We start from the raw sequence: 254,392 nt of genomic DNA, 5'->3' as shown, positions 1-254,392 counted from the left end.
AACCCCCAATCCTGAAGAGATTATTAGACAATATAGGCACAGGTGTATTTTAACAAGGTTACTCTCCCCCAAAGACATCTTATTTAGGAGCTGATTCTTCTCTCAAAAGTGAAAGGAGCACTTAGGGGCCTGCAGGGCTACATAGGGGAAGCAGGAACTCGACAGCTGACCCTCTAGATGAATTCGGTCTAGGTGGCCACTCAGGGTCTGTGGTGAGGGGCCACTCCACCAGGGGCTACAGTGCCTCGGGCAGGCTGTCACAAGACTGAGTCCCTTCATGGAGTCCAAAATTGTTACTGAGCAACGGCTCGCTACCCAACGTGCACAAAAGCGAATACTATGGGACTGGATTTTGAGAGAAGGAAGAGCGTTATTGTGAGGTTGACTGCCAAGGAGACAGATATGAGGGCCTTGCCTTGGTTGACCCCACGGATGAGGAGGAACCTTGGATACAGAGGGACGACAATAAGCAATAGGTGGATGAACCCCCACAGTGCTCAGGGGTCAGCTCTGCACCAGTTCAACGCGACTGTCATACCGGATAAGAAAGCAAAACCGAATATTTGCTTCTACAAGAAACCCACTTTAGAATGTAAATTGGTGCAGCCACTATGGAGAACAGTATGGAGGTTCCCTAAAAAACTGAAAATAGAGCTACCACATGATCCAGCAATCCCACTCCAGGGCATATAATTGGAAAAGACGAAAACTCTAATTCAAAAAGATACATGTGCCCCACGTTCACAGCAGCACTATTCACAACAGCCAAGTCATGCAAGCTGTCTAAGTGTCCATCGACAGAGGAATGGATAAAGAAGATGTGGCATATATATATATACATACATACATACATATACACACACACACACACACACACACACATATATATAATGGAATATCACTCAGCCATTAAAAAGAATGATCTAATGTCATTTGCAGCAACATGACCTACAGATTATCTTACTAAGTGAATTAAGTCACACAGAGAAAGACAATATCATATATCACTTATATGTGAAATCTAAAATAAAGTTATACAAATGAACTTATTTACAAAAGAGGAACAGATTCACAGACATAACACACAAACTTATGGTTACCAAAGAGGAAGGGGGGGATAAATTAGGAGTTTGGGATTAACAGCTACACACTACTATATATGAAATATATAAACAACAAGGACCTACTTTATAGCACTGGGAACTACATTCAATATCCTATAATAACTTATACTGGAAAGGAATCTAAATTATATATATAAATATATATATATATATATATACATATATATATATATATCTGAATCACTTTGCTTTATACCTGAAACTAACACAACATGGTAAATCAACTATACTTCAATAATAATGAAAAAAAAAGAAACCCACTTTAAATATAAAGACGTAGGTAAGATAAAAGTAAAAGGATGGAAAAAGATATTCCATGTAAACAGTAATCCAAAAAAAACAAAAAAACAGCTAGAGTGCTGTATTAATATCAGACATAACAGACATCCGAACAAGGAATATTTCTAGGGCTAGTGAAGAATATTGCATAACGACAAAGAAGTCAATTATCCAAGAATACAACTATCCTAAATGTATATGCACCTTAGAAGAGAGCTTCTAAATAAATGAAACAAAACTGAGAACTGAAAGAAGAGATAGACAAATCTCTGGTGACACATCTCTCTCAGTAACAGATGGTACAAGTACAGAGAAAGTAAGAATATAAAAGACCTGAACAAAAGTACAAACCAACTTGACCTAATTGATATTTAGAGAATACTCTACTTAACAATAAGAGAATACACATTCTTCCCAAGAACACATGGAACATTCACCAAGATGAACCATATTCTTATCTATATGAAAAACCATTAAAAATTTAAAAAGCATAAAAAGTTTAAACATCTAAATCATACAGAGTATTTCCTGTACCATAACAGAATTAAACTTGAAATCATTAACAGGACAATAACTGGGAAATCCAAACGTGTGGAAATTGAACAGCACCCTTATAAATAACCCACGAGCCAAAGAAGAAATCCCAAGGGAAATTAGAAAATGTTTTTAACTGAAAGGAAAAATAATCAATGATCTGAGTTCTACCTTAGGAAACCAGAAAAAGAACACATTAAACCCATAGCAACTGTAAGGAAGGAAAGAGGATAACAGCAGAAATGAATGAAATCCAGAAAATGTCAGAAAATAATCAGTAAAGCCAAAAGCCACTTCATTGAAAAAAAAAATCAATAAAATATTCAAGAAAAACAAAACAAAACAAGACACAAGTTACAAATGTCAGCAGTCAAAGAGGGGACATCATCACGAACATCACCCTTTTAGTGTACAGACACTAAAAGGATAACAAGGGAATACTATAAAATGCTCTAGGTACATCACTTCAACAAGTTAGATAAAATGGAGAAATCTCTGGAGAGACACAAGAAGATGCTTCTAGCATCACTGAGCTGGCCTGTTGGTCCTAAGGCGAGGATGAGAAGCATGTGAGGCAGAGCTGCACCAGCTAAGGTACCTCTGCTAAGCCCAGCCTGGGGCAGGATCCCCAGGCGCCCTGTAGATGCATGAGTGAACCCCACTGAGTCCAACAAGGTCAGCTGCACAAGGTATAGATGAGAGAGAAATAAATGTTTTTTACTATTATTGTAGATTTGTAGGGTTTTATTGGTTTGAATGCTATAGAAGGAAAGCTAACTGGTAATGTATTGATCTGGTATAAATGCCAAGCCTGGGGAGGGTTGGGTTTTGCCAGGCAGAGGCAGGGAAGGAAAAAAGGAAGGGCATTTAGAAAGAAATGAACAGCCAAGGCCATTAGCAGAGCAGCTAGTCGGCCACTAGCAGGTACAGAACCCAGGCAGAGAGCAGTAGTGGCAGGAATCCCTTCCCAGCAGCACGCTATAGTCCTGTTTGCCCCCAGTGCTTACTGCAAGGTAGTCATACATAAAGAGGGATCTATTCTCCCCCTGGATGGAAGTGCCCCCACAAACCCTGCTCCCAACCACAGCCCCTTTCCCAGCAACAGCCCCTGGTACGAATCCTGTATATGCTCTACCCTTCCTGAACTTGTCCACACAGCTATATGCTCATCCATGGGTCCATTCATCCATCCACTCAGCCATATTGTGTGGTTTTAAAAAACAGTAGCAAATGCTATTTATTGCACTGTGGGGCTTCGGGTTTATCACTTAATCACACATCTTAGAAGTCTTTCCATGTCAATACATAGAGATCTACCTCAGTTTTTAAATTGCTACATTGTATTCATGAGATAAGTGTACCATAATTTTTTTCACCATTCCTCTACTGAATGGACACTTTAGTTACTTGATTTTTCTCCACTGTAAACAACGCTGCGGTGCACATCCGAGCACCTAAATGACTGTGCATGTGTGCCACCATCTGAGGGGATCCATTCCGCATTGCTGGGTCCAAGGGTGGGTCCAGTAAAATGTGGAGGCACTGTTAAACTGCCCTCCAAAAAAGGCTGCGTGGGGCTTCCCTGGGGGTGCAGTGGTTAAGAATCAACCTTAAAATCCACCAGGCAAAACAGGTTTTACTGAGGGTCCTCCCTTGAACCATAATTTTACATCTCTTCCACAAATTCTGATTTTGCAAAATAGCTTAGAAAAACCAGTGGAGGTCAAACGTACCTGCCTACTCTTGATCTGAGGAGAGTTGATAACCACAGTGCAAGGCAGAGAGCTGACGGTAGCACAGCCAGGACTCCTTCCCTCGACGAAAAACAAGCACTTAGTGAAGCTGAGCTCTGCAGTTGGCTTACTGGGTTTCCTCCGCTGTAGGGCTCAAGATAGTTGACTTCTTGGCCAGCAAAACCCCAGAAGAGGCTGGAAACACTACCTTCACCAAACGCCTGCCGCTTCTTCCCAGCCTTTATGGTTGGGACCCAACCCCAACCAGCAGTCTTAGCAGAGACTCGAGGTCTGCGTGATGCTGCAATGCTGGCTGCACCTGGGAAACCTGGGCGTTCACGGGAGATGAAGGAAAGCACCAGGACTTGCCAATCTGTGGCTCCCATTTGCTCCTTTGTAGGCAGCACCTGGGCACATGGGCCGCTTGCCCCGTCAACTACTCTCCACCTTAGTGCCTCTTCTGAGGGGTTAGCTGGCCCCCCGAGAATGGATGCTTGGGGAGAGAGAGCACGAAAACAAGCAACCCCTATGTCAAAGTCTTAGTCAATATCCCAGGTTTCAAACCCAAGAGCTGAGAACAGTCTATGGACTGCAAACCTCTAGAAAATGGGCTTCCCTCACTTGCCCATAAAAGCCCGCGCACCACAAGGAAGAGTAACCCCCGCTCGCCGCAACTAGAGAAAAGCCCGCGCGCAGCAAACAAGACCCAACGTAGCCAAAAAAAAAAAAAACACCAAAAAAAGCCATTCACTTAAAAAGAAAAAAGAAGAATTCCCTGGAGAAGCCACAAGGAGAATGGAGAGTCTCAAAGATGGCCAGCTTGGATTTGAAGGTTCCCTTAGGGAACACTGAAAAGGCTTCCATTAAAGATGGTTGCCAAGCACTGTAGCCTAAACCTCACACGTGCTGCCTGTCTGCCAAGAAATCTGTCCTGGCAGTTCCGAGACTGTAGCCACGGTGGTCAGAGGCTCCTAAGAGTTTCCCCCCGTGTGCTGAGGGCAGGCGTGCCTATTGCAGAGGGGCCTAGGAGAGCCCAGGCTCTGTCTCACGCACCACCTGGATAAACTTACCTCACGGGGCGGCAGGTGCAGGAATTGATAGGATCACCTTGAAGAAACCAAAGTGAGGACGCTGTCTGAGACTGAGAGCTGAATGTGAGAGAGGAATTCTGGAGTATATAGGTTGAAATAGCCAGGCCCTGGCTTCCTGTGTGGGCATGCTGGGGTTTAATCTTCCAGGTAGATGATCGAACCACTTTACCTCCCCAGCAGAGATCAAAGACAAGCTCAGCTCAGGCCTGGGAAATTTCCAGGTAGAATACATTCAGCCCAAGACCTCCATATAGCATGTGGTCTTTAGCATCACCACCAATGCTTGTTCCTCCGGCAAACTTTCATACACACATACACACACACAGACACACACACAGACACACACAGACACACACACACACACACACACACACTGAAAAGCATTTCAGTGCTAACTCCCTGCTAGTTTGGCTCATGCAAAAGAGGGTTAAAACTCTCAGTGAGGAAAACCCAAAATGTCCACTTGTATGAAATTCCTTTAACCCAGACACGGGTTACGTTCTTCTGGGGTCGAGATTTTCCTGCTTCCTGCTCCCTCATTTCCCCTTTACCCTCTCGCCCCAACAAAGTAATCTGGGCTGGTTTCATTAAGAATACACTCCTTTATCAATACCGCCAGGTAATTATATTAGGCACAGGTGAAAACTCCCAACAGCTCTGTAGGGCAAGCTCTCTAGTCAGGGAGCGATGGCTTTTCCCTCCTGGGTCAGAGGACCGCCCCCCCCCCAATTAATCCAGGTTCTAGAAAGTTTTGCTATAGTCATCCAAGAAACAACCCCTATTAGCCAATCCTAACAAAGGAAACAGTCACCATAGGCAAACAAACAGGCATGGGGCTCTAACCCAGGGATTGGGGTTCTAACCTGATTGATCCTTTGGTACCTCAGTGGCTGCAACCTTTGATATTGTCTCTCTTAGGTGCGACTCTAACCCCCAATCCTGAAGAGATTATTAGACAATATAGGCACAGGTGTATTTTAACAAGGTTACTCTCCCCCAAAGACATCTTATTTAGGAGCTGATTCTTCTCTCAAAAGTGAAAGGAGCACTTAGGGGCCTGCAGGGCTACATAGGGGAAGCAGGAACTCGACAGCTGACCCTCTAGATGAATTCGGTCTAGGTGGCCACTCAGGGTCTGTGGTGAGGGGCCACTCCACCAGGGGCTACAGTGCCTCGGGCAGGCTGTCACAAGACTGAGTCCCTTCATGGAGTCCAAAATTGTTACTGAGCAACGGCTCGCTACCCAACGTGCACAAAAGCCAATACTATGGGACTGGATTTTGAGAGAAGGAAGAGCGTTATTGTGAGGTTGACTGCCAAGGAGACAGATATGAGGGCCTTGCCTTGGTTGACCCCACGGATGAGGAGGAACCTTGGATACAGAGGGACGACAATAAGCAATAGGTGGATGAACCCCCACAGTGCTCAGGGGTCAGCTCTGAACCAGTTCAACGCGACTGTCATACCGGATAAGAAAGCAAAACCGAATATTTGCTTCTACAAGAAACCCACTTTAGAATGTAAATTGGTGCAGCCACTATGGAGAACAGTATGGAGGTTCCCTAAAAAACTGAAAATAGAGCTACCACATGATCCAGCAATCCCACTCCAGGGCATATAACTGGAAAAGACGAAAACTCTAATTCAAAAAGATACATGTGCCCCACGTTCACAGCAGCACTATTCACAACAGCCAAGTCATGCAAGCTGTCTAAGTGTCCATCGACAGAGGAATGGATAAAGAAGATGTGGCATATATATATATACATACATACATACATACATATACACACACACACACACACACACATATATATAATGGAATATCACTCAGCCATTAAAAAGAATGATCTAATGTCATTTGCAGCAACATGACCTACAGATTATCTTACTAAGTGAATTAAGTCACACAGAGAAAGACAATATCATATATCACTTATATGTGAAATCTAAAATAAAGTTATACAAATGAACTTATTTACAAAAGAGGAACAGATTCACAGACATAACACACAAACTTATGGTTACCAAAGAGGAAGGGGGGGATAAATTAGGAGTTTGGGATTAACAGCTACACACTACTATATATGAAATATATAAACAACAAGGACCTACTTTATAGCACTGGGAACTACATTCAATATCCTATAATAACTTATACTGGAAAGGAATCTAAATTATATATATAAATATATATATATATATATATATATATATATATACATATATATATATATCTGAATCACTTTGCTTTATACCTGAAACTAACACAACATGGTAAATCAACTATACTTCAATAATAATGAAAAAAAAAGAAACCCACTTTAAATATAGGCACAGGTAAGATAAAAGTAAAAGGATGGAAAAAGATATTCCATGTAAACAGTAATCAAAAAAAACAAAAAATCAGCTAGAGTGCTGTATTAATATCAGACATAGTAGACATCCGAACAAGGAATATTTTTAGGGCTAGTGAAGAATATTGCATAACGACAAAGAAGTCAATTATCCAAGAATACAACTATCCTAAATGTATATGCACCTTAGAAGAGAGCTTCTAAATAAATGAAACAAAACTGAGAACTGAAAGAAGAGATAGACAAATCTCTGGTGACACATCTCTCTCAGTAACAGATGGTACAAGTACAGAGAAAGTAAGAATATAAAAGACCTGAACAAAAGTACAAACCAACTTGACCTAATTGATATTTAGAGAATACTCTACTTAACAATAAGAGAATACACATTCTTCCCAAGAACACATGGAACATTCACCAAGATGAACCATATTCTTATCTATATGAAAAACCATTAAAAATTTAAAAAGCATAAAAAGTTTAAACATCTAAATCATACAGAGTATTTCCTGTACCATAACAGAATTAAACTTGAAATCATTAACAGGACAATAACTGGGAAATCCAAACGTGTGGAAATTGAACAGCACCCTTATAAATAACCCACGAGCCAAAGAAGAAATCCCAAGGGAAATTAGAAAATGTTTTTAACTGAAAGGAAAAATAATCAATGATCTGAGTTCTACCTTAGGAAACCAGAAAAAGAACACATTAAACCCATAGCAACTGTAAGGAAGGAAAGAGGATAACAGCAGAAATGAATGAAATCCAGAAAATGTCAGAGAATAATCAGTAAAGCCAAAAGCCACTTCATTGAAAAAAAAATCAATAAAATATTCAAGAAAAACAAAACAAAACAAGACACAAGTTACAAATGTCAGCAGTCAAAGAGGGGACATCATCACGAACATCACCCTTTTAGTGTACAGACACTAAAAGGATAACAAGGGAATACTATAAAATGCTCTAGGTACATCACTTCAACAAGTTAGATAAAATGGAGAAATCTCTGGAGAGACACAAGAAGATGCTTCTAGCATCACTGAGCTGGCCTGTTGGTCCTAAGGCGAGGATGAGAAGCATGTGAGGCAGAGCTGCACCAGCTAAGGTACCTCTGCTAAGCCCAGCCTGGGGCAGGATCCCCAGGCGCCCTGTAGATGCATGAGTGAACCCCACTGAGTCCAACAAGGTCAGCTGCACAAGGTATAGATGAGAGAGAAATAAATGTTTTTTACTATTATTGTAGATTTGTAGGGTTTTATTGGTTTGAATGCTATAGAAGGAAAGCTAACTGGTAATGTATTGATCTGGTATAAATGCCAAGCCTGGGGAGGGTTGGGTTTTGCCAGGCAGAGGCAGGGAAGGAAAAAAGGAAGGGCATTTAGAAAGAAATGAACAGCCAAGGCCATTAGCAGAGCAGCTAGTCGGCCACTAGCAGGTACAGAACCCAGGCAGAGAGCAGTAGTGGCAGGAATCCCTTCCCAGCAGCACGCTATAGTCCTGTTTGCCCCCAGTGCTTACTGCAAGGTAGTCATACATAAAGAGGGATCTATTCTCCCCCTGGATGGAAGTGCCCCCACAAACCCTGCTCCCAACCACAGCCCCTTTCCCAGCAACAGCCCCTGGTACGAATCCTGTATATGCTCTACCCTTCCTGAACTTGTCCACACAGCTATATGCTCATCCATGGGTCCATTCATCCATCCACTCAGCCATATTGTGTGGTTTTAAAAAACAGTAGCAAATGCTATTTATTGCACTGTGGGGCTTCGGGTTTATCACTTAATCACACATCTTAGAAGTCTTTCCATGTCAATACATAGAGATCTACCTCAGTTTTTAAATTGCTACATTGTATTCATGAGATAAGTGTACCATAATTTTTTTCACCATTCCTCTACTGAATGGACACTTTAGTTACTTGATTTTTCTCCACTGTAAACAACGCTGCGGTGCACATCCGAGCACCTAAATGACTGTGCATGTGTGCCACCATCTGAGGGGATCCATTCCGCATTGCTGGGTCCAAGGGTGGGTCCAGTAAAATGTGGAGGCACTGTTAAACTGCCCTCCAAAAAAGGCTGCGTGGGGCTTCCCTGGGGGTGCAGTGGTTAAGAATCAACCTTAAAATCCACCAGGCAAAACAGGTTTTACTGAGGGTCCTCCCTTGAACCATAATTTTACACCTCTTCCACAAATTCTGATTTTGCAAAATAACTTAGAAAAACCAGTGGAGGTCAAACGTACCTGCCTACTCTTGATCTGAGGAGAGTTGATAACCACAGTGCAAGGCAGAGAGCTGACGGTAGCACAGCCAGGACTCCTTCCCTCGACGAAAAACAAGCACTTAGTGAAGCTGAGCTCTGCAGTTGGCTTACTGGGTTTCCTCCGCTGTAGGGCTCAAGATAGTTGACTTCTTGGCCAGCAAAACCCCAGAAGAGGCTGGAAACACTACCTTCACCAAACGCCTGCCGCTTCTTCCCAGCCTTTATGGTTGGGACCCAACCCCAACCAGCAGTCTTAGCAGAGACTCGAGGTCTGCGTGATGCTGCAATGCTGGCTGCACCTGGGAAACCTGGGCGTTCACGGGAGATGAAGGAAAGCACCAGGACTTGCCAATCTGTGGCTCCCATTTGCTCCTTTGTAGGCAGCACCTGGGCACATGGGCCGCTTGCCCCGTCAACTACTCTCCACCTTAGTGCCTCTTCTGAGGGGTTAGCTGGCCCCCCGAGAATGGATGCTTGGGGAGAGAGAGCACGAAAACAAGCAACCCCTATGTCAAAGTCTTAGTCAATATCCCAGGTTTCAAACCCAAGAGCTGAGAACAGTCTATGGACTGCAAACCTCTAGAAAATGGGCTTCCCTCACTTGCCCATAAAAGCCCGCGCACCACAAGGAAGAGTAACCCCCGCTCGCCGCAACTAGAGAAAAGCCCGCGCGCAGCAAACAAGACCCAACGTAGCCAAAAAAAAAAAAACACCAAAAAAAGCCATTCACTTAAAAAGAAAAAAGAAGAATTCCCTGGAGAAGCCACAAGGAGAATGGAGAGTCTCAAAGATGGCCAGCTTGGATTTGAAGGTTCCCTTAGGGAACACTGAAAAGGCTTCCATTAAAGATGGTTGCCAAGCACTGTAGCCTAAACCTCACACGTGCTGCCTGTCTGCCAAGAAATCTGTCCTGGCAGTTCCGAGACTGTAGCCACGGTGGTCAGAGGCTCCTAAGAGTTTCCCCCCGTGTGCTGAAGGCAGGCGTGCCTATTGCAGAGGGGCCTAGGAGAGCCCAGGCTCTGTCTCACGCACCACCTGGATAAACTTACCTCACGGGGCGGCAGGTGCAGGAATTGATAGGATCACCTTGAAGAAACCAAAGTGAGGACGCTGTCTGAGACTGAGAGCTGAATGTGAGAGAGGAATTCTGGAGTATATAGGTTGAAATAGCCAGGCCCTGGCTTCCTGTGTGGGCATGCTGGGGTTTAATCTTCCAGGTAGATGATCGAACCACTTTACCTCCCCAGCAGAGATCAAAGACAAGCTCAGCTCAGGCCTGGGAAATTTCCAGGTAGAATACATTCAGCCCAAGACCTCCATATAGCATGTGGTCTTTAGCATCACCACCAATGCTTGTTCCTCCGGCAAACTTTCATACACACATACACACACACAGACACACACACAGACACACACAGACACACACACACACACACACACTGAAAAGCATTTCAGTGCTAACTCCCTGCTAGTTTGGCTCATGCAAAAGAGGGTTAAAACTCTCAGTGAGGAAAACCCAAAATGTCCACTTGTATGAAATTCCTTTAACCCAGACACGGGTTACGTTCTTCTGGGGTCGAGATTTTCCTGCTTCCTGCTCCCTCATTTCCCCTTTACCCTCTCGCCCCAACAAAGTAATCTGGGCTGGTTTCATTAAGAATACACTCCTTTATCAATACCGCCAGGTAATTATATTAGGCACAGGTGAAAACTCCCAACAGCTCTGTAGGGCAAGCTCTCTAGTCAGGGAGCGATGGCTTTTCCCTCCTGGGTCAGAGGACCGCCCCCTCCCCCCCAATTAATCCAGGTTCTAGAAAGTTTTGCTATAGTCATCCAAGAAACAACCCCTATTAGCCAATCCTAACAAAGGAAACAGTCACCATAGGCAAACAAACAGGCATGGGGCTCTAACCCAGGGATTGGGGTTCTAACCTGATTGATCCTTTGGTACCTCAGTGGCTGCAACCTTTGATATTGTCTCTCTTAGGTGCGACTCTAACCCCCAATCCTGAAGAGATTATTAGACAATATAGGCACAGGTGTATTTTAACAAGGTTACTCTCCCCCAAAGACATCTTATTTAGGAGCTGATTCTTCTCTCAGAAGTGAAAGGAGCACTTAGGGGCCTGCAGGGCTACATAGGGGAAGCAGGAACTCGACAGCTGACCCTCTAGATGAATTCGGTCTAGGTGGCCACTCAGGGTCTGTGGTGAGGGGCCACTCCACCAGGGGCTACAGTGCCTCGGGCAGGCTGTCACAAGACTGAGTCCCTTCATGGAGTCCAAAATTGTTACTGAGCAACGGCTCGCTACCCAACGTGCATAAAAGCCAATACTATGGGACTGGATTTTGAGAGAAGGAAGAGCGTTATTGTGAGGTTGACTGCCAAGGAGACAGATATGAGGGCCTTGCCTTGGTTGACCCCACGGATGAGGAGGAACCTTGGATACAGAGGGATGACAATAAGCAATAGGTGGATGAACCCCCACAGTGCTCAGGGGTCAGCTCTGAACCAGTTCAACGCGACTGTCATACCGGATAAGAAAGCAAAACCGAATATTTGCTTTTACAAGAAACCCACTTTAGAATGTAAATTGGTGCAGCCACTATGGAGAACAGTATGGAGGTTCCCTAAAAAACTGAAAATAGAGCTACCACATGATCCAGCAATCCCACTCCAGGGCATATAACTGGAAAAGACGAAAACTCTAATTCAAAAAGATACATGTGCCCCACGTTCACAGCAGCACTATTCACAACAGCCAAGTCATGCAAGCTGTCTAAGTGTCCATCGACAGAGGAATGGATAAAGAAGATGTGGCATATATATATATACATACATACATACATACATATACACACACACACACACACACACACACATATATATAATGGAATATCACTCAGCCATTAAAAAGAATGATCTAATGTCATTTGCAGCAACATGACCTACAGATTATCTTACTAAGTGAATTAAGTCACACAGAGAAAGACAATATCATATATCACTTATATGTGAAATCTAAAATAAAGTTATACAAATGAACTTATTTACAAAAGAGGAACAGATTCACAGACATAACACACAAACTTATGGTTACCAAAGAGGAAGGGGGGGATAAATTAGGAGTTTGGGATTAACAGCTACACACTACTATATATGAAATATATAAACAACAAGGACCTACTTTATAGCACTGGGAACTACATTCAATATCCTATAATAACTTATACTGGAAAGGAATCTAAATTATATATATAAATATATATATATATATATATATATATATATATACATATATATATATATCTGAATCACTTTGCTTTATACCTGAAACTAACACAACATGGTAAATCAACTATACTTCAATAATAATGAAAAAAAAAGAAACCCACTTTAAATATAGGCACAGGTAAGATAAAAGTAAAAGGATGGAAAAAGATATTCCATGTAAACAGTAATCAAAAAAAACAAAAAATCAGCTAGAGTGCTGTATTAATATCAGACATAGTAGACATCCGAACAAGGAATATTTTTAGGGCTAGTGAAGAATATTGCATAACGACAAAGAAGTCAATTATCCAAGAATACAACTATCCTAAATGTATATGCACCTTAGAAGAGAGCTTCTAAATAAATGAAACAAAACTGAGAACTGAAAGAAGAGATAGACAAATCTCTGGTGACACATCTCTCTCAGTAACAGATGGTACAAGTACAGAGAAAGTAAGAATATAAAAGACCTGAACAAAAGTACAAACCAACTTGACCTAATTGATATTTAGAGAATACTCTACTTAACAATAAGAGAATACACATTCTTCCCAAGAACACATGGAACATTCACCAAGATGAACCATATTCTTATCTATATGAAAAACCATTAAAAATTTAAAAAGCATAAAAAGTTTAAACATCTAAATCATACAGAGTATTTCCTGTACCATAACAGAATTAAACTTGAAATCATTAACAGGACAATAACTGGGAAATCCAAACGTGTGGAAATTGAACAGCACCCTTATAAATAACCCACGAGCCAAAGAAGAAATCCCAAGGGAAATTAGAAAATGTTTTTAACTGAAAGGAAAAATAATCAATGATCTGAGTTCTACCTTAGGAAACCAGAAAAAGAACACATTAAACCCATAGCAACTGTAAGGAAGGAAAGAGGATAACAGCAGAAATGAATGAAATCCAGAAAATGTCAGAAAATAATCAGTAAAGCCAAAAGCCACTTCATTGAAAAAAAAAATCAATAAAATATTCAAGAAAAACAAAACAAAACAAGACACAAGTTACAAATGTCAGCAGTCAAAGAGGGGACATCATCACGAACATCACCCTTTTAGTGTACAGACACTAAAAGGATAACAAGGGAATACTATAAAATGCTCTAGGTACATCACTTCAACAAGTTAGATAAAATGGAGAAATCTCTGGAGAGACACAAGAAGATGCTTCTAGCATCACTGAGCTGGCCTGTTGGTCCTAAGGCGAGGATGAGAAGCATGTGAGGCAGAGCTGCACCAGCTAAGGTACCTCTGCTAAGCCCAGCCTGGGGCAGGATCCCCAGGCGCCCTGTAGATGCATGAGTGAACCCCACTGAGTCCAACAAGGTCAGCTGCACAAGGTATAGATGAGAGAGAAATAAATGTTTTTTACTATTATTGTAGATTTGTAGGGTTTTATTGGTTTGAATGCTATAGAAGGAAAGCTAACTGGTAATGTATTGATCTGGTATAAATGCCAAGCCTGGGGAGGGTTGGGTTTTGCCAGGCAGAGGCAGGGAAGGAAAAAAGGAAGGGCATTTAGAAAGAAATGAACAGCCAAGGCCATTAGCAGAGCAGCTAGTCGGCCACTAGCAGGTACAGAACCCAGGCAGAGAGCAGTAGTGGCAGGAATCCCTTCCCAGCAGCACGCTATAGTCCTGTTTGCCCCCAGTGCTTACTGCAAGGTAGTCATACATAAAGAGGGATCTATTCTCCCCCTGGATGGAAGTGCCCCCACAAACCCTGCTCCCAACCACAGCCCCTTTCCCAGCAACAGCCCCTGGTACGAATCCTGTATATGCTCTACCCTTCCTGAACTTGTCCACACAGCTATATGCTCATCCATGGGTCCATTCATCCATCCACTCAGCCATATTGTGTGGTTTTAAAAAACAGTAGCAAATGCTATTTATTGCACTGTGGGGCTTCGGGTTTATCACTTAATCACACATCTTAGAAGTCTTTCCATGTCAATACATAGAGATCTACCTCAGTTTTTAAATTGCTACATTGTATTCATGAGATAAGTGTACCATAATTTTTTTCACCATTCCTCTACTGAATGGACACTTTAGTTACTTGATTTTTCTCCACTGTAAACAACGCTGCGGTGCACATCCGAGCACCTAAATGACTGTGCATGTGTGCCACCATCTGAGGGGATCCATTCCGCATTGCTGGGTCCAAGGGTGGGTCCAGTAAAATGTGGAGGCACTGTTAAACTGCCCTCCAAAAAAGGCTGCGTGGGGCTTCCCTGGGGGTGCAGTGGTTAAGAATCAACCTTAAAATCCACCAGGCAAAACAGGTTTTACTGAGGGTCCTCCCTTGAACCATAATTTTACACCTCTTCCACAAATTCTGATTTTGCAAAATAACTTAGAAAAACCAGTGGAGGTCAAACGTACCTGCCTACTCTTGATCTGAGGAGAGTTGATAACCACAGTGCAAGGCAGAGAGCTGACGGTAGCACAGCCAGGACTCCTTCCCTCGACGAAAAACAAGCACTTAGTGAAGCTGAGCTCTGCAGTTGGCTTACTGGGTTTCCTCCGCTGTAGGGCTCAAGATAGTTGACTTCTTGGCCAACAAAACCCCAGAAGAGGCTGGAAACACTACCTTCACCAAACGCCTGCCGCTTCTTCCCAGCCTTTATGGTTGGGACCCAACCCCAACCAGCAGTCTTAGCAGAGACTCGAGGTCTGCGTGATGCTGCAATGCTGGCTGCACCTGGGAAACCTGGGCGTTCACGGGAGATGAAGGAAAGCACCAGGACTTGCCAATCTGTGGCTCCCATTTGCTCCTATGTAGGCAGCACCTGGGCACACGGGCCGCTTGCCCCGTCAACTACTCTCCACCTTAGTGCCACTTCTGAGGGGTTAGCTGGCCCCCCGAGAATGGATGCTTGGGGAGAGAGAGCACGAAAACAAGCAACCCCTATGTCAAAGTCTTAGTCAATATCCCAGGTTTCAAACCCAAGAGCTGAGAACAGTCTATGGACTGCAAACCTCTAGAAAATGGGCTTCCCTCACTTGCCCATAAAAGCCCGCGCACCACAAGGAAGAGTAACCCCCGCTCGCCGCAACTAGAGAAAAGCCCGCGCGCAGCAAACAAGACCCAACGTAGCCAAAAAAAAAAAAAAACCAAAAAAAGCCATTCACTTAAAAAGAAAAAAGAAGAATTCCCTGGAGAAGCCACAAGGAGAATGGAGAGTCTCAAAGATGGCCAGCTTGGATTTGAAGGTTCCCTTAGGGAACACTGAAAAGGCTTCCATTAAAGATGGTTGCCAAGCACTGTAGCCTAAACCTCACACGTGCTGCCTGTCTGCCAAGAAATCTGTCCTGGCAGTTCCGAGACTGTAGCCACGGTGGTCAGAGGCTCCTAAGAGTTTCCCCCCGTGTGCTGAGGGCAGGCGTGCCTATTGCAGAGGGGCCTAGGAGAGCCCAGGCTCTGTCTCACGCACCACCTGGATAAACTTACCTCACGGGGCGGCAGGTGCAGGAATTGATAGGATCACCTTGAAGAAACCAAAGTGAGGACGCTGTCTGAGACTGAGAGCTGAATGTGAGAGAGGAATTCTGGAGTATATAGGTTGAAATAGCCAGGCCCTGGCTTCCTGTGTGGGCATGCTGGGGTTTAATCTTCCAGGTAGATGATCGAACCACTTTACCTCCCCAGCAGAGATCAAAGACAAGCTCAGCTCAGGCCTGGGAAATTTCCAGGTAGAATACATTCAGCCCAAGACCTCCATATACCATGTGGTCTTTAGCATCACCACCAATGCTTGTTCATCCGGCAAACTTTCATACACACATACACACACACAGACACACACACAGACACACACAGACACACACACACACACACACACACACACACACTGAAAAGCATTTCAGTGCTAACTCCCTGCTAGTTTGGCTCATGCAAAAGAGGGTTAAAACTCTCAGTGAGGAAAACCCAAAATGTCCACTTGTATGAAATTCCTTTAACCCAGACACGGGTTACGTTCTTCTGGGGTCGAGATTTTCCTGCTTCCTGCTCCCTCATTTCCCCTTTACCCTCTCGCCCCAACAAAGTAATCTGGGCTGGTTTCATTAAGAATACACTCCTTTATCAATACCGCCAGGTAATTATATTAGGCACAGGTGAAAACTCCCAACAGCTCTGTAGGGCAAGCTCTCTAGTCAGGGAGCGATGGCTTTTCCCTCCTGGGTCAGAGGACCGCCCCCTCCCCCCCAATTAATCCAGGTTCTAGAAAGTTTTGCTATAGTCATCCAAGAAACAACCCCTATTAGCCAATCCTAACAAAGGAAACAGTCACCATAGGCAAACAAACAGGCATGGGGCTCTAACCCAGGGATTGGAGTTCTAACCTGATTGATCCTTTGGTACCTCAGTGGCTGCAACCTTTGATATTGTCTCTCTTAGGTGCGACTCTAACCCCCAATCCTGAAGAGATTATTAGACAATATGGGCACAGGTGTATTTTAACAAGGTTACTCTCCCCCAAAGACATCTTATTTCGGAGCTGATTCTTCTCTCAAAAGTGAAAGGAGCACTTAGGGGCCTGCAGGGCTACATAGGGGAAGCAGGAACTCGACAGCTGACCCTCTAGATGAATTCGGTCTAGGTGGCCACTCAGGGTCTGTGGTGAGGGGCCACTCCACCAGGGGCTACAGTGCCTCGGGCAGGCTGTCACAAGACTGAGTCCCTTCATGGAGTCCAAAATTGTTACTGAGCAACGGCTCGCTACCCAACGTGCATAAAAGCCAATACTATGGGACTGGATTTTGAGAGAAGGAAGAGCGTTATTGTGAGGTTGACTGCCAAGGAGACAGATATGAGGGCCTTGCCTTGGTTGACCCCACGGATGAGGAGGAACCTTGGATACAGAGGGACGACAATAAGCAATAGGTGGATGAACCCCCACAGTGCTCAGGGGTCAGCTCTGAACCAGTTCAACGCGACTGTCATACCGGATAAGAAAGCAAAACCGAATATTTGCTTCTACAAGAAACCCACTTTAGAATGTAAATTGGTGCAGCCACTATGGAGAACAGTATGGAGGTTCCCTAAAAAACTGAAAATAGAGCTACCACATGATCCAGCAATCCCACTCCAGGGCATATAACTGGAAAAGACGAAAACTCTAATTCAAAAAGATACATGTGCCCCACGTTCACAGCAGCACTATTCACAACAGCCAAGTCATGCAAGCTGTCTAAGTGTCCATCGACAGAGGAATGGATAAAGAAGATGTGGCATATATATATATACATACATACATACATACATATACACACACACACACACACACACACACATATATATAATGGAATATCACTCAGCCATTAAAAAGAATGATCTAATGTCATTTGCAGCAACATGACCTACAGATTATCTTACTAAGTGAATTAAGTCACACAGAGAAAGACAATATCATATATCACTTATATGTGAAATCTAAAATAAAGTTATACAAATGAACTTATTTACAAAAGAGGAACAGATTCACAGACATAACACACAAACTTATGGTTACCAAAGAGGAAGGGGGGGATAAATTAGGAGTTTGGGATTAACAGCTACACACTACTATATATGAAATATATAAACAACAAAGACCTACTTTATAGCACTGGGAACTACATTCAATATCCTATAATAACTTATACTGGAAAGGAATCTAAATTATATATATAAATATATATATATATATATATATATACATATATATATATATCTGAATCACTTTGCTTTATACCTGAAACTAACACAACATGGTAAATCAACTATACTTCAATAATAATGAAAAAAAAAGAAACCCACTTTAAATATAGGCACAGGTAAGATAAAAGTAAAAGGATGGAAAAAGATATTCCATGTAAACAGTAATCAAAAAAAACAAAAAATCAGCTAGAGTGCTGTATTAATATCAGACATAGTAGACATCCGAACAAGGAATATTTTTAGGGCTAGTGAAGAATATTGCATAACGACAAAGAAGTCAATTATCCAAGAATACAACTATCCTAAATGTATATGCACCTTAGAAGAGAGCTTCTAAATAAATGAAACAAAACTGAGAACTGAAAGAAGAGATAGACAAATCTCTGGTGACACATCTCTCTCAGTAACAGATGGTACAAGTACAGAGAAAGTAAGAATATAAAAGACCTGAACAAAAGTACAAACCAACTTGACCTAATTGATATTTAGAGAATACTCTACTTAACAATAAGAGAATACACATTCTTCCCAAGAACACATGGAACATTCACCAAGATGAACCATATTCTTATCTATATGAAAAACCATTAAAAATTTAAAAAGCATAAAAAGTTTAAACATCTAAATCATACAGAGTATTTCCTGTACCATAACAGAATTAAACTTGAAATCATTAACAGGACAATAACTGGGAAATCCAAACGTGTGGAAATTGAACAGCACCCTTATAAATAACCCACGAGCCAAAGAAGAAATCCCAAGGGAAATTAGAAAATGTTTTTAACTGAAAGGAAAAATAATCAATGATCTGAGTTCTACCTTAGGAAACCAGAAAAAGAACACATTAAACCCATAGCAACTGTAAGGAAGGAAAGAGGATAACAGCAGAAATGAATGAAATCCAGAAAATGTCAGAAAATAATCAGTAAAGCCAAAAGCCACTTCATTGAAAAAAAAAATCAATAAAATATTCAAGAAAAACAAAACAAAACAAGACACAAGTTACAAATGTCAGCAGTCAAAGAGGGGACATCATCACGAACATCACCCTTTTAGTGTACAGACACTAAAAGGATAACAAGGGAATACTATAAAATGCTCTAGGTACATCACTTCAACAAGTTAGATAAAATGGAGAAATCTCTGGAGAGACACAAGAAGATGCTTCTAGCATCACTGAGCTGGCCTGTTGGTCCTAAGGCGAGGATGAGAAGCATGTGAGGCAGAGCTGCACCAGCTAAGGTACCTCTGCTAAGCCCAGCCTGGGGCAGGATCCCCAGGCGCCCTGTAGATGCATGAGTGAACCCCACTGAGTCCAACAAGGTCAGCTGCACAAGGTATAGATGAGAGAGAAATAAATGTTTTTTACTATTATTGTAGATTTGTAGGGTTTTATTGGTTTGAATGCTATAGAAGGAAAGCTAACTGGTAATGTATTGATCTGGTATAAATGCCAAGCCTGGGGAGGGTTGGGTTTTGCCAGGCAGAGGCAGGGAAGGAAAAAAGGAAGGGCATTTAGAAAGAAATGAACAGCCAAGGCCATTAGCAGAGCAGCTAGTCGGCCACTAGCAGGTACAGAACCCAGGCAGAGAGCAGTAGTGGCAGGAATCCCTTCCCAGCAGCACGCTATAGTCCTGTTTGCCCCCAGTGCTTACTGCAAGGTAGTCATACATAAAGAGGGATCTATTCTCCCCCTGGATGGAAGTGCCCCCACAAACCCTGCTCCCAACCACAGCCCCTTTCCCAGCAACAGCCCCTGGTACGAATCCTGTATATGCTCTACCCTTCCTGAACTTGTCCACACAGCTATATGCTCATCCATGGGTCCATTCATCCATCCACTCAGCCATATTGTGTGGTTTTAAAAAACAGTAGCAAATGCTATTTATTGCACTGTGGGGCTTCGGGTTTATCACTTAATCACACATCTTAGAAGTCTTTCCATGTCAATACATAGAGATCTACCTCAGTTTTTAAATTGCTACATTGTATTCATGAGATAAGTGTACCATAATTTTTTTCACCATTCCTCTACTGAATGGACACTTTAGTTACTTGATTTTTCTCCACTGTAAACAACGCTGCGGTGCACATCCGAGCACCTAAATGACTGTGCATGTGTGCCACCATCTGAGGGGATCCATTCCGCATTGCTGGGTCCAAGGGTGGGTCCAGTAAAATGTGGAGGCACTGTTAAACTGCCCTCCAAAAAAGGCTGCGTGGGGCTTCCCTGGGGGTGCAGTGGTTAAGAATCAACCTTAAAATCCACCAGGCAAAACAGGTTTTACTGAGGGTCCTCCCTTGAACCATAATTTTACACCTCTTCCACAAATTCTGATTTTGCAAAATAACTTAGAAAAACCAGTGGAGGTCAAACGTACCTGCCTACTCTTGATCTGAGGAGAGTTGATAACCACAGTGCAAGGCAGAGAGCTGACGGTAGCACAGCCAGGACTCCTTCCCTCGACGAAAAACAAGCACTTAGTGAAGCTGAGCTCTGCAGTTGGCTTACTGGGTTTCCTCCGCTGTAGGGCTCAAGATAGTTGACTTCTTGGCCAACAAAACCCCAGAAGAGGCTGGAAACACTACCTTCACCAAACGCCTGCCGCTTCTTCCCAGCCTTTATGGTTGGGACCCAACCCCAACCAGCAGTCTTAGCAGAGACTCGAGGTCTGCGTGATGCTGCAATGCTGGCTGCACCTGGGAAACCTGGGCGTTCACGGGAGATGAAGGAAAGCACCAGGACTTGCCAATCTGTGGCTCCCATTTGCTCCTTTGTAGGCAGCACCTGGGCACATGGGCCGCTTGCCCCGTCAACTACTCTCCACCTTAGTGCCTCTTCTGAGGGGTTAGCTGGCCCCCCGAGAATGGATGCTTGGGGAGAGAGAGCACGAAAACAAGCAACCCCTATGTCAAAGTCTTAGTCAATATCCCAGGTTTCAAACCCAAGAGCTGAGAACAGTCTATGGACTGCAAACCTCTAGAAAATGGGCTTCCCTCACTTGCCCATAAAAGCCCGCGCACCACAAGGAAGAGTAACCCCCGCTCGCCGCAACTAGAGAAAAGCCCGCGCGCAGCAAACAAGACCCAACGTAGCCAAAAAAAAAAAAAAAACCAAAAAAAGCCATTCACTTAAAAAGAAAAAAGAAGAATTCCCTGGAGAAGCCACAAGGAGAATGGAGAGTCTCAAAGATGGCCAGCTTGGATTTGAAGGTTCCCTTAGGGAACACTGAAAAGGCTTCCATTAAAGATGGTTGCCAAGCACTGTAGCCTAAACCTCACACGTGCTGCCTGTCTGCCAAGAAATCTGTCCTGGCAGTTCCGAGACTGTAGCCACGGTGGTCAGAGGCTCCTAAGAGTTTCCCCCCGTGTGCTGAGGGCAGGCGTGCCTATTGCAGAGGGGCCTAGGAGAGCCCAGGCTCTGTCTCACGCACCACCTGGATAAACTTACCTCACGGGGCGGCAGGTGCAGGAATTGATAGGATCACCTTGAAGAAACCAAAGTGAGGACGCTGTCTGAGACTGAGAGCTGAATGTGAGAGAGGAATTCTGGAGTATATAGGTTGAAATAGCCAGGCCCTGGCTTCCTGTGTGGGCATGCTGGGGTTTAATCTTCCAGGTAGATGATCGAACCACTTTACCTCCCCAGCAGAGATCAAAGACAAGCTCAGCTCAGGCCTGGGAAATTTCCAGGTAGAATACATTCAGCCCAAGACCTCCATATAGCATGTGGTCTTTAGCATCACCACCAATGCTTGTTCCTCCGGCAAACTTTCATACACACATACACACACACAGACACACACACAGACACACACAGACACACACACACACACACACACACTGAAAAGCATTTCAGTGCTAACTCCCTGCTAGTTTGGCTCATGCAAAAGAGGGTTAAAACTCTCAGTGAGGAAAACCCAAAATGTCCACTTGTATGAAATTCCTTTAACCCAGACACGGGTTACGTTCTTCTGGGGTCGAGATTTTCCTGCTTCCTGCTCCCTCATTTCCCCTTTACCCTCTCGCCCCAACAAAGTAATCTGGGCTGGTTTCATTAAGAATACACTCCTTTATCAATACCGCCAGGTAATTATATTAGGCACAGGTGAAAACTCCCAACAGCTCTGTAAGGCAAGCTCTCTAGTCAGGGAGCGATGGCTTTTCCCTCCTGGGTCAGAGGACCGCCCCCCCCCCCAATTAATCCAGGTTCTAGAAAGTTTTGCTATAGTCATCCAAGAAACAACCCCTATTAGCCAATCCTAACAAAGGAAACAGTCACCATAGGCAAACAAACAGGCATGGGGCTCTAACCCAGGGATTGGGGTTCTAACCTGATTGATCCTTTGGTACCTCAGTGGCTGCAACCTTTGATATTGTCTCTCTTAGGTGCGACTCTAACCCCCAATCCTGAAGAGATTATTAGACAATATAGGCACAGGTGTATTTTAACAAGGTTACTCTCCCCCAAAGACATCTTATTTAGGAGCTGATTCTTCTCTCAAAAGTGAAAGGAGCACTTAGGGGCCTGCAGGGCTACATAGGGGAAGCAGGAACTCGACAGCTGACCCTCTAGATGAATTCGGTCTAGGTGGCCACTCAGGGTCTGTGGTGAGGGGCCACTCCACCAGGGGCTACAGTGCCTCGGGCAGGCTGTCACAAGACTGAGTCCCTTCATGGAGTCCAAAATTGTTACTGAGCAACGGCTCGCTACCCAACGTGCATAAAAGCCAATACTATGGGACTGGATTTTGAGAGAAGGAAGAGCGTTATTGTGAGGTTGACTGCCAAGGAGACAGATATGAGGGCCTTGCCTTGGTTGACCCCACGGATGAGGAGGAACCTTGGATACAGAGGGACGACAATAAGCAATAGGTGGATGAACCCCCACAGTGCTCAGGGGTCAGCTCTGCACCAGTTCAACGCGACTGTCATACCGGATAAGAAAGCAAAACCGAATATTTGCTTCTACAAGAAACCCACTTTAGAATGTAAATTGGTGCAGCCACTATGGAGAACAGTATGGAGGTTCCCTAAAAAACTGAAAATAGAGCTACCACATGATCCAGCAATCCCACTCCAGGGCATATAACTGGAAAAGACGAAAACTCTAATTCAAAAAGATACATGTGCCCCACGTTCACAGCAGCACTATTCACAACAGCCAAGTCATGCAAGCTGTCTAAGTGTCCATCGACAGAGGAATGGATAAAGAAGATGTGGCATATATATATATACATACATACATACATACATATACACACACACACACACACACACACACATATATATAATGGAATATCACTCAGCCATTAAAAAGAATGATCTAATGTCATTTGCAGCAACATGACCTACAGATTATCTTACTAAGTGAATTAAGTCACACAGAGAAAGACAATATCATATATCACTTATATGTGAAATCTAAAATAAAGTTATACAAATGAACTTATTTACAAAAGAGGAACAGATTCACAGACATAACACACAAACTTATGGTTACCAAAGAGGAAGGGGGGGATAAATTAGGAGTTTGGGATTAACAGCTACACACTACTATATATGAAATATATAAACAACAAGGACCTACTTTATAGCACTGGGAACTACATTCAATATCCTATAATAACTTATACTGGAAAGGAATCTAAATTATATATATAAATATATATATATATATATATATACACATATATATATATATCTGAATCACTTTGCTTTATACCTGAAACTAACACAACATGGTAAATCAACTATACTTCAATAATAATGAAAAAAAAAGAAACCCACTTTAAATATAGGCACAGGTAAGATAAAAGTAAAAGGATGGAAAAAGATATTCCATGTAAACAGTAATCAAAAAAAACAAAAAATCAGCTAGAGTGCTGTATTAATATCAGACATAGTAGACATCCGAACAAGGAATATTTTTAGGGCTAGTGAAGAATATTGCATAACGACAAAGAAGTCAATTATCCAAGAATACAACTATCCTAAATGTATATGCACCTTAGAAGAGAGCTTCTAAATAAATGAAACAAAACTGAGAACTGAAAGAAGAGATAGACAAATCTCTGGTGACACATCTCTCTCAGTAACAGATGGTACAAGTACAGAGAAAGTAAGAATATAAAAGACCTGAACAAAAGTACAAACCAACTTGACCTAATTGATATTTAGAGAATACTCTACTTAACAATAAGAGAATACACATTCTTCCCAAGGACACAGGGAACATTCACCAAGATGTACCATATCCTTATCTATATGAAAAACCATTAAAAATTTTAAAAGTATGTAAAGTTTAAACATCTAAATCATACAAAGTATTTCTTGAACCGCAACAGAATTAAACTTGAAATCATTAACAGGACAATAACTGGGAAATCCAAACATGTGGATATTGAACAACATCCTTATAAACAACCCAGGAGCCAAAGAAGAAATCCCAAGGGAAATTAGAAAATGTTTTTAACTGAATGAAAAAATAGTCAGTGATCTGAGTTCCACCTTAAGAAACCAGAAAAAGAACACATTAAACCCATAGCAACTGTAAGGAAGGAAAGAGGATAACAGCAGAAATGAATGAAATCCAGAAAATGTCAGAGAATAATCAGTAAAGCCAAAAGCCGTTTCATTGAAAAAAAAATCAATAAAATATTCAAGAAAAACAAAACAAAACAAGAAAGACACAAGTTACAAATATCAGGAATCAAAGAGGGGACATCATCATGAACATCACCCTTTTAGTGTACAGACACTAAAAGGATAATAAGGGAGTACTATAAAATGCTCTAGGTACATCACTTCAACAAGTTAGAATAAATGGAGAAATCTCTGGAGAGACACAAGAAGATGCTTCTAGCATCACTGAGCTGGCCTGTTGGTCCTAAGGCGAGGATGAGAAACATGTGAGGCAGAGCTGCACCAGCTAAGGTACCTCTGCTAAGCCCAGCCCGGAGCAGGATCCCCAGGCGCCCTGTAGATGCATGAGTGAACCCTACTGAGTCCAACAAGATCAGACGCCCAAGGTGTAGATGAGAGAGAAATAAATGTTTTTTATTATTACTGTAGATATGTGGGGTTTTATTGGTGTGAATGCTATAGAAGGGAAGCGAACTGGTAATGTATTGATCTGGGATAAATGGCAAGCCTGGGGAGGGTTGGGTTTTGCCAGGCAGAGGCAGGGAAGAAAAAAAGAAGGGCATTTAGAAAAAAATGAACAGCAAAGGCCATTAGCAGAGCAGCTAGTCGGCCACTAGCAGGTACAGAACCCAGGCAGAGAGCAGTAGTGCCAGGAATCCCTTCCCAGCAGCATGCTATAGTCCTGTTTGCCCCCAGTGCTGACTGCAAGATAGTCATACATAAAGAAGGATGTATTCTCCCCCAGGATGGAAGTGCCCCCCACAAACCCTGCTCCCAACCACAGCCCCTTTCCCAGCAACAGCCACTGGTACGAATCATATATATTCTCTACCCTTCCTGAACTTGTCCACACAGCTATATGCTCATCCATGGATCCATTCATCCAGCCACTCAGCCATACTGTGTGGTTTTAAAAAGCAGTAGTAAATGCTATTTATTGCACTGTGGGGCTTCGGGTTTATCAATTAATCACACATCTTAGAAGTCTTTCCATGTCAATACATAGAGATCTACCTCAATTTTTAAATTGCTACATTGTATTCATGAGATAAATGTACCATAATTTTTTTCACCATTACTCTACTGTATGAACACTTTAGTTACTTGATTTTTCTCCACTGTAAACAACGCTGCGGTGCACATCCGAGCACCTAAATGATTGTGCATGTGTGCCATCATCTGAGGGGATCCATTCCAGATTGCTGGGTCCAAGGGTGGGTCCAGTAAAATGTGGAGGCACTGTTAAACTGCCCTCCAAAACAGGCTGTGTAGGGCTTCCCTGGTGGCGCCGTGGTTAAGATTCCGCCTGCCAATGCAGGGCACATGGGTTCGAGCCCTGGTCCGGGAAGATCCCACATGCCGTGGAGCAACTAAGCCCGCAAGCCACAACTACTCAGCCCGCACACCTAGAGCCTGTGCTCTGCAACAAGACAAGCCACCGCAATGAGTAGCCCATGCACCGCAATGAAGAGTAGACCCCACTCACCACAACTAGAGACAGCCCGTGCTCAGTAATGAAGACCCTACGCAGCCAAAAATAAATAAATTAAAAAAAAAAAAAAAAAGGCTGTGTAAATGTGCATTCCCATCAACAGTGTGTGGGAAACCAGCTTCACTACACTCTTGCTGACATTGGCTTTTACTGACCTTTAAAAATGTTCCCAATCTGATAGAAAAGAAATGTTATTTCATTGAGATTTTAATATGCATTTCTGAAGTTGATGGTGAAGTGATCGTTTTTTTTAACATGTATATTGGCGATTTGGATTTCTTTTAGAGATATCCTTGCCTCATTTTCCCGTTTGTTTCTTGTCTTTTATTGATTTGTTGGCACTATTTATATTCTGTATTATGTCTATTAACTCTATTAACAGATACGTTGAAAATATTCTCCACCAGTCCACCACTTCTCTTTCAACTTTCTTTTCTGGTATCTCTATTTACACAGAAGTTTTACTTTGTTGTTGTCAAATTTGCTGGTCTTTTCATTTCTGGTTTCTGGGTTTTGTGTCTTGCTTAGGAAGGCTGAGCCATTAATTGTTTACAAGGCACTTTCATTTCCATTTTCTCATAGAGGCCTGGGCCACGGGGGACTCAGTGAAGTGCATAGTATCTCCACTAGAGATAAGAAAAAGAAAGGTCAGAGAGGGTAAGTGACTTAACTCAGGTCACACAGTCACTTTGGGGTAGACTTAGAGGCAGTACTGGGATTCTCAGGGTCTCAGGTCCAGGATACCCTTCCTGGCTGCCAGGTCAATGGGCCAATACCATTCCCCACACACTCACAGCATTCCTGGCAGGTCACCTGCATACCTCTTGTAGTTAGAAAGCTGTAGCCCATGCTTCCCTACCAGGGAACAGATCTGTCTCCCTGGGGTACTCACCTGTCACTCCTGGTGCTGCTTTCAGGATCCCCCGGCAACTCTGTTCCCTGTCCCCCGACAGGCCTCCAGCTGTGTGGGGGCAGCCGCTGTGGCCCCCGGAGGCACCACGTCTCTAGGTCAAGCACTCCATCCCTTAGTGGTCCTCCTGGGACCTGGTCTCCCAACACATCTGGTCATCCTCACCCTCATCAGATCTTCAACAATATGCAGGGTCAGCAGTGTGACATTAACCTTTTCAAGTCCAACATGTTTGGAAAGAGCCCCTTCGTGTGGTGACAGGGGCACCATCAGATGGCCTGGGGGGATAGGATGGAGAGGCTTCGAGGGTTTCCAGAGCAGTGGCTTTGGAGCTGGTCCTTGGAGAAGTCCTCCAGGCGGAAAGGAAACCCAGGAGTGTGACTGGCATGAGGGCAGAGAGGGCGAAAAGTCAGAGCTCCCTGTGGCCGGCCAGAGGAAGGGAGCAGACGCAGAAGTAGGAAGGGGCGAGGTCCAAGTGCAAGGTGTCCCTGACCATGTGGCTGGAGTTTTAGGCTTTATCCTACAGGCCAGGGTTCTTCATGGGAACTGGAAGAGGGGGGTACCTCCAAGTACAGTCCGGGTCCAAGTAGAGTCCAGGGACCCCAGCTTCAGAATCACAGGGGTACCTGTTAAAATGCAGATTCCAGGGCCATCCCAAGCCTTTGGAATTAGAGGTGGGATGTGGGAACCTGCACGGGAAACAAGCTCTCTAGGGGATTCTGATGCTTACTTGTGTCTGAGGCCATTGTCCTCCAAAGCCCACGGATGGCCTTGAGGAAAGCTGAGAATCTCTAAGATGTAGGTGAAGTTTGTGTCTGGCCTCAGGACTGGGCGTTCCATGCAATTCACACAAAGTCCCTGACCTGGGCTGGCGGGGACCCCTCCCTGGTGGAGGGCGTTGAGGTGGAGAAGGGATGTGGCTGGTCAGGGGGCTGGAGGTCACAGTGACCCCGAGGGGTGACCTAGGCCACCTCAGCAGAACCTGTCTCCGTCCCAGAGATCAGAGGAAGTTGTCACTTCTGTTCACCCAGCTATAACTCCAACAGTTTGGACTCCCTACCTGTCCCTGCCAGGCTGGCAGGGGTTCTGCCTATGCATCCCAAGCCTTCTGGGTTCACACCCATCTCAGTTCTCTTTTCACTTGCAGCCCTCCGAGGTTTATCAGGTGCTCACCACATGTCAGGCAGCATGCCAAGCTCTCTTTGGAATTTTCGCACTGAATCCTCAACCCTAGAGGTAGGTGTGGTTATTATCCCAAGGCTCAGAGGAGTTAAGTCACTTTCTCGCGGTCACACAGCTGGTGAGGGTTTTCCTGCCTCCTGAGCCTGTGGTATACTTGACCATTCTGATCCACTGATTTTAGATGTTTGAAGGATGAATGAATCAACAAACGAATGCTGTGTTCCAAAGCTCTGTGAGCAGGAAGGCACTCTACCCTCCTGGAAATATGGCCTTTGGAGGCCTAACATCTTCCACATGTTGTTTATGTGCCAGGCACCATGCCAGGTTCTTTGCATATTTATCTAGTTTAATCCTCTCAACCGGGAGACCTGTTCTATTAATTATCCCCATTTTGCAGATGAGGAAACCAAGGCTCATAGAGGTTAGGCACTTGCCCCAGGTCCCGGAGCCAGCAGGTGACAGAGCTGGCTGCAAAGACTTTGCTAATGACCATCACAATGCACAGGGTGACCCTGGGTCTTTCTCAGATCTGAGGGTGCTGACCACCCATGAATGTGGGTGGGAGTGCCCTGGGCTCATGGGGTGACCCTGACTGGGGAAGATGCAGTGATGCTGCCGCGAGGGTGATGAACAGGGACCCCAGACTGCCATGACTCCTTCCTGTGGCAGAGGAGCTTTGCAAAGGGTTTGCATGTCAGCCTAAACGTTAGGATATCCTGAAGCCACTGTGTGGGCCCGTCACGCTCCTGCACACACTGAGGGCCTGTACTCATCTCCCTGCCTGGCTCTGGGCTCCTGGCACCTCCGGACCCCATGGCAGGGAGAGCTCAGCCCCCACTCTCCTGACCACTCAACCCCAGCCCCAGCCCATGCCCTGGGATGCAGGCAGTTTCCCCACCAGGGAGAGGAGGGGCCCAAGCCAGGAGCCAGGGACCCACCATCGGGACACTTGGCTACCAGTTCTGTTTCGACCCCAGGCCAGAGAGTTTCTACTGCACCTCCCTCTAGGACTGAGGATGAAATGAGTTCTAGTATCTGGTTTAGGCTACCATGGGGTATTTGTTCCCATCTGCTACTCCAGCCCAGCAGGGCAGATCAAGTCCACACTCTAGCTGAGCTTACAGGAGCCTTTGCGACCTGCCCGCATCTGACCTCAGATCCTCCGCCCTCTCTACTCGTTCTCCCCACTGTACTGAGCCCCGAGCTTTCAGCTCCAGAACTCGCCACGCTCCTTCTTACTGCTCGATGTGCTCCTGCTTCTGTCTGGACTGTGCTCGCCCCTCCTCCCTTTGTCTGTCTTATACTCTCCCACTGGCCCCCTGAGGTCACAGCACTTCTCAGTGTCAGGATGTTCTCAGTGAGGGAGGCTATTGATATAACGTGGTCCTGACACCCTCCACCCCCATCACAGCTCCCTGGAAGGCCCTGCATCTCTCCTGGTCTCCTTTACACCCTCTGCCCTTGGCCCACGCCTGGCAGATGGTGGGAGCTCAGTCAGTGCCGGATACATGAATAAATGAGTAAATGTATAAACAAACGAACAGAGAGCAAAAGGAGTCCTCCACTCTCAGAAACCAATCCATTTGGTGACTGCTTCACGTGCCAGGCCCTGTTCTGGGCCCAGGAAGGAGAAGGCTCAGGGCAGTTTCCTGCCTCCAGGGCCCTCCCTGTCCTAAGTGCTGGTACTATAATGCAGGTGATAATACTGACTTCAGTCTATATTGCTATGATTTATCATCCAAATGGGGACCTTTGAGACCAAAAGGGGTGTCATTAGTAATTGCAGTGAAGTGGTTACATAAGGAGGGGCTGTCTTGAGTCGCCCCCTGTCCATTGGGCACTTTCTTTGTGCCAATCTCCAGACTAAACTCTTTGTACAGGTCATCTCATATGATCCTCACAATCGCCTAAGGGGATAGCTATAATTATTCCATGTTATAGATGAGGAAAGACAGGCTCAGAGATGTGTTCTGCCCAGGGTCACACAGCTGATAAGTGGCAGAGCTGGATTTGAACTCAGCAACTCAGCCCCAGAGACCATGTTTTTAACCACCTGCCTTCAGCAATGGCTGGGGCTCTCAGGAAGGTCAAGGGTAGAGGGGACTGGCTTGGTTTGTGGAGCCAGACAGACTGGGAATCACATTCCCCACTCATAGCTGTGTGACCACAGCCAGGTCCCTGGCCTCTCTGTTTTTTTCATCTGTAAAACAGGGGAAGGGTTACTAACTCAGATCCAGTGAGACAGTAATGCAGGTGAAGTGCATTCAACAAATATTTATCAAGTGTTGACTCTCTGCTTGGCCTTAGGGACAGTGCTGAACATGGCAGGCATGGTCCCTCCCCTTTGGAGCTCACAGCCTGGTGGTGAAGATGAACTAGGACATCAGCGGAGTTGCAGGACATCCTGGGAGCACTGAAGACAAGGAAGAGTCTGCCTAAACTGAGAAGGAGTTGGGGAGAGGTGCAGGGAGGAGTAGGGAATATTCTAGGAAGGAGAGACAGCATGGTAAAGGCTTGGAGGTGAGAGAGCACATAGGACATCAGGGGACTGAGGGTGTCAAAAAAACATGAGTGCCCATCAGAGGCACAAGCAAAGGACTGGGAAAAGAATCCACTTCCAGCTGAGTATTAGGAAGGCTTCTTGGAGGAGGTGGCTTTGGGCTGGGCTGGAAGTTAGAGCAAGACTTTGCCTTTCAGTCATAGAGGGCTGGGAGTCCTAGGTGGTAAGCACAGCGCCAACAGAGATGCAGAGGTGGGGCTTCTACACAGCAAAAGCTAACAAAATGAAAAGGTAACCTATGAAGTGGGAGAAAATATTGGCAAATTATATATCTGATAAGGGGTTAATATCTAAAATATAAGTAACACATACAACTCAATAGCAAAAAAAAAAAATCCAATTACAACATGGACAGAGGAACTGAATAGACATTTTTGCAAAGAAGATCTACACATGGCCAACAGGCACATGAAAAGATGCACATCACTAATCATCAAGAAATCAAATCAAAACCACAATGAGATATCACCTCACACCTGTTCGAATGGCTATTATCAAAAAGACAAGCGATAGGTGTTGGTAAGGATGTGGAGAAAAGGGAAGCCTTGTGTACTGTTGGAAGGTTGGACAGCTTGTGGCCACACAGGGGTAGACGGGCCTTGAGGGCAGATGTGGGAGAAGGAGCAGGAGAGGTTGGAGCCAGGTCAGGAAGGGCCTTGAAGACCACATGAGGATGTCTGGACTTTGTTTGTTGGGCTGTGGGGAGCCATCAAAGGTGTTTGAGCAAAGGAGAGCCAAGGTCATAATATGCTTCAAGAAGATCAGTAACAAAGAAGAAAAACTTTCAGGCGTGGAAGCTGCCGTCTTGTCCCTTCAGAAGGGGAACAACCACTCTGAGAATTCTGTGATTTTCCAGAAGCTTTGTTACTTCCCTGTATTTGTGACTTTCTAGTTCCTTGCAGTGATTACCCACAAAACCCCAAACCAGAAAGAGACTGGAACTGCCCCAACCTTGTTAGGAGGAAAGGAGCCCTAAGCGGGGGGTGGAGGCATAGGGAGCTGTTGGAGAGGGCAGACAAGCATGCCAAAGGGGGACCAGAGAGAAGGGCAGGGGCTGAGCCAGTGGGAGGGGGACCACAGAGAGATAGTCTGGCTTCTGTGATGTCCCTGAGTCCCTGCTGGATCCTGAGAAGGGCCACCCCCTGCCCCAGGCTGGGCCCCCTTCATCAGGCCCCAAAAGTCATGGCAGGTCATGGCAGATGGTATTCTGAGCTGTGGGAACCCATCACAGCCCAGAGAAGCCCCAGAAGCCCCCTCCAAGGAGGAGCCTACCCAGGGAATTCCAGGAGCCTCACCCCGAGTGGACGGTCAGCACGCTGACCCCAAGGCTCAGCCGGCTGCCCCCTCTGCATCCAGGAACTGGACTCAGAGACTCCCTGAGAAAGGCAGTGGCAAGGACACCAGACCGGCAGGCATGAGCCTCCCTGTGTGTGACCTCGGGCCAGCACTTCATGGCTCTGAGCCTCAGCTTCCTCATCCGGATCTTCCCTTGGCATGTCTCCTGGCTGTACTGTCAACATCACATGGGTCCACCGACGGGAACCCACTCTAAATGGTGAGGGACCGGGACAGAGCCAGGGTCTCAAGGGTCTCTTTCTATATTGCATATTTGGTAATAGATACTTTTTAGTGTAGGCATATATTATATAAATGCTTTTATAAAAGTAATTCTAAATGACTATGAAGCTGAATGAGAAACTGAAATAGAAGAGGCCTTGTGGAGACAGTGCTCTAATTCAAAGAAGGGGCATTAATGGCGGTCGTGGGGCCCCTCACCAGCTGAGGGTCAGGGCCCCTCAGCAAAAGCTTTCAGTCTTTCCCTCTTTTTCCAGGAACAAGGACGCTGGCTGTGAATAGGGTGGCGGAAGAATTGTGTAGTCAAGTGGCTCATCGTCTGGGAGGAAAATTCCAGCTCACCCGTTCCCGTGGGCCCGCCTGAGTGGCGGGAGCCCGCAGAGGTTGACCTACGGTTCCCCCGTCCTCCAGCTCCCGCACCCCTCTGCACAGGGGCCTGTGGGTTCCAAGCCCCCCACCAGACTCATTTATTATGTTCACTTAGCCCTCAGACTCACTTAGCTCTCTCCTCTCCCCCAGTGTTTTCTCCTGGGGACCCACAGACCCAGAGGTCTGGAGTCAGGAGACCGGGGCTGGGACCCAGGCTTCCCCACTCACCTGCCCTGCAACCCAGCCTGGGCTTCGCCTCCCCTAGGGCTGACCTGGGGGTCGGCCAGGCCCAGGCTCCTATCCCCTCCGTGCCACACCGACCAGATGACCTTGGGCAAGCCACTTCAACCCCCCCTGAACTGGTGTCCCCTTTGTAATATGGGGACAATAGTAGCCCCTGGTTCACAGGGTGGATGTAAGGGCAAATGAGAAAATGTGTGCAGCGACAGGACAGGCCTGGCACAGAGTAACTGTTCAGCAAGTGGGCACCAGCGCTCTATCCTCCTTCATCCCTTTGTGGCATCATTAGCTCCATTTACCTCTGGGGAAATGGAGGCCTGAGGCCTAATAATCCACCCAAGGCCCCATAAGGAGCAGGCCTGAGATGGAGGGAGCCGAGGTCCCCTGACCTCCAGATGGAGGCTTTTCCCACGGGCGAGGATAATCCGCATCTGGAATGTGGCCGTTTACTCTCTTTACAGGGCAGATCTGGGTATGGCTTATTCATGTCCTACCACAGCCAGGAGAGACGGGGTCACGGGCTCTAAGGCCAGGACCCCCAGGAGGGTGGGCCCTGCAGCAGGCGGGGTTTCCCTGGGGGTGGCTCAACCGCCCCTGAGTTGGCGGCTGGGCCCGTGAGTCAGAGCTGCCCCACATCTCTGTTCCTCTCCCCACTGGCAGCCACGGCCCCAGACTTCTGGAGGCGGTCCAGGGAGCCCTGTGGTTCCAAAACCAGGTGCCTGTCCCCAGAAACAGACTGAGAGGCCCCTTCCCCAGTTCAGAGTGAGCAGGGAACGGCCAAGGTCACGTAGTGAGGTGTGACAGATCTCAAGCCGAAACCTGGTTCCATCTCAGGTGACCCCTCCCAAAGGGCTCAGGCGGGAGGGCCAGGAAGCCCCAGGCTGGGTCCAGGACCTGTGCACTCTGCCCTCTGCCCCTGGCAGCTCTATTGCCCTGGTCCCCTACTGCTGCCAGGTCTCCCAGGCCTGGGCTGGGCAGTGGAGCCGACGTCCAGTACCGAGCCGGCCAGCAGACACCAAAATGCCTGGTTCGTGCCAGCCCCACGCCACCGAGCTGCTGCAGCCATGGGGGGCCGGTCCGCACCCCTCTCCCAGCCTGGCTAGACTTTGCTCTCAGAGACCCAGCCGGGGCGCCTTTCCCTCCCCTGGCCTTGTCCTGGTGGCTCTCACCCCGCGTCTTCCTCCCTTCCTCTTCCTCCCTCTCCTTCACCCTCTCTCCCCATTCTTCCGGCTCTCTGGACCCCTTGGGCGCTCTGTCCATCTGCCCTGCTCCTACCTGAGACACGACCACTACTCACCGGGGCCTGGGATCTGGGCTTTAGCGGATGCCTCTCATGGGCCACACCAGCCTCAATCTGGGCCCATGGGCAGAGCGGAGGGAGGGAGGGGGGTGGCCTGGCTTAACGGCCAAAGCCAAAGCACATGGTGGGGCGGAGTGGGGCTGGCAGGGGAGCGCAGGCTCCCAACCCAGAACCAGGCACTGCAGAGCCGGAAGAGCATTCTCCTTTCACAACTTGGAAAACCAAAGCCTGAGGTCCAGGTCACCCGGCTACCAGCGAGGAGCTGGGGGGAGTGTGAAGACCCCCGTCTCACAGATGGAAGCAAGACTTGAGCTGAAGGGCCCTGCGCAGGGATCCTACATCTGGGCGAGCCCGGCTGCCCTACCCCACTCTTGCCACCTCCCGGGCCCGGGGATCCAAACCTGCGAGACACCACAAGGTCTGTGGGTGAGAAGCACCAGGTTTAATATTAAAATCTTTCTCTTAAAAAAAAACAAAGTACACAGAGAAGAAAAGTTGATGGCATACAAAATAGCACTTCTGTTGTATAAATGTGAGTTAATGTGAGTCCTAAAAATACTTGTAAACCTAGGTGATTACATCTTTGGTACCGTAGTGAGAACCCACGCCCTCTCCTTGACCAGGCTTCGTGGGTCCTGGGGCGGGGAGGTGCCAACCAACACAGGGGGCTGGTGCCCAGAGGCGCTGACCTTCCCTCACCCTCCGTCCAGCCCTTCCCCTGCCAGCAGTCTTGGCCACAGCCCTCACGCCCCAGGCCCCTCCAGTGCCCACTGGGCTGGCAGACACAGTGAGGTGAGCGTCCCTGGGCAGACAAAGCCGTGTTCCACGGTTCCTGCCTCAGGGTGGGGCAGCTGGCAGGTGGGAAGACACCCCCCAAAGTACCCACCTCTTGCGCCCCTTCCTCAGGTCCCCCATCCAAGGTTTCTTGTCCTTTCGCTGTCCTCTAGGCCTGCGCCACAGACCTGGACAGCAGGCTCTGGAGTGGTGGGCCGTGTCAGGTGGTCTGACTTGCCGTCTCGGCCTCCTTTGCCCAGAATAGCTCCAGAGGTCATGTGGGTGCTGAAAGGGGTCCCACGGTCTCCCCATGTCCCTGGGGCAGCTTCTGGGGGCTTTCCAGGACACTGGCTGTCACTCAGAGTCAAGGCCTGGGCAGCTGGCCTTTGGGGACTTGCCAGGGGCCTGGGGAAGGGGCACAGTTCCTGAATGCCCGGAGTGTGATGTGTAGTCTGGAACCTCCCCAGACCCCAACTAACCCGGGATAGAGGTTTGGAGGGTTTATCTTTGCTTCATCTGGGCAAGTGTGCAACCCCTGGAATATTGTAGAAGGTTAGTGCTGGCAGGGCACCAGAAGTCAATGAGTCCAACCTGCTCATTTTTCAACAGGGAAAACAGAGGGCGAGGGATTCCTCCAAGGTCTCTTAGCGGGTCCAATGCCACATTGGTCCACACGTGTGGACACCTCTTGCAGGCACGTCAACACACTCGTCACAGACGTGGGGCCCATCTGGCCCTGGAGACTCTGGTGAGTGGAGTAAGACTGGCAGTGATGAGGAAAAAGACCCCTGGATCCATGGGGCCAGGAAGACACGGACACAGGCATGTTATGGGGAGGTGTACCCCGAGTGCCTGGGGCAGGGGCTACAGGCCAGGGTGTCCTGTCCTTGGCTCAGCCCCCAGCATTAATTAAGCTTGGAAGGCCCCAGACCAGCTTGGGCCTGGGAAAGCAAAGACTGGCATTGAGGGGAGGTGGCTCCTGGATGAGGCAACACTGTCCAAGGCCAGGCCCTAGCTCAGCCAGGAGCCAGAGATGCTAGGGTCCCTTCTTCAGCTCTTGGGCAGGAAAAAGTGCAAGGAGAGAGCTGCAGCTCCTTGGGGGGCAGCTGGCTGAACAGAAAAAAAGTTAACCTACCACCTCATGAACCTTGAGCATCTCCTCAGGGATTCCAGCCTCCACATCTGTCAGCCAGGGTGAGAATCCCAGATTGTGGGTTGCCAAGCCCACCTTCCCCATCTTACAGATGGGGAAACTGAGTCCCCTGGGAGAAGCCTGGCTCAGAGTCACATGCGCTCTCCAGAGGCAGAGGACCGGTCATGGTCCCTACAGTTCTCTTACCTCCTAAGCCAGCCCCAGGGGTTGGGGTGTGATGTGCCAGGGGCAAAAGCTTTCCAGAGGGGACAGCTGATGGGAACAGCCTGGCTGTTGGGAGGCTGGGCCAGGCCAGGAGGCGCAGGGTGCTGGGAGGTAGAGGGGGAGCTGCGGGTAGGGCAGGGTGGGGGCCAGCCCCTACAGGAAGCTGTCCTCCGCCTCGGCCCGAGGCCCAGGGCAGCTGGAATCCGGCGGCCGCTTGGGCTCTGGCTCCACCTGGGACTCAGGCTGGGGCTCTGGCTCTGGTTCCTCTTGGGGTTCCAGGGGGCTGTCACAGGAGATGGTAGAGGAGGTGTTGACTTCATTCAGGGCGGAGCTAGAGGCGGAAGGCAAGTGAGTGAGAGGCTGGGAGGGAACCACAGTGAAATATTAACAGCATTAACGTAGAGCTTTCTATCTATCCACCCTTGCAGCATGCACCTTACACATTTTAACTCACTGAATCCTTGTAAAGACTATGCAAGGCAGGCGCTGTGAGGAAAGTGCAGCTCAGAGAGGTTACATCATGGCCCTGCATCACACAGCGGGTAAGTATAGGAGTTGGGGCTTCAGAGCAGATCGAGTTGATTGCTCACCTGTCAGTGTCTCTCTCCTGCATGCCTGAATGTATAATGATCTCATTTAATCCCCACAACAACCTCCAAATAGAAGTACTCTTACTGTTTTCATTTTACAGTTAAGGGAACTGAGGTTCAGAGAGGGGAAGCAGCTTGTCTGAGGGCACAGAGCAGCACCAACATTCACACCCCAAGCTGTTTGAACTCTGAGCTCAACTCCTCTGTACATTGGCTACTTGGAGCCTTGGAATATTAGCTTCTCAAACAGGGTGGGGAGGGCCTGCCAAGTCCTATGTGTGCACTAGGAAGTGCACGTGGAAAGACAGGCTCGCAGAGAAGATGTGCGGCCGGGTCTCACGGCAGCTAGCGGCAGAGATGGAGCTGGCACCCAGTTTGGGGTCCCTGCCATTTCACCATAGCGTGGATCTTGTTTTGGGTGTGGGTCTGGCCACACGGGGAACATCTAGTCCAGGCGACAGGTGGTCTTCCTCCAAAGCCCTCCCCATACTGTAACGTCACATCCCGAGGCAAAAGAAAAGCACGAATCTCCTCCCCAGTCTGAATTCTGGCCTGAACTTCTGTAGGTACCTCTGCCTCCCTGTGCCAGGCTCCCTGGGGTCCTCAGGGCATGGTGCTAAAGGACAGACCACAGGGCTGGCGATGACCACAGAGTAATACATGGGGTGCTGGGGATGCGAATTAGATTTTCCTCTTTTCCTCCTTAGGGCTAGGACAGGGCCTAAGAGAGGGGACAGAGTAGATGGCCTGTGGAGGCTCCTTTAAAGAAAAGAGCTACCTTACAAATATGTCTCAGGCCACTTTCTCTTACCAGCCTGCCATTTCCACTCGAGGTCATCACAGGTCAAATGAGTTCAATTCTCTCTTCTATTCACTGGCAGGAATAAGTACTCATCCCAGGTAACTTACTTCTAAGGCAAGCCTGATGGCATGAAGGCACAGACAGACACACACACAAAGACACACACACACTATGCACACTACTGCTTTGGGCTGCAGGTCAGAATGGCTACCTGGCAAGGCTGGGGGAACCCTCCAGTGGTCCCTCATCAGCAACCTCGGGTTTGGGGTCAGGCAGGGGGATGATATAGTCGTTGTCACCCTCGTTGGGCTGCACAGCAGTGTAGAGGACGGAGCTGGTGTCCAGGGGGGATCGGAGGCCATTGAAGCCGGGCAAGCGGGCTTGGGACCGAAGGACGGCTGGGTGGTCGCTCCTCAGAAACTCCTCATCCACCTGCTGGTACTTCTGCTCAGCAGGGCAGGAAGAACCCGAGACACAGGCAGGGTCAGACCAGAAATGCCTTTAGGGATCATCCAACGGGTAGATTCTGACCCAGCCCCTCCCGCCTCATGTAAATAAGGCACCTGGTGCTCAGAGAGGAAGAACTGCCCAAAGCCACACAGCTGAGCTGCTCTCCTACCTGGCCTCTCACCAGACAAGATGAGCTCAGGGTCACCCAGGGAGGGGACAGGGATCGGACTAGCACCCGCAACCCTAACTCTTCCCCCACTTCAGGGCAGACAGGCACGGGCTCTCTGCCTGCCATGGCCTCCCTCGCTGGGGCCACGGTTTCCCTCGCTACTGAAGGGAGACCACTCCATTCCAGCTCACTGGTCCTGGAGCTGTAAACAGATGTGGTTGGGAGTGGGCTTAGGAATGGACTGAGTCTGGGCCAAAGGACACGTGCATCCCCCTCACTGTAGCTTGGTAGTTGGGCAGGGAGGGTTTTAAGGCCCTGCTGGCTCCATAAGCCTTGCATGAGCCCGCCACAGGGTCCAAGTGGTCAGGCCCTCAGCAGTCATCTCGCCTGGGGTTGTTCAAACTTGTGACGGAGGCCCAGGACTTGGTCTGGGTGCAAAGGCATGAGGAAGGATGCAGGATGAAGGGGGCTGGAGGCTTCCTGTCCCCACTTTAAATCAATCAGCTTCCACATAGGATTTCACTTTTAAAAACTCTATGCTGCTAAAATAAACTACACTCACAGCTCCAGCCCATCCCCTATTAGTACCCAGAGAAACTGAGGCCCAGAGAGGGGAAAGGATGGTCCCCCAAATACCAGCATGTCACACAAAGCCTTGTACCTTGTGTCTACTTCTGGACCAGAACTCTCCGTTCCCCACCCCAACCCTGCCTCAACATACCTTTTTGTAACCCTCGCCCAGCAGTCTCTCGAGAAGCAGCACCAGCTGGGAGAAGGGGGGCCGAATCTCAAACTTCTCTTCCCAGCACTTCTGCATGATCTCATAGCTGGGGAGAGGGGCAGAGGGGTCAGGGTCTCTGGCTCAGGGTCTGCCACCTCCCAGAACAAGGGGAGTAATGAAGAGTTAGGAGGGGAGGGGTTTTTCCATTACTGCACCTGCATGTTCCCTTGGGAAGCCCTCCCACCACCCTCAGTTCAGTGGTTCCATGGGATTGATCACACCTTGGTGAGCACATGACACAGGCATGACCACTAGGCATTTTTATCCCCTTAGCTCAGTGGCTGGTTTTCTGGATGGGCAGGTGACCCCAGCCGAGCCCTTGACAGTCACCTCTGGACCTTTCACTGGAACTATGGTGAAAGCAGCTAGGACGTAGCCATCTGGACGGTGCCAACCTGAAAGTGAGGCTGACGCGGAGGAGAGCAGAGCCCCGGGGTAGAACGAGAGAGTGTGGATGATGTCTTATGAACAACAGGATCCAGCTATACCTACATTTTTCTACATCTCTGAACTAATAAATCTGTTTTTGCCTTAAGCTGGTAAAGTTGGATATCTACTGTTTGCACCCAAAGTATCTTCCCAAGTGCTCCACTCACATCTCGTCAGAGGCGTGGGCAGGCTGAGCCATGCGGTAGCCCCTCTTGATGGCATTGTAGAACTGCTCGTTCATGGGCAGCTCTGGGTACGGGGTGCCACCTGTTAGGGAGCAGAGACAAGAAACACAGGCTCAGGGGTGTCAGAACAGTGGCAAGAATCTTCTTCCATGGGACAGGGAGAGGCACACCAACCCCAGCGTCGGTGAGGGTGCAGTGGCCTTGGCACTGGGACATGTGGGCTCCCTCATAGGCTCTGGACAGAGACTGCATCCCTCCCCAGAACCAGAGAACCAGAGAACACTGGAGCCAAGCAGGCTTTTTGATGTCACTGTCCAAATTCGTCTCTACTGAGATGGGGAGGTAAAGGGATCCAGAGAGGGCAAGAGACTTGCCAAGGTCACACAGTAACAAGAAAGAAGCAGAGCTTCTGAGCCCTGTCCCAGAGCCCGTCCCACAGCCCCACCGGGATGGAGGTGTGAGCGGTCAGGGCGGATGCTGTGCCGTGAGGCTGCGGACTGGAGGAAGAAGGAAGTGTACCCAGGGTGAAGATCTCCCAGAGCAGGATCCCAAAGGACCACACGTCGCTCAGGGTGGTGTAGAGGCTGTTGAAGATGCTCTCGGGGGCCATCCACTTCAGAGGCAGGAAGGTCTGCGGGAGGGCGGAGGCTGCTGAGCGCGAGGGGCCGGGCCCCACTCTGCACCTGGGAGCCGGGAGGAAGCCTGGCACTTCCCACCCCCAGCTCGTTCTCACTTCCCGGTCCCTGAGGGCCCATCTCTGCTGGTGCACGGCTCCCACGCCCATCCCAGTGCTGGTCAGAGGATCAGGAGGCTGAGTTTCTTTCCTCACAAGCTGGGGACATGGTAACCCCTGTCCAGGAGGGAGAGCCCCAGGGTCTGAGGCTTCTCATGGAACGGGCTCCCCTTCTTGACCCCAGGAGAGGCCCCTGCTGGGGGGAGGAAGAGACGTGCCAAGGTGTCACCCAGCTCTCGTCCTAGCTGCCTTAGATCTCTGGGGCCCAGTGTCCCTATGCGGGAAGTGGGGACATGAGTGGGAGGCAGGATGGTCACCTTTGAACCAAATACTGCCTGCCATCTACTCATCTGTCTTAGCCTGTCACCTGGGCTTCTTCCTCTGTTCACCATCGCTGCTGGGACAGCACATTTGGCCTGTTGCTCCTTCAACCTCCCCAGGACCCTTTACAGCTGGTCCCTTGGCCCCTGCCATGACCAGCAAATCTGAGCCCCCGGCCTACCCCACGGGCCTCGGCATCTCACCCCCATCCCATGCACTGCTAGTGGCTGCCCTTCCCGTCCCTGCACACAGGGCTAGGCAGGCAGAGCCCATCGCCGCTGGGCAGGGCAGGCCACGAGAACCCTGTCCTGATCTCCCATGAGCCACAGCCACGCGAACCATGAGGACGGTGGAAGGCACTCACACTGCCTTTGGAGATGTAGTTCGAATCTCGCATGATGTCACGAGCCAGGCCAAAGTCGCAGATCTTGACCAGTTTGCCCTCACAGATGAGCACATTCCTGGCTGCCAGATCTCGGTGGACGCACTGGGGAGGGAGGAGACGGGAGCTGAGACCGTGGGGGGCAATTGTGGGGAAAGACTCTCCGCGTCAGGGGCTTTGGGAAATATGCATCGCTGCTCAGGTGTGACGGGCCACCAGGTGTGAGGGCATTTGCCGTCCTCACCCACCAGAGGGACGCCGTACGGGGCCATGTACTGGGAGCACCCTGGCTGGCTGGGTGACCCACCTCCCCAGGACCCCACTGTGCTCACTGTGACCACACATACATTCTTGGAGGCCAGGAACTCCATGCCATTGGCCACCTGGTAGCTGAAGCCCACAAGATCCGTGTAGCTAAGCACTGGGGACTCGTTGATTAAAGTCACCCGGCAGGTCCTCTCAGGAGCTAGGGAAGAGCAGAAGGACACCCACTGTCTTGTGTCTCCCTGGGGCTAGAGAACCCCTGGCCTTTGGCTCGTGGAGGCTGAATGTCCCAGAGAGAAGATTCCTGATCCTCTAAGTCTCCCGCAAAAGGAAAACAATTTCCAAATATCTAACTTAAATTCTCCTTCTTTATCAGAGCCCTCATTGGCCAGAAAAACTTTTGGCTTTAGCTCTGGGCCACCTTTGCTCAGCCTGGCCTGCCTGCTCTTTAGGGACTCTAGATCAGCCTGGCACCTGCAGACCACTCTTCCCCGAGGCCCCAGCAGGTCAGGCACCCCTGCGCCCACCCTAGCTCCTCCCCTCCCTGTGGGCTGTGTACACATCTCTGGACCCAGAAACAGGGGGTTCATATTGGGGTTCCACCACACAGCAGCTTTGGGCAGGTGGCTAGCCTCAGTTTCTGCATCTATGAAATGGGCACAAGGTCACCTTCCTAGCAGGGTTGTTGCCAGGCTGGGCAGAGGAAAGGTTTCGAAAAGAATGTATGACTACATGGGACTTCCCTGGTGGCGCACTGGTTAAGAATCTGCCTGCCAATGCAGGGGACACGGGTTCGATCCCTGGTCCGGGAAGATCCCACATGCCGCAGAGCAACTAAGCCGGTGCGCCACAACTCGTGAGCCTGCACTCTAGAGCCCGAGAGCCACAGCTACTGAAGCCCGCGCGCCTAGAGCCCGTGCTCCGCAACAAGACAAGCCACTGCAATGAGAAGCAGCCCGCGCACCGCAACGAAGAGTAGCCCCTGCTCGACGCAACTAGAGAAAGCCTGCACGCAGCAACGAAGACCCAATGCAGCCAAAAATTTTAAAAAATTTAAAAATAAAAAAAAAAAGAATGCATGACTACATAGGTGTGAGGACCCTGTGCGCACCCACCGGAGGGGACGTAGTTATCGTAAGGAGCCATGTAGTTGGAGGACTCGATGTCTGCGTATTTGACGTCCCCTTTCATGTCCAGCATGGGCACGTAGTCCACCGACTCGTCTTTGCTCATGTCCATGTAGCCACCATCGCTCTCCCCAGGCAGGGACACATGGCTGGGGGCAGAGGAGCGTTACAAAAGGAGAAGCACAGCCTCTTCCCTCTCTTCCCCTTCCTGCAAGGCCCCGTCACTCATGCATTTCTTCTCTCCCTCACTCTCGCATGCCCACACAGTCTGTCACAATATGAATGACCATGTAGTGAGCCCTTCCAGCCAACCTCAGACCCACCCTGAGCTGGACGCTGGGTCTGCCAAGATGACCTAGGACCCAAGGTGTGTCCTCAGAGAACTTACGTCCAGGGGTGATTCCAGCACCCCAGGACCAGGGTCACAGGAAGGGCCTGTACCCAAGTGCCTTCCTGTGGCCGCTACAGCACCGTCCAGCCACGATGCCCTGCAAGTGGGCAGTGAATCGCCTTAATGCCTCTGCCTGCAGCAGCAGCTCCCCCGAGAGCTGCAGGACTATGTACACATGTGTCTCTAGGGTTAGAGAAAAGACTGGAAGGAAATCAATCAAAATGTTGGGGAGGACATGGATGAGTTTTAATGTCTTTTAATGCTATTCTGAACTTACTCTTGCCTCTGCAATAAACATTATAGCTTTTGTAATTAGCAAAAGAACAAAGAAATGTTATTTTTGGAAAAGAAGAAGAAGAAAGGGGATGAGCTGCCCTGGAGGCACTGGAGAGACTGGTGTGGGGAGGAGGGGGGAGGTGTGGCGAGGGAGGAGTAGAGTGTGGAGCACTACAGAGGGGTCAGCCTGGGACGGGAGGGCCCCAGGTGCCCCCTGTCGATGACGGGAGAAGATGAGATGGGGTAGGGTGAGGGGTCAAGGGGGTCACCCCCTCTGAGCCTCCAGAGTGCTCAGCGCAGGGCCTGGCACACCACGGACAGTCAGTAGGTGGTAGCCGATGCCACCATCATCACCACCGTTATTGTTTTGCCCACCTCTGGGGTGGCCAGGGGCCAGGTCTTGGGCTGGCTGGTGAAACAAGTGAAACCTGGTTCCAGGAGTGGCTCTGCCCGCCCTCACCTCAGCTTTCTGTCCTGGACAAGGAAGGAGTGAGCAGGTGCTCCTCAGGGCTCCCCACAGATTCAGGTCCCGCCCTCCCTCCAGTACCTAGGCAGCGGGAGCCCGACGGGCAGGGCGTTGCTGTAGAGCTCAGCGCTGGGCGGGCGGCGCTTGTTGGAGCAGCGCTGCAGAAAGGTGTGCTTGTTGCGGTGCAGGTAGTCCACCAGGTCGCCGTAGCGGCAGTACTCGGTGATGATGAAGATGGGCCCTGCGGAGGGACAGGCTCAGGGACAGTCCCCGGGGGGGGGGACTTCCCATCAGGGCCATGAGGCTAAGGAGGGGTTGCACGTGGGTCAGCAAAGAGGCTTAGGTGCCAGGCACACCTGGACTTTCCTGACCGTGAGCAAGGCACTTAGTTTCCCTGAGCTTTACTTTCCCCATCTATTAAATGGGGCTAGTAATACCCACCCCAAAGGGCTGCATTGAGTATTCATGAGACAATGCCTTTGTCAGCTCAGCTCAGTGCCTGGCAAGTAGCAAGCACAGGGTTAGCTGTTATTGATAAAGCTGATTCTGGAGCCCAGGATACAAAATAAACAAAGGTAACTGTTTACCAGGTTACTGTTTAAATTCAAACACGATACATTGACTTAAAGTCAATCAGTGGCAGCTAAAACATACTGGTGGAATCAAAAATTTTGAAATGTGTGATCATTGCAGACATAAATTGGCCTACGTACACAGCGTACTTCTGTATTCTGTTTTTGTTGCACAATACCGAGGAAAATCCCAGATCTCACAATAAGCAGCTGCAAATAGTGAAAACATTTTTTTTTGTGGCCTAACTTGTAATCAGAGCTTCAAATAAACACATTTGGCTGGAGGGACCTTATTCTATGATCCGAGTGAAAGCAGCTCACAGTGAGCAAGCTGGTTGGTGGGCTCCAGAGGTGAGGCTATAACTCAATTCAGTGTCACATGAGCTGTCACATTTTATAGTTTTTAAAAGGTATTGTAAACAAATAAATAAGTAAAAATAAAATAAAATGTATCGTGAAAATTTTTTAAATGTCAGAGAACCCCTTGATTTGGAAGCCGCTAGGACTGGTGAACTAAAGAGTCTTTTGGTCTTGAAGGTGATGTGATTTGGTGACTTGCTAAATCCCACACCCATCTGGCTCTGTGAAGTGAGGGCACTAGACAGGGTGGGCACGGACCCTCCAGCTGGAGTGTCCTGTCCGTAAACTGAGGAGGGGGCGGGGAGGGGCCAGGCCTTGGCCGCTGGCACTTCCCCAGAATCCTCTAGGGGTGGGTTGTACCTCCTTTAGTGCAGGCCCCCAGCAGGTTGACCACGTTCAGGTGGGGCCCGAGGTGACTCATGATCTTCAGCTCCGACATGAGGGCTTGCTTCTCGCTGCTGCGGGCTGTGGCTGAGGGAGAGAGGGGGCCCTCAGGCTTGGTCCAGTCACTGAGGCCCTGCAGACACCCCACTGGAGCCTATTCTGGCTCTTCTGTCCCAGGCTGTGCTGTAAGACCCAGGTGGGTGATGAGGACCCGTGCACAGGAGAAGAGGATGGGAGGAAGATCCCGGAGGAGGGGAGGAGGCTGCCGGAGGAGGGGGCAGGGTGAGGGAGCCTCTTTCCCAAAGCAGAGTCAGGAGTGCTGCTGGCTCTGGTGTGACTGCACTTCCTGTGCCCGGAGAATCAGCGTGAGGCCTACTCTGGGAGTGCCTGAATGTGCGGGGAGGGGGCAGGGGAGAGGTAAGGGAGGGGCGGGCTCCCAGGACTCACATTTCAGCATCTTGACGGCCACTTTCATGGTAGCCTGAGAATGGCTCAGGCCGTGAGCCGTGGCCTCCACCACCTGCCCAAAGGCCCCAGAGCCCAGGGTGCGTCCTGGGGAAGAGATGATCTCTCAGCTCCTGGCGCACTAGGAAGCTGCACCCCCCTACACTCTCTGAGGTCAAGCTAGACATCCCTCAAGCCACCCTGGACTTAAGGTGTTTCTCCGACGGACACTCCTAAAATCACAGTGCTTCGCAGACCTTCCTGGTCTCGCCTAAGTCCTGCCTGCTTTCTGGACCCTCTTTAGTCCCTGGAAGCCTTCTTCTCCCCACAGAGGGGAGCACAGCTCCTCCACGCCCTCTCAGCCTCTCCCGCTAGACTAAGCACAGGCCTGGCACTCAGCCTGCCCTCGATCAATACTTCCTCTCTCGCCACGAAGGGGTCCCATCTCACACCATCATTGGATCACAGGACCTCAACGCTGGATGGTCCCTGGGGGATCATCTTGCCGCCACTGTACAGAGGGCAGGGCCCTAGGGCCAGAGAAGGCAAGACGTCAGCCCTAGGTCTCAAAGCTAATCATGGCAAGGCCGTGCTCAGACATCAGTGTTCCCACCCGCCTCAAGTCCCCAGACTGCCACTTGAGGCCTCCCTGGGCTGACCAAGCACAAGCTGGTCCCGCGGCAGCTCCCAGGTGGAGTCGTAAGGCAGCTGCATAGGGTCCACGTAGATGTATTCATGGCCATCAGAGCTCACAGATTCAATCACTTTCCATCGGATCTCATAGCGTGGCTTCTGCAGGACCAAGACGAGGGATGGATCATCAGAGGGGGACCACTAGGTCCAGCTCCTTATGAAACAGATGGGGCAGGAAAACCTGAAGCCCAGAAAGGATTAGGGGCATATCTGAAGCCATACAGCAAGTTGTCAATAGAGCCAAGGCCTTCATGGGCTCCACGGGAACAGATGTCAGGGGAAGGTGGCTGAGGAGCAGCTGACGGCTGAGGAGAAGCTGACGGCTGAGGGGCAGCTGACGGCTGAGGAGCAGCTCACAGCTGAGGAGCAGCTGACGGCTGAGGGGCAGCTGACGGCTGAGGGGCAGCTGACGGCTGAGGAGCAGCTGACGGCTAAGGAGCAGCTCACAGCTGAGGAGCAGCTCACAGCTGAGGGGCAGGCTCATCAGAACCTCCTCACCAGCTTCTCCCAGAACCTCGGCTGCTCCTCGGATGGGAAGAGAGGAACAGGCAGCCCTGGAAAGTAACACAAGGCAGGGACATTCTACTGGATGTGGATGGCCCCTCCCCATGCTGGATCAGTCACAGCGGGAATCTCAGAAAGATATAACCTTAAGAGTGTTGAAATCATAGGATGTTGGAGTCACAGGATTGGAATCTTAGAATGATAGAATCATGGGGTGCTGCAATCCTACGGTGGAATCACGGAATGGTGAAATCTCAGAACAGTCCATTGAAATGACAGATTAATAAGATTAGAATGTCTTTCAGTAGAATCCTGGGAGTCTCTGTGGGTCAGAGTTGGAAGAATGCTGGAGCCCGTGCAGTCCGCCCTGAAGGTCCCATGCCCCGTGGCTGCGATGGGCAGGGATGATGCCTGAGCAGGACTCTGGATGGAAAGCGGGGTGCACAGCAGAGACAGGGCACCCTGGATGGCCTGGACCAGGCCCATGTTGCCCAGGCTGCTGGGGTTGAAAGCAGCTCAAACACCCAGCATCACTTCACACCTGAGCTCCATGCTGGGCTCCGACCATGGTCCGATCCTCCAGCAACAGGGGATGGCAGGGGGGTCCATGCAAAAAATGGTGTGCCAGTCTGCACCCATCAGGCAAGGGTGGGGCTTACCTTCTGCCAGAGCATGATGAGGATGATGAGGGAGATGATCGTGAGGACCACCAAGGCCAGGATTGCCGAGATCACCACCACCTTGAAGGGTAGGGCTGGAAGCAGAGACGAGAGCTGCTTATGAGCAAACAGGGCATGTGGCAGCTCCCCTCCCTTCAATCAACCTCTGGCACCACAAATCTCTCTCTGCCCATCCTGACCAGAATGGAACCAGCCCCATCCCCCTTTGGCCTATGATGTCAGACCCTTAGCCTCTCCCCTCTGGGCCACACCTCCAGCCCCTTGCATAAATACCCCATGGCCTTCAGTTAACTACCCCTGGATCACTACTGGCCTCCAAATCCCTTCAGCCCTTGCCAGGGTCAGTCTGGCCTGTCTGCCATAGCTCCAGATTGGATGCAAGCTCCTGACAGCTGGGCTGTGGTTTACCTCTCCTCTGAATCCACACCCTCACTGGGGCTGTCACTGCTAGGACAGAGCCTGACTGAGAGGCCAATGGACCCAATAACTGAGCTCCCACAGCCTGAGGCATCCAGACTGCAGAAAGGAGCTGGTTTCCTCTCCCATAGTGATGGTAGTTGTAAAGTACATCGAGGTGTGGGCCAGGGAACTGGGGTAACCAAGTAGGGCCAACTCTGGGCGCCCCCCCCCCCAAGCCCTGAGTCTCCTCTACCCCCAAAGCCTCAGCCTCTTTGCTGCACATACCCACTCCTTCCCACTCCCTCCACATCCACCCTAGCCAGACCCTCACCTCCCCTGTTCTGCCCCTCTGGCCACCCATGAAGTCCCCTGGGAACTCACTCCCTCCTCCCGTGTCACCCTCCTGCCCTTCTCTGCTCGCTAGAGAGCTCTGTCCCTCCTCCTCAGGAACTCAGACCAACATCACTCCTCTCCTCCTTTTCCCCATCCTGGGAAGGAAGCCTGCCTCTTCCAGGGAGCCATCTCCAAGTAAAAAGAGGGGCCTCCATCCAGCCATGGAAATTCCCCGTGGGCTGGTACATGGCTTCCCCCTCAGTGGCACACAAAAGTTTTACTTCTGCTTTGCTCAGAGCTGGTCTGCAGGTGCCCACTTGCTCATCAGGGATATGTGTGCATGTGTGGGAGTGTGGGTGAGATAATGCATTCAAACCCATCACCCATCCCGCCACAGGGCAGGGGGAGGCAGGTCTGCGTAGAGCAGTATCTGCCTGTACAAGCCCATGGACCTACCTAAGTGTAGGCATAAGTGTGTCCAAAACACCTTGTACAGCCTTCATAGCTCTGCTTGCACTGGCTTCTGCCTTCTCCTGTAGTTCCCTCCCTTACTAGTCCCCTCCCCCTTATCTCCTCCCCCAGCCCCTAAATATATACACTCTGTTCTCCAGCCAGGTTGAATTCCTTTAATTTCTCTGAACCCACTTTGCCTCTGGGCTTTTACAGAGGCTGTTCCGTCTGACCAGAGCACCATTCCTCACCAGGCTAACTCTAGTTATCTTTCAGGTATTGACCTAAAGCTTCCTTTTACCAGGACACTTTCCTAAATCCCACAGCTGGGTATGGAGCCCCTTCTCCCTTTAGGCTTTCCCCCCAAATGCTGACCCCCACAGTGAGGTTGCCTAGTTCCTTGTCTGCCTCCTCTCTGGACCGTGGGCACTAGGAGGACAGGCAGGGCTGGGCCTTCTCCAGTGAGAAGCTGTGACCCTGTGACTATTTACTGCATGAGGAAATAGGTGCATAAATGAAGCACATGCACACAGGTCCATGCAGGCACAGGGACTGGCAGGTAGCAAAAGCATCTGGGCACTGTAGGGACTGTTCATACGGATAAGAGTTATGCATGGATGTGTACCTGCTAACAGACATGCATGGCACAGCAAGCATACATGTACGGGGACTGGGTTGCACAGTTTTACAAAAAGGTGTGCTGCCTCTCCACGCTCACAGACGTGCACTATGCCAGTGTGCACACGTGCACGGGACTTGTACATTGTCTGCACACTTGCATGGGGATTGTGCACCTGCATGTACACGCCTACAGACGTACACACGTGGGTTTATATACCTGCCCGGGGATTGCGGTGCTCATGTACATGGTTTACAAACATACCCTCAAGTGGGTTTACACCCATAAACATGCTTGTGTACATGCTTACAGACACACGCTCTAGCTTTATGCGTGTATGTGGGGATTGGGCATTCTTCATTACATGCTTTACAAATCTACACTTGCAGGGCTTGCACCCGTGTCCAAGGATCAGGCATGCTCGCGTACACAGCTCAGGACATACATACAGTGTACATACAAAAGAAGATAGCACTGTTCATTGTCATGGTTTATACGCACACACTCGTGGATGTACACATGTGTGCCAATATTGTGCTGCTGTGCAAATGCCTGGGAAGATACACCCACAATGCTCCCGAATGCCGTGGCCCTGAATGCTGACTTTAGCCTGCTGTGGGCACACAGGCACAGTTCCAAGTACAGCAGGGTTGAGGTGGGGGTGAGGGGTCGTCAGGGGCTACGGAGGACGGAGGACTCACAATGTGGCACCACGGTGACCTCCTGAACGTCTTGGCCCAGGAGGTTGTGCAGCGTGCAGCGCACTGACAGCGGCTGAGCCACACGGCGCAGGCGCAGTGTGCTCACCACCTCGAACTCCTGCTCCTCTGCCCAGTATGTCACGTTCGTCTCCAGCAGGCTCTCCTCCTCGGAACTGTTCCCCAGCGGCGTGGGAGGCAGCTCCAGCGGACACCTGCCGGAGAACCAGCCAGGTCGGCTTCCAGTCCCTTGCTTCCCTATGCGGGTGGGAAAACTGAGGCCAAAAGCAGGTAGAGCCACGGGGTGGTGGTGGAAGGAAGCTGGGCGCGTCCAGTTCCTTTTTCCCACTGCCTGGTCCTGAGCTGGCTCCTCCCGTGATCCCTCAACTGACCAGCAGGGGCGCTCCTACCCCAGAATTGAGAACCTGGATTGCAAAATCCACTCCCTTCCTTTGACCCTCAGGGTCAAGGTAAGGAAAGGCGACAATTTAGGTCATGCCGAGCATCTCCAAGAAGCCACATCTTCTAGGATATGGCTCTAGCCTGGAACAGTGCTCCCAGAGGAAGGTGTTGGACTAGATGACCTTCATTGGGTTCTTCCAGTCAGCTATGGGTACCCTGGGAGACCCTGGCCCAGGGTCTGCTCACCTTTTGAGGTCGCTGCAGGTAGACCAGCTGAGGTGTGGCTGGGGCATGCCCCGGCCACGACAGCGGACTGTCTGCTCCCCGCTGGCAGGGTGGCTCTCGCTCAGCTCCAGCACACGGACAGGCACTGCAGGGAGAGGGGCACGGGCCAAGAGGTGGAGAGGTCAGGATAGACAGTCAGTAAGAAAGGCCCTCAGGGAGGACCTGGTCCGAGTCTCCCTTGGGGGGAGGGGAGCTTCAGACTGCAGGTGAACATTAAATACCAGGAATCACCATGTGAAAACTGACAGATTCCCCTTCTGGGTATTTCAAAGGGAAAATCTCAGTAGGGTGCTAGTCTGTCTTTAACACCTCTCTGAGATTTGCTAATCTTCCCTTTTAACAAAGAGAGGGCAGGCCTCAGGATCAGAGCCCTGAACCTGCAAGAACATGGAGTTAGAATTTAATAGCACTGTTTTGTTTTCTCAGAGTTTATTTTAGTGGCTGCTTTATATTTATGACATGTGATGCTGATTTTCCATCTACAGTGGAGAAGTTCACTTTTCATTCAAAATAAATTTATTTTTAGAAAGTCAATTCACAAAACATTAAGTCATAATCGTGTCATTTCTCTGCTCAAAATCCTGCAGTGGCTCTTCATTTCAGTCACAGTAAAAGCCAAAGTCCATACAAGCACCCAGGAAGGCCTACACGATCTACCCTCTCCTGTGCCCTCAACTGCCCCGTCTCAGCTCTGACCTCATCTCCCACCGCTCACCCCTTCACTCTGTTCTGGCTACACAAGGCTTTCTGCGTTGCTCCTGCCTTTGCACTGCCTGGTGTGCCCTTTCCCCAAATAGCCACTTGGCTAATGCCCTCACCTTCTTCAAGTCTTCACACAAATGGCATCTCCATGCAGCCAATCTTGATCATGCTATTTGAAATTGTAACTCTCCCCACTCCCCTGCCCCCAGGACTCTCTACCCTCCTTACCCAGCTTTTCTGTTTGTTTGTTTTCTTTCACAGCACTTGTTACCTTCTAACCTTGTACATAGTTTGCTGTTTTTTCCCCCTACTTTTGAATGTTTATCTTCCCCGCGCTGGGATGCAAGCTCCACAATGGCAGGGCCTCAAGAACCTTGAATGGACTGGCATATTGTAGTTGCTCAATAAATATCTAATTAGTAGTATAGTGTAAATGGTGTGTGAGAAGGAAAAATCATGCCACTGGGATGTGAATGCCTGAGGTTTTGGAAACACCAATCTAGCCCAATGACCTTCTCATAAAGCTGGGGAAACTGAGGCCCAGAGAGGGGATGTGCACATAGCAGTGCTCAGTGTCAGAGCCTGGCCTAGAACCCAGCCTCCTGAGTCCTGGACTCTCTCTTCTCCTCCTCCTGTGGGTGGATGGACAGTGGAGGAATGGCGAGAGAATGGGGGTGGGAGGGTCAGGGGAAGGAAAGCAGGGTGGAAGGCTCCTCACCGTTGACCTGCAGCTGGAAGGAGAGCTGGGCTTCAGCATCCTCATGGAAGGCCCGCATGGTGTAGCGGCCAGCCTCAGCCACCTTCACCCGCACCAGTGTCAGTTCTGACACATACCTGATGAGGAGGACAGGCCAGGAGACCCAGCTGTCAGAGCTGGAAGAACTCCTACAGCCCCCACCTTCCTTGTAAAGACAGAAAAACAAGGTCCAGGGAGTGGAAGGGGAGTGCCAAGGTCACATGGGTATCAGCAGCAGTGCCAGGACTTTTGAATCCCCACCCATAGGCAGCTCCAGTGAGCCGAGAGGGAGGGTTAGGACGGATGGGGTGGGGGGCGTGGTGGAGGGGAAGCACCATCTCCATCCGTCCACATCTCATCCCTTTCAGAAAGGCCTGACACTGCTTTATCCTAACATGCAGCACCTCAGTTCAGCCTGCTAATCTCCAGCCTCAGGGCCACCATTCTTGCATAGGTGGCAGTGGCCTGCCTGGCACCCTCTTCTCCAGTCATCCTGCCTTTTTCTCCGTGGCTGCTTCCTGCTGACTCCACCCATCACAAGGACAACTAAACATCTGGGTGATCGTATGACCAGCGTCCGTTTTCCCCTCTAGACAGGAAACTCTAGGAAGGCTGGAACTGTCTGTTCTGGTCTATGCAGCATCCCCAGTGCCTGGCACAGGCCCCTGGTAGGGCGCCTGGCATGTAGTAGGCTCTCAGGAAAGATGGGCCTCGATAGGTTTGCCAAGTAGCTTAAGGCTGTGGGCTGCCTGCCGGCTGCAGAGAATAATAACTTCAAGAATGAAGAGGACAGGCAGCTGCTCACCGGGTCTCAGACACATTGCGCGTAGACAGCGCAACCTCGCCGGCGCCGGAGTCACCCAGGGTCCGGTTGTCCTTGAACCACATGACAGTGGGCGGCGGGTAGGCCTCGAACACCACCTGCAGTGTCCGGCTGCGGTGAAGCTCCGCGAATTGTACAGGGTCCAGCTCTGCCAGCAGCCGCACGTAACCGCTCTCTGCAAGGGGCGGCCGTCAGGGGCGGGGCTATGCCCGGCCTCCAATGGGGCCGCACCTCCTGGGGGCGGGGCCTCAGGCTTTAGGAACTGAACCAGCGATGGAGTTACCAGAGTTGGGGTTCAGGTTGGGACTGTGATGGACTGGAGCAGGAGCCGAATTGGGGGCTGATATTGGTTTGGGGGCTGGATTCAAGATTGGGACTGGGGTTGTAGTGCCCTTTGGTGTGTTCTGTCTCAGGATTGTGGTGGAGATGAGTTACAGCCTGGCTGAATTTGGGGATGGGGCTGCCTGGGCCAGGGATGGCAGCTGGGATTTAGAAATCGGGTTGGGGCTCGGGTTCTGGCTAGGCGGGAAGTCTAGGTTGGGATTAGGATTGGATTGGGGGCTGGTACTGTGCTTTGGTTTTGGTTTATCCTGAAAATGGGGCTTTGGTTGGCACTAAGGCTGAGATGGATTAGAACACGGCTGACAGTACCCCAGGGCTGTGACAAGGTCTGGGTCCAGTTCAGACTGAGGGCTGGGGGTAAGCCTAAGGCACACACCGACCACGGTGACATTGATGGCCTTTTCATCTCGATGGTCGCTCACACTTTCTGATACATTGCAGATGTAGGTCCCTGAATCTCCCAGCTCGGCGCTGGGGATGTGCAGGATAGAACGTATGTGGGGCATTTCAAAGAGGAAGTCGGTCACTGGCTCCACCAGCCGCCCACTCTGTAGGGAAAGTTGGGGCAAGCCACCCACATCAGGAAAGGTCCAAGAAGTCAGGCTACAAGCTGAAATATCCATCCCTGCCTGTCCCTTCCTCCAACCCATGGCCCGGCATTACCTCCATGCGTGGGTATGTCCACTCAAAGTTGACCACCTCATTCCCAGTCACAATGCACATGATGGTGATGTTCTCCCCCTGGCGGACCACAGTCTGCACCGCATTCACTGAGACGTTGATGGATGACACTGGTGGAAAGAGACTGGCTTAGGGCTGAGGAAGTCACCCCCCAGCCACCAGCACATCCGTTTAGGGAGGGGGTGGGGGTCCAGAGAGGGAAGGGATAACTGGTGTGGAAGATCCACTCTTTCAACAAATATTTATTAAATACCTACTATTCTAGGCACTGGGGCTTTAGCAGGAAACACAACAGACAAAATTCCTGTCCTCACGAAGCTGACATTCTAGAAGGGGTAACAATTTTGAAATCAAAGTACTCTCTGGGCATCTGAGTACAGAAGAAATTTATTGAGCACAACCACGTACTCTCCATCTTCTGTTTTATTTAATCTTCACAATAATCCCACTAGGTAAGCAGTCAGTATTATCCCCATTTTACAGAGGAAGAAGCAGACTCAGAGAGATTATGTGTCTTGTGCAAAGTCACTCAGATGGGGAGTGGCAGAGCTGGGATTCAAACCCCACTGGTTCAAAGCCTGTGCCTTTGCCCACCGCAGTATACAGCTCAGCTCCACCACTAATGCTTCCTGTGACCTTGGACATACTCCATCCTCCTTCTGAGCCTCAGTTTTCTCATCTGTAAAATGGGGCAACACACCTGCCTTCCAAGGCTGTAGTGAGAATTCAGTGAAAAATGGAATTGCACACTGTATTATCCAAAAAGGTCTGTACCTCTGTGGAGGGTCATACTTGCCTCTGCTGAGCACCAGGCCAGAAAGGGGGCTCACCCTGGAGGCTGTAGACATAGTAGGCGTCCGAATCCACCTCCCTGTCCCCGATGGTGGTTTTGCAGACGTAGGTCTTGTCCTCAAAGGTACCAGAGAAGCCACGTTGGTGGTCATAGGCGATGGGCAGCGGGACATCCACCTTCTTCTCATGCAACGTCACCACCAGTCTCGGATCCGTCACTCGGCATGGAATTGTGGTCTCAGTTATTTCCGTGAGAAAGATGAATAGTTCCTCGGGGTCAACCGGGAGGAAGCCCACAGTGGGATCTGCCATAGGTGAAGCCAAGAATATGAGTCAGAGGAGCTGGGTTTCTGGCTATGCCCTGATTTGCTCTGTTACCTTGAACAGGTCTCTTTCTCTCTCTGGGCCTCAGTCTACCCACTACAGAATAAACATGCTCACAGAGGTCCCTTCTAGCTTTAGCATTTGATATGGACAGCACTGGCCTGAGAAAGAAGATAACTTGCAAGTTGAAGGGCAGCTGGTACCTGGAGCTTGGAGAATGGGGAAAATGAGATGTGGAGGCCAAGAGGGTGCGTACTGGAACCAGCTGAGAATGCAGAGTTCTTAGGAACCAGGAATGGGGTGGGCTGGCAGGGAGCAGACAAATATTCAGAGCAAGGGGTGGGAGTGAACATACTCCTGGACTGAACCAGGCTGGATTCCCTGATTCATCTGCATTTCTGAGACAGCTGTGTTTCACCATATCAGTAAGGCACTTTCTGAGCTTCCCCCAGATGCCTGTAGTTGAGAAGAGGAATAAGGGAGTGAGTACACAGGCCGGGGGCCCTCACCTGGCACAAAGATGTAGAGCCGTTTTTGCTCACTGGCCTCCAGCCCTTGGGAGCCTTTGTAGGTACAAAAGTATTCTCCTGTGTCTAGCCCAGTGACATTGGTCAGTGTTAGCACGCTGGAGAAGGTGCCGTCCTGGGTCGTGGTCATTTCCTGCGGGGGCTTCTGGGACATCCGTTCCCACACCACTGGAGCTGGACCCGAGCAGGTCAGAACAAAGGTGCTGGAGAGATTGAGGACAAGCTCTGGCCCCGGGGGTGTGATGACCAGGCCGCAGGAGGCCTGTGGTCCCAGCAACAACAGCAAGGGCAGCAACAGCACCTGGCCTTTGGGAGAGGAGGCATCAGACATCAGGGCACAAGAGCATCAGCACCTCTCCCCACAGCTGACCCTGAAGAACACACCTCCCTAATCCATAGAGAATACAGACTGGAACCCATGGCTCTGAGACCTGCTTGCCCAGGGCCTGGTCTCCAGGGACTCCTTCTGGCCTCCTGGCCTCTTGATCTCAGTGCCTAGAGACCCCCAGCCTTGGAGTCCTTCTGCAGTGCAGCTTTCAGGCTGCAGGCATGTTCTCTCAGAGGCATCAGGAAATCCTCGGGAAGCAATTCCCAGGCCTCCAGTTCCTGCATTACTTCCCAGGTCACTTTCTGAGCCTCTTCCCTGCAGCTGCCCCAGATGTCCAGGTTCTGCCCCAAAGCCCAGAGACGGCCCTGCTTGGGGAAGTGGTGGCCAAGGTAGTCCGGAGTGAGGCAGACTGGGGCACAAAAGATACTGAGGCCCCTGGAGGCTGAAGGGGACTGGGGATCAGGGGATGTCAAGTGATTGGTTTCCCCTCCCCTTGCTGACACCCCCCGGGGAAGGATTCTGTAAGCCTTGCCCTCCCTACCCTGGCCCACTTCAGCAGGGAACATGAGGTGAAAATAAGCACCCACTTAGACGGGTGGGTGCTCAGCCAGTGGGTCAGTCATCTTTGAGTGGGCCTTTGGCTGGTCACTGATTGCCTGGTCAGCACTGATTGCCTGGAGAAGCACACCCAGACTTGGGAGCTTACAGCCAATGAGGGGTCCAGGCAGGGAAGGGGAGTCCCCCACTGGAACCAGACTGGCCGGACTAGCACCAATGAGTGCCGACAAGAGATGGGAGACCACGGTGACTGTTGGGGAATGGGGTGGGGACTGCTGGTGAGGGGACATGCGGTGTGGAGGGCCAAGCCGAGGATTTGAGCTGATGTCTCTGGACAGGCAGAGGTCGACTGACGCCTCTGAGCTGAGGGGTGGGCAGTGGAAAGAGGCCTCCACTGAGAGCAAGTGGAAAGGCAGGGAACTGAAGGTCAAGAGCAGAGCAGTGCCCGGGCCCTGGTGCTGGCATGCACCACCCCGCCAGCTCCAGGTCCTACTTGGTGGCTCCCCAGGGCCTTCTACCCCTGCCCCGAGTCTACCTACCTTTGAGGACAGGAGCTTGCATGGCACTCGGAGGCCGCATGGTATCCTGCAGAGTTAAACAGGGGTCAGGGCCCAGAGTAGCCAGAGGCAGCGCCAGGGCCCATCTTTGCCTGGGTCCTGCAGAGCAAGCCCCAGCCTGAGCCACCCAGCCTCTGGATCCCTCGGGCTAAAGTCAAAGGCTACTCATAGCCCCCACCAAGAGGGCACTCATGCCCAAAGAGCTCCCTCCCTTGTGCCGGGCCCCTTCACCGGGTGCCTGGACCCTGCTGTGGCTCTGCCTCTACCTCCCTGATGGCCTTGGCTGAGCCCCCTGCTTCTCCCTGGGCCTTGGTTTCTCTGTATGCATGTGGGGGGTGGGTCTCCGGCTGGATGGTGTCCAGGGGCCCGCCAGCTCTAACAGCCTGTCCTCCGGGTGACAGTTCCAATACCAGGCTCTTATCTGCCAGGACAAATATTTGGGAAAGTGTGATGAAAGGCCTAGGGGAGAAGGAGGGGGTAAGCCAGAACCCAGAGAACTCCCACAGCTCCACAAGCACAACAGGAAGTGGAGGCGGCGTTGGGGAGGGAAGCGGGGGCTGTGGAATGTGGGGGGCACCCCCCCGCACTGGCCCCCTTTACTCAGCCCCAAGCTGCCCAGGGAGGCCCAGGAGGGAGGGGCGGGGGGCTGGGCCCAGGGGAGGCCACCCCGCACAGCACGGCTTCGGCGGTCCTTGGAAACTGTTGAATCCAAAGCCCCCACCCACACCTCCAGGGTCCAGATGGGGAGAGTGAGGCTCTGAGAGGGGAAGAAGTTTGCCAGAGGCTACACAGCGGCGCTTGTCCTGGAGGGAGACAAAGGGACTGGAATGATAGAGGTAGAAAGACAAAGACACCGAGAGACAGAGAGAAAGGAAGCACCCGGTGATGGAGGCAGAGGGAGACAGAAGCAGGGACATGGAGAGAGATAGATCGCACTGCGTGTGTCTTTGCCCTACCCCTGCCCTTGGCAGCCCCATCCGAGGGTCCAAAATAACCATCAATAGCCAGGCTTGCAAAGGTCTGACTGCAGGATCAACAGGAAGGCCAGAAGTGGGTGGGGGTCATAGAGCAAGAAATGTGGGAGAGACCAGGTGACAAGGCGACCGGGAGAGTGGGGCTCCCGCCTTCCCTGAGTGGCTGCCCTGCCTGGCCCGGCTCCTAAGGCCACACACCGATTGCTCCCACTCCACTCTCATCTCATCCCTTTCAGTCCCCATTCCAGGGCTGGGATCTGGGTTTGAGCCCCAGAAGGGCTACCTCCTGCACCGTCACTGTCTCAGTGGCCTCAGTCTCCAGCTCTCAAAATGGGACGATGGCAAGTATCCCACTTACAGGGCTGCATTTACACGTTAGTCATGGGACACAGGCAAGGGCCCTGGCTTGGGGATCGCCGGTCTCAGCTCTGCCCAGCGCCCTAAGAAGCTCCCTGAATGAATCTGCTCTCCTCCTCCTCGTTCTCCCCATCCCTTCAGACCAGCCTGCCTGAGGGTCCCCTCTCCCGGTTGCTTTAGACTCAAAACCCAGCCAATCTGAGGCCCCCTCCACAGTGCCCTCCTCTCCCATCCCTCCTGCCCCAGCCCTCCAGCTGGATGCCAGGCCTCTTCCAGCAGGAGGGAGCAGCGCCGTGGCGGAGCCAGCATCCACCACGGAGGCCTATCTGTCCCTTGGTGGGTGCCCCTCTGGATCCCCCCTTCCTACCAGAGATCTCAGCCAAAGAAAATCGTTAGCAGCGGAGGCTGGGGGAGGGGGTCATTTCAGCCTCCCTGCCCCTCCCCTCCTGGCCTCCCTGGCTGGCCACACTGTTTATTATTCTAAAGGAGGAATTTGGTCGGCTGGCCTGGAGATGGGAGGTCACGGCAACTAGGACTGGCCTGGCTCTGGAAGGCTGCGGGCTGGGCCCCTGGGCGGGCAAGCGGCCTCCCCCACCACCCCCGACCCTGGCTCCTCTCCTGCTAGGCCTGGCGCTAAGGGGGCTTAGAGTCCCTGAGACTCTGAGCTGGGAGGGGCCTTCTTGAACAGGCAGCAGAGGCCCAGAGACAGACAGAGTCATGGCCCAGTCACACAGCAAAAAGACAGAATCAGGCTGCAGGGAGAGGATGGGCTGGGCAAAAGAGCTCAGGGAGAGTGCAGCCACCTTCGGGAGAGTATGGACACCCAGGGATCTTGGACTGGCTTCTCTCTTTATGAAATGAGCATTTCACATGGGGCTTCAGACCTACTCTGAGACTGAGTGTGTCTCCAGCCCTCTCTGGGACTCAGTTTCCCCATCCACACAGGGAGAGGTTTGGATGGGTCATCTCAAAGAGCCATCCTGCTCTAAAACTGCCAGAGAGAAGATTCTAGTCACTATTATTCCTGCCAGGGTGGTTTGGGGACATGGGGACTGATGAGAGGAAGGGCAACATTCCTGAGGCTGACGTAGACTGAGAATCCATGACCCACCTCATTCCATGGATTCAATCCCCTGACCATTTGGTCCCAGATTTGCTGCGTGTACTTTGACAAGTTGCTTCCGTCTCTGGACTTCAGTCTTCCAGATGACTTCCAGACAAATAAACGGGTGATGTGGACACTCAGGAGGTGGCAGGGGGAAGCGTGGTGTGGGCCACAGGCCGGTGGACTGGGAAGAACCAGAGCGGGGCTTGGGACATGACCTCCTGGGCTATCTTGGATGTTTCCCTGACACCCCCAGTTGTCCATCCAATGCCTTATAGACTTCTGTGCTTCCCAGGGGCTGCTGTATTTCCAGCCGACCCCAGAGGGGCCCAGGTGGCTGATATGGGGGTGGAGGACTTGCCTGTGACCACTGCCCTTCTTCAGGGGCAGGGCTGCGCTCCAAGGAGGAACCACCTGGGACAAGGCGGGTGTCATAGTCAGGGAGGAGGCATCCCCCTTCCTGCCACACTCTCCTGCCTGGGGAGGCCCTTGGAGCAGAGAGAGGGAGGGGACCCTCAGAGATCCCCCCCTTTGCACATGAGGCGAGTTCTCGTGATTCCTCCTATTTTGGCCAGGTTGGGGGTACAGAGGTCCAAAGATGAGGTAATTGCCCAGCTCCTCACAGTGAGTCAGAGGGACCCCCCACTTGGTCCAGGGGAGAACCCCAAGTGAGCAGAGGACCCCAAGCCCAGGAGAGCAAGCGTGCTTGAGGAGTCATTGTCAGAGCCCCAGACTTCTCTCCTTCCTGCTCATACAAGCTTCCACTCCTTTCCCACCGCCTTAATCTAAATAAATCCAGTCCATCTTGGCCACATCCGTTAGCAGCAGCTTCCCTCCCTCGGGGTCCCGAGGCTCCCACGACACAGGCAGGCTGGGGGCGGGGGTGTGCTGCATGGCTGCCAGTGGGGGAGGCTTGCACACGGAGAGCACGTGCACACACAGCACAGGCTACTGCCTACGCGCTCGTTCACACACTGCTCTGAAACACACCCGTGTGCAGCGGGCCCTGTGTGTGCCCAGCCCTCACGTCGGCACCAGAGACGTGCACGCCCACACATGCACACACGCAGCTCCACGGCGCCCAGACTGCAGCCTCTGTGCTCTCCCACGTGCCCATGTGAGGTGTGCACATGCGCAGCAAGTCACACGTATACCCGGCACAAGCAAAGCTGGGCACATACAACACGCACAGAGCATGTGCACACGGTACCCCAAACTCACCTGAACACACATGCACATGCGGGCACAGACAAGCCACAGATCCAACACGTGTTGTGTACTTACTGTGCCAGGTGCCGTTCTGAGCACTTGACACAGATCTACTCACTTGTTCCTCAGACAACACTATGAGGTAGATACAAGGATCGTCCCATTTTAGATGGGGAAACTGAGGCAGAGAGAGCTTATGGAAGTTGCCTAGGAACACAGAGCAGAGATTGAGCCAAGGCGGACTGCTCTGCCACCATTACTCTGTTTACTGGGTTTGGCTGGGCTGAGGCCAGCGGGGACTGATGGAAACAGACCGGACTGAGGTTTATCCAGCCCAGAATGACAGGACTTGGTGATCTGATGTAGCGGGGCTGGAGACAGAGGTATCCTAAATGAGCCCCACCCCTATTTCTGGCTTAGAGTACTAGGGGGCAGGAGTGTGTGTGTGCTGGAGGCACAATACCATTTTCTGAGATGAGAATGTGGTGGAGTAGAAGGGTTGGGTGCTGGCACTGAGCTGGTTTAGAATTTGGAGGGGCTGTGCATATCTGAGTGGACAGAGGGACACTCAGTCTGGAGGTGCGGAACAGGCTGGGCAGAAATAGCAGTGAAATGGGGATGGGAGGAAGCCCTGATTCAGGGAGAAGCGGGTGCTTGAGGCCAGCAGTCTTGGGCCAGGGATGCTCTGAATAAACAAGATGCCAGAGGGAGGAGGAGGCCCTGCCGTGGGGTCAGAGTCTTGGAATGTCAGAGCTCCGAGGCCCTCAGGGACCAGCTATCTGATCCAACCCCCTTACCGTGCCCCACTGTACAGATGGGGGAACTGAGGCTTGGAAAAGGACAGGGATAGGTCTCAGTGTTTTGACCTAGGCAATCCTGGACTCAGTTGGCCAATGGGGCGCTGAAGCACACCTGACTGGGCAGCCCCTGCCTCCAGCCCCGGCTCAGACATGAGGCTGGCGGCTCAGGGCCTAGGGTTCAAACCACAGCTGCTGCTCCCTCCCTCCCCACAGCATACCAACCCCCCCTTGCCACACACAGACCTTTATATCACCTTCCCTGCATCGTCCCAGCCTGGCGGGGATTGGAAACAGACTCAGAGGAGGTGACTTGCTAAGTTGCTGGCAGAAGGGGGACACAGACTCCGGTCTCCTGCCCGCTGGTCTAGTCCTCTCTCCTCCACGCCACAGACACTTCACAGCCCCCGACACAAACTTTGGGGACAGATCCCTGGCTGAGAGTAAGGGATGTGGGTTCTAGCTCAGCTCTGTCACCTGCTTATATGGTCCTGCCCCTCTCTGAGCCTCAGTTTCCCCATCTGTACACAGGGTGGGCAGGGCTGTCCTAGGAACACTTCTGGGGCTGACATGGTGTGACTCTCAGGACCCTGCTCTGGAAGAAGCTGTGCTGAGTTAGAACGCTGGGGTGGGGGTGGGGTGCGGGGGAGGGGCCCTAGCCAGGATGTCATGACTCAGCTCGAAGAAGGCAGCCAGCTCCAGTCCTGGGCGCGTGTAGGGGCAAGAGGCATCTGGAGCCGGAGACTGAGTCTTCCCGTCAGCGGTTGGGAAAGTACAAGAGTGATGGCAGAGAGTGTGGCCCATGTGGGCTTACCCCAAGTGGGCTGAGTTATAGGTACAATCTTGCAACACAGGTAGGGGAACCCCATCCTGGGAGCCAGGAAGGAGAGCAGTTTCCGTTGGATTGGGAGATAGTTACGGGCAGCGGATAGAAAGCTGGGAAGGGGCTGAGGCTATGCGGCTCTCACCTGCCCCTCTCCATCCTATGCCCCTTCTGCCGCTAAAGGTTCAGCACTCCACCCTACACACTGAATCTCCCCACAGACCTCAGGATCACATGGAGGTCAGAGAGGGTGAGCAAACTGCCCCAAATCACACAGCGATGCAGCTTGATCACCCAGGCCCAACTCTCTGCCATGCTGCTTCTAGACCCAGAGGACCTTCCTGCTTTCCAGGTACCTATGAGGTCTCCCAAACAAAGCAGCAGAAATCAGCTAAGTTGGGGCTTGGCATGGGATCCAGCTGTTCTGGAAGTCCAAGTGAGTGGAAGAACAGTGCTAGTTCCACGGACTGTCAATCTGATGCCCCTACCCCTGCCCCCTCCAGCAGAAACTTGGTGGCCTCTGCCTGCCCCATTGTACCAACCCCTCCCCTATCACCTCCACACGCTAACCAGAGGAACATTTCTGAAATCCCCATCTGACCATGTCCTTCCCTGGCACCTCCATGGCTCTCCATCCGCCCTAAGTAAAGGCCAGCTTCTTAGCCCAGCCTTTAAGACCCTTCAAGCCCTGGCCCTGCTGACAGATGACTCATCATGACAGAGGGGGAGGATGCTGTCCTCCCAGCTCCCCAGGGGCCCAAGTGAGGCCCCCATGCTCTCGTCACTCACTCTGTGCTCCTCTCCCCAGGAGGCCTCCCCGGGGACACAATGGAAAGAAATGACCTATTTTCTGGAAGTTCAAAATAAGATGAAACATCTGTCTGGATCGGAGTCAGGCTGATAAAGAACGGGCTGATCCCCCTGTCCGAGCCCCCGCTCCTGCGGCACACCCCCTCACCCGCACTTGGGGGTAGGGGGAGCAGGCCGAGCTACTTGGAACAGTTCATGGGAAAGCGCTCAGTGTGTGCCCCGTGGCCGCTGGGGGCCCAGGGGAGGGGGCCTGGGTCCCCACATGGGCTGGGAAGCGGCCCTGAGAAGGAGGTCAGGGAGGGAGGGAGGGAGGGAGGCCCACTGCACACGCCTGTCCACCCGCCTGCAGAGCAAACACGGCTTGCCTCCCCCGGCGCCTCGCTGGCCTCCCTGTTCATCCCCATGGCCACTCCCTGGCCCATATGGCCTGGCTCTGCCCAGGCCCAGTGATCCCTGGACTAGAGTCCTCTGGATCCCAGCTAGGCCCCAGTGGCCCCTTCAAAAAGGAACAAGGACTTAGAAGGCCTTGAAAATCACAACAAGAAGAAGAATAACTACCCATGATTTAGTTCTTATCACCCAAAGCCTGGGCTAAGGCCTGAATGTGAATGATCTCAGAACGATCCATGACATCAGTGTTGTTTCTGCATTTTACACACGAGGAAAGCAAGGCACAGAGAGGTCAAACCGTTTGCCCAACGATTTCACCAGTACTGGAGCTGGTGCTCGATCCTGGGCAGACTGACAGCACACAGGCTCAACACTCATGTGACGGCCTCTCTCAGGCAGGAGGCAAAGATGTCAAGCTTGTGCCTGGCACACAGTACGAGCTCAATATACAATTCACCAGGTTTATTCTTTCACCCTCTGTCTTCCAACCTCTCCTTCAGTCTCCTTTAGCTAGGTGAACCTGGCAGGATAAGTGGGGAGAAAGTCACACCATCTTTCACAGAGCCCTATAATCTTAGGGCTGGGAGGGGCTGTAAGTACTCCCAATTCACATCTCCCCCACCCTCTCTGCAAACAAAGGGGTTGTCCAGCCTCCAATTGCACACCTCCCATGATAGGGATCTCACTACCTCACCCGCAGCCCATTCCATTCTTGGACAGCCCAGGATCCTCAGAGGTCAGACTATTTGAAAATTTTTATTCCATTGAGCACAATCTGTCTCATCATATCCTCTACCCATTGGTCCTGCTTCCATTCACCAATGCCAATGCCCCCCACCCTGCAACAAGGACATTTTTTCTTCCCATTCATTTTTCTGATGCTCCACAATCTGAAAGCAAACAAAAGCCCTCACTAATTCAGAGATAGGCACTCTGCTAAATGAGATGACCTGGGGATTTTGTTTTATCCTCACAACAACCCTGTGAGGAGGATACAATCATTATTCCCATTTCACAGAGGGGGAAACTAAGTCTCAGAGAGGTATGGCAACTTGCCCAAGGTCACACAGCCAATAAGTAATAAGCCAATGATAAGCTGGGATGCAAACTCAGGCCCGTCTGACTCCAAACCTGTATTCTTAACTGCTCTGCTAGACTGCCTAGCTTCTGCCCAGAAACAGGTCTGATCACAGAGAAACACCCCCACATGGGTTCACCCTAATGGGGTCCACACTGAACCCAGGCTCTCAGGGATGCGGGATCCTCAGAGGTTACAGTCCTGTCCCTCCCTCACTGAGGGGCAGAGTGAGCAAGAGATCTACCCCAGCTCACCCAGGAATTTGGAAGTCAAGTAAGGGTAGAACTCAGAACCTTTCTGCGACGTCACTGCAGAGTCTGAGGGTCAGCGTCTAGGCTGGGGAGAGGAGTCCCTGCTGAGGACAGCCTGGGTCTGGCAGAGGCAGTGCCCAAGCAGGTCTCTGGTCTACCATGAGGCCTGTCCCAGACGCCTCTGAGAAAGGGCATCCCGGTAGTCAGGCTAGGTGCATGGTCAGCTCTGCCACAGGCCTGCTGCGCTCAGGGTCCAGGCCTGCCCCTGCTGAAGCTCCAGCACCCCTTCCACTGTTTGCAGAGGGCCTGGGGGCCTCTGTAGCTGCAGAGTTCCAGGCCTCCACCATCCCTCGGCTGCCCTCCCTGAAACCCACCCCCCGCAGCCAACCCCCAGAGTCTCATCTCCAGCCGGTGCCATGGCAACAGGGAGCGTCAGGCCCTGGCAGCCAGAGGAGCCCCTGAGAGGGATCCCAGGCTGAGGCTGGGGAGGGGGGCGCAGCAGGCGCAGACAAGCAAACCTTCTGTTCCCCTGGCTGCTGCCAGCCCGAGATCAGCCCTGGGCCGGGGTGGGGGCCACACATAGAATGGTTCTCAGAGCCAAGTGGGCAGGGGGCAGGCCTCGGCCGTTCAGACTGACCCACCAGCACGCGGCCTTCCCCCAGCAGCCCAGAGCCCGCACATCGGGCAGGGCGGCTAGCTAAGGAGAACCTGCCGCTAATTGCTGCCAATTACGGAGCATTGAGATTCCCCTCAGAGCCCTCCTGGGCAGCAGAGCCAGAGGGGAGAAAACGCCCACATTTCACTCCCCTCTGGCTTTCCCAGCATCTGTTCTTTCACCCCTTCCTCCAGTCGCTCACCCCGAGTCTCCCACTTAACTGTTACTCAGCCTCCCTGTGCCTCGGGTTTCCCATCTGTAAGTCAGGGCTCGTCATCGAGTTGTCAAGGCCTTTGAATGAGTTAATACAAGGAAAATACTCAGAGCTGGGCCTGGCGCACAGCCCTCGGCCAAGTCAGTGGCCACGTGACTGTTCTTCATTCACTCACGGGAGAATAAGTCACTCACTCATTCACTCACTCGCTGGCCTTGAGACCCCGCTAGGCTAAGCTTGTCAGCAAAGGATGCGTGTGGGAAATGGGGTGATGGGAAAGCCAGGAAGCGTAGCTGCACTTGTTATTGGTATTGTCAGCAGGCTCAGCTTGGGTGGGGTGGGGTCTCCTCCTGGTGCACTCAAGGATTTAAAGGCCAACCCAGGGCCAGAACCCAAGTCTAAAGACTCCCAGTCCACTGTCTGCCAACCAGCTCTTTCTTCTACCTTTGTCTTGGCCTCTTAGTTTGATTTTTCACAAATGAGGAAACCCATCTAACAATTTGGGGGATGCCTTCAAGTTCCTCACATGGGATTAGGCTTCCAGTAGGTGCTCAATAGATGCTTACCCAGCATGAGAGATCAAATGGCTGTGTAGAGTCAGCTCTTCTGGTCCTCAGCTGCCCCCTAAAAACTCAGCATTCCCTGGGCTGGGAAACTGGGATAGGCAGGCGATGGTGACCCTTCCCCTCCAGGGAGGTGATGGGAAGGGCTGGTGAGGGGGCAGCACAGACATATGGGACCCTGATGCCAGCAGGCTGTGCCTGACGCCTCCCGGGGCAGTGAAAGCACATGGAGGGGCTCAGCCAGGCCAGGGGCTGCAGTCCCAGCTAGAAGCCACTTAATCCAGGTCAAAGTCCCAGTTCTACTACCTCATAAACATGTGACCTCTCTGAGTTTAACTTCCCTGAGTCCCAATTTTCTGGAAAAGAGCAAAAGAGATATCCTTTTCCATTGCTGTGAGGGTTAGAGATGATGATGAAAGGCTCCTGACGTATAACAGGCGCTCAGTAAATGGTAATTATTATGATTATAGGACGATTTCAAGGCGGGAGAGGGTGGCCTTGAGTTGGGTTCTCTGGTGGACGATGCCAGGGAAGGGTATTCCACAGAAGCTCTGCATGAGCAGTTAGGGAAGGGGGAGACCGCGAGGCATCCGGGTGGTGGTGGCAGAGAGAGATCTGTTAGGCTAGAAACTGGGGCTCTTCAGCAAAGAGGCAGGGGATGGGCAGAGAAGAAGGGCAGAGGCCACTCTGGGAAAAGTTTGGGGTACTGAGTAAGGACTTGGGCTCTGCCCTGGAGGCACTGGGATGCCAACTTGTCAGGGTATTGACAGTGAGAGTAGGGGGCTAGCTGCTGGCTGGGCAGTGACAATGGTGCAACTCCAAGCCCTTATGGGGATGGGGGGCCTCCACAAAGGAGAGTGACAGGAGTAGGTTGGCATTTTGTGGGAGGGCGTGGATTAGAATGGGACAGTGGAGGCAGCGAGACCAGTCTCAGGGATGAAGCCATCTCAAACCCAGCCTGAACTCCCTGGCAGGACCAGCTATATAATTTGCGGGGCCGAGTGCGAAATATAAAGGCAGGGACCCTTGTTAAAAAACTATTCAGCATTTCAAGGTAATGCTAGGCCCTTCTAAGCGTGGAGCCCGCTGTGACTGCACATGCTGAATGCTCATGAAGTCACCCCTGCTCCCTGGACTAAAGGGGAGGCCATCTGTCTGTCCATCCATCCATCCATGCAGGCATCCACCAACCTGTTTATCTATCTCTCCATACACTTATTTATCACTCTTTCATTATCCATTCAGCAGAAAGACCCCAGCCTGGGGCTGATAAGGACACAAATACAGTTAAGACAGGAGTAGCCCACGGTCCACTGAGTCACACCTGAGCCTTTACCTTTAGGGCTTCAGTGACAGGTTTGTAAATCTGAGCCCTGCCCTCTGGGGCTGACTCTGGAACTTCCCCCCCACCATCCATGACCACTTAGGCTCAGCCTCAGGAGTGGAGAAGCGAGAAGAGGGCGTGTCACAGCCCTTATGATTCCACTTCCCAGGACAGAAGGTAACCAGGGCAGCAACAACATGTGAAATAGCCACACAAAGGCTGGCAGGAGCTCTCAGGGGCTAAGAACAGAGCTGGATGGAACCTCTGGGGTCACGGAGCTGTCCCCTTGCCCCCCACCCCATCACTTTATGTAAAAGGAAATTATGGCCAGAATGGAGAAGTGATGTAACCAAAGGCTCCATGGTCCACAAGAGGGGTTCCCATCCCTCGTCGGGATGGTGTTGCTCCTTTTCAGCCAAAACTCTGCCCTGTGGCCTCACCCCGGGGAGAGCTGGAGCCCAAGCCCTGGACCACAGAGGTGGATGGTGAAGATTCAGCACATGCGCTGGCACAGAGGAAAGTCCAGACCTGCAGGCCGGGTCCTGGGCTCAGTGCTATCACTGACAACCTGTAGGACCTGAGGCACATCCGTCCTCTTCTCTGGACCTCAGTTTCCCGTGCATACAGTAAGGAAGTTGAACACAGTGATCCCCATGGTCCTTTTCACTTCTGACCTTCAGGAACTATCTGACCCCCCTGGCCCTGCTGCCCCTACCTCCCAAGCGACAACCCTTTCCATCACAGGGCAGAGAAGCTGGTACCTCTGGCAGATGAAAGGTTTTGGACACCTGAGACATTAAATAGCTCTGATCTGAAGCGAGGAGAAGAGAGGGTACTAATGCAGTTAAAGCAATACACTTTGATTTTCAACCTCCTGCACTAGGCTGGGCTGGGGCGTCCCAGAAAGCATCTGGGAAAGGCGGATCCTGGGGCCACGGCCTGGGGGGTTCAGGAAGCTCTTTTGCTTGAGGGTTCTGGGCCTGAAGTCTTGGGAGGGGCTTCTACGCTGGAAACATTAGTGTGTGAATTCCACACTCCTCCCATTAGAGGTGGGTCTCTGCATCCATTCATTCCCTTGCCTCTGGAGCCCATCATTCATTCATCTACCATGGGCCAAAGCCTTGCTTCCTTTTGAAATCAGAGCCTATGAAGTTCGAAAATCAGCAAAGGGTCACAGCATCCACACACACCCCCTCACAGGCACTCCTCCTGACCCTCCTTCCTCAGTATCTCAGGAAAATAGGGCTGTGGGCGCTGGGAAAACACGACCTCAGAGCTCCCCAAGAAACTGAGTGCATTAACAGGCCGCTCTGATTGTCAGAATGTTCCTCCTCCTTGTTATAGGGCACCGTTTTCCATTAGCGGTCATCGATCCTGACCACTTTCTGTAATGTGTAGAAAAAGGGTAAGAAAAAACCCTTTCACTGTGAAGTTAAATATGCATGATCCCCGAGTACACAACAGAGCTTGTGCAGCTGCCAATCTGGGCTGGCGTGGCTTGGAATCCTGGAATTGTTTTAGGTCTGGAAGGAGCTCAGAGATCATCTTGTTCAACCTCCTTGTTTTACTGATGGGAAAACTGAGACCCAGAGAGGGACTGACTCACCCACAGTCACACAGGATGGGTTCCTGGGTCTGATGACCACCTCTGGAGCTCTGAGGGGCACCACAGCCGAGACCCAGACCCCACTCAGCCTCTCGATCGTGGACTCTGGAGTCAAAAACACCCGGTTTAAATCCTGGCTCCATCACATCCTGGCTGTGGGACTTTGGGCAACTGACTTAACCTCTTAACCTCTCTGGGCATTTCTTCATCTGTAAAATGGAGAGCTTATATCCACTCCTCGAGGTGGTTTGCGATGATTAAATTAGATCAGCAAATATTTATTAAGCACTCACTGAATGCCAGGCCTGTTCCAAGCGCTAAGGAATACAGCAGTGGACCTGATGGTAATGGATGTAAAGCACAATGAAAGTGCTCAGAGAGGGCTGGTCCCAGTTCTGTCATCCTGCACACATGGCTTCCCAGCTGAGGCGTTACAAGCTCTGAAGCTGGGGAGACATGGTGGAGGGTTGCGGGAGCTGTGGAAAACAGGGCAGGAAGATCTCCCCCTTCCAAGGGTCCACTGCCTGCAGGGTTCTGAACCACGTGCAAGAAATGGGGTGAGGGGGTACATTTCAGGAATGTCTGGGGCCCCTCTCACTCCTTCCTCCCTCCTCACCACTCAGTAGCCTGTCCTGAGCAAAGCACCCAGAGTCCCCTCCAGAGTCCCCTCCTTCAACCTAGAAGGCAGCTGGTCTCAGAGCCAGACTGTGCCTGGAGGATAGAGTTGAGCCTTTAGCACGCCCATGGTGCCCAGGTCCCTTCCCTTTTGTGGGCATAGCACTTCACGAGGTGCAGACTAATTTCACAGCCAGGTCGTCCCATGCAGGAGGCGGGGACAGCAGCTGCTCTCTCTTAGCCTTTGGCATTAAGTCCAGCCCCAGGAGATGCAGGAACTGTGCTAAGCACCTTATCTGTATTATTACTATGTGGACCCCACATCCCACCCTACTGCTCACAGAGGAGGGGCCTGATGCCCAGAGAGGCAGAGCGCTAGCCCAGGGTCACACAGTCAGCCAGAGCCAAGGGGGGCTCATCAGATGCCCAAACCTGGTGTTGTTTACCCACCGTGCCCACTGCCTTCCAGATGCGGAGGCAGCAAGAAAGAGGACGTGGGGGCCTGAGGTTGGCTACACAGTGGATTTGAGTCGAGCCAGGACCAGAGCTGGGTCTCCTGACTCTGAATCCATGGTGCTTTCCGCTGCCCCACATCTGTGGGCAATTAGAAGTCTCAGCTCTTCTTCCCACAGAGGAGGCAGGGCTGCCCGTTCACCACTGAAGGGAGGGGACTCACCAGATGGTCTCCTTCCTCACTCAGGACCAAGCCAGGGCCCGGGTGGACCCGGGAGCAGGTCAGGCCTGAAGCTAATCTTTCTGCTGGAGAAAGTGCTGGAGCCAGGAGCAGGCTCTGTGGGAGGATGGAGACTCTCTGCTCTGACCAGGGGCTCCCTGGGAGCAAGGGGGTTAAGTCTTTGGTTTCAGGCAGACCTCGGCCTAAATACCAACTCTACCAACTAACTGTGTGACCCTGGGAAAGTCACTTAGCTTCTCTGAGCCTTGTTTTCCTTGTCTTCAAAACAGGGGTAAGACAATAGCTAGGACATAGAAGCAACCTAAATGTCCATCGACAGATGAATGGATAAAGAAGATATGGCACATACGTACAACGGAATATTACTCAGCCATAAAAAGAAATGAAATTGAGTTATTTGTAGTGAGGCGGATGGACCTAGAGTCTGTCATACAGAGTGAAGTAAGTCAGAAAGAAAAAAACAAATACTGTATGCTAACACATGTATATGGAATCCAAAAAAAAAAAAAAAGTTCTGAAGAACCTAAGGGCAGAACAGGAGTAAAGACGCAGAGGTAGAGAATGGACTTGAGGACACGGGGAAGGGGAAGGGTAAGCTGGGACGAAGTGAGAGAGTGGCATGGCCATATATACACTACCAAATGTAAAATAGATGGTTAGTGGGAAGCAACTGCATGGCACAGGGAGATCAGCTCCGTGCTTTGTGTCCACCTAGAGGGGTGGGATAGGGAGGGTGGGAGGGAGACGCAAGATGGAGGGGATATGGGGATATATGTATATGTATAGCTGATTCACTTTGTTATACAGCAGAAACTAACGCACCATTGTAAAGCAATTATACTCCAATAAAGATGTTAAATAAACCAAAACAAAACAGGGGTAAGAATAATACCGATTCCAAAAACCTGTTGTGGGGATTATAAGGCATACGAGGTTCCAGGCTCTGTGCCCAGCACATGGTAAGCACTCCATGATGGTGACCAACATGGTCTGCATGTCCCCAAGTGCTGTGGATTCAGGGCCCTGATGCTTGGAGACAGGGGAGGACTGCCTGATTTCAGAAGATCTCGTTAGAGGCCTCTGTGCACTTTGGGATCACAGAGGCAGGGGCACTCCCCCCCTTGACATATAGGAAAATGTCTGGGGAACACACATAAGGTTCTGGAAAGGCACCTGAAGGAAGACAAGAGGCCTGGGTTCTGGGCTCACCCTTGGGAACACAAGGTCTTCAGTCAGTCCTTCCTCCCCTTCACAACCACATTTTCTCAGCCCCACTGGCCTCCTCGGAACACTGGGGCCAGAACACAAGATGGGGAAGGCTGGGGCCCAAACAACCTCTGATGTGTAAACAGAACACGAACAGAAAGAGAGGGTCAAGCAACAAGGCTCCAGGATGACGGGCATGGTAAGCTCTTGGAAGACTAGAAGAACCCTGGAAGGCTGCCTGGAGGAGGTAGAATAGGGAGGGTCCTTGAAGGAAAAGGGAAAGTGGTAAGGAAGGGCATGCACACTGGCAGGATCATGAACATTCCTTCCGGGAATCCTGGGATCTGACCGGCAGGAACACAAAGCCCAAGTCTGGCGTGATGGGGCAGGGAGGTTACTATCTCCCTGAGCTCTGCCACCTACTAGCTGTGTGGTACAGTTTTGTGGCTGCTGTGAGCCTCAGTTCCCTCACTCGTAAATTGGGTATAAAATCAGTCCCTGCCTCTGGATTTGCTGGTGAGCGTTACCTGAGATCATGCTTATAAAACACTCCACATGGTCCTGGCATGCAGTAAGTGTCAATCAGTGGCAGCCGCTATTAGGAGTTTGGGCTTTCTATAGGCACCTTCTACTAGGGAGACTCACAGAAGGAATCAGATTCATATTTTAAGATGGAGCGGAGAAGCGGGGAGACAGTGAGGAGGCCTGAGCAGCTGCCTGGGACCAGAGGAAAGGGCCCAGCAGCCAACACCCCTTCTTCACAGAGGGGCCCCCAGATCCCAAACCCCCAGCCCAGGCTGCATGACTGTGACTGTTAGGACTGGCCTGCCATGGCCCCCTCGCCTTCGCACTTTCCCAGCCGCTGGGGGTTTGGAAGGACATCTTAGGAATCTGGAAAATTTGCAAATCCATTTAAATCCTGAGAGGTTGCCTGGCGGCCGACTGGCCTAGAGCCAGACAGATTCTTAGGGACAAGGCTTGGGCCCAGGGACAAGAGGCAGTGGATCTGAGGTCCCCGTTCCCTGCTAGGTCCTCTTGCCATGTACCCTGCTGGCCATCTCTCAATTCCCCTCTCACACTCCTCCCAGCTCTCCCCGCCACCCCCCAACAGGCGGTGCTTTGCTTTGGAGGCCCCCCCCACCCTGCTCGGCACCCAGAAACCTGTGGGATTTGTTTGATGAGGGCAGGGGGCACCCACCCCAGAACAGCCTGAGCAGGAGAGAGCTGGCTCCTCCAGCCCTGATGTCGCCGACAGCCTCCCGGCCTCCTCCCATCTGGTTTGGTTAAAAATATTTTCCATTTTTTGACCTACCCAAGAAGGCGCAGTCTGGGACAAGGGGACAGGACAAGGGGCTGGGGTTCCCTCCTCTTCCCAGCACTTACCTTGCTGCTGATGCCTTCTGAAATGTGGGCAAGGTCCTGGGCTCTGGGCTGTCACCCCCTCCAGGAAGACCTCCTCACTGCCTACCCTCTCCTGTTATCAGAAAGACTTTGCTGGACCCGAAATTGGGCAGCGGCAGGGTAGGAGGGCAGTGAGGACCCTTGCAGGCTCCCAGAGCCTCAGGAGAATGGAGGGAGTGAGGGGCTATGGGGGTGAGGAGTGGCCTCACTCCCAAAGCATCCCTCTGGAGGAGCAGGGCTGCCAGGAGGTGCAGCCCTGGATCTGTCTGTCTGTGTGGCTCGGCACAGGCTGCTGCCTGGTGCCGCTGGTCAGAGGGGCCCGGGCGCTCTCCTCCTAGTCCCTCCTTCTCTCCAGCTCCAGACTGGGCGGGCAGGGACTGTGGGCTGCTGGCAGCCCCAGGAGCTCACACCACCGTGGGCTTCCCTGGCCCCCCCCCCACTTTGGGGGAAAGGCTGCAGGGCGGCCTCTGATTGGCTCAGCTGGGGGAAGGGGGGCTGGGGGCGGGGAGGGTGGACGCGTGCGTCTGTTTTCAATTTTAGTTCCCCCTCCCTCTTTCTTTTCCCCCAAGTTTCTTGTTTTTCTTCCTCTTTTCCCTCTGCTTGCTCCCTCCCGTAGCCTGCTCACTCAGGATGTGAGGAGATGTTTAGAAATTCCGCAGCCCACGCCAGCCAGCCGCTGAGTCACTTTTATTAAAGAGTGGCCTGGCCCCACTCACCTGATGCCTGTCTCGGGTGGCAGACTCCCCTTGCCGTGGCACCTGGGGCTGGGTCCCTTCTCTGTGCCTTAGCTTTCCCATCTGTAAAAGGAGCTCTGATAACCTATCCAGTTGATTCCATCGACATTCATTCCTTAAACAAGCTTGTTGAGCACCTACTATGTGCCAGACACTGTGCTGGGTGTTGGGATGCAGTAGTAAGTTACAGTCCCTGACCTCAGGGTACCTAGGCTAGTGGGAGAGACAGTGCCCAGGGAGGGCAGGGGGGCTGAGAGTGCATTTAGAGGGGCACTCGCAGAGGCTTAAGGGAATCAGAAAGGGCTTCTGAGAAAAGGTGACTTGGAAGAGAGAGAAAGCCCTTCTGAGGTTATCAGTCGCTTCTCATAAGAAGAAATCAAGGTCCAGGGGTGAATTAGCACAGAGAGAGAAAGAGACATGCCCAAGGTCATCCAGCAGACTTCAGATTTCCAGACATCTTCCTCCATCATCTCAAAACCCCTGGAGTACCAAGAAAGAATTATTTCCTCACTGTATAGACAAGGAACTGAAGCCCAGAGGAGTGAGATGAGCTTCGCAAGCTCACACAGCTATGGCAGAGCTAGAGCAGAATCAGGCCTCATGAGTCACATGGTGGAACAGATACAGGTGATCTGACCCCAGCATAAGACCCACACTGCAGTGTCAACTGGCCCTCCTGTCCCACCTTCTTCTTGGGTTATCCCTTCCCCATCTCTCATTCATTTTCAAGGGCCTGTTGCGTTCCGTTTCCATCCTCTGCACTAAGGTCTGCCAAGGCTCCTCTAGGAGTCCCTCGGCTTCTCACCCCCTCACTTCTTCAACCGTCATTTCCTCGGATCAGAACATGTCTCTAATCACAGACTTCTGACCAAGGGCATCATTTTAAAAGGGCATAGATTTGGGTTGTGTCACCCTGCCACCATTACTGTACACATGGGGAAACAGAGTCTCAGAGAGGGGAAGAAAGGTGTCCCAGGTCACACAGGTAGAGCCTGACTCTGCCCAGAGCTCCTTCCATCCTGCCCTCTGTCTACACCCTTTTCCTCCTGGGCCTCACCCCAGGTTCCTGTTCATGGGGAGAAGGAGGTTGGGATTTCATGCCAACCACGGTAACCTATCTTGCACTCATTTCTTGGTCTTGTCCCAGTGGGGACTGCCCAGCAGAGCATCTGGCTGGACCACACAGAGGGAGAAGTGTTCTCAGACGAGCTCCAGGCAATGTGGTGGGGGCCATGAGAGCCTCCCAAAAGAGGGGGCCTGGTCCAGCTTGGTGGCAATGGAGTCACAGGGGAATACGGGAGACTCCAGAGACCACAGGGTCAGGCCTTCCTGCCCAAAGATTCCATCAGTCTTTACAACTTTCCTCCAGGCATTTGCCTTGGCCATTCACCTCTAAAGCCTTGGCCCAACTTCTCGGACCAGGTCAGTGGGGGAGAACAAGGAGGCATTTCAACTCCCAGTACCCAAAATAGATAGTCTGGGAGTCAGGAGACCCAGCTGTGCACTTCTTGTGTGGCCTTGGATAGGTACCATGTCCTCTCTGAGCCTCAGTTTCCCCATCTGTTCATAACAGGGGTGGACTCACTGTGCTGGAGGGCCCTTGGGATGCTTTGTCTACAAGTGTCTTAGAGTTGGACTCTAGCTAGGGAGAGGAGGCTGGTGGACCCCAGGGCAAGGGGACAGCTGGGGGCCAGAGATGCAGCACAGAGGGGAGGGGGCGGCCGCTGGTGGCTCCCCTGGGAAGCTGGCGGCTGCCGGTTTCCGGCCAGCCCAGGCATCCGGCTGGCCCATCTGGAATCACTTAGCCCCTACCACCATTAACCCTTGGCAGGCACCAGGACTGTTATGCCTCCTCATGGCTGAGATGGGGTTGGGGGATGCAGAGCCGCATGGAACACCACAGGGCACTCACTGAGGGCTGGACAGTTGAGGAAGAAGGGTCATGATTGACAGGGCAGGCTCTGGAGCCGGAGACAGAGCTGGGTTCAAATCCCAGCTTCTGCAGTTCCAAGCTACAAGATCTTGGGCAAGTCACTTAAACTTCTCAGCCTCAGTTTCCTCCTCTGAAAAATGAAGATAATTCCAGGAATGACTTGAAAGACTGTTGTGATTTGTAATGCACACCTCAAGGCCTAAGTACAGTGTCTGAAGTGTTCTTGAAATAGTGCGTTTCCCTCATTCCAGCTGCAGCCCACCACTGTGTACCCCTAGGCTGAGCTCTCCACTTTCTGGGCCTCAGTTTCCCCTGTGTACTCTGAAGGAGTGTGCAGTGGGCAGTGCAGTGCCGTCACGCTGGGGTGGTCAGCGTGGCCCCCAGCCCCACTGGGGACAGGATAAGCCACGAGCAGTCTCCCACCTGCCCAGATGCTGGGAGCCTGGTCCAGCCTCCGACAATCCTGTCTTGGGAGAGGCTAGGCTGAGAGTGGGTGGGCGGAGCGTGGAGCGTGGGGAGCCCTGCCTGAGGTGAAGTGCGATGGGGTACAGAGGGAGAGAGGAGCCGCAGGCCTTGGGGTTCAGCACGTCCCCTTCCCACTGCACAGTGTCATGCTTGGGGATTAAGAACCTGGGCTCTGATATGGGTAGTTCCCAACTCTGCCACTTCCTAGCTGTGTGACCCTAGACGAATTACATGATCTGAGCTCAAAGAGCCTCAGTGTTTTGAGCTGTAAAATGGGGTTGTTGAGAGGCCTGAATAACACCTGCACCGAAGGTGTTTTGTTCAAGGACTAGGGCAGAGTGAGAAAGCTCCACAGAAGGTGCCTGATTCTCAGGTGTCGCCTTGAGCTGCTGTCACAGAAGTCCACCATCAAGGCTGGAGGGAAGCTGGTCCAACCGCTGCTTGTATAGCCAGGATACCTGAGGCCCAGTGATGGAAAGTGACTGTGATATGAGACCAGGACAGACACCCAGGTTCTGGTCTAGACTCTCAGGCCCATGTTCTTCTCTGAAGGAGGGAACTGGGCTGAACTGAATCCCCTCCTCAGCCCCCCAACCCACGCTGCTTAGAGCCGGAAGCCAGAGCTCTCCGTGGGGCGGGGGAGGGGGCCCGGAAAGGGCGCCTGAGTGGGAGAATTCCCAGTAGGCCAGCTCAGTGCTCACTCAGGCAGCACCAGCGGCCACCACATCTGGCTCTCCCACGCTCCCGGCGCTGCCCCCCCTCCCAAGCTCCCCCGGCCTGGGCCGAGGATGCAGCACACATGTCCCAGGCATTGGCACAGTCATCTTGGATGTCAGGGTCTGAAGAGTCCTAAGAGCGACAGGCATGGAAACTGAGGCCCAGAGAGCAGAGGGGACTTGCCTGAGGTTAGCAGAGACAGAAGGGGCCTGGAATGCAGGACTCCTGACCCCCAGCACCGTGTCTTTCCTCCCTGCACACCCTGAGCAGGTAGGTCCCTGTACCTACAGGTGGGGGAGTGAAAAGAGGCACACAGTGGAAACTGCCCCTTCCCCTCCTGGACACTCAGCATAGTGGCTTGCTGGTGGGGCAGAGGGACCAATGGCGGCTTCAGGCCACATTCCCAACCTAGATTCCTAGAACTGCTTATGCTGGCCCAGTCTGTCACCACCAAGGCCTAACAAGGGCTTCAAGACCCTGCCCGCCTCAGCCTCTCCCCAGCCTCCAGCTGGCCTTGGTCTCAGTGCCCCAGGGAACAAGAGTGTGTCCTTCTGGTACACAGATGGCTCAAGGACCATCAGAACAGCAGGGCCCTCAGAGTCCACATATCTCCCCCTCACTGGATAAACTGGGTCCCAGAGAAGGCCAGAACCCTCTTGAGGGCACACAGCGGGTCTGGAATGGGGCCTCGGACTCCCAGGCCCTTCTGTTTCTCCCACCATTTATCCATGCAATTCAAGTTAACTGAACACCTGCTATGTGCCCTGCCCTCATAGAGCTCATAAGCAAACACCAAGGAAACCACAAATTAATAATATAAAAATTGTGACAAATGTGATGAAAGAGTCAGAATAACAGGCTGGGTAGGTGGGGTTCTTGTTTAGGTAGATTAAGGCTTCTCTGGGGAAGACATAGTTCAACTGAGATCTGAGGTTAAGAGGCCACCTACAATGCAGGGGTAGGAACAGTGTTCTGGACAGAAGGAACAGCATGTGCAAAAGCTTGGAGGCCAGAAAGAGCCTGGTGTGTCTGAACAGGAAGAAAAGAATGGTTGAGGCACAGAGAGGAGACATGGTGGGGAATAGGCTGGAGAGGTAGTAAGGGGCCTTGTGGGCCTGACAGGAGTCTGGCTTTTGTCCTGAGGGTCAGGAGGGGCCAGTGTAGGATTTTAAACAGGGCACCGATGAGATCATGGTGGTACACTGTGGAGGATTGGCTAACAGGGGCAAGAGGCGAGGCAAGGCAGGGGGCTAGTAGGGAGGCTATGGTAGTCGACTGTGGGCTGACTGCCCCCACCCTGACTCTATCCATCACAGAGGCTGCGGGAATGCATTCAACTGGGAGTTGGGACTTCTGGGCCCCAGTCCATGCTTGACCACTGACTCACAGTGTGACCTTCCTTTCCTGGCCTCTGTATCTCCTCTGGACAATGGGTCAGACACAGTGCTCCTTCAGATGTGCACATTCTGCCCCTGGGTCTCTGGCTCTAGTGTCCTTTCCGCTCCCTAAGTGGCTGTGTACTGAAGGACTGCCCCCCCCAGGCCACGCCTCTGTTTCTCCACTGGGAGGGGGAGGGGAATCAGCACATCTTGTGTCAAGATTGAGACTAGGCAGCCAGTGAGCCTTCCAGTAGTACCTCAAAGGGCCAGCAGGTGGCGCCCCAGCCTCTGAAGGGGGCAGGAGGAGGCGAGGACCATGATGGGAGGGGAGAGAGGAGGGGGGAGGGGGCTCCGGAGGGGGCTCCCAGCAGCTCCAGCACTCACCCATGAGCCTCACACCTGCCCCCTGAAGGTGGGCAGAGATCATCATCCTCACTTCCACCTCAGAAACAGCTCAGAGAGGGAGAGTTCCTTGCCCAAGGTCGCAGAGTGAGATCAAAGCTTGGCTGGGAATGGCGGGGCAGTCTAGGTAAGCCTAACGCTGGCCGGGGTGCCCACCAGCTTCTCTTAAGCAAATCACTTCCAACAGGAAGCTGAGCCCAGAACCTCTTTCTTTCAGGGCCATAAACCTGATTTAAAAACCAAGTTATCACCAAGATCTTTATGAGGCCATCAGTCTCTGAGCCCCACCCCAGAAGGCCCTGGTCGGGTGTGTGAGAGCAGCCCAGAGGGAGGACTTCCAGAGGGAAGAGGGGCCCACCCGGGGAGCCAGAGGGAAGGAAGGCTCCAATAAACAGCCGCTCCCAGAGATAAGGGGCTGTCAGAGAGGAAGAGGCTGCCACATGGTCGAGGAAGCGCCTTCTCCACCCACACATGGTCACAGCGCCACAGCTGGACGGCGGTCCAAAGCAACAAGTCCCCAGTGGGCACCTGGGGACACTGAGGCCCAGGGAGGCAAGGACCCAAGGTCACCTGGCGAGTCAGAGGCCAAGGTGGGGGAAGACCTGCGACTTCAGACGCCTAGCTTGGAATTTCTAAACAAGGTTACAGTGTCCTCAGAGGTGTCACATGAGGGGTAGTTCAGGCCTCTGACTGAGGGGTCCATCTAAGGGTGAGGGCGAGGGCGGAGCTGAGGCTCTTTTGCATGAGGAAGCTAGAGGAGGAAGAGGAATCAGGTATTTGTTTAAGCAAAACCCTGGGGTGAAGGGAGAGGCACATACAGGCTCACTATCCTTCAACCTGGCTCAGCTGGAGAGGAAAGAAAAACTTCCAGACAGGCCACTCACCTGCTGTGTGGCCTCAGGCAGGTAACTTCACTTCTCTGAGCTCTAGCAGCTTCATCTGCAAAACAGGGATAACAAGGACCCAACCTCACCGGGCTGGCTGCCGTGAGGATGAAATGAGATTAACACATGCAAACAACTTGGCATGATGCCTGGCACTTAGTAAATGCTCAATAAATAATGGTGCTCTTGTTATTATTTCAGCACAGGTAAAAGGGCAAACCCTGCAATCTCAGAGAGATGCAGTGAAAGGGCTGGGCATCAGAAGACCTGGGTCTGATTCCAGTATAGAACTGACCTGCTGTGGGAACTTGGAAAAAAATCCTTTCTTTCTTTAGGCTTCTGGCCCTCAGTTTCCCTACCTGTAAAATGAGTGGGTTGACTCTCTAAGGGTCTTACATGATCAGGATGCTACGAAATGTATGATAGCCTTGCTCTCCTACACTACACGGACCAGGGGTGCCGTCTGGAGGACCAGCAGGGCTGGCTGAGGACCCCTTGGGCGCTCTGGCTGGGCAGCAAGAAAGGCCAGTGGGGTCAGGAGACCTAGCTTCTGTGCCCAGCTCTGTGCCTCTGTGACCTTGGCCAGGCACCTAGACCTCTCTGTGCTTCCTGCTTCCTTTCCTCATCCAGCAAATGGGGCCAGTTTGTCCCACCTTTCCCAGTACCCAGGGCTCAGGAAAGAGCAGGCCCAATGTGGGGTGGGGGTGGGTGGAGGCCGGCCCCGGGAGGTGTGTGTGGAGCGGCAGTCACCTCCTGCCTCCACCCTGGGAGAGGACAGCACGGAGGGGACCACGGAGCAGCTGGGATGGCCCCCCAGGCCTTAGGCCTCCCTAACTCTGCTCTCTCCCTGGCTAGGGAAATAGTCCCTGCTTTGCCTGGAAAGTCCCCCATCCCTCAGCCACCACCCTAGTCCTGGACACTGTCTTCATCACTCCTGGACCCCTGCCCAGCTTCCTTGCAGCTTTCAGGCTCCCCACCTCTCCTCTGGCTCATTCTCCACACACCAGCCACAGCCCCCTTCCCACGACACAAAACCCTTGATAACAACCTCCCATACCCCTCATCAGGTCTGTCCTGCCGGGCCTTGCTCTGTCTCTCTCCACAATCCTCTCCTGCCCCCGTCTTGTGACCCCCCCACCCCGCATCACTGAACTCCGAATTGGTCTTTCCGTTCTGGAGGACCACCTGTCCCCTCCAGCCTCAACCCCTCTGTTCACACTGTCCGTCTGCCCACAGTGTCCCTCCCTGCTCCCCAGGGCCTTGACTCATATGTCACTTCCTCTTGCAAGACTTCCATGTCTCCTCCCTTTGGGAAAACTCTCCAGATTCCTGGCCCTCACCGAGATGTAATTTTGCCCCTATTTGTGATCATTTGATTCATACCTGCTTCTCCCCCTTCCCCTTCTGTAAGCACTCCAAGGGCAGAGCCTCGCTCAGTACCTGACACAGGGTCAGCACAAAGGAGGAATGTTAATATACATTTGTCAAACATATGAACACATGAACAAATGAATTCCTATACCTAGTCCCAAACTTTAAGCCTTCCATCTAGGTCTGATGTAGCATATTCTTGGAATTAGAGGGCACCTAGAGGACACCAACTTTCTCACTCCCTGGGATAGGCATCCTTTCAGCAGCATCCCTGACTGGGGACCTCCAGCAGTCACCTGCATACTTTCTGTGATGGTGAGCTCACTCTCTCTTTCACAACCGCCCTCTAGAGGGCACTTTACTATGGGTGGGTTGGAATCCATTTCTGTGCCTGCAGCTTTCTCTCTGAGGTCTTAGGTCTGCCCTGTCCCCAACCCCAAACTCAGACTTTCAAGTCACTCTCCAGGTCTTTTCTTCCTCCATTCTGAGCAGTCCTGGTTACATCAACTCAGAGAGTAGAGCCCATTCCTCTTGGGTTTCTTCTCCCTTCTCTGTATACTTCCCAGTTTCTCACTGACCCCTTGAAAAACTGGGTCCTGGGCAGAGCCCAGCACTCCAGAGGACTTGCTGAGCAAACTTCCACCAACACATCCACTTCCTGACCTTCCCTGCTAAGGCAATGATGAGCTCATCCATGTCAGCCACAACCCAGGCAGCCCTCTTCCCCCCTCCCACGAACAACATTCATTTTGCTGCATAAACTTGGGCATAACCCCTTTCCTTTCGGGGTCTCACTACTTCCATCTGTGCAATGAAAAGTGTTCCTCCAAGCAGGAAGGGGCACCCTGGGCATAATGTCCCTCACTCTGCTATAGTATCCATCAGAGCTGCAGAAGAACAAGATTCTGACCAAGACCAGCTTCATGGGTGAGTCAGCTGTGCAGTCACACAGGGCCCAGTGTTTAGAAGGGCCCCATGCTTGGTTGAATGCTCTACCGTTGCCATCTTGAAATTTATAATAATTTTTGAACAAGGGATCTCACGTTATAATTTTGCATTGGGCCCTGTAAATTGTGTCCTGATCCTGACACATCTGTCGAACCCTGAGATGCTGCTGCCCTGCCCTAGCTAATGTGGTGACCCAAGGGACGGACAGCTTAAATAGATAAGATTCTGCCCACCCTGATTCTGCCCACCTTCTGGGGGCCACATGTCCCTGAACATTTAGGGGGCTCCCAGGAAACGCTGGAGGATCAAATCCCATAGGGGGCTTCTGTGCAGCTCCTTGGCCCGGAACCTCTTGTGGGGAGGGAACGCATCTCCCACAGGCCTTCTGATCCAAAGCCCTGTCCTTCATGAATCCTTCCCCAAATCCCTCTACTTTGCTCCCCACTCCCGGTTCACGGATGGCCTCTCAACTATTTAACACCCCTCCACTCCCGTAGCTGTGAAATGTTTGGCAGTCTTTAATTGGGCAAGGTGCGGGGAGATGCGTGATACATTTAAAATCCAAGAGAGCCCCAGCTATAATAAATGGATCAGGGCTTTAGGATAAGCCAACTATTAAAAAGACATCTTTGAATCAAATGAAGCACTTTGAATATGAACTGGGTATTAGATAATACCCAGGATTTTGTGTTAATTTTTTTTTGAATTTTATTTTATTTATTTTTTTATAGAGCAGTTTCTTATTAGTTATCTGTTTTATACATATTAGTGTATACATGTCAATCCCAATCTCCCAATTCATCACACCAACACCACCACCACTTTCCCCCCTTGGTGTCCATACATCTGTTCTCTACATCTGTGTCTCTATTTCTGCCCTGCAAACCGGTTCATCTGTACCATTTTTCTAGGTTCCACATATATGCGTTAATATACGGTATTTGCTTTTCTCTTTCTGACTTAACTTCACTCCGTATGACAGTCTCTAGATCCAGGAATTTGTGTTGATTTTGTTGGGTGTGATAATGGCATATTATGTAAGAAAATGTCCATGTGTTTTAGAGATGCATGCTGAAGTATGTAGGGGTAAAATGACATGATGTTTGAAATTTCTTTTAAAATACTTTAGCCAAAAAAGGGAAGCAAGTCAGTTAAATAAGCGTGGCAAAATCTTGATAACGGTTGAAACTGGTGATGGGTATATAGTGATTCACTCTACAGTTCTACTTTTGTGTATGTTTGAAACGTCTCATTAAAATAAAGGTGGGAGTGAGGGCGGGGGTAGGGGGGTTGCCAAGAGAATTGTGAGAAGTTCTCTAGAATGTCTCTAAAAGAATGTCGCTACACCACCTCTCTAAGAACTTTCCCTAGAGAGCCAACTCAGGTGAACTCCCCAATTGTTTGCAGACTCGTGTATGTGCATATGTGCATTTTCCCTCCGGGGGGAAAAACATCCACAGCTTTCATGAGACACTCAGAGGGGTCGTGACCCCTCCTCTCCCCGCCCCCCCCGCAAAAGATTAAGGACCCGCTACCTTAAAGACGGGAACCCCGTTTGAAGTCAGCGTTTCCTCCCCTTCACCTCCAACTGGTCCCTGCGGACTGCCCCACAGGCCCGGTGTGGCTGCGTGACGCTGGCCTGGGGTCCCCGCACCCCTCGGATCCCTTCTCTCCACCTGTAAAAGGGGGTTGCGGGGCGGTCGAGGTGTTCGGGCGGTTAGGCTGGGGCCTCGCAGGAGTCTCCCACACCTAGCGATGCCTCGACGCTCGCTCAGGATGCGCCCTCCGCCCCCCCCCCCACCCCCCTTGGCCCCGGCGTCCACCTCCCGCTTGGGGCGGCAATTTGTCTCCTTTTGAACCCCCCGCCCCCGACGGGTTTCCCCCTTTGATTCGCGGCCTGGAGGCTCCCCCCCGCTTTGAAATGCAAACCCGCCTCGGCTGGGGCCGCGGCGGCCCGGAGCTATAAAAGGCCTGGGTGGGGCGGGCAGCGGCAGGGCTGGGAGTTCAGGTGAGCAGTTGCTCGTCGGGGCGGCCGGCTGCGGCGGCTCCAGGGCCCAGCATGCGCGGGGGGCCCCGCGGCCACCATGTACGTGGGCTATGTGCTGGACAAGGAATCCCCCGTGTACCCCGGCCCCGCCAGGCCCGCCAGTCTCGGCCTGGGCCCGCAAGCCTACGGCCCCCCGCCGCCTCCGCAGTACCCCGACTTCACCGGCTACTCTCACGTGGAGCCGGGCCCCGTGCCCCCTGCGGCCTGGAGCGCGCCCTTCTCTGCGCCCAAGGACGAATGGGCCGCCGCCTACGGCCCGGGCCCCGCGGCCCCCACCGCCAGCCCGGCCCCGCTGGCATTCGGGCCCCCTCCGGACTTTAGCGCGGTGCCCGCGCCCCCGGGGCCTGGGCCGGGTCTCCTGGCGCAGCCCCTCGGCGGCCCAGGCGCACCGTCCTCGCCCGGAGCGCAAAGGCGGACGCCCTACGAGTGGATGCGGCGCAGCGTGGCGGCCGGAGGCGGCGGTGGCAGCGGTAAGGACCCCTCCCTCGCCCTGCGCCTCTGGACGGTTCCCCTGGGCGCCGGCAGGTGCTAGAGCGAGGCCCCGGCCGCCCCCTGTCTGACCTCTGCCCCGGCCCTGCTTGGGTTCCAGAGTGTGCCCCACCCCCCCGACTCTGTCCCTGGGGGCTGTTCTCTCAGCTTCCCCCTTCTGAATCCTGGAGCCTTGGGAAGCACAATCTGTCTTTCCCTGTAGACAGGGAGACTGAGACCCCAGCCATGAAGAACGACTCCTTGTGGTTGCGTGGCAAGGCCGGAACTAGACACAGGCCCCCAGACCTTCATCCCAGGGTAAACTTTTAGCAACACTGGCCCTGGTGGTCATCCGTTTCATGCACCCCTATCCCAGCCTCAAAGAGGGGCTGCAAACCCCCAAAGGACATGCACTGATTATGTGAACACCCATCAGTCACTTCCCTTTCCAGGTCTCAGTCCCCCGTCCATACAAGGAAGAGACTTGTGGGTCATATCCTTTGGACTAAAAAAGAGCCCTCTTTGGTTAGATTGGTGGTGGTGAAGGGTCCCTACCTTACCATCCCAGGGCTCGCCCTGAACTCTTGACCCTGGGGGAGGGGAAAGTAGGAGCAGTTGGGAAGGTGGCTACTGTTTGGCTCCTGAGCCTGTGAACCTCCTGCCCCCAGGCAGGCCTCTTGGATCCACCCTCTTCAAAGGCAGGGGAGGGGGCAGGACAAAGGCTCAGCTTTAATGAGGGGCGGCCTGACCTCCTCCATAGGTCCCCCCTTTGTCATGTAACAGGCTGGGCCTTGGCTCGGTAGTGACTCCTGTCGGCCAGAAATTGAACATGATACCCATTGTCCCGACTGTGTCCGGCCTGTCCTGACAAAGGCCACCTGGCCTTAGGGGCGGGAAGTTGGCCTGCCCACCCTTTGATGTCCAGCCCCTCCTCCCTCTCCCCCAGCTGGGAGCGAGCCTAGGACATCCCCCACCTCCTCTCTCTCTTCACCTCCATGTCCCCCCACACACTCCCAGCAGACGCTGCGGAGGGCTGATCGGCAGCTACAGGTTTGGCTGTAATTGTACCACCTCCTTGGGAGTCCCAGGGACACAGAACCTCCTGTCTGCCTCCGGAGGCCTCAGAGGACTGGGGTTTATGTCCCAGCTATGCCACTTGTCTCTGTGGCCTTGGCTAAATAATAACAGCTAATGTTTATGGAACACTTACTAACGGAGCGGGCACTGACCTAATATCTTTTAATTCTTATAACCTTATCATAGGTGCTATTATCACCCCCGTTTTCAAGATGAAGAAACTATGGCATAGAGAGGTTACAGAGTTGTGCAAGTATAGTTATACCTACATAACGAGTAAATGGTGGGGCTGGGATTTGACCAAACCTGTGCTCTAATCCTCTGAACAGCGTCTCTTAAATCAGCCATCTTTTCTGGGTCTCAGTTTGACCATCCCATGAGAGGGAAGGGTCTTGTACCTTTGTTTGAGTTACAAAAGGACCCCTTTGTGAAATCTGATGGGAAGTATAAATGTTCTCCCTAGAAAAAAAGTGTTTCCTAATCGGGCAGACAATTTCAGGGGTTCTAAAGGCCCCCAGAAGCTTTATCCATAAACCTCGGTTGAGAATTTTGCATTAGATTATATGAGAGGAAGTGTCTGGAGCCACTGACCCTCAGGGTCCTGCAGTTCTGTGTCTGTTCCCTGAAGAAGGAAGCCCACTTTTCCTACTCCTTTATTCTGGTTGGTACTTCCTGCTGATCAGGCGACTTTGGAGATGGATGGGGAGGTTCCCCAGGGGCGGGGACTTGGAGAGAGGCCATCACTGTGTGAGGGGGAGAGAGTGGGTCAGTGGGGGTCAGAGCCCTGGCAGGAGCCCCGGGGAGCTTCCAGGCTGTGTGATGTCAGGCAAGTCACGTCCCTCTGGGCACTGGAGCTGCCGAACTCAGTTCAGGTCTGGTCTCGGAAGTCATTTGGAAACCGTTGACCCTGGGCACATAGGGGGCCTAGGAGTAACTCTGCCCGAAGACAAAAGTCCTTTCCACCCTCACTCCCAGAAAGTAAAAGGAAGGGCCAAGGGCGGTTTGGGGGCTCCTGAGGAAAGTGGCCGCCCCAGGAGCCAGGTGAGAGCCATTCTCCCTTTTCGAAGGTAGAAGCTGCTGCCTGCACACTCAGGCAGCATCTGACTCTGACTCTTGAGGTGGGGACAGAATTGGGGTGGGGTTACAGACCCTCCCTGAGAGAGAGGCCAAGCCCCTCTCCTCTTTGGCCTCAGTTTCTCCTTCTGGGCAATGAAGATACAGGGTCTCTGGGGGTGTTTCCTGGGTAAGGCTGTTGTCTGGGACAGCAGAGGGAAGGTCAGTGCATGCCATCTCCCCAAATGTTGCTGGTCACCTGGTCTTATTGTACCCTTCTTGCCCCTTCTTCCCCCTTCTGTGCCTCTAGCATTCTAGAATATCTGAACTGGACAGTTAGAGAACAGACATACAGATGGGAAACTGAAGCCTGGAGATTTTAAGGCATGTTCCAGTTTCACACAAGTGGGGGCTGGGCTGGGATATACGTTGGATGAGTCAGTTTAAAATTTTCCAGTGGCTTCCCAGTATATTTAGGGCAAAATCTACACTCCTTCCTGAGGGCTACAAAGCTATATGTGCTACTGCAGGCAGGTCTTGTACACATACTGTTCCCTCTCCCTGGAAAACTCTTTCCCCAGACTCTTTGCAGGCTCTTTCTCACCATTCAGGTCTTAGCTTAATGGCCACCTCCTCAGAGAGGTCCTCCATGATGTTCCAAAGTAGGCACCTCCCCCTCCCCCACTACCCATTGATCATCTTTGCCATGTTTCCTTCAGAGCACTAACTTATTTGTGTGTTTGTGTGTTGTCTATTCCCACACCCACTGACCAAGGTAAACTCCTATGAAGTCCAGAATCATATCTATTTGACCCATGACTACATTCCAGGCACCCAGCTCAGTGTGTGGCATTTAGTAGGTGCTCAATACATTTTGTTGAATGAATGAACAGGACAAGTGTGAGGGACAGTAAGACAGTTCTGGGAGAAGAGGGGAGAGATGAGATCTCAGCCTGGAGATGGGACCCACGACTGTCCAGCCGAGCAGCTCATGCCAGTGGTGGAAGCCTGGTTGTCCCCTTCTCCCTACTCCATGGATGGGACAGTACTCCATCCTCACCTGGGGAACTGGCATTGCTGAGGCTGGGACTAAGATGCCAGCTTTCCCTAAGCGGGGTGGGGGGGGCAGGGAAGATGAGGAAGATGTGGGAGAGGCTGTTACGTTGTCCATTAACCAGTTCTGAGTGATGACTTTCACTTGACTGAGGCCAGGATAGGAAATGACTACAAGGGGCTCTATTTTTTTTTGTCTTCCCCGTTTGCATCTATAAATATCAGCATTTTCCTTAGGAAGGTTCTAAATTATCCTTCTGCTGAAGGCTCAGCCTCCAATTCCTTGTGAATAGTTTTTCACAGGTTAATGGCTCATTGAGGTGGCTGAGGTCCCATACAAGTCCGGAGATGTCCGCTCAGATGATGAGACTCTTGCAGCAGGGTTTAGATCTTGGTCCATCCCTGTCAGCTTTCAGATAGAGAAACTGAGGCCCGTGGAGGGGATGAACCCTCCTCTCCCCACCACATCCTAGACCCTCTCCCTTGGCCCATTGCCACAGTCACCAACCTGGCCTCTCACCTTCAGCCTCTCTCTGATGCCCTAGCCGCCCTCTAAACCGTGGCTCCCCACTGCCATGGAATTGCCATTTCATTTTATGCCATTTCATTGCTGTAAAATCCAGCTCCATTTCAGAGCCCTCTTGAGAACTGGCCCCAACCCTCTCTTGAAGCCACTCTCCCGTTAGTTTGCCGAGATACAGAAATGCTTACCTGGGACAGTTAAGAGTCCGGCTTGGGAGCCTCAGGCCTGGGATTGCATTTCTGTCAGAAGCTGCATTAGCCTCAGGCAAGTTAATTTGGATCATTTCTCTGAGCCTCAGCTTCTTCCACTGTAACATTAAGATAATAAGATTACACCTTGAAGCAATGGTGCCAGTAGAGCATAGCCCTGAGCCTGGCATACAGTAGGCGCTCAGTGCACTGGTGCCTGCGACCATCTCTGCCAGTCCTTAGCAGGTGCACGCGAGCACACACCTCACACTCCCTGCCTCTCCATTATGGGTCCCTTGACCTGAACTGCCCTCCCTTCCCTCTGCTACATCTTTACCAGGTCAAATGCTGCGTCTTCTCCAAGGCCACCTCCTCTAGGAAGCCCTCCTTGGTTCCCTCCCCTACAAACACTGTACCAGGCCCTTGTTTGAACAACATTTATCACTGACTGTCTTGTTGATCCCTGCCATCTACCATCTGTTATCCCCTCAAGGAGCAGTGCTAATCAGTCCTGTCCTTCTCACCATACCTTGCACATTGTAGGAGCTCACGATAAAGCTAATAACTGTGGCATCAGCTGCGTCTTTACCATGTGCCAGGCACTGTGCCAAGAACTTTGCATGGGTGATCTCACTTAAGTCTCATAACAACTCTAAGAGGTGTGAGGATCTATTATTAGCTTCATTTTACAGATAAAGTTAATGAGGCTCAGAGAGGGTAAGGTGACTTGCCCAAGCTCACACAGCTGGGATGGTGCTGCACAGGGTTCAAACCTAGACTCTACAGCCTAATGAGCATCTATCAAATAAAGCAACACACTCAGAATGGGAGCCCAAGACCCCCTCCCCATGTGCATTCCAATCCAGGTGGGGAAAAGGAGGCCAGTCAGAGATGAGCTATGAGGCTGGAGGGGGAGAATGGGCACAGCAGGTGCCAGGCTGTTTAAAACTGGTTCTCAAGGCAGAAACTCCATTTGACACCTCATCTCTCAGATGTACCTGGGAAGGAGGGAGTGACCCAGTTAGAATAGAAGGTGGCAGAAGGCTTTTTTCTGTTGGGTGTTCCCCCACACGCACACTTTGGCAGATATTGCTGCTGAGAGCTTGGGGAGCTGTTCTGAAGGTCCAAAACAGCTTTGTTAGCAGCAAGCCTGGCCTGTCGATGAGGAATTATCTTAATGAGATGACCCCTCAAGTTTCTGTCCTGGAGCTCTTGGGATTTGGAAACAACATTTACATCTGGAGTGAGGTCCATCACCATGTTAACATGCTAAGCCCTCCCCATGCCATACTTGCCCATCAACCTTATAGGGATGCCCCACATAGATCCCTCAGCATCACCAGAGAGAGGGAGCAGGCGTTAGTGAAAGCCGAGACTGACACTCCAGGCTCAACCCCCTCTGATGTCTTCCCATTTCTCTTGAAGTCAAATCCAAACCCCTCACCCCAGGGCTCAAAGCCCTGCTAGCCTCTCCAGGCTCAGCACATGCCTGTCTCATTCATTCACGTAGGCAGGCAGGCGGTAATCGTCTCTGAGTCTGTCTTCTGTGCCAAACATTCTGCTAGGTGCTAGAGATTCCTGCCAGAACAAGCAGACAGGGTCCCTCACAGAACTGGTCCTCCGTTGCTGCTCTCTGCCTTAGGGCATTTGCACATGCTGTTCTGTCTTCCTGGGATATTCTTCCCCATTGGTGACATGGAAACCTTCTCAACCATCATATCTTGGCTTAAATGTCACCTCCTCCAGGAGACCTGCCCCAAGCTAAATAAAGTAGGTTCCCTCCCCCACCGCCCCCTGCCACTTAATCTAGCTCTCAGCTCCATTGCTTTCCTTCACACTAATCACAGTTTGTAATTATTTCATTTGTTTGTTTTTAATCTACCCCCCACCCATGAAAAACAGGAATGAACTGTTTAACAAATAAGTACTGAGCACCTTCCATAGTAATAATAATATGAACTAGCATCTACTGAGTACTGGCTATTTTTTCAAGTGCAGGTATTTTCGACCCCAGAACAGCACATTTCTCCATTAGATTAGTGGCTTTGACTAAGGCTGTGGGAACAGTGGAGCTGGACAGAAGGATGTCCTTTGGAGGTTGAGCCACCAGCTGAGGGATTGGATGTGGGAAGCAGGGGAAGTGCCACTTAGGCTTTTGGCCTGAGTGGCTGGAGGATGGGGGCCATTTACTGCGAGGAGAAGACCAGGAAGCAGTAGGTCTGTGTTAAGTTTAACAAGGACTCATCAAGTACTCACTGTGTGTGTCTGGCACTGTTGTGGAACCAAATGAGCAAGGTGGCATGGTCTCTACCCTCGCAGAGCATTCAGGGAGCCAGGAACCAAGGGGAGGGGATCTGTCAAGGTTCCTCAGTGAGCTAGAAAAGGGCTGGAGTCCAGAGCCCCACCCTGCACCTCCGCCCCAAATGTGACTCTTCAGGACCCACGCCTGTGGATGATTAGGCAGGGACTTCACCTCCGGACCAGAGGAGGATGGCCGGGGTAGGGCAGAGGCCTGGAAACTCCACCAGGAAACAGCTGATGGCCTCAAGTTGTTCAGCCCGGAAGAAGACATGAAGGGATGCAGTTGCTGCTTGCAACTCTTAGAAGGGCTGTTCTAGGCCAAGGGTGCCCCTTATTTCTGGTGCCCCTTGTGGAAAATCCTGGGAAGAATATAAATGGGTGATGGATGCAAGAACAGGCTGCTTTGTAGATAGTCCAAGCAGTCTGGTTAGGTATGCTATGAGGGTGTGGGCATCTGGCCCTGGCTGGGAGTTTGGTCTAGCCGTGTTGTCCAATAGAACTTTCTATAGCTCTATATCTATGCTGTTCAGTGTGCTAGCCACTAGCTACAGGTGTCTATTGAGCACTTGCTATATGGTTAGTGTGACTAAAGAGCTGAATTTTTAATTCCATGTAATTAATTTTAATTTAAATAGCCACACGTGTCTAGTAGCTGTCATATAGGACAGTGAAGGAAAATCCCTCTCAAGAGGTTCTAGAATGTAATCCATTCCAGGTGGGCTCCTTATTCTCCACTGAGGAATCTCTCTTGCCTCTTTTTGTCTCTGCAGTCATTATCTTCTCCTCCTTCTTCCTCCTCCTCCTCCTTCTTCTTCATCATTGTCACAGATAGCTTTTATTACTAACTACCTTGTTAAAGAAATGATCACATCTCATCTCCACAGCTATCATGTCTAAAGGAGGCATTCATGTCCTCATTTCACAGATGAGTAAACTGGGATTCAGAGAGGTTCAGTGACTTGCCTGGGTTCCCACTGCTGGCACCTGGCCTGACTGGATTAGAACCACTGCGTCTGTCTGACTCTGAAGTTTCTGTCCTCTTCCCTGCTTCTCGTAGCCAGGTCAGATTGTGGACCTCCTTGAGAAGATAGGAGAGGGGAAGGGGCCTGGGAGGAGGAGAGGGCAGTGCTGACTGAGTGCTGTGACTAGGAAGGAGGGTGACAGTGGGGTGGAGAAGCTTGCCTAAGGCTACAGGGCCCCTGAGTGTGGCTGGCCTGCCTATCCTCCTCTCATCTCACCCCCGCCCCCATGCCAGCCTCACCCCTGCTCCAGGAATGAGCAGGGGTGAATGAGGAACTGTGCTAGAGCAGCCTGGGACTGGCAAACCAGCTGGAACCAGTCATGGGCCCAGTAGAGAGCCTCATTGCCCAGGGAGGATATCCGTCCACCATTGAACTGGGTGGGTCAGGGCTGCTGCAGCAGAAGTCCCACCCACTGGTGGTACAGATGACAAAATGGGTCCAAGCTGAACATCACATGTCTGGCTGGTGGCCTGGCCAGACCTCCCCACCCCCAGGCCAATGTTCTTTGCCCTGCGGCTCCCCATCAGCAGCATTCCTCCCTCTCCCAAGGGATCCCTCCAACATCCACTTCTGCAAATAGCTCAGTTTTCCTTGTCGTGTCCATAGCTCTTTGCCCTTTGCAAACTGCTTTCACACCCATCTGTTCCTCGGGGGAAGGAAAGCCCAGAGAAATTCAATCACTTGTCAAGTCCTTTAGCTAAGGAGGCAGACCTGGACCCAGGTCCTTAAGGGAGGACTCAGAGCTACACAGAAGTTCAGAATCTTCAGGGCCCTTGGAGCTGACACCAAACCTTCTTCTGATGCACAGGAGAAACTGAGGCCCAGAGAGGAGAAGGGACTTACTTAAGGCCACACAGATGGCACAGAACTGGGACCAGGACCTACTGACTCCAGCTGGTGGTTCAGAATCCCCTCTGGTAGGCTTGTTAAAGATGGCAGGGAGACCAGGATGCAATAGATCTGAGAGCTTGGGAATATGTATTTTTAACAAGTATCCATGCATGCATATGTGCATTCCTTTGTGTGTGTGTGTGTGTATGTGTGTCGGTCGGGGTTGGGGGCATTTTGATGTACAGCCAGTAGGGCTGGACCACACAGAGAGGGGTCATGGATTTGTGTTCCAAGCCCTAGGGCCAGAGCTGGCAGTGTCATCCCTCAGGGCCACAAACCCAGCAGGAAGAGGTCAAAGAAAGTGCTGACCCAGAGGCCACTCAATTTTCCTGAAGCCACCTACCCCGCCCTGGGGGCAGAGGCTGAACTCTGGCCCAGGCTAGATGGGGAGGCCCCACTGCAGACCGCCAGGCTCCTGCCCTCTATCCTCCAGCTGGGCAGGCCCAGTTTCTAGACTCTCAGACAGGGAAATCAGTCTTAGAATTCTTTCAGCAATAATAACAAATATAATCAGAGCATCAACAAACATTGGGAGCTTCATGTTTCCAAGTTGGAAGGGACCTTATAAATAAACAGTCTCATCCAACACACAGCCCATTGCTCAGATCCATTTCCCAGGATCCCTGCCATGTGGTTATCCCACCATGGAAATGAATAAGATCTACCTTTCCCTGTGTACCTACTGTGTGCCAGGTACTGTGCTAGGCATCATTCGTCCATCCATCTCAAGTGATCCCCTGTACACCCCAGGGTTGGAGATCATTATGGGAGACCTTACACTGGGCCATAGGCTCTAATGCTGTTTCTGAGGCTAGACAGACCTGGGCTAAATCCCACCTTCCAGATGTGCAGACCTTGCTGAAACTCAGTTTTCTCATCTGTAAACTAGGGATAACAGTTGCACAGCTTCACAGGTTGTTGAGAGATGTATGCAAAGTGCCTGACACATGGACATATTGGCCATTATTAGAATAATAATTATCCCCATTTTATAGAGACAGAATTTGAGGCTCAGAGAGGTGAGGTGTCCTAGATCACCCAGCCATTGAGAAGCTGCATGGCACAGCCCCGGAGGTCTACTTGCCCAAACAACCACATGTCAGGGTCACCTGGAGAGCTATTCAAGTATCAAATCCCAGAGCCCCACTTCAGTCCCATTGAGTCTGAACCTCTGGGCCAGAATCTGTGCTTTTAAAAAGCTCCCCAGGCAGTTCTGAGGCTGCTGGTCAGGTATTTAGAACCATTAGCCTGGAGCTTCCCAGGACCTCTGCTGTGCATGCTTTAGGGATGGGAAGTTTGCTACCTCCATGGCAGCCTGATGCATATGGATGGGCCATTCCTCACATCCCACAGCCAGAGCAGAGAGAAAGCCTCTCATTTGGAGAGTTATCCAAAGCTCTTCTCTCCCCATGCTTCACCCCTAAGAGCTGGTAGGGGGGCTCCCACCCTCCCTCCCACCTACTTGCACTGGCATCTGGCCCAGAGGGTTATTCATTAGGTGGCTGGGAGTGGCCTGGCCCCCATCAGACACCTGTTACAGGAGCCCGGACTTCCCTCTTAGGCCCAGTGTCCCAAGGACCTGTAAATCATTCATCCTGGGCCCTCTCCCTGCCCCACCACTGTCACGCACCTCCCTGCCCCCTCTCTCCTGGGCCCCCAGGGTGGCACAGGTGTTCACAGGAGGAGAAAGGAGGTTTGCTCATGGCAGTGGGGAGTTCTGGCCCTGAGCTGGGACTGGAGCCCAGGGCTCCTGATTGTCACTAAAAATACAAATTCACATCTGCACATGGTAAAAATTTAAACATCCCAAAGACTCCCTCCTACCTATGGCTCCCCAGCCTCTAGTCCCCTCTCCAAGGCACGCCAGCCCCCATTACTGGTTTCTTGTGTATTCTTTCAGAAAGAACTCGGTGCACAAACATGTTTGAGTGTGTGGGTGTGTATTCCACTTAACAACATATTTTTAGAAATTGCTCCATATTGGCACCTATGGAGCTTTATAATTTCTTTTTAGTGACTGCATAGTGCTCCTCTCCATGGATGTACCATTTCTTATCTTATTAACCAGTCCTGACTCGTAGACATGTACATTGTCCTTAGTTCTGTGCTATTTGAAACAGCTACCTCTTTGGGCATTTTTCTGTGGGATTGATCCCTAGAAGTGGGATTAATGAGTCAAAGGGCATGTGCATGTTAAATGAGGCTGAGATCACCAAGTTGGGCTCCAGGGAGGGTGTTACCATGGTCACCCTCTGGACAGCAGGTGGGACTCCCTGGTTCCTGGACCACACAGTGCGATATCAAACATTTTGGTTTTTGGCAGAGCCATTTTCTTAGCAATAAAATTGTGTACTTTGAGCAACTCCACCAGATAGAAGTGGCCGATGTGTTCCTGAGCCCACCAGCCCTTCTCTTGGGTCCAGGGAGGGGGTGACAGGGCCTGTAGGCTGGGTCTTCACTGGCAGCCTTGCTAGAGTCTGTAACTATGCAGAGAGGAGTAACTATGCAGAGAGGAGTAACTATGCAGCTAGAGTTCCATCTCTCATCTAATTCCCTCCGTCCCCCGACCTGAAAGAGCCTGGGCTGGAGGTCAGGAAACCTGAGCCCAGGTTTATACCACTACCAGAAAGGATGGCCCTCAGCAAGTGCCCTTTTCTGAGCCTCAATTTACCCCAACTATGAAATGGGTGCAGTGGATCCCCACTTGCTCATTAGGAAGGATGGGACCGAGGGTTGGGTGCCTGAGGGAAGGGGGTGTCTTTATAATCTCTCAGGCTGAGGTTTGAGTGGGCAGGGAGCCTCCTCCCACTACCTCAGGCTGTGAATCTTCTAGGCATTTTCAACCTGTGGGCCATCCAGCCCCAGCCCAGGGCTTTCAGGCATCTGCCCTCACCATGGTCTGGACCCTCTCTTCCCAGAAATACAAGTAGATGAGTGGTCTGTTGTTTGAGCTTCTGCTGCTCAAAGGGCCCTATAGCAGTCTCTGTGGACCCTAAATCTGGTGGGGTGAGGAGTTGTGCACTAGAGCAGGAGCGAGACCTGCAGGCCTGGTGACATGGCCTTGGGCAAGTCCACGCCACCCTGGGGCTTCAGTGACCCTGACTGTACAGGGAGGTTGGACTCACAAGGCCTCTCTTATTTGGACCTCTGGACGCTGTATAACCATCCTGAACGTCAGTCTCTTCATCTATAAAGTGGGAGGAGACTAAACTCCCATGACCCCTTCTGGCTTTAGCCCAGTGAACCCAGTGGGGCTGTGGGTTCAGAGATCTGCTGGGTTTCAGTGGTGGTGCATTAGGCAGAACAGTTTTTGAGCCGGCCTTAAATTTTCTAGGTCAAGGAGGGGTCCCATCTGGAGCCAAGGCCTCGGTGGCCACTCCCTTGTCCCTTTCCTGGGCTAGGCCTGGCCAAGGGCCGAGGCTGTCCCGTGCTGCATCGGGCAGTGGGCTGAGGTCAGTGGTTGTGGAAGAGTCCAGTGTGGTTCTGCTGCTCTGGCAGGAAGCCCAAGGAAAAGAGCCGAGGAACATCTGCTGTCTCCTGTTCTCCACAAACCATTTGGCTCTGAGGAGCCCAGCGCTGTCCTGCCAAGCTGTGTGGGCTGGAATGGCGCTGGTGGGGGTGTAGTTAGCGCAGGGGTGCCGAGCAACGGGCAGGCCCAGAGCTGGGACCAGGGAGGTGAAGGCCAGGTTACTGCGGGGGCCCTTGGCTGAAGTGGGATGGGGTCGATGGTTATGCAGACCTGCCATGCCCTGGTGGGACACATGGGTGGGTCTAAAAAGTGTTTACGAGTGCCTCCTGTTTATAGCCACGGGCTCAGCTTCTTACAAGGAAACTGGTGTTGAGTCCGGCCCCCACAGCAGCCCAGGCCAAGCATGACTCTTAATATTCTCTCCAGACGGACCTCTGATCCCAGCCTGAAAGAGATCCCTGACATTAACCCAGTCGGTCCTCAAATCCACTTCCGGGCCCCAGGCTGAGCCTCGCGTGGAAGTCAAGCCAACCCTGCCTGAGTTATGGCAGGTCTCCCCACACTTCCCCCTTCTCACCAATCTGTTCTCCATGCAGCAGCCAGAGTAATCTTAAATCCTACATCAGACCTCTTGTCTCCTCTGCTCAGAGCCCTGCAATGGCTCCTGTCCCAGACGGAGTAAAACCCAGAGTCCCTTCCAGGGCCCGTAGGCTCAGCTCGACCTGTCCACTCCCCTGGCTCACTGCACCCCGGGCGCACCAGCCTCCTCACTGTTCCTTACTCTTCAGACGGCAGGCATGCCCCCCATCAGGGCCTTTGCACCTACTGTTCCCTCCGCCTAGGAACCTCTTCCCCAGACAGCTGCATTGCTCTTTCCCTCACCTCCTTTAGATCTTTGCTTAAGTTCCCCTTCAAGGTAAGGCCTTCATGGACCACTCTATTTAAAATCACAGCTTCACTCCTCCCTAAATTCCCAGTCCTTCTTTTTCTCTGAAATACTTGTCATCAATCAACATATCAAATAATTTCCATATTTATTTATTTTTGTCCATCTCCCTCCACTAGAACCTAAGCTTCATGAGGGCAGGGACTTTTTGTTTTGCTCACTGCTGTACCCAGCACCTGGCCACAGCAGGAACTCAGTAAATATTTGCGGGCTGATCTGAGTACTCCTGCTCTGTGCCTGGGCACAGGCTGGAGTGTGGATGGCTCCGGGCAGCACGGTCCCCAGGCCCCTGGTGCAGCCCCAGCTCAGGGCTTGGCGCCTAGAACTAGGGCCTTCTGAGGAACCTGACAGGTCCTGGGGAGCCACCGGCAGCCCCAGTCCTTTCTGTTTGATTGTGCAGCCACCAACCACCAGGCATTTGACAGGAATTGAGGAGCCTATACCCCAGGGCAGCTCCTGCGAGCTTCCTGCTTCGGCCTCCGGCTGTGGCGGCCCTTCCTGCTCTCCTTGTGCACAGGAGAGAGGAGCAACTGACGTCTCGTTATCTCAAGCTACCCTTGCTGCCAGGTGTTCCTCCAAGTCTCTAGTGCTCAGACCTGCAGTCTGAAGATCCCCAAATTGGAACCACCTGGGAGCTGGTGAAAAATGCAGATTCCACTCCACGGCTTTCTACTTCACGTGCTCAGTGACACGCTGGAAGCTGTGTTTTTCACAAGCTCCCCGCATGTCTGTTGTGCAGCCACACCTGGGAACTGTTGCACGAAAGCCGGTGGGCCTGGCGATCAGAGTGGGGCTCTGGGTCAGGAGACTTGGCCTGAAACCCCCAACTCCACCCGCAGCTTGCTGGGTAACCCTGGGCAAGTTGCTTCCCCTCTCTGAGCCTCAGGGCCCCCCAGATGGGCATGAGAACAGTGCTTGCCTCCTAGGTTGGGAGTCTCGAAGCCTGAGCCTGGGAGAATGATTGTTACTCCCTCAAGGTCCTTCTTCAGGGGGCCTGGATTGCTCTTCCTCCTGGGAGCTCCGCCTTGGCCTTTTGCAAGCTCCCCTCCCCACTCACCTCTCCTCCTGGTGCCTCTGCTTCTTAGGTAAGACCCGGACCAAGGACAAATACCGCGTGGTCTACACCGACCACCAGCGCCTGGAGCTGGAGAAGGAATTCCACTACAGCCGTTACATCACCATACGGCGGAAATCAGAGCTGGCTGCCAATCTGGGACTCACTGAACGTCAGGTGTGTAGGGCTCCCACCTCAGCCACAGGAGCGGTACCGGGAGTCTGGCCTCCAGGCTGCCAGGCAGATTATGGAGCTCAGTCGAGGGAGAAGAACAAAGAGGTTGTCTCCCAGCCATGGTCATACAACACAATAGAAACTGAGCTGCTGCCAATCCCCCGGCCAATAAAACCCAATACCCCTGACCACCAAAAGGGGGATGGGGGCCTGATTAGCTATAGGCTACAGAGGGCTTTGATCAGTGCTGTTTAAATCCAGAGGAGGGAGCAGTCACAGGGAGAACAGGGAAGGCTTCCTGGAGGAGGGGTGTTAGAGCATGGCTTTGGAAGATGGAGAGGAGAGGAAGAGGGTTACAGAGAAAGTTGTCTTAAGAGTAGGGGAGCAAGCTCCAGAGGGGGAGAACGTGTTCAGGGTCCATGAACAGTTGGGGTAGCCGGAGCAAGAGGGAAGCCCTAAGCGCCACATCGAAAAACAAGAGCTCCACTGCCCTTCCTGTTTTCCTCTTGATCTGTCATTCCGCCTCCCCACCGCCTTCCCCATCTCTATTCTCCGACCCCACAGGTAAAGATCTGGTTCCAAAACCGGCGGGCGAAGGAGCGCAAAGTGAACAAGAAGAAGCAACAGCAGCAGCAGCAGCCTTCACAGCCGCCCCCGGCAGCCCACGACGTCACCGCCACTCCAGCAGGGCCACCCCTGGGGGGCCTGTGCCCCAGCTCTGCCAGCCTCCTGGGCACCTCCTCCCCAATGCCTGTCAAGGAGGAGTACCTGCCGTAGCCGCCCGACCAGCCTTGTGGGCTGGGGGCCTTGAGGACTCAGGGGCTAGGAATGTGGCTCCTGTGGGGGCCCAGGAGGCCTAGTCTGAGTCCCAGGCCCTGCCACTGACCTGCTGAGTAACCTTGGACCAATCACCCACCCAGCCCCTGCATCCCCTGGGCCCATCTGTGCAGCGAGCCTGCTGGATAAGGACCTTTTCCAGCTCTGGTGATCTAGGCCTCAGGTGGACAAGGGAGCCTGGGGTGGGAGGTCTTAATCCCCAGGGGGCTAGGTGAGGGGGCCACCCAGCTCCTCCTCCATAGGCTCAAAGGCGGGAGGCTGCTGTAGGGACTAGACTCCTGGAGAAAGGAGATGGAACCGAGAGAAGATGGAAGGCTTGCAGACCGTGACCTGAGGCAGGGAGGGGGGAGGGTGTCAGCTCACACCTGCCTTTTCCTGCAGCCTCACCTCTACCTGCCCCCGCCCCCCGCCCCCGTGTAACATGCACCAAACCCTCTCCAGGCTGGATGCGAAGCACAAAGCCCGCAGGATTGGGCCTGAGCAAGAGGCTCTGGGCCACAGAGCCATATTCCCTCACTCAGATTCTCAGTGGAGATTCCAGATTGTGGGGGAGGCCTCTGAAGGGGGACAGAGGGGCAGAGTCCATCCTGCCAAGTCTCTACCACCCCACCAGGCTGTCCTTCAGGGCCCAGGCCCCAGGGAGCCCCCAGAGAACTTTCTCTGGACCAAGCAGACTCACAGCTGGGCAAGGGTTGCACAGAGAGTGGAATCTCTTGGATGCAGCTTCAAGAATAAAATTTTTTTTCTCTTTTTAAAAATGTATGAAAATCATTATACATAGCATGAAGGGAAAATGTTAAAGAAGTGTAAATCATCCTCACCCTTCTCAGCAGCTGCATAGTCTCTCCTAGTCTCTGTAGGCCTACAGCAAGGTCACCTTTAAAATACTTCTGAAAGATCAAAACAGGACATTAGGGTAAGGCTATGAGACTGTTAAATTTTAAGTCCATTTTGTAAGCAGAATCATCAGATTCAATATCTCAGTCTTTTGAATTTTTCAAATACTTTCAACTCAGGGTTTTCTGTCAACAGATGACATTCGTTGGGCACCCCATATGCCAGGCATGGCTGGGCCCAGGGAATGTACAGTCCTTGCCACCCAGAAGTTCCCAGTCTGAGCTATGCTCTAGGTATCAGGGTAGCAGAGTATCCAGGGAGTCCAGAGCGAGCTCCCAGCTTATCCTGGAGGGTCTGGAAGGCTTCCTGGAGGAGGTGATTTTAAACTGAGGCCTAAAGGACTAGTAGGTGCTGTCAGGCCAAGAAGGAGGTAGAAAAAAAAGATTAAGAGGAATATGAACTTGAATTATACTTTTTAAAAACTCCTGAGAAAAGCTGCTATTTTGAACTCCCTTCCAGAGGTGGGCAGGAGTCTGCTCCCTGGGGCCTTCACTCCCTAGAGGGCTCTGGTGCCAGCTGCCTGCCCCTCTGTTTACTGTTCTGGGAGGTGGCCTAGCCATAAAAAGTGTATGCAGCCTGCCTGCCTGCCCTTTGCTCCTGGGGCACATGACAACAATGCACGAGGTGGATCCAGTCCTCACATGAGCCCCTGAAGAGCAGAGGCACTTCTCTCTCCTCCTCCTGCTGTTGGCCTGGGAGACATCATGGCTTCACTGAGGATGGTGGACATCTAAGGCATGGGAACCAGGTGGTACCAGGGGAGAGGACCAGGGTTCCAGGAGCAGAGGAACAGGGTTGGTGGCAGGGTGGCTAGCGGTGAGTGAATATAGGTTTCTGATCGTCAAAAGCATTTGCTGTGTGACCCTGGGGTAATTGCTTCCCCCCTCTGAGCCTCATTTCCCCATCTGTAAGACTGGGGAGCTTGTTTACCAAGAAGAAATGACTCTGGTCAAGTCAGTTTGGGAAGTCCGGCAGACTCAACCCTTCTGGGAGAGTCACAGTGGTGCCTTAACACATCAAAGGCTCTGACAAGTCCCACAGCAAGAAAACCCTTGAATTTTCTTTAATCCAGCATTCCCCATGCTTCACTACCCAGGAGCCCCCTACCAGCACCACCAGCACCCCACTGAACACCACTCTGGAGTGTGGGAATGCTGTGGGCTGGAGGGCCACGCTTCAGCTGCGACTCAGTGTTGAGTAGCAGATTTTGTTGTCACGTGGCCTGGACTCCAGGTTGACTACTTCCAAGCTGTGAGACTTCAGGCAAGTTACTTAGCTTCTCTGAGCCGCAGCCTCCCCATTTGTCAAATGGAAATAAAATACTCTAAGCTATCTAAGCTATCTCAGAGTTATGTTTAGCACAGGGCCTGGCACACAGTAAGTGCTGTGTTTTAGCCACCTGTTCCCTGGGCTGCTGCATCCTAGTGTGATGCTGGCGGGCCTGACTGATGTTCTAACTACCCCCATCCCCAGTGCTGAGGACAGATGGTGGCTGGGAAGATCTGAGGCAGGACAAGCCTGCCCCCAGCCACAGGAAGACCTCTGCCTGGTTGGAGGTCAGTCGCCAGGCCGAGCAGGCTGGGTGAGCTGCAGTTGCTGTCTACATGGGCGGTCAGGGCCTTGGGTGGGGCCCACAGGTTGGATTGGCCATCACCTGTCAACTGGTGTTTGAGCTCCGTGGAAAAGGAAACTTTTATCGAAGACAACTTCCAAGCAGTGTCTTGAGCTGCGGTGTGAAGTAATGCATTCCCTGCCACCCAGAGAGTTCCACCAGAGGCAGGGGTGTTGTAATGTCTCAGGGAAAAGGACTCATTATGTCCTGTCAGACCCGGCAGCCACCCCGGTGCTAAGAGGTGCTCCAGCTTTCCTATCGGGAATAGCCGATGCTGCTTCTGCTTTGCATATAGTGATTTTATGCTTCTCCCCTGCTGGGTGGCAGGCCCTGAGCTGATGCTAGAGATGGGGGAATGGAAGGTGGGGGGGGGGGGCGTCCAGGCACAAATGATACCTGGCCTGGCCTGGCTGTGGAAGGCCCAGGGCCTGATCATGGCCTCTAGCAAATCAGAACCGTGCGCGTCAGCACTATGTTTCTATAGACCCCTGACACCATATTGAGAATCTGAGTTTTGTGGATGAGACTCCCACCACTGACTGCCAAGAGACTGGTGTGGGCTGAGTGGAGAGGGCCACAGCTCAAGACTAGGGAAGGTGTCAGGGTTGGGAGTGGAGTGCCCTCACAGAGGAGGTCTCTAGCAAGGAAACCAGCCTGGCCCAGAGTGGATGAGATGCCCAGCCAGTGGGACACAGAAGCTGGGAGCAGAGCAGGTGTAGGACAGGGCGGCTTTGGAGGGCAACCCTGTCCCGGCACGGCTGCTCCAGAACCACTTTCTCACCAGATGGATTAGCAGTCTGAATCCTCGTCTTTCAGTCGCCACTCTGGTGTAACAAAACACATGCTCTTCAGCGATAAAGTCTGAACGTTTAAGCAAATTAAAAATGTTTATTTATATGCATTTAAAAATATCTCCCTATATAATAAAAGGAAGTACATGTTCATCTCACATTTTCTTTAAATCAGCACACATCCCCATTCTTCTTGTTTGATGTGAGACCAGGAGATGTAGAGAGGGAGGGGAGAGGGAAAGGGAAATAGATTATTTACTAGGTTTAAATTCCTAACTAGTTATTTTGCCAAGTGGTACCCAAACTTCCTCTGGGATGGGGGAGAGGGGGTGGTGTGGAGAGCAATTGTCAAATGAGCTCAGCAGCTGAACTCATGGCCAGTTGTATGATCATAAAACTTGGGTTTCAGAGGGTAGACTGACTCATGTGGACAATGTCTTGTAAAAAATGTTGGGGGGTTGTTTACTGTGTGAAGTATAGAGTTTTCCAACAAGTGCTGTGGTGATGGGGGAGGGGATGGCAGAAGGTGTGATATGGAGGGCAGAGCCTAGGTGGGGTCAGACACCTAGATTCCAGGCCTCACCCTGCCTCTACTTCACAGGGTGATTTTCCAAGTCCTGCCTCCTCTGGGCCTCAGTTTCCCCTCTGAAAGGCATGGGCCTTGACCCATTTGTATTCAGAGCCCCAGTGACTGCTGCTGATGTTCAGTGGTCACCCCATGATGTGTCTGAGAAAGGCTAAAGTCCCAGCCCTGTTCCCTTCCCTTCGCCTAGGGCTGGCTCCCTCCAGGGCTGGATCTGGGGGAGCAGGTGCTACTGGGAAGAGGCCACAACGAGGCTAGTCTTCCAGGGCTCCTGAGCCAATGCCTCACCTCTCCTCCCTGTTCCCATGGTTCTCTCTTCCTTCCTTAGTGTCTAATGAAACCCACAAGCCAACGAGAGGGAGTGGTTCAGCAAAGCTGCCCGTCCTGTAAGAGGTGTGGTGACACGCCCTGGGGGAGAGGAGAGGTGGGTCCTGCCTGGGCCTCTTAGCTTTTGCCTCTCCCCAGGCACGGCCCCAAGGCCCTCCTCACCTTATCTCCAAAGCTCAGAGATTCAGTGATTTGTGACCTTGGGCATACAACTTCACTCCTTCAAGACAGTTTCCTTAGGTACAAAAGGGGGACGCACAAACTTGTCTTTCTAGGCTGTTGGAAAGAGCTAAAACTTAGATATTGGATATGAGCTCATCTAATGCACACAGTAGGGCTCAGTGAATGCCCCTTCCCTTTACATTCATGGCCAAGGGGCTCCTTCCTCCTGGGTCTGGAGAGTCCCTGCCTGCCCTGTGAGGCCAGGCTTAAAGGAAGGAGCAGCTAGGTGGGACCTGGGGAGGAGAGGTGGGCCTGGGACCCAGCCAGGCCCTTTATCCAAGCCTGTGCTCTGATTTAAACCCTTCCTGCCTCCTGCTCCAGGGATGGGAGGGGCAGCAGACACTTGATCTCATTCTGCCCAAAGGCCTCCCCATGTTGGCTGCTGGTAGGGCAATGCTATGAGTGTCTGAACTGGGACACTTTTGAGCGTGAAAGGAGCATGATTTGTAATGTATATGCTGGGCCCACTAGCAAATACTGGTTCAGTTCCACAAACCAACGCATATGATCACTCTAGCTAATCATTTCCCATCCTAGCTGTGGGCTCACTGTACCCTTACAACACTCTGAGAGGTTAGCCAGGCCCAAATTGGCTGATGGCCCACTTTACAGATAGGAAACCATTAACATTCCCAAGGTCATACTGCTGGGGACAGGAACCCAGGTGCTCATGATCTAAGTCACAAACCATCACAACCATACAGTGGCACTTGCCCTGTCCCTTCTCCTCACCCCAAACTCCCTGTTTCACTTTCATCCCAAGGAAACAGGCCTGTTCAGCACCACTACTAGCCCGGAAGGTCCATGAGGCCTGACTCTGTCACTAGTGTCACTCACTAGCTCTGTGACCTTGAGTGAGTGACTTAACCTCTCTGTGCTTTGGTTTCCTCTTCTGTAAAACAGGGATAATAACATATCCTCCAGGTCACTGTGTTGAGAAAAATAAGACCTAGCCCAGGATCTGGCACACTTTAGGTGCTCAATAAATATTGGTAGATTGGATGATTGAATAAATGTCTGACTATCGGCTGTTCATTTGTTGGCAAGAGTGGACAACACACAGTGGGTCCATAAATGTTAACTGAGCTCCTATGATGTGCCAGGCTCTGTGCTAAATGTTTTCTATGCACAGTCTTCCTGGATTCCTCACATCCTTGTAAGGGAGGTAAGATTCTTGTCCCGATTTTCTAGACAGAGAATGGCAGCACAGGGAGTTTAAGTAACGTGGGCAGCGTCACAGAGCAAAGAGGAGGTACAGAGATGTTGGAACCCAAGGCAGGGCTGTTACCGTCCATGTGCATGGCCTGCCTCCCTCATTGCCCATCTAGGGAAAGGGAGGTCCGGAGAGGACAGGTTACTTGCCCAAGGTCACGCAGGGGACAGTGGCAGAGGCCTGGAGACCTCCGAGGGTTTCCGTTGCGGACCCCCCTCCCCACGCGCTCGGGCCCCTCCAATCGGCAGCTCTGCGTGCGGGGGCGCGCATCCCCCTGCTGTCAGTCAGTCAGCCCGTCTGTCTGTCTACGCGGGCGCAGCGGTGCTCCCCTCCCCAGCCTAGGGCGCTGCGCAGGGAGAGGCAGGGCGTTTGCAGCGCCCGGCAGCCGACGGACGGCAGCGCCTCCTCCCGCGGCTCCCCAGCCGGTGCTCAGGAGTCGCCGAGGCCAAGACGCGGCAGCCGGCTGGCGGTGAGATCTCTTGCTCCCTCGCTCGCTCTCTGCGCTCAGGGAAAGCCCAGCCGGGAAGCCCCAGAGACCCACCCTCCAAGATGAAGAAGCTCCAGGGAGCTCACCTCAGCAAGGTAGGGCACGAGGGCAGGGGCGCACCTGAGGGAGGGGTGCGGAGGCCCGCCCCCTCTCGAGCCCCCTGGGAGGGTGGGAGAGGGCACCTGCAACCGGCTCAGGGCTCCGGAGGAGGCCGGCAGAGCTGGATTGCAGGGAGGGGCGGGGTCACAGCCTGCATGGGGTGGAGGGTGGCCTTCCCCTTCCGGGGGTCCGGATGCAGTGTGATGGGGCCTGGGGTTCACTGGGTCAGGTCCTGCGAACAGGTGTCTCAAGCCACAGGAGGCACGAGGTAGGGGTGCTGGGGCCAGGCACCCGCCCTTCCCCAGTACCCGGGTCCAGTTCCCCCAGGGGCTGATGTGGGGTGGGTGGGAGATGTTAGAATAGCTGAGACAGCCTTGAGCAGGACTGGTCGCGGGTGGGGGCTTGGAGCAGGTCCTCATCCGTGCACTCTGCGCTGAAGCCAGCAGGGGGGCCCTGGTTTCCGGCCAGTGCTCCTGCCCTGCAGTGCCCACCACCTGCTCCCTCCCCACCCCCTTCGTTCTCCTGGCAGCTTTGGCTTCCCTGCTAAGACCCCAGGCTGCCCCTCAGCAGGGCACGAGGGAGGCAAAGGCAAGGAGGGAGGAAATGGGAGGCCCAAGGGCTATGGAGGTGGGGTGGAAGCTGGCATGAGAGAGAAGGCCAAGTCTATGTGTTCCTGGAGCCCTGGGCCCAGACCTCAGCCCCTCCCCACCTTGTCCTGTGGGATTGGACCTGCCAGCCAAGTCACATGTATGTGGAGAGGGAGAGTCTCAGGGGAAGTCTTCTAGCTTTTGGCTTAAAAGTACCAGTCTTAGCCAAGGAGTCAGAACGCCTGGGTACTGTTTCTACAGATGCCGCTTACCCTGTGACTTGGGGCAAGTCTGTTCTCTAACCTGGACCATTGCTGGTCCAGCCCCAGTGTGTAGCACCAAAGCAGGCCCCACAGTCCTGGGGGCGGGGGATACTGTGAACTCACAGCTGCTGGTGTGGTGGACGGTCCCCTCTCCCGCAAGACCCACCGCCACCATACACTCGTTCAAGCTCTCTGCCCTTGGGCAGCTGAGCGTGGAACCACTGTGATAAGTGGGTCCTTTTTGTTTCCCGACATAAGTGACTTGTTGGGGTCATTTGTGGGTCTTTTGGGTCTTCTTGAGTCCAGCCCCTGTTCTTTTCCATCCTACTCTCTCCTCCTTCCTCTGTCTTCTCACAAGAGCGCCCGCCCCTCACTGGCACAGGGCCACTCAATATGTAAATAGCCATGTTGTATGAAGCCTTAGCTCAAGTAATCCTCCAACAATTTTGGGCCCTAGGTCTTATTATCCCCAATTTATAGACAAGGAAACTGAGGGGTGCAGGTTACTGTTTTCCTGAAGGTGGGCTGAGCCACCTAGGGCCAGCAGGGTAGGGGTGGGACCCCTGGCCTCAGTGTCCCCTCCCTTGGTCTCCAGGAGAAGGGGGTCGGGGAGTGAGGAAGTGCCAGCTACAGCAGTGTTATTCAGAGGTGAGCACGGGACTGAGAGTCAGAGGTCTGAGTCCTGGCTTTGCTCGGCCCTTAACTTGCTGTTTGACCTTGGGCTCACCCCTTCTCCTCTGAAACTCACTTTCCTAATCTGCACAATGATGAAGTCAGACTCCAGATTCCTACTGTCTCTCTCATCCTGAAGGAGGTATGAAAGCCTTGGCTTGGAAAGTCGTACCTCTCCCAGCCCTGACACTGCTGGTGACCTACCTCTGTTGGCCCCTAAAAGAGGGGGTGTGGTCTGGCAAACTCAGATGTGTGTTCCTGTGTGACTCTGGGTGGAGAGTGGGGGGATCAGGGGTGGGAGCCTCACACCCAGGCAGAAGTGCGAAGCCACTCATCAAGCTTCCAACCCTGCCCCATTGATTTTGTCGCTTTTCTCTGTCTCTCAGTTAGTTCTGTCCTCTCTGTGCCAGCCTCCTGGGATTTACCGCATGGTGGGGTTGGAGGCTCCATGTGGGCTTTGGATTGGCTCAGCTTTGGAGGACCCCATCCCCTGTTCCTGGAGCAGGAGCAGGCTTCCCTCTGATTGGGGGAGGAGGGGACGGAAGAGCTGGCAGCATCCTGCTCTTGGAACTCTTGTCACCATGGAAACAGAGAGCCGGGACTGCTCTGTGAACATAGAAAGGGCAGCAACTTCCCAGGAGGGATCAGAGGAACCTCATTATCAGGGCCTCCTGCCAGCTGGCCTGAATGGGACTGGTGGGGGGGGGGGGGCGGTCACAGGGTGACAGGTCTGCCTCCCCACCCAATACTAGGGGCCACTGTCAACTGGCTGCTACCCCATCCCTCTTGGAGTTCACCTGGGAGGGAGTGGTTCCAGAGGGCTGATGCTCACCCAGCTGGAGAGGAAGACTTGGGGAAAGGGGCATCAGAGGGAAGGGGTGGGTTTCATACAGGTCTAGGAGCTGCTGCTATCCTCACCCCAGCATGTTTGAGATCACAGCTAAAGAACCACCAGCAACGTATTTGTTTCAACCCTTGGAGCCCAGTTACTTGAAAAGCAGCTTTTTCATGCTCTTCATCATTGTCAGCATCACCCATAATCATGCCAGGCTGCCCCCATCACCACTGCCCCTCTGCCCAATAGCCAGCTTCAGGCAGGATCACCACCATGGTTGTCACTATCACTGAGAGCCCAATGCTGTTACCACATTTCTGCCACCTGAGCCCGTTGCCCTAACCATGTCATTGCAGCCGTGTCATTGTCACCTCCAGTCCTGTGACACTCGGACTCTCCTTTCACATCCTCATCCCAGCAATGCTCATATGACAAATCCCCAGCAAGGTTTCCTCTGTCACCTGATTTGCGTGCAGACACCTACTTGCACTGGTGCCAGGAAGGGCAATTTTAGGGGATAAAACAAATCGGGTGGTAGCTATTTGCTGAGTCCCTGAGCTGGGATCTGATCTGGTCCTCGACCACTGTGGTGAAATCTCCTTGATGAATCTTGCCTCACAGATCATCAGAGCCAGACGACTATGAGCTAAAGATTATCTAGACTTGCATTTCTGCCAAGTATATCCCAACATCCTAGCTCCTTGAGACCCTTTTCTTAAGTAGAATTGGAGAATACTGTCTGTTCTAGTCCCTACTTGGAGAGTCACAGCGCATATTGGTCCATTAAAGGATCTGACAAGTCCTGCGGCAAAGAAACCTGTTTTACCTTGTGATAACCCAGCTTTCCCCAAACTTTTTTGATTGAAGAATCCTTTGTTCCACCAAACATCTACAAACATTTCAAGTGACGTGTTTTTGGAATTAGTGATCTATCCAATCCCTTCAGTGTCCATATGGGGAAACCAAGACTCAAAACAGTCTTTCCTAAAGTTGCACAGTGAATTGGTACAGACCTGGGATGAGAATCGTGGTCTCCTGATGCCCAGTCCAGTAGAATCACTGTTTCCCCACAGTTGTTCCTCAGCAGGAAGCAGGAGGGTCCTTTCTTCTCTCTGAAAACCATGAACATGATTTGATAATGGGCCTTCTTTGCAGCTCCATCCTCCTCTGCCACGGGGCATGGCTTTCAGAGGCAAGCAGAAAAGGTGTAGCTGCCCCTTTCTCCTGACCCATTCCTGGAGTCACTTCTGGGAACTGCTGTCTGAATTTTAGATAGTCATCCTGGTAACTTTGGGCTTCCTTCCCGGCCCTAAGCCTGGACAGCTCATGGACACACTAACTCATCTCTCGGGCCAGGGTTCCAAGCACCTGGAGGAAGGCCTCCATCGCCCAGCCCCAGCCTGAAGGGAGAATGCCCAGTGGACTTCCCTGCCCTCCTTAAATCACAGGAGGGGACCTTAGGGACAGCTGGTTCCCATTCCCCTCTGAGCATGCATCTTTCCTCCAGAGACAGGAAGATTACAACTTTCTGAGGCAGACTGGGGCTTCAGCAGCTTCTTCCTGCTTGTGAGCTAAAATTCACAGTCCTCAGTAGGCCTTCTTGAGCCACACAGCATAAATCTAAGCCCAGGGGAGCCCACATTCCCTCCATGCCCCGTCCTTTCTATGCTAAGGGGCCCCACTTCTTCCTCTTGTCCTCCTGTAACTGCCTTTCCTGAATACACTCCAATCTAGTCAGCTGCACATGCTCCAAACTGCCAGTGTCTTTCTTAAAATATGGTGCCCAGAATGGAGTAGCAGAACTCCAGCATTGGGTGGTTGAAGACCCGGGCTTCAGCATCAGGAAGCTCTGGGCCTGAGACCTAGTTCTCCCACTAGCCAGCCTTGTAAAAACTGTGGGTGTGCCATAATACCTCTTTGAGCCTCAGTTTCCCTTAGATGAGTACTTAGCTCATAGAGTTGTTCTGGGAATGAAATCAGGTGATGTGAGCAAAATGTTTAGTGCAGTGAGTGCATGGTAAGTGCTCACACATGGTAACTGTTATTAAGATCGTGTTCGTTGTCGTCATCAAAATAGGACCATCCCTTGATTGGACCTCTGTGTTAGCCAAACTAAGATCAAGGTGGCTTTCTTAGTGCCTGAGCCACCCTGCTAGTCTCAAAAGTTTGTAGTCCCCTGAAACCCCAAGGAGCTTCTGCCTATTAACCTGTCAGCCCAGGTGAGAGCAGTTGATTATCTGAACCAATAGAGTTCTTTGCACTTAGCCCTGTTTGATTCCATATTCTTATTTTGGGGGTCCCAGTTTAACCTGGCCTCACCTTCTCCCTCACCCCTTTGGTCTCTCTTACTGGCAGCCCATCATCCCAGACCTGCTGATGACCCCCAGTGACCAGGGCGATGTAGACCTGGACGTGGACTTTGCCGCAGACCGGGGGAACTGGACAGGCAAGCTGGACTTCCTGCTGTCCTGCATCGGCTACTGTGTAGGCCTGGGGAACGTCTGGCGTTTCCCCTATCGAGCCTACACCAACGGAGGAGGTATGGGCCTGATGCCTGCGTGAGGGGCATCTAGTCCAATGGGCCAAGGCTCAGGGTGGAGTGAGGTGTTAAGTGGCCTTGGCCACTGTCTCCTATGTGACCTTGGGCTGAATTAGTTGGAAGCGGTGACCTGGGGCTGGAAGGGGGAGCTCACCCTGCCGTGTCCCTTTTCCTCTCCCAGTCCCCTCCTTCCTGTCTCATCCCCAGCATGGATACTCGCTCGGGTCTCTCGACAGGCCCTGGCGCTTCCTGGGCCCTGAGTGATGGGCAGAGGGGGCTGCCTCTACTTCGTGATAAAGGGCCGTGTCTGCCTGTCAGTGATCACTGGGCTCTCACTCTTCTCCCCACCCTCCTCTCCCACCTCACCTCCTCCGGAGCCTCGCTCCCTCCATCAGTCATTCCTGCTCTTGAATCTTCAATCTAGCCTCCTCTCTTGTTCCTTCCATTCACGCTGCAAACACAGCATCTCTTCCATCTTAAACAGATTCTCTGTCCCTGCCTCTCCATCAAGTGGCTGTTCTAAGTCTCATTAACAATAGCTGGGGTTAGCACTCACCATCGGCCAGGCCCCAGGCTCGGTGCTCTCCAGGCCTGTCTCATTTAACCCTGATGACAACCACCTGGGTGGGCACCGTCTTGATGAGGCAGCAGTGCTTGGAGAGGCCAAGTTCCTTGCCCAAGGTCACACGATGGGGATCCAACATTCCACCCCAGGGCTACCGTCTCCAGAGCCAATGCGCTCCCACCAGCACTGTGTCTCCTCCCAACTCTACCAAACTCCTTAAAGAAGCGCATATTGGCAGAGTGACAGAAATCCAAGTAAAACTAGGTGAAGCAAGGACGAGATGAATTGGGATGACTGGGAAGTGTGGGACAAGTGCTGACCTCCAAAGCTCCAGGAACTCAGGGATGTCCATAGTTGTCTCTGTCCTCTCTCTCCCTGGTTCTGATGCTTCTTTCCTCTCTGTGTGCTGACCTCCTTTTTCCCTGGACCAGGCTTCCTCCTTACAGGTGGGTCGGGGGTGGCCACAGACAACTCTGGAATGACTTCCTTCCCAGCACTGCTCTCTCTGAATGAATTTATATAGAATTGCAGGGAAGGTATCTAATTGGCCTGCCTCGGGATGTGTGCCCAGGAAGGGGTGGGCAGGGGTTGGCTGGTGTGACTGGCAGCACTTCCAGAGCCATATGGTGGTGGGCAGTCCTGTAAAGGAGCTGGCTGCTGATATGAGAAGAAAAGGGGAAGGGATGCTGGGCACATGGGACCATAGGAGGCAGCCACAAGCATCTGAGGTGGCGCTGGGGAGAGGGGAGAGGCAGCAGACTGGAGCCACGTTCTGCAGGGCATTGATTTCTGTACTGAGGGGTTTGTACTTTCTCTGGCAGGGAATGCACTTATTCATTCACTCATTTGTTCATTCATTCACTCAATGTCTGCTCTGAGCCCAGTCCTGGCCTGGGCGCTGGGGCTACAGAGGTGAGTAAATCCCGCCCCCACCCCCGGCCCCTTGGCCCTCAGTGATCTCCTGGCATAAGAGAAGACAGTCCTGCAGTGCCCAGCCCTAATCCACGTGGGAAGTGGTGGTGCCTGCCAGTCAGGGGAGGGGCGGGGCGGGGCTAGAGCTGGGCTTTAGGGGGAGCCCACCCCCAGACCCTCCCCACCCTCCCTCCTCCTCCTCCTCCTCCTCGCAGGCGCCTTCCTTGTGCCCTACTTCCTCATGCTGGCCATCTGCGGCATCCCCCTCTTCTTCCTCGAGCTCTCTCTGGGCCAGTTCTCCAGCCTGGGGCCCCTGGCTGTCTGGAAAATCAGCCCCCTCTTCAAAGGTGAGGCTTCAGTGGAGTGCTCTGAGCCTGAGGGAGGCGGGGAGGTTCCCGCCACAACCTGTAGGCAGAGAGGGACGTGAAACCCAGGAAGGGGATGGCTTCCTTGGCCTGAAGGCCGCCCGCTCCCCCGCCCAGGTGCCGGCGCGGCCATGCTGCTCATCGTGGGCCTGGTGGCCATCTACTACAACATGATCATCGCCTACGTCCTCTTCTACCTCTTCGCCTCCCTCACCAGCAACCTGCCCTGGGAGCACTGTGGCAACTGGTGGAACACGGACCTCTGCCTCGAGCACAGAGGCTCCAAGGACGGCAACGGGGCCCTGCCCCTCAACCTCACCAGCACCGTCAGCCCCAGCGAGGAGTACTGGAGGTCAGGCCCCCGCCGGCCCAGCAGCGGTCAGGGAGGGACAGAGGGCAGGAGTGTGCCTGTGTCCCCAAGGGGCTCAGCATGCACCTCAAAGGCCAAGCTCAGGTGCTAGTGTTAGGCGGACTCTGGGTTCTAATCCCAGCTCTTCACCTGGCCAGCTGTGTGGCCCTGAACAATTTCTTTTGCTTCTGATGCTTTATCTTTGAAGTCGGTGTGCTAATAGTATTTGAAGGTTACTGTGAGGATTAAAGGAAAGAAAGCATATAAATTGTGCTGCCCAGCCTGGTGGATAGTGAGTGCTCAATAAGTGCTAGCTGATAGTAATGATGCTGATGATAACAGTAATCGTCAACTTTTGAAGCCTCAGTTTCCTCCTCTGCTCAAGGGGGTAATAAGAGTCCCTGCTTCAAAGGATGGTATCAGTATCAGTCAGTCAATCACTCATTCGTTCTTTCAATCTGTATTTATTGAGTACCGACTGTACTAGTGGGTAAGGCACTTAGAAGGGGCCATGATCATACAGGATCATCTCAGGTTAGTCTAACAGGAGAGAGAAGACTATAGGAGAGTAAGGGGTTGCTATGAGAATTATGCAGGTAATGCAGGTAAAACCCTTAACACAGTGCCAGGCACATTGTAAGCGCCTGTGAATGGTGGGTATCAAAAGGGCATCGTTGCCCATTGGCCTGTCCCAAAGTCCCACTTTATAGCTGAGAAAACAAGGCCCAGAGGCTTGCTCAGTACTTACTGGCAGAGGCAGTACTGGAACCAAGGCCTCCTGATCCCTGATCTTATTCTGGAACATTCCAGAGTAGCCTTGTTCCTAGGTGGGGACCATTGGTTGACCAGAGGACACAGACCAGATACCCCCAACCCTTTACCTGCAAAAGGCTGCTCTTAGGAATTTTCCCCCAAATGAGCCCCATGTCTTGAAATGTTTTAATCTCCAACCCTCACATATTACATGGTCCATCCGTTTATCCATTTAAAGTCCATCCAAAGTGTCTGCACCTGCTGAGGAGTATGTCTGACCAGTGGGGAAGGGCTTGGGTATGCAGCTAAAAGCCAAAGAACATGACATGGTCACTGGCAGCTGCCAGGGGTCTCCATGGCAACGCCGTGGCCCACTGCATCAGTTGCAGAGCAGGCAGGAAGCAGATTGTCACTCTCACAGGGCTGAAGGGAGTTGAGTGAGTGGAGGGACTTTACAGAGGGGATCCACATGGAAAGGTGAGGCACCAGCAAGAGGGACAGCCATACCACCCCTGAGGCAAGGAGGCAGTGTTACTGGAACCAGGGGAAATCTGAAGCCTTGGAGGAAGGGCTGCCCAACAAAAGCTGTGCTGTAGAAGAAGGCAGTCACAGCCAGACCCTCTGAGGACGTGCGTGCATGTATGCGTGTACATGTGTACACGTGTGTGCAAATACCCCAACCCATCATCCAGTCTCCTGCTGTTGACTCCCATTAGCCAGACCCAGATGGAAATTGAAGAGGAAGGCAGCCTGCGTGATGGGGTCTGTAGAGGCCCACCTCGTGGGTGCTGAGCTGGTCAGAGAAGGATGGAGAGGAATCAAATAGAAAAAAGCCAGGATAGTCTCGCAGGCTGGCCACAGCTTTACTCCATGTCTGTGGAGCATGGCAGGGTCACCAGAGGACATTCAGACCTTGTCTCCCACAGCCGCTACGTTCTCCACATCCAAGGCAGCCGGGGCATCGGAAGTCCTGGGCAGATCCGCTGGAACCTCTGCCTTTGCCTGCTGCTTGCCTGGGTCATCGTGTTCCTCTGTATCCTCAAGGGTGTGAAGTCCTCGGGCAAGGTGAAGCTGGGAGGCCCCGGAGGCTTGAGAGGCTGGGAAGGGTGAGGTCTTCCTGAGGAGGCAGGGTGTGGACTGAGCCTGAGAGGATGAATGGACTTCAACTGGGAAGAGGGGGTGGGAGAGTGCATTGAGACTGGGGGAGGGAGGCACTGCCTGAAGAAAGATGTGGAGGTGAGCCTGGACGGTGGCTAGGCTGGCTCACTAGACTAGAAACATGCCAAGAGTGGGACCTATCTGTTATTCAAGCTTCTTTCCTAACCTAGTGCTTGGCACTTTGAAGAACCTCAGCAAGTGTTCACTGAACGCTTGGAGGGTGGGTATGAGTGACGGCTCTTTGAAATGCAAGCACTAGAACCCAGTTGTCACACTCAATTGGAAAGTCTAGAGGGTCTGCTTCAGGCATGGCTGGATCTAGAGGTTCAGTTGGAGTTATCAGGAATGTCGTTCTCTTGGTGTCTCAGCAGTACTTTCCTCCAGATTGGCTTCCTTCTCAGGCTACATTTTTCACGAGGTTGCCGCTAGCAGCTCTAGGCTTACATCTTACCTGCTTAGTGTTCTCCCTTGCCCCAAGTTTCAAAAATCCTAGAATTGAGTCTCACTGGATACATAGGTCTTATACCCATCCCTGAACCAGTCACCGTGGGCAGGAGGGTGGAGTGCTCGGCTTGGCTGGGGCTGGGAATGGAGTCAGCACCAGGTGGGAAAGTCAGGTGACTGTTATCTGAAGAAGGCCAGCTAGATGCTGGGAAGAGAAAGCCGCAGACACCGGTTTTAGGTTATGAAGGGCAGGAAGGGCCATAAAGCTGTTTCAGAAGGACTTGGAAACCTTCTGAGTGGTTTACTCAATCATTTATAAATTAGAACTTGTCCCTCTGCAAAGTGCTGAGAGACGTTGTCCACGAGGAAGAGAACCACTAAAAGAAAGACTAGAAAGACAGCGTAGAGACCATTAGAAAGCCAGGAGAGGTTATCGTGGTGCAAGCCAAGGCGGCGAGGGGCTTGAGACTTGATGGTGTTTGCTGAGGGCAAGGCTGGAGGTTTGGGAACAGGCAGAGGCGCGGCAGAGGGGAGTTTGGGCGTGTCCAATGTCTGATGACCATGCAGGCTGGGTTTGCAGGGGGCCTGGACCAGGGTGCAGTGGAGCTGGAGAGAGTGGAAGGGTGGGAACAGCCTTGGACAGCAGTGATGTGTGGAGGGAGTGAGGGAAGGAGACAGAGCACGGTGGCTGGTCCCAGCTTGGGTTGGGCAGGTGAGTTGGTAAGGTGGGGATTTGTGAGAGGAGCAGAGGAGAGGGAAGGTCACCCCCCTTACTGTCTCTCAGGTGGTGTATTTCACGGCCACGTTCCCCTACCTCATCCTGCTTATGCTGCTGGTCCGTGGAGTCACCCTCCCAGGGGCCTGGAAGGGCATCCAGTTCTATCTCACCCCGCAGTTCCACCACCTGTTGTCTTCCAAGGTGAGGCCCTCAAAGCCTGCGTGCGGAGGGAGGAGTCAGGCTGGGGAGTGGAAAGAGGGCTCCCTGGGAAAAGAGGGGGTGGGGGAAAGGAGCTTCCACATGGTGAGCCCCCTGTACCAGGCGCTGTGCTTGGCACTTTCCTTGATTATTATTCACAATCCTATGCAGTAGACATTATTCTCTCATTTTACAGATGAAGAAGCTGAGGCGCAAAAGAGTTGGTGCTAAGCTTAAGGTCACATGACTAGGGAGTTGGCAGAGTTGGGATTTCCGCCCTGATCTGTCTGACTCCAAACCCCAAGGAGGGCATTAGTAATAATAATAGAGACAACAATGGTACTGACACCTAACGTTTCTTATTTGTTGATGGATGACTGTGCCTGACCCTGCTCTAGCACTTTGCATGTATGTAGTTACGTAATCCTTACCACCACCCTATGAGGGAGGTACTGTGCCTATCCCCTCAGTACAGACGAGGGCCCTGAGGCCTGGAGAGCAGATGTGGCCTGGCCAGGTTACACAGATAAAAAATGGTAGAGCTGGGATTCAAATTCAGGTCCCTCCAACTCTAGGGAGGAAGTAAAGGGGTTACAGGGGCTTATTGTCAGTATGCATCTACTGAAAATTTACACGAGGCACTACTTCCTTCAAAACCGGACCAAGCTTAGAGAGTATCTCCTAGATCCTGGATGGGGAAACTGAGGCCCGGAGAGGGGAAGGGATCTGCCCAGGTCCTGCAGTGTAAGTGTCGGAGCAGGGCTTGCTTCCTGCCGCTGTCGCTCGTGAGCCAGGCTCGTCACCACAGCGTCCCTGGACCTGTCGACCGGCTCTTGCCCCACCTCTTCCTCCTCTGGACACCATGGGGTGCCAGCCCCTTCTCTCTGCCCTCCATCTGCATCCTTTCCTGCCACAGGTGTGGATCGAAGCTGCTCTTCAGATCTTCTACTCCCTGGGTGTGGGCTTCGGGGGGCTCCTCACCTTTGCGTCCTACAACACGTTTCACCAGAACATCTATAGGTCAGGGCTGCCTCCCAGACCCCAGGGGCTGGAGTGGGGAGGAGAGTGGCTGGCTGGGGAGGGCCTCGTGGGTGAGGCCGTGGCCCGCTCACCCTGGCCTGTGCCTGGACTTCTCCCGGCAGAGACACCTTCATCGTCACCCTGGGCAACGCCATCACCAGCATCCTGGCTGGCTTTGCCATCTTCTCCGTGCTGGGCTACATGTCTCAGGAGCTGGGTGTGCCTGTGGACCAAGTAGCCAAAGCAGGTGAGCAGGCTGCCCAGCCCTGGTGGGTGGAGGGTGTGTCGGGGACAGCTGGGCTGGGCAAGTTAACATACGTGTGGCCCAGCAAGGTTGTGGATGGGTATGTCGTGTGCGTGTGCGTGCACACGAATGAATGTGTCTTAGCTGCTCTCTGGGTGTCCTAGAGCAAAGGGATGAGTGTACAAATGAGTGTGTGTCAACCTGTGTCTGGAGATAAGTGACTTTCTGTAGGAGATTGTCTTGTTTTGTCGCATCTTAGGAACTTGCCTTGCTTGTCCAGATGAGTCACAACCTGTGTGCAGATGGCTGTGCAAGTTCATTGAGGGTTTGAATGATGTGAATCAGTGTCTTGTGCCAATGGGAGTGTCTGAGTATGTGTGTTCGTGGAACTGTCTGTGCAAATGATTGTGTACAGAAGTGTATTCAAATGAGGTTTTCTATTTGGTCTTGTGTTTTCTCATGTACTCATTATTAATTCATTTATTTTATCAACCTGTGTTTATGGAGCACCGACAGTGTGCTGGCCTGTATCCTAAAAATTAAGAAAGTGTTGGAAGTGTGCAGTGAGTGTACATCTCTGGGTCTGGCTGAACCAAGTGTGCCCAAGTGGGTGTAAGCGACCATGTGCATTTGAGTACGGATGTGGGACCCCCGCGCTCCCCAGACTGCTGACCCCGTGTGCCCTTGGCCCAGGCCCTGGCCTGGCCTTTGTCGTCTATCCACAGGCCATGACCATGCTGCCTCTATCGCCCTTCTGGTCCTTCCTCTTCTTCTTCATGCTGCTGACTCTTGGCTTGGACAGCCAGGTGAGCTGCTCCACGCCAGTGGGGGTGCACCTTGTGGTGTGTGTCTGTGTCTCTGTGCGTGTGTATCTGTGTGTGATGTGTGTATCTATATGTGTGTCTGTGCGTGTGTGACTGTGTATCTGTGTATGTCTTCGTGTGATGTGTCTGTCATGTGTGTGATGTGTATCTGTGTGATGTGTCTGTGTATATCTATGTGTGTACCTGTGTGTGTCTGTGGGATGTGTATCTGTGTGTGTTTGTATGTGTGTGGTGGGACAGAACTCTGACCCCCCCTTCTCCCCCGCAGTTTGCCTTCCTGGAGACCATTGTGACAGCTGTTACAGATGAGTTCCCGTATTACCTGCGGCCCAAGAAGGCTGTGTTCTCAGGGCTCATCTGCGTGGCCATGTACCTGATGGGGCTGGTCCTCACCACGGATGTGAGTGGCGCTGCGGGGTGGGCGGGCAGCTGGTGGGCAAGGCTGGGGCAGACACCTGCGGCACCGTCTGCGGCCAGGCCAAGCACTCCCTGAGCTACCTGCTTCTTCCCCCTTGGGAGGAACCTAGTCCACCCCAGGCCCTCTTTCCCAAGGGGCAGCTTGGCCTATGACCCAGAGTCCTGACGTTGGAGTCTGAAAGACCTGGGTTCAAGCCTCGCTCCTGCATTTGCTAAGCGACCTCAGGACAAGTGGTTTCACCTCCCTGAGGCTGTTTTCCCACTGATAAAATGGGGTCTACATCTAGGCTTGTTGTGAGACTCAAATCAGATGATGTGTATAAAGGGCTCGGCAGGCAGACAGCAGTCACACTGTCATCATCTTGCCCTCCCCGCCGGTCTGGCTGCTTCCTGCTCACTTCCTGCCCGGGGAAGGGGTGGCATCAGGGAGAGAGGCTGGGATGAGGGGACCCCAGAGCTGCGACTTATGTTCCAGGGGGGCATGTACTGGCTGGTCCTTCTGGACGACTACAGCGCCAGCTTCGGGCTAATGGTGGTGGTGATCACCACGTGCCTCGCTGTCACCCGGGTGTATGGTGAGAGGGGCCATGGGAGGCGGAGTCAGGCTCCCCACCGTGGGAGAGTGGGAGTCTACCCTGGAGCCCCCCTGCACTGGGTTCCTGGTCCCGAGGGCCAGGGTTTCCGGTGGGGGCAGCTGGAGTGGAGGAGGGGCTGCTGGCGCCTGTGGGGCTGCGGGTGGGACCATTCTCCTCCCTCCCCTGTGCAGGCATCCAGAGGTTCTGCCGGGATATCCACATGATGCTGGGCTTCAAGCCGGGCCTCTACTTCAGGGCCTGCTGGTTGTTCCTGTCCCCGGCCACGCTCCTGGTAACCGGGGGTGGGAGGGAGGGCTGCTGGCTGGGGACTCAGGGCTGAGAGCAGGGCCCCTCTGGGCGTTCAGTCTGGTAGGACTGCCCTGGCCCACGGTGGACTTCTGTCGGGGCTGAGGGGTGGAGCGGGCACCGGGATCCTGGTCTACTCCCCTGCCCCTTGATGCCCCCAGCTTTTGTAGCTGTGATGAGCCTGGTCCTGCGTTTGGCTGGCAAAATGAGTAGGGCTTTCTCAGGCCTCAGAGCCTTAAGGCTGGGGTCAGAGCAGCTCAGGGATAGGCCGTCTCAGGAACTAGGGCGCCTCAGAGCTGGGCTGTCTCAGGTCTTGGCGTTGGGTCAGCTTGGGGCAGGGCTGTCTGAGGACTTGCAAAGGCTCCAAAGATGGACCATCTCAGGTTCTGGTACAGCTTAGGACTGGGATATCTCAGAAACTGGGTGGTTCTGGGCTGGGCTCTCTCAGGCCTTGGATGGCCCTGGGCTGAGCTATCTCAGGCTTTAAGATAGCTCAGACCTGGGCTATCCCGAGCCCTGGACCATGCCCGAGGCCCACTTTGATGCTGGGAGCCCCCCACCTGCAGGCCCTGCTGGTGTATAGCATCGTCAAGTACCAGCCCTCAGAATATGGCAGCTACCGCTTCCCAGCCTGGGCGGAGCTGCTGGGCATCCTGATGGGCCTGCTGTCCTGCCTCATGATCCCAGCCGGCATGCTGGTGGCTGTGCTTCGAGAGGAGGGCTCGCTCTGGGAGGTGAGTCTGCCCCACCCCTGCCTGCTCCCAGCCCCCCAACCTGTGGCCCTGCCCTGGGCCCAACCTCTAGAACAGAAAACACGTCTGCTCCAACACCTTTTCCAGGGCCTGCAGGATTCTTTTAACTGGGAAGAGCATTTTTTTCTAACCAATGGCCTGGGCTATGAATCAGCTCAGATCTGCTTGGTCTGTGGCAGGCTCTGGGGCCAGAGTCCTGTCCTGTGGCCCCTCCCACCACCCGGGGCCCCTGGCAAGGGAGGGGCACGATCCAAAGACCATGGATACTGGCCAGTGCCCACGTGTCTTGGGGGAACCTGAAAGGACAAGGGACTTATCCAAGGTCCCATGGTGAGTTGGGCAGGGGTCAGGACTTGAACTCGGGTCGCTAGCTTCCCTGTGGAACTCAGGGTCAGAGGCAACACTGAAGGACCCCAGGGGTGGGCTGTCACACTCCTCCGGTGACGGGGAGCCCTGCCCACGGCCAGGGTTTTGTGGAGAGACCCAGAAAGCATACAGAGTGCAAGCTGTTTGGTATGGGATTCTGCAGGCTCGGAAGCGGTGAATGGGGACCCTTTGTGGGCCAGTGGACATGCTGGGATGCCGTGCAGCTGCTGGAGATCCCACCCCTCTCTGAGCCTCAAGTGCCCTCTGCACACTGAGCCCTCCATTTCTTCTTTTTTTTTAAAATTTTTTAATTTAATGTATTTTTTTATAGAGCAGGTTTTTATTATTTATCTATTTTATACATATTAGTGTATATACGTCAATCCCAATCTCCCAGTTCATCCCACCACCCCCACCCCCACTTTCCCCCCTTGGTGTCCATACGTTTGTTCTCTACATCTGTGTCTGAGCCCTCCACTTCTGAGGCCGTGGGTGTGGAGTCCTCTGGTGGCAAGAGGCTGTCATAGTGAGCGGAGCTGAGTGAGCCTGCTAGGGCCCAGAGACCGCCTTGGGACACACACACACACCATCAGAGGTGTGCTGGAGCCCCTAGTACTGCTCCATGAGAGCTAATTGTTAAATATTCAGAAATACTGTGACCCAGTTGTTAAACCATTGAGAGCTTGAAATTGACAAGGGTGGGGATAAATTACAACAGTGAGATTGGCTACAAATCAGGGCTCCTGTGACCCTCCACCCGTCCCCAGCCTGCTAACCAGCTCACTACTGCCCACCCCCCTACCTCATACACCTCCACTGTTCCTTGGCTGTCCCTTGCCCCACCTTCCAGCTTCTGGAGGGAGGCTCAGAGCCCTTCCCTGGCAGAAGTGCGCTGTGGTCACGCTGCGCAGATCACAGGGGAGTCCTGGAGTCCAGCCACTGCTCTGTCTCCAACTGCTGTACGACTTGAGGCAAACCCCTTTCCTTTTCTGAACCTCAGGAGCCCCACCTGTGCTGCTAAAGGAAACTTGTCTCCTTGTTGAGAGCCAGGGTGTCTGCGAAGGGAAGGAGGAGGGCTCCAGCTCCCAGGAAGCTCATGGTTCCCAAGCCTTGCTTTGCCTCCCTCCTGTCCTGCTGCCCCCGCTGCCCACAGCCAGGCGGAGGGGACAGGTTGTTGAGGGATCAGTGAGCCCCACAGAGAAGTCATTGCCCCACTCAGGGGTGCCACCTTCAGAGACCAAGCTTCCCAGCACTGACACACTAGGATCGGAATCCTGGGTCTGCCACTTGCCAGCTTTGTGACCCTAAGCAAGTGAACGCACCTCTCTGAACCTTGCTTTCTCAGTCCTTAAAATGAGGACGGTGATCCTTACCTGTCAGGGGAGATACCGTGATCACAAAGGTGGTTCTGCAGTGCGCGGCTCATCCATTGCACTCTGATGTGCTGATGCCTGCGATTTCCCCAAACGTGGGAAACTCGACTGCAGAATTTGTAGTAGTGGGGGACTGCGTTTGTGCTTTCCCCTAAAAAAAAAAAAGAAAAAAGAAAAAAAATGAGTACAGTGATAACTGCCCATACAGTTGCTGTGAGAAGAAAAAAAGCTCATCAACGAAGTCAGTACTTTGACAGGCAGAAAAGCAGGGTATTTTTAAAGTTCAGGATGGGGTCAAGACTGCCTGGATTCAAATGCCACACCACCGCTTCCCACCGGTGTGACCTTGGCCAACTTAACTAATGTCTCTGAACCGTACTTTCAGACAGCATCTGTGTGTGGGGCGGTGGAGGTAATAATAATACCCCTCTCATAGGGATAGTGTAAGGATTAAATAAGTCCATACTTAGCACAGAGCTGGGACCCGGTGAGTGCTCAGTTCTAAGCTGCAGGGTTCTCACCTCAAAATCAGGGGTGATTTTGCCCTCAAGGCACCCTTGGCAATGTCTGGAGACATTTTTGATTGTCCTGAGAGGGTGGGGTTGGAGGGGGAATGCTACTGGCATCTAGAGGTCAGGGATCCTGCTACACAGGGTTCAATGGGCAGAACACCTCCTAGGCCACAATGTCAGTGGTGCTCTCAGGTTGGGAAACCTTGGTCTAGGCACTAGTGTGCAGCTGTAAACAAATCTAAGTCCTTAAACTCAGGGAGCTTGTATTTTAATGCGGGAGATGGACAATAAACAAACAAACACATGAAGGCAGTGGTAAGTGCAATACTTAAAAACAAAACAAAACCTAACAAAACCAGAGTACAGGAATAGAGAGTGATGGAGGACGGTGTTCTGGCCAGGGTCACCAGGGGAGACCTCTCTGAGGAGGTGACAGAGACCTGACGAAATCGCCAAGGTGATTGGTTTAGATGTCTAAGGGGAGAGCATTCCAGGGAGAAGGACAGTCAGTGCAAAGGCCCTGAGGCAGGAGGGGCTGGCACGTTTGAGGTCAGCGAGACTGGATCAGAGGGGGTGGAGAGAGAGTGGCGGGAGCCAAGATCACGAAGGTAGACAGGGGTCAGGACATGGCGGCCATGTGAGCACTTTGGATTTCGTTCCAAGTGAGATGACAAGCCTTTGGCAGGTTCCTGAGTGGTGGGATAACATTGCTGTCTATACATTTTAATGGGCATCACCGTGCTTTGAGTATAGAGCTGTGCTAGGCCCCATGCTAAGGGCATGGCACACATTATCTCCCTTGGAATGTACACCCAGTAGGCTCCACTTAATGTTGGTTGTCTCCCTTCATTGAAGAGTTTGGGGCTCTTCTCCCTGACAGGGCAGGCAGAGGGCTTTGGGAATTTGGTCTGAGGAAGACAGAACCTTAGAATGTCCAGGCTTAGTCATCACCTTAGCTCCCTCCTTCCATGGAAACTGGAGCTTGGAGAGGGAAAGGTCAGACATCTGAGTCAGACCGACCATGGCCACTCTGTCTCCATCTTCCCAGTGCATGGCTCTCTCCCCAAAGCTCCCAGCTCTTCAGGACTCAGCATTTAGGGGAGGGACCCAGAGTGGACTCCTGGACTGCCTGCCATGTAACCATAACAACAGCCACCATTTACTGGGCCTTACTCTGTTCCCAGCACCCTGCTGAGTGCTTCGCCCCAGTGCCTTCCTAACCACCCTTTGAAGGCATCATGATTCCCAAGTTACAGATGCTGGAAGCAGAGCTTAAATTCCGTGCCCAAAGGCCACCCAACTTGTGAGTGGCAGTGCAGAATTCTCCCCAGGCATGTGACTCACTCCCTTGGGGAAGTGACAGTGCCCCCGCCCTTTCCCCGGGTTGTTGCACAGACTAATCCAGGTGACGCGGTGTTTTGCCGGTGACCCTGGAAGCAGTCCCTGAGCCCTGGTTCTCAGCCCTGTGGTTGCTCTGCTGCAGCGGCTCCAGCAGGCCAGCCGGCCAGCCCTAGATTGGGGCCCGTCGCTGGAGGAGAACCGGACAGGCATGTACGTGGCCACGCTGGCCGGGAGCCAGTCCCCCAAGCCACTGATGGTGCACATGCGCAAGTACGGGGGCATCACCAGCTTCGAGAACACGGCCATCGAGGTGGACCGAGAGATTGCAGAGGAGGAGGAATCCATGATGTGAGATGGGAAGCAGGCAGACAGGAGGCCCTGCCGGCCCCCAAGGGTTGCCACGCACCCTCTGGGGTTCTGAGAGGCCTGAGGCTGCGGGAGGTTGCCATGGTGATGCCGGTCCCCAGAGCAAGACCCTCTTTGTGGCCTCTGCCTCTCCTAAAACCTCTGTCTACTCCCAACACACACACACACACACACACACACACACACACACACACACACACACATACACACTCAAAGCTGAGAATGAGCCAGCTCAGCCCTTACTTCACAGATGGACAGACTGAGGCCCAAGGTCACACGACAGAAGGGACTGGACCCCAGGCCTCCTGACCAGCCAGCTCCCTTTCTCATGTGGCAACTGGCACCACCCTCTCATCTCCGTTCAGGGCCCAGTCCCTTCTCTTCTCTTGGGGAGCCTGCCCCATACACTTAAACGAATCAGAATCTTGAGCTGGGCAGGGACACTCAGGTTGTCTCGAGGCCCATGAGGCCCCGGGCATCAAGGGTTATCAAGTCAAGTGGGAGAAAGATCCCTGTGGGTTCACGTGTGCAGGCCAGGTTTCCTGAAGGAGGTGGGACCTGAGGGCCCTGGAGGATGGGCAAGTTTGGAGAGAGAGAGAGGAAGAGGACGGCAGGGTGGGGAGGGCCTCTGGCCAAGGCGTTGATCCAGCCAAGGTGTGGAGGTCAGAATATAGCCCCCTTCTCCTCCCCTGGGACCAGGAGGCGGCCTGGGGAGAGACCAAGGGTGAGTGAGCGAGGAGAGCGGGAGAGTGGTGGGAGAAGCAGGTGTTACCAGGTTACAAAAGGATTCAAGTGGGAATGAAGATTGATGGGGAGGGGGAGCCAGGGACGTGGGCGGGCAGGGGATTTGCATGATCATGTGCTTTAGATAGAATATCCTTCTGGCTCAGTGTGCAAGGTGGAATAGAGGGGACAGGGTAGAGGCGGGAAGCCTGCAGAGGACAGAGCAGAGGGGCTACTGCCTGAGCTTGGGTATTAGGAGGGTGGAGGGAGGGAAAGAAGGAGGACCCCACAACTTCCCTCTCTGGACCCCATGCCCTCTAGTGTGGGGAGCCCTGTGCATGATTAGAACCGGGGAAGGGAGGGAGGTGCCTGACCTGCACTGTGGAGGTGGGAACGAGGGGTCATAGTCAGGACCCAGGGCCCCTCTCTTCCCTCCTCCCTTGTCCTGGTGGCCCTCACTGTTTCCTCCAGCTCCAGGCACTGCTGGGGAATTGGCCTTGGCTGTGGACGACCAGGCCACTAAGAGACTCGGAGGTGGTCCACACATATGGCTGTCTGGTCCCAGCGCTGCCCACTCTGCTTCAGCACGCGGGTCCCTGGGCATGGACACGAGAGTGGAGGCAGAGAGCAGAGGGCAGGTGACACCCCAGGCCTGTAGCCAGAGACCTTGGCATCTTCAATCCCCAGGCTTGGGAGGGGCTGCCCTGGGGTCCCTCCTTCCCTGAGAGATGAGGGTGGGGTGGGAAAACGACTGATCAGGTCCCCTGCACATGGCATCCTCCAGTGGGGCAGGGTGGCCTGGTGCAGCTGTGCCAGCCCCTGTGCCCTCTCTGCTGGTGTTTCCCCAACCCATCTGTGTTCTGTTAATAAACGCCAATGAAGTCATCTTTCTTACCCTGTCTCCTTACTGCTGAGAGCCACGAGGTGGGCAGCACAGAACTTTCTGGTTCCCATCGGACAGATAAGGGAACTGAGGCTCAGCTGTCTCCTTTCCTGGCCCACCTGGCTTCTGACCCTAGCTTTGCCATTTCTCCGTGGCAGTGGTCGGTGGGTGGGGCTTAGAAAGGATGATGAAGATGAGGAAGGCCCTTAAAGACCACCTAGTCTCCCATTATACATATGGACAAACCGAGGCCCACCGAGGGGAAGAGACTTGCTCAAGGTTACCCAGCAGAGACAGGCAGAGCTGGGGACAAACCAGGGCCCGTCAGCCATCTCCTTTCCCTGGCCAGCTGCCCTCCTTCCCTCCCCAGCTCTTTCCCAGCCTTACCTGCAGTTGCAGTTGGAGCTCCAAGAGTAGAATTGGGAGGAGCCAAGACTTTCCCAGGCCAGAAGAATTTCCTGGTTCTACCCACCCCCACCTGGCAGGACCTTGCCAATATAAAAGGGCCCCAGTGTCTTTCAAATGCGAGGCCCAGGTGTTTGCAAAGGCTTTGAATGGGGGTGGAGAGGAAGGGCTGCTGCATATTTCGGATATTAATAAATTTCCCCTAACAAAGGGCCAGGACCCCCTCCTGCCCCCCCCCCTTTGTTTGGGGCTCTAGGTGGGGGAAGAGAGATGGGTTTGCTAATTTGCAGAGGATGCAGGAATGGCCTTCACAATTCAGAATGCTTCTTCCCACACCCCGGGGGCGGGCTCCAGCCTTGCTCACAAAGCCCCTGGCGCCTGGCCCTCTCAGCACCCCCAGAGCCACCTCTGGCCCGGAAGGAGGCGCTCTCCGGGCTTGCTCTAGGACTGAGCCTGAGCTCTAGGATTGAGCGTGGCTTGTGAGTACTCTTCACCCAGCCTCTTGGCTGTAGCCCTGCATCTTGGAAGTCAGGAGTGGAGGATCCTAGGAGTCTAGGCTTTTCTTTTCCCAGATTCCGAGTCTGCAATTGGCGGATTCTAGGCATCTACGGACTCCACCAGCTTCAGCTCCTCCAGCCTCACCTCCCTTGCCCTGCTTCCTCCTGCCTCCACTCCCCCTGCTCACCGCCCTGCGGTTCCTGGACTGTCCTCCCTGGCCCAGTCTTCCAGTCTGTCCTGCTTTTCCCATTTCCGCTGCTCCGACAGCCTTTCCAGCTGCCCCATGCTTCTGCTTCTTCTGCTGCCCATGCCATCTCCCTACTGCTCCCATCCTGATCCCCATATTGACTTAAGGTCTCCCTGCCTCATACCAGATGCCAGCCAGGCCCCGACTGCAGTGGGAGCTGATTAAGGACCAGGGACCCACAGCTGGAGGCAACCCTGAGAGCATAGTACGCATCGGACAGGAGACATCAGCCCTGTCTGGAGTAGAACCCCAGCCTGGAATCCTAGAATGTCCCAGCAGGTGCCAAACCCAAGTGCCTACAGGGCCAGGCAGGGAACCCCGGCGAGCAAAGCTGTGGGTGTAAGTGGGAGAGTAAGTGGCAACTGACCCTTAGTGAGTGTTGGAGAGACAAAAGGGCCTGGTGGGGACTGTGATGAACTGGAGAAGGCATGATGCCTCCCTTAAGGGGGAGCTACCCCTCAGAAGTGTGGGCCCAGGTCTCCAGATATCCTGGCTTTTTAAGAGAAGAGGGAAATCTGGATTTTCATGAGACATTTCCCATTTTTAAATGTGGGAAACTGATTCAGAAAGTGTAAAAGAGCATTTAGGGCCTCCTGTCGGCCTCTCAGTGCAGGCCGACGGCTCAGCAGAATTAGGGGCTTAGCAGTCAGAGAGGCAGGGCTTGCCTGGGGATCCACGGTGAGAGTGGCCTAGAGCTGAAGCCAGGCCCAGGGCTCCCCAGCCCTGCTCAGCGCTCTACTTCCTGTCTTCGCTAATCTCTGTGTCCATGGACCCCTGACCCTGGGAGGCTGATGGGGGGCCCCGGGAGGCAATGGATGTGCCTGGCTGGGGTGTGATGGAGGGGTGACCTGGGGCCCTTCATTCCTGTTCTGGGAGTCATTAGAGACCGAGAGGCACTGAGATGGGGCCGTGGACCATCTGCCGTGACTTCCAGCCTATGATCTGTGAGAGCAAATGGGGGTGGGGGTGGGGCAGAGAGAGAGGCCACACCATTAAGGCAGCCATATTCCCAAGGTCAAGTTAGGGTCAACAGATAACACCGGGGGTCCCGCTGGTTATCTTGGTGTTTGGTCCTCAGTAGGCCCTGCCCCCTCCACCGCCCCTGCCAAGATCATCTCCGCATGGTTCCCTGAATAGGCCCAGGTTCCCTGACCCAGTGCCTTCTCCATCTACCCACTGGAATCCTGTCCATCCTTTCAGGTCCCACCTCCATACAGTCTTTATCACCCCCAGGTATGGACTCCTGGGGTCTTCAGGGGGGCTGGCTCAGCCCTACATCTGGTGAGCCCTGGCAACCCAGCCCTGCCCAGCCCAGCCTGCACAGAGCACTCACGGTCTTCTGAGACAACCCATTTAATTTCCGTGCAGTGAAGACCCTTACATCACGCTCCTTGGACCCCAGAGTGCTTGGGGCAGCAGTGGGGCACCAGGGGGGGCGGGTGTGCTGCTCAGCCACACAGACCTGGGGTCATTCCCTGCTCTGCCCCTCCTGGCTGTGTGGCCTTGGGGACCCACAGTGCCAGTTCACAGCTTTGCACAATGGATGCAGCGTCAATCTAAAAGCAGTTTCTTGGTGGCTCTGGGGACAGCGAGCGAAGAGTTAAGACAGTCCCAGCCCCTCCGAATTCCACGTGACCCGGGTTGCAGAGCCTCCGGGTCTGCGGTGGACATTGTTCTCCAGACTCATTTTTTGCTAGTGGCTCATGGAAAGTTTGGCTCCTTGAGCTCCAGGCCACTCCCTCTGGGGCCTGAGGCCTCGCTGACGCTGGTCTTGCCCTGGAAGGGCAACCAGGGGCGCCTCCCACCCGCAGAGCCTTGGTCAGCACCCCTATTGCATGTCCGCCTGACTTCCTGCTGCCTGACCTTCTCCCCCAGGACACAGCAGCAGCCCGCCCCCTCTGGCCACATGGAGGCCTCCTCCCAGCGCCCCCATCCAGGATCACTTTTCATTTGGGGGAAAAAAGTCTTTTCCCACTAAAGCCCACAGCATCTGTGAGCTGTATCCCTTCGAGTATTGGAGTGGGTAGCAGCCCAGGAGGACTTGGACATCCACTGGTCAGAGCCCAATCTCGACTCCATTGCTCACTGGCTGTGTGACCAGCGAATCTACTGCCCTTCTCTGAACCCAGGTGTCCTCAGATGTCAAATGGGGAGAATAACTTTCCCCTGGCAGGGGATTATATGAGGTAATATAGCTGCTTGATGCATATTAAAAAAAAAAAAAAAAAAGGGCTTCCCTGGTGGCGTAGTGGTTAAGAATCCGCCTGCCAAGGCAGGGGACACGGGTTCGAGCCCTGGTCCGGGAAGATCCCACATGCCGCAGAGCAACTAAGCCCGTGCACCACAACTACTGAGCCTGCGCTCTAGAGCCCGCAAGCCACAACTACTGAGCCCACGTGCTGCAACTACTGAAGCCCGTGCGCCTAGAGCCGGTGCTCCGCACCAAGAGAAGCCACCGCAATAAGAAGCCCACACACCGCAATGAAGAGTAGCCCCCGCTCGCCGCAACTAGAGAAAGCCCGTGTGCAGCAACAAAGACCCAAACACCCAACACAGTTAAATAAATAACTTTAAAAAAAGATCAGAATGCTTAACCTAAAATGTGGCATGTAGAAATTCTCCAGGTGTCATGGTTCTCAAGAGCCTGCTCTCCCTTGTACAAATAAAGAAACAGGCCTAGCTCGCTCCTCCAACCAACCAACCCGGGGGAAGGAGGGTGGGGGTGGTGTGCTTGGAGCCAGAGACGGCCAAGATGGAGCCCACGGCTTGCACCTTCCAGCTCCATGGCAAGTGCCTTGGAGGCTAGACCAGCGTCCCCATAAGTAAGATGAATGGGTTGGACAGGAACCGTGTTGTGCCCCACAGAGGTGGCTGGAGGGAGAGCCGTGGGCAGAGGGGAGCTCTGTGCCCCTGCCTGCCCAATTCAGGCTTTTGCCAGTGACCATGCCGTGGAGAGCTACAGGGGGAGCACCACCTCTTTGGAGCCAGATTCAGGGCTTGTCCCCTGTTGCAGGATGGAGTTATGAGTAGGAGCCCTGATGGTTTCTGCAGTGAGCTGGGATGCCCTGCCAAACCAGTCAGAGGCGGAGGATGCTGGGTGGGGCTGGGGGGAGTGGGACAGGAATAAAATCCTCTGGGCCAAAAGCCTTGCTTTGACCTTGATTCTGCTGACCCAGGGTCAGGGTATCAGAGAGTTTGGGGGCTTGTGGTGACGGGAGTCAGAGGCAGGGGAGGGGCCGATGGTCAATATTGATCTAGCTGAGTCAGGGGAGCAGGATGGGGAAGCGGGAAGGCTGGGGTGGGGCCTGCCGATAACTGGATCTTCCAGCTGCCAGTGTGACTGTGGGAACCAGGGAATGGGGTGATCAACACAGAATTCCCAAACTGGGTCCTTGCTAAGACTACAGCCGCCTGGAGCCCTGCCCAGTCCAGCATTTCCTAATCCCTGCGGGTGGAGCCTGAAATATCTGTATTTTTAGCAAACTTCCTGGGTGATTCTGAGCAGCCAGCCGAGTTCCCATATACATTTGGGGCCCACGGGTTCACCCCTGTTGCTGTAATGATGAGGAAACTGAGGTCCAGAGAGGGAAAGTAACACACCCAAGGTCACACCGGGAGAGAATGATGATAATCCCCCCCTTCTTCTTGCGGGAAGAGATAGTCCACTTCTAGATAACTCCGTTCACCATCTGCTGTGGCCCAAGGCCCTGGAAGGGATGGCCGCCCAGAGGGAAGTGGCCTCTGAGACCTTTGCGGGCCCAGGTGGAGAAGGGAGGGTGGGGCTCATCCCAGGAGGAAGGACAAGGAGGGGGGCCATTCCCACAGGACTGGACCTGCCCCACCTTGCCCTCTGCAAACACTCCCAGGACCTGCTGGGGGATGTTCCCTAAAAGATATACTATGGCCCTGGTCTGAGAAAGGCCATTTCCATTGCTGGGGACCCACCCATGTCCTGGAAAGGCACACCTCCAGCACGGTAGGTTCGGGGCACTCTCAGCCTTCTGACACCTCTGGCCCCCTTCTCCCCCAACCCCTACCTGACCCACCGTTCTGGGCTCTCAGCCTGGCTCTTGCCTGCATTCTTCCCCCACATCTCAATATGCTGAGCAACCACACAAATCCTCTCCAGAACCCCCAGTCACTGCCATGCCCCTCCTGCTCCTTCTTCTAGCTCCCACAACCTTCACACCAGGGCCAGCCCTCATCCCAGCCCACCCGGAATGCTGGTTCTCACTTTCTCGGGTGGCATCAGGGATTCCTGGGGACAGGAGACAAGCTAGTTCATCTCTGGGTGCCCCTCAGAGCCCAGCCTGTCTGCCGCATGCCCTAGCAGGTGTTCGGAGTGGTTCCGATTCTGAGTCTCACCTCCCTCCCTCCCTGGGCCATTTTGGACAAGTGCTGCCTTAACTTTCTGCACCACCGTCCCCTTGTTCGTGGAATGAAGAGAATAGTAGTGCCCAGGAGGGGGGTGAACTGAAAGTTGTGAGAGCACATATAAAGGAGGTCAGGTGTGCACACATTCCAGCAGCACACATTTGTCAGGGGTCTACCCCGGGGCAAGGGTGATGATACCTGCTGCGTGCATCCTGAGCATGGACAAAGTGCTGACCGCCTTCAAGGAGCACACGGTTATGTAGACACTTGCTCAGGTGACTTCAAACCAGCGAGCTCTGGCGAGGTGGGTAGAGGAGGCCGCGGAGCTCATGGAGGGCCCTAACACAATGCATGCTGGGAAGGAGGCGGGGCCTTCCCGGAGAAGGTACCGCAGCTGTGTCCTGAAGGGTGCGGAGGCGTTGCTATGCACTGAGCAAGGAATAAGAGGGAAACCAGCCCTCTGCAGTGAGTTCTGGCGTAAATGGGCAGTGAACAGGGGGAGACTACAGGTGTAGACCACTAAGAGATGAGGCAGCAGCTGGAAGGGATAGGGGTCAAAGAGAGGGGGTTCCTGAGAATCCCAGCCACTGTTTGCTGGCCGTCCACAGATGGGGAAACACAGACCAGGGGCCTGGAGAGCACAGAGCTCTGCGTGTTTGAGTCCCGGCTCTCTGTCTTGTAAGAAGCCTCTTTGCCTCTGAGCCTCATTTTCTTCATCTTCAAAATAGGGCTGTTGTAACTGGGACAAGAGGTGTGAAAGCACTTTGTGAACTGTAAAGGATCATGCCCCTGTAGATAATAATAGTGCTTTAAGTGGAGCTGGCACTTTGCGAGGTAAAGGATACTTCCTGAGGTCTACTGGGAGCTCCCAGGGCTTCACAGGCACACAGAACCCCGGACCTCCTGTAACCTGCTCCTGGGCTGCCTCCTGCCGGCAAGTGCCTGCAATGACAGCCCAAGTTCTCAAGTCCTTCCTGCTGCCCAGACGGGAGATCCAAGGCGCCTGAAGGCTCAGGTCCAAGCAGTCCTGGCACTGCCGTGCCAGGCTCCAGGGCAAGAGTGCCAATGAAAGCCCTAGGTCCCTCTGCGACCCGCTTCCTTGTGCTCTTCAGCCTTACTGCCAAGGTCCTCACGTGTGCGAGGGGCACATGCCCCATAGACATGCCCCCTGGCCACCTCACAGGCCAGCAGGCAGGACAGACCCAGAAAGCAGCTGGTGTGGGAATTCTGGAGCCCAGACACCCATAGCGTGGTCTGGAGAGGACCATAGGCTCCAGAAGTCACCCCCCACCCCAATCTTGTGGAATCAGGCCTCTTAGGTGGGGGAGGGAGCATGGCTTACAGCGAGCAACTCATCTGTTTTGCCTGGGACTGTCGGGTTTCGCACTGAAAATTCCATGTCAGCAAACGGGATGGTTGGTCACCCTGTCATGGCCTGAGGGGGCCAAAGCCTCTGTATCACCACCCTGGCCCAGCCTGAGCAGCTTGGGCTCAGGGAACCAAACTAGCCTCTAATGCAGCAGAGGCCTCCCTTCCTCCAGTGGAGCCGGTCCACCAACCCTCTCACTAGCCCCCACACAGGTGAAACTGCCCCCGACACTAGTTTCACAGATAGTTTGTGGGTAAAGAGACCCTTCCTCCCCCTCTGACTTTCTCCAAACCCCTCTCCAGAGGCTCTGAGGCCTGGGGGCTTGCCTGTGAGGTTGGGCGGGAGGAAAGAGAATGGGTGGGGAGGGACTTCTTCTGGAACAACCCCCTCATTATACAAGGAAACCAAGGCCCGGAGGAGAAAAGCCTTGCCCCAGGCCCCTGAGGGAGACTCTGCTATTGGCCACTGGAGGCAACTCACGCCTACCCATTGCTCTTGTTAAGCGCACTCCACGTGCCTGAGAGGAAGCCAGCCCCATCCCAGGCTCTAAGGCTGGGGCACGTGGTCCAGGCATAATCCCACAGTGATTGGCTCAGACTTAAGCACGTGACCAAGTTAGTCCCATCAGAATGAAGACCTGGGCCTTCATTTTGCAAATGCCAAGAACTAGAACAGGAAACTGACGAACTCTCCCAGTGCCCTGCTTGACCAAGACAGAGAGACAGCCAGTGCACAGAAGTTTGTAGCTATTTATTGCACTGAAAACACCAAGAATAAAACAGACACCCCTTCTTCCCCCCAACCCCACAATAGCAGAAAGTTTGAGCAGTGGTCATTCAAGTTCACAGCCACATATTTTAAAAAAGGAAGAACGGAAACAAAACCCCAAACAAATAGTAACAAAGAAACCAGCACAGGGAGTCTGGCAAATACATCCCCAAAAGGGTCTCCCTTTGACGGGAGACAGGAGGCCAGGGGTCAGGATCAGCGCTTGCTGGGCGCACACCCGGGAGAATGCTTTCCCGTTAATGTGTTTGCATGCTGGAGCCTAGGACTCGTCTTAGGTCTGGATTTTTTGCATCTGCAGGATGTTTGACTGTCTGGTGGGGTTGGGCTCTGGGCCGCGCTTTGTCTGCCAGTCTCCCCTGCCTGCTGCTTTGGGATCACACCGGTGCCCTGTGGTCCACACCGGCTGGCTGCACACCCACAGGCTTGGCCTTCGCAGTGGGGCCATCTTGGCCTGGGGTAGGGACCGGCCTCCACTTCTCTGGCACCCAGAGAGGGGCACAGTGGACAGGAGGTGCGTCAGCAGATGAAAGGCAGGACATTGGTGTCCTCCAGCTCAGCTCCCTCTGGTGGGGAACCGAGGGGAGAGCGGGGAAAGGACTTTCCCAAGGTCACACGGCAAGTCTGGTCAGAGCTGGGAATGGAATCCTAATAACCCCCAAACTGTGGCTCTTTCCCCCGCAGTCCTCTGCTGATTAGCAGAGGACAGGCACCAAAGAGGGGGATGAGGGGCAGGTGGGGGAGGGAGGGGGGACTGGGCAGGCCCAGAAAAGAACAGGAGTCCAGCCAGTGACTCACACTGTCAATTCTCATGGGCGTATTGGGCTTCACCTCACCATCCTGTTTGATTCCCCGTCAGCCCTGCCACATACGCTGGGCGGGAATATTTAACCCCTTTAATGGAGGGGGAAACTGAGGCTGAAGGAAGGACCAGACTTTGCCTTGGTAATGGCAGCAACCCCTCACCTTTGGCTTGGGGATGGCTGTGGGAGCTGGCAGATCGCAAGGGAGGCAGGCGGTTTGGCTGCTGGAGTGCCGGGGTCACTGGGCCTTACTGGGAAGCCCTCTGGACCTGGGGCAGGCCAAATGCCCGCTCGGGCCTCGGCAGCAGGGTCTCTGCCAAGGATAGAGGCCAGTGATCGACCAGTTTGGAGACCAGGAGAGCTGGGCAGCCTCTCTCCTGGCCTACGGCCCCCACCCAGCCTGCCTCACCTGTCCCGCGGGCAGGAACTCTTGAGAATGGGCCCAGCAGACAGCTCATGATTGGGGAAAACTCAGGAAGTCCTGGGTCACATCCCCACCAGTCCTGCTCCACTCGACACCCAGGATTCCCCAGAGGTTTGGGGGAATCAGAGACTCCTCCAAATCTTTGGGGATGTGGCTCTTCCTCCCCTAAAATCCTCCAGAGGGGAAAGTATCTCATCTTGGCAAAACACGGCCACACAGAGGCCAAAAGCACAGAGAGGCAGCAACATAATTCCGAGTCGGACACTGAGAATACAACCTCTATTTTTTTTTTTTTTTTTTTTTGTCCAAAACATGTAGGTTGGTTTTGCTGAGTGTTTTTTCTTCTTTTCTTTTTTTTTTTTTTTAACATACTTACTGCATATAAAGTCATGCAAAGAAAACAGTGCAGACAGTAGATCCTGGTGGAGGTACCAAGGCATTCCACATCAGAGTCAATCCCAAGGGAAGAGGGAAAGAGAAAGGAAGAAAGAGATGCAAACCCACAGCTGCAGGAGGAGGTGTGAAGAGGAGAAATCTCAGTGCTCTTTTTGGACCCGCATGAAGACACATGCTCGTGAACCCCCCAGAGCTGGGTGGCGGGCGCTGAGGGGGATGCGCAGTTGTGGGGGATGAAATCCTGGGAAGCATGGTAGTAAGGACCCCAGTTTGGGAGGCAAGCAAGGTAAAGCCCAGGTACTGCCACCCTGACAGCTTCCCCCACTATCTCTGCCCTGATTTGCTGTTTCTTCATCAGCACTAACACCTGATGCTTCTCCAGTCTGCAAGGGAACCTGGGGACTGAAATGTCAGAGAGATCCTTCCAGCGGGGGCTGAGTCCATCTCAGCCCCAGATAACCACAAGTGACAAAGTCCATCTCAGCGATGACCAAAAAAAAAAAAAAAACAAAAGACCAAGAACAGAAAAAAATACCCCTCAGCCCTCTTCCCATCTCCCTTCCCAACCCAGCCCTTCTCACCAATTTGAGAGGTCTAGTTATTACATAAATATCCATTAACTCAAAATCCATTTACGAAACACACAGAAGTTTGGCTATAAAAAGGCATGCGGTCCAAGTAGAAGTGATACCTAAACGCTGTTTTCTTTTGCCCCCCAAAAGCAATCAGATTCTCTCCCTTGGATGCGATGAAGCTGGAATTCTCAGGGCCTGATGGAAGGGTGGAATGGGCAGTTAGTGTTGGAAGTAAACATCAGCAGAAGGAGGAAGGAAAGAAGTGGGGGAACCCTGAGAGGATCGCGCTCCCCACACTGAGGGAGGAGGGTCGGCTGGAGAGCAGGAGGGCAGGACAGGATGGGAGAAGAGTTAGGAAGGCAGTTTGAGGTGGGAGGCTCCTGGCATCTGCTCCTCTCTCCCCCTCTCCCCTGGGGGAGGTTGGCTCGGGGGACTGGGCATTCTTCTGCCCTTCCCTAGAGGACCCCGGAAGAGGCGAGATCAGGGAGAGGATCTGGTGGATGCCACATTCCTCCCAGCTCCGCCCCTCCTCCCCAGCCCCTGGATGAATACACAGCTGGGCACTGTGGCTTATGGCCAAGGCAACACCAGGCCAATGACAGCTGGCGGCAGTGCGGGGGTGGGGGGCGGTCCTCGGGTCCAGCACCCAGGGCACGTGGGCCTGAGGAAGCCCTGCCCTGGCAGGAGACGGGTGGTGACGGGGAAATGTCGCCATTTGCTCTGAAGTCATGATGGCTTTTGCGAACAGGCAGGTTTTCTTGACACAGGTATGAAGGTGACGGTGATGGTGGTGGTGATGGGATGATGTGATTGGGGGAATTCCAGCAAAATCCAAATGGGAGAACCAGCAGCCACATTCCACGGACGAACGGTGGATCTCTGCGGTACAGTGCCCCCAGCCTGGTCCTTCAGCTGAAAGACATGGTATGTGCGGTGCGTAACGTGGGTGCTTCTGAGGGCAACCCCCTTGCCCACCTCCTTGCATGGAGTTCAAGCTGCCTCCTGTGGGTCCCCCCAGCTCTTCCCTCTCACCCCCTGGGAACTCCAGGCCTGATCTCTTCCCTGTGGTCTTCCCAGCCGCCAGGATCCCCAACGTGTACCATCTCCAGACCGGCACCACCCCCGTTCCTTTAGATTGTCCTGAATGACAGATGGCAGGAAGGAGGGGCTCTTACTGGGGCAGGACGGAGGGCGCCCCAGATCTGTGGAAGTGGACGATCTGCCATTTGCCATCCCGGCGATGCCAGACGCGGGTCTCTTCCGACTGGGCCGTGCGGGGGATGCCGCCCGCATCCAGGTACTGCGTGATGCGGATGTAGGCGATGCAGGCTGCCTCGTCACCCATCAGGTGAATGTGGGGATTCAGGATGGTGGTGTGCACAGGCTTGCTGTTCCGGGACCACACTGCAGGCGGGGATGGGAGGGGGCAGAGGGGTCGCACCTGGGGGCCTCCTGCCTCGCTTCCTTCACTTCCCCAATTCTCAGCAACCCTCTCGGCAGAGGCACCTCTGCCTGCCTCGCTTCCCGAAGAGTGGGGCTCTGTGACAGGGCTCAGCTCCCTGGGAGTCAAAGCAGAACTTGTAGATGACAAGCTCATATCCCAGCTGAGATACAGTGGACTTCAAGACAAGCTGAATTCTTCAAATGCAGGGGAATGGAATTTTCGACTCATAGTATCTCAGACACACAGGTGAATGGAGAATCAGGTGAGCTTATACCAGAGACTCAACCCAGATCCCTGTAGAGGCCAGGAGAGTACATAAACAAGGAGGCTGAACTGGGTATAAGATGCTAAATGACAACGGACCCTTTGTCTCTGGGTCAGGGGGACAATAGGGAGTGATGGAGACTGTGGTGAATAGGGCACCATATCCCTTCTATGGAGGTGCCCTGCACACAGCTTCCCTGGTGTTTGCTATGTAAGTGGGACCCATGTTGCCACACCTGATTTTTCAAGAGAATCTAGAAATCTGGATTTTTATGTCGAATGCCTCATTTTTAATTATTGGCATCAAATTCAAATTTAAAACATCATACAGACCACATGAAACATGTGTAGTCCAGCTATGGCTTGTGGGTCCCTCATTTGCCACCTCTATTCTCAACATGTAGAATGATGGAAACCTGAAGAATATTAAAATTGTATAATCTTAGAATCTTGGAATTATAAGGATGGTGCTGGTGGTGATGGGGTGAAGTCATGGAACTTTTCAGAGTTAGAGGGCAATGCATAGCTCTTGTAATCATGATAGAACTGACAAAAGTACCAGAAACCAGCTCTCTCTATGTGAAATATTACTATTATTATTATCATCGTCATCACTATCATCATCATCATCATCTTGGTTCTAGGAACTCTCAATGTTTTCATCAAGATAGAAGACAAAAGCACAGAAAGACAATGACCTAGGGAGGGTCTGGACAGGGATCACCAGGACCTTGGGCTTCAGAGGAACCCTCATGCCATTCCTTAGTGTAGCCCGAATGTATCCGAATCCATGGAGAGCTGATTTAAAATATAGACTGCCCAGCCCCACCCTTGGAAATGCCAGTTCAGGAATCTATAATACTAAAAAGCTCCCTCTCCCTCCCCCATCCTCTGATTCTGATGCCCAGACAGGTTTGTGAGCCACTGATTTCCTGAAAAATATTTAAAAAAAATTTTTTTCCAGGACTTCAGAAAGCATCCAATAGTATCCACCCCTAAATATTACAATCACACTATACCCAAGCTTTGCATAAATGACTCAAAATCACTGAGCCTTAGATATGCAGTCTAAGAGACTTTTACAGTTCTGGGCTCTTGGCCAGAGAGAGTGCAGAGCTTTTGTGTTATAGGCTTGGGGGTGACCTCAAGGTCAGAGGTCACCCCATGGCCCTCCCACAAAATGCAAGGAGGCCTCCATAAGCAGCCTTGACAGCATCTGGGGCTGGAGGCACTCAACACCGTCTAGTTCAATGCATCCATTTAGCAGACCTGGAAACTGAGGTCCAGAGAAGCAATCGGACTTGTCCAAAGCTAGGCCAGTTTCTGAAACAAATGCAGTAGAACCTAAAAGAAGTCAGTCTCGAGGTGGGTCTAAATTAGGACAATCTAGAACAATCTCCAAAGGGACAAACAGAGCTTAGCATTGTTGAGGGCACTGGGCCTTACTGTTGTCTGCCAGGGCTAGGGTCCTGAGGGTCATTTGTAAAGCAATGGCCACCCTAATGTGGTATCTTTTGAACAGACTCTAGGCTTCCATTTTCTACCCTCATGGATAGAATGGGAGAAAGGGCCAGGTCCTCCAGCAGGAAAAAGCAGGCAGGAGGGTGGGACTTGCCCCAGGGCAGGCAGTTACTCTGGGTCTTGGTCTTGTGGGTCCTTTGATGTGACCAGGTGTCCAAGCCCAGAGTCCAGGGGGCTGGTGCTGTGATGGGGCTCGCTGCCAGGATGCAGGCCAAGGTCTAGCACAGCCATCTGTGTTTTTTTTTTCCCTTTTGCCATCCCTCAGTCTTCAGAGCCAGTTCATCCTGGTCTCTGCTCTGCTCTGTGGGGATTGTGGAATTCTCTGGGGAACCAGTGCCCCACCCCCACCCCAGGACCGACGAGTATAGAGGTGGCCATGGTGATCAGCTAGGGAGCTCCAGGGTGATGGGGACGGTGGGGTCCAGCCACCTCTCCTCACACTCTATCTCCATTGCTAGCCTTAGAAAATCAGAGTTTGATTTGTCAAAGGAAAATGCAACTTCCTTCTTCACGGCTTTTTGGGGATACTCTTAAGCCCTCGTACGCTACAAGATTCCATCAGACTGCATGCAGGCGGGAGAGGAGTGTCCATCTAGGGGACACTAATGCCCGGGTGAGGGGGGAGCACGGGGAAGGAAGGAGGCACTGGAGAGAATCAGGACCGGGTTCTGCCACCAACTTTCTGGGTTCCTTTGGACAAGTCATTCCCTTCTCTGGACCTCTGTACAATGAAGAGTTGGACTAGATCCAACTTCAGTTGCTTAAGTACCACCTTTATTTTTTTTACCATCTACCTGTACTTACTTTATGAAAATATTTCCTTAAATTGATTCACTTTATTAATTTATATGAATTTATTCTAAAAGAAAACTTTCTAGTACAATCATTAATGAATAACCAGTCTCATAGAATACAATTTTAATAATAAGTCCAGTTAAAATGAAATCAAGTTATGTAATCCTAGCTCCATGCTCTTGCCTGCAAGGGATCTGAGCCTGAGACCACTCTCTTTTTGATAATGAGGTGAGTTAGAAAGCATTCGGTGCTTAAGACAGACTAGCGTTAAACTGAGCCTTTCCTCTTGGCGGAGCCAGATGTACTGAAAGAGAATTTAGAAAGGGACAAACTTTCTCACTGTGTGAACCAATGCTGTTTCAACTGGTGTCCACACGCACTGGAAATCACCTAGCATAGCCTTGGTGGTACGTGCCTTCCCTCTGGGGGACCCTGGATGTGCCACTTCTCAGGGCCTCCCTCCGGGTCCTGAGCTGCAGGAGTCTAACCTGCGTGTGCTTTGGTTCGTCCCTGTCTGACCCCTGGCCAAGGTGAGACACAGACACAGGCAGAAAGCGCCCTAGGTCAGGCCCAGTCTCAGCCCCCTGACAGCCCCGGGTTGCAAAGCTGCCAGGGTCTCTCCTGCAAAGGAGAGGCCCGGGAAGGACAGACATGCGGACAGAGACCTAGACAAACAGGCAGGGCACAGCAGTGTGAGCTTGGTCCTCTCCTTCCCCAGACTGCCCACCCACGGGGGCACCTGCATAGCAACAACCCATGCGCCAGCCTGCGACCAGCTGGGCAGCTGGGGTGGCTGCAGGCATTCAGGTGACTGTAACTGAGGGGTGTGCCCTGGTGGGAAGGCTCCTTTATCTGTAGAAAGGGAAGAAAGGTCTTCGCCAGGCCCTACCAGAGTCATGGGCAGGGGAGGGCTGGGAGGGCTTGTCACGCTTATCCCAAGTCCCCATCCGCAGCCACTGGGGTCGGACGGTCCAGGGTTAGGAGAGGGAGCCAAGATGGTACCAACCCCTGTCCACACAGGACCTTCCTCTTCGCTGCCTCCTGAGCTGCCCCTCACCCTGCCCGTCACCCTGCTGTGCCATCTGGCAGGACACGGAAAAGAGCAGACAACAGGCAGCCCAGAGGGAAGGGATTGCTCACGGTTTTCAAAATAGAATCGATGGAAGTCCAGGCCCTCGACCAGGTTCCCTAGGGCCTCGGGTTCGAAGGCTGTCATCCCGGGGTCACACATCTTCCTGGGGGGAGGAAGTCAGAGGAAAGATGGGCTAGGGTGGCCTCTCGGGCGCCCCCCTCTAAATGCCAGGGGCCTGGACCCCGGGAAGGCAAGCCTGTGAAATAAAAGTGACTGCACCCACCTCACAGGATCAGTGAGGTTGGCGGATGGGACAGGGCTGGTCCAGTTACAGTGTGGGGCATTGCTGACTGGCTAGTGCCACTGAGAACTGGGAAGCCTGGGTCCAGGTCGTGGCTCTGTCACTTACAGGTTATGAGACCCGCAGCAAGGGGCTTAACCTCTCTAAGCAAGAGAACCATGAATGTCGTGCATTGTGCGCTGCCCCAGGGCGCCGGCGGGGATAATTCAGCCTGTACACTCCTCTCCAAATTACACACCCCGCCCAGGGCAGCAGATCCATCCAGAGAGGGCTTTTCCTAAATGGTCTTCCTTGGGCGGGGAGACATTTTCCTTCACTAAAGTGAAGCAACTTCTGTTCACCAAGCAGGTGTGTCCCTGGAGGGAGTGCGTTTTGCTACTTTAAACAAAGTTGCCCTATTGTTGGCAGCAGCCCTCCTGGTGAGCCACACTTTCCTCTTCTGTAAGATGAGGAAAACAGCATTCCAAGAAGTGACGCCTGGGAGGAAGGAGCACAGGGCATGGCCGGGGAGGCCCACTGCTCTGCATTTTCGGCTCAGTGCTCCCACCCAGGTCTGTTTTCTGGGAGACCCTGACAGCCAGACGGAGGAAGGAAAAAACTGTCTCCCCCACCCCTAGGTCTCTGGGATCTTCTGTAACACAACATGGACCCCTGTGATGATGACAATGAAGCCAGGGACAGGAAGCACCCCAGGCCAAGCAAAGATCCTGCCACGGGGAGGGACTGAAGACAGTGGAGGAGGGCATTGGGCCAGCATCGTCTGAACTGCATGCCGTGGGGAGTGCAGGGAGCTCTGCCCTTGCTCTGCCCTGACTGCCCTGTCTCTGTGACTCCAGACAACTCGCTTCTCCACTCAGGACCTCAGATTCTCCAGATGGATTAGCCAGGAGCTGGGGGGTTGTGCTCAGACCATATGGGATGCTCGGGACCCTTCCAGATCCAGAATCCTCTAAGGCTGGGGGTCTGAGCCCTGACCGTCTGGAAGACTAAGCAGCCCCCGGCCAAGAGGAGCCCTTCTCCAGAGGGTCTCTGGGTGTCCCTGCCTCTGAAGGGACTCAGAGACCCTCTGCTCCAATTCCATCGTACGTGTAGGGAAACTGAGGCTCAGTGAGACGAAGGGGCTTATCCAGGGTGACGCAGGGCCAGACTCAGCGCCATATGCCCCAGAGGTCATGGCAAGTGGTCAGAACCTAGATTGGGCTGCAGATGCCAGAGGAAGTGACATCACAGAGGTGAGAGGCTTGGGGTCCATAGGAGCCACTTCTCTTTCCCTCTCTCCCTGGCTGTGTCCTTCCAGAGCCACGCTCGGGCTCTCCCATCGCTGACTTAATTTTTTCTAGGACCGGATGCAAAACCCGTTCAACAGTGCATTTCCATGCTTTTATGCAACCCTCAGGGGCACACGTGCGCACACACCCGTGCACACCCCTTGTGCACGCAGTCACAAACGTGCGTGTGTGGGCAAGTGCATCACACTCACATGTACAAGCGGCCTCCGTCTCACACCTGCATCTTCCAAGATCCTTGTTCCTCCAGAGATAATCAGTAGATGGCTGGGGCTTTGCCACCCGCTGCTGCTGAAACCCTCCCACAGTTAGGATGTGCCTGGACTGCCAAGCCTTTGAGAGACAAACTTCAGCTCCTGGACATAGTGGTGACCAAGATCAGGCTGCCCGAGGAGCAAAGCCCAGCCCAGTTATTCCCATCTCACCTGAACCCAATAGGCAAAGGTCATTCTGCCCTTAGTTGGCAGATTTTGTCCACCAAAAAGCATATGTGGGGTCTTCGGGCCCAGGCCTTGTTAGCTCTGGCCAAGATGTTGAGGCCTCAGCCCAGAATCCTGGCTCTCCTGGGGGCCAGCGGAAGGCCTGCTTCCGGGCCAGACCAGCAAGGCCGAGGGTGGCCACCAGGGGGCGCTCCAGCCCAGCCTTTGCACACAGCTACCCCTCCAACAGCTGATCAGGTGTGTAGGGGATGTCTCATACCACCTGTTTCATATCATGCTATTTTTGTGCACTCTGCCTTATCCCCAGAGGATTTAAGATTCCTTCTGGAGGTTCTTTTGCTCACCCCTACTCACTGGAGGTACAAACCCTATGGGTTCCTGCCTGCTCCTGCCCATCTGAGGTCAGAGGAATTCCAGGGTGAGGCCCCAGGCCCATGTGGCAGGACTGGGGAGGGGCCTGCTTCCCTCCCCTCCTTCCCAGCTCATCTCCTGAGGAGATCCATGTTGTGGTGGAGACCCACCCGCTCTGTCCTTGGGGAAGCAAAAGAGTTTTGTTGGAGTTCCTCCTGGGGAACAAGATAGGAGCAGGACTGAGATATAGACAAGTATTGTGAACAGAAAGCTTAATGAGAGCGTAAAGTCTGAAGGCAAACCAGAAATATGCGTTCAGCCTGATTCACAGCACATGCAGAGTGAGTAAATGAGGGTCAGAGACAAGGACCCCTAAAGGTAGCCATCAGCAACCCCTGATCAACAATCCAGGCGGGACATGCAGAATGGACCCAGCCGACTCACGTGTAGGACTCAAAATCTCCATTGCTTATGGCTTCAATCAGCTGTTCTGTCACTTTTATAATTTCTTGTTTCCGCACTGTAAGGCAGGAGGGAACACAGAGAAATAATAGCGATAGTGATTGGGGTGCAGCACCAACCACAGTTTCCTGAGCCCCTAACATGCACCAGACCCTGTCCTGGCACCTGAGGGCCTCAGACAGATTGTCTCGTTTATCCTCACACTGTCCCTGGGTATCATTACTCCCATTTCATGGAAGAAGAAACTGAGGCCCAGAAAGGTGAAAAAGTGTGAAAGTTCCCTCAACTACGATGGGCAGAGCCAGTGTCTTAGTTGGCAGCCTCTGCCTCCAAACAGCATGCATGATTCTGGCTCTAGGCCTGATTTGAACCCAGGTCTTGATTCCAAAATATGCTTCTCCATTACCTTGTTTTGCCACCTGAATCCAAGCAAAGTCACCTGTGGAGGTTGTCACCAGCAGCCACAAACCAGGGGCTCCCGCATGGTCCAAACTGGGGCCACTAAGGAAGGGCTTAGGGCTTACTCATCCCTTAGGTCTGAGTCAGTTTTTGTTCCATTTGGGTGCCTATAGGAATCAGACACTGAGCCTTCCAGAACTTTCTAGGCAGAATGAATCCCAGCTGCTGACACCTGGCCTCCCCTGTCCGCCACTGAAACACCACGAACAACTGCTGTCTTCCTGGTAGAGGATTAGACATCAGTTTTCTTATTAGGTGTGTGATGTTCTGAGTCCCAGTTTTCCCATCTGTAAAATGGGGACACCATCACCTCTCATACGTTCAGTGCTGAACAAGTTGTGTAAAGAACCCAGGCCTCAGTACCAGACAGGCTTCTTCTAAATCCCAGCCCAGGTCTTTACAAGCTGTGCAACCGTGGGGCACAAGGTTGTTTTCTGGTCCATCGTATGGAGATGACAATGCCCTCGTCCCGGAGTTGTTATGAGCATGGGATGAGATGATGTGCCTGAGGCACTTGGACCAGAGCCTGGCACATAGTAGGTACACACTGTAAGTGCCGCCTTCTGTATCCTCCCATACTCATTACTGCATCTGCTCCTCACAGCCTGGGGGGCAGGGGGAGGCAAGGCCAGTTTCCCCCCATCTGACACATGAGGAGACCGAGCCTCAGCAATGAAGGAATTTGAAGCCAGATGTTCTGGCTCCCAGCAGGGCTATCCTCCCAGAAGCCTCAGGCGGTTTCCCAGGGCCAGGCCTGCTTCCCTTCCTCCCCCAGGCTCAAGCTTAACCTCCAAGCTGGTCAGTGAGCTGGCCTGCTGGAGCAGCCTCAGGTGAGATGGATAGACATGTTGCCCGTTTCTCAGGCAGGGAGCATGGGAGGGAGACGGCTCCTGGAGGAGGCCTTGTCCCTGCCCCTTTCCTCACCAACTGCAGGTGCCATCCCATCCCCCCTCACACTGGGGAGCTCACCTCAGGCCCAGAGGACAAAGAATCACAGGACACCCAGGCCGCAAGAACTCTTGGGGACCAGGGACTCAGCCTGCTTATCCAACATTGGGGAAACAGAAGCTTGGTAAGGGGTGTGACTCGCCCAAGGACATAGAACATTTTGGGTGCAGAGTTTGGCTCCCAGCCCAGGGCGTTTTCCACAGGACCCAGGAGCTCCAACGCGTTCCGTGATGTGTTGGGCCCACATGCTCGTCTCTTCCCCAGCTCAAATATGAGCTCCATGGAGGCTCGCTGATCCCTGGAGCCTGGAGCAGGCCTGGCCAGGCATTCGTTATGGAGTGAGTGACTGCGCCAGTGCTCAAGCCGCGAATCTTTGAAGCCCCCCAGCACAATTTCATGTGGTCCTCACCTCCCGGTCAGAGACAAGCTCCAGTCACCGTGGAGGCGACAGGTGAAATAGTCTGCTCCAGTGGACCAACCGCCCCGAGCAGACTGTGCAGCTCCAAAGCCCATCTCCCTCTCCCCCAACCACCTGCCCCGCAGGGCAGGGCCCGGTGCCCAGCGCAGCTCTTGGCACGTGGTGGGCGCTCAGTAGCCGTAACATCACTGAAGTTACCATCTCCAATGTCAGTCACCACAGTGAGCCACTAACTCTTTATCTCCTGGCTCTGCGAAGAATCACCAGGGCTGGGAACGGGTCTGTCTTAGACCATGAGGTCAGCCGGGTGACTCTGGGGTCTTGCCTGGGGCTGAGACGGAGGCAGCTTGAATGAAAGAACGAGCGGATGGACCAAATCAGGGTCTGGGGCTGCTGGCCTTGCCCTGTTCCCTGGAATTGCCCAAGTTGCCTTGTGGCCTCTGTTCCTAGGAGCCCAACAGCCCGGCCTCCTGGTCAACTCTGCCCTCCTTCATGGAAGCTGGGGATTGAGGATGGGGAGAAACCCACCTCCACCAGGAGACATCTTGTTCCAGCTGCTCCCACATGAAATCAGGGTGATGATCCAGAGAGAACCCACATGCTTTAAGAACCATCCACGGCTTTAAGAACCCTTCCCACTTGACATTCCTCGAGCCCGTGCTTAACGCTCTGTCTCCCGTGGGCCGCTTCTCACCACCATCTCAGAGAGGCTAGTCAAGTGGTCAATGGCATGGATTCTGGAGCCAGACCCCCTGAGTTTGGATCCTGGCTCTGCTACTTAGTAACTGTGTGCCCTTGGTCAAGATACTTCCTCCTACCTCAGTTTCCCATATGTATAATGGAGCTACGAATAGTACTTACCTCATAGGGTGGTTCTGAGGATTGAGTTAAGAATATATCAATAAAAATAACTAACACACATATGGTCCTCACTCAGAACCAGCTACTGTTCCAAGCCCTTTATATCAACTCACTTATGTAAATAATGATGCATTATGTAAAGCACTGAGAGCGGTGCCTGGCACTCCATAAGCAAGCGCTGTGATTATCATCACTGGAAAGCTCTGAATTGGAAGTTCTCCCTGAGGACAGTCTCTAGCCTCTAGCCCGGGCAGGGACACTTCCCAGCAGCCTGATATATGATGGTTCAGTTTTGGTTGGAACTGTGGGGCTTGCAGCCTGCCGGGTAGGCCACCGCACTGCTGGACAGCTTTTGCCATTTGCATCCACCTCCTTCTTTCAAGTTGCAATCTCCCCCTAAAAGCCCCTAGTTATAGTTCTGGTCTGCCTTCTGGGATCCTTCAGTGTGTACCTGCTTCTCCAGACTCTGTGCCTTCCCCCACCAGTCTTTTCTCCTCAGGGCTGAAGGCCTCCTGCATGTGGTTTGCAGGATCTGGCTCAAGCTGGCCATCTATTTTCGAGGGTACTTAAGCTGTTTAGTTGCCTCTCTGAGTGTGAGCACACAATCCCTGATGTGGCTTGAATATTGCAGAATATCAGGTCTAGGGTAGCACTCTCTATCCCCTCCCCAGTTCTGGACACTACACCTCTATTAATGCAGCCTGAGACAGTGCCTAACTTGGCCTCCAGCCACTCAGGACACCAAGTTTGCCAACAATTGAAGCCTAGCAGGCAGGACTCTCCCTAGCTTCATTCTCTGGGACCAAAGATCTGGGGGTCTGGTGCTCCTTAAATCGGGAGAAATTCACTCTGGTTCTGAGCCCCTCCCATGCCCTTGGCAGACCTATTGCTATACGAAAGATTCATCTAGCAGCTGCTCAGTACCACCCTCTGGCATTTCTCATCTGCCAGGTGTTCCCCCAGGCAACCAGGAGGGCTCCGCTATAGATGGGAAAGCTGAAGCTCCAGAGAGGTTAAGGCACTCTCTCAAGGTCACACAGTATGAGGAGGCTGAGATGGGATCAGCATTCCTGACTGATATTTCCCAGAATGTCTCTGCCCAGATTCTAAGGCAGCTCTTTGGGTTGGAGAGGAAATTGAATTTTCAAGGAGCTGACCAGGAGGAGATAGGGCGGTGGGGAGGAAATCTGGCAGAACCCCGTGCAGCTCAGAGGGTGAGAGGCCTGGGCATTAAGCCTGAGGGGCTGTGAAATATTAATGTCCCTTTCTTTGCTGAGGGGAGAATGTTCCCTGGAGGATGACATTTCTAATTAACTTTAATGTTAGGTCAGAATCCACCCCACCAGCTGCTATTCTCACTTAGTAAGAAGACTTAACAAATTAACACCAGAAAATGGTTCTCTGGAAACTTTCTCTGAGGCCTGGAGAAGCTGGGGGAGGCACAGAGCTCCTCTCTCCTGCCAAACAGGGGGAGAAGCTCCTGGATGGGCCAGCATCTCTTCCATCAGACATGGCCTTTTACATGTGTGGAAACTGAGGCAGGGAACGGGGTCCCAGTTTTACCATTAATAACATTGACATGCCCTTTCTCTTCTCTAGGCCTCAGCCTCCCCTCTTTATTTTATTTTATTTTTAAGTTAAATTTTATTTTTTTGGCCATGCTGCACAGCATGTGGGATCTTAGTTCCCTGACCAGGGATCAAACCCGTGCCCCCTGCAGTGGAAGTGCAGAGTCTTAACCACTGGACCGCCATGGAAGTCCCATCCTCCACTCTTTAAAAGGGGCATAAGTGAACTAAAATTCAAGACTTCGCAAATGTTCCCATCCTGATAGCTCTAAAGCAGAGGATAATGACTGTAAATGTCAGGCCTCGGGGATGTAACCCAGAGCCGTTACCCCAGGTGGAAAATGTCTTTAACGGGTCACGTTTTACATTAATAGCGCACACAAATTTTACATTCTAGTCCAAACATTTCTCTGTCCGTTGAACATATAAATATTTGTCTTAAAATAATCTTTGAGTAAAACTGATGCTCCAAGAAAACGTCATATGGCTTCCTGTCATTCAACCATAAGCTCGAGTTTGAAAGAAGAGAAATTAAGATTTATTAAACAGTGGCCACATGCCAAACACTGTGTAGGCACTTTAGACACAGCCTCTCATTTCATCTGCACAGCAGTCCTCTGAGCTTGATACTATTATCATCTCTTTACTGTTAAGGAAACTGAGGCTCAGAGAGGTTCAGTAAGTTGTCTAAGGTCACCCAGCAGATGGACTCCAATGAAGAATCACAGAGCCAGTTTGCCTCCACAGACCCTGTCTGCTCTGAGACCAGGATTATGAGGCCACAACAAGTCTCCTCAAAAATCCCAGCACCTTACAATGAGCCTTAAATATGGTGAATGTCTCAGAAACAACCTATCTCGGCCCACCACAAACCTATGGAATCAGATTCCACTGGAGCAGGGCCAGTGGTTAATAATCATACTTGAGGGACTTAGACTGCTGACCTGATCCCAAGGGAATTCTTCGAGATAATGCATTTTGAAGGTTGTCCCTGGTGCTTTCACAGACTCTTGATTTGCTCTAGCACCAGGCTATGGTGATGGAGTGACCATCTCCTTCCCCTGTTTTGCCCCAGCTGGGAATGACCGGAGAGGGACACACGTAGGGTGGGGCTGGTCTTCCAAACACCGTGGCAGAGTCAGGAGGCAGTCAACGGCATTTAGTGTGTCAAAACTGCCTTAAGTAAGCCTGAATGGCAATGGTGCAAAAATATTTATTACATAATAAAATGCTCTTTCCCCCATCATTGTATATTCTTTTAGAAGCAAATCATCTAAACTCCTGAAAATATCTCAACTGGCACAGCTGTGATCTCTCCAGGTCAATGCTGTTTTTCTAGATTTCAGAGACTCCCCAGGCATCTCTGACACACACCTGAGTGTGAGAACCCCCTCCCTTGCCGGTCTCCCTGTCCTGGGGGAGGAAGAAGGGCTGGGTACAGGCAGAACAGCAGGACGTCACTAACTCATCCAAGGATCTGGTGTCCCCTGGGTGGAAGTCAGCGCCCCATCCTCCCTCCTCCAAGCTCCAAACATCTTTCCACATGCCAAGGCCTCGTCAGCTGAGCCAGGCCCTGGAGCCACACTGCCTGGGTTCATATCCTAACTGTCCCCTTTACGAGCTCTGGGACCTTGGGCCAATTTACTCAACCCCTGAGTTTCTGGGCTGTCGAATGGGGTTAATCACAGTACCTACTTCTTAGCTTGTTGTAAAGCTCAGATGAATATCAAGCACTTGAAACATGTCTAGCGCACAGCAAGTACCCCATAAAAGGCAGCCATTATTCCTATTACCATCCTATTATTTCCTCTCTTACTATCAGATCACCGTTATCTGGGGTCTTGTGCCCCCTTTCATCTGAGGGCTTGTGAAGACTATTAGCCACTGGCTACAGTAGCCCTTGCATTTTGGGTCGGTCTTAGGCAGTGTTTCCCATATTCCAGGTTGTTGAATTTCCTATTCATACATTTTTGCTTTCCCTTCCTTTACTATTATTACTTCAAGTTTTTAAAATCAACTTGTGTTTTTTTTTAAATCCAAAAACACTTCAAAAGGAAAATGTATACTACTATGATACATTTATGACTTGACTATGTTAAATTAATTTTTTCTAATACATGTTAAAGTCAACACATAACTGCTACCATGAGAAAAGTCCATCCAGGCACCTCACATAGGGAAATGGCACCCCACTGTATACCCAGTCTATAAGGAGCCAAAGTGAGGCTCTTTGTAGAGAAACAGCACACAAAGTTGGCCTTGGGGTCCTTTCAGGCCGGAGACTGTCAGTGAAAGGGGCCTGCCAAGAGGCCCGGGGGCCCAGATGCTGCAGGCAAGACCCCTCCTACCTTTGGTGTCTTCATCCTCAATGGTGGTGTTGGTGCTCTCTGAAGATTCCTGCCAAAGAGAACACGGGAGGTGGTGAGGCCCGCTTGTCAAGCGGGAAGAGGTGTGGTCTGCCGGATGCTGCGGCCCCGTTGCCGTAAGCCTCATTGGCTCTGCCATCCAGATGCTGCACTGAAAACCCTGTCAGACTTCCAAGCCTAAGGAGGGGACGGGCCCAACTAAGCAGGTGTCTGGTGGCGGGGACGGGGGTGTGAATGAAGGGGTGGATGCGTGGAGAGCCCTGGCCTTTCTGGAAGGGGGTCCTGATCCCTGTCTGCTTGAGGGAGCAGAGAGGGGGTGTGGAGGGCAGAGAGGCACATGGTGGCCACAGGATGGGGAAGGAATACACACACTGGCAGGAGAGGAAGAGAGAGACGGGGGGAGGCCCGGTGTGACAGAGGCTGGGCTTTTCAGGGGGAGAAAAACCACACAACTGAGGGAGACAGCAATGGAATCAGAAGAAGAGGGACGTGGGCCACCATGCCACCGCAGGAACCCCTAGACAGTGGCAGGGGCTGGTGGCTCCTCTGCCACCGGCAGGCCCTGGGTAGCCTCACAGAAGCTCAAGAAGGGCCTCTACGGTGCCCGCTACTTCGGCCAAACCAAGCCCCCCAGTGGCCACAACTGGCACAAACCAAGTCCTGAGCTGAGTTCCAGAGCAGAGGGCAAGGCGAAGCGAGAAGCCATGGGCTGGATGTGGGATGGGGTTCAAATCAACCGTCGCATCCGAGGGAGTTCTCAGGTCTACCGTCAGGCTGCTGGCCTGGGTCATGGAGTTGGAGGTGTCAACAGAAACACGCCAACAACACGCACACACAACACACATATTGTCACACGAGGCACACGTACCAAGCACACCCTGAGCACCCTCTCCCCGCCCGGGTTCCCAGTGCAGCCTGCAGGAGCGAGGCAGGAGCGAGGGTTCGAGGCCCAGGATTTACCGGCGTTTGGGAGACGGCAGACACTCACCATTAACTGAACGCTGGAACTGGACTTTCTTTTCTGGAAAAACAAGGAGAAGAGATGGGACAGGAAAAGACACAGCGTGAAAACGGCAGGGAGCAGAGGAACGAACAACAGGGGAGGGTTGGAAGGAGGATGGGCCTCGGGGTCATCCTCTGTGGTCCCTTGCCGGCAATGGCATCGAGACAAGGAGTCAGGGCCACCAGCAGCAGCTGACCTGGCAGGGCCAGGCCTCTCTCAGCCTGGAGTTCTGGGGCCTCGTGCACAGCTGCCTGGGTCTCAACAATCTAACCACCAAGCTGCGGGCTAAGCCTCTCTTAGATCAGGGCACCCCCTAGGCTAAGTTCAGATGGAGGAAGCAAATCCTGGGTCTCAGACACCAGGTGCCTAAGGCCTCCAGAACCCAAAGCTCTTGAAGGACAAAAAAGTGCTCGGGTCTGGAGATGAGGCCCAATGTCTCCTCCTAGACTCCTCCTGTGTCTCTGCTGAAAAGACCCCACTCCTGGTTTGGTTGAGTGTCATAGTCACTCAGGAAACTTGTCCAAAATATACATAACCAGGCCCCCTCTAAGGAGTTTGATAACTAGGTCTGGGCTGGGGCCTGGGCATCTTTATTTTAAACAATATCCCCAGGTGATTCCAAAGCAGACACAGGTGTGGGGACTACTCCTCTAAGTGGCCTCAGAAGTCTTGCTTGTGCTCACGGCTTCCCAGTGACTGGCCTATTCGGCTCCTTTATGCTGATAGAGAAACTGAGGCAAAGGCAGACACACAGCTGAGCCCAGAATTCTTTGGGCCCTGCCATTCAGCCTATTCTAGCTTTGGGGGGATTTGTCATTTCCCCTGTATTATCAACTGTGGAACCAAGGGAAGGAGAGAGGAACATGTAGACTATCTTCTCCTTCTTTCAGCTCTAAGCCTGGAGTCTTAAAGACTCACACTCATAGAAGGTTACAGGCCAAGACTGACACTTGCATTGAGCAGACAAGAACCTGGGGTCAAGAGACGGGCAGCGATCCACCCAAGGTCGTTCAGCTAGCTACTAGCAAAGCAGAGGCTGGAACCCCCAGTGCAGGCCCTCTCCTCTGTCCAGGTCTCCAGGTACCCACAGCCTGATGGCTCTTCAAAGGCTTATCCTGGAAGCACTTACATCTGAGAGGCCAGGAGGCTACTCCCCTTGCTGCTCTGTGTGGGGAGCAGAGGGGAGACTTGAGATGCCCTCCGGGTAGGCCTTTGCCAGTGGGAGGCACTGGATATTCTCCAAGGGTCCTCAGGTCTAAGTCTGGGCTTTCTGATGCCAAGATCCAGGAGTCTCTGAGTGCCAGGAGCCTTAGATCCTGTCCTCTCCATCCAGGGCCTCTGCATGGAGGTGGCTCACTGGGCATTTCCAGTGTAAGTGCTCACAGCCCCTGCCTCTGCCCCAGCTGGCCCGGGCAGTGTGACTCCTGCAAGCCAGTAGCCTGCAGCCAGCCCCTCCCTCCCTGCCCTTTCCTCCTAGTGTTGGCCTCACTCCTGGCTGGAGCCGGGCCAGGCACAGTGTGTGTTGGAGGGGACAGGCCCACACAGCTCGGCCGTCAGCAGAAACCTGAGGAGCGGCATGAGGGCCAGGAGGTTCCAGGCAGGACACGAGGAGGGAACACAGAGCAGAGACTGCATCAAATTCGGACGTACAGTGACAGGATGGGACATGGGGGAGAGAGGTCATGACGCACGGATGGGACACCAACAGGGGGCAGTGAGTGGGGTTGAGGGGTGGGAGCGGTCAGCCCCTCTTCATGAAAGTAGAGGCCTAGGAGTGGCTGGGACGGGGGGCATCGCTTCTTGGTAATAGAAAGACTCGATTTTCCTGAATCACAAAATGAAGATGATACTAATAATAACCCTACACCGACCAGCATGTTAGTTTCATTTAAAAAGTGAACTGTCAACAAAAGTAGAGTCACATCTCTTAGAACCACGTGAAGAACATGGTTCTAAGGTTGGCAGGGATGGTAGAAACAGAGGATGGTCAAAGTTAGCCTTGAAAAGCCCTTAAAAGCCCATAAAGTACAGTATTGTGTCATATCTTGAACTCCAACCCGCCAGTTTTTCCTCCAACGTTGGAACCGATCACTGCTTCTTCAGTTAAGCCCCAGGTGGAATCAGTGGTTTGTCTCTAGGGACCAAGCTGTATTTCCTGCTTTGGCCGAGCACATGTTGGCTACAGGAGCATCACGATGCGGCTGCACCAGGCCCACCCTGGTGGGAGCCTCTCACCAGCCTCCCTGAAAACAGCTCTTCTCCTCTTACAGATGACGGAACTGATGGCCCAGGTCCCCAAGGGAGGGAACAGTGGGTCCCAGGCTCAAACCCCTGGCTTCTTGACTTGAGGTCCAGTTTCAGTCATAGTAAAAACATGAATGGACCTCCCTCCTCTTGCAGGCCGGGCTCCCCAAATCCTGGGCAAATCCCCCTGGGTTACTCCCGTCTTCCAGCTGGATGTCTCCGCTCCTCCATCCCAAGGAAGGGGAGGAGGTTGAGCTGCAGAGAAAGGGACGGGCCAGGAAGAGCCTTTGAGTGTCTCTTCCTCCACACCCAGGCCACCCTGAGAAGTCACTCAGGGTCTGTCCTGCCCTACAGGAAGCAGCAGCACTTTCTTCAACTGTGCCCACTGGAAGGCCCTGCAGTGAACAGCCAGAGCCCCGCCACGCTACGAGATGCCCTTGCCCTCAGACAGCCTCCGCCTCCTGGCCTTGCCCAGAGAGGAGCCAGACTAGAGATTCGTCTCATGACCCAGCCTGAGTCAGGCCCTGACCAGGGCTTTGCCAGGGCTACACCCGAGCGCCAAGCAGACGGCGGCAGCCCTCCCTCAGACCCTCCTCCTCCACCTACCTGGGTCCCAGCCCACTAGCGCCTGTGGCCTCTGCCCCATATCCCCCAAATATGATTTTCCCCAGGGAACCCAGTACCCCCAGTGTCTACACACTAGGGCCAGATTGAGCCCCAGCTGCTCCAAGCCTGCCCCCCTCCCCCGCAAGCTGCACATCCATCACCCTTTCAAAATGGGAGGGGAGGGGGGTGACTCATGGGTAACCCAAAACAGCAGGTAAGCCAAAACTCAATTCTGGATTCCATTACAGCATTTGGGATGGATGTGTGTTAACTTTACAAATTGGGCTGGCTTTAGATCTGTGTTTTCCAAGTATTTTCTTGAGCAAACTTCAAGAGAAATCTTACCCGAAAGCCCAACACATAAAGCAGAAAAGATAACACTACTGACTAGCATCTCATGAGCATGTATCGCACGCCAGCACCGTGCTAAGTCCTCAATACGCAGTATCTTAGTTCATCCTCACAAACAGCCCTGGGAGGTGGGAGACCCTGCTCACCCATTGCTTGAATGAGGAAACACGGGCTCAGGAGATTCAAATAATGGGCTATGAGCTCACCCAGGCTCTCTCAGCCACTGCAATAGCTGGTCCACGGAGCTGTTCTGGCTGAAGTGGGTGTGGGAAGCCCCAAAACCTCTCTGCTTGGCCTCCCCCTTCCAATCCCTCCCCATCTGCTGCCAGAGGTACCTCCCCAGAACCTCTGGGCTCCAAGGAGTTCCATTTGAAAACCACTGGCTTTGACTGATAACCAAATTAATTACATATTCCTCAAGCACCCAAGATGAGAAGGGAAAATGATTTTTTTCTTGTTTGTTTTTAAAGTTGAAATCTTGGAAATCATGGAGTTCACAGCCCTCCCCCCTCCTACTGTACCTATGGGGAAACTGAAGCCCCCAGAGGACCAAGAGCAGAGAGGAGGGCCATATCCTGGCCTCAGGCAGACAGCCCAGATCCCCTCCCATGCAACCCCTGGCAGACCAAAGCCAGGGGCCTGAGACCCTAAATGCCACTACAAACCAAGCCATGAAGCCACCAGCCCACCTGGGTGGCTGTGTTTGGACAGCATCCCACACCTTCCAGTGTCCTGGGCACAGCCCAGCCCTGGGGCCCTGGCCAGGCAGGGATCTGAGCCCAGAAAAAGGCAGGGTCTCAAGAGAGGAGAATCCACAAGGCGAGCCAGTGGCAGGGGAGGAAGGAGCTGCAGAGAGTAGGGGACCAGGCAGAAAGTAGGGGACAAGGCCCCAGAGAGCAGAGGCAGAAGAGAGAGGAGGGAGGGAGGGGTCAGTGGGGTGTGGAGGAAAGCAGCTCGGGCATGAGGGGTGGGGACAGGGCAGGCCTGGGTCGGGGAGAGGAGGGGATTCTTAGCACTGAACCGGCAGGCCTTGATGGGGATGGGTACCTCTGGGTGTCAAAGCCAAGAGGATTGGCTGTCCTTCCCCTGCAGGCTTTGTAGGCTGGACTGGGGCGTGCACTGGGTCAGGGGCCCATTCCAGCCAGCCTACACTCGGGAAGGAGGAGGTCACCCCTCATGACATCTCTGTCCCTTCTTTGCACCCACTCACTCACCAGTCCTCCAGAACCGCAGAAATCTCCTTTGACCGGCCCTCATGCCCACCCCAACCCCAGGCCACCTGCCTCTCCCACCCTCTTTCAACCCTCCCCTCCCCCACCGGACCCCCACCAGTCCTGGTGGGAGGGTGGGCACCGAAGCCCAGGTCTGGGTCTGGGGATGCCAGGCTGCACGGGTGAGCACATCTGCCCAGAACAGCATCAGCAAGGCCTGGCTCTCGTCCCAGCCCTGCAAGCTGGGCCCTGTGGGCGGAAACGCTGTCAGAGGCAGGCCCTGCCGGGCTGGCCGGGACTTACCTTCACACCATCGTTCTTCTTGTTTCCTCCACTCTTCCCGCCTGCAGAGGAGAAAAAGTAGAGGGTTACCAACACCAGGCAGGGCACCAGGGCCCACAGGGTGAGGAAGAGCAACATCCACGGGCAGCGGAGGGCACAGAGCCGGAGCAGCAACGTGGGGAGACCTCCTCCCCTCGCTCCTCTTCCTTCCTGGGCGGCCCTGGGTCTGCCGGTGGCCCACTGGGTGGGAGTGGGCCTGGGTTCTCAGCAGTCTCAAGTGTGACCCTCTGGCTCCATGGGTTGAGGGAGGTGCCCAATGTGTCCCAGGACCGTGGGATTGCTGTTTCAGTCTGGGGATTCCCTCCAGATCCTGGTCACCACCCGTGCTAGTGGCAGCCAACACGGAGGCCCGGCTGCCCAGCCCGGGGCTCGATGCTCCCTCCCCGCCCCGGCCCGCTCTAATTTTAGCCCCATGCTGCTGCGGAGGTCATGTGTCAGCCCTGCCTACTCACTCTGGACAGCTGCGAAGCTGCATTTTGCTGGTGATAAGAAGCAGATGCCCCCACTCTGGGGCCCACCCCTGCCAGAGCACCCATCCCCTGCAGAGGCCTCCCTACCCTCAAACTGCAGAGCCCCACACTGGCGCTGGCTGTGTCCCTGGTGGCTGGGAAAAGCAGAGCAACAGCTCTCAGGGAGGGCCCACCTGTCATTTCCCATTCCCTTCCTTCTCACCTCCTGGTCAGAGCCCTTGGAGAGGGCATCAGTCAGGAAATGGCATCAATGCCCAGCCCTGTGCAGCCTGACATCTGGCTGCTTTAAACCTCAAGCAAATGGCCTTAAGTTAAACCAGACAGTATCTATAAAGTGCTTAGCATAGCACTTGACGTGTATGCGGTAGATGCTCAGTAAATGGTAGCCACTGTAAGTCCTTTTCCTGGTGGCCTGGAGAGAGCGAGCTGGGGAGGAGGGGTGGTACTGCACATTGATGCCCCAGAGGCTTGGAGGGATGGGGCTCATGGCTGGTCCACCTCCCCAGTCTTCCTCACATTTCCACCTATGACCCCTCTCGGGCTCTCATGCAACTTTTCCCTCTCGCAAAATTTCCCTCTTGCAAAGCAAGGCAGTGGTGGGGCCGGGGGAGTACCTCTGGATCCCAAAGCCGAGAGGAATGGCCAGCCATCATCATGGGCTTTGTGAGCTAGACCAGGATGCACAGCAGCAGGGAAGGGACTTGCCCCTCAAGCCTCCAAGGAGTCCCCCTCAGCTCCAACCCACTATTACAGGACTGTGGGTCCCGTGAAGCCACATATTCTGATTTTCAAGGGAAGTCAGAAATCTGGGATTTTCTATGAAATCTCCTGGTTTTTAAGTGCTGGAAACTCTTGCCAAAAAAAAATTTTTAAACACCACTGGTACCCCCAAGCACATCGAGAGAGAGGGACTAACCCATGGGCTCCGTTTTGTGAGCTCTGGACTAGAGTGCCCTAGAGGCCCTTCAGTTGTTAAAAAAAGACTCTGACTGCCTGGGTGGCTCATCTTTCAGTTTAAGGAACTGCAGGATCCTTGTCTGGGGAGAGAGTGGGAAGGCAGTCCAGTGTGGTAGCGAAAGCCCGAGTCTGAAGTCGCAGGGTCTTCCCAGCCCTGGGTTTCATTCTCCCAGCTGGTTAAATGTTCAGGTGGACCCTCTCAGCCAAGCCAGGGCTGTAGCTTCCCAGAGCCGACCCCTTGCAGTGGAGCCAGCCACGTGCCGCAGCAGCTCTAGCTGCCCCAACCAGAGGGCCCCTTGGGTTAGCCTTGCTGTATCTGCTCAACTGCCCCAACTGCCGCCCCGGGCTCCCCAGAGAGAAGCCTCTGGCGGACGCTGGCCACGGCACTGTCTAACATGCCAAGGGGAGCTTCTTGCTAAGCCCTGATGCTAATCCCCTCCCCTTCTCTCTTCGGGGCCACATGCCACAGGTCACTGGGCACTTCCCGCCTGAACCAGCCTAGGCCAAGGCCAAAGGCTCCTACCCTGGACTCCTTGGTGACCCAGCTTGGTAAGGCACTTGCTCTGGGGCTGGTCACACCTGCACTGAAAGCCTCCCTCTAACAGTGACCTGGAGCAAGTCAGAGTTTACCTCCCTGATCCTGTTTTCTCACTCAGAAAACAGGGATGGCAATCACCTTGTCACAAAGACCACATGAGTGAAAGCATGGGCACTGCTTCGTAACTGTAGGGAACAGGAATACTGCTACTCCCTGGGCCTGGGTCAGTCCCTCCTGGACCTGTACCCTGACATCTGTGAGGCCCTCCCCTCTGGCCAGCCCAGCCTGAGAACCCCAGCACTGCTGTGAGGTGGGGGAGCCAGACTTAACCTCTAACCCTTCCCGGTGGACCCTTGGCTTGATGACCTTTGATCTTTATCTGCTTTGCAGGTTTGCATCAGGTGAGCTAAGTCCCCAGTCATGGGGTCCCCTACAGCCCCCCTCTCCCCAGGCCCTCTGGCCTGAGGGCACCAGATACCCCATACGGCAATGCCCCTACCTCCTGCAGGATGTATTTGGAAATCTGAGGTCCTACCACCTACCAGAGAAGTTCCTGGTGGCCAGCATAGTGGTGAGGATGGCTCCCTGCAACAGATAAGAGGAGGGGGTTTGGGGGAGAGGAGGCCAGAGGTGAGGGGGGAGAGGAGAGACAGAGAAATGGGAGGGGAGTGGGGAAGGAGAGGCAGGTGCTCCATTCAGACACAAAGCCAAAACCTTCTGCCCCTTGCCCTCCATTCCTCCATTTCTCTCACCCCACAGCCCCGAGACCATCCCCAACTCCCTGGAGAAGGGTGAGGCAGGGGTGAGCTAGGCCTTAGCTGGCACCGCTCTGGGTACACGGCCATCCTAGGAGCAGATATTAATAGATTCCACCGGCCTGGCCAGAGCTGGTGGCTGTGCTCTGGGACACCTGTCAGTGGGGCTCCTAAAGGCCAGGGAAGTTTCCTGACGGGGCAAGGACAGTAGACTCTGCACCCCTTGGTCCCCCCCTGTCTCCACCCTCTGCCTAGGGCACTCAGCTCCTCACTCCAGTACTAGTTCGCCCCTCTGTGGCTCCTGGGTTCGGAAGTCTGGGTTAATGAGGAAAAACCCTCCTCTGTCAATGAAGGGGCTGGGGACCAATGGCCCTCCTGGTTCTAATTGCTGTCTGATTTGAACACTCTCTGGGTCTGACAGTCCATGATTTTAAGACTCCCTGATTCTGACATTTTGAGACTTCTTCTGTGACAGCTCCCACTGCGGGCTTGGGGGCGAGACGCAATTCTCCTGGCTTCATGCTGGCCACCACCCCGTTGGCCCGTGTCCCTGTCCTGAGCCACCATGCCAGGCCTGGGAGCAGTCGGTGAGGAGCTTCCGAAGGAGCCGGGGCCTCAGCATCTGTCACTCAGCATGTTGATGGCTTTTCTGTTCCGACCAGCTGGGGACCCCTTGGTTGCTCTTCCTACCTGCTCACGGGGTCCCTGGCAAGGTCTAGGCCAGGAGATGTCACGGCCCTGAGAACACACAGACCTGCTGAGAGGCTGGCAGCTTAGGGCCCACCTGGGTCACACCGTGGCTTCCTTGGAGCCATAACCCCTGTCTAGTCCCTCGGCCATTCCTCTCCAGTGCTTGGCAGCTGGGGTCTCTCACCCCCACCATGGTCTCCTGCCCAGTCACATGTCACCCCCCGAAACCTCTCCCAGCCACGCCGAAACACTTGCAGTCCCCCTAAGGGGTCATGCTCACGCCTCCAGACTTCTGCACAGGCTTTTCTCTGTGTCTGGAACATCTGCCCAATCTGTCTCTATACCATTAATACCTGCTTATCCTTAGGGATCTCAGCTCAAATGACACTTGCCCAGGAAGGCTTCTGCGATCCTTCCCTGGTCCATCCAGACCTGCTCCATGGCCCTGCTATGCACTCCCACAGCCTCAGGGCATGTGGTCACAGCACTCACCACTGCCCCATAACGTCTCCATCACTTGTCTGTCCTCACCGCCGCTCAATGCCCAGCCCAGACAGCAGGCGTTCAATAATGCTTGTTGACTCAACAAAGGAAGAACTCGTGAGCGGGTCTCTTGGCCACTGTGGAGACCCAGGCCAAGCTACTCCCACAGCCGGGGGGCATGGAGGGTGAGGACCTGCTGTTACCTTCAGTTTTCTCCTGGCGTTGAACTTCTTCAGGCAGTCCACGGTCTCCTGTCTGTGCATGCAGGAGGCCACGGTGGACCGGTGCTGAAGGGAGTGGGGGAGAGGTCTGTGAGCGGAAGGCAAGCCCTCCCTCCCCTTCCAGAGTATCCTATGGATGTGGTTGTCATCTTGGGGGAATGATTTTTTGTTCAAGGGGATGGTATAAACATCCTGGCAATGGACATTCAAAGCCAGTAGCACCCCCAGTCATGTGCCAACCCAGAATACCTCCCACTTGCCACTCTCCCCCTGAGAACAACAGTGGGGTCAGTGTCTCTTGGATTAAGCTCCGTCGGCCCCATGCTGGGCCCTCAGGCCCAGGGGCAGGGGCCAGGCCTCCATAGGGGCCTTATTCCTGAGGTCTGGAGGGGCTCCCATGAGAGGCCTTGCTGAGGAAGGCTCACCGAGATCCAGGGGTGCTTGAGGGCCTCGGCGGCCGTGATGCGTTTGGATGGGTTGATGGTCAGCATCTTATTGATCAGATCCTTGGCTTCCGGGGTGACGGTGTCCCATTCTGGTGACGGGAACTGGAAGGGGCAGAGGGGCCAGGTTTGCCCAGCCTACCCCAGGCCACCCCTGCGATCCCCCAGCCCCTGACTGGCAGGGGAGCAGGCAGGGGTCCTAGTGTCCTTCTACTCGGGCGTCCACAACCAGGAAATGGTGCAGGGTCCCGACCCCAGGACAAATCAGAACAATGGCCGGGGAAAGGAGGCCTCCCTCTGCTTTTCTGAAGCCGTGCCTTATCTGCAAAGCAGCCAGACAGTGGTTACAGCCCAGACTTCAGAATCAGAAGTCTGGGTTCAAGTCCTGGCTCTGCCTCCTGGGCTGTATGAGCTTGGGCAAGTCATGTGACCCTGAGAGATGTTGTGAGGATTAAATATGATATAGAACACGTAGCATATAGCTCAATAGGCGTCAGCCATGCAGAAAAGCAGTACAGCTTGGTTGTTAGAAGCATGGACACTAGAGCCAGACTGCCTGGGTTTAAATCCCAGCTCTACTGTTTCTTAGCTAAGTGGTCTGGGCATTTATTTAACCTCCTTGTGCCTCAGTTTTCCTATCCGTAAAATGGGGGTAACAATAGTACCTATGTCATGACTGGTGTGAGGATTAACTGTAGTAATATATAGAAAGCATTTAGAAGACTGCTACGTGTGTTAGTTATTATTACTATTTGTATATACAACATATAATATGTGTGTATGTGTGTGTACATATATCTATGTATGTATGTATGTATACATGTATGTACGTATGTATCTATCTATCTCTCTATACATATAGAGAGAACCTGGCTCCTGGGGCCTGCCCTCTGACCTCTCACACCACGTTGGTGCTGCTTCTGCCCTCTGGGGCCCCATGAACTAAATCCCATCTCTTAGATGCCCAAGTCATTAGGCACTGCCAGCTCATGGCCTGGCCCCAGTCAGCCCTCAGGCTCCACCTGCTGTTCACCCCATCCCCATCCCGTAGCTAGAGAGTGGCAGGAGGCCTAAATGGGCTGGGAGGGTGGGACAGGGTCATCCTCGGGTCTCTGGCCTCACTGGATGGGGCCCAGGGGATGACAGGGAGGCTGGAGAGAGGCGCAACACTCACATCATAGGCGCCAGCTTTGATCTGCTGGTACAGGCGGTGCTGGTCCTCATCCCAGAACGGGGGATACCCAACCAGCAGGATGTACAGGATGACCCCTGAGGAGAGGACCAGCAGAACCTTCAGCCTCATGAGGAGGAGTGATGGGGTTGGGGGTGGGGTGAGGGAGGAGAACGATGGGAAAGGACAGAGAGGGCACCAGAGGGGCAGGCAGCCAGGGGGACTAAGGGGCCTTTGGATGGACTCACCACAGGCCCACAGGTCCACAGGCTTCCCGTACGGGTCCTTCCGCAGCACTTCTGGGGAGAGGTATCCGGGTGTCCCTGCGAACCCTGCTCCCCAGACACACAGACAGGCAGACACACACACAGAGGTCGGCAAGTAAGTAACCCGGAACAAGATCCTGCTGGAAGAGGGATGAGGTTGCCCTGGAGATGGGGAAAACGCCCCCTGCCCCCAGAGCCGGCGAAAGGCTGGAAGCCCTGGCCTGGTAAGATACCAACACCTCTAGACCAAGGTAGACGAGGACGGAGTATACCTGTCACCACGCCCCCCCAGCACCGAGAGCCTCACGGCAGAGTCATTGATCCATCCCAGGGTCCTGCCTCAGAGTCACAAACTTCTAGCACAACCCTCCTGGCAACCACTACCAATCAATCGCTGGTGGCTCTAGAGGTGAAATGTCCTTGCCTGTCAGTTCCAGGCTGAGCTGAACCCTCACCCACTCCCCACCCCTTCCAGGAGCTGGTCCTGGGATGGCAGAGGTCCTGTCCCTAACTCTGGCTTTGCCCTAAGTCACTGAGGTAGGTCTCTTTTCCTTCTGGGCCTCAGTTTCCTCATCCGTGAATAGCGGATTAGGGATTCCTATCCTAAACACCTCCCAGCACTGTTGGGGGGATTCGTTGAAATAATGAACACCCAAAATGTTTTAACTAGTAATTGTGAGAATCGTTCCTATTTAATGAGTGTGTGTGCTAAGCAGGGCTGAGAACTTTCTATGCCTGATCTCATTTACTCCTCACACCACCCCAAGGAACATACTAGTATTATCCCCATTTTATAGATAAGGAAACAAAGGCTCAGGGGGGTGAAATGACTCACCCAAAATCATATACCTTGTAAGCAGCAGAGTCAGGATTTGAACCCAGAGCTCTGGTTCTTAACCACTGATCAACATTGCCCACTAAAAAGTAACCCAGAGAGCTGAAAGGACTCAATTATGCCAAAATCTCAGAGCACACTGGATCATCTGAGCTTAAATCCTGGCTCTACCCCTTTTCATCTCCCTTGACTTTTTCTTAGTTTCTTAGCCTCCGTTCCTCATCTGTAAAATCAGGATAATAATCTAGCACCCAGGCTGTTAGGGGAACTCATGGAAGTCCCTAGCCAACAGTGCAGGGTGTGCGTATGAAGAAGTCACATACTGTTTTAATGACAACCATGTCCCTGCACCAGGCCCCCAGGGAGCTAGGGTGGGTGACCCCCACTGACTCAGAAGCTGCAGGGATGGGGGTCTCTGCTCCCTGAGCCCCAGATGGGACAATAGCCATCTCCTCTGCTCGGGCAGAGGGTTCCTAGCGGCTGACGTGTCAACTCAAGGCTGGCCCCCAATACCCCCTGACACCCCCTGCCCCTACTCACCAAACCATGCCTGCTGTTCCCCCTCCACCTCTATGGCCAGGCCAAAGTCCGCCAGCTTCACCGCGGCACCCTTGAGCTTGGAGGCCAGCAACAGATTCTCCGGCTTCCCAGGACCAGAGAAAAGAGGGAAAGGGGGAGGGGAAAAAGCCAGAGGACAGTGAGCTGATTCAGAGCCTCACCTCTGGAGCTCGGGGCTTACAGGCGGAGCAGCTGAGCGACCCAGAGGCACACCGCCCACCCCCCAGCCCCAAACACAGAACCCTGAGCTTCCCAGAGAGGGGATTACCCCACTGTAGCCCTCCACCTTCTGCAATAGGAAGACCCTTCTTCAGCCTGCCAACCCCTCCTTCCCCTTCCCTCAGGGTTTGGTTCTGGGGCTGAGGTGGGGGTGGGGCAGTGGGGAAACAGCCATCACCACAATAAGAAAAAAGAAGCAACATTTATTGTGCTTCCACTATGTGCCAGCCCCTGGGCTAAGGGTTTTGCATACATCATTCCATATATTATCTCAACAACCCTTTGGGGTAAGCATTATTATCTCCATTCTCCACAGTGGCCTTCTTACATCCCCTGAAACAGTCACGCTTGTTCCCACCTCAGGGCCTTTGCACTTCCTGCTCCCCCTGCCTGATTTGCTCTCCCTCCATGTGTCACAGGTTTGGCTCCTTCTCATCATCCAGCTCTCACCTTCATGTCACCCCCTCCAAGAAGCCCTCCATGACTACTCTATCTAAAGGAGGAGTCCCCAGGTATCTTCTGTCTTAGCTCCTTGTTGTTACCTTCATAGATCTCATCACAATTTCTAATGTGTTTTCCCATCTGTCTATGTGCTTGTTCATTATCCGTCACCTCTGTACAATATGAGTTTCTTATGTGTTCTGTCCACCAATGTATCACCAGCACCTAAAACAGTGGGCGGCACATAGCAGGCACTTAAGTATTTGTCACATGTATAAAGATGAGGAAACTGAGGTTCAGAGAGGTTAAGTGACTTGACTGAGATCACACAGCTAGTAACTGATAGAACCAGATCGAGGCATAGTCTGGCTCCAGAGCCGTGCTCTGAACCACTCTAGGCTGAGAGATGTGGGGCCTCCTATGTGCCACCTGGCCTGTGGGGCATGAAGGCTGTCATCTTCTGCTGGGTCTGGAAGACAGGAAATCCCCCTCCTCAGGGCAGAGAGGTATTAAAAGTGGGAACTTTTCAGTTAGAAAGCCCTAGCTTCTGTTCCCAGTGCTGCCACTTCTACGCTGTGGAACTTAGGCAAATTCTTTCACCTCTCTGAGCTTTAGTCTCCTCTCCAAAAAGTGGGGATAATGCTTACTTCGTGGGGTGGCATATGGATTAATCACGATAATCCCTGCAAAGCACTTCACAGTGGCCTACAAATGCTTGATAAGTAACAGTACTCATATTTTTTGTTTGGGGAGGAAGAGTGGGGGCTCCGAGTCCCTGGAGACAACTAGTTTCTTCTGACCCCCTTCCCTACTGGGACTTCTGAGGAGTCTCACACCTGACCTTTCACTGCCCCAAACAAGGCAGGATGCAAACAAGTATAGCTCCTTCTGCCCCTCGTTAAGGCCTCTTTGGTCCTCTGGGGACAGTGTTCCCAACATGTCCTGGGTCTCAGTAGCTGTCCTGCCCTGATTTGATGAATGTGCCACTAATTAATCTATCCGGAATGGCCTAAATTTGCGCTGCCTCTCCCCGTTCCTCCTCTCGTGCAGGGGCTCTGGTTATAATGGGAACAGGCCCTTGGGGAGGGCTGCCCTGCAGTCTGACCAGAGACTCTCTTTGCGTGCACACTTGCCTGCGGGTCTAGACTGAGACACTGGGAGCTCACCTGGGCTCAGGTGCAGAGCCACAGATGGCTCGTGGCAGTCAGAGGTGAGCAGGGGTTCTGGTCAGAGCACTGCACCCCAAAGAGGGACCTGGACTGACTGGAGGATGCCCAGAGAGGGTACCCGGGATGAGGAAGGCCTGGAAATCCCATCCTAGGGGGGAATGGAGGAAAACAGCCTGCAGAAGCCTTAGGAGCTACTGCAAAGCCACTCACGTGCCTCCAGGGTGCTCTGAGCTGGAGGCTTGACCTCTGTGTGGCCCCAAAGGGTAGAACTGGGGTTCACAGGTGAAGCCCCGCAGTGGGAAAGATTGAAGGAGCGTTTCCTAATAGTTCAAGGGGCTACCCCATAAGAAGTGAGTTCATAGTCACTGAAAGTCAAAAAACAGAGGTTTGATGGACACCTGGAAGAGTCACCTAGAAGGGTTATGTGACCTGCAGAAGCAGGAGGTGCAGTGAGTGGCTTTTTGGTCCCAGCCCACCGGGAGCATGGGATCTGGGGTCAGAAGTCCAGAGCTCCAGCCCTGGCTCAGGCACAACTGAACTGCCTGTTCTCGGGCAAATCCCTTGGATTCTTTAGGCCTTAGTTTCCTGCTCTGCAGAATGGGGGTGGTGTTATGCAGCTACCACACACTGATGCCCTGAAGCCCAGCAGAGGAGCGCCGTGAAGCACGTGCTGACCGGGCGAGGCCGTGCAGCTGGTGCCAAGCTCAGACTCCACATCTGCTTAGTCCAGTCCATCTCCTTCAAGTGGGAAGAGGGAGGACTTGGAGGGCCCCAAAGCCTGTTTTCCTACCTCACCACTCCCCTCAGAGGCCCAGAAGCAAGATTGATAACGTGTCTGTGTACCGGGCACTGCGCTGTCTCCTTTGACATCCTCAGCAACCCTGTAACGAGGTTGCTATGGCAACCCCCACCATTAAGAAGCTGAGGCAGCGCAGCTAGAAAGTGGCCCAGCTGGGATTTGGACTCCACCAGAGCCAGCCTTGGTGGCCTAGCTGCCTCTCACCTGGCCTGGCACAAAGCACCTGAGGCTGGGAGTCGGGAAACCTGGGTCCCCAGCCCAGATGCTCCACCTCCCTGATCCCGGTTTCCTCATCTGAAGAGTGGGGGAGATATTCCCCACCCAGCCCAATTCAGGGAAGCTCACGGGGTTCTGATAGTACCCCTGGCTCTGCAGGTGGAGGGAAGGGCAGGGGACGGAGGAGCAGGCTCCTGGTGAGCCGCACCCTCACGTGGGTCACTCACCTTCAAGTCCCGGTGTACCACCCCCATCTGGTGGCAGTGCAGCACGGCCTCCAGGATCTGCTGGATACAGTGACTGAAGAGAGAGAGGAAGGGGGCAGGGGGTGAGGGCGGGCCTCCCCTGGGAAGCCAGCAGGAGGGAGTGCCCTGCCCCCCAGGCACCATTGCCAGGCTGCACCTGGCACTCACCTGGCATCTGCCTCACTGTAATACTCCCGGGCCACGATGTCTTCAAACAGCTCCCCGCCGGTGACGCTGGGGAGACAGGCACAGAGTCACTCACGCACAGAGGCCCCAGGTGCCACGTCTTTTGGAAAAGTCTCCAGGAAGCTAAGAGTGGGGCCCAGGGACCTCAGAACGTCAGCCCCACAGGGAGGGGCCCCAGAAGCCACAGGGGTGCTCCCCACGACAGCCCCCTTCCTGACTTCCAGCCCACCCTTCCACTGACCTCTCTCCCCTCCACGCTCGGGGAGAGCCAGGCTGAGGTTAGAACTGGGGCTGAGACGCTCAGAACACGTCACTATGGTTCATTAGGCTCCTGGAAACCCAATGGCTGGAGCTTTTTGTGTCTTTTAATAGACTATTTTTGGGGGAGGGGGTGTAGCTAAATTTTTGGTGAACGTGGTGAAATTTTTTGTGAACTAATTTTTTGGTTCACATCAGAATTGAGCAGCAGGTACAGAGATTTCCTATAGCCCCGCTGCACACCCCCCCACCCCGACATGCACAGACTCCCCCACTGTCTCAAGTATTGTTCTTTACCCGTGAGACCAGGAGCCACTGAGACCTCTCAGTTCATGTTTGCTTTTCATTCAATTGACTGGCTTTAAAAACTTTAAACTTATTCCAAAAGGAAACTTTATATCACCACTAGAAATGGAAGACCAGCATCACTGGCCACAAATAGAAACGAAACTAAATATATGATGATGAAAGTTAAAAGTGTTCGTTGGTGTGTCAGGAAAACCAGCCTGCACTGCTCAGGTGGCAGGCCTACCATGTTTTGGGAAACTCTGTATCAGAAGAGGGAATTCAGCCCAACCTAGGAGGCATGTGGACTCTTCAGGCCAAGAGACCCAGTGAGGTCATCCCTGCCAAGGCCGTCCCCATCCCCACTCTACATCCCAGGATGGGGCCAGACTCACAGGTCAAAGATCAGGTAATGGTGTCCCTCCTCGGAGATGCTGTCGTGGAGCCGGACTGTAGGAGGGGCCAAGGCAGCTGGTTACACAGGACCCAGGGCTCCCCACTCCCAGCCTCCCTCTCACCCCTCAAATAGCCAACATTCCAGTTTCTCCAGAAGTCACTGAGCACAAGCCAGTTGCCAGGTGCCTTGACAAATACATATGAACAAAGGATCACTGACATCAGGCATCCCCAAAAGATGCCTGGGCTTAAAGACTAAAGACCCCTGCTTTGGTCAAAGTTTGGTCCCCTTCCCTCTCCAACCTTCAGTTTCCCTGCTGGGAAGGCCAGTGTCATGGAAAGACTTGTGGCTCAAATCTCTGCCACTTGCTAGCTGTGTGACTTTGGCCAAATTGCTATCCCTTTCTGAGCCTCTCTTTCCTTGCCTGGACAATGAGAATGAAACTCCTGGACTCGCAGGCTTCTTGTGAGAATTCCATGAGTCACACAATCGATGTTTACTCAGTGCTGGCCCTGAGCTAATGGCCCGGCTCTGCTTCCAGGTCTGAGGAGATAGTAGAGCTGGTGAAGGGGGCAATGACATTGGTCCCTGAGTTCTGGCTGCTGAGAAACTGTCATCTCTTCATACCTCATTTACCAAGAACAAAGGCAGAGCTCCCAGGAGCCCAGAGCTTCCAAATTACCCCCTGAGCTTCTGGGGAAAAAAAGGGGGCCCAAGGCCTGGGGCTGACTCTGTGGGGGGGTCCCACACCCTGTCAGCCAAGGACAAGTTCTCCCAGGACAAGTTCATGTCCTTCCCTGCACCACAACTTAAAAATGACCGTGGAGGGGGGTGTGGGCTCAAAGAATTATGATACATTGCACAATGGAAAATTACACAGCTGTTAAAATAATGCGGCAGTTATGTATCCACTGGTTTGGAATCATCTCTAAATTATGCTGTTTGGTGAAAAAGCAAAGAGCAAAGCAGTATGCATAGTCCTTTTCTGAAAGGATGTATTTCAGCTTGTGTATGGCATAAGTCTCTCTGGAAGGATACAGAGATGTGGGCACTGAGGGTGCCTTGGGGAGGGGAATTGGGACAGCTGGGGTTGTGGGTCGTTGTGACTTTTCGCTGTAAGCCCTAGTGCCATCTGAATTCCTGCCATGTACATGTATTTCTGACTCAATACTGAGCCCCCTAAAGAGCTTGTGACCCTCATATTGGCACCTAAAGTTTGGAGAAGCAGGCATTAAATACCCCAGAGTTTGTGTCTACAGAGATGAGGATCGGAGATGGAGGATGAAGGGGATACAAATTTAAATAAAATGTCTTCTAAAAATCTTAAATGAGGGCTTTCCCTGGTGGCACAGTGGTTAAGAATCTGCCTGCCAATGCAGGGTCACAGGTTCGAGCCCTGGTCCGGGAGGATCCCACATGCCACAGAGCAACTAAGCCTGTGTGCCACAACTACTGAGCCTGTGTGTCACAACTACTGAAGCCCATGTGCCTAGAGCCCGTACTCCACAACAAGAGAAGCCACCGCAATGAGAAGCCTGTGCACCACAACGAAGAGTAGCCCCCGCTCACCACAACTAGAGAAAGCCTGCGCGCAGCAACAAAGACCCAACGCAGCCAAAAATAAAATAAATAAATTTTTAAGAAAAAAAAAAAATCTTAAATGATATATACTTATAAATAATGACTGAAAGATGTTTTTAAACTATCTTAAAGCAAAACTAAAAAGTAGGTAGCCTGAGAGTACATATAATATAATCCTGCTTTAATTATTTATCAACATTTTATTATAAAAAATTTCAGAGTCAAGTGAGTACCCAAGTACCCACCACCTGGGTTCTATCATTAATGCCTTATTATACTTACTTTATTATATTTCTATCTACCCCTTCATCCTTTAACCTATTTCAATTTGTTAATGCATTTCAAAGCAAAGATAGGCTTGACTTTTGAAATGTATGTGTTTTGAACTGAGCATCCTGTATTTTCTGAGTGCAGAATCTGACAACTGTACATTGGTGCCCTGCCCAGACCCCCTCTAGTAAGATGGTGCAGCCATCCTGCAGCTGCAGTGGGTTGGCTTGCCACTCACAGTTGCCCTCCTTCTCTGGAGAATTGCGCACTGCTGATGGAGCCACCTTGCCCACAAGGTTACCTATAGCCTTCAGCCAATGATGGACTAATGTGGGGAGGCAGAGTCTGTGCAAAGGGCCAGTCTCCTTACCTCAAGGAAGGACAACTCCAGATGTTTATGTTCCAGAGGCCTCCCCACTGCACCCCCCACCTGGGACCGGGTCAGAGTTAGACTTGGCCTGAGGCCACATCTCTGCTCAGTTCCCTCCCCTCCCTCCCTCCTGCTTCACCCCATCCCTTACAGGCTTCCCCTGGGAGCACATCCTCAGTAAACCACACACACCTGAATCCCTGCCTCAGGCTCTGCTTCTAAGAAACCTGACCTGAGGTAATATGTTTAGATGTACTTGAGAAGGTACAGATATCAGATATTACACGGAAGCATATATCATCAATGTTAGCTCTAGATGCTGAGGTTATAGGAGATACCTTTAAAATTATTAGTCTCCTCATTCATCTACCATAAACTTGTACTAACAGTGTATCAGTGCAAAGTTTTGAAAAACAACCTTTCCTCCAGGAGGATTCTTGGGCAGCAGACTCCTTCCCGTCTACTCTGCTCAGGTGTTTTAACTCCTCTTTCCTGAGTGTGAGAAGCTCTGAGAAGCCAAGCTACATCCAGAACCGTCTCAAAAAGAGCTTTTAGAACTGAGTCAACAGCCATTTGGAAGCAGCTCCAAGAAGACTGGGGTTCCAGATCTACCCTCTGGCCAGGAGCCTCAGCCCCTTTTAGAGAAGGTCCTCAGGCCTCAGGGAAATGGACAGAATGCATGGGCGAGAGCCGTCTCCAGAGCTGCCTGTAGCTCAGGTGGTGCCTTTGTGCTGATTGTAAAAGGCTGGCCCTCTGATCAGCCAGGTGAGGGGGATATGGGCTGGATTCCGGCCTCCACCTGCGGATGATATTGGAGTTGGCTTCCCCGAGAGGTGGCTGAATCACGGTTCAGAGCCCAGGAGACAGGACTCCTCATTTCAGTGCTGTTTTCACACACAAAACCTCCCCTCCCGTGGATGGAGGCTGTCCTCAGGAAAAACTCAACCCAGAGCCCAAGAGAGGCAAGGATTCAAGGGCCATGGCCTATGTGACAGTCCCATCTCCTAGTGGGGAGACTGGCATGTCTGTGCTCATTGACTTATGCTGTCACTGCTTGTCAAAGAACAAACAAATCTGTAACCTAGTTTTCATGTGTGTAGCTGGATTCATGAACTTCTGACATTCCTATTTCCAACAGTTACCATTGTTTTCTTTGAAACTGAAGGGTCGTACTTGACCCCCTGGCCACTGCCCCCCACCCCCCCGACAGCACACTCTTGATATTCACGGAAGGACTGAGAACATGGGCTCTGCAGTCAGACTCTCTGGGTTTGCCTTCCGGCTCCACCTCTTAGAAGTTGTGTAACTTTGGGCAAATTACGTAACCTCTCTGAGCCTCCTCTCCTAGCAGCAGCACTAATACCACTGCACTGGACTGGTGTGGGGGGTTAATGCAGTGATGCTCGTAGAGCACTCAACACAGTGCCTGGCACTAGGAAGAACTTAATAAATGAAGACATCATCATCTTCATCACTGACTAACCTCGCTTCCCTTGGCCACCCCAAATCACCTGCTAAACTCTCAGGTTGTCTCCTGCTCCCTGGGGCAGCCTTTGGGGTTCAGGGGCGGGTCTGCCTCATCAGCAGGTGCTAATGGTACAGAGAATAGAGTACTGTCCTCCCCGAAGCAGGATCTAGGAGGTAAATGCTTTGTGCGTAGCACAGCTGGACCCACCTGTGCTGAGCCAGGGACCTCCCTGACCTAGTCCCCTGTGTATGGCTGGGCAGTGGCCGTACACAGGCAGCAGCCAGTGACCTTGGCTGGACTCACCAAGCAGCCTGAATAGGACTCAGCCTAGTTTCTCTGGGCACAGACCCACTTCTCAGGTTCTGCATCCACATCTAGACCTCTTTGCACTTCTTTGGGCAGATTCCAATCTACTTTGAACTGAGATGCTTGGAGGCTCAGGAAGCGGTACCCTCCAAGGACACTTCCAGCCCTAACAATAGCTTCAAGTTCCTCTGAGTGTCTTCCTGTTCTGGATCTCAGCTCTGCTCTCCACGTCCCTGTCCATCAGCCAGCCCCACCTCCTCCCCACCATCATTTCTTTTTTTTTTTTTCCTTTGGCTGCACCGCACGGCTTGCAAGATCTTAGTTCCCTGACTAGGGATTGAACCCGGAACTCCTGCAGTGGAAGCAAGGAGTCCTAACCACTGGACCGCCCGGGAAATCCCCCCCATCCTCATTTCTTCCGCACATCCTCAGAGACTAGCAGAGGCCTTGGCACATGGTGGGGCCTCGGATGCCCTTGACTTCAGGTGAACAAATGGAGTAAATGACTCAATGACGATGATGAAGATGATAGCTGTCATTTCTGAGATTTGACCACCTGCCAGGCTTGTGCTAAGTGCTTTACTTACAATATCTCATTTAACTCTCACAACAGTTCTAGAAAGTGAGTAGCATGATTATCCTCATTTCACAGAGAAGGGTACTGAGTCTGAGAGGTTCATAGCCTGCCCAAACTCAAACACCATATAAAAGGCAGAGCTGGGGGACTTCCCTGGTGGTGCGGTGGTTAAGAATCCGCCTGCCAATGCAGGGGACACGGGTTCGAGCCCTGGTCCAGGAAGATCCCACATGCCGCGGAGCAACTAAGCCCGTGCGCCACAACTACTGAGCCCACGTGCTGCAACTACTGAAGCCCGCGCGCCTAGAGCCCATGCTCTGCAACAAGAGAAGCCACTGCAATAAGAAGCCTGCGCACCACAACAAAGAGCAGCCCCGCTCGCCACAACTAGAGAAAGCTGGCGTGCAGCAATGAAGACCCAACGCAGCCAAAAATAAATTAATTAATTTAAAAAAAGGCAGAGCTGGGATTTGAACCCAGGTGCGTCTAACTACAAACTCCATTCTCTTAACCACTGTGTTATATATAATGCCCCAAACTGGCGACTCAAAATCTTCATGGCTCAAAGGAATGAGAATCATATGATGATTTAGGCAAGAGGCAAGACTTCAGGTAAGGTTGTTCTGTGGGAGGGTATAGACTGAGAAAAAGTGGAGCAGCTTAATGATAATAAAGCACTTACGGGGGGCTGTCATAGTACTATGCTTTATGTGATCATCATAATCCTACAAGGTATGTATCATTTCCATTTTCCAGATGAGAAAATTGAGCTTCAGAGCAGTTAAACAACATGTCATGGATCACACAGCAATTAAGCAGCAAACCCAGGATTTGAGCTGCAGTCTGTCAGCCCCAGAGCCCATAACTTACTCCTCCCCTTTAGAGCTGGGAATGAGCGGGAGAAGGAGGAGGCAGCATTGACCTGAGACAGCTGCAATTGTGCAGCGGCACACACACACACACACACACACACACACACACACACACACACACACACACACACACACACACACACACACACACACACACACACACACACACACACTCCCCACCTCCTTCCTCCAGGACTGATGGCCTTTCTAAGCACCATGGGATTTTATAGTTGGAGACCACTCATGACCCCCTCCATTGTACAGTTGAGGAGTTGGAGGCCCAGAGACGGTAGGAGCTGCCCGCGGTCATAAACAGGTCAGGGGCCAGGATCCAACCAGTGTTGCTCCCCGCCAGCCGCCTTGCCACGCCTTCTCCGATTCTAGCCCTGGAACCTCTAGCTGCTGTGTGTACAGCTCTGCTCCTTTTCCCAGGCACTGGGAAGGGGAGGTGCCTTCTGGGTATAAATAGCAGATGGAGATGCTTCTCTTCAGCAGGGAAGTTAACCCTTGGGGCCCTGGACATAGACAGATGCTTCCCTCCTGAGGGAGAAGGCTTGGTAGCTGTCAGAGCTGGAATGTTCCTTACAGAGCACCTAGACCTTGTTCCTCAAGTGTGGTTGGTGAGCCAGCAGCCGTGGCATCACCTTGTTAGGAATGCAAAACCTCAGGCCCCATCCACACCCACTCAACTAGAATCTACCTTTTAACAAGATGCCCAGCTGGTCCAGACAGTCCCCTCCTTGTGAAGATGGGAGACGTGGCTCAGAGAGGGTAGTGCTCCTGCCCAAAGTCACACAGCCGTTCCCTGACAGAACTATCTCTAGAATCTGCACTCCCTCCCCTCCATGACTCAGAACCCTGCCAGGCTGGGATGCAGCCCCCCAGTAGTTGTGCAGGGGTGGGGGAGGGGAGGTCAGGTAGCGATGTGCTCTTTCAGTGCCGTCCTGCCTGCCCTGGGCTCAACCGCTCCATGCAGCCTGCGTTCAGTCCACCCTGGGCAGGGGCCGCCTTGGAGCTGGTCTCGGAGAGGCCGGCACTGCAGGTCTATGCAGGTGGGCAGGGCCATGGAGCCAGGCTGACTCAGCATGGGGGTAGGTTTGGGGAGTGGGCTGTACCGGTCAAGGCCAAGCTTGGGCTATTTTCATCTCTCTCAGAGCTTGGGGAGTTTTCCTGAAACAGCTTTTCTGAAGGAGGCTGCTGGCAGCGTGGGCTGGGAGGAAGGGCCCCTTCTTCACCTTCCCCCCCAACCAAGCTGCTCGCTGAGGAGTGCGGAAACCAAGACACCCCCTTTCCCACCTCTATCGCCGCGGTCCCCGAGAAGAGAGCAGCTACCCCCTCTCGTCAACAAACACCCACCAGGGCAGGCAGGGGAGCTGGGCCAGGCCACCTGTACCCCTCACCCATCCCCCGTGCTCACCAATGTTGGGGTGCTTCAGCAGGCGGCAGATGCGGGCTTCGCGCTCCAGCTTCTGGTGATCTGAAACACAGATGCCCAAGTGAGTCCAGGTGAGGGAGGAACCTCCACCCATCCCATCTCTCCCTCCTCACAGCCTCTAATGACCTCTACCTCCCAGGGCAGCACCTGGGCCCTGGGCAAGCTCGCCTTTCGGGCAGAGCCTCTGGGTCCTCCAGGAGGGCAGTGGGTTGCAGCAAAAGAGAGAGAGGCTGGGTTTGCAGTGACGCAGAAGTCCCTTCCCCTCCCTTGGCTTTCAGGGCTCTCAAACGAGGGGCATCTCCTTTCTGTATCAGAGCCAAGCTCCAGGCAGCCTGGAACATCCCCACTCCCACAACAGGCTCCAGCTGCCCCTCCTCCAGCCCTGCCCCTCACACTACACCCCAGACGGACTGAACTGCTGAACTTCACCTCTCCAGGCACGCGCCGCTCAGCCCTCTCACTCTGGAGCCTTCGCACACGCGGTTCTCTCAGCTTGGAAAGCTCCCTCTCAGCCTCCCACCTGTTCTTCACCGGCCGTCATTCACTCCTACCCATCCTTCGATGTCGCCCTTTCCTGGCAGCCTGCCCTGAATACCAGCTAGTAGGGGATCCTCCTCTGTGCTCTCGGGGCCCCTGGACAGCACGTCCCATTCTGTCTCAGGGAGATCGCTGTCCTTGAGGACGAGGACTTGGTCTCTGTTGTGCCTGTGGCATCTACCCAAATGCCTGGCCCATAGTAGGTGCTCAAGAAATAACTGAATGAAAGAACAAACGATTGAATGAATGAACCTTTCTAAGGGAGTGGGAATTCTCTGCAGGAGAAGGGCCGTATTAATTCACAGAAGCCGTCTCCCGTGAGAGGAGTTGGGACCAGGGACACAGAGAATCCCAAAGAATCTGCAGGTAGAACTTGGCCATGGCAGCCTCAGGGCTTACTCAGAGATCTCCCACCTGCTTCTCAGGACTTTTGTCCAAATCCCCTGGATTTCCCTGCCCGCCTGGGAGAGAGGCCTTGCTCGGGGTCTGCACCTGTGGTCTCTGATACTGAGGCTGCTGAGAGCAATCACACCCGTGACCCCACTCAGTCCTCCCAACAGCCCTGGGCTATGGGCTTCACTGTCCCCATTTTAAGCATTTTGCAATTTCCTTTTTGGTGCTTTTCTCCAATTTGGTATTGAATGCCTTAATTTTAAAAAGCAAAACAGTATATAAAAGGAGCCCGTCGCAAATGTAGACTATTTACTATGGGCCAGGCATTATGCAGAGCACTTTATATGCATCTCAAGCCCTCATGACAATCCTCTGAGGGTGGTGCTACCACTGTGCTGGCTTTACAGAGGAGGGAACAGAGGATCAGAGAGATTAAGTATCTGGCCTAAAGTCACACTGTGGTGAGCAGTGGCGCCACGCTTTGTACTCAGGCAGTCAGGCCCCAGGCATAAGCTTTAAGACCTTAAGTCAGGGAGTTCCCTGGTGGCCTGGTGGTTAGGCTTCCGGGCCTTCACTGCCGTGGCCCAGGTTCAGTCCCTGGTCAGGGAACTGAGATCCCACAAGCCGTGTGGCACGGCAAAAAACAAAACAAAACAACAACAAAAAACAACCCTGTGCTGTCCCATTCTCCACACCCTGACTCAACACCACCTCCTCCACCTGCCCCCTATTCCCGAATGGGAAAATTGAGGCCCACAGGAGGGAAATCACACAGACACTCAGAGGCAGAGCCAGGACGAGAACCCCTGTCTCTGAATGGCCCCTCCAAAGCAGGTGGGCGCCAGGGAGGATGATGAGGATGGAGAAGGTCCCAGCCCTGCCTCCAGGCAGCCAGCTCCCCTCTCCCCTTCCCCCTCCATTAGAGGAATCATCAGCCGTCCTCCAAGGGCTGCAGAAACCAAGATCAATACTGAAATGTGGCTTTTCCATCAGCAAAGGAATTAAGACCAATCCTCCTTCCATAGAGTGGAAGCTCCACTCCCCAGCTAAAGGCGGCTACAGGCTAGGGGAGGGGAGGCTGCTCCAGGCTTGAGGGCATCCCCCAGTTCCTCTTCCCTCTCTGCATCCTTCCATATCCTCCAGGGCGGGGGGAGGAAAGCTGATTCCCAGGCAAAGGAGGGGGATCCCCATCCAGGGCTGGCCAAGGGCCGCCCCTGAGCTGAGGAAGGCTGGACCCTCCCCATCTCCAAACCCTGTCCCCCACCCACCCATCCCCAGCAGAACCAGAAACCAGGCAGCTCAAAGTAGGGCCTATCAGAGGGGGCTGGGGGCCTCCTGGCCCAGGCCACACATTCAAGGGATAAAGGATCTAAATCCAGAATTCTGATGTTTTTCTCCATGCACGGTCACCCGGGAGCAGAGCTACACTGAAAGAATTGAAAGAAGAAAACGCTGGTCACACAGCTTCAAATGTGTGCCTGGGACTTCCCTGGTGGGTCAGTGGTTAAGAATCCACCTGCCAAAGCAGGGGACACGGGTTCGAGCCATGGCCTGGGAAGATCCCACATGCCGTGGAGCAGATAAGTCTGTGCGCCAAAACTACTGAGCCTGCGCTCTGGAGCCCGCGAGCCACAGCTACTGCAGCCCAAGAGCCTAGAGCCTGTGCTCCGCAGCAAGAGAAGTCACCGCAATGAGAAGCCCGCGCACCGCAACGAAGAGTAGCCCCTGCTCCCCGCAACTAGAGAAAGCCCTCGCACAGCAACGAAGACCCAATGCAGCCAAAAATAAATAAATAAATAAATTTATTTAAAAAAAAAAAAATGTGCCTGGTTACCAGACCTCACTGCTGGAAAAGCTAGGAACTAATTGTTTTTATAAATCTTGTGATCATCTCGTGCATAGTACAATTACACTGCATTGCAAATTGCAGCGCTAAAATCATTAATTTGTTGAATGTAAACATGTACTTTATACAATAATTTTTGTAACTCTGTTTGAAATGTTTTCATTTTCTAATATGTAGGGAACCTCAAGAAACGTAGGGACTGAGTTCCTCTTGACCTCTGAGGACTTGATCCATTAGGCAGATAGGGAAACTGAGGCCCCGTGCTAAAGGAGCAGTCTCTTTATCAAAATCAAGGTGTTCATCAAGGTGATCAAGCCTTATTACAACTCAGAGCTCTGAGGAACTACTCCTGAACACTCCCCCCAACCCCCAGCCAATAGTCCTGGGCAGCCACGGACCTCTTATTAAAATATAAATTAGATACTGACTTCAAAGTTGCCAACAGCTTCCTAATGTACTTCTAATACAATCCAAACTCCTCACCACATCCAGGAAGACTGCTTGGTGCTGGGTCCGACCTCATCTTGGCCTTGAAGCTCCAGCCACACTGGCGTCCTTTGCGGCCTCAGGCACTGCAAGCCCCTTCCCACCTCAGGGCCTTTGCACCTGCTGTGCCCTCTGCCTGGAACACTCTTCTCCTGGGTCTTCTCATGGCTGCCTCCTTTTCAGGCAGGTCCCAGCACAATGTCACCTCCTCAGAGAGCTTACCCGGCTGCCTTTTCTGAATGTGCCTCCAGCCCCATCACTTCCCCATTACCTTGTCTTATTTTCTTTGCATGTCATCCTTGCGCAGGGACCATGCTAATCTTCTCTGTATCGTTCCAATTTTAGTATATGTGCTGCCGAAGCGAGCACTGTCTTATTTTCTTTGTAACACTCATTGCTACCTGAAATTACCCAGCTTACTTGTGTGTTTAATGTTCTTTTCAGTCTCCCTCCTGTAGAAAACAGGTGCAATGAGAGCAAGACCTTGTCTGCTGGTCTCTGCCTTGTTCCCAGGGCCTAGAGCCACACAGCAGCTTGTCCAAGTTCCCATAGCCAAGAAGTGGCAGAGCTGGGATTTCAACCCATGTTCATAATTACTGTACTATATTGCCTCCTATTCTCATAATTGATAAATTAATCCATCCAGCTCAGTAGAGGCCCATGATGGTGAGGGGTCTGAGAGAAGCTAGTCTGCAGCCTCCTGCCTGGGTACCAGGAAGACTTGCTCCCAATGCCCATTATGATAAATGCTTTGTGAATCTTCTCCCTCTGTCCCTTGGGGCAGGCCTGGGGGCAAGATATTGGGGTTAAGGGGGCCAGCCCTGCCCAGAGCTCGGCAGGCAGCAGGTGGGTGGAAACTCTGGGGAGAGGTTCCTGGGGCCAGACAGTACCAGCGGGGCAGAGTGGGGCAAAGCAGAGCCCTGGGAAGTACAGTCAGGCAGCCTGAGGGCTCTGCCTGCAGAAGGGGTGGGCTCCAGCAGGCAGGTGGGCAGCAGGATTCTGGCTAGAGGCACAGGAACCAGGGCAGAAAATAGACCTCTGAGTCTCAGAACAGAAAATGTCCCCTCCCCGCACAGGACTTCAACAAGCCTCCAGATCCTAGGAGGTTGGAGAAATAATCCCGAGGGCCAAGAGTGCCTGGCAGGGGTGGGGAAGGAGATGAGAAAGACCAGAAAGATGTGTCTTACTGCCTCTTTGAAGGCTCCCTTGCATGGACCCGAAGCTCAGGGGCAGCCTGAAAGAGCTCACCCCGTGCTTCCCACCCAGTGTCCTGGGACTGATGGCCGGGGAGCGGAGGAAGTGACCCCTCAGTGCTCAGGTGGACAGTGGGGCTAATGGAGGTCGCCGTATGAGGGCCAGTCACCTCTGGCGGCACCAGCCACATCTGCTTGCCCAGCATGCCCTAAAACATTGATGAATTCTGTGTGTGCCTGCCTGGCGAGGCTATAGCTAGGAAGCTTCCAGAGCCCCTGGCAGGGAGCTGGCGCTGAGCGTGTACTGGCTGTCGTCACTGCTGACAGGACTTTTTAAATGCAAGAGCTTGGGCCTCAACTACTGAATCCCACACCCTCAGGGGTGGAACTGGGGCAGCTGTATTTTTCAAAAGGCCCCCAGAGGGATGTGTCAGGGACTGGGACAGGAAAATATTTTTACCTTCATTTCATGTCTTTATGGCTTCCTCGAATTGTTTATACTATGAGCATTTTATATAAAAGAGTAGTTTAAAAATAGACACAAAAAATCTCTCCCGGGTTTGGGAAACGCTTGATAGAAGAGGCTGACCCCATGGAGAAGGGGAAGCCACAGCTCCCTGGGGAGTGAACGGAGACACCCCAGGGGGGCATGCCCTCCCCAGCTGGGAACTGCCAAAGTCACCGGGGAGTGCCAGCAGGAGAAGCTTGGAATGTGTTGCCAAATATTCAGCATCAAACCACTCCCCACCCCAGGCACGGTGAGTGGCAAACAAAGAAACCTGCTAAAAGAAGCTCTGCCCCTCATCTCCTGCCGGGGAGAAAAGCGTTGGCAGTTGGCAGACTTCTTTGGGAAGGTTCTCTCAGAACTTCCCCACTCCCACCCTTCCCATTCACCTAGGCCTGAGCGCCTTCCTCCCAGGAGGTCAAAGGCTCCTCAAATCCAGAGAGGGGGCAGTTACTGCACAGCCCAGAGTCTACACTGTCCCTGGAGTGCTTAGTCACCTTCCAGAAAATAGGCAATGCTCCTTCCATTCCCGGCATACGCATCTGTCTCTTTCTGTCGTGCGCATGTGTGGCTGTGGCTCTGAGAATGTGGTGAACTGGCCCAAGATTCCCCAGAATCCAGGGAGGACCTTGGTTTCTTTCTTTTTTTTTTTTTTTAAAGATGTTTTTGATGTGGACCATTTTTAAAGTCTGTATTGAATTTGTTACAATATTGCTTCTGTTTTATATTTTGTTTTTTTGGCCACAAGGCATGTGGGATCTTAGCTCCCCTACCAGGGATTGAACCTGCACCCCCTGCATTGGAAGGCAGGACTGCCTTAACCACTGGACCACCAGGGAAGTCCCAAGACCTTGGTTTCTGACCCTCCCTCATTTTGGGGGCAACCCAACCTATCACCCCAAGCCGTGGCTCTAGTCCCGCCCTCTCTGTATCTCAGGGATTGGGACATCTCCCTTGATCAATAGTGATGTAAAGCACAGAGAGGGCACCAGACAGCCACTAGTCACACAGCAACGGCAAGGCAAGTCCCAGCAACTGGGTGAGGCAGCGCTCCTACTGGCCTTCCTGCCAGCCCTGGCTCCCTGCCCCCGGCTCTGGCCCTTGACCTTCCACAGGTCTCGCCCTTCCACGCCAGCGTTCATGTGGACTGTGTAGCACGGCAGGCCCTGGTCTTCAGAGAACCACCCCCACCCCCAGCGCAGCCTCTTCTCCCTGCAGGACACTGGTCTGCCTATGGGGGGGTTCGGTAACTAGGAGAAAGCACTGGGCTCCCAGCAACACTGAGCCAGAGAGATGAAAGGCAGCAGCACACGTTCCAAATGGAACATGCTGGGAGGCCTGTGGGGGACAATGTGAACATCCTGTGCCAGCCTCTGTGAAATCCACACCTGCTGGGCCCTGGACCAGACACAGCTGCCACGATGCCAGGCAAACACCTGGACACTTCACCAACCCCTCACACGACGTCTTCCACGCTGCACAAACCATGGTCTGCACAGACCGCACCTGCACCCGCCTCCCCCAACAGAATGTCCTCCACCCACTGGGGGTCTCCAAGGCAGCACAGACCCACCATTCAGAGCGGAGATCTTTGAAGATAATCCTCCCCAACGCGCTGACTATGGTCACCACCATTACCGCCCTAACCACATGCTAAGGGCAAGAAGCAAAGTTTCTGTGCAGGCGTTCCAAGTTTTCACGTCCATACAAATCACCAGTGTCTTGTTAAAATGCGGTTCTGATTCCTCATATCTGGAATCATGAATTTGCATTCCTAACAATCTCCTGGTGACGCTGATGCTACTGGTTTAGGACCACGTCCAAATTAGAATTACCTGGGGATCACTTCCAAAACCCAAGTCACAGCCCAGACTAACTAAATCGCAACCTGCGGGATCCAGGCATCAGGAGTGTTTGAAGCTCTCCAGGGGATTCCAGGCTGGGAAGCCACTGTCCAAGGGAGTATATAGGGACCAGAGGGTGGACTGGTTTGGTTGAAGCAGAGTGCATGCACTTGGAGTTCACGGGACACTGGTTGAGCCACCCCCCCCCACCCGGATGCGTCGGGCACTGTCCTAGGTGCTGGGCGTATATAGGGAATGAGACCCACTCCCACCTTCTTGGTGCTTATGGTCATGAGGGAACATAGATATTAAACAAGGCACCAAGCCAGTAAATGGGATAGCTCCAGGTTGGTAGAAAGCCACAAAGAGAGGAAACAGTAATGAGAGATATAAAATGGGGAAGTCCCCCTCAGGTTTGGGGGTCAGGGAAGTCTCTCAAAGGATGTGACATTGAACTGAGACCTGAAGGTTGAGAAAGAGCTATCCTTGCAAGGAGCCAGGTAAGAGCATCCAGGCAGAGAGAAAGGTAGGTGCAGAGGTCTGGCGGTGAGAATGGAGGCAAGCAGCAGAAAAGCAGGGAAAGGAAGGCCTACTTGGCACCTTAGTCTTTACCTGCATGGGTGGATAAGGGGCAGAGAGCCTGGCTTGTGGGAGAGGCTGTGGCCTCCAGCCCAGACCTCTAAGGAAGGAATATGGAGGTGTCTAGTCTCATCATACCCACAGGAAGAAGAGCCCCCACCTCTGACAGCAGCATCATCCAGGCGGACAGACCCAGATCCTGGTTCTAACCCAAGGGGTAGAGGGAGGGCTGAAGGGAGGAGAGCCCCGGAGGGCAGGCCAGGCACGGATCCACCGCCTACCTCTGGCCGAGAGCTTCTTAGTGTTGATGATCTTGGCAGCATATTCCTGGCCAGCCAGCACCTTCACACACCTGCGCACCACTGAGAAGGCTCCCCTAGGACAGAGAAGGCAAAGAGGGTGAGGGAGGGCCCAAGGGCTGCGTCCCCAAGAGACACCACAGTTCATGCAGCTGCACCGTGCTGGGAGGGAGCCCTCGTTCAGGGTTGCTCGAGCTCGTAGGGGCTGCTGTGGCCCGATTCAGGGACGGAGCAGGCCCGGAGACCCAGGGGAACCACTGGTAGTAAATCATTAGGAGCTTGGCCTCATGAGACATGAGACTTGTAGAGTAAGTTAGGTTCACCAAATTCTAAAACATTAGAATCATGCAGTGTTAGAATCACAGAATCTAAGTCCCTGGAAATTTTCGTTTTTTTATTCTTTGAGTAGGTAACACATTGACATGGTTCAAAGTTCAAAAGATACAAAAGTGTAGATAGTTAAAACAGTCCTCCCCATCCCTGTACCCTAGTCTTCAAAGTCCCCTCCCAAGAGATGGCCAGTGTTACCAGAGGATCTTTCCACAGATACTCTCCCCAATACTGGATACTGGACCTTGCATGCTGTTCTGCATTCTCCTCTTTTTTTTTTTTTTTAATTAATTAATTAATTTATTTATTTATTTTTGGCTGTGTTGGGTCTTCGTTTCTGTGCGAGGGCTTTCTCTAGTTGTGGCAAGCGGGGGCCACTCTTCATCGCGGTGCACGGGCCTCTCACCACCGCAGACTCTCATGTTGCGGAGCAGAGGCTCCAGACGTGCAGGCTCAGTAGTTGTGGCTCACGGGCCTGGTTGCTCCGTGGCACGTGGGATCTTCCCAGACCAGGGCTCGAACCCGTGTCCCCCGCATTAGCAGGCAGATTCTCAACCACTGCGCCACCAGGGAAGCCCCCATTCTCCTCTTTTTTCAGAAATTTTTTAGAGATTCTCCTTCTGTATTATAACATAAAGAGTTCCTATTGTAAATCAACTCTACTCCAATAAAAATTTTAAAATAAATAAATAAATAAATGTTTTTTAAAAAAAAAGAGTTCCTCATTTAATCATGTGGCTGTCCGATAACTTACCTAGCCAGTCCCCTATCGATGGGCAATTAGGTTACTTCCGATCTATAGCTGTTACAAACAGTGCTGCAGTGACTAACCTTGTATGCGTGCATTAGAATTACATTTCCCATGTGTACAAGTGTCTGCGACTAAACTTCTAGAACTGGTATTATTTGGTCAAAGGGTAGGTGCTGGTTGGTAATTCTGCTAGATAATGAGAGATGATCCATCTTAGAGGTGAACAAACTTACTTTCGTACTAGTATGTCAGGGGACCATTTTCCTCCACCCTCGTCAACACAATGTGTTATCAAACTTTCATATCTTTGCTAGTGAGAGGGGGAACGTGGTGACTCAGTGTAGATTTGATTTGGAATTCTCATATCAAGAGCGAAGCTGAGCAGTTTTTCATGTTTTCAGAGACTCCTGGGTTTTTATCTTCAAAGTATTTGTGGCTGGGAGAACTTGGAGCAAGGGCTGTGGGTTTCACTGCTCATAGGAGACATTGTTGCCATGTGGAATGTGGCCCATTTCCCAGGTTGTTTGATTTTTCGAGAAAAACTGGAAGTCTGGATATCTTCGTGACATTTCCCAATTTTTAAATACTGGTACCTTATTCCCAAAAATTTAAACATAGTATTTTGCCAAACAAAACTAGTTTGAGGGCTAGATCTGTCATCTAGGTGCCATGTTATACCCTCTACCACAAAGGTCATCGGGTCCAACCCCTTCACAGCACAGAGAAGGCCCCTAGGGTGCCAGACACTACCTGTGGTCACCACCATTACCACCTTAACCACAGGCTAATGACAAGAAGCAAGTCTCCTGGGCAGCCTTCCCCAGTTTTAATGTATTACCCAGGCATCTTGTTTAAAAGGCAGATTCTGATTCCTTAAGTCTGAGGCGGAGCCCAAGATTTTGAGCTTCAGTGTAGCTCAGGGTAGATTGATTGCTCAAGGTCACACAGCTAGCTACAGGCCATGCCATGTCTAGAACTCAGATATTTGCTCCCCCAGGTTCTTGGCTTCTCTTCCACCCAGGGAGCCTGCCGATTGCTTGCCTGAATGCCCAGTTTCCTGAAATGGCCTCACCCCACCATATCCTCCAAACTTTGATCCCCTCTCCTAAGCACACAGGCAGGTCCAAGCCACAAAAATGAGGCTGATGGGAGCAGGGGCGGGTGCTGGCAGGCACCGAGGAAGCCCGCAGGCTGGCGGAGATGCCTGCTCTACACACACCTCTGGGCGTTGTGTCACTGGCTTCTTCGTGTCCGGGCAGCATGAAGGGAACGGGTGGGAAACTGTGGCGAAGGATGAGGAAGAAAGATCTGGGAGGAGGGCTAGAGACCAGGAAATAGGACCTCATAGGAAAGCTGAGGAAGGCCGGAATTCATGGGCACAGCAACAGACCGTCCGTGGGGTGTGCAGCCCTGCCTGTCCTCCACCTGGAGAGAGCAGCAGACCGGGTGTCCCTCCCTGAGAAGCCTCCTGGTGACGTGTCCGGTTGTTTGTGCTCCCAGAGCACCCCACACCTCCCCATCTAGCCTAGGACTGTGCTTGCTCGTTCAGCTTGTCTGTCCACCAGACGGAGGGATCCTGAGGGCCAGGACTGGAAGGTTCTCCACACCCATGCCCAGGTACCCAATGCTACCTACCAACAGGGCCTCCATAAATGTTACTATAGGAACAGGAGGCAGATTTATGTGAGAGGGACTGAAATGAGATGAGGAGAAGATTTCAGTCTGGGGTGTTAGGAATAGGAAGAGGCATCTGAGGAAGGTGCGCACACTGGTCTCTCAAAGGTGCCCACCCTACCCAAACAGGGAGGTTTCTGCCCAGTGGGAGGCCATGATTCTCAGAAGCCCGAGGAGAGAGAATGTTTCAAGGGGCCACTTCTGGGAAAGGTTTTGCGAACTCCAGGGAGAGGAGGAGCAGGGAAGGAGGGCTTGTCTCACTCACCAGCATCTAGCTCATGCTTGGGCCAGAGCTGGAGTTTAATTAACTTGGATGGAGGGATGGATGGATAGAGTGAGGGAGAAAGGGAGGATGTGAGGGAGGGAGGGAGAAATATAATTTCTCCACTAGAGAAACAAAACTCCATTCTAGATAAAGACATTAGATCAATGGTTATCAAACTGGCTGTTTCAGAATGCCTTGGGAATCTTTTTTTTTTTCTTGGCTGCATTGGGTCTTTGTGGCTGCGTGCGGGCTTTCTCTAGTTGCGGCGAGCGGGGTCTACTCTTCGTTGCGGTGCGCGGGCTTCTCATGGCGGTGGCTTCTCTTGCTGCAGAGCACGGGCTCTAGGCACACGGGCTTCAGCAGTTGCTCCGCGTGGGCTCAGTAGCTGTGGCTCGCGGGCTCTAGAGCGCAGGCTCGGTAGTTGTGGCGCACGGGCTTAGCTGCTCCACAGCATGTGGGATCTTCCCTGACCAGGGTTCGAACCCGTGTTCCCTGCATTGGCAGGCGGAATCTTAACCACTGTGCCATCAGGGAAGTCCGGGAATCTTTTAATAATACATATTCCAGGCTTCCCTGGTGGCGCAGTGGTTAAGAATCCGCCTGCCAATGCAGGGGACACGGGTTCGAGCCCTGGTCCGGGAAGATCTCACATGCCGCGGAGCAGCTAAGCCCGTGCGCCACAACTACCGAGCCTGCACTGAAGAGCCCGCGAGCCACAGCTACTGAGCCCGCATGCCACAACTACTGAAGCCCGCGCACCTAGAGCCCATGCTCTGCAACAAGAGAAGCCACCGCCATGAGAAGCCCGCGCACCGCAACGAAGAGTAGACCCCGCTCGCCGCAACTAGAGAAAGCCCACGCACAGCAACAAAGACCCAATGCAGCCAAAAATAAATTTAAAAAAAACAAAAAAACATATTCCAAGGCCTCTCCCAGACCTACCAAATCAGAACCTTCAGATGCGGGCCCAGAAATCAGTATTTTCAGTTAACATGCTGCCCAAGTGATTGTTTCCCAGCCAGCTTGGCACTGCCCTGCCCGCCTTCTGGGGAAGTCCTGCTAGATGCCTGGTCCCCCTAGAAATCAGCACTGATGGGCCATCACATGGGGCTCTGTGTGGAGAGGCTCAAGAGGCTCTATGACCCTGGGCTCTGCCCCAGGATCTGAGGACCTAAGAGCCATGTCTATAATACAAGAGAAGGCACACTTGCTGAACTTCCTCCTCAAAACACAGCACCAAGATTTGTGAAAATCCCAGGTTCTAACTAGGGGTCCAGGCCAAGCACAGAGCAGCTGCAGGAGCCCCGTGTCTCTGAACATAGGCATATGCATTTTTTTCTGGGGCAAGAATGCATAGCTTTTAGCAGATGCTCAGAGGGAGGAGGTTATCAAATCCAGTTCAGGGCTACTGATCCAGAGAACACCAGCCTCTCACATACCCAGAAGATGTCCTCTCTTCAAATGCACGTTCACCACTAAGCTCCTTGGCCCTCACAGCAACCCTGTGAAGTTGGAATTATGATCCCCTATTTCACAGATCAGGAAACTGAAGCCTCAAGGGAGCAGGCATAATCCTCTCGAGGCTGTGAAGAGAATCCAGGTCACCTGCCCTTGTTCTTCTGACTCCACCAAAGGCAAGAGAGTGTGACCCTAAAAAGCAGGGGCTCTGGGCTGACAAAGCCCTGTGATCCGATCGTGACTGACCCCCGACTGTGTGATATTGAATTTGGCCCTTCAACTCTCTGTTTCCTCCTATAAAATGGGGGCAATAATAATATCTCCCTCCTGGGTTTGTTGGGGAGATTAAGGGAGGTAACACATGCAAAACACTGGGCACAGGGCCAGGTACACAAATCCCTGAATGGGGCGAGGAAAGGGTCTGGGCCAAGGAGCCCCTCTTTCTACCTACGCAGCCTCAGGTCTCCATCCACAAATGGAAAGGCTCCTCCTTGCCTGCCCCGGTGCTGGGGATCAGGGAGAGGAGGGGCAGAGGAGAATCTGCAGCAAAAATGAGAGTGCGGGCAGCAAGCTCTCAGCCCTAACTTCCTCTCCTTTTTATCTTTTGTTTAAAAAAGGCATGTTTCTGCATTCTCGTCCCGCGTGAGCCAGTGGCCACAGCCCAGCAGCCTTGGCAAAAGGAAGAGCCAGCCCACTCCTCCCACGGCCCTGAGCTGAGCAGGTGGCCAGTGGGTGGGTGGGTAGGAGCCTGGAAACAGGACAGGGCGGAAAAGGGGAGGAGGCCATGGTGGGAAGGGCAGGGTGGGAGGGAGTGACCAGGGGTCCCAAGAGGAAGGGATGAGGCCTGCATGTGAGGGCCCTACGTGAGTGGGGGATGTCCATGGGAGGTACTGGGAGTGCCTGTGACAGCGTTCCTGGGTGAATAGGGTTCAGGGGGTGTGTCTGCCCACAGGTGTGTGTCAGCAGCCCATCAGTGCCCTTGTGTATGTGAGGCCAAGAGGCTCTGGGTGTGACAAAGCACACGTGCGTCACCCTGGGTAAGTACCCATGTTAGGAGAGGGTCACAGAATGTGGGCAGGGAGGGGTGTGTGTGTGAGATAGACACTGGAGGGAAAAGGCCTCAGCTCTCAGCCCTGCTGGGAGGTCTTGGGCAGGGGTCTGGCCCAGCGTGGGCGTCAATTTCTTCGTCTGCAACTTGGGGGGTGGGGTGGGCTTGGGGCTAAAAAGTACAGAGGCCTTTCCACCTTCAATATTCTGTACCGAGCTGTCCAACAGAACTTTCTATGATGATGGAAATATTCTGTGTTGTCCATTGTGACAGGCACAAGCCTCGTATGGCTATAGAGCACTTGAAGTGTGGCTAGTAGGACTGAAGGACTGAATTTTTAATTTTATTTCATTTAAATCATTATAAGTGGCTAGTGAACACCATATTGGATAGTGAGGTTTTATGTGGATCAGAACAGGCGCTCCTGAACCAGGCAAACCAGAGCTCAAATCGTGGTTCAGCCTCTTACCAGCAAGTTATTTAACCTTGGTAAGACTATTTCCTCCCTTGTAAAATGTAGGTGAGAATAGTACCCACCCTGAGCAGCTGTTTCAAGGATCCAGTGAGAGAGTAAGGTATGCGGTGGGTTTAGCCCAGTCCCCGGAGTGTAGTAAATGCTCAAGAAACAACACCTTGTATAGGCATCACGATCTCCGAAGTGAAGAGAACAGCCAGCATCCTCAGAGGCAAAATGGACCTTGTCTGCCAAGCTCGGGGAAGAAGCAAGCCAGGACAGGTGTGGGGAGGCCATGGTGAGGGGGTGGGGTGCTACCCAGGGCCCAGCAGCCTGCCCCTGGGTATGAGCAGGCAGGGAGGCCGCACCTGGTTCTCTGACTGACGGGTGGGGAGGGCGCCGTGATAGCGGGTCCGGTGCGGCTGAGAACGTGCGAACGTGCTAATGGGCCGTGAAAAGCAAGATTCACACTGGGAGATTGCTTCTCAGCTGCCTGGCAGGCAGCGCGTCCTGGGAGTTGCTGGCTGCCACCCACAGCAGGTTCATCACCCTCTCTGGCCTAAAACACCCCAGAATGCTGACATGGCAGCAGAGGCGGCACCAGGAACCTTAGATGGGGACTCAGAAGACCTGGGTCCTTGGCTGCCAGCCTGCTTATCCTTCCATTTGAAAAATGGAGATGAGGAGCCCCAGCCCCACTTCCTCCTGGGCCAGCTGTGAGAAGTCTCTGCTACATAGTGATAAGAAGAGGTTCCTGATACCCAAGACTGCTTACTGCCAACTTCCCCTAAAGGAACCCTCCCCTCCTTTACGCCGGAGCCTCCCAGAGCCCAGGGCATATGCCTGTGGGTGTCAGCAGACAGGGACACTGCTTACGGGGCCTCAGTCACCGAACCCTCTCACCACTCTGCCCTCCTTGGGGGTCTGATTAGCAGGAGTCCTGACAATCTCTAGGGTCTTCCCTTCATTGGCTGCTTCCTCCAACACACCCAGGTCTCCCTCATTCTGCAAAAATAAACAACCTTCCTTCTCCCAAACTTAAAAAATTTAAAAAAAAGCAAGAGGGTTTCTCTCGACCCAGCAACCTGGGCCACTTCCTTCCTCCCTTCGTTGCTGCCAAACTTCCAGAACAAGTGTCCAACATCCACCGCCTCCTCTTCCCACCTCCCACACTCCATGAACCCACCACAATCTGGTTCCCACCCCCGGGCTCCCTGGAAGAAAAGCTGTGCCAGGCCCGTCCCCCCAGTCCCCCCAGCCCCCCGCCAGCCCCGGCAGCCCCCACGAGGTCTGATCTGCCTTGATTGCCCCACTGACCACCCAGCTTTGAGACCTAGCTTTCCTCTTGTTTCTGGGTTGCCACACTCTCCCCGGAACCCCCGCCCCCCACTTGCTGACAGTGCTTTCACTTCTTCATCCCTCCTTCCCACAGCATCGATGCTCCCTGTTCTCTCTCCACCCATTCTTACCTCTTCCCCCTCCATCCCTTCTACCCAGGACCATTAGCTGGGATCTCTGGGGAGGCTCTGGGAGTTCATGAACACACCTAAAATTTTAACAAAATTATTCTGTGTCTGTGCATTGTTCTGGGCAGAGGATGCATATTTTTCATTAGCTTCACAAAGGATGCTCTGACACCCGTACCCCCAAAAATGATGAAAGCCACTGACTATCACTGACTATCACTGAAATCTGCTTCTATACTGCCCGTCCTCTTTTCAGAATGCTAGTTCCAAATTTCTACCTACTCACCATCTTGCCTGGATGTTATGTGATAGGCACCTCTTAATCAAAGTCCAGTCTCCTCCCCGCAAATCTCCCAACTCTGGGTTAATATACCTAAACATTCTACCTCTCTGAGACAAGCTGGGGTGATTTCAGAAAGTTCCTGCTCGGGACCTCCCTGGCGGTCCAGTAGTAAGACTCTGTGCTCCTAATGCAGGGTGCACGGGTTCAATCCCTGGTTGGGGAACTAAGATCCCACATGCCACATGGTGCATCACATGACAAAAAAAAAAAAAAAAAGGAACGTTCCTGCTCAAATGTATACAGACCTGTTATCTGTGAGAGGATTAGCTTCCAATACCTCTTGGTGGTCAGTAACTTACAGCCCAGGTTAGCTGATCTGATCACTTGGCAAAGAGCAAGCCCTGGAGGCATGGAACCCAGAGCAGATGGGGTTTGAATGGCTGGGGGAAGGGACAGAGCTGGGGTTGGCCACCGGAGCAGCTCCACCCCAGGGGTCAGAGTGTGGGCCACATGTGGCTACATCGGAAGCTGCAATAGTATCTTGCCACTGAGGTCCATTCTCTCCCCATTCTACAGATAAAGAAACTGAGGCCAAGACCTTGAACCCAGAACTCCTGACTCATCGTCTTTTGCTCTTTCCAATACCCCATACTCTCGGATCAGAGGGCCCTAACTTGGGGTCCACAGATGGGTGTTAGGGTGGGGGGATCTGTGGGAAATAATATACAACATTCTGTGAGTTGGAGTGAGTGTGTGTTTTCAGGGGTGACTGTGGCTCATATGAGATTCTCTGAGGGCTCCTAGATTCCTCAAACAGTTAAAAATCTGGGATCAGATTTGTCCAGAAACGAAAGGAACATCTTGGTTTCCATAACACCCACCTCTACATACTTTAAGTAATTCCCTTCACTTTAGGGCGGGCCTCAGTTTACCCATCTGTGAAATCAACTGTTGATCATTTTTAAGCCCTCTCTTTATTTTTCTCGTTTGAAGCAATAGTATCATTTCTTAATAACAAACAAACAAAACACAGCTATGCAGGTCACCAGACGGCAAATAAAGCTGAGATGGTAGGGGCTGGCAGCTCAGGACCCCTTCCACTTGGTTTTCTCTCTCTTCTCCCCAGCTCAGCATGGCAGCTCTGCCCCAAACTCCGCAAACTAGCATTTGAGAGCCAGAAAATCCTAGGACCTTTTTCTGAAACCACACATTCCTCCCCAAGCTGCTGCAGCCGCCCACTTCCAGACTCCAAAAGATCCTGCAGGGACACAGTGTCTCTGAGCTATCCTGCACCCCCCCCACAGGCCTGCCGTGCGCCAACCCAGCAGAAGTCTTGTGGGGGACACGGAAGGCCTGGGAACCAGAAGAGTCTCTTTGCTGCAGGGAACATTGAACCAACAGAAGTTCCAACATATTCCTTGTTTGGGCTATGCCTGGGTTTTCTTGAATGGGTTACAAAAAGGAAAATAAAAAATATATCCACAGGTGATGGTGTGATGAATTGAGAGATTGGGATTGACATATATACACTAATATGTATAAAATGGATAACTAATAAGAACCTGCTGTATAAAAAATATATATATATCCACAGAGCTTGGTGACAGGATCAGAGCAGGCAAAGCAGGAAAAAGGCTGAGGGTCTGCTTTCTCCCCTGGCTCCAAGGGCCTCCTGGCCTGGCTCCATCAACACGTACACAGCAAAGACTTTCAGAGCTTCAGAGAGAGAGGCTCCAAGGGGTAAAAAGGCAAGCACTGGACTGGAAGGAGGCTGGAGCGCCCAAACCTCATGTGTCACTGGCTTGTGCGACCTCAGGCAAGGCCCTGACCCTCTCTGGGCCTATTTCCCCGTCCCTAAGACAAGGGAGCACTCTTCATTTTGGTATTCTGTGCAGAACTGAGGCTATTCTGGCCCCTAAACCGTCTCCCATTTCGTGCTTGCAGCAAAGCATCTCACCAGGCGAGGACAGGGATGCAGGGCAGGAGGGAACTGGAGGCACGGGGTGAGAAGAGGGCTGTGGAAGTGCATGCATATCTCTGCTAGCAGAGTGTTCACTATCTCCCAAGGCCATGTCCGTCTGGGCGGTAGAAGGGCAGTTCTGACCATTGGAAAGTTCTTCCTTACATTGAGCTGAAATCCACCTCCTTGTTACTCTACACATTTGGTCCTGCTCTGCCCTCCAGGGCCATACAGAGCAGCCTTGTCTCATCTCTGGGGCCCCATGATGTCCCTGCAGAGATGAGGGGAGAGGACACACCCCCGAGGGATCTTTTCTCCTTGCTAAATTCCCCCAGCTTCTTAGCCCTCTCTCACTTGATTTGGCTTCCAGACCTTGGCCACCCTGCCTAGGCCCCCTCTTCTAGACATTCTATAGGTTTTTAATACTCCTTTTAGTACCCAGGCATCCAAAAGTTGGAGGCAAGTTGAGCAGGCCTAAGAAGAGTAGGGCCACCAACCTCCCGGGGGCTGACATGCTCCATCAAAATACACACCTCAAAGCCTTTGCCTGTGCTGTTCCCACTCTGAGGAACACTATTCCACACTCTTCCCTCTGACTGACTCTTATTCGGCTTCCAGCTCCCCAGTGTCACCTCCTCAGGGGAGCCTTCCCTGATACCTCCCTCATTCCAACTAGTTGAGGTCTCTTTGCAGCTCATAGCCCCATGTTTGTGCTCACAGCCCTTAACCAGTTGCATTTAAATAATAATATCTAAGTGATTTAATTAATGTCAGATTCTCACTAAACCATAAGCCCCAAAGGGACAGAGATGACATAAGTCTGGCATGTGGTATCTGCTGGGCTCAGCCTGGGGCTGGGAACAGAGTCTGTTGTCAGGAAATACTTGTTGAGTGGATGCAAGAGTCACAGACATGTTCCTCCTTTTATGTGATGCCAAGACACCAAGGCCGTCAGCGTTTTCCAGCACAGAAGGTCCCACCGGCCTTACAGGCCCACCTGACGCCTTGGTGGGCAGCTAAACCCCACGAGGACCTAGATCTAGTGCCTGGGCTGGGTCTCAGCAGGCTGTGACATGCTCAGGGGGCTGCACCAGGCTGGCCTGGGGAGGGAGGCTTCCTACTGTGCCAGAGAGAGGCTCGGAAGAGACCGTGACACGGGCAACATGCGTGCAGGAGGGGTGGACTATGGCCAAGGGACCAGCACAAAAAAGAGGGAAGCGGAGAGAAAGAAACAGAGATCAGAGAGACACAGGGAAGGACGAGAGGCAAGGGCAGAGGGAGAGAGAGAGGGAGACAGAGAGACAGCCCAGAAGCCTAGCCAGCATCATCTTGCTCTCCCTGCACTGGGAGGTAAGACTCTTGCTCGATGCCCTGTTGGAGCCAGTGTGTTTGTGTACTTGCACGTCCACATGCACCCGTGTGTGTGTGTGTGTGTGTGTGTGTGTGTGTGTGTGTGTGTGTGTTCGTGCACTAGCAACAGGATGCAGGCGCTGCATTCCAAGGCTCTGTCATCACCCCACTGAGAGGACCGGGGCCCAAGACTGCAGGGGTGCTGGCAGCAGTCACCGCACACTTGTGCAGGGAGGCGGGCAGGCGGGAGGGAAGCTCGGCAGTGTCAGTGTGTCTCAGGCTGTGTGGAGGCGGAGGCCTGCGGCATGCACCAGAACATGTGCGTGCCTTCCGCTCTGCTGGCTCGGAGGAGGAGGGAGGAAAGGCTGTCCCCTTCCCACCTGCCCCCCAACTTCTCATCCTTGGCCTCTGGCCCCTGCACACCATCTGGTCCCCTACCAGACCCTGCTTCTGCCTCTCCCTGTGGCCTTGGGCAAACCACCTCTCCCTGGGCGTTGGCTCCACCATCGATGCTTGTGAGAGACAGTGTCTATGGTCCTCCCAGCTCTGGTGTTCTGGAAGCCTGAAATTTCCCAAGGGTGCCTTCCACAGACGGAGGCTAAAGAGGGTAGCAACTCTAACGGCACATTTCAGCATCTGCAGAAGTGTTCTGATCCCCATTTCACAGATGGTAAAGCTGAGCTACACCAAGGACAAGGAATTCACCCAGGGTGGTGCCTCAAATTAGAAGTAGAATCATGACTGGACAATAAGTGACAGTTCAGAGTTCCCTCACCCACAAGGCCACACTCCTCTTCCCTGGAAGTGTTCCCCAGACAGGGCACCAGAAGCGGCCCCTCTCATCAACCCTCCCCCCACACGCAGGGTGCTGGAGACCCACACCCAAGCCTGAGAGCTGCCACCAGTCCGCTGAGCCCGTCATTCCACCTTCTCAAGCCTCAGTCTCCTCATCTGTAAGATGGGCGAGTAAGTTCTCTGCCTCCCTCAGAGCTAATGGGTGGAGAAGTGCCACACCGGCCCCAAAGTGTTGTGAAGGTGAGAGGTTATTAGAAGCAAAATAAAAGCACAATACCGGTCTTTGGTGGGGGGAGTACATCGATGCCCATGTGTTTTCTCCCTCTCCAATATTACACCATCGATCCTTCTAACAGCTCTGCCAGGGAAGGGCAGGATTGCTAAGCACATTTTGCAGATGTTAGAGCTTGTGTCGCAAGAGAGAACCTAAGCACCCAGGACCCTGGGCCCCCCACACACACTCCACCCCCCAGCGCAGGGAGATGCCTCTGGTCCCCAGTGTCCCCCACTGATCAGCCCAGCCTAAGCCCCATTCATGATACAAAGCCGTGGAGGTAAGAGGGGTTGGGGGCTCTGGAGCTAGCTCTCCCCCCTCCTTCGGGCAAACTTGCTGGCGCCTGCAGCCCCTCCCCTAGCCCCACCACCGCCCTTGAGTCAGTTTCAGACCCCTGTTTCTAGAGAGGAAAGAGTGGGTTGCAAGCTCTCCAGCCTCCCTCCCTCCTCCCCCACCCCTTTCTCAAGAAAAATCCCCTTCCGAGCCTCTTTCTGTGCAGCCCAGTGATTACACAGGCTGCAGGGCAATTCTGCCTCTCTAACTAACCTCTCCTGGGAGTGGGATCCAAAGCCCAGAGCATGTCAAAGGCTGGTGGAGGCACCCTCCTTCTCCACCTCTTGGAACCCAACCCTTTCCCCTGATCTTGGTCTTCGAGAAGGCTGAGTCTGCAGGGGAGCTCTGGTGCCACTGCCTGGGCCCACTCTGACCCTGCAGCTGGCGTCGCTGCAGTCTGCCTTCTGCCTCCAAACAAGCTTCTGTGCTCCTAAGGTCTGGGCTTCCATTTCTCTCTCCCATGGGAGGGAGGAGGATTGGGGTCAAGGGAGGAGGGAGTGAGCTAGTCTCCGGGTCCCAAGAGACAGCCCCACCTCAACCCTCTAGGGAAACTGGAATCAAGTTCCTGGCTTATGTGAATCATATGCTGCAGTGCGACCTTCGTCCAGCGGCATCAAGAGGCCCCAGGGCCCTGATTCCAGCCCACGCCCCCTCAACTGGCTGCCCACCAGGCGGGGGAGGAACTGCCAGCCCTACCACGAGCTGCTCAAAGGCCTGCACTCAGGAGCCAGGCCTCACTGGGCAGGGTGCCAGGAAGCCCTCGAGAGGCATGTGTCCTCCTCTCCAGCTGGGCAGCCAGGGCCCTTCAGAAGGAGGTCCAAAGACCCCCATGTCCCCTTGGAGGACCAGCCCAGCTGCCTCAGGCAGTCACCGTGCCAGTGATCTGAAGCGGGCTCCTAGAACGGGGGCTCGGTTTCTGGGTGGTAACAGTAGTGTCCCGGCTGACAGGGACCTTGGGTCACCAATTGAAGGATGGGCCCTGCAGGCACCTTCGTTGCTTATCCCAACAGAACAGGAGCTGTTGCATCCCTGCCAGCCTGGGGGGGTGGGGTGGGGGGCAGGGCTTGGTCAGCCCCCTCTGCCAAGCCGGGAAAACTCCAGACAAAAGGTAAAGATGTGGCAGGTCAGCTTCAGCCTGTCCGTCTGAGGGCAACAATGACCCCAGTGTGCCAGGCTTGTCACTATGTCTTTATGAGAACCATCTCATTTCATCCTCCCAGCCCTTTTTTACCTCCAGGTTACAGGTCGGGGGAAAGAGGTGCTATAGCCTGCCCAGTGTCACAGTGCTATGGGTGGTGAGGTCCAGACCCTGTGCCCTCTCTGGGCACTGCCACTTCCTGTCCCACTGGGCACTTGGACTGAAGCTGCACGCAGAGCACGAAAGCCCTGTCTCCTCAGTGATGCACCCAGGCCTTTTAGATCCAGGCATTAGAGGTGTAGAGCCTCATCTCCTTTTTTTTCCAATACAAGCATCCTGAACCTCAGGCCCATCCTTAGCCTTTCCGATGTCTTGCAAGTCCTGACATTGCCTGTACCATTTCGTAAGTTTGTGTATTTTTCTAGGGAAGGTAGACTTAGACTTTCATCAGATTCCTGGAGGAATATGTGACCTAAAAAAGGTTAAGAGCACTGATGGTTGTGGAAGGAAAAGGTCTGAAATTGATCAGATTAGGCCTGGCCATGCCTGCCACCCTCAGTTTTCCTGCCATGGCCACGAAAGGGCTCCCTGTCCCCTGAAATTCTGCCCGTGCCCCAATCCCTCCAAGCGCCCCAGCTCCAAGAAGGCTCACGCAGGCTCTCCTTGACAAGTCACCCCCACAGCACCCAGTCTTCATGATATCCATCTCCTCTTGGGGCAAAACATCACTTTTATTTTCACTTTGAGCGCCTGAGTCATGTCTCAACTCCATTTCACTGCACTCTGTGACGCAGTCCTCCCGAAACCGAGCCTTGCTCGCACCCTGAAAGGCAGCTCCCAGCTGATCAGGGAATCCTTGGTTCCGTGGATGCCAGAACCCAGCTGAGAAGGGGTCCCTGCACAAGTGCAGCAGACAGCCTCGGTCCTCCAGAGCAGCCCCAAACGTTTCGTTCCTGCTGTCCAGCCCCCAACATCCCCAGCAGAAAAACACACTCAGAAAGACAGGAAGTCTGCAGACAGGAGTGAGCACACATCTGCACATGGGTGTGTGTCTGTATGAGGGAGCTGGTGTGTGCCTGTAGGTATCAGGATAGCCTGGTGTGCAAGTGTGTGAGTGTGTGTGTGTGTGTGTGTGTGTGTGTGTGTGTGTGTGCGGGCAGCCTACTTGTACACAGCCACAGGCCCACCTCCCACATATATGCAGACACCAGCCTGAGCTCACACATGCCTTCAACACCCACACTCCCACCCGAGCCCATGGGCCCAGGCCTCACACGCACACACATAAACCTTCCTGTGGGCATGCCCCCCTGTTCCTCTCAGATGTGCATGTCCAGACCTCACAGGAACACCAGTGAGTCCAAGTCCCACATGCGCATCCTTACACAGACATATATTTACGCACAGCTGATGTGCATACAGCTCTGACCGGCCATACATGTGTATACACAGTGACGCATGTACACACCTTCGTTCCCATGCAAACCAGCCAACGGACCTCCTTGTGCCACCTGCATCCACCCACCCCTGCAGGGCACACTTGCATTTTCAGGCCTTACACATGAAGCACACACCAGCACCTCCCTTCTGGTGCACACACACGTGAACATTTGCACACCTTTTCAGTGCATGCAAGTGTACCCCAGAGTCAGTTCTCACGCAGCAACACACATCAGAGCGCACCCCTGGGTGTGCACATTCAGACCTCACAGCAGCACATACCTGCTCACAGGGCCCCTCTCCCCTGCACTCCTGCTGCTACAGCAGGGACCACCCAGGGCATTGGAGCTGCTCTGCCCACGGGGCAAACTCTGCCTCTAAACTGTACCCCTACCATGGATCCATCCCCGGATCCTCCACAGACTTAGCTGGCGGCATCCGGGAATGCTTCCCTGACACTCCACAATCTATGGGGCTACCCCAAAGGGCTCTCCACCCCCCACATCCTCCCACCCTTCTCTCTACACCAGTCATCAGAGGCAGGAAATGAGCTCTGGGGCTGGCAAACTTTGCCAAGGGACCAGAGCTGGTGCACCCTCACATCACTAGCCCCTGCAACAGCAGTGTCCCCCCACTGCTCGCCTGATTGCCCCTCCCCTCCTCCCAACACCCAGGAAGCTTCACCAGTGGCTCCATTATTAACCCCTGCTGTACTGTTGCCCTCACCCCTGGCAGGAGCTGGCAAGGGGGGGGAGGGGATGTTCTTACAGGGAGAAGTTGGCCACTCTGCACAGCTGCTGTAGGTGCCTAAAGGCAGGAGGAACTACCCGGGAGGTGGTGAGCTCTCTGTCACCAGAAGTAACCAAGTTGAGGGAGATGGCCACCTCAAGAGAAACTCAACAGGGGATTCCAGTCTTAGACTCAGCTGACTGGGAAGATCCCTTCCTTTTTAATCCTGTTTCTAAGAATCTGTGTGTGCCCAGGTCATGTGCATTTGTGTGTGTATGTGTGTGTGTGTACACGCACAGACACTGCCATGCACTGTCAACCCTTCACCTCTATGCACACACTCGCCGGGCTGGCCTTGGCTCATCTTGGCAAACATGCCCGCACCTGGCTCTAGGCACTCTGCACATACAAGTGCCCCCAAACACATGCAGCCTTCCTCCCTGCGTGTGCACTGGAAGCACTGCAGGTGCACACCCCCACCCGTGACACTGACCCCCTGAGCCCTCCAGGACTCTCTGAGGTGCAACTCACTTGCCCAGTTCCTCGAAGAGCTGGTACTCTTCTGTGAAGCGGGTGCAGGTGATGGTGGCCATCCTGGCGCTGGGTGGGCAGGCGAGGCTTGGGGCTGGAGGACCAGGACTGGGGTGCTGCTGCTCTGCTTCCAGAACTAGGGGCCACTCGCCTGCCCGTGCTGCCAAGTGCAAACTGAGAACCGGCTTGACTGACGAGCCCGGGGCTTCTGAGCAGAGCACTGTGTCTGCTCACAGCCTCGCGAGTCTTCGTCAGCATTCAGGTCCCCATGGCAACCACCTCCGAAACGCCCTGTTCCCGTTGCCCCGGTAACTGCCTCCCCAACACCTGCCTGCCTTCCACTTCAAAACCTGCTACTGGACGCCCTGGCCCTACTGCACACAGTACTGCAGGCCTGTGTGGACCCGGGGGTGGGTGGACACAGCACCCCCGAAGTGATGGACCAACGGAGGGGTTGGAGGAGGGGAAGGAGAACAAACTTAGTCCACAAGTAATCTTCAGTCTTCCCACCTCCCCCATTTCCAACTGTGGGGCCCTTGTAACAGACAAGATGGGATTAAGTGGGGCAAAAAGGCAGTTGCCATGGTAACGGCCGGTGGGTGCCACATTCTGGGATGGTCCCCCGGAAAGACAGGATGCAGTTACCCTGGCAACTTCATCTCCTCTGGAGAGACAGGTATTGCCCCGTTGCCCTGGCAACAGCCAGGTTCTAAGGTTTACAGGGAAACGATGGCTAATTCATTGGGATCTCTCTCTCTCAGTGGATCACTGTAGTCTCTGTAACTATCTCTCTGCTCCCCTCTAATTTTTTTTTTTTTTTGCCTCTTCCTCTGTCTTTCTTATTTTGCTCTCTCTCTCTCTCTCTCTCTCTGTTCTTTGCCACCTTGTCCATCACACTGGGACTCTAGCTAGGGGGAAGTGCAGAGGAGCTATCAGGATTCTGGAGGGAACATTCCTGGCTGCCTGCTCACCCCAACCCCTCTCAGCTATGACAATTGGTCCCCTCCTGAGGTCTCTTCCATAACCACTCCCTTACCCCAGGCCGCCAGAGGGGCCATGGAGATCTGGTCTCCTGGGGCTCATGTCCCAGTTTCTGCTTGTGCTTCAAGTCAAGGTGAAAGAGGTGGAGGCGGCAGTGGGGAGGGGAGCATGGCCTGGCTTGGAGGGGAGTGGCCGTGGACCTGCCCTAAAATCCTCATTCCCAAATTTTGTGGGCACTTTCCTGGCCAACTTCAACTCTTCAGGGCAATAACCATATCTATGGCCCCAAGATCTCACCCCAAGGCCCGGTGGGTTAAGAAGGAAAAGGACTGGCATTTAAAGATCTGAATTCAATTCCAGTCCTAACATGTATTAACTGTGTGACGCTGAGAAAGTCACAGCCCCTCTCTGAGCCTCTAGCTCCTTTTCTACAAAACAGAACAAAGTTGCCACTGCAGAGGAAGGCTGTGAAGATAGAGCAGGCTGAGGGCTGTAGAGGCCTTTGGGGAGTATGTAACTATGAGGCCTCTTTTTAGTTTCTAGAAGAAGAAAAGGAAGGTCTAAAGTGAAACCACGACCACCCCCATCGCTCTAGCTTGAACTCAGAATCTCAGACCCTCACACCCACCTCCTCCATTCAAGCTCACTTCACAGCCCACCAGGCTGAGGTCTCATGCCAGCACTTGCCCACAATGAGCACAGGATAAAAGGATCCAGGATCCAAACCCTCTGGGTTTCTAACCCACCCATTCTGAACCTCCAAATTGCCTTACTGGTCACCTCACTTGCTGGACACATTGTCTGCTTGTTGGTCATCCCCAACCCCAGCAGATCCCTGACTCACCACCCTAGGTCCAGGAGCCCCTGGAGAAATCTAGGTACCCCCCCTCAAAATTCTGCCCCTCTTCCTGAGAGTTGGGAGTGGGAGAAAATGATGGAGTTGACTCTGATGCAGCCACTTCTTCCCAGGAGAGAAACAGGAGGGAGGCAGAGGGGAAGGAGGGGAGGAGAGCCAGGGAGGAGGGAGTAATGGCTTAGCCACTAATTGCACCATTACCACCTTCAGAAAAAGGAAAAACCACTCAGTTTTGTTTCTGCGCACAATATGCTTCCTGCTTCTGCCGCCAACGTTGCAATTCAGAGGCAGAGAAGAAAGGCCTTTGCTCGGGGGCTGCACGGCCGGTGGGCAGCGGGCAGGGCACAGAACACCGCTAGAGGCTAGAGGCAAATGCGCGCAACTGGAGGAAGGGCTGCACCGCCACCTCCGTGTCCCAGACCCTCTAGCCTGTCCCCAGGAGGGGATGGCTACCACACATGAAAGCACTGGAACAGTCCTCAGTCACCACTGAGGGCACTTGCATCATTGCCCAGAGGCGAGGAGAGGCAGCGTTCTGCAGTGGTTAGAGTGACTCCATGACCTATAGGCTGTGTGATTTGGGATGGGTATCCTAGCTTCCCTGTGTCTCGATTTCTTAATCTGCAAAATAGAGTAAAACATTCCCTAGCTCCAGGGCTGTTCTCAGGATTAAATGTGATGAGCACAGTGTCTGACACACTGTAAATGCTCAATAGACGGGAAATTATTCTTATTAAGGGACTCAAAAGTCCCTCCGTCTTCACACTGCTCTCTCTGAATCATGCAAGTACACATCACTATCTTCAAGTCCCAGCACTTTGGGTACCATTCTCTGAGTCCCCACTGGAGTTAAGCTCATGGTTTGAACATCACCTTGCCCTGGCCTGGTTTGCAGAATTCCCATAGAACAAAGGACTGGGGCTAGAAGGCAGGGGTCACAAGGCCTCCAGCTTGTCAGGTGTCAACCTAATGGTGCTTTAGAAATTAACAAATAAGACAAAAGGCAACTGTGCCCTGAGGCTGTATTAATGGGAATCTAACGTTCTGAATAAAGGAGGTGATAGTCCTGCTTGGCTTGGAGCTGGCCTGATCCTCTCCCCTCTCCTCACCCCTCCTTTCCTTCCCTTGAGCTCTTCCTTCTCAGGTGTCCCTATCCTTCCTATTCCTTTTCATCCTCTTTCTTGTTTCTATCTCCCTTCCTCTCTTGCTCTCAGTCTCAGTCATCCTTCTCTCCCTCCCGGTGCTGGCCTGGATCCTGTGCACACGGTCCTGGAGGGATGGGCAGGACCCAGGCTGTAGGATCCTGATGGTGCCGAGATGCCTGGAGAGGACGGAGAGGGAGGAAGAGAAGGGAGAAGAGGAAAAGGTCTCCTTGGCAACTCTCTTATACACACACACACACACACACACACACACACCCCTCCGAACCTTCGAGAGCCTAGCACAGGGGTGTGGGCACTGCCTCAGACAGGCACCCCCAACCTGACTGTACTGTTGCCCTGCCAAGGAGGCACAACTGCTAATTCACTGTCTCCCCTGAGCCCGAGAAGCTGGCAGCTGTGCCCGGTGGCAGCGGGCAGCAAGGAGCCAGCCCTGCCTTGGTGGCGCTGAGAGCACGAGCCGCTGATTGCAGCAGGGGGACTGTTCCTGCCAGACTCCCCACTTCCCAGGGAAGTGGCAGCAGGAGAGCCAGCACGTGTGCCCCCAGCTGCAACTTGCGTGCGGTACTCAAGAGCAGGCCTGCCTGCCACAGGCTGGTGGCCAGGGGTGGGAGCCCTGGAGGGCACTGAGCTTGGCTCTGACACTCTAGGACAGGGAACCGGAACACAGGCTGTACCCCAAGGAGCTGGAGAGGGACAAAGGGGGACCAGGGTCAAGTTCCTGGGCCACAGCAGGGGGTGACACCCGACTCAAATCCCACCTTGCACAGCCTCCACGTGTGCTCACACACACACGCCCGAGTGCCTCAGGGTCCCGCAGGGCCTGGGTAGGCACCACAGAAAACGTGCCATCTGCACGGTCCCCAAGAGGCCTGTCCCATTAAGGGCAGTGAGCATGGGGGCAGAATCGGTGGAAAGTGGGCCAAGAGAGAAATGATTCTGCAGAGGGTCTAGGTGGAGAGCGATTTGGTTCATTACTTGCAGTAAGTCATGCCAGCCTCGCACTCAGAAGGGAGAGGAGCCAGGGGTCAGGGAGCAGCTCAGTCCCCTGAGGTGTCCCACATATGTGGCACTCCTTGCAGGGGAGAGGGACACAGGGAGCCAAGGGACAGAGAACCACAGCTACTGGGTTCATGTCTGCACAGCACAACCTGCAGCTCAAGGACCCAAGTTCAAGTCCTGCCATTGGCTGTCAGTGTTGATGGCAGGTCTTTTTCCCAGCAGGGCCTCCATTCCTTCCTGAGAAATGTAAAGACAAGATGTTCCTTCACTGACTCCAAAGACGTGAAAAACAGTTCTTTCCACTTTAGAGCCAAGCCCTGTGCTAAGCACTTTACATATTGCACTATTTATACCTCACAACAAATGTCCGTGAGAGAGGTACAATCATCACCCGTTTTGCAGAGATGTGGCGGGACTTAACCAATATAAGGTTTGTTTGACTTCAGCACCCTGCCTTGTGTTCCTTGGACTCCACTAGTTCCAGAAGGGCCCTGAGGCGGCCCAGGCCGCTTACATACAGGGGACTGAGGCCCAGAGAGAGGAAGCTGCCCTCCTGCAGTCGCACAAGTCCAGGGCAGTCAGGACGACAAGCCAGAATGCCTGACTCCCCCAGCAGTGCTCCTTCCCTTCCCCTCCCTGCCCCGCTCTTTCCTGCACTCAGGGCTACCTGCCTAGGTCCCAAGGTGCCCAAAGGCACCAATCAGGAAGAGGAAATAGTGCCAAGGCCCAGGGTGGGGCCCAGAGCCCTGCTCCTCCAGCCAGGTTAGGGCTCTCTCCTGGCTCCTAGGGGACTGGTTATCCCTGCCCAGGGCTCCACAGACAGGGCCCAACTCCGACGGGGCTGCCCCGGCTCTAACCCATCTGTGGCAGATCTGCTGTCATCTGGTCCAGCCAAGGGGGAAAGAGGGGGCCTGTCTGGCATCTCCAGGCTCCACTCCCCTAAGGGGCCAGAGCTGCCTCTGGCCTGCCCTTCCTTCCGTCCCTCCTCACCATAGGTGGTGCAAGCATCTGCCTGGAGATGCCATTCAAGGGCCTGACACAGAGTTCAGACCCAGGTGCCCTGGCTGGGGGGAAGGCAGGAGCCAGAGGGGGCGGGAAGAAGGGGGTCGGGGGCCATGCTGATTGCTGGGCAGAGCAGAAGCCACAGCAAGCAGGCTGAGCCTCTCATCACAGTGCCCTGAGCCCTGAGTTGCTCTTCATCCTGAGCAACCAATCCCAGGCCCCGGCCAGCTGCCGGTGCCCCAGTTAGGCAGGCTTGGGGACTGCTGGGCTGTGGACGGGGTTACAGGCTGAAGCTTGAGTGGGGCTCCTGGGCTGTTAGCTGGGCTCTGGGTTAGGCAGGACTCTGAGGCAGATGAGCTCTAGGCTGGGTTTAAGATAAGATCAAGCCTCCTTCTCAGGGCACGGGGAGCAGGCACCAGCCCCCAGCCCCCAGCCCCCAGCCCCAGCTGGACTCTCCATGTTTGGGGCCAGATTGGCCACAGGGGGTAGGCCTTGGTGCCTAGAGAAGAGGAGAAATTGGCCTTTTATGGTCCTGCGCTTGTGGCCCCAAAAGGCAGAGACCCAGGAAGAGAAGCAGGGCTGGAGCTGGAGGCTGAGCCACCTTGGGCCGGGCCAACTCAGCAGACACGGGAGAGGCCTCCACTCAACTGGTGTAAGCCTGGAGCGGCAGGGGAGCCCTGAATCCATGCCACTCTGGAAGCGGCCAGCCCACGCAGCTGGCACAAGGACCCGGCAGAGCCGGAATATCTTGGGTCGTGGGCAGACCATGGATAACCCATCCCTGGGGTATGCCAGACCTGGGACTTCAGAGCCTCCCTCCAGAGCAGGCAGAAGAACTGGGGGTAGCCGGAACCCAGAGGCCCCAGCTGGTCCTGCCCCTGCCCCATCATGACCCAGGCATCAACATCCTGGAGACAGAGAAGGGTTCCAGTTGGGGGAGGCCGTAAGAGGTAAAGAGAGCAGGGCTGGGAGGAAGGGCCTCAGGACATGGACGGTCACCTCCACCACGCAGCCCCAGGCCTGCCCCTCCCTCCTGGGCTCAGCAACCTCTGCAGTAGGGATGCAGCTCTGTAACCAATTCTTGAAGGCCCCTCACTGCACCGCACCCACCCCACCCGTCCCGCTCATCCACATGCTGACGAGTCCTAACAGGCCTCCTTTGCCAGAGACAAAAATAACTATTTTCAAAATTCACAGCAGGGCTTTCGCCTACACACACTGCACCGACTGGAAGCTGAAGGGAGATATGCAGAACGCAGTGTGCGGATAGAGGCCCGCTACACAGCCAGCGAGCCCCGAGACCCCCATGCTTCTTCTCCCCACCGCCCAGCCCGTGTCCCCCAACACTCACACACCTAGGGGCGCCCAGAACACCTAGGGGGAGGGCTCTCAGTTTGTCCACTGTACACAGGGACAGCGAGGCCCGGAGCGGGCCTGAGATTTGCCGAGGCCCCACAGTGGCTCTGTGACCAGGTCCCACACGTTCTGCCTCCTGGCCAGGGCGCCCACCTCCTCTCCCATTCCCTGGACCAACAGTGAGCTCACGCCTGGCCCAGAACGCACGTGCACACATCCACATGAGCACTGCAGCCCTCGCTTCTGTGTTATTGCGTTTTAATCAAGTTCACGGGTTCCTCCACAACCCTTACCTCGGCCAGTCCTCTACAGGCCTGTGAGGTAGGCAGAGCCAGGGCTAGCACTCCCATTGCAGGTGGGGAAATCGAGGCCCAGGGGAAAAGGACTGGGCCGAAGGTCAGAGTAGAACCCAGATGTCCTGATTGTTGGTGCCCGGCTCTTTTCACAGCTTGATCCTGCAGGAGCTAACCGCCATGCCCAGTCCTCCCCTCCCCTCCCAGGAAGAGGAGCTCACCACCACTGCTCCCGCCACTAGTCTGTTCCCAGGACTAGCCCAGGCCACATGAAGATCCAGGAAGGTCACCCCCGGGTCCCTGCACCTCCACCCTCAGCACTCAGGGGATCCCTTTCAGAGAGCAGCCACATCACCACGCCTCGGCTGGGGTCCAGGCCTGGGGCTGCCTCCAGGTGGTCCCTCACCCAAGAAGTACCACAGAGGTCCAGGGTCCAAGAGCAAGGCCTTAAGTGAGCCAGGAGGTGACAAAGTTGATGGGAACTCCACCACAGCCCCAGGCACCAGGTCCACACCGCAGAGCGACAAAGCTATTAGAGCTCATTCTCCAGATGAGGAAACTGAGGCCCAGAGAGCTCATGCAGGTCACTCGAGGTCACAGAGCAAGTCAATGGAGAGGTGGGACTGGGACCCAGGGATCCCAGTCTAGTTTATTCTCTCCCGACTCCTAAACCAAGCTCCCCAGCCTTCAACTGAGGAGCCCTACACCCTCCATTTCCCTGCAGAGGAGGACTTGACCTGGGGCCCCTCGCTGGTGAGGACCAGGGCCAGGCTTGCGTGGGGAAGGATCATCAGATCCGGTGGGACATTAGTCTGGTGTTGAGTTTACGGAAAAAGGATCGCAGCTTGCAAATCTTGCATTTTTTCTTACGGTGCCCTCGGGAAAGGCTTCGAGCCCTGCCTTCCTCCTCTTCTTCATCTTCTTCCTCATCGCTGGCCCAGGGCCCCCAAGCACCCCCATTAAAGTCAGGATGGGCTCGGGGATTCTCAGCCGGGTAGCGCACGGGGATGGCTGTGCGATTATAGTCCACCAAGCGGGCCAGCAGGGCTCGGACCACATCCGGCCGCTGGCCAGCGAGGTCCTCCCGTTCGTAGGGGTCAGCACTGATGTTGAAGAGCCACACAGCCTGGCGGGCGCTGGCCATCCGCTCCAGGTTCCACCAGCTGCCAGGGAAGGCAGCCAGTGTCTGGGGTGGGATCCAATCGCCATAGCCCGGATCTCCCGTCAGCAGCTTCCACTCGCCCACGCGGATGGCGGCCTGCACAGCAGTGTTCCAGATGCCGAAGCCACCCTCCAGGGAGCCATGCCGGGCGTGGTTGTAGAGCGGGTCAATGTTGTGCAGGATCTCCGTGCGTGGCGAGGCCCGGCCCTCGCTGATGGCTGGCCACACGTCATAGCCGTCCAGCCCATCGGCCGCCGAGGCGGTGCCACCTGCCAGACCCACCAGGGTCGGGTACCAGTCAGTGATGTGCACCAGTGCCCGGCTTGTCCATCGCTTTCGCTTGAGCAGGGGGCTGTGGACGAAGCCCAGGCCCCGCACGCCCCCTTCCCAGTAAGTGCCCTTGCGTCCTCGCAGAGGCCAGTTGCTGCCCCCCGAGAAGGTCTGGCCACCATTGTCACTGGAGAAGATGATGACACTGTTGTCATAGAAACCATAGCGCTTGAGGGCCCAGGTGATATTGCGCACGGCCTCATCCATGCAGGTCACCATGGCCGCATACTTCCGCCGGGCCACGTTGCCCATGGTGCGGTAGCGGTACAGGTACTGGCGAGGGGACTGCAGGGGTGTGTGGACCGCCTGGAAGGCCACATAGAGGAAGAGGGGCCGCCGGGGGCTGTGGCTGGCTAGGATGTGGCTGACGCGCTGGGCATAGAGCAGAGTGGAATACTGGCCGCTGAGCCCCCAGGCCACACTCTCGCCCTCGTGCAGGTCAAAGCCGCACACCCCCGGGCCGTCGCAGTTGTCATAGGTGTAGTAGTCCACGTTGCCTGTGAGCGAGCCCAGGAAGGTGTCAAAGCCCCGGCGGGTGGGCAGGCACTCCTTCCGGTAGAAGCCCAGGTGCCACTTGCCCACCATGTGGGTAGAGTAACCCAGCTCCTGCAGCTTCTGGGGCAGTGTTACCTGGTCCAGGGGCAGGCAGTTGGGCTGCCGAGGACGGATGATGGAATGCTGCAGTCCTGTGTGGATCTGGTATCTGGTGGGAAGAGGGGAGGACACAGAAGGAACCAGTGAGCCAGGAACCACTGCTCTGGCCACCCAACCCCCAACACTCACCCTGAGGTAGGCTCTGATCCAAGCGCTACCAGTAAGCAAAGTAACAGTAACCAGTAGGTGTTATCAAACGTGCCAAGCACTTCAAATGCATTATCTCATTGAATCCTCGAAATCAACTGAAGCAGGTATCATTGTCATCTTACAGATGAGGAGGAGAAAGCTCAGAATGGTTAAGCCACCCGTGCAGTATCACACAGCTAGGAAGTTGGGGAGTTAAGAGTTGAACCCAGGCTAATCATGACAACGACAATAATAAAAGCTGACACCAAGCACTTGCTGTATGCTCAGCATTGTGCTAAGCCCTTTATAGGAATTATCTCACTAAATCCTCACCGTAACCTAGGGGGTGCCTATCGTTATTATTATTCCCATCTCCCATATAAGAAAACTGAGGCTCAGTAAATTAAGTCATTTGTCCAGTGATTCACACAATTAGTAATTGGAGTTGGGATTTGTATCCCCAACAGTCTGACTCCAGGTTTCAGAGTCCTACACTCTAAGCCACTAACTTGCCATGGGGCCTAGAGCAAGTCTTCCACTCCCAAGAAAACTCCTATTCACTCTTAAACGCCCAGCCCAAATGCTACCCTCACTGTAAAGTTTCTCAGTTTCTCACTCAAAGAATGAGTCACTTTTCCTTCTGGGTTCCCACAGCATTTAGTACAAATCTTCATTGGTCCCACTTGGCCATAGGATTCTACTCAGTCATCTGTACATGCTCTTGGGCCCGATGATATTTAATGAGACTGTCCCTTACTCTTCCTTGTATTCCTAGCATTCAGGTGATGTTTCAAGGACACTCAATTACAAAATGAATGAATGAAGAATGGCCCTCAAAGGATTTTAGAGCCAGAAGGGACCCAAGTCATTTTCTAGTTTATTCACCTCAACTTAAAAAGAAACTAAGGTCCAGAGGAGGGGAAAGACCTTGCCCAAGGTCACTCAGTGGTCAGGAGCAGAGCCAGGACCTGAACATAAATCCAATCAGAGTCCAAGCACAGACCCTCTTCTGGCAAACTAGGCTGCCACTTCTCTTCCCCCACGGCGGCCTCAGTTTGTCACGTGTAGGAGTGAGTTGGTTGGAATGGGACACCTCTAAAAACCTTCCAGTTCCCACATTTTATGAGACCAGTTCTCATTTGCCTGCCCACAAGTTTATGTGGCCCCTAGATCCAGGTCACTCACACAGGCTAACACCCTGAGGCAGGAGCAAATGGTTAACAGAACTCTGCATTCCTCGTTTATTCATTCATATCCCATTCCTTCTGTGGTCAAGGCACCCATGTGATCTGCTTAGGGTGTCATGCCTTTACTCAAGTCTTACAAGTCCCAAACTAAATAAGAAGCCTGGAACTTCACACGTGTATTAGAACCCCACACGTTTTTCTCACTCCCGGGCATCAAAGTCAAGCCCAGACCTAAATTCCTGACAACTTTAAGCCAGGCACTGGGGTGGGTTTCTCTGTTTTGGTTTCCATATCTTAAAGCTGTTTTGCTGGGCTTCCCTGGTGGCGCAGTGGTTAAGAATCCGCCTGCCAATGCAGGGGACATGGGTTCGAGCTCTTGTCCGGGAAGATCCCACATGCCGCGGGGCAACGAAGCCCGTGTGTCACAACTACTGAGCCTGTGCTCTAGAGCCCGCGAGCCACAAGTACTGAACGCCCACGCCACAACTACTGAACCCCCATGCCTAGAGCCTGTGCTCCGCAACAAGAGAAGCCACCGCAATGAAAAGCCCGCGCACCGCAATGAAGAGTAGCCCTCGCTCACCACAACCAGAGAAAGCCCGCGCACAGCAACGAAGACCCAACGCAGCCAAAAGATAAAATAATAAAATAAATTAAAAAAAAAAAAAAGAGTTGGAGCCTGTTGGCCCCGCTGCTTCACTGCTGGGGTGAGTTGAATTGTGTCCCTCTCCAAAAGTGACCGCAAAAAAAAAAAGCTGTTTTGGTTGTTAGCTATCATTAGCTACTACTGCCATTTATTTATTTATTTATTTATGGCTGCGTTGGGTCTTCGTTGCTGTGCGTGGGCTTTCTCTAGTTGTGGCGAGCGGGGGCTACTCTTCGTTGCGGTGTGCGGGCTTCTCATTGTGGTGGCTTCTCTTGTTGCGGAACACAGGCTCTAGGCAGGAGGGCCTCAGTAGTTGTGGCACACGGGCTCAGTAGTTGTGGCTCGCCGGCTCTAGAGTGCAGACGCAGTAGTTGTGGCGCATGGGCTTAGTTGTGGCAGCTTCCCGGACCAGGGCTCGAACCCGTGTCCCCTGCATTGGCAGGCGGATTCTTAACCACTGCGCCACCAGGGAAGTCCCATTACTGCCATTTTTAACACTATATGCCGCACACACTATTTCACTTACTTTGCATAAGAAACCTACAGTGAAGACTGCTATCAGCTCCATTCTACAGGTGATGAAACTGAGATTCCCAAAAGTGCAGCAACGGGCCCAAGTTCAGACAGCTGGCAAGCAGTGGAGCTGAGCCTTGAGCCCAGGTCTCTGCGACTCATGCTCAAAATCTCTCAGTGACGTGGCCTCTGCAGACCTCAGTCAAGCTAATGAACGATCAGATTTGATACAGGAAGTACCCTAGGCCCCTGAGTCACAGCGAGCCTCTCTTCATAGGGGCTGGGCACCATGGAACACTGGTTCCTAAAGTGGGTGGGCCAGCTAAGTCACCGCAGCCTGTCTGCAAGTGAGTAACGCAGGAAACTGTCTCTCTCCGGCTTTACCAAACACGACTGGATGCACTAACAAATACTAATGAGAGTAATCAGCATCAGTCAGATGGAGCCAGCTGCAGGGGGAGGAGGGCAGACGCTGCCCAGCCACGCTCAGCTAACTTTGCATATTGGGGGAGGGCAGTGCTGGGGGCGCTGGAACGCTGCCCTGCATGCTGTTCATTCCCCTGCTTAAACCAAAAGTCATCTCTCGGAGAGAAATGCAAACATGTGCACAACTCTCAGGAATGCAGATTCCTCCTCCCTCTTCTGGAGGTTGGTCAACACTTGGTCTTTACCATCGGCCCCCATCCCTCAACACTTACACTGGTGTCTCTTCCTCTTTCCTGTTCTCTTTCTCAGTTCCTAGAGCTCAATGCTGAGCAGCAGACAGAAGAAAGAAAAGGCATCCCTTTTGACTCCCAGCTCCAGGGCCCCTCTAAAGCACCTGACCTCTCAGTCCTCTCTCCTACAGACCCCGAAGTTTGGCACAGGCATCGAGTTTGGCCCTCCCTGATTCTGTGCCTCAGCTTCTCCCATCCAGGAAACAGGGAGACTACGGCTCTGGTTTCTGAGATCACACTAGTGGCTTTTGGGTAGAACTTGGGAGAAAGCACGCCCCATCCAAGGATTAGCTTCAGCCGTGCCAAAGGATTTTCTCCTAAGTGGCCAGCGTTTTGCCTTCTACACACACCCGCCCCCCCCTCCGCCTCCTGTTTCCCTGCTCTTTTAATCCTGTAATCCTACCACCTTGCCTGTGGACAACTCCTTATGGAGAAAGCAGCATGTCTCCTTGGGGCCCCCAGCCAACTTGGGAGGATTTTGCAGATGAAAAAACAGAGGCTTTGAGAAATAAAGTGACTAGCCTAAGTCTACATAGGTCACTGCATCCTGTGTGTGTCTTTCTCCTCCACCTATCAACTCCTTGGTTTCCTCCCAATGTTGTCATCAAACAATTTGGGGACCTTAATCCCTCCAGTGACATAGAGGCTGCCATTTATTGATAGCCAAGCAGGCTATATGCAACTGGTTTCATCCTCACCACTCCTTTTCAAGATTTAAAACTGTTCACCCCATTTTATGGACAGGAAGACTGAGGCTTGGAGGAGTTAAGTGATTTGCTCAGAGTCTCAGGGTGTGTAAATAGAAGCAGCACTCAAAGCTAAATGTCAGAGGCTGCCATGTCCCTCTAACAAAGAGATGACCAGATGTCTCCTTCACATGGTGTGGAGTTTGAATGTCCTAGAACATCAGAGGGAGAAGACCCCAAAGATGATCCAACCCATTCAGCGTACAGTAGGGAAACTGAGGCCCATAAAGGGCAAAGGACTTACTAATGATCACAGCCAATTGAGGACAGAACTGGCCGTGAGCCCGAGCTTCCCAGTGGGGGTAATGTCGGTACAAGTGAAACCTACAGCTGGGTTTATTTGGGGCTTGGACCACCAGCATCAGTGGCTTGGGCCATGCCTACCTGCCCGTGAGAAGTTGGCTCCGCGAAGGCGTGCAGATGGGCTGGATATAATAATTCTCCAACTTGACACCCTCGGCTGCCAGCCGGTCCAACGTAGGGGTTTCGATATCTGAGCCATGGTAGCCCACGTCGTGGTAGCCCTGGTCGTCGGTGAGGATGAAGATGATGTGGGGAGGCTGGCGTGGAGCGGCCGAGGGCTGCTCGCCGGCCTCCGCGGGCGCGTCAGCCACTAGGCTCGGCTTGGCCCAGTCCCAGGACAGGTAGCCGAAGCTGAGCAGGCTGACCAGAGAGAAGCCGGTGAGGGCGTGCATCGCCATGCCGGCCCGTGCGTCCCGGCGCGCAGGGCTCCCAGGGCCTCACCGCCTCGCGCGCCCAGGGCGCACGGCCCGCACGCCCTCCGGCCAGCCCACCCGGACACCGCGAGAGCGCTCAGCGTCCCCAGGGGAGGCCCAGCGGCCAGTCCGGGACGGGCTGGACTATGAGGCCGGACCTGCGCGGCCGCAGCGGAGCGCTCTGGGAAGGTCAGGCCCGCGCCGAGCTGCCTCCCGCTGCCTGAGCGCCAGCTCTGCGCCGCCCGTGCTCCCTCTCCCCCAGTTCAGCCAGGCCAGCCTGAGACTTGAATGTGGCGGCTTCCAAAAAGTGCTCTCCACCATCCTCTGACTCCCCTCTTCCTTCTACCCCTCGATTTCTCCCGTCTCCTAATTTCTCTCGCCTCTGCTTTCTCTTTCTCCTCCTCCCGACCCTCCAGCCCCTGGCCCAGCCTCTCGCCCCGCCCTGAGTCCCGAGAACTGTCGGCTCCGTAGGGTGGTGGGCAGGACCCCAGCGGGGAAGGGGGAGGAAGCACGGGCTGGGCGGGTCTGTGGGGGACAACGCGGGAGAGAATGCGAAAAAGTTGTAACATCTGCCGGAGCCTAGCCCCAGGTAGAGGGGCGGGGCGTCCAGCGGCGGCTCCGCCCCCGGGCGGGAAGCCCGGGTCGGCTGGGCCCTCTGGCTCCAGCCTCCGCCCTGGCCCAGACTGGGGAAAGGAGGGAGGGGGCTGCTCGGAATTCGATGGAACAGCTCTGGAATGGCCCGGTCGGACATTCCTCGATCATGGAGTCTTAGCTTCTCTGAGTGCCAGTCCTGGAAGGGAGGCGCATAATTTTCTATGCCAAGCCGGTCATTCTACAGCTGGTGAAACTGAGGCCCTGAGATGGCTGGGAGCTCGTCTAAATCACGAGCAAGTTGGTGGCTTCTTCCCTGTTGGGGCTAAAAGCGGCTGGCTGAGTGGCAGTAGAGACAGCAATGGAGAGTAGGGACGACTTTGGCAAGCACCGACTTTGGCAAGCACCAGCAATAGGTTCTGGCCTTGCCGGGGGCTTACCTCTCTCCCCAACCCCTCCCCCTCCTCATTCTTCAATTGACAGCTTGACTCTTAGACTGGCAGCCCTAGAATCCCGAGGACAGAAGCTGTTGTATACATCTCGTTCTCCACAGGCTTCAGAAGCTCGATCAGTACGTATTGCAGGGATGAATAGATGAATGGGCCTCAGAGGTCACCCAGGCCAACACCCACCCAAGGAAATCTCCACAGCAGGGAAAGCAAGGTTGGGGAACTCCTGGGCCAGGCAAGTATCACAAATGAGTAAAGCAGAGAGGCCACTGTGTTGGCCGAGGAAGGCAGGGGCTGCATGGAGCAAAAGACCTCAGCCTTGTGTCCAGCTGACTGTTGTCATGCAAGAATGTGGACCAGTGTTTCCAGATCTTCTGATTTTCCAAGAACACCCAAATCCAGATTATTATGAGAAATATTCCAATTGTTAAGAGCTAGTAACTAATTTAAAGTAGACTGAAGCCCTGTACAGGCCAAATCAAACCTATCTGAGGAATATTTTAGGCCATTGGGCGCCTGTTTGCAACTTCCACTCTGCATCACTGTTTTCCAGATTTTAACGAGGCTGTATTTTTTAGTGGGAAAACTGAATTAAACAAAACTAGTTAGGCTTTTTTACTCCCGGAACTTCAATCTTTAATATGCTCATCTCCAAAAGTAGGGGTTGCTAAAACTGTATTTCCCAATTTTATGTGACTGAGGACCCTCTTTTTCACAGAGCTTCTCCAAGAGCCAGTGTTTTGGGAACTTTGAAACACAAAGACTGCCCAGGTGGGTCTTCTCTCCCAGCATCTTTCCCCTGCCAATATTCTGCCGTGTTCCCTTCCCTTTTCTTTAAAACCACTGTGTGTGGGGAAAGAAACCAGACCTCCAAAATAGCAGCCCAAGTGAATCTGCATTTCGAAATGAGGGCTGCGTGGGGCTGGCCACTCCTGTTTGCTCAAAGCCCCATATTTAGGATGACCAGATTTATCAGAAGGGAAAACTGAGCCTGTTGTTCTGGCAGAAGAAATGTTGAGGACGGACAGGAAAAATACAGCCTCCTGAGGGGAATGCAGCTAAAATGGTGCTTCCGGAGGCTTCAGCCTGAGGCTGTCCAGGGTGTCAAAGTGGGACAGGTCACAGGAGGTCAGATGGACTTGGGTTTTGTATTCTTTGCATTGTCTGTCCCAGACCTTGGTCAGGAGGAACTGACCAAGTTCCTCCTGAGAAATGGCACAAGGAGAAACAGCAAGGCGCTTGGGGTGGGGATTCAGCCTTGAAGAAATAGGTCCAGGGAGGCCAGCCCACAGGCTGTAGATCTCTGTGGAGCTGCCACAGGGACAAGACAAGCAGAATTTCTGAGAGTTCAAGACCGTGGGCTCTGACATCAGACTGCTTGAGTTCAAATCCTGACATTTAGTTGAGGTCAGGCCTTGGCCAAATTATTTTGCCTCCCTCAGCCTCAATTTCTTCATCTGTAAAATGGGGTGATAATATAAATGAGACACAACACAGTTCTCAGTAAATGCCCAGCACATAGTAAGCACTTGATGATTGTCAGTGGTTATGATGATTGTTCTCTGTGCTTCTGAGAGAAAAGACTGAGTCCTGTGGGTGAAAGTTACTGGGAAACAGATTTCAGGCCAATTTAAGGGATTACTTGTGTAGGAAATTTGGCAGCTTGCTTAATAAAAGGATGGCAGTGATGGGTGAATCACCATGTGGAGAAGAGTGGGTGGACTCTTGTTCCCCAATATTCACATTTCTTTCAAGAGTCCCTCAGTAATCACTGAAACCCACAGTGGCTTCAGAGGGCTCCATCCCCCCCTCTAATGTTCTAGGGAAATGAACCCTGACCCTCAACTCTTCCTTTAATGCCATTACACAACTGGGCCAGGGTGCAACATTGAAGCCAGACATTTCCAAAGGCTGAGGGATGACAAGGGGGGAAATAAACACACAGAGTAATGTGAATCCAGGTCATGGCACTTTCAGAATGTGGCTCACTCATCTTCCCTTTGTGTTCTCTACCGTATGCCTACCTGTCCTCTTCCCTGGGACAATGTCCATCAGCCCTACCCCATCCAGGTAGATCTCAAGCACTCCAAGATGTCTTAAGTTCAGACCCAAGAAGTAAGGCTCAGAGAAACAGAAGTCCCTTCTCCAGCTAAACCAGCCTTTGCAGTTTCTATCTCAGTATCCAAGATGATTCCAAGATGATTGACAGCAGGAATATCCACAGGGAAGTTCCATTCCCCCTTTCGCATAGGTGTACACATACGCCGTAACCCCCAAAGGACACCCACATTAACACCCTACTAGAAGCCTAACACATGCACACGAAATGCAGATCAGATGTGGCAGGGGTGTGGTGTTGTTACTTGCTGTTGGAGATTTCCATTGATGAAATCAGACTTTAAAAAGCACTGAGTTCCTCATTACTGGAACTATGCAAGAAGGGGAAAAAGTGCCCGTCTGTCCAGGAGGTAATAGGAGAGATTCCTGAACTAAAATGGGGAGCAAAGCTAAAGGACTTTGAAAGTTCTTTCCAACTTGAAAATGTTATGATTCTAATTATTTATTCCCAGAAAATTTTTTAGGACACAGAGATATAAAAGTGAAACACAGGTGAGTCTTTTTTGTGCCTTTGTCTTTCATTGCTGTGCGTGGTATGTGTGTGTGTATTTGTGTAGGGGGCTGTGTGTGTGTAGGTGTGTGTGTATTTGTGTAGGTGTGTATGTGTGTAGGTGTGTAACTGTGTATGTTATGTTTGGCGGTCTTTGAAGTAAAATTATCTCAGTACAGTTATTATTTCCTTCTGACTTAATTGACCTTGGCAAAGATCTTATGTACAGATCATGCATGTTGTCATCCTCTGGAAGTCAATTTGTCTATGCTGGACCAAATCAAGGAGCTACAAGAAAACACAGAAGGCCTCTGGACAGACAAAAATGTCACAGAGTTCAATCCCTTAACTTCGAGTAGAGCTCCTCAGGCCTTCCTCACTCCAAGCCTACTGACTCTTACTTCATACACAATTCTTATAAGGCTAATGATTTCATTTGCCAGCCCAAGAATATTGCAAGCAGCTCAGAGGGAATACATAAGAAGGTGGCATGAGGCACCTGCCTGTTTTACAGTAATACAGTTTCATAGTGAAAACATTAGGGAGAAACAAAAGAACAAACATAAAATCAGACTGATGAGTTCCCAAAGCCTGGGAGTTTGGGGCCGTTTGATGCAGAAGCAAAGAGCCATATCTACCCAAACAGAACCAAGGGCATCACCAGATCACAACCCAGCACAGAAATGAATGACGGGTCGCCCTCCAGAGTTTAAATCCTGTTCGGGATCCTCTTTTGAAGAAAGCTGGGGAAGGCATCAACTATTTTTTCCATCCAAAATGGTTACTATGACAAGTTCATGGTGTAAGCTCAGCTTCCATGGCAGAACATCCTCCCAGAATTTGCAGGCTCAGGAGGCAGTGCCTTCTGCAGTGCTTCCGTGGTGGCGCTGAGGATCGTGCACAGCTGTGATGCTGGAGGTCAGGCTCAGCAACCATAGAGCATGATCCCCAGGGACAGGTCGAGCTCATCCACCTCCTGCCTCCTCCTCACTGCCCTCAGATGCCAACATTATGTTCCCTGCACTTCAAGCCCCGTAAACCTCTGTAGCTTGAAAGGGTGAGTGGCCCTCGGGAAAGCAGCACACCAAGTGGGAGCACAGAAATTCCCTTTCTGACAGTTGGGCTGTATCCTCCTACTGAGGAGTAAAGACCTCCCGCAAGAGAAGATTCCACAGGTGCCCTTGTTCACCTCATCTAGTAACCACTGGTTCTCACCTTAACCCCCATGCTCTTGACTAGTGCATCATTCATTATAATTAATTAATGATTAATGGTAAGGTCAGAGGTGTTTAAGAAAGCCAGGATGGCTGCCCTATGGAGAATGTATTGCCAGGGCCCCAGTTAAAGGTGCATGTGAGAAGTCCAGGTAGAGACCGGCCTGCCGAGGTAAGCCGTTCTCCCCAGTGGGCAGGCTGAGGCCCGGTTCTTGCTGGATATTGCTGTATTTGGGCAAAATGGTTCTGGGAGGAAAAGTGCTTTCCTCCTTGATGCTGGGGCAGCCCCTTTAGCATTTCCGGGGGAGACACACATTCCCCTGACCCCTGCTTCCAGGCCCTCTTGGTGGTCTCGCTGAGTGCCCCTTGTCTGTCAGAATCCCATATCAGACATCTGAGCCTGGAGTGGCAAGAGCCCAGGCACCCAAAGCCCCTTGCCTTTAACCCTTCACGGGGCTCTGGCCCTGGGCATTTCAATGGCTCCTTTCTCTGGCGCTCAATGAAACATTCTTCCGAGTAGATTATTGAAAGCAGAGCTCTGGATACACAATGGGCGCTCTGTGCTCACAGCCACTGCCCAATCTGTTTGCCCAGCCCGACTGCGGCCTCCCCTCTCCACACACCATCCACCCTCCACCCACCCGACCCCGGCCCCACCTCAAGGCCAGCTCGCTAGAGGGAGGCCCTATGAAAGGACTTGTTCTCCGCCTTCTCAGAAGTTCCTGCTGTGGCCTCTGCCAGCCTTGGGCAGAATTAGCCTAACGTGTCCCAGGCTTGCCTCCAGCCCATCCATCCACCTATCTGAGGCTCTGCCCACTTTGATGTCCAGAGCCTTCTGTCCTCGCTGGTCAGCTGAAGTTTCTCTCTTTCTCACACATACACACATGCGCGCGCGCGCGCACACACACACACACACACACACACACACACACACACATATCAGATGGGACTTTCAAAGAAAGAGGTGAAGTCTCAGAGAATCAGATGGAGAGTGGGGGCCACTGAGATCCAGATAAATGGAGGGGCTCCTAAAAGAGAGGATGGCAGGCTGTGCACCAGTGCTGCCACCCCTTCGCCCACCCCAGGGCTCCAAGTTCCTTGCAGGTTCAGGGACGGCAAGAGTGTTCGGGTTAAATGTGAGACGTCGGAACCAGATTGCCTGTGTTCCAGCCCAGCTCTGCCATTTGCTAGTTGTGTGACTTAGTTATCTGAGTTAACCTCTTGGTACCCCAGTTTTCTTATTTGTAAAATGGAAATAATAATAGTACCCACCTCATAAACTTGTTGTCAGGATCTCAGCAGACAAGGCAAGTGAAACTCTTAGCACAGTGCCTGGTGCATAATAAGCTCTCGAGAACAGATAGCTATTGTTATTATTGTTACTATACTTAGATTCTATTGTCATTATACTTAGATTCTATTGTCATTAAATTTAGAGTCTATTCCTACAAGTGTACAGCCTCAGGGACAAAAATCCACATTCTGCTGATCAAGTCATTCCTTTCCTCCAAAATTTTCAATGGCTACCAACCGTCTGCAGTAAAAAATCCAGCCCCTTGGCCTGGCACTTAGGGGTAGAACTTTGATTTCCTCCTTCATTATAGTCACTGGATACATGGAAGGTAAATAAGTCCCATCACTATATTACGGTTGTCATGGTCATCGTCTATTGTACTACTTAGAGAAACTGGCTTTTAGCACAAATTTATAAGGTGACCCTGCCTGGGGGACCAAAAAAAACCCTGAATCAATACCAAATTGAAATTCAGAAGTAATAATAATAATAGCTTCCATTTATTGAACATCTACTATGTGCCTGGTACCATACATGACACTTTATATCCATTATCTCACAATTCTCATGTAGTCCTATGATGTAGGTAAAATTATTACCATCATCTTACAGATGGAGGAACTGAGAAGCAAAGAAGGAGTAAGTAATTTGCGGGACTTCCCTGGCGGTCCAGTGGTCAAGACTCCGCACTTCCACTGCAGGGGGTGCAGGTTCGATCCCTGGTCAGGGAATCAAGATCCCGCATGCCCTGTGGCGTGGCCAAAAAAAAAAAAAGAGTAAGTAATTTGCCCAGGGTCACACAGCTGAGATGTGTCGGCACCAGGATTTGAGCCTGGGTCTAAAATCTAACACCTGCTATATTAAATACCGTACCATTCTCCCTCCCATTAGAGACACCAGGCCCGCCAATAGTGTCTTCACTTCCATTTTTCCCTCTGCACTTGAGTGGTTAAATATCAACTCTCCCAATGTACTTGGAATGCCCTGGCAGTCCCGGGGCCCCTGGGAGGTCTGAATGGGCCTGGAAATGTCACAGATACATACTCTGGGAGGCTCCCTCACATCAACATCCCAGGTGGAGCTGCCTCCTGAATGGCTTCACCCCTCAGGCCCCGAGGGAGATGGGAGCCACCTTGGAAGCCTGTTCTTAGGCCTGTTCCCTGCCCTCAAACCCCTGTCCCTGAGGCCCCACTGCTGGCTCCAGTAGCTTCAGGATATTCCAAAGCCCTTCATGACAGAGGCTTCCCCTGGCTGTCTATCTTCTCAGACCCAGATGTCACCTGTCAGCTCTGCTCTCCTGTGAAACAAGAGTCAGCCTCTCAGGGCAACAATCTTGCTGGGCTTTTTCTTCTCGGGGACAGCACAATGCAGCCTCCGCTGCCTCCTGGCCTTGGCTCGACAGCTCGAAGGCAGGGATGCTCACTAATGACAAGAATGAAGCTTGCCTCTGTTCCCATGGCAACTGTGGCCCTCCACTTAGTCGATCACTTTTTGAAGCTCCTGCTGGTGTGAAAGTTATTTTGCAAAGAAATGCTTAACTCTTATCCAGGAACTCTGTTCCGGGTCTTCAGATCCTTCCAGGTCCCTTATAAAGTTGACTTTCTCTTTCCTCCCTTTATTGAAGTCCTTTCATCTTTAAAGCTCAGCTCAGATCCTACCTCTTCTAAGAGACCTTTCCAGGCTCCCTCACCCCTCCCCTCCCCATGTGGAGTCTATCTCTTGCTCCCCACACTCCCCTGGGGCGTGCTTATGGCTTTATTAGATCACAGTCTGCCTGTTTCACAGTTATTTATGTGTCTCCTTCTGAGCCCCTGGTGAGTGATCAGCCCATAGTAGGTACTAAACAAATATTTGTCTGAATTTATTTGAATTTCCCTTTCAGGGTTTTTAAAAATTACTATTATTAACGGTACAGACCATTACTAATAATCCCTAATGCTTGTAAAATTATTTACAGTTTATACATAACTTCATGCTTGAGGGCACTGCTTTAAACCCCAGCTTCACCTTTGCTAGCTGTGTGACAGTGTACAAGCCCTGGAAATGCTCTCAACCGGCTTCTCATCAGTAAAATAGATTGTTGTAAATATTAAAATAAGTGTGTAGGGACTCCCCTGGTGGCGCAGTGGTTAGGAATCCGCCTGCCAGTGCAGGGGACACGGGTTCAATCCCTGGTCCAGGAAGATCCCACGTGCTGTGGAATAACTAAGCCCGTGTGCCACAACTACTGAAGCCTGCATGCCACAACTACCGAGGCCCACATGCCTAGAGCCCGTGCTCCGCAACAAGAGAAGCCACCACAATGAGAAGCCCACACACCGCAATGAAGAGTAGCTCCCGCTCGCCGCAACTAGAGAAAGCCCATGTGCAGCAACGAAGACCCAATGCAGCCAAAAATAAATAAATAAAATAAATTTATAAAAAATAAAATAAAAGTGTAAAAGGTTTACTTAGCACAGGGCCAGATACCTAGTGGTGCTTCAATAAATGTTAGCTGTTATCATTTTTGTGGGGTCTCATTTGGACCCCACAAAAGCTCTAGGATATGAAGAAGGGCAGGGCTTTTGTCAGTGTTATCATCAATGACACACGAAGAGACTGAGCTCAGAGAGGGGAAGAGTTGCCTAAGTGTTCAGACATCAGGTGAGTGCTGTGGTGGGCACCTGCTGTCTGCCTTGGAGCCACTTCCCCTCTCCTGGAAGCAGAACCCAGATTTCCCTTTGCAGAATTACTCCTCTCCACTGGTGTCAACTCCAGGGACAGGCTTGGACAATCGGAGCATCAGATGTCCCTCTGCCACAGTGATTAGTTCAGGGATGGACAAGGGGTCCAAGTCTGTCCAATGAGACTCGAGTCTGAGATTTTTGTTTGAATTTTTGAGAACAAGATTGTGTCTTTTCTGCTGAAATATAAGCCTGGACCTGCCTGGGGCTAACCCTGACAGAGAGGAAAGCAAAGTGCAGAGGCAGAGGCAGACGGACCCATAATAACAGCATCTGAGCATGCGAATCCTGAAGCTAGAACCCCCCTGGATGTGAGTGACGTGAACCAATACGGTCTTCCTCATGCCAGTTTGCATTGATGTCTGTCACTTGCACTTGAACAAGTACCAGCTATTGCTCCTCCACACAGAAGTCAAGGATGTCTTTATCCCATTCATTCACTCAACAAACACTTATTGCCATCCACTCAGCTGGCCTGAGGCTACAGTGGTGGAGAGGATAACACCAGGCTCTCTGGGAATTAATAGTCTATTGTCATCTCACTTCACATATGAAGAGACTGAGGCTCGGGGAGGGGGACGCCCCAAAGTATGTGTCCTTCAGATGATTTAGAGGACCAAGTCCCTGAGTGAAGCTGGGCAGGAACTGAGGCAGGCAGCTGGGACTTGTCAGTTACCAGCAGGACTGGTTTAGGGAGTCATGAGTTTCTGCTCATCCCAGGTCAAAGCAAGAAGGTTCTGGGCCCAGGCCAGAGGTTGGATGCAGAGGCTGAGGCTCTGGTCACCTGGGTTCAGAGCTCCAGGCAGGTGACAGTTTCCTGGGAGGAGCATGGCTCTGAGATCTGACTTGGGGGATTTGACTCCCACGCTCTTGGCTTAATGGACAGCTTCTCCTTTTGAGCTGGAACTCTGATTGTTAAAGGCTCTCCAGCAACAAGATTATCTTGGGAGGAAAAATCTGGGAGGAGGCTTCTTCTCCCAGGAGTTTTCAGTACATTTTTCAAAGGGAAGGGCCCCACTTTCGGGCCTAAGCTGTGGCTAGTTTTTCTACTTTATCCGATGACTCACGCCTGGGAAAACCCAGTCTCTCCAGGGCTGGGTCCCTCAGGGAGGCTGTGATGTCTAGAAGTTGGATTTCCACTCAGCTTGCTTTATCTGTCTCTGCCTCATCCGTGTCTAGCACAGGGTCTGGCATATAGTAGGTGAATACGTTTTTCTCAAATGAATGTTTGTGGGATTTTTTTAAGATGGAGAGTGGTGCCCATTCTGAGGCAGACTGACCATAAAACTAGTACAGCATAAGCTTCAGGATCCCTTGCTGGCACGGGCCCTTCCCTAAGCCCCGGGAGGGGCCCCAGCAATGTGTTCACATGGTCATATGCTTCTGTAACATTTGCACAAGTCATTTTAACTGCAAAGGGTTGAGATCACTGACTCCACTCTGACCTCCTTCCTCACTGTCATATTTTCCTCCTGTCAGATGGCTTTAGAATGGCTGTGGCATTTTGGGGTCTGGCTAAGGGGAAGGTGAATTGGGAAAACATTTAGTCTGCATTTGGTGGCTGCGTAGGTTCCATGTATAGTTAAGTCAGCTGTCTTTGTATGTAAAAGCCTTCGGGACCCTCTTTCTGTCCACTGAGCCAGTTCACCTGTCCAAAGGTGCAGGCTCAGAGCTCACACAGTGATGCGAACGTGTCCCCCGGTATCTGGCAACAGAACTATGTGTCTGAATAAGTGAAGTTTGAAATCTAAGGAGCCAGAAACTAGGCTGTGGAAAATTCTACCAATCATCAGGCCTGTCCAATTGTAAGTAGAGGATTTGGTGCTCAGAGATACTTAGACCAAATGGAAGTTATTTCCTGTCAGCAATATTCTCTATAAAACAGTTCATACAATTAGAAATGCACCATAACCTTTTACTTCCTTTTGATGAGTATCATGTTGTCAGTGGGTTGAATTGTGTCCCTCCAAAAAGATATGTTGAAGCCCTAATCCCCAGTACCTCAGAATGTGACCTAATTTGGAAAAACGGGTTTTAGGGGTTCTCAAGTTAAAATTAGGTCAATAGGATGGGACCTACCCCAATATGACCAGTGTCCTTATACAAAGGGGAAGTTGGATACAGAGACACAAACACAGGGAAGACCCCAGGTAAAGATGAAGGCAGAGATTGGGGTACAGCATCTACAAGCCAAGGAACACAGAAGATGGTCAGCAGAGCACCAGAAGCCAGGAGAGAGGCCTGGGCAGATTCTCCTTCACAGCCCTCAGAAGGAACAACCCTGCGGACACTTGATTTCAGACTTCTAGCCTCCAGAAATGGGAGACGATAATACAATACATTTCTGGTGTTTAAGCCACCCAGTTTGTGTTACTTTGTTATGGCAGCCCTGGTGAACTAATACACATGTGGAATAGAATTTGCCAGAAGACCTGTGTCTGTACTCCACAAACCTGGAGTAGTACCACAAACAGTGAGTACATCTCTGTGTGAAGTCCCATGTTTTATGCATTCTAACTATCAGAAACTAAAAAGAAAAATGCAATTAACCATGCAAGAGGGACTTCCCTGGTGGCTCAGTGGTTAAGAATACGCCTGCCAATGCAGGGGACACAGGTTCAAGCTCTGGTCCGGGAAGCTCCCACATGCGCCACAACTACTGAGTCTGCACTCTAGAGCCCGCGAGCCACAACTACTGAAGCCCCTGCACCTAGAGGCCGTGCTCCGCAACAAGAGAAGCCACTGCAATGAGAAGCCCGCGCACTGCAACGAAGAGTAGCCCCCTGCTCACCGCAACTAGAGAAAGCCTGTATGCAGCAACGAAGACCCAACACAACCAAAAATAAATAAATAAATTAATTAATTAATTTAAAAAAACATGCAAGAGGCAAGAGTGGATTACCTTTCCATTTTCTCTGAAGAAAACGATTACAAAGTCGTTTTCTTATCCTACCAAGAGTATACCTAAGATGGCACCTGTGGCCTGCCCTCATTCCCTAAATAATACACTGCTCTGGCCATCCAGAACTTTCTCCCATTGTCCACAACTAGGACTTCCCTACCTCCACCCCTGGGGCCCTCATCCTGGGGCCAGTGTGTGCTCCCCAGATCCTGTTTAGAAAAACAACCAGCTGGGCTCTGTTCCCATGGGCCCAGGTCACAGATTTGAGATTCTGAAGAATGAAGGGGTCGGAATGGCCTGGACCCTACCTCTGAAACCACCTTTCCCCATCATTTTCCATCCCTTTTCCCTACCCAGAAAACAAAATTGGAGTTATTTCCTCTTAGAACCTGAAGGAACATTGCCTTTATGTTTGGCCACAGACGTGTTGTCTCCATTACCCTGTGAAAGGCCATCTAGACGTTGACAATTCTGCTGGGTTTTTCTTTCCACCTTTTCCTCCTCCTACCACCCCAACCCGGCACCCCTACCCCCCGCCCCCGGTCTGGCCTCCAGCCTCCCTTCCATTTTCCCAGCTCCACAGTGTCCTCAGAAGAACCCCTGCCCTGTTCTCCCCCTCTAACCCACCTCCCGCCCGCCCTTACCACCAGCCTCCTTGTCTGACTCTCTCATTAGAGGACCAGCCAGCGTCACATTTTCCTTAGGGTCTGTCTGGGCTCTTGGCTAAGGACCTGGGGAGCAGCAGAGGGAGCTTTTGGTTGGGCGGTTCGGCTGCAGGGTCCAGGTGGCTCCCGAGGTGGAGGGCTGCATCTGGAGCACCCTCCAACGCAGCTTGAGCCATCAAGATTCTGACCTCGGCCCTGAGAAGAGGGTATCAGTCAGGACGCTTGCGGGGACAGAAACCCAAGCGGCCAGCTTAGGCAAGACTTGCGTAACCACGAGGATGGAGGTGGGATGGAGGGGAGCTTCGGGGATGACTTGCATTCTTCCCATCTTTTGCCCTTTCCCTTCTGTGGGTTTCATTTTCGTTATTCCAGAGTCTTCCAGACTCACCAGGAAGAGATTCAGAGCCAGTCTTTCCTGGTCCAAGTTAAGAAGTCCTAGAGACTTTGTAGATACATTGTGAATGGGAGTGTAAAATGGCACAGCCACTGTGGGAAACAGAAAGTTAAACATAGAATTACCACATGACCCAGCAATTCCACTCCTAGCTGTATACCCCAAAAGATTGAAAACAGGGACTCAAACATATACTTGTACATGAATGTTCACAGCAGCACTATTCACAATAGCCAAAAGGTGGAAACAGCCCAAATAGCCTTCAAGGGATGAATGGATAAACAAATTATAGTAAATACATACAATGGAATAGTACTCAGCCATGAAAAGGAAGGAAGTCCCGATACATGCTACAATGTGGATGAACCTCAAAACTAATATGCTAAGTGAAAGAAACCAGACACAAAATTTCACGTATTATATGACTCCATCTATGTGAAATATCTAGAAGAAGTAAATCCATAGACAGAACGTAGATTGGTGGTTGCCAGGGGAGTTAGAAAGGGGAAATCAGGACCAATTGCTTAACTGGTATGGGGTTTCCTTTGGAGGTGATGAAAGCATTTTGGAACTAGATAGAGGTGGTGGTTGCACAATATTGAATTGAATTGTTCACTCACATAATCATAGGTTATGTGAATTTCACCACAATAAAATTTAAAAGTGCCATAGGAGAGCTCTGATTGGCCTAGCTTGGGATCAGGTGCCCACCCTGGCCAATCAACAGGGACTAGGGGTGGATCTGCAAAGAGATGGCAGCTCCCATTGGTCACATGGTTGCAGTTGGGAGAAGCTACATTTCCTGAAGAGGTGGGAGACAGCGTGCTCTTCTTAGAAAATGATACTTTAGTTTAATAAATAAAAGAACCTTTAAAGATCAGAGCTAAAAGAGAACTGGAAAGAAGCTCTAAAGCCTTTCTGTTTATAAAAGCAACATGCTTGTCGCATCAATTTAGAAAACCTTGAAAAATATTAAATATCACCATAATTTATTAATTTATTATCACCATAATTTATTAATTTTTATTAATAAAAATATTAAATATCAAATATCAATATTAAATAAATATTTTAATATTTATTTAAAAATAAATATCACCACAATTGTCATGACTCAGAGATTATCATGGTTAACATTTTAGATAGATAGATAGATAGAGATATCCTCCAAGACCTTTTATTAATGCATTTCCAGTTATAGACACATATATATGGATAAAAATGCCTTTAATGCATTTTATTCTGTCTCCTGCTTTTTTTCACCTAATCTATTTTGGACTTTTTCTAAATGTCATCAAATGTAGATTCATGCCATCATTTTCCATCATTTTAATATCTGTGAGCGATGACTTTTGAGTGGAAGTTTCTGAAAGGCTCCTTTGAGGAAGTGGCATTTGAACAGGCCATTGACTGATCAGGAGGCAGAGACGGCAGCTGGGGCTTTCTCAGCAGCGGGAACAGTGTGGACAAAAGCCAAGTCAGTGACCGTCCACTCTGCCCACTAGAAGCCAGCCTTTGATTGATGAGGGAACCAGAGAGGGGAGGTAATTTTACCAAGGTCACGCAATGACTTGGTGTTAAGGGGGAGACTTGAACCCAAGACTCCCAGCTCCCAGCTCAGGGCTTTGGCCTCCACCGAATCCTGTCCAACCTCCTCACAATGGCACTCAAGGCCCTGCATCACCTGGTTCTCATCCACATTCATTATCTTCACCGCAGATGACAGCCAGTCCTGGATCATGCTTCGTCTCTGCTTCATGCACAGACAGGAAAGTGGAGGCCCACTGAGAGAAGGGCTGCCTGAGGTCACCGAGCTGGAGGGTAACAGTGGCTCATGTGGAGAGAGCCCTTATGGCATGTCAGTTCAGGGCTGGGGCTTGGCCTCCACCTGGAAACCCCCGCCTCCTCTCCCTAGGGCCATGCCTGTACTATCCCTGAGTCATGGTGGCCAGCCCGCCTCCTGTGAGTCAGCAGCATTCTTCAGGGCTGAGAGCACACAGCACAGCCACAGGCCCTCCCCTGTACCTCGGTGAGCCTGGTGCCTCCTCCAGCTAGGCTGGATGTTAGAGAGTCAGCCGGATGAGTGGCCTCAGGTCATGGCCTAATGGCCTGGGAGCTGACCTGCGGGGGTCTCAGGGGTTCGGATGACTCAGAGAAACCTCAGCCGCGTCTGTGCTGCCTGGAAGCTGGAAGCTGACCCTGTGTGCTCTCTGTGAAGGGGCCTGGGGTGGAAGGTCCTGGCAACGGTCTAGGCTGGGAGAGGAGGTGGGAAGCAGTGAGAAGGTTCTCTGACATGCCCTCCACCCCTCTTTGGTCAAGTCACTCCCCACCTCTGGGTGCGGAGGTGGTGCAGAGGGGATGGGGGATGTTAAGAGCACAGACTTTGCCATGAGACAAACCTGGTTTGCAGCTGGAGTCGCAATTCTGCCTCTTATTCACATGTGACCTTGGCAAGTTACTTACCTTCTCTGGGCCTCTGAAAATGGGAAGACCAATACCCACCTCACAGAACTGCGGCAGGACTAAATGTACATAATGCACTTAGCACAGGGCAGGGCAAAGAGAAAGCACTTAAGAATTGAGTGCTATTATTAAGATAATAGTAAATAGTATCCAGGCTCTTTTCTGGCATTCTTCTTTTATTCATTCACCCATTCACTCATTCATTCCCTTAACCAATATTTATTGAGTACTCACCAGGTGGGGACAAAGCTGAGAACCGGGCTTTCCAGAGACTAGAGGTCATCTAGTTGCTGATGTTCATGGTTGAGACTTTGGCTGAGCAGAGAAAACGTGGATGTTGACAGGCGTGGTCTCCACGATCATGGAACTTACATTCTAATGGGAAAAAGTGACATCGTAAATAGGCAAACTGATAATGAGCAAGAAAGTGACAGATATGGTTGAGGGTGATTTGGGGAGGCCACTTAGATGGAGTGGCTAGGAGTGGCCTCTCTAAGGGGGTGATGTTTATGCTGTAGATGAGAGGGTTGAACTGTGAGAGGCCAGCCCCATGAAGAGGCAGGAGGTGGAGCGCTTCTGCCAGGGCAAGGGCAAGGGTGAGCTCCAGCGCCCGGCAAAATTCTGCTGGGGAAGGAAGGGTGAGGAGGTTAATGGGGCTGCCAGAGCGGCAGGACTTCTCAAGCTGTGTTAAAACATGTTCATTTCTTTCTAAATGCAATTCCATGCCTCTGTAGGCTGGAGTTCCAGGGCAACACTCCCAAACTCCTGAGTCAGAACTCAGCTGGGGAAAGCTTGACCATTTTCCCCAGGGGACAGCCTGTGTCCTGTCCAGGATGCTGTGACCCTCAGCCCTCCCAGCACCAGCAGGGCCCTCCCCGGAGCAGGGAGACCACAGCAAAGCTGCCCAGCACCGGCTATTTCTGGCAGGGGAGGGGGTGCCTGGGCCCTGCAGCTGCATTCCTGGAGCAGATCTGCCCAAATGGTTGGACCTGAGGAATGCAGAACCACCCCTACCCCAGACACAAGGAGCCTTTTCTCACCCAGGCCCCTGGAATGAGGCTTTCCGAGGGCCGGAGTTCACTAGATTTCTGCTGTTTATGGTTAAGGCCTTTGCTGAGCAGAGAAAACACAGCTGTCAGCAAGAGGTCCAACACAACACCTGCAGGGAGGGACCCGGACTGGAGAAGGGAGGGGGCTGCCAGGCTCGCTGGGGTCCTCCCCCTGCCTACAGAGTTCAGTCACACTGGATTCTACGGTGACTGTCCTAGGCAGGGATGACAGCCTGCCATAGATCATCCCCTGAACCCTCTTCAGAGATAGGGAAACTGAGGTCGCCTAGCTAGATCATAATAATTGCTAATGTTGAGAACTTATTATGGGTCTTCATGGTGGTAAGAACTTGACCAACATTTCACAACAACCCTGTGATGTGATTACTCCTGTTACTGCCATTTTACAGATGGGGAAACTGAGGCTTAGAGAGATTCAATTACATGCCCGATGTCAAGGAACTATTAAGTGGAGGAATCTGGATCTGAACCCAGGCCTTCTGACTCTAAAGCTCACTCTGGGTTTTTGTTTCCTGGTTGTGATTTATTTACTTAAATTAATTTTTTTTTCTCAAAGAAAACTTCTTATTACTACTATTAATAAAAGTCCATCTTGGGCAAAGGTAAAAATAAATGCAATGAAAACCAAATAACATGAGTAAATCCTAACTAAATACTGTTGCTGTCAAAGATCTGAACCTGAGAGGTGCTCTCAAATGATGAAAAAGAGAGATTAGCACGTGTTGGGTAGGTGTCTATGACACACTAGTGCTGAACGGAGGCTTTCTCTTTGAAAGAATCTGAAAGCTAAAATGAGAGGGAAAAGGAAGTCAGTTTTTCACTGTGTTCTTCCCAGTCCTTTAATGCAGCTTGGCTGTGTGGTCCTCGTTAGTGCCGTTCACCAAACAGTTCTGGGTTTCTGCCTCCCGGGCACATGGAAGGATACCACCTCCTGGTCCCTTTGTGGTTGGGTGGGGTCACATGACCAGTTCTGGTCCTGAATTGTACATTATTGTGGGCTGCAGCATTTAATTGCTGATTTGAGGTCCTCCAACGCTCTCTTTTCCAAAAAGCGGATGCCTCATAGCCTAGGTCCCAGAGTAAGGACAGTGCCAAGGAAAGTAAGCCCCCAGCGGAGCCACAGTGAATATGTAACATGGGCAAGAAATAGGCCTTGATGTCACAAGCCATTAAGGCTTTCGGATTGTTTATTTAACACAGCATAACCTAACTATTCTGACTAATAGAGCATGTCATCCAGAAACATACTGAAGATGCAGCCCTCTTTTCAGGGCCCACAGCCTTAATTCCCGTGCGGTGCTGACATTGGCCAAGCCTAAGCCTTTGTCTTCCTTATAGAACGCTCTTACCTTTGCCAGGTCTCCTTCCCTGGGTTCACTACCTTGGAAAACTAACCATTCCCCCAAAGTGCCCTTGACTCTCCCCCTTCCAGAGCTTTGCTTTTGTGCGTTTGTCTCTGGCAGGAGTGATACACACTGCCATCTCTGCCCCAGCCAGTGTCATGGTAATGAGACAGACTGCCTCTGTCTGGATCCAGGCTCAGCTGATTGTTAGCTGTGTGAGCCTAGACTCATCACTTCACCTCTCTGGGGATGTTTCCTCATCTATAACATGAAGATGGCGATAGGACTCTGCTATTCACAGCTGTTGTGAGGATTCAGTGTGTTAATAAGTGTAAAGCACATAGAACAATGCCTGCTGCATAAGAAGATATTTATAAGCATCAGAGTATCAGTATGTTCCCTGCTCACTGGAATCCTGCCTCCGCCTTGCTTCTGGCTTGTGCATGGAAGGCCTGGGACCCTCCCCCTTATTCCTGAGGGTCCCTTTGGTGGAAAGATTGGGTACCAAGTACATTAGTTTGCCAGGGCTGCCATAACAAAGTAGCACAAGCTGGGGTGGCTTAAAACAACAGAAATTTATTCTCTCACAGTTCTGGAGACTAGATATCCAAAATCAAGGTTTCCATAGGGCCATGCTCCCTCTGAGACTCTGGGTAGGATCCTTGCCTCCTCCTAGCTTCTGGTGGTGGCTGTCAAACCTTGGCCTTCCTTCACGTGCAGAAGCATCACTGCAGTCTCTGTCTCTGTTGTGTCACGGGACGTTCTCCTCGTGTGCTGTGTCTTCACGTGGTGTTCTCCGCGTGTGTGTGTCTCTTCTCTTTTTATAAAGGACACCAGTCCTATTGGATTAGCCCTCCCTCCCAAACCAATATGACCTCATTTTAACTTGGTTTCATCTGCAAGATTATTTCCAAATCAGGTCACATTCACAGGTACTGGGGTTAGGACTTCAACATATCTTCTGGGGGGACACAATTCAACCCAAAACACCAGGAGTCAGGAGACATGGCCCCTTGACCTCTGACTTTCCCCATGGGGCCATAGAAACTGGGACGCAGGTGAGTGGGGAGCTCTGGCTGGGGCATCAGGACACCTGGACTCTGTCTTCTGCTCCCAGCGTGACCCTGGGCACTCCCCTTCCTGGTCTCATTTTTCTTCATGGTAAGACAAGGAAAAGCATTCTCCACCCCCAACCAGGTTCTTGTGAGACCCAAACAAGGTGGGGTATGGTGTGAAGGGGCTTTGCCAATCGAAACCCCATGCACAGATCAGAAGGCTTGCTCTCAGCCCTTGACTGCTCTCCCATCCTCACCCATGAGCTGGGCAGACTTACTGCAATGACAGTTTTTCTACTGACTCTGCTAATTAGACATGCCCGAGGCTGGGCCCTCAGCCCTCCAACACTCTCCATCTCTGAGGTTCTCTCATGAACTTACCCTTTCTCCTGGCTTCCTTAGTTCAGTTACTTGGCTCTCCAAGTCTCAGTTTCCTTCCCTGTAAAGTAGGAGGATTGGTTGCCACCCCATATGCTTATTGCAAGGATTATATTTAGAGGCAATGCAGTTAAGTCAGCACAGTGCCTGACACATGGTAAATTGAATAAATATTCATTAGTATTGATTTGATCATCACCACCGGGAAATAGCACATACAACATAGAGACAGCCAGTGCATCAGAGTAATTGCATCTCCCTTAGCCCTGGGCCTTCATTCATACCTTCATCCAGCAGCGTTCGATGCAGCCCCCTACTCAGTGCCTTGCCAGGCTTCAAAGAGGATGGGTCCGGTTTGTTGGGAAATCGCACTGGCTAGGCTTGCTGTGAGGCTTGGGGAGTGGCGCCGCTCTCTCTGGTCCTTAGTCTTCTCGTTGGCACAATGAAGGCCTGAGGCTGTGCAGTCTCTGGGAGGCCCCTCCAGCTTTCCTGTTGTGTGATTCTAGCCTGAGGTGGTCCTTTAGGGCACTTCTGGCCCCAGATCAGGAGGGGCTGAGGATAGGCACAGTGGCAGGAGCTCAAATGCCAGGACTCCTGGTTCTGCTTCCTGCTTGGCCACTGACATGCTTGGGCAATTCCTTCCCCTCTTTGGGGGTCTTTCCTCCTTCATCACAGAAGAGGCTAGCCTAGATGAAAGCCCTTCAAGTCTGTTTTTATGCAGTTCAACAACCAACCCCCCTTTGGAACATGCCAAAGCTGCCCTCACCACCCAGCCTTAACACCTGCCGTGCCTGCCACCAGGAGCACCACCCCGCAGTGTAAATGTACCGCTTCACTTCATTCAGGTCTCCAGGATTCAGCAAAGCCTCGCCTTCCCACCCTACCTAAAACCACACGCATATACACAGCCTTGACACTGTTTTTCCTGAAAACATTTATCCTTATCTGACATTATACTATACACTTATTTGTACTTTGTGCTTTCCCAGGCTCTGCCACTAGCATATCTGCCCTATAATGACAGGGACCCTCTGTCCATTCAACACAACACCCCGGTGCCTACAATAGCACTAGGCACATAGTAGGTGCTTGATATATTGTGTAAGAAAGAGAGAGAAGGAGAGAGGAAAGAGGGAAGGAAGGAAGGGAGGGAGGGAGGGAGGGATAGCCATGAATTTAGCCAAGATCACCTAAGAAGCCTTTTCTTTCTCACCACTGCTGTTGCTAAGCAATGTCTTTTTTAGCTCGTATTTATCTGTTCAACCAATATTTACTGCTGGCTCGCTCTGCCCCAGGCATGGAGCTGAGCCCAGGGGATATGGAGGTGAACTTGATGCTCCCAGATCTTACATCTTGTGAGGAAAAGCCAAACAATAAACCAGGCCTGCAGTCAGTGCAAAAACAGACAACACAGTACCTTGTGACAATGGGACTGAGGACAGGCTGGGGGAGCAGGGAGGAGTTAGAGGAAAGCTTCTCAGAGAAAGTGAGGTGGGACCCGCGTGGTCACTCAGGGGATGGGGAGGGAGCCTGGGAGGCTGGGTTCCCGGTGTGGACCATGGCCGTCCAGGGCCAGTGCTCAGCCATCCCAGCCTGGGCCTCCTCTCCCTGTACCCCTGAGAATCCTTTCTCCCTAGCTGCTTGGTTGGGCCTTCCCGCCCCCAACCAAGTCAAGGCCCCCTCTCCACTCTCTGCACATGAGGTGGCCAGGTCCCTTCTCTCTGAGCTGTCCCCATCTCATGGTGGGCTGGCAGCTGCCTGATCCCCGACCCCCCATGGAGCACTCCTTCTCCTCCCACTTTGACACACACTGGGGTCAGGCTCTGGACACGCTCCCTGACCTCTGCCCTGCCGCAGCTTCCAAACTGGGCTCCTTTCTCTCCAGCCTCACCTCTGGGGCATCCTCTCTGATTCCTTCTGCTATTTTCTCTCCTTCCTCATCTTTTCCCTTCCCCTGAGGCTCGGGTGCAACCCCATGTTTCTTCCCAGAATCAGGACCTGGCCAGCCCCAGGTGATCTTTTCCTTTTTTTTTTTTTTGGCTGCACTGAGCAGCATGTGGGATCTTAGTTCCCTGACCAGGGATCGAACTCGTGCCCCGTGCAGTGGAAACGTGGAGTCTTAACCAGTGGACCGCCAGGGAAGTCCAAGGTGATGTTGAAGGACATGTAAGGAGGCCATTTTCATGCAGGCTCCACTGAGGAAGAAGAATAAGACAAAGATGGAGAAGGAAAAGAAGGAGACAGACAGGAAGAGGAAGGAGGAGAAGGAGGAGGAGGAGGAGGAGGAGGAAGGGGAGGAGGGGGAGGAGGGGGAGGAGGGGGAGGGGGAGAAGGGGGAGGAGGGGGAGGAGGGGAGGGGGAGAAGGGGGAGGAGGGGGAGAAGAGCTCCCCTGCACCGTGACCTTTACAAATATCATCTCACTGCATCCTCACAAGGACTCTCTTGTTAGTCCCATTTAACAGATGAAGGCCTATAACACTGGCCTTGCCGTAGTAGGGGGTTGAGCAGGGGCTCTAAGCCAGGGTGCCGGCACCAAAGCCCTCTGCGCCACCTCTCCCTCCGTGCCTTTCGGAAGAGCAGGGCCTGCAGGGTCCATCTGCTCTGCACCCCTGTGGCGGGGCTTGCCCGGGCTGCCAAGTGAGCCAATGGCCTGCTGCTTCTCCAGGGAATCCAGCAGTTTCCCCTGATGAGGGAGTGGGATAGGGTTAGGAGGTGATCAGAACCATAGGAATTTTCAAGTTTGGGCAAAACCTTGGGGAAGGGAATTAGACAGCCATCCTGCTCGCTGGACATTTTCATAAATAATAACCATCACAGCAGCTACCATTTATCTAGTGCTTACTACATGCCAGGCACTGCTGTAAGCAATTACACATGCATCAGCTGGCTTGATCTTCATGAAGACTATTACCCCCACTTTACAGAGGAGAACACTGAGGCAAGGAAAAGTTATATCCACACATCTGCTAAGTGACTGGGCAGTGAATGAAGCTAGGAGGCTCCAGAGTCGAGCTCTTAAGCTCAACTGATAAAGCAGTTCTTAGGCACCAACATGGCCCTTGTTCATAGAATCGCCCAGGCTCAACCCTACTCCATGTTGGAACCCACAAGGGCAAAGGGACCAGTCATCACAGCCCGCATACACCCCCAGCCCTTGTCCTCAACCTTCTGAACGATTGTCCTGCAGACCTGAGGCCATTTTCTCGGTGATGGGTCTGGGTGCCTTTTAGAAGGAAAATACAATTTTCTTTTCCACTCAGCAAGCCCATGTTTCTCTCCCCTACCTCCAGCCTCAGTGTTTATTTCTGCAAGGAAATGGCTTTTGAAGTCCTCACTTCTTGAAAGCTGAGAGGGAGAGGGAGGTACTACAAACATTTAAAAGCATGTCCACATTTTGGTTGGAACGTGGCATTTTTTAAAGGATTAATAACAGTTTTTGGAATCCACAGACCCTGCTTCTCTTTCAAGGTGAAAAAAATAATTACCCCTTGAATATCACGGCTGTGAGGGTCTGGGGGAAAACCCCGCTGGGGCAGAGAGCAGTGCCAAGGGTCTTTTTAGGCAGAACTAGGCAGAGTCTGATGAGGAACAGCTCCAAATCTGGTCCAAGGGGAAGATTTCATAGATCTACAGCAAAGTGAGAGTAAGAACAACGTAGTTTTTCCTAAAGCTTCGTTCACTCAGTTTAAAGAATTGTCTTTTGTTCAGGAGTTATGCCCTTCCTGTTTTGTTTGATATCAAAAAGTCCTTTCTTTAAGGAAATCATCGCTAAAAGATTATGAAACAATAGTCTTTTACAAGTGTATTTAGCGAAAGAAAATAGTTGGCAATCCTATCTCAGTCTCCCAGTTTTCAATTAAAAAATTGTTTTGAAATGCATCTGGCCTATGAAATCCCAGGTCTGAGTGTACAGTTGAGGAGGAAGGAAGATCTGGACAGAAGTTATCACAATCCAAAGTAGAAAGAGACCTCATAAGACATTGGCCAAAGTGCTGAGGCGGTTCAGGGGGGCTGTCTCCAGATGCACATCCTGGGGAAGGCGTCTTAGAGGAGGGGGCATTGGTCTAGGCCAGGAAGCGCAGGGACCACTGCACACCCAGGGCCAAGGAACTGCTCCAGGGAGAGGGGACAGAAGGAGCAAATCCACAGAGGAAGAAGCACAACGGCCCTGAGAGGACAACTGCCTGCCCACAGGCTCCCCCCAGTAGCTGATCGTGTGTATTCACAACAACCCTGCAAAAAATGTACCCAATTATCCCCCTCTGAACCCCCAGGAAAGGAAGGCACAGCAAGGTTAAAGTCACATGCAAGGTGGCCCAAGAGTCTGGCTCTTTCCTGTCTATGCTGCTGCTTTCCATTCCATGGTGGAGTTAAGTTCAGTAGAGAAAGAAGAACCCAAATCTACAATATACCAAATTGTTCATCAATGGCTTTTTGGGGCAATGAGACCATAGGTGAATTTTTTCTACTTTTCTGTATAACTCATTTTTCATATAAGAGTGAATTTCTTTAAAATAGAAAAGAGGTGGGTGCTTTGCTTCATTGTTTTAGTGGTTTTACCAGTAGGACAAGATTTATGGAGTTTTCTGGCTGTTCTCTGAGCTTCCCTTCCAGGACCAGACTTCTTGCTTCCTCTTTGTCTGTCATTCCCTTTGGCTCTAGACCATTACCCACCCCCTTTGAGGGCCCCAGCCTGGCCCTGGCCTATGGCTAACTGTCAGGACCAGAGTGTGTTGTGATAAACCAGAGCATATGGACCAGTGGAGAGACCACGGGCCTGGGAGAGGAACTAGGTCTACTTCCTGCTCTGCCATGAATGTGCTGTGTGGCCTTGGGCAAGCCCCTTTCCCTCTCTGGGCCAGATGTTACAGTAGGGCCCTTTCATACAGAGTGGCCTACAGCTGAACTATTGCAATGGTCAAGGAGGCAACCCCACCCCGCAGATCCTTTCTTGAGGTTCCTCCTTTTCCACAAAGAGCAGAGAGCGACGGATGCAGGGCAACCTGGAGAAAGGCAGCGTGATACAGCAGGAAGAGCACTGGGCTTGCCTTCTGGAATTCTAAGTTGAAGATTCTCTAGAGTTAGATTCTCTAGATTCTCTAGATTCTCTAGATTATCTGGAGTATTCTACTCCAGACTCTCTGTGTCTTCCGACTGCCCTGAGAATAAACCCCAAATTCCTTGCCATGGTCCCACGTGATCCATCTCACCAGCTGACTCTGCTCCCATCTCTGCCTCTTGCTCATACCCCTCCTATCGCACTAGCTCCCTGCCTTCCCTCCAAGCTCATATGCCCTCAGAGCCTTCGCACTGGCTATTTCCTCTGCCTAGAACTCTCTTACACCTTCACATGGCTGCCTCCTTCTTGAATCTGGAGCCCCAGCTGCAATGTCATTCCTCAGAGAGGTTTTGCCCACCACCAGCCCCGTCCCACGAGCCCATGTCTGCACCCCTCCCCCTTTCATCCCCGTGACAATCAGCATCATGCCACCAGGGACCTTCTGTCTGCTTCCCTACTGTGGCCTCAGTGCTTAGACAGTCAATAAATATTTGATGAACGGGTGGTTGAACGACTAGAATGGGCCTCAGTTCTCCTATCAACACAATGGGAAGGTAGGTATAACTCCAGAGCTCTGGTCACAGACACCTTTTCAAATGTAATACGGTTTAGAGATCCTCTCCCCAAGAAAGCACATTCACAGTATTTTGCATCGGCTTTGGGGAGAGGGGTCCTCAGCCCCTTTGATACCTACTCTAGGTACCCTGACCTTGCTGAGGTTTTCAGATTTGGGAACAGAAAACAGTGGAGATCAAATGGCTCTTCTTTTGGTTGCAAAAGGTGGTCAGGATTTGTTTCTCGCCTTTTGCAGGATTTATATTTCCTCATTTGGAGGGAAAAGTGCCCCTTGGTGCCCCTCTCACTCTTGCCCCTACCTCCTGGCAGTCTGGGCTCGTTATTCTTGCTCTTTGGTTGCCCTCCCTCGTTCCTTCTGGCACGTTCCTCTCCTCTTCCTGCCGCTAGGATCTTAAGACACAGCAGACTCAGCACCAGCGCCCCCTTCCCAGAGGAATGGTCTCCCTTAACACCAGTATGGTCCCCGCCTATAAAACCTTTCAACTTCATAAACTCGTAACTGCAGAAATCTGTCCAAACATTCTGGGGCCATTGTAACTATTGGTGTTGGCTTGCAGACCTGAGCTGAGCTGCCAGGGCTTTAATGAGGAAATACTTAACAGCCCCAGCCCAGGATAACAGCCAGGGAGGGCAGGGATCCCGCCGCTGGGTGCCAAGGAGCCCGAGCTGGCCTCCACTGCACAGTGGACAAGACAGGCTACGGAACGATTTCTCGGCAAAGTGAAATTGACCTAATCCTGTTACCTTTTGCGGGTGTGGTTGGAAGAGGCTGAGATGGGTCAGAGGTGGTGGGACAGCTGTCAAGAGTGAGAGCTTAGTCAGAGCTGAACTTCTGTGTTGAGACCCATGTAGCCAGACAGATGAAAAAGGCGCCTTTTCTCTCCCAGGCTGGGGCGTGCTGTCTTTTCCATGATTAATGTAGGGAGAATGGCTTAGACACTTCTGAGGGCCGACGCTGAGAAGTGGTTCCTTTTTTTCCTCCTCCTCAGGCGCCTGTCTGGAGGATGATGGGCCGGGAAGGGTCAGGCGTGTTGGTGCGGGCTGCTGCTGGGCCACCTGGAACTTGCACAGGAATCCACTTCACTGAACACACAGGGCCCCTGGCACCCGGGAGGTGGGCTGCGGGCCACCTCAGGAAGAGAGGTTGTTGCAGCCCCAGCTAGGAGGCTACAGAGAAGCAACTGCCCGTGACATTTCCCCTTCCACAAGCCACATGAAACAGTTCTTGGGGGAGATGGAGAAAGAACATACTTCAGAAGTGGGTGTGATAATTTGGGCCTGGCAGATGAGGTGCCCCATGAGAAGGGGGCAACTGTGTGGCCTTGGATCTCCTGCAGAATTAGTCTGAAGGAGTTCCCTGAGGTCTGGTCATCAGGAGAAAGGGCTCATTGGCTGTGTGGTTAGAGGGAATTGCTGCCCCCGTGACCCCTGCCAGAGACTCCCTCTCCCTACAGCATGAAGAAGGGCTGGGACCTGCATGGGGCCACATTTTGTGCCTGGGGCTCAGTGGGCAATTCTAAAAACTGGGTACCCAGAGGCACTAAGTCAAATCAGCATATCTGACCTCCCCACGTGGTCCAGCCTGTCACCACAGCTTGGAGCCCCAATTTGCAGGGCAGTTGGCCCCAGGCCAAGGAGAGCCCATAAATTTCAGGCCCATGGAGAAAGGAAGGTCACGTTGGCAGAAGCTGGGGAATAGAGGTCTTTCTCAACAGAGTAATGGACCTCTTTTCCCTTCATCCCATCAACAGCTCTCAAGACCTTGCTTTGCCTAACGTCCTGGTTCCCACTGAGACTCTCCAAGACACCCTTGGGATGGAGCCCTGCTCTCTTTACAGGTAAGACCCTGGGAATCCTTCTTGCAGACCTGGGGGTCAGGAAAAGTGTTAGTTAGTTTCCTATTGGACAGAAGAAGAAACTGAGGCCCCAGAATAAACTGAGTTAGAATCATAAAATGGATTTTCCCTTGGAGGCCATCTGGCAACCTTCTGGTCTGGCAAGTGGGAACTCTACAGCTAAGAGAAGGGAGAGGACTAAATGTGCCCCCGTCGCCACCCCCATACCCCACTGCACTGTGTGATCCCCTATGTCCAGGACCCCTGAACCCGGCCTCCCTCTCCTCTGCTCCCACCTCTGGAGGGGGCCAGCAGGCCACCCCCATGCAGATGTCCCCCCGCTCCCAGCAGAGTCTGGGCCTGGGCCAGAGGAGCCTCAAGAAACTCGTCATAGCTGAGGAGGACAAGAAAGCACCAGATGCAGGGGCAGGAGTCAAGAAAGCTGACTTCAGTCCCAGTTCCCTGCTAGAAAGCCCTGTGCCTTTGGGGAACCCTTTTACAAGTATCCCTCACGTTTGAAGAACACATTATGTTTTACAAGGCTCTTTCACATATGTTATTTCATTCTATCCTTAATTTCTTGGGGCCTCAGTTTCCCCACATCAAAATGAGGGAATTGAACCAACAGATGGCTTCAAGGCTTTCTCCTCCACATGCAAAGATTTTGCGAGAGATTATGTTTTATAGTATCATATATATTATATTGTTCATTTTAGGATTTATGGTGCTAAGAGTCTGTGTCCTGGGATTCTAGAATCCTGGGCTTCTAAAATTCAATGGTCTTTGATTCTGAGAACATACGACTTTTTTTGTTCCACGATTCCACGTGTCAGTATTTCCCAAATTTCAGTGGTACCCGTACCACATTTACCATGTAGGTTATGTCTGCATACCACCTGTATTATTATTCACTTAGTGTTTTTCTTTAAATAGACTCTTTTTAACTTAAACAAATGTCTTTAAAATGGAAACTTTATATCACTACTGCAAATGGAAAACCAGTCTCACCTGCCATAAATAGGAGCTAAAAGTAAAAATAAATACCATAAAAACAATGTTATTAAATTCTAACTAGATACTGTTGCCTGCCAAAGGCTCCGAGCCCAAGGCCTGCTTTAAAAAAAATTTATTTAACTGTGAGTGTGTATATATATACACACACACACACACACACACACACACACACACACACACACACACACACACACAGGCTAGCAAGGCTTAAAGAGGTATTAAAGACATGTTAGCATCAAATTAAAACAGTATAATGAGAAGGCCTGAAAATAAAACTGAACTTTTCATCTCGTACTCATTAAGGGATTCGGTGTGCTGTGCCACCTCTGGACATCACCTACATTCACCACAGGAGTGTGTCCCTTCACTGTGCAAATCCCCTGGCTCTGCTACGTGGGTGAAGGCACCCGGAACTCTCACCTCCCAGGCCACAAACGTATTATCCAGAGATAATTGCCCTCAACTTTAGGCCTGGGGCTTCCTCTGCTCGTCCCCCTCTGGCTAAGAAGGGGGAGACTGGAAACCCCCAAAGCCAACCACCTGGAGACAGAGACATCTGTGGCCCCAGAGCCGCTGGCAGGACTCAGCCGGGCAGAAGTGCTCTTGCTTCAGTGCAGGTGTGATGACAGCTGGGCCTGTGGGTGATGCCTTTGGCTGAGGGGTGGAGAGGGTGGGCACAGACCCAGTGGGGCTGCACCCCCAGGTCAGGGAGGGTGAGGGGCTGCAGAAACTGCCTGGCCTGTTCAAGGCAGTGCTCACCCTCTCTGGGGCTGGCTGCAGAGCTAGGGGCATCAGGCCAGGCCCTGACCTCTGGGCAGGGGGACCCAAGTCCTAATCCTACCCACTGCTGGTCCACAGTGGGACCGTGGGCAAATTTCTTCTCCTCCGTGGAGCCACTTCCTTCCTCCCTGTAAAATCATGATGGATGCACCGGCTCTGACCATCGCGTCTGACTGACTGCTGACTCCCAACTCACATATTTGTATCTCAGATAAATGGCTCCTGCTATTATTGTTATAACAATAATAATTATTATTTAACCCTCACAATTCTTTGGGGAAGGGTGGGGTGGGCAGCAACTTTCTTATTGACAGGGTCAATACATATAAATGTTCTGGTACAGGGACTTCCCTGGCGGTCCAGTGGTTAAGACTTCGCTTTCCGGGACTTCCCTGGTGGTGCAGAGGTTAAGAATCCGCCTGCCAGTTCAGGGTTTGAGCCCTGGTCCAGGAAGATCCCACATGCCGTGGAGCAACTAAGCCCATGCGCCACAACTACTGAAGCCCGCGCGCCTAGAGCCCATGCTCTGCAACAAAGAGAAGCCACCACAATGAGAAGCTCGCGCACCGCAACTGGAGAAGAGTAGCCTCGCTCGCCACAACTGGAGAAAACCCGCACGCAGCAATGAAGACCCAACGCAGCCATAAATAAATAAATAAATAAATAAATAAATAAATAAATAAATAAATAAATAAATAAATAAAAGTTTAAAAAATATACTAGTGAAAGAAATTAAATTAAAAAAAAAAAAAAAGACTTCGCCGTCCAATGCAGGGGGTGCAGGTTTGATCCCTGGTCAGGGGAGCTAAGATCCCACATGCCTCGTGCCCAAAAATCCAAAACGTGAAACAGAAACAATATAGTAACAAATTCAATAAAGATTTTAAAAATGGTCCACATCCAAAAAAAAATCTTAAAAAAAAATGTTCTAGTACAGGGAAGTACTTCATAAATTTGGTAACAATTCTGTTTCCCACCTGCCAGGCCCCCCGGCTCCTGACGGCAGCATCAGTCTCTGAACTGGGCTCAGCTTCGGCAGCTGGGCACAGAACAACTTCTCTGTGATGGTGACCTTGACCTCACATCCAAGGCAACCTCTCTTCATCTGACTCCAGAACAATATCTGAAAAGCCAGGGATGCCTTCCTCCCTGCTCCCTTCAGCCCGTGTACATTCCCGCCTCTTGCCTTCTGCCCTTATTCCTGCCTTCACCCTCCTCTCCGCCCCTGGCTTAATCCAGCCCACAGGACCAAATTCCGAGACCCAGGTGACAGTCCTGGCTGGACCCATGATTCTCTGATTACTTTAGGTAAGTCCCGTGGCTGCTCTGGGCCTCAGTTTCCCCATATGAAACAAAACATTAAACTGAACGTCCTCCAAGTTCCTTTCAGTCCTGGCATTGGGAGTGGCAGATGCAGCAGTGCCCACCACAAGAAGGAAGTGAGCCTGGCTACTTGGAATCCCTTGGATCAATGAAGATCTATCAGACTTGCAGTCAGGAAAATGGAGACAATCGTCTCCATGGCTTCTAAAGAAGGTTCGTAGCCATCACCTCTGCAAGCAACAAGAGGACGGGATCACGCCTGTATTTACTGACCCTCACATCCTCAGCCCAGCACAGTACTCAACACATAAAAGTTGCTCAATAAATAATAATCAAATGAATGCATCCATGCTTGAAAAGTGGTATGATAAGATTATTATTAGAAACTGAAGTTGGAGTCAAATGAAATCAAGTTAGGGCTCCTTAACCTTAAGCTCCAAAGAGAGAAGCCCCCTCATCCCTTCAGTCTTTTCCTCCAGGCTCGAACTGCTGTATCGGCGCAGTCTAAGCATGTGTGTGTGTGTGTGTGTGTGTGTGTGTGCGTGTGTGTGTGTGTGTGTGAGACAGAGAGAGAGAGAGAGACTATTAACTTCTTTTAGCTAAATAAACTTCAAATCTACAGGTATCCTTACCATGCCCAATATTCAATCATTTATTTCACAAACATTTGTTGAGAATGTCTGTGTAGCTGAGGCTACACAGACCTCAGTGGGGGACAGGCATGGAATTCGGGAAGTCAGAACACTTGTTTCCTAGCCCCAGCTCTGACAGACATTCTGACCTTGGGCAAGTCACTTTTTTTTCTCAGTAGCCTTAGTGTATCTGTGAAATGGGGGAATTGGACTGATAATATCTAAGAATCTTTCCTTTCTTATCACCTATGACCAAAGTCTCAACCTGTGAGCTACAGATTCCTGGGTGGGGGTGGGGGGGATGTGATGCGGGGAGGAGGGCAGAGTTTTTTTTAAGAGGTCTGGGAAGTCATCAGTGCATCAAGAATTGTCTGCAGGGGCTTCCCTGGTGGCGCAGTGGTTGAGAATCTGCCTGCTAATGCAGGGAACACGGGTTCGAGCCCTGGTCTGGGAGGATCCCACATGCCGCGGAGCAACTAGGCCCGTGAGCCACAATTACTGAGCCTGCGCGTCTGGAGCCTGTGCTCCGCAACAAGAGAGGCCACAATAGTGAGAGGCCCGTGCACCACCATGAAGAGTAGTCCCCACTTGCCGCAACTGGAGAAAGCCCTCGCACAGAAACGAAGACCCAACATAGCCATCAATCAATCAATCAATCAATAAAGAAATCTTTAAAAAAAAAAAAGTTTCCATTGTTTAAAAAAAAAAAAGAATTGTCTGCAAACTAAATACATGAAATTACAACATCTTTCACGTGTGTTGGTGTAAGGAGGATGATGCGCTTCGCAAAAGGGTCTCATACGTTAAAAGGCAGAACCTCTGACGTGAATGGCACTGGCTCTAGTCCTCACTCGCGTGGAACTTACAGTTTTACAAATAGGATAGAATCCAAGTCACCTGAATACAAGGAGAGAAGCAGATGTAGGTCCTGAAAGTCCAGAGGCCAGAGAGACCAGTAATCTTCTGGAGGTCACAGACCCCACGGAGAATCTAAGAAAATTATTGACTTTCCCCCATAAAAATGCATGCTGACACCAAATTTCACATACAATTTCTTGGTGATCAAAGGCCTCCTAGTTCATTTCACAAACCTGAGGTTAAGAACTCTTAACTTAGATAAACCTATAAGCAGAAGTCAGGTGAGTCTGGAGAAAATCCCTACATTGAATTCTTTTTTTTTTTTTTAATTTTTATTGGAGTATAGTTGATTTACAATGTTGTGTTACTTTTAGGTGTACAGCAAAGTGAATCAGTTATACACATACATATATCCACTCTGTTTTAGATTCTTTTCCCATATAGGCCATTACAGAGTACTGAGTAGAGTTTCCTGTGCTATACTGTAGGTCCTTATTAGTTATCTATTTTACACATAGTAGTGTGTATATGTCAATCCCAATCTCCCACTTTATCCCTCCCCCACCCCCGTTACCCCCTGGTAACCACAAGTTTGTTTCCTACATTGAATTCTTGAACAAGAACAGCACACAATTTATTGGAGAGGCTAGAGACACACGGGGGTCAATGGCCTAGAGACCTGGGGGGCCTCAGCCAGAGAGAGAAGGGAGAGGGGGAAATCTGGGTGAAGTAAACCATGAGCCATTTTCTCTGTTCCTTTTGTTAGACAAAGCAATTCTTTAAGCTATTTTGAAAGACCAAACTCATAATCTTCAAAACATAAAAAAGCAGAGCCTCTTAAATCATTGGGGAATTGTTTATAAATAAAATTATTGGATTAAATTATCTGTTCATAATCAACAGAGGCTGGGCTGAGAATCCACAACCTCTGTGACTGGATGTAGAACAGCAGAGAATCAAGAAGGGCCCCTGTCCAGACAAGACCCCCCCCACCATGGTCCTGTTCAGAGGCAAGACCACCATCCGGAAAACCCTTTCTCCATTGTCATGAACATGTACCTCCCGGTGCTAGAAACTTGATGGGCATACAAGATTTAAAAGGTGCACTACAATTACACTCAGCAGTCTCATGGCAAAGGACAAAGGACCCAATGGCCAAGTGTAGTTTGAATGAGGCTGTTTGGCAGTCAAGGGCGCAGACCCCCTGAGGCTCTGTGGGGATGGACTGGCTGCGGAGGAGGGAGGAAGTGTGTGCCACTGAAAACAGGCTTCTCACGGCTTAACGTGTATCTGAATCACCTGGGCATCTTGTTACAGTGCAGATTCTGATTCAATAGGTCTGGGGTGCAGCTGAGAATCTGCAGTTCCAACAAGCTCCCAGGTGATGCCAGTGATCTGGTTCTCAGGTCACACTTTGCTAGCGAGGTCTGCGATAACAAACAGCCCTGACAGCAGAGCATGGCTAAGCCCATGAACTTTGGAGTCAGACAGACGTGGGTGCAAATCCTGACTTCCCCATCTCACTAACCAAATAACCTTAGTTACTCAGCTTATTTGAGATTCATCTCCTTATCTGTAAAATACAGATTATAGGCAGGAGTGTTTGTTGATTCAACAAATACATATTTAGCATCAGTTCTGTGTCAGGCTTGTGCTGGGCCCTGGGGACGCAGTGGTGAGACAACACAGACCCAGTTCCTGCTCTCGTGGACCTGACGGCATTGGAGATGATGGATGTGAAGTATTCAGCACCGTGCCTGGTACATGGTAAGAGCTCAACAAATTACATCCATTTCTACGAGAGGAGGAGCGTCATCAATTTCACGTGCCCAGGGAAGAGAACCCGTCTGTTAAATGCTGACTGTGTGAAAGGATATGAGATTCATTCTGCAATCCAGGGGACACAGACGTGAAGAGTACATGGTCCGTCTCCTTGAGGACCTCCTGGTTTAGTAGGAAGGTGAGTATTTAGCCTGAGTGGCCCCCGTAAGCTGCCCGGTTGTCCCCAACGGCACAAGTTAGTGGTGGGTTCACTCTGCTCACGCACTTGGTCCTGAACCACCAGCCTCCATTCACCCTTCCAAGCTGGCCCTGGTTCTCGCCTGATTGCTCCACCCTCAACTTTAGTTCTCTTACTCTGCCTCCCATTTATCTGCTCTTTCATCATCCCTGTGACTTGAAAAATGCTATTTTCCCCCCTCAGTAAGGATCCTGACCTCCGTCTTGCTATGCCAGCTAGACAGCCCTAGACCTCCCACTTGGAGCTGGGCACCACTTCATAGGCCTCCCTATCAATCTAGACACCAGTGTTGTGGGGTTCCGGGAGGGAAGAAGTACAAAGGTTCAGAATGCTCTGGAAAGCTGCATCCTCTCCTCAGCGGAAGGCCCAGTGGAGCCAGATAGGCCTAATCAAGAGGCTGGAGTTTGGGTTGTCGATGGAGGAATGACAGCTGCATCCAGGTGGGTTTGGCTTCCAGGGCACCTGGATCTGGACCCCTACCCCGACCCCGTGCTTCCTTCCTGGCACACGCTTCGCTGCACTGGGGTTGAGTCAAGGCCAGTGAGAAGGAACAGGGGGCAACTTCAAGAACAGCCAATGACAGAAGACCCAGAGGCAGCCCTAACCTTTAAAAGAACTGCGAATGAATGACGGAGACTTATTAAGAAACTATCACGTGCAGCACTGGGCCCTGGAGGCGCCGTGAGGAGCGCGGCTGAGTCCCCGCCCTCATGGAGCTTAGTCTAGCAAAGAAAGCCACCGAGTTGGCGGGGCATTTCAGTACAACGCAGCGGGTGCTGTCGGGGGGACGCACGGAACCAGTGAGTGATCGGCAGAGGCCTCCCAGGAAGCAGAACTTTAACGGGGAGCTCAAGGAGAAGGAAGGCGAGGCAGGGAAAGATGAAGGCAAAGAGCCTTCCACGATGGGTAAAGAGCACACGGGAAGGCTGATCCAGAGGGCGGGTGCGTGTGGTCCACGTGAGGAGAGTGAGAAAGGGGTGTGGTGAGGCATGGGGCCATGCACAGGCCATGAAGTTGTGACCAGTCTGAGGAGCCTGGTCACTCTCCTGAGGGCAACGGGGAGTCAGCGGATGGTTCTATAGTGTGATTCAGCAGTACGGCTACCGGCCCCCTTTTACAGATGGGGAAACTGAGGCACTGAGGAGTGGTTGGCTACCGGCCTGACGTCACACTACCAGAAAGTGAGGGGGCCAGGATGCAATCCCAGCAGTCCAAGGCCTGAGCCTACGCTCTCAAGCACGTTGTTAAGTATGTACGCAGATACAAATACACGTATGTTAAAATTAAATAAAATTTTTTTTAAAAACTGCACCCAGGGCGCAGGGCTCAGCCAAAGGCTGTACAGGCAAACCCTATTTAAACCATTTAACAAGGAGCGTCTTAATGATCTCATTAGCCCAGACAGGGCCCTCAGGAAACTTGAGGCGAGGCCCTGCTTTAAATGGGGCTTCTTTGAAGTGGCCACCACCTGAAGCAGCCACCTGAGAGGGTGGGAACAAAGCCAGCCTGTGAGGCCTGTGTCCGCTCGGGCAGGCACCACAGGGCTGCTCACACGGCAGGACCTTGGCCTCAGCAGGGCGCCCGTCGGGTTTCCATTAGCTCACTCCCAGCCGCCCTCTCCACAGGCCCGTTCAGAGGGGCAACCTGGCTGGCCACACACGAGGTCATGCGTCGTGATGGCGGCAGCCAGAAGGGGCCTGTGGCCTTCCCTAGGCCTCACCCTCTCAGGTCTCGACTTCCAGACTCCTCTGAGCCCTGGCCTGGCTCGTGACCAGGGATGCCCCATGCATGGGCTCTCTCTGACCCCAGGCAGGCTCAACCTCCACCTCCTGTGCCCTTCAGTTCCTTTCATCAGTTCTCTTGTTTCTAGACTCACACACACACACCCCTTCCTTTCCAGCCACCCAACTCTGGTCTCTCCATGACCCCCTTCAGGGTGGGTGCTTGATCTTACATAAGAGCAGCTGTGGAGACCCCAACTGGACATTCTCCTCCATCCGCATGGACGTCTGCTTCTCAGGCCAGCTCTGGGTCCTCTGGGCTCCCTCTCCCTCTGGCTGGGTCCAGCGTGAAGGGGGAGGGTCAGCACCTCAGCAGGGCCCTGCCACACGTGTTCTAAGCTGCCCCAGCCAAGTCTTCGGGTGAGACCTTCCGAGAAATGAGCACCTGGCCAATTGTTCTGCCATGGGGTGCAAAATCCAGACAGGCAGAAGGAAGCGATTCACCTTTGCAGAACTGGATGCCGAGGCCCTCCCAGCAGGCTGCGGCTGAGGCCCCTGCCTATTAATAGTCAAGCAGCTGTTTGCCTCCCTGAATGAGACTCTTTATTACAAGCTGCGCTGACAAAACAGATCCCGCTCCTTCCTGCCTAGAATATTTGAGGGTGGAGGGGCCGGAGATGTTCCTCCCTTCCAGGGAAGTTGAGAAGGTCAGCAGTGGAAGAGACCTTAACGGTGACCTCCCTCAACATTGGGGAGGCCAAAGCCAAGCTCATTACCACCAGTCCCTCAACCCCCAACCTCACTCCTCTGCCCATGTTCCCAGCTCCAGCCAATAGACCACTGTTCCCCCAGTACTTCCTCAAATTCCCTCCCCTCCCTTGTCCCAGTCCCATGCCAGAAGCCTCAAAGTCAAGGCTTTGGGTGACTACCCTGGATGCTGACGTCCAGGCTCTCATCTCCCTTGTCCCCACCTCTTCAATCCACTGTGTCTGTGGATTTGCATGCTCTGCCTTAGCTCCTGGCCTTTGCACATGCTATTTTCCCTGCCTGGGGCTCCCTTTTCCCGCCCTCTTCCCATGTTTAATGGTCCGTTAAGTCTTGGCTTAAAAGAGACCACTTCAGGAAGCCTTGTCTCCCCATACCCACCTCAGCGTGCTTTCATGCTCTGCTAAATCTTCCTCCTCATCTGAACTTCTGGGAGGGTAGAGTGGGGTGGGATTTTGTTTTTTTGTTTTTTCATTGTATTTCTCCTCCAGCCACCAGGACACTACTATATGACACTGAGCTAAATCAGAGAAAGGGCATGTGAATTCTTCCTCCCCTTCCTCAGACCCCCACAGTGTCATCTATCACCATGTCCTGTTAATTCAACCTGATTGAGAACAGGAGATCTGGAAATAGGCCGCCTGGGTTTGAATCATGGCTCTACCACTTACCAGTTGAGAGACCTTGAGTAAGTCATTTAACCTTGCAAAAGCTTAGTTTCTTCACCTGTAAAATGGAGCCAGCCATAGGGCCTGCCTCAGAAAGTTGTTGCAAGAGGTCAATGAGAAAATGCTTGTAAAGTGCCTAGCCCAGCGTCTGGCACATTCAGCAAATGTTAGCTGCAAAAATAATTTAACTCAATGTTTCATTCGCCACAGAATCTTTCCTCCTCTTATTAACCATTGTCCATGATGGTTGGTGTTCCACAGCACACGCTTTGAGAAATGCCTGTCTAGGCTAACCTTCCTGCTACTGAACAGGTGAGGGATGTGAGGCCAGAAGGAATGGAGGAAAGAGCCATGAATGTAAGAGTTAGGCACTGTCACGTGGCTGCATCTCTGGGACTTGGCCTGGACAGCTAAGTCCGTGGCCGCCTGCTGGCAAGCCTGCCCGGCAGGCCTCCCAAGAGAGGACCAGGCCCCAGGAGGCCCACCGTCTTCACATTAGAGCAAGCTGGGTGTGAATTTGGGTTCCCAAAGCCCCTCAGAGTGCCTAAGGCATGTTTGTGCCATGAGTTAAAGGGATTTGTTCCTTCTCTGCCTGATGGGGGGTAGAGAGTGCCTGGAGGTGGTGACAGGAAGAAGACATTCATTCAAGCCTTGGAGCTGGTGCTCTCTGCTTCCGGGAGGTTGGCTGGCTGCTCCTGCTTCCCGGGCTTCACAGCCTTCTTAAACTGTCTTCAAAGAGGGAATACGTATCCCTGCCTGCTGCAGGATTTTTCAGTCCCCAAAGCACATTCACTTCCATGATCTCACTTGATCTCTTCACTGCCCAACCTGTGAGAAGAATAAGGCTCTCCCCAGCATGGCTGATGGTAAAATTGAGGCTCAGAAAAGGCAAATGCCTTGCCTAAGAACACAGAGTGGGGCTGTGACCATGCTGAGGCTGGAACCCAGGTCTCCTGGCTTCCCACCAGGTGCTTTTACCACTCCACCTGGCTGTTGATAAAGGCAGGTAGCAGAATGTTCTCTGTGGTGTCAGAGGCCCAGGTCCTTTAAGCAAATAACTCTAGGCCCATAAACATATGAAAAGATGTTTATCCTCGTTAGGATTCCGAGAAATACAAATTAAGACCTTTATGAGATATCCTTTTACATCCACTACATTGGGAAAGAAAAATGAGGAACCTGACAATACCAACTGTTGACAAGGATGGGGATCAACCAGATGCTTCCTGCTAGAGGAAATGTCTGTGGGGATAAGTGATTTGGAAAACAGTCTGTTATTATATATATATATATATATATATATATATATATATATATATATATATATATATATATACATTTAAAAAAATAAATTTATTTACTTATTTATTTAGTTTTGGCTGTGTGGGGTCTTCTTTGCTGCACACAGGCTTTCTCTAGTTACAGCGAGCGGGGGCTACTCTTCGTTGCAGTGCGCGGGCTTCTCATTGCAGTGGCTTCTGTTGTTGTGGAGCACGGGCTCGAGCCATGCGGGCTCAGTAGGTGTGGCCCGCGGGCCCTAGAGCGCGGGCTCTAGAACGCAGGCTCAGTAGTTGTGGCGCATGGGCTTAGTTGCCCCTCAGCATGTGGGATCTTCCCGGACCGGGGCTCAAACTGTGTCCCCTGCATCGGCAGGCGGATTCTTAACCACTGCACCACCAGGGAAGTCCTATTATATTTTATAAAGTTGATCATTCACTTTCCCTACAATCTAGCAGTTCCACTCCTGGACATATATACTCCCTGGTGTATATACACCAGTGCTTACCATTTTGACCACACTGGTTGTTAAAATTTTGAAATAATTCCACGTTGGTATTAGTAACCAAATAATACCAGTTAGTAAATAGCTACTACTCTAGTCTCTCCCCAATCCCTTCACCATGTGACGCCCTGTACTCTGGCTGCCCCAGATCCTCCCCTGGGGACACCCCCAACCTCTCCATGATCCAGCAACTATACGGTTAACACCTGACCTCTCAGAACACCTCCAAGCCAGGTTCCAGCTCCTTAGCATTCATCCCGATTGCTCAGTGTCCTTATTTTTCCGGTTGTTTATTATTATCATATACACCAGAGAGAAACTCTTTTCCACATTCACCAAGAGAAAATGCACAGTTTATTCATAGCATCAATGTTCTTAGGAGAAATAACAACCACGACAACTACAATAACAAATCAACTCTAAATAACTTGATGTGCACGGACAAGAGGTGCCCATCAGAGCTGCATCCTCTTGCTGGGTCAGAGAAGCTGGTCAGGACTCAGGGTAGAGGGAGAAGCTGGGCCCATACTTAGTGGGGCCCAGTCCCAGTCAGATGGTTACGCTGGATAGCAGGTATTATTAAGCCATCACTCTGGGCCAGGTGTTCTGTGCCTTTGGATTGTATCTTATTTACCAGCGGAGGAGGAAGTTACTAGTCTTCATCTCATTTTACAGGGAGGGAAACTGACATGTAGAGAAGAAGTAAAGGGGCTTGTCCAAGGTCACACATTGTGGAGCTGGGGTTTGCGCTCTCGTCTTTTTGATTCCGAGGCCCAAACTCTTCTTCACTACTGTGTGCTCATCACCGCAGACTGGAGGTTCCTGGGATGTAGGACTTTCTCCACTTGGGATCCGCAGCCTCCAGCCCAGAGCCTGACATATGGAACATGTTCAGCACAGAGACTTGATCCAACAAATCAATCAGTTAATCAATCAATCAACCTGTTGTGTCTGACCTCAGCCTCTGGACCTGGCCTCACGCCCGCTTACCACCTGCCTGATCCCTGAAATCCAGGCCACAGGCCATTTCTGCCCTGATCTCCCTCACTTCCTGAACTCCTTGATTTTGAACGGGGATTTGTGCGAAAATCTTCTCTGAGAAGCCCCTCCGAATCTTTAAACACAAAGAAAGTGACACAAGCCACTCATTCCTTCATTCTCTAAACGTTGATTGAGCACGTACTGTATGCCAGGCTCTGAGCTGAGCTTGGGGGAAACGGCACTGACCAGACATGGTCCCTGATTCCTGAAGCTCAGAGTCTGCCCTGGGTGACCCTGAACCTGAAACTGCATCCCCCAGAATAGCAGGTGCTGAAATGAAGCCCACGTGCCTGGCTCAGTATCCCTTCACCCCAGCAAACTGGTAAATCAAAGCATCAGGCACTGCAGTGCTTGGTTGGGTGTTCTGTCTCCATCGACCTCCTGTCTGACGTTTTGCCTGAGGAAGAATTTGTTTTTGCTCCAGGAAGAGAGGTATAGCTGTGGGGAGTTCAATGTGCCCATTTATTTGTTTGGTTTCCTTAATTTAATCTCTTTAACAAAAATAAAGATAGTATGTTTGCCCAAATTGTGGCAGGCCCCGCCTGAGATGTTATTACTACACTTTCCAGAATTAGAGTCACACCATTACTGCTAATGGCCTAGGTGCCCGGGGCAGTGGGAGAAGCACCAGGTGGGATTAGGATCCTGAGTTCCCAGCTCTGCCAATAATTGATGCTGGAAAAGTCATTTCACCTTCTCAGGCCTCATCCCCCTCCTTCGTAAAATGAGAGGGCTGAACACATTTATAAAGACTGAACTTTCACATTTACTGTCTCATTTTGCCTCCATAATATCCTGCAAGGAAGGCATTTTGATCCCTATTTTATTGATGAGGAAATTAAAGCAGAAGAGACAGAAGAGTCCAGGTGACCCAGCCAATCAGAGGCAGAGACAGGACCCACAAACAGCCTCCTGACCCTTGCCTGGCATCCTCTTGTCTTCACCAGGGTTTCTGGTACTAGAGTAACGTCCAGATGCCTTTAAAAAAATTCTCACCGATCCTAAGAATACGTCAAGGGATCTTGACTGCAGAGGTCTGCGGACACAAAATACAAGAACCTTCTCGGTTTGATCTACCTGAAAATCTTGGTTTATTCAGGGGACTGTGGAATCATTGATTCTCCCAGTGCCCGTGTGATCATAAATACAAACACCAACACGGGTGTAGTCACATGGCCATGCAACATGAGGCACATGAGACAGACAACCAGATGATCCAAAAGTATAATTTTTAATTGTTTTAGATTATCATTGAAATGAGCATAAAAAAATTAAAGTCTTAATGAACTTGGGGACTACCCCCCGCCCCCAATCTGAGATTCTGTCTGGCTGCTTCCACGTTGCTGAAAAACCCCTCCCAGTTCTAACATTCTTTGAGTCTCCCTGGTAACCATCTGCTGGTGGAAATGACAATTAAGCTGTTCAGCTGCCTGGTTCACTTAGTTCCCTCATTATGGCTCCACGCCAGGGTCAAGAAGGCCTGAATTTACCCACCTGCAGTGACATGCCGAAGGAGGAGGGAACCTCCCAAGGTCAGGGATGGGTCTCGAAATATGGAGTAAAAAAGGCCTAAACCTGATTGAATATCATTCATTCATCCACCACCCCATTCACTAATCCATCATTCTTAGAACATTCACTCCTGCCTGTCCTCAACTTGGGAAAGAGAAGATAGGGTAGGAAAACATAAATAAGGTTTACCACAGTGTGTATAATGTGCCACTATCAATGTCATGTAAATACATGTATGTATATACTCAGCGGTAACATTGCTTCCTCCTGGGAATCTGGGGGAGGGGTTGGGAAGCTGGGAGACTTACTTTTCTCTGTATCTTTTTTGTACATTTACAATTTTGCATCATGTATATGTATCACCTACTCCAGAGATGTTTCAAAGTAAACAATGCTCCTGACTGCCATCCCAGTGCTCTGGTCATTTGAGCAGGCTGACCCCTCTGTGGTGGTGATGGTGTCAGTGGTAGTACTTTGGGGTCAGTAAGTGAGGTGAATAAAGAGACATCTCCTGGATAGTGACATGGACTAATATATACTACCAAATGTAAAACAGATAGCTAGTGGGAAGCAGCCGCATAGCACAGGGAGATCAGTTCGGTGCTTTGTGACCACCTAGAAGGGTGGGATAGGGAGGGTGGGAGGGAGATACAAGAGCGAGGATATATGGGGATATATGTATACGTATAGCTGATTCAGTTTGTTATACAGCAGAAACTAACACACCATTGTAAAGCAATTATACTCCAATAAAGATGTTTAAAAAAAAAAAGATAAGCTAAATGACCTAAAAAAAAAAAAGAGAGAGACATCCCCTGGCCTTGTTGACCATGGCTCTATGGCCTCGTCCAAGAGGCTGCTGACCTGAGAGGGCTCTGCCCACCCACCCCTAGCTTGATCGCACCCCAACAGGGTGATGTGCCCAGGATGAATTACTTGGAGGAAACAGGGGTAACCGCCCTGCTGTGGCCTCAAGAGACCTGTTTTGGTGGGCATCATGTGGTCACATATGAGTGAAAGTGACCAGGCACGTGTGGCCCTTTCTTCCCCAGACAAATGTTTTCCTTGGAGCCCTCCGGTGCTCTCCCAAGCCTGCTGCCACGGGCGAATGGGCAGCTCTCTGCGGCCATGGTGTGCATCCTGCCTCCTCTCCTGAGAGGCCAGGAATAACACTCCACTCACATCCCTGTCTCTGGAGCCAGCCAACATGCCTCGGGACCCAGGGCTGATAGATCTGGGTTCCCCATGTCCCAGTTCCTCCAGAGACCCAGTCCCAATCCGAGATGTAGTTAGATTTGAAGAGACTGTGTTGATCCCTTTGGGCCAGACAAGGTTGGGGCAGCCTCACGGGATGGCCTTCTGGGTGCAGCTTCTCCAGAGACTTTTCTTAGTGAGTCCTGCCTGGGGGCCTCAGTACTTCCTGCCACTGCCCTCCTCTTCCCCGCCTCCCAGAGAGCTCAAGACTGTCCTCATCCCTATTTTATTTTTTTATTTTTATTTTTTATGTTTTTGGCCACGCCACGTAGCTTGCGGCATCTCAGTTCCCCAGCCGGGGATTGAACCTGGGCCATGGCAGCGAAAGCGCTGAGTCCTAACCATTAGGCCACCAGGGAATTCCCCCTCATCCCAATTTTACAAGTGAGGAAGCTGGAACCCAGAGGTAAGGTAACTTCCTCCCAAGTTCACCAAGCCTATAAACCTCTCAGGCTGAATTCAGCCCAGGTTGGCCCAGCTGGAGAAGCCACTCACCTCTCACTCCACCCCAGGGCCTCCCGAGAAGGGCGCTATGACCGAAAAATGGCCTCAGCTTCTGCAACCCGCAGAGGCCCAGACAGTAGAAGAAGAGATTGGTGCTGTTGGTTATATTAAAATGTAAAACCTGTGTGCATCGGGACTCCATAAATAAAGTGAAAAGACAAGCCACCAACTG

The 254,392-nt window shown here is 52.4% G+C and overlaps 5 protein-coding genes and 1 long non-coding RNA gene across 18 annotated transcripts; 2 read left to right on the top strand and 4 right to left on the bottom strand.

The window, feature by feature from the left end:
• Positions 1-35,076: 35,076 nt before the first annotated feature.
• PDGFRB (platelet derived growth factor receptor beta) lies at positions 35,077-74,006 on the bottom strand (the record flags this gene model as incomplete). 5 transcript variants are annotated; one of them, XM_082454082.1, is made up of 24 exons in its annotated part: positions 35,077-37,117; positions 38,390-38,622; positions 39,519-39,624; positions 40,175-40,274; positions 40,712-40,823; positions 41,611-41,733; positions 41,976-42,094; positions 43,008-43,168; positions 44,234-44,393; positions 45,445-45,555; positions 45,916-46,020; positions 46,572-46,704; positions 47,769-47,863; positions 50,292-50,503; positions 50,937-51,060; positions 52,396-52,511; positions 53,219-53,411; positions 53,955-54,126; positions 54,242-54,369; positions 55,090-55,356; positions 55,885-56,208; positions 57,328-57,373; positions 61,109-61,197; positions 73,400-74,005. In XM_082454082.1, 22 exons carry the CDS (start codon positions 57,365-57,367, stop codon positions 36,940-36,942), a joined length of 3,312 nt encoding a protein of 1,103 aa, XP_082310208.1. In that variant the 3' UTR covers positions 35,077-36,939. The 5 variants fall into 5 exon arrangements, with proteins under 5 accessions (XP_082310208.1, XP_082310207.1, XP_082310209.1 ...); XM_082454081.1 differs by lacking the exon at positions 61,109-61,197 and adding an exon at positions 57,612-57,766; XM_082454083.1 differs by lacking the exon at positions 61,109-61,197 and having other exon boundaries at positions 55,885-56,105; positions 73,400-74,006.
• Positions 74,007-84,334: 10,328 nt separating this feature from the next.
• On the top strand, positions 84,335-105,241 carry CDX1 (caudal type homeobox 1; the record flags this gene model as incomplete). The annotated part of the gene is made up of 3 exons (XM_082454293.1): positions 84,335-84,767; positions 98,374-98,519; positions 99,081-105,241. The coding sequence occupies 3 exons, from the start codon at positions 84,335-84,337 to the stop codon at positions 99,291-99,293; spliced, it is 792 nt and encodes a 263-aa protein (XP_082310419.1). The 3' UTR covers positions 99,294-105,241.
• A 137-nt stretch (positions 105,242-105,378) lies between these two features.
• SLC6A7 (solute carrier family 6 member 7) lies at positions 105,379-125,646 on the top strand. 7 transcript variants are annotated; one of them, XM_082454183.1, is made up of 14 exons: positions 105,379-105,580; positions 110,297-110,480; positions 112,173-112,304; positions 112,440-112,674; positions 114,351-114,489; positions 115,811-115,945; positions 116,859-116,962; positions 117,085-117,209; positions 117,900-118,012; positions 118,299-118,430; positions 118,923-119,022; positions 119,214-119,314; positions 119,895-120,062; positions 120,260-123,903. In XM_082454183.1, exons 1-14 carry the CDS (start codon positions 105,548-105,550, stop codon positions 120,449-120,451), a joined length of 1,893 nt encoding a protein of 630 aa, XP_082310309.1. In that variant the 5' UTR covers positions 105,379-105,547; the 3' UTR covers positions 120,452-123,903. The 7 variants fall into 7 exon arrangements, with proteins under 7 accessions (XP_082310309.1, XP_082310312.1, XP_082310310.1 ...); XM_082454186.1 differs by having other exon boundaries at positions 105,380-105,580; positions 121,447-123,903; XM_082454184.1 differs by lacking the exon at positions 120,260-123,903 and adding an exon at positions 125,233-125,646 and having other exon boundaries at positions 105,382-105,580.
• A 7,626-nt stretch (positions 125,647-133,272) lies between these two features.
• Positions 133,273-205,395, bottom strand: CAMK2A (calcium/calmodulin dependent protein kinase II alpha). 2 transcript variants are annotated; one of them, XM_082454225.1, is made up of 19 exons: positions 198,277-205,395; positions 181,980-182,074; positions 174,298-174,357; positions 167,435-167,489; positions 166,479-166,544; positions 166,293-166,365; positions 163,204-163,306; positions 161,811-161,894; positions 161,566-161,660; positions 160,374-160,496; positions 159,931-160,014; positions 158,342-158,384; positions 155,796-155,836; positions 151,066-151,098; positions 150,060-150,108; positions 143,440-143,515; positions 140,686-140,780; positions 136,697-136,925; positions 133,273-136,433 (listed from the first exon to the last, which is right to left on the bottom strand). In XM_082454225.1, the coding sequence occupies exons 1-19, from the start codon at positions 198,336-198,338 to the stop codon at positions 136,430-136,432; spliced, it is 1,470 nt and encodes a 489-aa protein (XP_082310351.1). In that variant the 5' UTR covers positions 198,339-205,395; the 3' UTR covers positions 133,273-136,429. The 2 variants fall into 2 exon arrangements, with proteins under 2 accessions (XP_082310351.1, XP_082310352.1); XM_082454226.1 differs by lacking the exon at positions 151,066-151,098.
• Positions 205,396-205,538: 143 nt separating this feature from the next.
• Positions 205,539-212,274, bottom strand: ARSI (arylsulfatase family member I). The gene is made up of 2 exons (XM_082454192.1): positions 211,394-212,274; positions 205,539-207,121 (listed from the first exon to the last, which is right to left on the bottom strand). Exons 1-2 carry the CDS (start codon positions 211,708-211,710, stop codon positions 205,717-205,719), a joined length of 1,722 nt encoding a protein of 573 aa, XP_082310318.1. The 5' UTR covers positions 211,711-212,274; the 3' UTR covers positions 205,539-205,716.
• Positions 212,275-217,661: 5,387 nt separating this feature from the next.
• Positions 217,662-249,451, bottom strand: LOC309657207. Of its 2 annotated transcripts, none has more exons than XR_014261698.1 (4): positions 246,927-249,451; positions 227,263-227,403; positions 224,151-224,657; positions 217,662-218,629 (listed from the first exon to the last, which is right to left on the bottom strand). It is a non-coding gene; the product is annotated as an uncharacterized lncRNA (long non-coding RNA). The 2 variants fall into 2 exon arrangements; XR_014261699.1 differs by having other exon boundaries at positions 224,560-224,657.
• Between the last annotated feature and the right edge of the window lie 4,941 nt (positions 249,452-254,392).

Source organism: Balaenoptera physalus (assembly GCF_965194825.1).
Source record: "Balaenoptera physalus genome assembly, chromosome: 3".
NCBI lineage: Eukaryota > Metazoa > Chordata > Mammalia > Artiodactyla > Balaenopteridae > Balaenoptera > Balaenoptera physalus.
The sequence above is the reverse complement of the archived record's forward strand: the minus strand, read 5'-3'. Positions and strand labels throughout refer to the sequence as shown.

Excerpts from the sequence above, each read along its gene's own strand:
- SLC6A7 (XM_082454182.1), top strand. The coding sequence starts at position 105,548 with ATGAAGAAGCTCCAGGGAGCTCACCTCAGCAAG. Across the intron at positions 112,305-112,439 it reads AATCAGCCCCCTCTTCAAAG|GTGCCGGCGCGGCCATGCTG; the intron begins GTGAGGCTTCAG and ends TCCCCCGCCCAG. Across the intron at positions 118,431-118,922 it reads GGCTGGTCCTCACCACGGAT|GGGGGCATGTACTGGCTGGT; the intron begins GTGAGTGGCGCT and ends CTTATGTTCCAG.
- CAMK2A (XM_082454225.1), bottom strand. The coding sequence starts at position 198,338 with ATGGCCACCATCACCTGCACCCGCTTCACAGAAGAGTACCAGCTCTTC. Across the intron at positions 174,358-181,979 it reads TAAGAAGCTCTCGGCCAGAG|ATCACCAGAAGCTGGAGCGC; the intron begins GTAGGCGGTGGA and ends TCTGTGTTTCAG. Across the intron at positions 163,307-166,292 it reads TGGTACACCGGGACTTGAAG|CCGGAGAATCTGTTGCTGGC; the intron begins GTGAGTGACCCA and ends GGTCCTGGGAAG.
- ARSI (XM_082454192.1), bottom strand. The coding sequence starts at position 211,710 with ATGGCGATGCACGCCCTCACCGGCTTCTCTCTGGTCAGCCTGCTCAGC. Across the intron at positions 207,122-211,393 it reads AGCCAACTTCTCACGGGCAG|ATACCAGATCCACACAGGAC; the intron begins GTAGGCATGGCC and ends TCTTCCCACCAG.